Here is a 288,358-nt window from a genome sequence, read left to right as displayed (position 1 = left end):
GGAAGCGATTTTGCAGAGCATTACCATAACAAAAACGCTCCGTAATAGCTACGACACGAGTATCAAAACGTTTTATGCGGATGACGTCATTTGACACGTTTACATTTCATCCGAACGACCAAACTTTCTCCACCTCAGTGTGTGTCGTACGAAGTGACTTTTTTATTTTTTTTATAGAAGTTGGCCTTTTATTGCAATCTCATCTGGTGGTAATGCAGTCTAAGAAGGTAGCGGGGTCACCTGTTAGGGAGTACGGTAGTAATATAAAACCCATGCCCCTAATTGGTTCCTACGCGACATATATATCTATATATAAAAGAAAGTTGTGTTAGTTACACCATTTATAAGTCAAGAACGGCTGGACCAATTTTAATGATATTTGTTTTTTTGATTTCTCTTAGACCGGAATAGGATAGTAAGTATAAAAATATAAGATTCATCGGAAAAAAAATTATCTGCGGTACGAAGTTAACCGGGACAGCTAGTATATATATATATATATATATACACATGTCCTACTTCCTAATATATATAATACTAGCCGTTTCCAGCCCGCTTCGCTGGGCGAATTGAAAAAGGAAATAAATTACATTTTATGTTTCATTTTTATTTATTTTTTTCATATTTTTATTTTTCTCCTTTTTTTTTATTTTTGTATGAACATAAATAGGCCCCGCGGATAGAACTGTAAGCATCGATATTGTTTAGACTTACTCAAATTCCAAATTCCATCGATTTAGCCTGTATCTTTCATCCAGGTGATTTTTCTCACTAATATTCATTGTAACTTTCAATTTGCAATCATTATAACATTTCCGTGCCTTTCTTCCAAAAATTAATAATAATTGACATGAAGAAAAAAATTTGAAATGAGCATTGAAAGTTTAAGTTAAAGGCATTGCAAGTCTCATATGTGAAGTTGAAATCTGGCTAGGTTCAAGTGCGACGAATTTTCTGTTAACTAAAATTTTCTCCGTGACATCAATTTTTTATAGAAAATTAATTGTGCATGTTTTTTATGAATTCTATTGGAATAAGTAACTAAATTTCTTTTCCACATCTCATGTGCTTGGAAAATGCAATCATTTTAATCTGTTACATTTCCGCGATCCCGCAATAAAAGAATTCGTCGGTTATGTAGTCTGCAAAAGTAAAATGAATGTAAAATTCTTAGTCCGTTGATTGGATAGCTACATGTAAAGTTAAGTTTTTGAAACCACTCAATGACTTTTTCTCCGCTGCCAAAAAGACGATTGTTGTAAGGAAATACACGAATATCCCTACATACACGAAGATCCCCACCAAATTTGGAGTCTGTAGAAGTTACAGGTTAGAAATAAAAATTTTAGATTTTAACACCCACCCCCGCAATTCCTGTCGGAAGTAGACTTTATTGAAATCCATTTTGAGATGTTCTTTATGTGAATAATAAAAGATTCCTACTATATTTAGAATTTTTAGAAGCTATATTTCGAAATTGAAATTTTTATTGTTAACACCCAACCCCGCGAACCTTATTGGAGGTGATTCATTGTAAAATCCGCTCGAAGATCATTTTTATATTACATATAGAACACTCTCACTAAATTTGGAGTCTATAGGAGCTATCGCTTGGAAATTGAAAATTTTCATTGTTAACGCCCCCGCAATCTTCTTTGGGGTGGGATATCGTAAAATTTGTTCATAAATCATTTTTACATCACTTATAGAAAATTCCTACAAAATTTGGAGCTTGTAGGAGCTATAGCTGGAAAATTAAAAATATCAATTGTTAATACCCACCCCCGCAACCCCCTGTGGGGTGAGCTATCGTAAAATTCGTTCATAGCCTATTTCTACACCTCTTACAGAAGATTCCTACCAAGTTTGAAGTCTATAGGAGCTATAGTTTAAAAACGGGAATTGTTCATTGTTAACGCCCCCGCAATCCCCTTTGGGGAATGAATTTCTTAAAATCTATTCATAGCTGACCTCTACATAGCAAAAGTAATATTCCTACCAAGTTTCACGTTTCTAAGTCTTATGGTTCCCGAGGTTTCGTGGTGAGTGACTATATAGATGGGAATTCTTCGATTATCATCGAAATTTTTAACTTTTTATCGGGCTTTTTTAAAATTTTCTTACATACAAAACTTTCTCCTGACAATTCTGAAGATAAAAAAAAGCCCAATTGGTCCAGCCGTTCTCCACTACCGTGAGTAGATTCTTAGCTGAATGTAAAAAACCATAATCCGTTAAATACACTCTGTTGAAATCCATGAAAACAAAAGAATCAAGAGAAAATGCTTATCTTTTGTTTTTATTAGCGGGATAAATGTTCATAAAAGTAAAACAGCAATAAAAAAATGAAGGAATGTTGGAATTCAAAAAATAGATAGCCATAAACCATCTAGGTAAAATTTCGCATCGAATGGTGGTAGTTTCATGTCGATACGATCAGTGGTTTAGGCGTGATTGAGCCTCAAACGAAGACCATTTTCATTATATATATATAGAAGATTATAAATGTAAAAGTGTGGATGTTTGTTACTCAATTCCGCAAAAACGGCTGAACGAATTTGGATGAAATTTAGCATGCATGTAGCATTTGACATGGAAAAGTACATACTTTTTATCCTGATTCTTTAAGTAGTTCCCGAGGGAAACTAGTAACGAATAGTAACTAGAAGAGTAACGAGCTAAGCCGCGGGCAGAAAGCTTTGAAATTTGGTGTGAATGTCACCTATGTTATGGAAAAGAACATGAACTTTCTGTACAAATCGCTGAAATAGTTCTCGTGCTAACATTAACTCTGAAGTCCACGCAGACGAAGTTGAGGGGCGAAGCTCGTAAGGAAATAATAAAACGTTGAAAAAGCAAACAAGGCAATTTTATAAATATCAACAAAACTTAAATAAAAATTAAGAAACAACTACACCGCTTAGTTAATGAGTATAATTGAAACTAATTGAACTTTTATGTGGCGATACGTATCTTAATTACCGCTAGGTCTGAAAATTCGTCGAGCGTTTGTTTTGTAAACGTGTTTTTTTATTGTTTCCAATCAGATAATACAAAACAATGCAAACCCTCAAAACAAGAGTACCGTATTGATTTTGTCTCATCTGACATCCCATTTTGAGTACCATTGTAATTTTTTCCCGTATTTTATTCTTTATTTTGTTTGCTTATAGCTATTTATTTATTTATTTTATTTATTCTCTTTATTTGTACACGACTCAGAAAAACGAGACTAAAAAAAACAAACACTTGAAGAATGAAGCAGGATACAAAAGCCGGCCTTATCGCTAAGTAGCGATCTCTGCCAGGCAACCTTAGGATTAGGAAAACTAGAAAACTAAAAGAAAAACGAATAGGTCGGGAGAAACGTTTTTTAAAACACTATTTAAAAAAGGTATTACAAAAGGCTGGCATTGTTATACATACAAATATCTACATACTAATACATAAACCAGACTACACAAATGCAATAATACTATTGAAAAATATAAAAAATAAATATACTAATACATATATTAAATTAGTGACATCTGCATATCGTCTGCGAAAGGTGCAGGAGTCATATTTTGTGGGATTGAGTAAACGCTTTTATAATATGATTGCTAAGGTAATTTTGGACCTACCAATGCATAAGTTTAAAGAATGTGTTAAAACAAATTTATTACAGCGAGGTTATTATACAATTGATGAGTTTCTTAATGACAAGGTTGCTTGGAAGCATCCGGCTCCGCTTTTATCTCTCACAAGATAGAAAAACAAATGTTAAAATGTAAAAAGTAAATTTTTGATGTTGGAAAAGAGCAACTGCTGAGTTTCTTGCCAACTTCTTCTCGGTAGAATCTGCCTTCCGAACCGGTGGTAGAGTCACTACACACGGACAGACTTGACGTTTCAAAAGTGCTTGTTAGTGCCTACTTGAAATAAATGAATTTTGAATTTTTTTGAATTTTATTTTAACATACCATAAATACTTAAATATGAGTTTGAGTAGATAAATAAATAATAATAGTCGTCTTTACTGAGCGAGATAATGAGCCTAGCTATAAACAGCATCATCATATAAACCCAAAACCGACCCACTACAGGGCACGGGGCTCCTCCACAATGGGAAGGGTTTAAGACTTGATGATATTTTAATAGCGCATAACTTTGGAAAGCTAGAGGTCGGTGCTAGTATTCGAACTCGGTGCCAGGAAAGTGAAGCTGAAGTGATTTTGTGAACACTAAAATACAAACGTATTTTTATGTTTGGCTTAAAATTACAACTTCGACAATGGCCACCCTACGAAATCTATCAGTTGTTACCCTGTGGTAAACGCTGTCGCAGCGACGCTGCAACTAACTGTTAAAAAATGTCATAAAAATAATTAATTATACTCAGATATGAAAGTAAAAATAATGGAAATAATATAGTCTATTTACATTTATATTACTTAGATATGAAGATATAACTTTATTTAGATTAAATATAATTTCAATAACAATAATTGAAAACTAACATTAATATTTACAAAAAATATAAGCCGTTTAACTGTTCACTCGACACGTTTACATTTCATCCCAAAATGTTGGCGCCATTGCCCCTTTGGATTGCTAGACTTAGCCGTTGGGCTAAATAAGCGCCAGCTCTTGGGTCACCAATTTTTGGGACACGATGTTAATAAAAGTTTTCGTGTCCGAAGACCATGGACCCAGAGTCCCAAACGCAAGCGACGCAAAAACGTAGTCATTACAAATAACGTAGTATTTACGCCGCTTAAGCATTTGGGCAGATTCGGCAGCTGCTCCCGCTTTTTGTGCCGTACTCGGTAAGTGAGAAACTGCCAACGTATCAACGCAGGTCGCATTAACACCAGCGCACGCCCCATCGACCACCCTATTGTATATTTACTATAACAAATGAATAATCGCTCGTTCTGCATTGTGTAATATATACGAGTATTAATTTGTAAACGAAACTGTTTCAATCTTTCCTTCTCATAATAATAATAAGCTTGACCAACATTTCAAGAGCTTCGACCAACATCTTAAGAAGCTTTCGCTTGGTTGTTGGCTCAAAGGTCGGATACAGAAGGCAGTAGTCCTTGAAACGGCGCGTATTGTGAGGAGGTTCCTCACTCTGGAGCCCTGACCGCCGGTTGCTTGGGCATTCAAAAGCCCCGCAAGCGAAGGGTGGATGTTTTTTTATAAATTTTTAATAGTGTTTTTATTTGTTTTTAAGCATTGTTAAGAATTTAAAAAAAAATGATAGGATGATAATAATAATATTAGCTTTCTTGTTCCTTACAACGAACTACATACAATTTTAAAAGTATTCTTAATTTACATAATTAAATTATAAATACAATAGCTGTTTAGGTTAGTAATTTTACTTAAAACTATGTTAGATTTAATATTCGTAACTACGAGTATGTGTGCCCACTGGTTGTCTTTGACTCTTTTTATATGTCCTGCCTATTTAGGATCTGCAGCCTTTGTTTTCTTCCTAATAAAAACATTTCTCACTCTAACTTTCCTTCTCATATTTAGCTTGAATTTATTTCCCTTAATGCGAGCTATCTTATTCATAAGTTAAACAAATCCTTCATTCCCATTCGCAAAGTCAAGAAGTTCAAACTATCTTATTCAGGTATCCTATTCAAAGATTCATAAGTAAAAGTGTCTGGACCGTCTTTCGTCTTTGAACCTACACCTGCGGACTGACGATAATGAAACTAATTTAGTTGATCCCAATGTTCTCAAGCTACGAAAAAAAACGGACAAGGAAAGACATAAAAATAATAAGTAGGAAGCGTAAAAGAGAAACGTAAAAGGTATTACAAAAGGCTGTCATTGTTATACGGAATATTATACGCTTTTGTTGGTGGAAATCATTATTTTCAAAGAAGAATCGTTACGTTTTTAGGGGAGTTTTGGAACTGGATACCGAAAACGATTTGGAAAATAAATAGTATGCATATTTCATTTCGAGGGTTGAACCCTTTTCTACCGGAAGTCTAGGGCCCGTATTAATAAACGGGCATCGAGCTAAAAATAGGTTCTCAGGTAGTCAAAACTTGAGAACATGTTCTTTGTCTAAGACCTGTGGAGAGTACGTGCCAAGAGACAACGCGTCCCGCCCGGTTCGATAACACGGGAAGCTGTACTTCCCCAGTGTTGATCTTTAAGCTTTCTATTACTTATACTGCACTGGCGAGATGGCTAAGGTCTGTCAACTCGGCTTTCAGCTTATTGGTAAGTTATGTCTGAAAACCCCCGCGCTCTCAGCGAGGACTTTGCCATCATTCGCAAGTGGTTGGTCTCGAGTCAACTATCAGCATCAACTCGGTGTCGAGGCAACGTCTCTTTAGCTGAGTCATACAAGCAAAGCAGCTATGCTGCCCTGGTATTTTCTATTTTAACCCTTTATTCTATTACGGGCTCTCGTGTATAATAAAGCTTATTTCGTTCTTACTAGAATCATTAGATGGCGCTGTACGCTATTGCGTGACGGTTGAGTTTTGCTTACTACTAAATTTATTGATATGGAGGTTTAAACCTATTTATGAAATTCTTATCGTATTAGTCCAATGGATAAGGCTTCGGCCTCCAATTCGGGGTTTCAGAGTTCGATCCCGGCATGCGCTTCTAACTTTACGGAGTTATGTACGTTTCAAATAATTCAATATCATTGTAAACCTGCATTCCTGACAGTTCTCTATAATGTTCTTAAGGACGTGTGAAGTTTACCAGACCGCACGTTGCCAGCGTGGTGGGCCAAGGCCTTCACCCTTCTTATTCTGTGAGGAGACCCGTGCCCTGAACTGGGCCGATAATAGCTTGATAATTATGATTAGATAACGGGGCTGAAAAAAGGATTCGTAATGGACAAGTAACTATTGATAAACGACTGTCTCAGTCGTTTATCAATAGTATAACCGGGAGGTATCTTTGCATCGTTCGAGTCCTTGTAGGACTGGAGTGTATCGATAATGCAGCCGTATTTATATCAAAATACCCACCAACTCAATGTCATGAACATTGGTTTTTAATCAAATTTGTAAAAGTCCTAATCCATTTAATAAAATATCTGGCAAATATGAATTTATAGTTATCTAAAGTTTAATTATTTACCCACGTTGTAAATTTATCCACGTTCAAAATAGAAGTTATATTTATTTAAATTATATATGTATTTGTATCTTTACATTTTGGTATTTATGTATATCTATCAACACTCTTGGCACTATCCCGCTCTCTTGCTGTAAGTCCTATCTACAAAGGTTGCCTGTAAGAGATTGCTTGCAGCAATAAGGCCGCCTTTGCATGTCTACATTGTGTACTGTATACTCCTTACTGTTTCTTTTCCTGTATGTTATACGTCCAATAAAGTGTTTCTTCTTCTTCTTCTTCTTAAGTTTATGAAACTCTCCTAATTCTACAAGAAGAGCTAAGCTATGAAAATGCAAAATGCTATTGACAGGCTAGCATCATATCCCTCAGTACGTATCCTCTTACATCTACGCCTTAAGGACAGTCTTTACAACCTTATTAAATTCATCTGAAAATTTTCATTTGAACTTTAAATGGGAAAACTAAGAGTGAGTGATAACTTTGTTTGTTAGTTTGGAAACTTAAAACATAACTTGAATGGTGCTCCTATTAAATTTTAATTGAGTTTCGTAAAGTAAACGAAAATTTTGTCGGGTAAATATAGTCCAACTATTTAAATGGGTTACTTATTATACTTCACATATTAAATGTTGAAAAAACCCAGCCAAGTGCGAGTCGGAATCGCGCAGGGAGGGTTCCGTACCATTATCTATTTTTTTTGTATTTTTTGTATTAATTGTATTTTCATTTAATTATTCCGTTTACTATCCCGTTCTCTTGCAAGTCCTGTCTACAAACAATATTTAGACGACCTCCCTGGCGCAACGGTGATCATTGTGAAGTTAAGTAGGAGATCCCGGGTTCTATGGGAATTTGGGAATTTATAATTTTTAAATTTTCTCTGGTCTGTTCTGGTCGTGCCACCCTGCCAACAAAGACGTGCCATGTCACGTAGAACCGGGTATAACTATCATACTCAGGCTAGCCCGCTGCCATCTTAGACTGCATCATCACTTACCACCAGGTTAGATTGCAGTCAAGGGCTAACTTGTAGTGAATAAAAAAAAAGCACTCGGCACTTAACATAAAAACCCTAACAAGTTTTAACGACTAGGAACTCAAATGACTAAAACATCGGAAATGCAAATATAAAATTGCCTTAAAATAAAAAAAAAATATACTCCGACTGCCATATTCCCAATTAAAAAAAGCGACTTCTAATTACAATTCCAAATAAAAGTGACGTGAATTGGAATGTAACGCACGAATAACAATTTGGAGGCCGGGCCGCGGTCTGGCGCGTGAAAACATTTTTACACTTCCAGGTGCTGTGCTTCGCAGTTTTATTGCCTTGGGTTTTTAGATAATGATATAAAATGAAGAAAATCTCAAGCACAAGTTATAAAAACTTAAGGATAGGTTTTATAAGAGTTAAAAAAAGCCTACCGTCTAGTATATTTCCTTCCTTTTTTTATTATCTGGATACGCCGTAAATACCCTTTATGCACGCCACTACTCCCAATGTACAATTTTATTTATTTATTCGATCATCGACTCTTGATTGCACACAATTAAAAGACAAAAAAACAAATATGAGATACAATTACATACAATACAATATTAGTACAATACTGTCAGTATGACTTTCAAACTCACGTATTGCCAGATCTTTTATTGTAATTATAATTGTTTCCTACCAGTACAAATTATAAGAGTTGCTATTAATAGAATTTAAATGTATACTGGTTTCAACATGCATTTTGAATTCCCAAAACTGGCTATAAAAGTAAACGCCCTTGGATTCCCATTACACCCATCAAAACAGGGATTTCTAATTACAATTCAAAATAAAAGTGACGTGAATTGGAATGTAACTCACGAATAACAATTAGGTGACCAAAGCGCGGTCTGGCTCGTGAAATTTTAACTGACCGCTGCAATGGAGTGCGCAATTTTATTTGCACTGTCGTGTACACGCCGGCGCTCCGCTGTTTGCTTTCCGGGTCTCTGAATAAACATTTTTACACTTCCAGGTTACGTAGTACGCTAAGCTGTCGTAGTTTTATAGACTTAGGTTTTGAGGTAGTACTGTCAAAACTTTAAAATGGATTTTAACGTATTGTGTTAGTTATCGTAGTTAAGAATTATGTTAGTATTCGAGTATGTAGTTGTAAGCGGTAATAGCGCAATGGGTAAGAACTCGACTTCACTTTCGGGGGGTTGAGTTCGAATCCCAGCACACACCTCTAACTTTTCTAAGAGCGTTTTAAATAATTAAAATACCACTGGCTTTAACGGTGAAGGATGTCTGAGAGTTCTACATAATGTTCTCAATGGTATGTCGAGTCCACCAATCCGCACTGGGCAAGCGTGGTGGACTTAGGCCTTAACCCCTTCTCATTGTGGGAGGAGACCCGTGCTCTGTAGTGGGCCGGTAATGGGTTGATGTGATGAAGATGATTATGTCAGTTACCTACCTTTATAAATATGATCCTAAGCAGGAGAGAGGAATGAAAGTTTGGTTGTTCCAAACTCCTGCAATAAGCTTTATAATAAAAAAAAAATAAAAAATAATAATAATAAATATTACTTGTAGAGATAATTATATAATAGGTCATCATCATCGTCCTCATAATTTACTCAAAACCGACCCATTACCGAGCCCTGTGAATCGTTGCTCTGTTTACAGCACATGGTTTTCGACTTACCTCGATTACGTAAAATGTTACTATAAAAAAAAAGTGTGTGCGTTTTTTGTGAGACTAAATATTAATATATAAGCAAAAAGTGGATATAAACAGTCGACTCACAAGAAATTGTCATAAATTAGTATCTGCATATCGTGTGCGAAAGGTACAGAAGTCATTTGTGGGTGTAGTTGAGTCGATTTTATAATACGATTCGTTAGGTAAATTTAGACCAAGTTTTAAGAAAATAAAGTGTTAAAACACATTTATTACAAGGTTGCTTGAAAGCATCCGGCTCCACTTTCATCTCTTATAAGATAGAAAAACAAATGTCAAAATTTTCAATGTAAAAAGTTGATGTTGTACAAGAACAACTGCTGATTTTCTTGCCGGCTTCTTATCGGTCGGAATCTGCCTTCCGAACCGGTGGTAGAGGCACTACAAATAGGCAGACTCGACGTTTCAAAACTGCTTATAGTAGGCCTACTTGAAATAAAATTATGATTATTTTTTTAAATTTTGAACTTTACTATTTGACTTTCCAGTCGAACAACGTCAATTTTCGCATGTTCAAAAACAACAGTGCAAAATAAATAATCAAACGAGGTTATCGTTGCCGATGACTGTTTAATGCGAACACTGCAACGGGGCGATGAATAATAAACATGTAATGTGCTACGGAATGGAAAGCTGAATGTATCATTTGTTTTTATGGCAGGCTTTAATATATTTTGTATTCCAATAAACGTATAAGTCCTTGATTTGATCTCACAAAGCGATGATGGTAAGATAGCCTGTTAAGGCATCATAATTAAACATCGTTATCATTATTTAACGATAAAAATCCTTGGGTATGAATTGCTCTAACTTCATAGCTTAATATTAATTCTCTGTGAGATGGTGAAAACAAAATAAAAGCTTGAGTTATGCGTACAAAGATGGCTGATGAATATTTTACGAATAATATGCATAAATATTTATAGTATAGAGAACAACGCTGAAAAACAATGTCGAAGTTCATCATACAAATATTTTCCAGTTGTGGGAATCAAAACCGCAGCCTTAGAGTCCGAAAACTGGGTCGCTGCCCACTGCGCCAATCGGCCGCCCAAAAATATACATTTAGTCAGTAATTATTAGGAATAACATAACATTTTTTTTATGCTAAACACTTTATCGATGAAATATTAGTGCATTCCATTATTTGAACCTCATTTTCATGAACGGCGATGCGTAGACGCATAGATCACGGGCATAGTGATGACCCGTAATTAGCAAAAATGAGTTTTATAAAGTAATCCATAAGTACTTATCAAAATTACAAAGCGTATATTGCATACAAACAAAATACGAGGAAAATCGCTGTAACATGATCAAAAAAAGAAATGGGTTTAGGGTCTAGGGCACAAATGGGAAGTATTGGAGTCTTTACCTTTGTTGTCGGTAATGAATATTTTAGGAAGTCAGATGGGACGTGCTTTAATAAAATATATTCATTCAGAGAGTTGCGATATCTGACTTCCTAAAATATTCATTACCGACAACAAAGGTAAAGACTCCAGTACTCAGGAGTCAGGTGAAATGAGATATGGAGTACCCTCATTCCGTTGGCAGTAAATTATGACGTATAATTATATAACCATTGTTAGATTTCGGCGGTGCATTTAATTTCGTTTGTACTTGTGCTACGTTTGGTATATGGTCCATATGGAAGGCGAAAGCGTAATTCATGATGTGTAAATTCTAGGCGGGTAGTGTATATTGTTTGCATTTATTTTTATATCCCATCAACCATGAATACAAAACATGGCTCCATCAACACACTCGGAGCTATGGTTTAAAACAAAAGATTGCAAACACAAACAAACCCACGATTAACAACAAAATTACTGAAATTAAATCGGGCTAAACTACATTGTTATAACTGACAGTCCTCTCTACAGAGCATGCATGGAGACGGAAGAAACACCGATACACGTAATGCTCCAATGCAATGGAATAGCAGAACAACGCGCAGCACACATTGGCTCCTCAGCAACAATCCATGAAGCACTCGGCGACCTGGGCGGCCTGCTAAGCTTCTGGAGTGAGCTCGGCTGGCTGGAGTGATCCAGCGGGGAGCCGCATCAGTGGCCATACGTACAACGGACGGTTCCAGACCAAAAGATGATGGCAGATTAGAATGCAGTTGTCACGCTTACGTAAGCTATGGGCCTGACGAAATTGCTTGGGTTCTAAATGGACCTATAATATGGAATGTATATTTGTTTGTCAATATTTATAGTAGGTACTAACTGAGAGACAACGAAGATGGCCCTACTGATGGTATGCAGGAAACCAACGCCTATAGGCAGGGCAATCTACACGTCCTGTGTACATTAACCTGAGGCGTAGGTATTAAGCCGACGGCGACCTCTCGGGCGCAACGGTGAGCGCTGTGAATTTTAAATCTAAATAATCCATACATCTTTCTAATATCATAAAATGAGAAAGTGTGTTTATTTGTCTGTCCTTCATTCACGCTCTAACTAAGCAACCAATCAAAGTGAATTATGGCGTAAGTTGAAAATATGGAGTCTAGCTATAGCCCGCGTTATTCGTCCGTATATTGAATAGGAAAAATGGTGTCAAAAAAAAACAATAATAAGTATATTATTATTATAACTTGAACCATACGTTAAATGTCATTTAATTTACACAAGAGCATTGAAGTGTGCTGATAATTCATCCTCACCCACCTGATAATGCGCGCTTTTGTCCTGAAATTAATTTGGAATCTTTCGTGTAATTGTCATTTTAATTCTGAATTTCAGACCCTCATCCGCCATCAGGGAAACTCTGAATTTCAGCTTGATGATTGTAATAAACAAGGCCTTATAAGGAATCTAACTAAATATCTTATATTGTTTATTATAAACACGTTTAAATTAGTTAATTTTTAAACACATTTAAACGAAAAAAAACTGTGTGTGTAATTATGTATACGCGATAGAAGTTACAAGACAAAAATCTGTACATCAGAACATCTCTCGAAGCAGCAGGATAAACTTGAAATGAACAGCAGAAGAAAGATCTTACTAGTTCATGGCATTCCTGATGTTAACGGTGAGGATACCTTAAAATTAGTGGTTAAAACTCTGTCCGACCACCTTAATATGCCTGATCTATCTGTTGCTGTTGTCAGTCGTTGTCATCGCATGGGAAGCATTAAGTCTGGTAAACAGCGGGCCATACTTCTTAAGTTTAAACAACTGTCCCTCAGAAATCAGGTCTGGTATGATAAAACCAAGCTTAAAGGTACAGGAATAACCCTTTCCGAGTTCCTTACCAGGGACAGGCATGCCATTTTTATGGAAGCAAGACAACGCTTTGGTGTTTCTAAATGCTGGACCAAAGATGGTTCCATATTCGTCGTACAGTCAAATGGATCGCGCCGCAGAATTGTTGCGAAATCTGAACTCGACAGCATTCCCTGTGGTTCTGATGTCCAAAGACCAGCACCAAGTGCTGTGGTGGCAAGCTCTGCCGCTGCGCCACCGAAATCTCGACCAGCAGCTCTGCCAGCACAAGTCAACCGGTCCAGGCGTATCGTCAAAAAGTGATTTTTGTCCTAAGTTAGCATTAAGATCTATTCGTGTCTCTTGTCCTACCTATACTTGTATGTAACTTATTTACTATTAAGTATTGCTTCGTAATTTCTTGTTTATATTTGTTATCTTGTCAAAATCGGGGTATGTAAATAATTAATAGTTTGTTGTGACACTAAATTTGGTCCTGTTGACTCGACAGTTTGACACTGACATTACAGATGACAGTACCAAAGATAATGCAAACGTTACGTCACCTACATGGCCTATGGTCATGGTATGGGCTATTGACGCGTTCCGTTTAACATATATTTGAATAGTTTAATTCAATAATAACCAAGTAAGTCAATAGATAAAAATTTGCATTATTGCAAAGATTTCATTTTTCTGTTTTTATTTTATTTTTATTTTTTATTTTTTATGCTTGTGTTTGAACTACTTATTTATTTAAAGATAGGTTTAGTTTCGGCTGATGGTCGCCACATGGTGTGATAAATACCAATTTTTATGTTTTTGTTTTTTAAGTCGGTTACTGCTGATGGGTGGTTTTTTTGGCGCATATTAGTATTGTTTTTATTTGTTTCTGTTGTAAGATATAATTATCAAACTATATTTTGTATAAATATTTAAAATCTATATATTATACACATATTTATATATCTATAAATAAACATATTTAAGTTATGATTAGCGATGACGGTATGTGCAGTGATGGGTCGGATGGCGGTAGTGGCGTTTTCTCAGAATGCACCTCAACATCTGATGACAGTTTCCACAGCACTTCTTTTTCTATAAATTCGGCTCTAGACTCTGCCTTCTCTCCGCACTCTAAAAGTTTTAATGTTATTCATATTAATGCGCAGAGCATCCCTTCCCACTATCCAGACCTCTTAACTTCTTTCGACGTTAAAGACATACATGCTATCCTGGTATCGGAAACGTTTCTCAAGTCTTGTCTGCCTTCAACTTCATATTCCTTGCCAGGATTTCATTTAATCAGAAATGATCGAACTGGGAAAGGTGGGGGAGGGGTAGCCATATATCTCCGTAGCCACATCCCCTTCTCAATTTTAAATAAGTCGCCTTCCCAATACTGTGATTCTTCTGAGCATATTTTTGTTGAGGTTCTTTTTGGTTCTCTGAAGCTTTTGCTTGGGGTGTTTTATAGTCCGTCACTGCGTGTTGACTATTTTGATAGTTTTGAGATTTTATTAGATAGTTATGTCCCAAGTGTTGATCACACTATTATTATGGGTGATTTTAACACTTGCCTTATCAAGAATGACTCACGAGCTAGGCGCCTGGTAAGTATAATTAATAGCGCCAATTTAAATCTGCTCAGCACTAATGCAACTCATTTTTTTCCCAACTGCGTACCTTCACAACTGGATTTAATGATCGTCTCTTCACCTGAGCGTATTAATGTGCATGGCCAGCTTCCAGCCGAAGCTTTTTCATATCATGACTTAGTATTCTTATCCTATAAAATTCACCCGCCCAGGGTTAAACCTACAGTCGTGATGCGGCGAAGCTTCAAGAGCTTTGATAATGATAAGTTTATGCATGATCTTAGCCGGATTGACTGGGATATTATTTTGGATGCCCCGGATGTAAATGATAAAATTTCAATCTTTAATTCTCTTCTTATTGATCTATTTGATGTGCATGCGCCTCTTCGGCCAATTAAACTTAAACATCTTCCAGCTCCTTGGCTTACTGTAGAAATAAGGGGTTTGATGGCGAAGCGAAATGCTGCTAAGTCGAAATTTAAAATCAATCCATCACCTGAAAATTTACAAAAATATAAAAAGGCACGTAACCTTTGCAACAAGACTTGTCGCGATGCTCAGCGTAACTTTATACATACTTCTTTGGATAGCAAGGATTCAGCCAAGATATGGAAATTTCTTGACGCTATGGGCATTGGACGACAGCGTAAATTATCCGTATCTGGTTTCAATATTGATACTGATGCCCTTAACAAACATTTATCCACAGTAACAATATTAGATGACGTAACCAGAGCTCGGACCCTGAATAAAATTTCTTTGCAGCCTAAACCTAACCATGCAGTATTCAATTTTGACGCTGTCACTGCTGATGATGTCAAAAAGCATATTATGGCTATCCAATCTGATGCCATTGGTAGTGATGGTGTTAGTCGCAAAATGATTATGCTAGCTCTTGCTTATGTTTTACCTGTACTTTGCCATATCTTCAATAGTTCTCTCTTCTCTTACTCTTTTCCTAATGTGTGGCGGCTGGCACATGTCATACCTATTTCGAAAATTAACCAACCTTCATCTTTTTCTCATTATAGGCCTATCTCTATTTTACCTTTCCTGTCAAAAGTCCTGGAGCGCATTGTTCATGGGCAACTATCTCTATTTCTTAGGAAAAATAACATTTTAAGTCCCTATCAATCTGGATTTCGTCCTGGACACAGTACTACTACAGCCCTTGTTAAAATTTGCGATGATATTAGATGCGGTATGGATGAACAAAAAGTAACAGTCTTAGCATTACTCGATTTCTCTAATGCTTTCAATACAGTAGATTTTGAAATTCTTCTGGCTATTCTTGATTCCATAAATATATCCTGTAATGATTTAAATTGGTTTCGTTCATACCTCTATGACCGTAAACAGTGTGTACGTATTGATAGTAAGTGTTCTTCTTGGTGCAGTCTCAGTGCTGGTGTCCCACAAGGTGGTGTTCTTTCTCCTCTACTTTTTTCCATTTTTATAAACTCATTGACAGATTTGCTTTTGCTGTCTTTCCATCTCTATGCTGATGACTTGCAGATTTATACGTCAACCTCTGTTGATGACATATCGGGGGCTATCACTCGTTTGAATTCGGACCTGAACTTAATTAGTTCATGGAGTAAATCGAGTGGGTTGTCTATAAATGCTAGTAAATCCCAGGTCATCTTAATCGGCAGCCGGCAGCAAATCTCTAAAGTTAGCTTCTCGTCTCTTCCTTCTGTAGTCTTTGATGGCGCTATACTTGAGTTCAGCAGTTCTGTTAAAAACTTGGGTATTATCATATTAATACGCTCTCGTGGGGTCCTCAAATATCCGAGCTTAGTCGCAAGATCTACGCTGTAATTGGTAGGCTTAAAAGGTGGAAATACTTTTTACCTATTCGTACCAAAATTTGTCTGGCCCACTCTGTTTTACTTCCTATAGTGGACTACGCAGACACGTGTTATTCTGATATACCCCAGTACCTTCTTAATAAACTTGAGCGGCTCCAAAATCTAATCATAAGATTTATCTTTGGGCTTAAGAAATTTGACCAAATTACTCATTACCGTCAGCAACTCAAGTGGGTAACTGTTAATGATAGGCGAAATATCCATATTCTTACTTTACTTTATTCTCTTCTATATAGTCCTATCTCTCCGCTTTACCTTAAAGAGCGTTTTTCCTTCTCTCAGCATCTTGTCAGTCTCCGGTCGGCGAATGACAACAAGCTTGAGATTCCCTTATCTCGCTCTCAGCGCTATAACGAGTCATTCACTGTTAAAGCTGTAACACTGTGGAACTCGCTCCCCTGGGAAATACGTCATTCCGAAACCATTCACCTGTTTAAACATCGCTTAAAGAATTATTACTTATCTATGTAATTGAGTAGTATGTAAGTTTATAATAGCATAAATATATATCACATATATCTATCATAGTATATATAAATTTATGTTGGTATTTGTGTAGTTAATATGTAAATGTAGTATGTATGTTCATGTAAGTTTATATTACATTTCTTTTTTTTTTTTTCTTTTTTTTTGTAACTTACTTTATGCACCATCCATTTTCCACTCTTTTATCGGCTTCGTACGCTCAGGTTGCCTTTAAAAGATCACTTTTAGTGATAAGGCCGCCTTTGCACCCTAGCACTAAGTACTATTACTGTTTTCCTTGTATTTTCCTTTTTTTGTTGTGTTGCAATAAAGTTTTTCTATTCTATTTTCTATTCTGTTCTTCAAAGTTAATGGTTCAAAGAAAATGATAATTATCTAGTTTTAAGCTAAAATGTTATATTTAAACTTATCTTAGTTTTAAGCTAAACTGTAATATTTTTTGAAAGGCCTTAAAGGACTTGAATCGGCTTGGCCGTAAAATAAACTAAAAAAAAAAATCTGTTCAAAAATTTTATCTTTCGCGTTATTCTATGTTTGTAGAAGAAATGTCAATAGAAAAAAGGTAATTAATACATTCAAAGTTTTATTATAACGCATTATCTAGTTATTTCATCATCAGACAACCAAGTTTCACTCAACATTAAAGTTTAAGATTTTTGTACAATGAAATCACCAGAATGAGCCCGCAGTCTTTGACAGTTCAAAGTGAACACTGTCAAACCTTTTTTTGAAAAACTAAAATGTTGACTGTAGCTAACTTCAGAGTGTTGGTTTTTAGTGACGGTGTGCGCGCGCATCGTAAAAATTTACTCTCATAATTTTTCCCAAACGCCCCAAAAGAAGTATAACTTCAAAAAGTATTAGATTAAATTTACGTGTCGCTTCGTAAATGATATGTGATTTTTATAGAACCATTTTTTAATTGCGCGGGATGTAGATTGAAACTGAACCTCCAGCTGGTAAGCAAACACATCCTTAACTAAAACTGAAGGCTGAGAGGTGCACCAGTAGTAAAGAGCCTAGGGATTTATTCGGTTCAGCAATCACGTATGAAAACTGTGAAACTGTCGGATTTATTGAATTAGATTATGCCAACACAGATCCCCAGCGCTTTGAAAAACACACGTAGATAAACAATAGCCGCTGAATTCTAGTGAAAAATTCATAGATTCGCAATTTTAGCTGCCGCTGCACTATTTATTTTACTTTTTTAGGGTCCTGAGGTCAAACGAAGACCGTAAAAGGTCGGTTGTCTATGTCGCGATCACCTTTTATTGTCATTATGAATGAATGAATGAATATGCTCTTATTGCACACCACAAAATGTACATAAAAAAGAAAAGTATAACAAAACAACGTACACAATTTGGCGGCTTATTGCTTCATAGCGATGTCTTATTTTATAAATTTAATCAATTTTTTATCTACACTTGAAGGAAATATCATATTTTTGTAATTTTTGTTTTTTAAATGTATATGAAAATTTCGGAACCGACCGGATTTGTACCTGAGACTCTCTGGCAATCACGGCCTGAGTGCCTTTTATATCAGCAAGACAATGTACATCTAGTAAAAATAGTAGATCAAAACTGCAATGTTTCCACATTGCAGTTTTGATCTACTATTTTTTGTTTTTTTTTTTGCACTATCCCGCTCTCTTGAGAGTTAAGAAATAATAAATAAATATACTACGACAATACACACATCGTCATCCTGCCCCAAAGTAGGCGTAGCTTGTGCTATTTTATATAAATACATAAATACTTATATTATACAGATAAACACCCAGACACTGAAAAACATTCATGTTCATCACATAAACATTTTCCAGTTGTGGGAATCGAAACCACGGCGTTGGACTCAGAAAGCAGGGTTGCTGCCCACTGCGCCAATCGGCCGCCAAAATTAGAACTGTATTCTGTCTTCATGACCCAACAGGATCTTTTGTACTCGGTCTATCCTTAAAGTCACCCTAAATAGCCACTCTAAGAGTTTGATTAAAGCTTTTATGTTGGAGGCAATCATCTAGTCGTAGATATACTACTTCTAGAAGGTCCAATCGCTTTTAGCCAACCTGTCGCATTCCCAATTCAAATTCTCCATATACTCAACGTCCTCGTTGCAGGCCCATCAATAAAGCCCTTTTTTAATAACATGGACCCTGTGCCATAGTGTCCTGTTATGGCCGCTACGGCATGTCTTGCCTGGCTCCTACTCAGATGGTGAACCGTGTTTAGAAAACCTGCCTCAATTGCCCAAAATAATTTCTTGGGCTCACGTTAGATTACAAAAATCTTATATTTATTTACGGAATTAACGCTGTAAATGTGTGAAATTCAGCTATCATCAGCTAACGTTGTTAAAGACCTCCCTGGCGCAACGGAGTGAATTAGAGTAGGAGATCTTCCGGGTTCGATTCGCTGCAATTTTCTCTGGTCTGGCCTGGTGGGAATTGACCGTGGCTAGTAACCACTTTAACAAGGACGTGCCTCTAAGCGATTTAGTGTTCCGGTGCGATGTCCCGTAGAAGCCGATTAGGGGTATGACTAACCTGTAAGAGAGGTAAATACTCCCTAACAGGTTAGCTCGCTACCATATTTGACGGCCGATTGTCACAGTGGGCAGCGACCCTGCTTTCTGAGTCCAAGGCCGTGGGTTCGATTCCCACAACTGGAAAATGTTTGTGTGAAGAACATGAATGTTGTTCAGTGTCTGGGTGGAATATGTTATATTATAAGTATTTATGTATATTATTCATAAAAATATTCAACAGTTATCTTAGTTCCCATAACACAAGCTACGCTTACTTTGGGACTAGATGGCGGTGTGTGTATTGTCGTAGTATATTTATTTATTTATATTAGACTGTATTTTCTCTTACCACCAGGTGAGATTGCAGTCAAGGGCTAACTTGTACTGGAATAAAAAAAGAAAAAAAGTTTGAAGCCAGAATACGTTACAAAGGCATTTGAACCCCTCATCCTTATCTTCATCTCCAGCATGGCTAGGACAGGCAGGAGACAAAAATTATATCCCCCCCTTCACTGCGGAACTCTACACGTGCTTTCAAACGCGCTTGACTAGTTTTATATTTTATTATATTTTTAGTTCCTGTCATGGTTTTATTTTGGCTTGGAAACTGCGCAATTCATACAAATACTAAAAATTATTTCGGGATATTCCACGCCAGGCTCGAATACTAAAAAACTCGAGTTGGCTTTTTGTTTATGTTCATCCGATTTAATATTTTTATATAGGCTTCAAACGAATATTTTGACCGAGATAGAGAGTGCTTGATGTGAGCTTTCCAGGAATATTGTTGGTATTTTTGTGAAACTATTCTCGCCGATCCGTAATATACAATCGTCGGGTACGGAATCATAAAAGCACACAACATGTGTATTAAAAATAATCCCTATCCCTATCCCTACTTCCCTATTACTTTATTACTTTACTTAATATTATAAATGTCAATGTAAGTTTGTTTGTTACGCTTTCACGCAAAAACTACTAAACCGATCCTCATGAAACTTTGTACACATATTCTTGAAAGTGTTAGAAGTGATATAGGATATTTTTTATTCAGACATTAAGCTCGGTTCCTTTGGGAGAGGGGATGAAAGTGTTTGACGATTTAACACCACAACTCCGACAAATTATAACCGATTTAAATAATTATTTTTGTACCATAGAGGTTATAATATGTGTTTAATTTTGTCCAAACTTTGTGTAGATCTGAATGTGGTTGGAGATAGAGAACAGAACTCCTCAGCGGACAGCAGCAAACCCCTCATTTAAAGCTTAGCGATAGAGTATATGAAAACTAAATTTAATGCCACATCAATAAACAAAATCAAACGCAGACGAAGTCGCGGGCAACAGCTAGTAATAAATAAATAAATATACTACACATCGCCACCTAGCCCCAAAGTAAGCGTAGCTTGTGTTATGGATACTAAGATGACTGAGGAATAATTTTATGAATACTATACATAAATACTTAAATAATACAGATAAACACCCAGACACTCAAAAACATTCATGTTCCTCACAGAAATGTTTTCCAGCTGTGGGAATCGAACCCGCGGCCTTGGATTCAGAGAGGAGGTTCGTTGCCCACTGCGCCAATCGGCCGTCAAATAAATAAACGAATTCACTAACTAATGCTTATAAATAAACTTAAATCCTTATTGTGCTAATGTAAACCCCTATGTCTCAGCATACAATTAAGTATAAACGGCAAGAGATCCATCTATCCTAGCGTATTTCCTCACGTCTGCAGGGTTCTCTGCGTGACAGTGATGGGCAGCGTGAAAGATTGTCTAGGATTGTAACTGAGTATACCGAGACATATATTATTGCCATAGTTTATTCGCGTTTCGAAAAATAATAAATTAATAATAATAAATATTTTTTTATTTCCAGAATTAAATAGAACGAAAAATATTTTATTGTTTTACTAATTTATTATGTACATGCGTACACGGCTAGATTTTGCTTTATCTTATTTAAACAATAAACTTACATCATCAAATTTTTAATTAATGCCTCATTATATATTAAATCATTTATTTCTCTCCGTGTTCATTCTCCTTTATTCTCTTTTCAGTGAAGATCATTATCTACACCCATGTACACCCAACAATAGAATATCATCATAGTAAATAAGCTGTATTTGACAGTTTAACAGTTCAAAAATAGGAGTGCTCCGATCGTCACCAAACTTTACAGGATTACTCCTCAGATCAATCCGGAGATTCCCTGAAAGTTTCATTGGAATCGGTCCAGCTGTTTCGGAGCCTATACGGATCATACCCAAACACTTTCTCTTTTATATATATAGATAATGCTATGCTAACTGCCCACCAATCACTTATTCAAATTCAAATTAATTTATTTCAAGTAGGCCTACTTTATAAGCACTTTTGAAACGTCAAGCATGTATGTTTTTAGTGACTCTACCACCGGTTCGGAAAGCAGATTCTACCGAGAAGAGCCGGCAAGAAACTCAGTATTTGCTCTTTTCCAACAACAACATTTACAATAATTTTTCTTTCTTGCGTGAGATGAGAGCGAGGCTGGCTGCATCCAATCTACCTTGTCATTACGGAATTCATGAAATGTATTAGATTCCTCGCTGTATTAGATGTGTTATTACACTTTTTTTTAATGTATGTATTGGTAGGTCTTAGAATTACCTTAGGAATCATGTTGTAAAAGCGTATACTCAACCCCACAAAGGAGTTCTGCACCTTTCGCAGACGATATGCAGATATCACTAATTTATGTCTGTTTCTGGTGAGTCGATTATTAATATCAGCTTTTTGTTTATAAAGAGTAATATTTTGTCTTACAAAGACTATATTATTATAAATATATTGCGAAGCTACTGTAAGTAAACCTATTTGTGGACCCCACCGTCCATCGGTTCTTGGAGTTATATGCCTCGCCTATTGCCACTTCAGCTTTGCAACTCGTTGAGCTACGTCGGTAACTCTAGTTCTTATAAAGATGTACTCATTCCTCATTTAGAGATACTCGTAGCATAGCACTCTCTATCACCCGCTGAGTGACTCTGACCCATTCTATGTACGAGTATATTAATACTCGTAGTAAGCGACATTTTTTTTTTATGTCTACCCACATAGTCCAAAATCAAAATTTGTTCTTACTTAAAAACTATGTAACTATATGTAACGCATAAGTATTATGTGAGATTGTCGATAGTACGTAGTAGTAAGTTATAAGTATAGTATAATTTATTTGAATAAGTGCTTGCGTTCGGAAGCAGCACGTTTATATAAGGTAAAAAATATGTTACGTTTATATTTGCGTAGGTTAGCAATAAGAACTTATAATATCTATTGTTTAACATTTGTTACATTTTATTAACAAAATAAAGAAATTTTCAAACAAACAGTAAGCGACAACGTTTCAGATCCGTAACAAAAGTGGCTTACTCTTAAATATATAAGCTGGAATGAGGATACAAACGCAAATGTCTTCAAGCTTAAGCCTGTCACCCTGTTTAGAACGCAATGTAAGAAATTCATTTAATAAAACCGACGAGGTGCGATATATCTTCGCTGCGGTGATATCACCGTATATTAAGACGTCACGTCGTAGCGCGTCTGACGTGACAACGTCGGGGATAAGTAAAGGATTGTCGCAGCGCTGCAGAATATCCTGCCCTCCATTAAATTCCTCCCCTATTTACAATATACAGTGCAACCTTAACATAGCGTACCCCGTATGACGACTTCCTAGATTTAACAAATTCTTCGTAATACCCTTGAAATGTCAATACAAAGGGGATTACAAAGAATTTGTTAAATGAAGGTAGTCGCTATACGAGGTACGTTATATCAAGGTTGCCCTTTAGCCTATGTTACTCTTCGTTCTTCTTCTTTCCCTGGGCTTGTCACCGTAATTAGTCGGCCGAAACCTTCCGTTGTGCGTTAAACTCGTTACTCGTTACTCTTCGTTATTTCGACTAAATCTATCCCAAAAATCAAGTTGATCGGTTATTTTCAGCTTTTATGTAGCCCAGTTTTAGATTTTCTTTAATAATTTAATTTCACCTTTATCGGGTCTTCCAGCTGTATCTTGTCTCGTATTTGTATGTGGTTGTGCTCATGTATTACCTGCTGGCCGTCTTAAGCCCGTCCGTAAACTGAAATTAGGCGCAGCCTTTATTAAGTACACGGTCATGGAGAACGTAAATCTTTTTTTTATACATACTAGCTTTGGTTGCAATAAAACCTGTACACGTAGGTACAGCTGTACCTGTACACAAACCTATATCGATTAAGAGCGAATAAAAATTGGCATGTTGGTTTCGATTATGGAGAATTATTAACGTCAGAGTAAAAGAGAATTCATATCTACAGCAAACGCTCAAGTCGAAATAAATTAAATTAAATTAAAAAAAAGTTAAAAGTTGGCTGGGATTCAAACTCGGCCCCCCGAAATAAAGCCGAAGTCCTAACCACTAGGCTATCACAGCTTGGTCTACATTTTTCTTTTCGACAAACCCCGCTTAAGCTTTCATTGAAGTTGTCATTCTACAGCGTTTACGTACCAGCGACAACGACATTCTTAAGATATTTACTGCCAGATACGACTGCCCTATGGATGTTTGCCAATCTATGGATGTAAACGTCTGAAATAAATGACTATTATTATTATTATTGTGCTTGAAGCTTCTATTGACTGTCCTTCAGAGCCGTATGTTCTGAGAAAAGTTCGACTAAATTCAAGATGTAGCACTACCTACTTTCATGTTTCTTTCAACTATGCCATTCAATTAACCACCTTAACCGGTCTGCATAACGTACAAATTTAAACCTACCAGTATTTTGTCCTGCTTTTTCCTTACTTACATGTTCTAGTTAAGTTTTAATATGGCAACGTGCATGCCGTACTAATAGTTAACAATTACGCAGGTCATTGCAGGTAAGGTATGACCGAAATACTACCGAACTAGCACAAATAATTAAATAGCTTTTAAATTCCATTATCCCAACCAGGACTTCGAGGGATAAGGTTTGTATCCCACTGCTGGACACAAACCTTCTCCCTCGCAGGAGAAGGCGAATAAGTATTGTATTGTATGGCTCTACGTTTCTTCAATGCGTACAGCTTTTGATTAGTTTCCATACAAATTACATTAGTTATTCACAATTCAAATTGAAAATTCACTTATTTCACTATTGAAACTACAAGTCTGTCTCTTTGTCGTGATTCTTTCAGTTGCTCTTTTCCAACATCAACAATTTACATTCATTTTTCTATCTTGTTAGAGACGAAAGCGGAGCTTCCAAGCAACCTTGTCATTAAAAAGTTCATCAATTGTATGTACCTCGCTGTAATAAATGTGTTTTAACATATTCTTTGAATTTATGCATTGGTAGGTTCAAAATTACCTTAGGAAATCATATTGTAAAAGCGTATACTCAATCCCATAAATTACTTCTGTACCTTTCGCAAACGATTTTCAGATGTCACTAAATTAAATGTTCCGGCGCGATGCGCGTGAATACCGATTAGTGGTATGACTACAATACTCCATAACATGTTAGCTCAGTACCATTTTAGACTGCATCATCACTTACCACCAGGTGAGATTGCAGTCAAGGGCTAACTTGTAGTGAAATAAAAAAATAAAATATATATATATTGTAATTTTTCGTAATAAATCAGGGTGGTTGAAGGTCGTTTTAATCAACATTGTGTAAGTTTTTTTTAGAAGTTCGTTCTTACCACGTTATTTATCTAAAGGTATTTTTTTACCTCAAAGGCATATTTAAAATAGCTTGGGAGAACAAAATGTGACAAATATTCGTAATCCTCTCGGAATTTTCTTTATAAACAGGCTTCAGTACAAATTACAGGCGCAGAGCGTCCGCCCTTTCCGATTCTACCATTTGATCGCTTTTACACCATCCGATCAGATACAGATCCGATTTGTTCAGATTCGTAACAATCAGATATTAGTTCATTGTCACTGTCAATACGTCGGCTGCAAATACGTACTTTTGTTCTGTTTTAGATAATTTTTAAAAAATAATTTTTAGTTTATTTTATCTGCAATTTTTATTATTATACTCTATTATTTATTATTTTATTTTATTATTATTACTAATATTTTTATTTACTTTCCATTTCTTTGTTACGATAAATTACTTCTGCTTTTATTCTGGCGAAGCGGCAGTTCAGTTAGATGCTGGAGAAACACTGAAAACAGCGAATGCCAAATAACAGCATAACGCTGAGTTTGCGGCCATATGACATATTATTGTTATATAACCTAATAACCTGTCCACCACTGCGCACTGGGCCAGCGTGGTGGACTACGTCCTTACCTTCTCATTGTAGGACCCGTGCCCTGTAGTGGGCCAGTAATGGGTTGATATGATCAATGAACCTTTTTTTATAGTATTAATTGTCAGACGATTGCAACAATGGCGCTTAGCAGCAGAAAACTTAGCGGAATAGTACTTTCCCGGGCGAGCTCTGTCACAAAAAGCTTTACCACTACTAAAATCAAGCAGTCCTCATCGTTTAGATTACTAAATCGGGTAAATCTCCGATATCCGATCGTACAGAGTAAAAAATCTTTTAAGAGAACCCATTTACGTAAAATTGCTCCCAATTTATTAGGATTCCGAAAATAATTCCGTCGGTCAATAATATTTTGGGAGGAATTCCGGACGGAATGCCTTAAAACAGCCTCTCTGTAGACTCTGTACCTGCGCTTTGGAGGAATGTGACCCAGATAGCTAAGATAAACGAGTTTTAGAAGTTCCGTGCTTAAATAGGTCTAAAGTGCAACCTAGTGTAGCAGCCTGAAACCCGAAACCGGTTAAACATCTCTGATTTAAAAATTACTTATTTTAATATTCAATTGATACTTTCATTTGGAATTTTTCCCCCTTTTATAAATATTGATTATTTTACGTAATCTTTAACTTAAAATTAACTAACAATATTCAGAAAAAACCTGGTGTTAGAGGAAGCCAACAACAAACGAAGACTGAAATGGAAATTCATAATATATTATGAAAATTAGGCTTAATTTGCTATACTCCGCGAAAAGCAGGACAATCTGTATGGTGTAATTTATAATTTATTCAATCCTTATACTCCACACCAAAAAAATCTGCGGCAATGTTCGCAGCGCTACGCACGTTTCGCTCTGAAACCGGAGCATCCTCAGGAGATTATGACTTTACAATGAATAATGAACAATGAATAATGAATGTAACACATCACAATACAGATTCTCCAGCTTTTCGCGGAGTATAGCAAATTAAGCTTAATTTTCATAATACAGTTGAAAGTAATTATTTCATATTCTAAAAGTTTACCATAAGATGGGAAAATGGGAAATAGTTTGTGAGCTAGCAACATTCCGAGGGTGTACAGTGAGACCTGCGCGGGGCGTTTTCACTGTTTTTCGACACTGCATACAATAATAGCTGAATGAGGATTCTGTATATTCTTAAATCTGTGAGTGGTATATCTATAGCGGTGATAGCGCAGCGGGAGGACATATTCTTCTCTTTCGGGGGCTGAGTTCGAATCCTAGCACGCACCTTTCTAAGATATGTGCGTTTTAACCTATACCTACCTGAATTTATGCACTTTTGAAGTGTTTTTCTTATTTCTGTTTTCCAATAAAATAAATTTTATAATCGAAGCTTTAAAAGGAAGTTGGTAATTCTTTATTATTCGATTTCATATCCCGTTCACTTTTAATGGCCTTTTTATCTTACGGATCCAATTCATTACACTTTTATGGTATTTCGGCTTCGGCAAGGCATCTTTTGATAAGTGTTCTTTTGAAGCGATTCCACGGACATTAAAGGAGATTTATTTGATTGCTTATACGCTATACTTGGGGGGTATAAGAGAGATTAGGATAACTTGTACCTATGTTTCCAGTACTCGTTGAATGATTGCCAGTGCCCCAGTAATAGTATCAGGTACTAACAATCGACTGAAATGTGTACTTACGCGGTTCAACGATGCGATGCGATTTAAACGATAAAAAAGCTTGGGTGTGAATTGCTCTAACTTCATAGCTTAGTATTAATTTACTGTGAGATGGTGATAACAAAAAAAAATTAAAGTTAAGTTTGTTTTGTGCTCTTATTAGACCAGAGCGCGTTTGGAACCCCATTCAGAAAGAAAAGAAAGAAAGAAAGAAAAAACATTTATTCTTGTTAAGTGTTGCAAACAGTACATCTTATAATAATAAAGTAACAACTTAGTACAACATACAATGTCTGTGTGTAACACAAGACAGAAAGGGTGTACAGCTCAACATTTGCCTTGCATTGTACCTAAGTACACGCATGCCGCTGATTTTCAGCTGAGACCCGAGTGACGATACGGCAAACTGAATATATAAATAAAAATAATGAAATAAATAAATAAAGTGAAGTATTATGTAATCATATATGTATGAACGCTTAATAAGTGCCTGTGATAAGCCTAGATAAATAAAAAAAAAAAAAAAATTGAATTTGATGAAAAGACCTAAAGGGTTGTCGAGCATAATCTTAGTCAGTTGATGCCCACATATCTAAAATAGTGTTACGTACGATCTGAATTATTTAGGTTATTGGTTCCTTAGTTAAGACGTTACAATTACATTAGTTTATAATAACAGTAAGGATTACAAAGTAGAAAAATCAGTTTACATTATGCCATATCATACATTCAAAAAAAAACCACACGTTTGGTGTATTATTTATTGTGCCTACCTATACTTTTGAAACGTTATTATTACATTAATTTCTAATGTACCTACTTACTAGTGAAAGATTCGTTAATTTGTATGAACGCTTCATAAGTGGCTGTGATGAATATAGAATTGCTGAATTTGATTTTTTTTTAGGAATAATAATTAGACGGACCTACGAAATGGCCCACAAAGCAACTTCGCAGGGCATGCAAGGAAAACGTCCTGCAACATGCCAACCTATGTATAAGAAACTTGAGGTATAAGAGTTAATACTCATGTGCTTCCAATTACACCAGCACCCACACCTTTTAGATCGGACCACATAATTGCAATAATGTTGCTGAGCAGCAAATACTAAAAGCATGCATGGTGGTAGTACCTACTTCCCCGGATGAGCTCTGTCACGAAAAGTACTACTGTTACTAAGAAGTTTAAATAAATAACTATACTACGTCAATACACACATTGCCATCTAGCCCAAAAGCAAGCGTAGCTTGTGTTATGGGTACAAAGATGACTGATGAATATTTTTATGCATAATATACATAAATACTTATAATATACAGATAAATACCCTGACACTAAAAAACATTAATGTTCATCACATAAACATTTTCCTGTTGTGGGAATCGAACCCACGGCCTTTGACTCAGAGAGCAGGGTCGCTGCCGACTGCGCCAGTCGGCCGTCAATACCAAGTATAACAAAACGTGTTTATAAACACGTCTTGTTATACAGCAAAATAAGTTTATGTTTGATAATAACTTTAATGAGGGAATACCTACTTTTTAATCTACCGATAAACAGTCACGAAAAGTAGAAGAAGAAGAAGAAGAAGTCTGTATTGGACATACAAATAGAAAGCCAGGTTAACGAAAAAAACGATAATACACATATGCACAAAGGCGGCCTTATCGCTTGAAGCGATCTCCTCCAGTTAACCTTTGGTTGAAGAAACATATAAAACGGGATACTGCACTACCCAAATTGTGCTAATTACATACATTACATATTAATACTACATATAGTTAAAACATATAAATTAAAAGTACTACGTTACTAAAAAGTTTATAAAGACGTCTAGTTATACGGCAAAATATGTTTATGTTTGATAATAACTGCAATGAGGGAATACCTTTTTTGTAATATACCGATAAACAGGCAACATTGTGTTAGATATAGTAACCAGGACCGAGCGTAAGTCATCTTGTGGTCTTCGAGTGTCCCCAGTAACCGTCATGAGCTTGATTAACTAGCGCATTAAATTAACACAAACATAACTAGGCCATATCACATTAACACGTTTATGGCTTATATGTAAGAAAAAAAAATATATATTTTTCTTTATATATATATTTTTTTTTTATGGCTTATATCTTCTTTATAACATACTAGCGTACCCAGCCCGCTTCGCCGGGCTAGATTTTGCTTTATTTTATTTAAACAATAAACTTACATCATTAATTTTTTTATTTAATTCTCATAATATATTAAATCATTTATTTCCCTCCGTTTTCATTCTCTTCTATTCTCTTCTTGAGGGGGTGAAGATCATTATCTACACCAATGTACAACCAACATTAGAATATCATCAGAGTAAATAAAAGCAACAACAACAGTTTGACAGTTCAAAAATAGGAGTGCTCCGATCGTCACCAAACTTTACAGGATTACTTGCCAGGTCAATCCAGAGATTCCCTGAAAGTTTCATCGAAATCGGTCCAGCCGTTTCGGAGCCTATACGGAACATACCCATACACTTTCTGTTTTATATATATAGATTATCATTATCATGACAAACCATTACCAATCCACTATGTTACGGCTCACACGCTCGGTAAGTGCAGATTGGTGGACTTCACACGCCTTCGAGAATATTATGGAGAGATCTCAGGTGTGCAAGTTTCCTCATGATGTTTTCCTTCACCGTTAAAGCGAGTAGTCGAAGTGAAATCGAAGTTTTAACCACTTGGCCATCACCGCTTCCGGTATCCGTATTAAATCATATATTGTATAGTTTTTATATCATATCATTCTGTTTCCCAAAACTCCTAAGCATGTAAGTCCTGACATCAAACAAAAATATGCAATAAAGCCTTTTTATTTCACCCTTAATGAGTTCCTCAGTCCCTGGACCAACCGCGCTGACAGGGGATTAAGATGCCGCTACGCTTTGTTCTCGATCGACAACTTTAATTCGATGGATCGTTTTCGATTCGAGTTATAAGGATAATTATTTACGTTTGTCTTAAATTTCATGAGATTGATAAAAAGTCCAAAAGAAACAAGTCACGAGTAACATAATTTTTTTTAAATAAAAGGCAAAATAAAAATAGGAAGAAAACGTACATGCACAATTACCATGCGATTTATCGTTCATAGCAGAAGGGGGGAGAGGGTTGACATCTCACAACCGAGGGAGGGGGATCGAAAAAGAGCCAAAATCCCTTCACATCTTTAATGCATGTCCCAAGCATGAACTTTTATTCACATAGCACACTAAAAATAAATGTGCACAACTTCAATATCTACCAAGCTTCTAGATAATCTAGAATGTACACTGTATTAAAAACGGTCATATGGTTTAAGTTTTTTTATTACATGAACCATTTAAAGGAAAAACATTCAAGGTAACAATTTCAAGGTGAATTTGTTTCCATATTCGTTCGGAATACACAATTTACATACTGATATTATATTACTAAGTATGTGCAAAAGATGTGAAAGTAAAGATCGTTAGGAACACTAAATTGCGAAATAGTTCTATAGAATTTATTTTTACAGGATTTTTTTAAATTTCTTTTAAAGTCAGCTACAAGGCTTTGTTTTGAAAAATATTCTACCGAGAAGGAGACAGTCAGTAACTTGTAAATTGCTATTTTCAAAATCATGATTTCACATGATTACGATGATATAAGAGATACTATAGTAGGGGTTAATAAAAACTGCAACTCAGCTTGAGCGGATAAGTCTTTTTGCTCCTGTCCCGAAGGTGATTTTGCAGAGAAATTAATAACTGTCTTCGAGATTGATTAGAAGAGAAAGTTGTTTTAATGATGAAGGGGTGGGCTTACAGGATCTTGAGGAGGATCCTTCTGCATATCGTCTTCAATACGGTGCGCTTCGACTTGAAAGTAAAGAAATAGTTTGGGGAAAAATATTGCTAAATATATACCTTATCAGCAGCAGGATCTTTTTGTAATCCATAGTTCCATACCGATGTTATTAATGCGTAAGTATTAGGGTGGCTCACGTGAAAAAATATCGGTTTTCGATGTTTTATGAGCTGTCTCCGAAAGACAGCTCAAAAAAAATTTTTTAAAAGGTCGCTCAGAATTTTTAAAATTTCAAAAAACCTCTTAAATCGATTTTTTTTTTGATTATTTTTTCGTTATGGTATGGTATGGTAAATATGTTTGTTTGTTTGTCCTTACTTTACGCCCTAACTAAGCAACCGATCTACTGGATTGATTGATTATTTTTTCGTTATGGTATATTTTTATAGACCAAAAAAATATGTTTGTTTGTTTGTCCTTACTTTACGCCCTAACTAAGCAACCGATCTACTAGATTTTTAGCATATAACTACATAGTTGAAGTACGGAGAGTAACTTTTTATTTCAGGAAAACCAACGGTTCCAAACAAAACCTTAGTAAACGCGGAAGATGAACTTGGGCAACGGTTAGTTTTTAACAAAAAAAATATATATACTACGACAATACACACATCGCTATCTAGCCCCAAAGTAAGCGTAGCTTGTGTTATAGGTACTAAAATAACTGATGAATTTTTTTATGAATAATATACATTAATTATGTGAGCCAATTTCTCATAAAAGAAAGAAGAAATCACTATAAGTGATAAGGCCGCCTTTGTTACACAAATTTAAATGACTTATACCTTTGTTTTCTTTTATTTGTGTGCAATAAAGTATTTTTGATTGAGTGATTGATTAATAGGTTATAATATATAAATAAACACCCAGACACTGAAAAAGATTCACGTTCATCACACAAACATTTTCCAGCTTTGGGAATCGAACCAGGGACTCAGAAAGCAGGGTCGCTGCCCACTGCGCCTATGGGCCGTTAATTTTGTTTATGAATAAAATGTATCGTTCTTAAAAATAATAAAATAACGGAATACTGAATAATATTTAAAATTTGATGAAATTCTCAAAATACTACAGTAAGCCGGTAGAGTATAACAGAAATGGGATTTCACCGTTTACAGTTTCAAAGGGCGTCCAATAGAGAAAACAAAGTAAGCAATAAATTTTATATAATTCCAACGTTCGCTGCGGTATTACACCGCAAGCCTTTGTTGAAAGCGGGTCCCGCGGAGTTCGCGTTTTTGTTCAAATGTTGGTACATAACTTGTAAAGGAAGCTTTTATTCTGAATAACTTATAGTTTGAATTTGTTATATTGATACAATGGTGATATTCATTAACTAGGTTAAACGGAGAATTATTGAATTTATTTATTTAATTACTGTTACTAGAAATGGGTTGATATAATGATGATGAATGTTGATGATAATGATGATATGGAAACAAATTGTGGTTAATGAAAGTTTATATTTTTTACGCTTTCATCTCTCATAAGATAGAAAAATGAATTTTAAAATCTAAAATGTAAATTGTTGATGTTGGAAAAGAGCAACTGCTGAGTTTCTTGCCGGCTTCTTCTCGGTAGAATCTGCCTTCCGAACCGGTGGTAGAGTCACTACACACAGCCAGACTTGACGTTTCAAAAGTGCTTATATTAGGCCTACTTGAAATAAATAAATTTGAATATTTATTTTATATTGAACCTACTCGTACCTACCGTAATCGATTTCTACGCGGCATCGTAGTAGAAACCTTAATCACTTGGTGGCACGTCCTTCTCAGCAATGCGGTAACCAGTCACGGCCGAAGCCTTCCCCCAGACCAGAGGAAATTAATAAATGTAAACTACCCAATTGCCCCTGCCGCCGTTCGTGGGACCACAGCGCTGCATTGTATCACGGAGCTTATCAAATTGCAATTATACCGGTTTAAAAAAAACTCGCAAAAAACGTGAGTTTTCCCAGGGTAAAAAGTATCCTATGTAAGCCAATTACATAGGATACTTTTTACCCTGGGAAAACTTTTTATCTTTATATGATCAAGATCAGTGCAACGGTTAAACAAAACATATGTATCAAGCAAACAAATAAACAAAGCATATACTTATTATACATTTATAACAGTTAGTAGTATGGATACGATCCAAATATATGAAGTGTTTTCCTCAAATTTAGGGTAAGGTACGTGACCTGTGGAAGGGGAGGAGTTACGGGCAAAGTTTGCGACATTCAAAATGTGGCCCGGGCTGGGTTCTTGAAATCACAACGTAATGGGAGCGGAGCGACTTGGAACAAGTTTGTTGGTCGTGATTTGTTGCCACTGTATATGGTATTTTGATAAGATTTCTATAGTTGCTCTCAAGGATATCGGTGGATTTGTGCAATTGGACATCGCTTAAGTGTGCTGCTTTATAGTCAATTAAAGAAGGTTAAATCTTTAACACCATTCGGCGCATCGGTGCTCGTTGTGTTTTAATGTGGTAGTTCTTTACAAAAAAATCCATTCAAACAAATATTTTCTCTAGGATCTACAATTTACAAGTGCTTCATATTAAATGACAGTAGTTGTCTGTTATTAAAACGGCACAACCGACTATAATAAGACTTTCACAGAGCAAGTATACAATTATATGAGACAAAAGATAAAATTAAATTCAAATTTTCTTTATTCATGTAGACCTATCACAGGCACTTATGAAGCGTTTATACATTTTTGTTTGCCAACTTAAATCTGAAGCTACTAGGGTTCCAAACACGCCCTGGTCTAAGAAGACCCCACAACAAACATAGCCGGGTAAATTTTTCTTTTGTTATCACCATCTCACAGTAGTATTTAAAATTAAAGATTTTATTGAAAAACAACGTATAAAAGTGTATTAAATGAAAATATATGGAAAAATTACAAAAGAATTTCTTGTTTGAAAAATATTTATTAATATTAAAGGTCCATACAGTCTAAAGTTTGAAGTTATTCGCTCCTGAATATGTGTCCCGAGCGATTGCGATTTTCGATACGATTGAATGAACAATCGCATGTAAAATGCAGTCAATCAAACCCGGCTCGGAATAGGGTGTAAATAAATAATACCCATGTTAAACATGAGCCGTCCAAAGTTTCACCCAATGTACATCCATAACTATAAATCTTTGTTTATGTGCAATGTAGATTTTAGAAACGCTTAAACTCTGGTTTTTTGTACAAGGAATACTAGCTATTGGTTTTAAACAACTTAAGGTGCCATAAAAACTAATTTCCTGTAAGATTAAGAATTTTCCTGTTTTGGTATGTGCTAAAGCTAAATTTTTGCATGTTACGTTATGTAAGTCCCCTATAGTAAATTTTAATGCTGGAATACCTTTGTTACACATAGGGCGGCGATCGGCTTCCATTTTGGGGGCACGGAGTTCGATCCCCGATACGCACCTCTAACTTTTTGAAGTTATGTGCGTTTTTAATGTAAGCAATTGTGGAGAGTTGAGGTGTGCTTATTTAATATATCAATATCCTGGTAAGGTCGCAATGAGGGAAGTTTCCTCTTATTGAAACAAATGTTCTTGATGTTTTCATGTTTATTACTACTGAGTATACCACGTGTAACAGAATTACGAAATAATATTGAAGGATGCATACGTATATTTCATAAGAAATCACCTTATAAAAATATTAAATCAAAATGAGCATATTTATTTTTCAATACAAACCAATTCAAAACTTTCCAAGTGTTTACTTGTGACAACCCTATTGAAGATAAAATACCGACGCGCGTATAGTAATTACGCTACGCGACGGGTACCTAATAAAGTGACAGGAGTCACTTGATTTTACTTTCGCATGTGATGTTAGGGCTGTATCGATTTCTGTCTGTAGAAACTATGACAATGGTTTACTCAAATACTATTAGAGTTTCGTTTTCAAAGATAAGTCTCACAGATAGTAAATAATGTACCTCTAAAGCCTTTGAGGTGTTACTTTGGTTTTAATATACACGTTGCACAGGCGATACATTTTATATTAATTAAGGACATCTCACCTCACCACGCAATTAAATATTTCTTTGATGCTTTAATGGTGAAGGAAAACATCGTGAGGAAACCTGCATGCCTGAGAGTACTCCATAATATTCTCAAGGACATTTGCAGTCTAGTCCGTACTGGGCCAGCGTGGTGAGCTGTGGCGTTTAGAACACTTCTCAATCTGCAAGGAGACCCGTGCCCTGTAGTTGGCCCGTAATGGTGTTATGATGATGATGAATTATGCACAGCTAAACCGATCTTGGTAAAATATAAAATAATAATAAATATACTACGACAATACACACATCGCCATCTAGCCCCAAAGTAAGCGTAGCTTGTGTTATGGGTACTAAGATGGCTGATGAATATTTTTGTTATGAATAAAACACACATAAATACTTATAATATACAGATAAACACCCAGACGCTGAAAAATATTCATGTACATCACACAAACATTTTCCAGTTGTGCGAATCGAACACGACCTTCAACTCAGTAAGCAGGGTCGCTGCCCATAGCGCCACTCGGCCGTCTAATACGCCACTTACGCCAAATAATGAATTTGATAGTAAAACCAATGTTACCTTGGGTTACATTACCGCAATTTTCTTAAGGATTTGTAATTTTTTTAAGATACATTTTTAATTACATGCTATCAGCATTAAGCTTTGCATTTGTAAAAAAATCAAGTCGGTACAAGTGGTAGAGTCACTTCAAACGGACAGACTTCCCATTTTAAAGTAGACATAGTTGAAATAACTTAATGTTGGTATTTCATTTTGATCTTTAAGGAATAAATCTGATATGCACGAGACAAAGACTAATCCTGTGTAGAAACCACCTAAATTTTCAACTTCGGTGACGCGTTTGAACTGAGCTTGAACTGCATTGCGGTGCGTCACGTGTTAAGTGAACACACATAGACTTTGGCGTACATCCAATCTATAATAAGGTCACGATCCTACTAGGCGTTTGTTTTTAATAAAAAAAATTGCGCTGCTCGAGAATCATTCCTAATAGAAAACATTTAGGATCAGTGGTAGTAGAGCTTTTTGTGACAGTGCTGGTCCGGGGCAGTACTGCCGCCATGCTTTGTAAGTACTGCCGCTACGCAGCATTGTTGCTGTTTTTGGAAAACCGATCGATCAATGACAGTCACTGCCATCTTAGTTTTAATTAAACCTAAGTATTAATTAACCATACACCGAGTTAAGCCGCGCCCTAAGTGTTCCAAAGTCGAACTACAGCGTTTTTGCAATGCTGCGTAACGGCAGTGAAACAATGCAGGCATGAGTCTTAAAACCTAAGCGTCAAGTTGATGGCCATTTTGCAGCACGTTACAGGTCGTGCTTGCTTGCCCTGCGTTGTGTTGATCTGTTTATAGGCAATGGGCTTCAATTGACTGTCAGGTTGGTCTTTCGCTGGGTCCGTCAATCCCTACTTATATTACAAATGTGAAAGTAAGTTTGTTTGTTACGCTTTCACACGAAAACTACTGAATCGATCTTCATGAAACTATGTATACATATTCTTGGAAGTGTTAGAAGTAATATATCACGACATTAAGCTCGGTTCCTTTGGGAGAGGGGATGAAAGTAAACGATTTATACCATAACTATGACAAATTATAACCGATTTAAATAATTATTTTTGTACTATAGAGGTTATAATTAGAGTTTAATTTTGTTCAAACTGTGGTTAGAGATAGAGGACAGAACTCCTCAGCAGCAAACCCCTCAATCAAGGCTTAGCGATACTGAGTACTTAAATTTTTTTTAGAACTACAACCAAATTTGCCACATCTAAAAACAAAATCATACGCAGACGTAGTCGCGGGCAACAGCTAGTAATTTCTATAAAATAATACAAAGAAAAACAATGGCCGATTGGCGCAGTGTGCAGTGACCCTGCTTTCTGAGTACAAGGCTGTGGGTTCGATTCCCACAACTGGAATATGTCTGTGTGATGTACATGAATGTTTTTCAGTGTCTGGGTGTTTATCTGTATATTACAAGTATTTATGTATATTATTCATAGATTATTCATCAGTCAACTTAGTACCCATAACACAAGCTACGCTTACTTTGTCGTAGTATATTTATTTATTTATTTATTAAATGATGATATTATAGTATGCTGCAATACTACGTACTAAAGTATGCTTGAATATAATACTATGATCTCTCTACTGCAATCCATGCGACCCTACTGCTGTTAGGAGAGGCCCTTTGTCGTGAATTGGACTGTTATAGGCCATTGATTACAAATAACCAGATGAAATCCTTAAGACGTCTCTTAATAAGTTTAAAGTTTATAAAAAACGTAAGCTTATAGAAAAATCTTATTATAATATTAAGGATAACATGTATGTAGGAAATGTTCTAACTTCATAGCTAAACATTAACTCGACTGTTAGATGGTGATAACAAAAAAAACTAAGTTTGTTGTGGGCTCCTAGCTCCAGTTTTGAGTTAACGAATGCAGTTATCATATGTATTTAACATTAACGTTTCATAAGTGCCTATGAATTTGAACTATCCCTAAAAACCATACACAGTTTTATCGTTTGATGATTTTTGGACAACTTACCAATCGATGACAGATATTGCCATCAGTGGCGTGCACGGGGTTTTTGAACAGGGTATGCAAAGAAGGAAAATGGCATAAAATGGAAAAATCCTCCCCTTTATGAGTAATACAAAATTTTTAGGGTATGCAGTGCTTTTCTGCATGTACGAAGTGCACGCCACTGACTGCCATCTTAGTACAAATTGAACCTAAGCCATTAAATAGCAACCACAAACCATACACCGAGTGAAGCCGCGCCTTAAGTGTTCCAAAGTCGAAAATTACAAAATCCAAATAGTGCTTAAACTTCGAAATAAGGAAGCGGGGACATTTAGATAAACTCCTATGTTAATTTATTATTCACACGCCATTAATCCCGCCATAACTGAGTTGCACCGACGCAATAACTCATGAAAATGCATGGTAATGTCTTTCTAGATGGTATTTGTTTTAAGGAGGCAAAAGGAAGTTTAGGATTGTAACGTGAAGTAGGAATGCATTAACGTGATCTGTTTATGCACTGTAGAGTAAGTAAGTGCCTTTAAACATGACGTTTGTTGCAGTTATCATACATTGTACTTAATGGGCTTTGTTTCAGAAAACTTTTTCTTCTTCACTGGGCCATTTTTCGCACATAAGGTTTTCGTTTGTTATACGTCGAATTCTTTGCCGCTGAGCAAGCAACTCCAGCCATCCAAGCTCGTTTCAGAAGGCTAGCAGGCCGCCCAGGTTTCAGAAGACTTCCAGAAATATTGCTAGGGAACCCATGTAGAATTTGCGTCCGTGCACTCCAGCATCACTTGCGTTGTCGTTTCTCCCGCCTCACTGCATGCTCCGCAAAGAGAAGAAGAAGAAGAAATACTTTTTTGCACACAACATCAAAATAAACATAAAATAAAGAATAAACAAGGCCTTATTGCTGCAAGCAATCTCTGGCAGAACGAAAAGCAGCAAGAGAGCGGGATAGTGCAATTATATATACATATATATTCGAAAATAAAAAGACATACATAAACATAAATGAAAAAAATATATATAATTATATAATGAAAGAAGAAAAATACAAATTATTTAACAGCGTTACAGAATACATCTTCATCATATTTTTTTTTAAACCGTCGCATTTAAACATAGCAACACTTCGCAAGTCACGTAAGGAACGCGTCCTGCAACGCGATGCTGTGTCCACCAACCTGAGGCGTAGGTGTTAAGCCTGTAATATGTAATAATGTAATAATGTGCCCAACACCGGCAAACGCTCTTCAGGCCGGAATTTTAAACAATGTGTTCAAATACATTTAATAAATCGTAGTAACCACGATTGATGAATTTCTTAACGGCACGGCTGCTTGCTCTCCTCTTTCATAAGATACAAAATTTATTTTATATTATATTAATATTATTTCTTCGGTCACGTGTCAAGGACGTGTCCATTGAGCGACTTGTGGTTCAAGGTAAAGTAGAAGGTACCAGAGCACGCGGAAGATCACCGATGAGACGGACCAAGTGAAGGCCTCAATCGAGGCTCCTCTACATGAATGCGCAAGAAAGGCAAACGTTAGAGAAGAGTGGCGAAGTATTGTCAAGCGAGCCACAACACCCAGTTGACGACCACGACTAGTCTATCAAGACTGAAACGACTAAGAAGCATATTTTTTCATTCTAAACTGTTAAATTATGTTAAAAAAGAGCAATCCGCTGAATTTCTTGCCGGCTCTTTTCGGTGGAATCTGCCTTCCGAGCCGGTGGTAGAGTCACTACAAACAGACTGACTTGACGTTTCAAAAGTGCTTACTTGAAATAAATGAAATTTGAATTTGAATTTTGGAAAACAGTAATGCAACAATGCTGCTTTGTGGCAGAAATAAACATGGTGGTCCTTCCCCGGACTAGCTCTTTCACCAAAAGCTACTGATAAAAATTATTGCCACAACGAAAAGGCATCTTCTTAGCAAGCATGGCCCATAACAGGCCACTTTCGATAAGATAATATAATGAAGCGTGACTAGCGTGACTATTAAAAAAAAATTTTGCGAATAGCACCAGGGTTTAAGAAACACGAAGAGCTATTCTATTTACAAAAATAATGAGTTAAACTCAAGTATTACCTACGGCGCAATTTAATTTGGAACGATACAATTATTAGCCAATTAAAGTCCGAAGAGTTAAAGCAGTACTCCAGTACAAAAGATGAAACGTATTTAACCCGAATTAATATAACTTGGAACAGCTCTCGGGAAACTTCCAATTTAGGGTGGGATTACATTTTCCTATAATTCGAGCTATGTTTAAATCAATGATAGGACTGCTTATTTCATGATCTATGGCATAATTTTCCAATGCTAAAAACTACTACATTGCTTCAATGCGAGTTGGATTTTGTTTTGATCACGTTTGTTATGGTGTTTTAGATATCCCATCGGAACCATTTGTTTTACTGGAATGAAAAGAAGCCGTTGCCATCCTCGACCTTTAACTAACTATATGCCAAAAATCCAGCCAATTGGTCGCTTTGTTTAGTTTATTGGTTTATTAAGTTAGTTCCGCGTGAAGTAAGGACAAACAAACACACTTTTGCACTTATAATATTAGTATATATTCGCTATAATAACCGGGTTTGAAGTTTAACCGTGGACGCCAATTTCCTAACTACCATACAATTTTTATCAGAAAAAATTTATAAATACTTGTAATTTTTTTGCTCGTGATTTGTCGTCGATCGTCGTTTATATCGATAAACCAGCGAGGCAGTCAGAGTGAAGATTTAAATATATCTATTAAGATAGATTAAAACACTTTACACTTAACATTGAAAAAGGACTTTAACACAGAATATTTCAAACAGATTGTTGGAGAACGTGGGGATAGGATTTGGAATAATACTAGTTTTTACTTATTACATTTGACATAAGTACTCGTATAATTGAGCAGAGTTTCCCCCAACAATTACTTGATACAGAATGAATGCAATGCATGCAATGCATGTAATGCTTCTATTTTTATACGGCTCAGGTAAAGTTCACAATGTCGACAAAAAAAAAGGAACCAATAATAATATTTCACAAAATATATTGTTATTATTCTATTTCGAAAATATCAAATATTTAAATAAGTATTATTACGAATTATATAAAGCAAAATAGTACTATTAAAGCAATTCTATATTAATGTATCTTGTAGTGACCTCACAACATGTTTATGGCGTAGTATCAGCCAGCTGGGCAACCGCTAACAATTATCATTGCTGATGACCACACTGATTTTTATGGGTTAAAGTCTGGTTTATAAATATAGCCTCTTGAAAGGATTTCTACAATAAACGAATTGGTTTGCTTCCAGGTGTTCGTTTAATGTCGTCTATATACCTAATGTAACCCCATCCTAAATCGCGAAATGTTGGAACAATAAAACAAGTTTCGAGTGATGAAGTTACAATTTCTTCGAGTTTACATCGATTTATAAGTTCCAGGGGCTTGGAACTTCGGCAACAATGGTCCCACGATTGATGGGGCACTTTGTTACCAGCCCCGAAAGGTGAAGACATTTTGGTTCAGCGTAAATTAATTATGATGAGCCTTAATGGATTTACCGGTAGGCTACGGTCTTCAAGGAAGGCAATTTTGCAAATTAACTGATGAATTATTATTTTTAATTCATTTTGACGTGGCAACGTCTTATAATTCGATGGAGCCGGCTGCACACACGAAAAAACATGACGTATGCGGCGTTACCTCGCTCTGAGGCGTTCCATTCAAGGCTTGAAGTGCAAGCGAGAGCGCGGAACGAGCGTCAAAGAGGCACAGTCGGCCTCCGCGTTCGACATCTGTCTCTCTCCTACTTGAGTGAGCGATGCGTCCGCGTGGACAGCTTCTATACAATAATACATTTACATGTTTTCGGCAAGGATGAAGTGCAGTTAAAAGTGAATGTGGTGTCAATTGTTTATAGCAACGATAATATCTATCAAACAAATAAAATTAAAAAGCAACCATTCCATCGGTATTTTCTTACGACGTCGTCGTAACGACGTTCAACTATCGTCAGTAAGCCGACTTTACAGACAACCAATTTTTCAGTAACCGTGGCCAACGAATTAGTTTGGCCATCCAAAGGGGCAATGCTGCCAGCATCTTAGGAACTGTGCCTCGCTGCGGTGGTTTCGAGGACGTTTTAGATTTTATTTAGTTTTAAATAGTTTATTTTAGGTTATATTTATATTTTAAAGAAACAATATTACTATAATTAAGAATTTCAAACAAATAAAATTAAAATGTTTGTCAATATTTGTAGCAACATATTATTTTAACACTGAGTGTCTCTTAATATTAGTGTCTTCCTTTTGCTCCTTTTGTTTTTATGTAATTTTAAGCAAAATGTTTAAAGAAAAATTAAAAGCTTTAGGAAAAACGTTAGTTAAATGCCTAATGCTGAAAATGCTAAATAAAGAGGAGTAAATAAAATAATTTTAGAGTATGCTAGTAACAAAACTTTGAGATTGTGGGTTAAAATTTATGTGTAAAGAGATTTATAATTTAACTAAAAGTAATTTATCCAAAGTCTGGAATGTATTATTAGATACGCTAAGAGAAATTATATATAATATGTTAATAGAATATATAATGGTAAGTCAAACAAATCGATCGACTTGACGATTCAAAAATGCTTATATTAAGCCTACTATTTCAAATATTGTAATACGATTTACACCCACTTACATTAAATATTTGTGAAAAATCCAGATATTCTTTCTAATACATTATAGTTAAAAGACGTTTGAAGTTTCAGCTTAACATTATAGCATGATCTCAACGTATGGAAATTCTTATGCACACGAGATTTCACCTTTGAATTTTCCGAGGCCATAATCTTCAGCCATAAACGATGTGTATACCCATTATTCGGATAACATGGCGAATGTGAAACCATATCCGTATTAACAACATCCTCGTAACAACTCCCAGCATCCACGAATATTAACTAAAAGCAAAACAATGTCACGCTGTAGGACACAAGTAAAATGAACGCGAGCTTTAGCGTGCTTGCAGTGTCTTGATGTTTACCATCGACTTAACATTCACATTTGCAGTGTACCTTTAATATGTTCATTTGTATAAATGTTGTATTCTTTTTAATTGTATCATCATCAACTTCAAACGATTTACGATCTCAGCTGGGCTGGTCTTTTGTAGGAAGTTCCAAACCTCACAGTTCTGGGCCGATTGTTTCCAGCTGTTCCCAGTGGCTCGTTCGATGTCGTCTGCCCATCTCGTAGGGGGTTGACCAACCCTGCATTTACCGATGCGGGGTCGCGTTCGAGCATCTTGGGGCCCTAACATTCACCAGTTCTCCGAGCTATGTGCTCCTACTATTACTTTAGTCGAATTTTTAATTTACTACAAGCCAACTAACATATTATATTACTATTACCTCATAAGAAGGCTCAGAGTCACTCACAAGCGATGGGAAAAGCTATGCTGGAAGTATAGTAGTTTATTAAAGTGTCACTGCCCGGAACCCACCTTATTTCTATTAGGAGAGAGTATTATAGAGCATAGGCACACTAAGCTGCCGCATTACGGGTTGACTGACTTAAGAATCACTATATAATTTAAGTTATAATAACAATCATCATCATCATCATGTCAACCAATCGACGTCCACTGCTGGACATAGGTCTTTTGTAGGGAGTTCCACAATACACGTTCCCGGGCCGCTTGCCTCTAGCGGCTCCCAGCGACTCGCCTGATGTCATCTTTTCACCTAGTTGGGGGCCGACCTACGCTGCGCTTACCGGTGCGGGGTCGCCATTCCAGCACCTTAAGACCCCAACGCCCATCGGTTCTCCAAGCTATATGCCCTGCCCAATGCAACTGCTGTTGGACATAGTTCTTGTAGGGATTCAATTCCTCCGTTTTGTTTTCAGATAGTAATTCGGGGTCTTCCGTCTAAAACATGGGAACCACAACGTCCATCAGTTCTCCGAATGAACTTATGTACCCTTCCCAAGAAAACTTCAGCTTCGCGACTCGCTGAGCTATGTCGGTGACTCAAGTTCTTCAACGGATCTCCTCATTTCTGATTTGATCACGTAGAGACACTCCTAACATAGCTCTCTCCATCGCCCGCTGAGTGACTCTGAGCCTTCTTATGAGGACCATAGTTATCATCGTATAATAACATTGACTGACGGCTATAAGTGCTAACCCAACTTATAACTTACACTGGTCCTGAGAATTTTTATTTAAAAAATATAATACATATCCAACAATTTTTCACTCGACCTTGGAATCGATTCAAAGACCTCTTGATCCGTTGAGTTGGTCTGTTTTCGTTGATAGCAAGAACTAGAGTTATAGCTCAATAAGTCGCGAAGCCGAAGTTTTCTTGGGAGGGGTACATAAGTTCATTCGGAGAACTGATGGACGTTGGGGTTCCCATGTTTTAGACGGAAGACCCCGAATTACTATCTGAAAACAAAACGGAGGAATTGAATCCCTACAAGAACTATGTCCAACAGCAGTCTTGGAATAAGATGAGAAGCCACTTGCATAGGAATAAATATAAGACTGCCTCGTTGTTTCAAGGAAGATGAACTACGGATCAAGAGGTCTTGGAATCGATCCCAGGGTCGGGTCAAGAATTGTTAGATATTATGTTTTTCTAATAAAAATTCTCAGTACCAATGTAAGTTATAAAATTGGATGTGTCAATTCCCCTGCCTTGGGTGAGCACTTATAGCCGTCAGTCAATGTTATTATAACTTAAATTGCATAGTGATAGTTAAGTCCGCCAAACCGTATTAGGGCAGCTTAGTGAGTTTATGCTCTATAATACTATCTCCTATGAGAAAGAAGGTGTGTGCCTATTGGTGACACGTTAACTGATGACTCAAATGAAAGGTATTCAAACCGTAAATGCCAATGGTATAGATAAATAATAAATAAGAATCTTTTATTTGGGAAAAACACCACATAGGAATTAACATATAGAGTACACGCTACACAAAAACATATCAAAGAGAAATTAAACTATAATAAAAAAGAAAGGTATAGGAAGGAGAATCTCAAAATTAGGTAACTAAATATTTGGGTTTTTTGAGACACATGGACCTTAAATTTTGGTGTAGTTGTACTGAAATTTTTAAATTAACAAAAAAATTCTTTGCGCAAAAACAATATCTCAAAAAAACTGTCTGACCAGTCTCAGCTCCTCCCGTCACTTACAAAAAATAGTAATCGTTATAGGACGAATCGAAATCGCATTGTTAATTGATTAATATGCTAAAGATTAACGAAGAATATTTCTAACACTTTTTATATAGTCCTTGTCTAAAATCGTCAAACTTTTTCATCACCTCTCCCAAAGGAAATGAGCTTAATTTCGGAAATAAAAAGTATCCTATATTACTTCTATTACCTCCAAGAATATGTTTCCAAAGTTTCATGATGATCGGTTCAGTAGTTTTCGCGTGAAAGCGTAACAGACAAACTTACATTCACATTTATAATTTTAGTAGGGATGTTGGCAGTGACATATCTGTTGTGTTATTTCATCAAATCGCGCCATCTCCAAAATGGAGCTATCAATTTAAATTAAGAAATGCAAGTGCTTCGTAAATGTAGATTTATATAGGTTTGCTTGCTTGTTCACGGAGTTGAAAGCATCGTCATCGTCATGAACCCATTACTGGCCTACTAAAGAGCACGGGTTCAAAATGAGAAACCCTTCTCATTTTGAACCCGTGCTCTTTAGTAGGCCGTAGTTTACCACGCTGGCCAAGTGCGGGCGCCGTTGAGAACGTCGAGTATCAAAGGTTACTCAGGCATGCAGGTTTCCCCACGATGCTATTCATTTAAAGCAAGTGATATAAATTATATTGCTTAAATTGAAATCGCACATTACTCCGAAAAGTTCAAAGTCAAAGGCAAAGTCAAAGTCAAATCTTTCTTTATTCAAATAGGCACATAGATGGCACTTTTGATGCGTACATTACATGTAAAATATGACATAGGAGTGAGTTGATGGTGATAAATAAATTCGTCAACTTAAAACTAAAATTACGAGGGTTCCAAACGCGCCCTGGTCTAAGAAGTTTTTTTTTTTTGGTATCACCATCTCACATTGTCCTTTAAAAACTAATTTAAAAAAGCAACCTGCTTAGAGCAATAATTTACACCCAAGCATTTTTATCGTTGACGTAGTCCTTAATACTATAATAGGACTATTCTATAAGCTTACGTTTAATATCTCTCCAATATATCAACTGGTAATTTATTGTAAAATTGTATCCAATTTCCTTTAAATAAATTACTTATTTTATGTAGTCTATACTTAGTTACTAACTTGCAGTGCAATAGTATATTACACTGCAAGTTAGTAACTAAGTATAGACTACATACAATTTATGTTAAGTTTAAGTTAAGTTTATTTTTGCTTCTAATGTTCAAATTATTGCAGTCACATTTTCTCTTTAATTTAGATATATTTTTGTGAACATACGTTAAATTTTCAAATATGTATTGGCTAAAAACTGTCATTATCTTAACATCTTTAAATTTATCTCTGGTGTTAGTGCATCAAGAAGTTAGTGGTGCGTGTCGGGGCTTGAACTAAGTCTCCACGAAAGGAAAGCCGAAGCCTTTCCCACTATCACCACTATCCGCCTATCAACGCTTCAAAGTATCGCGAAAAAATAAATGTGAATGTCGTCGCTCTAACAAGTTAGCTAATTTGAACTGTACCCTCTAGTATTCAGCGGTCAGGTGTGCCAGCTGCCAAGAATACTCGATGAGCGAACTGCCAAACTGGGCCAGCGTTTAATTAATTTTTAATTGATCTGGAAACTTCCGGAGCATTTTCTTGGTCGGTATTAAGAAGTGGCTCTATTGTGTAGTCGTTCGATAAAATTGTAATTGAATATTTGCGCATTAATTATCCAGTAAATATAAAATATTTAAATTATTTTCATTAAATTTCCATATCGTAGATTGATGCTATATTTTCAGCCACGTTTTTACTAGTGTACAATTGTTTTGGATAAATTTTAAAGATGGTACTGTATCGATATGTTTTCTACATCAGAAAAGTCATATGAGTTATGCTTCTGGAACTGTGTATAGCTACATCGTAAAACACGAAAATGTATCACTGCATGCATGCTTAGGCTGTAGCATTCGTAATATAAAAAAATAAATAATAATAAAAAATAAATATATGTACTACGACAACACACACATAGCCATCTAGTCCCTAAGTAAACGTAGCTCGTGTTATGGGTACTAAGATGACTGATGAATCATATACAGACTGATGAATTATGAATAATATACATAAACACTTATAATATTCAGGTAAACCCAGAGACTGAAAAACATTCATGTTCATCATACAAACATTGTCCAGTGGTGGGAATCGAGCCCACGACCTTGGACTCAGAAAGCAGGGCGCTGCCCACTGAGCCAATCGGACGTCGAATATAATTATTTAAACATGCTTTAAACCAAAATTACATATGTTAAGCAAATGTGTACATTTACCTAACATATGTACGTTGTTTTCATGTAAGCTCTTTTTGATACTCAGATAATAAATACATCAGTTAAGTGTCAAACGGTTAACGCTAAAATTTAAATGACCATTCCTACAAGAAAAGTTTTAACATATAAATCTTAGAATTACTTCAAGGCCACTGCAGCGGCAAGGCATACTGCCCACGTATCCGGGATTTCAGTTGCGACAAAACGGTGCAGCGGCGATATTTTATATCTCGTTCACGTAATAGGGTCCTGCGAAGGATATTTTTGGCGATTCGCCAAATAGGGCATTGCGCATTACTATGCTAAGTGATTACTGGTGCAGTGTAACATTTGTTAGTAAAATATTAGTAAAAATTATACAAACAACCGTCATCGTTGTCTCAACCAGATAAGTTTTGCTTGAAAAACTCATATGTTGAGTAATTTTTGCAGAGGCTCGCTTGCTCGTAAATCGAAGGAACTCTTGAAATATTATACCTATGTTTTTATAGTAACACGTGTATTTTTTTTCTGTACTCGGTGTCTGTAAACAAAATTGTTTATGGTGTTTGGTGAAGACTAATGATATTATGAAAATTAAGCCTAATTTGCTATACTCCGCGAAAAGTTGGAGAATCTGTATAGTGTAGTTTAGGTCACGGGTCTCCGAACACAATGAGAAGGTATTAAGGCTGGAGTCCGCCAGACTGGCAAAGTGCGGATTGCTGGACTCATAACTGGTCATAATGCATAACAATAGTAAATTCTAACTGATTGTGTTAAACCACAGGAACTGCACATTAATTATTTATAAATATCTCTCCAAATTAATTATTATTGTGCGCTAAAAAAATTTGTAAATTGGGGTTACGTCCTTTTACGTTTATTGTGGAACAAAAGTTTAGATAATACTTTCTTACAATCCAATTTCGAATTAGTTGATACTAAGTTATCGTTAAACGGAAACGTTCTATCAGAGTTTTCATTCGCGCACAAATTCAATTTTATAAAGTTATAAATTTCATGTAATTTAGAATTTAACTTGTCTATTTGACTTTAATTGCCGTTGTTGGTTCAAATTTCGATGTTCTTTAGGCTACGTTTTGGAAGTTTAATGTTTAGAGTTTTATTCACACTTTTTCTACATTCGTAACGCTTTGATTGTTATGGTTAAAAATGTTTAGTCCACTACAAATTAACCCTTGACTGCAATCTCAGCTGGTGGTAATTCAATATGCAGTTTAAGATGCTAGTGGGCTAACCTTTTTGAGAGTGGTAGTATATCCGTAATCGGTTTCTACGCGACATCGCACCGGAACACTAAATCGCTGAGCGGAACGTCTTTGACAGTAGTGTAGCCACAGCCAAAGCCTCCCACCAGACCAGACCAGAGAACATTCAGATATTATATATTCCCAAATTGTTCCCCCTGTCGGACACCGAACCCAGGACATCCTACTTGAAGTCAACGTTACGCCAAGAAGGTCGTCAGATCTTTATTATTCCACCGTACCTCTGTGAGCACAGCCGTTGGGTCGCTTTGCATACCGAGCTCGACAAAATAAAGAATAGAATAGTGGAAAATGTTAATAGGCCATGTATGACATAACACTACATATATATTTTTTTAATTACGTGACAGTTTTAAAACTTGTATTTTGCTAGATATTGTATTCAGTACTAATGTTGGAAAGGAGCGATTATTGAGTTCTTTGCGGAATTCTTTCCGGTGAAATATGCCTTCTAAATTAGCGGTGGTGGACATAATAATGTGCTTAGGAAGTTAGACTTAAAACAGTTTCGAATTAAAATTTTGTTACGTAGTTTGAAGCGGTGATAGCGCAAGAGTTTCGAATCCACGTTATGTGCTTTATGTGCGTTTTAAGTTATTATTTTATTTAATCACTTGCTTCAACGGTGAAGGAAATCATCGTGAGGTAACCTGCATGCCTGAGAGTTCTACATAATGTTCTTAAAGGTGTGTGGAGTCCACCAATCCGCACTGGGCAAGCGTGGTGGACTTAGGCCTTAACCCCTTCTCATTGTGGGAGGAGACCCGTGCTCTGTAGTAAGTTGATGTGATGAATGTAGTTTGAAATGAATGAATTTTGATTTTGAATGGTTTGGGTTACAGTGTTTTATCTTTTATCACGAACATTTAGTTTTAGTTGGACTACTATTCAAATTATGCAGCAAACATCAAGGAGCTTGTTGGAATAGTTAAAATGATCCGACTTTGGACAGAGGTACCCATATACAGGTATGTGCCGCTACTCCGGCTGCTTAGGCGATTCCTTGCATAGTTTGGTTGTGGTACAAGTTATAAGCGGCTATTGGTGCTTATTCGACAATTAAAATCGTAATATTGTATTGTAAATAAGCTTACACTCCTAGATCTTATTATTTGGTTTACCAACGGCTATTTACGTTAATTACATTGAATGCTTATTTTGAGAAAAAAAATTACTTACTCAATCCTCCAATTTAGGTACCTACAGTACATTTGATCTAAAAAAAACTATTATATGAAAAAACAATTATTTAAAAAAAAACAAGGGTATTGGTTATATTAATTGTTCTGAAGGTGTAAATGAGTGTATATATAGCAACAAACAATATTTTATCGAGTTCATAATTTAAAATAAAATAATTTGAATTTTTGGCCTTATAGTGCAAAATTTAACTGTATACCTAACGGCACATGTGGCTAATGCTATTTTAATATTAACGTTAGACTGATTAGCATAAATGCCATACGGTGATCCAATGCGATTTGGTGGGCTTTATTGATTACAATGACATGATAAGAGTCGGATTTATTTTTATTCATGCAATTAAATATCACTTGCTTTAACAGTGAAGGAAAAAGTCCTGAGCAAACCTACCCACCTAAGAGTTCTCCATAATGTTCTCAAAGGCGTGTGATGTCCACCAATCCGCACTCGGCCAGCGTGGTGGACTGCGACCTTAACCCTTCTCACTCTGATATGAGACCCGGGCCCTGCAGTGGGCCGGTAATGGGTTGATTTGTTGAACCGGAACGTGCTCTTGATGTTGATGCATGGAGATGCACCACACCAATTTAATAACCCCTACTCCTTCAATGTATCTATTCGTAACTATTTTTGAAGATATTTCAAAATAATGATTGTATTAGAATCGATTATATCACAATAGTTCAGTGTTCGACATAAGTGCAGGGTCAATAAACCATAAAATAATTAATACTTGAGCTTAGCAGATAGAATCTCCTTGGAAAAATATTTACCACAGCATGATACAGTGTCGTAATTAGATGGCGCCTAACGTCGTTAGTTATTACTAAATCGCTAGCCGATTAAGAGGTTTCCTAGGTTTATTGAAACGGGCAAAAGTGTATTTTGATTTGGTTTGATTTAAAAGGGTCTCTGCACGTGTTTTCACAGCAGAGGAATATCCATTCTATCTGTTACACATGTGCGGAATACAGACAACGAGGTCTAATAATAAGTTATTATAAAAAAGCTACAGTGGCGTACATAGAGGGTATGCACAGTGTATGCAGATGATATAAAATAAAGAAAATCTCCACAACAAGTTATAAAAAACTTAAGGATAGTTAACTTAACTTAAGGAAGTTATAAAAATCCTACCCTCAAGTATTTATAACTCGTATTGGAGATCTCATTCAATTTTATATCATCTGCATTGTGATATAAAATTGAATATGTATCTGATTAGTTGCAGCCAGGAATTTTGATTAGTTCGACGGGCCAATAGGAAACTTTCGCTATCTCTATGGACCTGTAAGAACCCGGAAATGAGTGAGTAAATCTCACTTGCTCATGACTTAGCCCAGCAATTTTGAGAAGAACTTTTCCAATATATGTTACCTCGCTGCGGTCACGGCACCATTGTTGTGCCCCCATCGGATTTAAAGTCACTTTTAATCTTCCAACCATCCTTTAACTCGAACATTGAGCGGAATCGCCGAGGAAATGGCTACACGTGGAATTCCTTCCAGCGTTTTGGAAGTTTAATTTTGATTGTATAGAACTGGCGATTTAATTGTGTACTTGAGCCGGTGAATTATATATGAAATCTATGCAATTATCTACAGCTAATTAATGGATGAATGAATAAATAAATATACTTTTATTTAGTTGACGGCCGACTGGCGCAGTGGGCAGCGACCCTGTTTTCTGAGTCCAAGGCCGTGGGTTCGTTTCCCACAACTGGAAAATGTTTGTGTAATGAGCATTAAACTGTTTTTATGTACTCAGTGTCTGGGTGTTTATATGTACTTTCTAAGTATTTATGTATATATAATTCATAAAAATATTCATCAGTCATCTTAGTACCCATAACACAAGCTACGCTTACTTTAGGGCTAGGTGGCGATGTGTGTATTGTCGTAGTATATTTATTTATTTTATTTATTTTCCGAGACACAGTCTCAACTAGTTCGGAAAACAGGTACACTTTTTATCTGTGCAAAAGAAAACAAAATTGGTTTATATATTATGTGTTATGTCTAAGTACTTTTGATTCTGTTTGGTTTTTCATTATGACAATAAAGCATTTTTTTCATTTTTTCAACAACGTATACAATTTTCGCTAATATTATAGTATATAACGCATAGTATGAGTGTGTGTTTGAAAATTACTATAATGACTGTTCAAGTTTACCGCTGGACGCTTTTTTTAAGGGTACCCCTATAGGGGAGACCTCTCTTCCATAACAAGAAATAAACATTAAAAAGGAGCCTTGGTAAACGGAACATAATATGGTTGATATACAAAATAATAGACAGGTTAAATTACTTAACAAAATATTCAAAATTCTTAATTCATTTATTTCAAGTAGGCTTATATTAGTACATACAAAATATTGACCCGTAGCGGAAATCGAACGTAGGAACTTGTGTTCCGTACACAAGGCTAACGAGGCATTTTAGTTTGTCAGTATAGAACGCAGATTCAAAGATCAACAACAACTTGCAAGCCGAACAAAAGTCATTGCAGTCCAATTAGTGCGAAGATAATATAACAATATTATCAAGGTATTACATTTTACGTGCTAATTGGGAAGTCATACATATAATCGGAAGTGAAGTAATTAACGAAACTACCAGTTCGTCGACCGCAAATATCAAAACTATCAGCTGTCGCGAACGAAAAATGTCTCCTTCAGCGTTCTAAGGTTTCCGAAATCGATATTCGGGCTCGATTATTAGTATAGAGTTCCCGACATCGAGTTAACGAGGAAAATAATATTCGACACTGGCCGCAGGTGTCGCGTGTCGGGGAATTAGAAAAAAAATCGTAACTTATACCACGTTCACAGGGGAGTTAGATGACTGAGCATTATAGACTTTAAGTATATTGAGCTAGAGTACCAAATGGTTTACATTGTGTAGCGGTTATTAAGGTATTAGCTTTACGTAAATATTACTTATACTGTTTGTCACTGTTCCGGGTGTCATATTTCTTTAACAAAATGCTCTGCGGAGATAGGAAAACGAAAATGGAAGGTAACTAATCTTTTTTGTTATCTGAAAGAACAAAACATGGTGGAGTTTGGGCAGTATCCATTTCTTTTGGTATATTAATGTCTATAGCAGAGTATTGCTTGTGATCGATGTAGATTTTTGTATCAACTAACTAGCGAACCCAGCCCGCTTCGCCGGGCTAGATTTTGCTTTATTTTATTTAAACAATAAACTTACATCATTAAATTTTTAATTTAAGTTACATAATATATTAAATCATTTATTTCTCCCCGTATTCATTCTCTTCTATTCTCCTCTCGAGCGGGTGAAGATCATTATCCACATCCATGTACACCCAACAATAGAATATCATCATAGTAAATAAAAGCTGTATTTGGCAGTTTGACAGTTCAAAAATAGGAATGCTCCGATCGTCACCAAACTTTACCGGATTACTCACCAGGTGAATCCGGAGATGTCCTGAAAGTTTCATTGGAATCAGTCCAGCCGTTTCGGAGCCTATACGGAACATACCCACACACTTTCTCTTTTATATATATAGATAGATTATTTGACAACAAGTGAGCCCTTTATTACAGTCTCTTTTAATGGGCTAACCAGTTCTGTTGATGCAGTTATTATCATCATATCAACCCAGTACCGGCCTAAAGGGCACGGGTCTCCTCTCCTCGAAAAGGGTTTGGGCTGTAGTCCACCACGCTTACCAATTGTGAATTGGTGGACTCTTAGCTGATGGCAATTATATTAAACAACTAGCGGTCTCTCGCGATTTCGTCCGCGTATAAGTCAACCTTAAATTATAGGCATATGCTGTGGCTGACTTTTTTTTAGGACTTTAAAAGGTAACAACTTTTTCATATATGATTTATCGAAACTTTAACTGGTTACGCAGCGCACAGCGGGAGCTCTCAAAAGGAACAAAAAATCCGATTTTGAACTTTATCGGTTTTAGCGTGATGATAAAAAAAAGCCTTTCTCAATAGGCTTTCAAACACTAAAATAATTATTTAAATCGTACCAGTAGTTCTAAAATCATAGCATTAAAGTAAATAAAGAACTCTTCAGATTTAAAATTAGTAAATAATATTATCGGTTTATCATTGACATAGCGCCGGTACGCTAAATGGTCGGACTAATGCTCAACAATTATAAAGCCCATACCGGCCTACTGCAAGGCACGTGTCTCGTCTCAGCAAGAGAACGGTTTAGGTCGTAGTTCACCACGCTGACTAAGTGTGGATTGGTGGACTTCACACGCCTTTGAGAAAATTATGGAGAACTCTCAAGTACTCAGATGTCCTTGCGATGTTCTCCTTTACTGTTAGTGATATTGAATGGCATAAATTAAAACACACATAACTCTGTGGCGGTCTCCACATTACCAAACTAAATGGCACCATAAAGATCCTGCATCTAATAATGTCCATATATACAACTTCCAAAGACGAATGGGCGGACCTTGGTCTCCGAGCACTATTACCCGTTCGTAGGAAAATCTTTCTATTGTTATGGTCAAACGAATTACCATAGCTCCCGTACTCTGAAGATTTGGAGGGGCGTGCTGGGAATCAAACTCGGCCTCTCCGAAATGGAGGCCGAAGCCCAAACCACTACGCTATCACCGCTTATTACCAGCGCTTAAATCAGTATTGTTTTAATATGGATGTTTCTCAGTGTCTGAGTGTTTATCTGTATATTATAAGTATTTATATGTAATATTTTATTTATTATTATTTATTTAACTTTTTATTTGTACACCACTATGAAGTTAGGAAAAAAAAAACAATAGAAATACAAAGACAGAAGTAGAAGACAAAAGGCGGCCTTATCGCTTAGTAGCGATCTCTGCCAGGCAACCTTTCATAGGCCACCAGGCACCTTTATTATATTCATAAAAAATATATATATATGTTCATCAACTATCTTACAGTCCATAACACAAGCTACGCTTACTTTGGGGCTAGTATTGTTGTAGTATATTTTTTTATTTATTATTATAATGTAAAACTTTCATAACACATACCTTGACGTTTCCGAATAATTCTGAAACAAAACGACGAAAGCATTAAAAACATAATGCTTTAAGCGTTGTTTATAGGTCCCCTGTATATATAAGACGACCGACGCTTGTGAAAATATCGTCTTGTACTGTTAGAGGTATAGGAAACCCTTCAAAGCATTTTAAATGTAACCATACAACATTATACCACACAATGCTATTGGTTTGCGGTTCCCTTTGAGTCTATTGATCTATTCGCCGAACTAGCAAGGAAGTCATAACTGTAGGCAAGGAATATTGTAGTGGGTACTTTGAACTTGGAAATTTACATTTTTATTGTTCACCGTAGATTGACGTCTTTGTCAACTAAAATTATTGTGGTTGGTAAAATATATCAATAATGTAGTTTAATAGGAGATAATAAACGACAAAGTTGTTCGGAAGCACTCAGTAGCATTCTGATCAGACAGAAAACTCATTTTAAAATTTTAATGTTTGAATAACGCAACTGCTGAGTTTCTTGCCAGCTAGATGGTGAGATTTTACAGTTTTAAATAAAATTTAAAAAAAACATTATTTATAAGGCACCTCTCTGGATTGTTGAATCGAAGTTTGAAGTTTAAAACTTATTACGCAGACGTGTTCGAGGGCTACCGCGAGTCTCATATATTCAAAGAAAATACAATGAAAGAAGCTCGCAATTCCAACTTCAAATGTCTCTGCCTCAATAGAAACCTATGAAACGCTTAGTAGGTCGTAGCATCCGTTCCGGCAGAAGCGTATTCGGTCTTTAGCAAGTAGAATTTACGTCACCGCTGCACCGCGCACTGCCAGTCCGGAATTCGGATATTTCCGGAACGCGACCCGTTTCAATTTGGAACCGACCAGAAATACCTAGATTTCATTCAAGCAGGTTTTAGCATAAACCTAATGCAGCTACATATACCCATATTAGCTGATTGCCCGCAATTTTTTCAACGTTGAGTTTTTATTTTCCTACTAACTGTTGCCTTCTTTTTTCTTTCGCTGTTTATTACGGATTTCGCGGAGATCGTTTGAGATATGTTTTGAAAAGGAAGCCTGAGTTGTTTTTCGTGCTTTAAATTAACTCTGTGCCGAAAATCAATTTGATTCGTTGCTTAGATAGAGCGTGAAGGAAGGACAGTTCACGATTCCGAACCACCTGTGTAGTGGTCTCAATATTACCAAACTAGATGGCGCCACAAAAATCCCGAATCGCGAAAGCGGAGTGCTCACAAAAATTTACCATATATACAACTTCCAAAGATTTTAGACCTCGGTCCCCGAGCACGATCATCTGCTCGGAGGAAGATCTTCCTATTGTTACGGTCGAGCGTAACAATAGGAAGACCTTACCTGTTTTCGACTCATCACATCGACCCGATTGACGTTGTCTCGTTGCGGTCCCAAAGTTCTGAAATGGCAACCCCGCACCGGTAAACGTAGCGATCGACATCCAACGAGGTGGACAGACGATATTCATCACTTCGTTCATAGACACACTTGATTTCACTACGAAAGTAGGGGTCCCAATGTGCTGGAATGGCAAATACGAACAGGTGAACGCAGCTTTGATCAACCCCAACGAGGTGGACAGACGAAATTCATCATTTCGTTCATAGACTCGCTTGATGTCGTCTCGTAGGGGTCCCAATGTGCTGGAATGGCGACTACGAACAGGTGAACGCAGCGTTGATCAACCCCCAACGAGGTGGACAGACGAAATTCATCATTTCGTTCATAGACTCGCTTGATGTCGTCTCGTAGGGGTCCCAATGTGCTGGAATGGCGACTACGAACAGGTGAACGCAGCGTTGATCAACCCCCAACGAGGTGGACAGACGAAATTCATCATTTCGTTCATTGACTCGCTTGATGTCGTCTCGTAGGGGTCCCAATGTGCTGGAATGGCGACTACGAACAGGTGAACGCAGCGTTGATCAACCCCCAACGAGGTGGACAGACGAAATTCATCATTTCGTTCATAGACTCGCTTGATGTCGTCTCGTAGGGGTCCCAATGTGCTGGAATGGCGACTACGAACAGGTGAACGCAGCGTTGATCAACCCCCAACGAGGTGGACAGACGAAATTCATCATTTCGTTCATAGACTCGCTTGATGTCGTCTCGTAGGGGTCCCAATGTGCTGGAATGGCGACTACGAACAGGTGAACGCAGCGTTGATCAACCCCCAACGAGGTGGACAGACGAAATTCATCATTTCGTTCATAGACTCGCTTGATGTCGTCTCGTAGGGGTCCCAATGTGCTGGAATGGCGACTACGAACAGGTGAACGCAGCGTTGATCAACCCCCAACGAGGTGGACAGACGAAATTCATCATTTCGTTCATAGACTCGCTTGATGTCGTCTCGTAGGTGTCCCAATGTGCTGGAATGGCGACTACGAACAGGTGAACGCAGCGTTGATCAACCCCCAACGAGGTGGACAGACGAAATTCATCATTTCGTTCATTGACTCGCTTGATGTCGTCTCGTAGGGGTCCCAATGTGCTGGAATGGCGACTACGAACAGGTGAACGCAGCGTTGATCAACCCCCAACGAGGTGGACAGACGAAATTCATCATTTCGTTCATAGACTCGCTTGATGTCGTCTCGTAGGGGTCCCAATGTGCTGGAATGGCGACTACGAACAGGTGAACGCAGCGTTGATCAACCCCCAACGAGGTGGACAGACGACATTCATCTCTTCGCTCATAATCTAAAGCGCTTTATAATCCTTGCGGTGGTCAATGGCAGTCTATGGCAGTATATGGGAGGCAACAATAGCCAAAACCGCACCCGGCTCCCCGGAGACCTAATGTACTTTGCCTCATTAATATGTGGTCAGCATCCTAATGTTGGCTACGCTGCATGCAGATATATTCTAATTTTAAATTGGTGACAGATGGGACAAAGCGACAAGTGTCTGTGGACTGAAAACTCTCCTCTTCTTTTTATTCCACTATAAGTTATCCCTTGTCTTCAACATCACCTAGTTTTCAAACGGACTTTTCAGACGGATGGTTTATCCTATATTAGGACTATTCCAACCTATTTATTCCTCATGTTTGAGACACAGGCTTTACTGGTGTCCCGGTCTAAATACTGTACTCGAGAAACTCACCCTGAGTTAGAACTTAGCCAGCTACCTCATCAAATGTCAAAAATGAGATTTCAGATAATATTTTCCACTCTCAAGCCTTACTGATGAATGGAATAGTTTATTTAAGACAAGTTCGTTACGAAGAAGTTTTCAATAGCTTCTCTATGTTATGGGTAAATATCTTTGTCTGCATCGGTTAAAGTTTAATACCACTAGAATATTGAATGCAATTTTGCATCGCTAAGCATTTAAAACATTTATTTCATATAATTTGAAATGAGCTTGGAATTTATGCAAAACATTGAGGTAAATTACTTTTTTATTGATTTCGATTTAGTTCCGTTGCTTAATATAGCTGGCCATAAAATTAAATGGACAACTAATGCGCTAGAAATTGTATTCGTTTATAAGGTTTATTCTGAGCCTAGCCTATGTTTATCTACTTACTAGAAATATACATAGATTATATTTGCATATCTTCGGCGAAAGGTACAGGAGTAATTTGTGGGATGTGGGATTACGTCAGCATTCAAGAGATAAAAAGAGGGAGATAGTAGCATTGCTAAAATCTTCCAAACTTTGGTTGCTCATTAGACAAACTACAATATAATAGTGACATTGGTGTAACGAATAATATTTAAATAATAATAAACAATTAATTATTTAACAAACTAACCTTTGTATGAAGTTATGTCTTAGCTTTATTATTGCTTAAAACAATACCCAAAACATTTCTAGACTAACATTTCGATAGCGTAAATTCACGGTGGAATATCCCAAACAAATTTGCAATAACCACGCCGACATCGGATCGTTGGAATTCAGAACAATCTTACGTCCGCTGTATCGATGTCGGAATTCCGGAATTATTCTAAGAGTTATTAACGGGATTAATTTGTAGGTAGTTTAGATACTTAACTGCCACAGAAATTTTAACATCGACCTTAAATACAGTTAGTTTGATATTAACTTTTCTATATTCCTATCCATAAGATGTCATGACCAAGGTTACATCTTCAGAACTGCTGAGTTTCTTAAAAACCGGTGGTAGAGATTCTACTAGATAAACTTGTTGTTTCTAAAGTGCTTATATTAGACCTACTGAAGTTAAAGAATTTTGAATTGAATTTGGACGAGTAGCGGGTTTAGTAGGTACTTAATTTTGTGACTACCAATCACAACCTCGCTCAATATAAATTTGAGGACCTCCTTGGCGCAGAAAGCGCTGTGGTTTTAACTGGGAGGTCCCAGGATCGGCAAGGTAGAATTTTGTCTGAACTAGTTTAATGTGAGGTTTTAACATGGTGGATACCCTACCTTTAAACAGAAAAGAGTGGAAAAGAATGGCTTTGCCAATGTTGGGCAAACAGACTAAGTTGTCGGTGTCTTTAGACTCACCAGAGTCGTGTGAATTAAGAAGAAAAAAAACAAAAAAAACTGTGTCTGAATAATGGCTTTATTATTATTATTATTATTACCCTACCGACAAAGACGTGCCTTCAAGTGATTTAGCGTTCCGGTACGATTTCGCGTAGATAATGTTCAGGGGTCTGTTTCAAATATCTGCCATACCAGGTATCTGTGGTAACAGGTTAGCCCGTTACCATCTTAGACTGCATCGTGACTTACACAAGATAACTTGACTGCAATCCTACCATTGCAGTATTGCAGTAATTCCACGCAGTTACTGAAATTTTCATAGAATAGAAAAAGACAATACCTTACAATTTTTGGGCCGACTCAGGATTCGAACCCAGGATATTTCCTGAGTAACAGCGTGGAATTAGAAGATTTCAAACCCTGTGCGTCAAAGAGCATGTTAAGTCTATAGTCCCAGTTATTATCGGAATCTTGTGACGCTAGTCATTAAGCCCACAAACCCACATTGGAGCAGCCTTTTGGGTCTGTGCTCTACAATCGTCTTTCCTATGAGGGAGGAGGTCTGTGCCCAGCACTGGGACGTTAACAGACTGCGGATGATAATGGTGACTCTAATACCAACATATTATAATTAATTGATGTTATTGTAATTTTCGCTGTATATTTTTCGCTTTATTATATATTTATTCAACAATTTTAGTGAAGATACTTAATCTTTGCGGCAAATGCGAGTTTGTTATGATTTAACATACACTGTCAATGTTCAAAAATGTAATGTTACATAGCTTGTGTCAAAATAGCTAGTAAACCTAAATAAATTTATAAATAAAAATGAAAAAATGTCAAAGTAAATAACAGTAATTTATTTAGCTCACTAGTTTCCGGTTGACTCAGTTTTACTGAAAACGTAACTATATTAACTGAACGTTAGTCCAAAACCCTATTAGTTTTATCGCAGCATCGCTATCGAAGCTTCACGGGTGGCTGGCTACGTCATTCTCGCGTCACTACGTAAGACTAGTCTGAGAGAACACAGTAAAAGTTTCTTTACCCACCTCGCTGTTATATATCAGTTAGTGATGAAAACTAAGCTTAACTTGCTTTACTCCGCGAAAAACAGGAGAATCTGCATGGTGTAATTCATAATTTCTTCAATCCTTATACTCCACACCAAACAGATCTTCGTCAAGGTACCCTCCACGCACGTTTCGCTCCGAAACTGGAGCATCCTCAGGACATGTTGACTTTACATTGAATAATTGACCTTAAAAACAATGACCTAACTTGACTTTATTATTAATTACACCATACAGATTCTCCCGCTTATCACGGAGCTTAATTTTCATATTCAAATTGAGCTTAATTTTCATAATACTTTATACATCGCACATAGATTAAAACTCATTGGTTCGTGGAAGAATTCCCCTCCAATACGGGTTATATAAGATAATTTGGGTATGCAGTGCTTTTGTGCATGTATGAAGTGCACGCCATTGCCCAGATGGAGGCAAGCGGCCCAGGACCGTATATTGTGGAGCTCCCTACAAAATACCTATACCCAGCAGTGGACGTCGATGGGTTGACATGATGATGATGACTGTCTCTTTGACTACAACATCTATAAAAGAAATGTGATCATTGCAAAATAGGTCTTATCGACTCGTAATAGGGTTTCCTCGGGAAACGTAAAGGAATAACTTTCTGAGGCCGATAAAGTTGTTACGTGCGGTATCGACGCTGAGTTAGAAGCGGGTTAGATCGATTGATACTAGTTTATTACCGTTTTACAGCTTTTAACAGCTCAGTATGTTACAAACTTTTGCTATACCGACTCAATGGAGCTCGAAGCTCTAATGTGTGTAGACTTGCGTTTCCTGTAACTTGAGACAAGTCTTTTAATCCGTCGGATTCCGCAATAATAATTCCGAATGTTCTAAACATTAAACTCTATACAACGTGTAACGGAATTATGAAATACTGTTGAAGAGTGCATACGTAAATTACATAAGAAATCACCCTGTAACAATATTAAATCAAAAGAAGCATATTTATTTTTTCATTGAAACGAATTCAAAGATAAAAGACCAACACGTGCATAGTAGCTGCGCTACGCGACGCGTATCTATTAAAGTGACAGGAGTCACTTGATTTTACTTTTCCATGTTATGTTAGGGCTGTATATCAGATACAGCCCTAGAATCACATGCTAAAGTAACATTCTTTCAGTAAAAACTATGGCAATGGTTTACTCAAAAACTATTAGCGTTTTGATTTTACAGATAGTCTCAGAGACAATTCAAATTCAAAATTTCTTTATTCATGTAGGCCTATCACAGGCACTTGTGAAGCGTTCATACATATTTGTTTACATAATTGTAACGTGATGGTGATAACTTCGTTCGCCAATTTAAATCAAAAGCTACGAGGGTTCCAAACGCGCCCTGGTCTAAGAAGAGCCCACAACAAACTTAGCCGGGTAAATTTATTTTTTTGTTATCACCATCTTCCAGTAAATTTAAATTAAGCTATGATGCTAGAGCAATTCACACCCAAGCTTTTTTATCGTTTAAATAATCCTTAATGTTATAATAGGATTTTTCTGTAAGCTTACGTTTTATATAAACTTTGAACTTATTGAGAAACAACCCAAAGATTTCATTTGGTAATTTGTTATAAAATAATATACACAATAATAGACATTAAACAATGTTCTTTTCCGTTAAGATAATGACAGTTTTTGAAAATTCAGTGTATTTTCACAAAAATATATCTAAATTTAAGAGGAAATGTGACTGCAATAACTTGAATATTTGAAGGAAAAATAAACTTGCAGTGCAATATATAAGACTACATAAAATAAGTATTTAATTTACAGGAAATACAATAAACTACTGTACCATAAGTTCAAAGTTTGTATTAAACGTAAGCTTATAGAAAAGTCCTATTATAGTCTTAAGAACTACGTCAACGATAAAAATGCTTGGGTGTAAATTATTGCTCTAACCAGGTTGCTTCTTTAATATTTTTAAATGAAAATGGCGATAACAAAAAAAAAACAACAACTGGCTAAGCTAAGTTTGTTTGGGCTTCTTCTTTGACCAGGGCGCGTTTGGAACCCTCGTAGCTTTAGTTTTGAGGTGACGAATTTAGTTAACGCCATAAACTCACTTCTATGTCATATTTTACATATAATGTACAATTTATGTATAATTTATATCAAAGTGCCATCTATGTGCTTATTTGATTAAAGAAATATTTGACTTTGACTTTGACTACCGCCTCTGAATTATTATTTCGAATTTTATTTACAATTTGTATAAGTATATTAGCCCACACCGGCTTTAATCGCTCGTAAGGTTTAGCCGCATTTGCAATGTTAACGTACAAAAGTATGTTTGTTACGACATCGCAGTACAAATCGACAATTTTATATATATAATTTCTTGAGTGCTCTCTACTACAATATACATGCCTACTTCCTTAAATACCCATACAACTTTCTCTTAAATCATCATTTATTGAAAATTTCAGTAAAATCCGTTACGTGGTTAAAAAGATCAAAGCGTACAAACGGCCGGCGGGACTTTGTTTTATACTATGTAAAGAGCAGAGAGGCAAAGATTATTGGGACTCGAGAGGATCTGTTTTACTGTTTGTTAAACTTGCCCTCACAAATAAAAGGGGTAAATTCAGCCAGTAGAGAGAGAGATGAGTGTGTGTCGGAGTGGCCTTACGTAAAATAATCATAAATGAGGATATATGTATACGAAGAAATTGTATGACAGCGTACAGTCGAGAAAGATGGAAATGCAGTCAACCATGCAAGAACTTCCATCAAACAGTGAATCTCTAACAAATCAGGAATGAGGAGATCCGTGAAAGAGAAAATTGTAGAGCAGCATACAGTTAAGAAAAATGGAAGTGCAGTCAACTTTGAAACGGTTTCTATCAAACAGCGATCGCTAAAGTGCATTTGAAAGAAAGCAATTTGTCTTGCCGCAGTTCCAATTTGTATCAATACTACAACGAAACCGAGTGAACGAAACGCGTGACTTTTATCACGTTGGAGGCATTGAGTTTTTCTTAGCGAGTTTATAATATATTTGACGGCCAACTGGCGCAGTAGGCAGCGACCCTGCTTTCTGAGTCCAAGGCCGTGGGTTCGATTCCCACAACTGTAAAATGTTTGTGTGATGAACATGAATGTTTTTCAGTGTCTGGGTGTTTATCTGTATATTATAAGTATTTATGTATATTATTCATAAAAATATTCAACCGTCATCTTAGTATTCATAACAGAAGCTGCGCATACCTTGGGGCTAGATGGCGCTGTGTATTGTCGTAGTATATTTATTTATAAAAAATAAAAAAAAAATAAAAAAATATAAATGACATTAAAATAAAATACAACTTTACTTGAAGTAGGTAAGTGAAGTAAACCGCGTTGATAACCTAGTGGTTAGGACTTCAGCATCCTTGTCGAGGTTACCGAGTTTGATCCCCGGCGTGCACTTCTAAATTTTTAAATCAAAATCCTGTCGTCAAAGGGTGTCTGGAAGAGATCGCTTTAGTGGTAAGACCGCCTTTGCACGCTCTATTTTCTTTTCTAAGTTACTTCTGTATATGTGTTTACTTTGTATATGTGTGTGCAATAAAGCTTTCAAACAAACAAACAATAAATCACTTGCTGTAACACAACGGTGAAGGAAAACATCGTGCGGGACCCTGAACTGCTGAGAGTTTTCCATAATGGCATGTAAAGTCTGCCAATCCGCAATTGGCAAGCTTGGTGTATTACTGCCTAAACCCTTCTCATTGAGATCCTGATGAGATAAATTAAGATAATATTGGAAACATTGAACTGATTTTTTTCTCTGTGTCATTTTATACTTTATTATAAAGGATTACGTAACCGATACAAAAGTGGGTGTGAAGGTAGCTTTTCCAATAATATTAAATGACAGTGTGAGATGGTGAAAAAAGAACACCCGGCAAGTTCGCTGTGGGCTTCTTTTCAGACCAGGGCGTTTTCGGACCCTCGTAGCTTTAGTTTTTTGTATACGAATATCGTTATCGCAATCATCTCACTACCATGTACACATTTTTCATGTAATTTTCGCATTATAAGTCCCCATGGCCTACTTGGATAAAGATATTTTTGACTTTGGCTTATGCCCATGTTAATCAATAACTGCAATTACTGCTCAAAAATCTTAATGTTTTTCATTATTGATGGCATGGTCAAGAAAAGTTACAGTAATCAATCAATGAAAATGTAACAGAATTACTCACGAACTTCAATGACCATACCATCGAAATTCCCTTTGTTTGTTTGTAACTAATAGACTCTGAAACTACTGGACCGATTTTAAAAATTTTTGTTAATCAATAGAAAGCTAAATTATACAAAAGTAACACAGACCATAATTTTTCCCAAAAAATTTGAGATTTTTAAGAAGATTGCAATAATATAGACAAAATGTTACCTTTATTTTTTGGCGTGCGCTGAGACAACTTTTAATACTTAATACATAAAATTAATGTACGGAATGATTAAAGTATTTCTTTTATTTATTAATATACTTTATTTGTACACCACAAAAAGAAAATAAAAATGGACACAACACGAGGTAACTTAAAAATATACATAAAGTACCTTAAATAAATTCCCGGTAAAACTGACAGGATTTGAATGAAAAAAAAAAGCGTAATTAATATGTACAAAGTCGCGGGCTAGAAAAAGCTAGTCATAAATATAGCACCGTATTATAATTTTTCGGTATGTATCGCTCCTTGTCACATTATTTGTTAAAGCTGCACTCGGTAGTCATACGGTAGGCGAATAAAATACAAAATAAACTTTAAAATGATAAGGAATTGAAAGGCTACAGCGATGTCTTATCTTGCGATGAAAATGAACGCATAACACATACAGCTTTTGACAAAATCATTGGCTTACCGGTAAGTGAGAAATCTAGTTCGTAACCCAGCAGGCGATCTACATCATCATATCACGTTTCCTGTCTTACAGAAGAGAAAGATCCACAGCACGCATATGTCACCCATAGCCTGTAATATATACCGCAAAAGTACATACATCATGGCGATACGAGTGTTTAACAAGCTGCCAGATAATATAAAATATCTCCGTATCTTCAAATTTAAAACAGTTTTAAAAAATTGGTTGCTTGCTAAAGCCTATTTACCCTTCAAATGAATTTTTCGATGACTGTTGACGTGGAGACTGTTCTCTGGATCTGTTTAGTTTTAATTTATTGCCTCTAATGATTTTTTCTTTTTTCTTTTTTTTTATTGTTTCAATCTTATACCTATATATATTTTGTCACTGATTTTATATTGTGGTTATACTTAGATTTACTTATACTTTTTTTTATTTTATACTTATTTAATAATATAATTGTACGCCCGGCTGTGGGTATACTGTTTTGAATACTTTTCTAGGCCTTGTCAACTGCCTTTCTATGTGTAAACAGTAAGCAATAAAATTATATTCTATTCTACTCTATTCTATTCTACTCACGGGCCCACCAAGATGCTCCAATGCGGTTGGGCGAGATAAATAATTAACTATGGTCTGCTGTACTGGGATGCTCGGGCAGCCCTCATATCATATTTACCCTTATATCGACAACAGTCATTTAAAAATCTTCTACGTTTGTACAAGATTTCTTCAGCCACTGATACTCAAATGAACAAAAGCTTTATGTTGTGTATACACCATCATCATCATATTAACCCTGGTAATGAGAAAGGTTTAGGCCGTAGCCCAACACGCTTGATTATCCGCCTACTGCGGATTGGTGGAATTCACACGTCTTTGAGAACATAATGGAGAAATCTCAGGCATGCAGGTTTCTTCACGACGTTTTCCTTCACCGTTGTAACAAGTGATATTTTAATTGCTCGGAGTACAAGAACTTAGAGGGGCGTGCTGGGATAGCTCCCAGCGGTGATAAGCGGTGAATAATAAGCGGTGAATAATAACCATAAGCGGTGATAGCATCACCGCTTATCCGCGTGGGTTAGATATTTATAATATATACTCCATCAGCTTTGTAATCCTTTCTTACTAGCCTTTCACATTTATCAAATTAAACTGTTTAAGTTAGAGAAGCGTTGCGAGAAGATCGTAGAAAAATATCAATACTCATATTTCAAAGAAGCATATTCGCATCATAACTCCAGCGTCCGCGACGCATATTTCAACAGGCGTCTGTGATATTCCTCATATTATTATATCCTTTGCAGGACTAAAAATATTTCGCACTGCGCTTTCGTTATCGACAGACGGTCGGACGTATGTCAAATTTTTGGAGCCAGTACAAGTTTTGAATAGTACATCGTTTTATTCGTCGCGGTATGAATTCTGGACTGCGCATTTGAGGGAAAAAAGGAATTAGATAAACCTATATTGAATACATAGAATATGCGCAAGTCGATAGTCTATTTATTATCGCATACATCATAGCGACTGATGCAGTATTTTTTTAAATAGCTGAACAATATATGGACTTGTTACTTTTCAAATCGGATTTCCGTTTCAAGAATTAACAGCGAGCTAATATAGTGACTTCCTCTATACTTCTTCTTGCTTCTTCTGCTTGCCATCGACGGTAAATAAGCCTAATGGACGAATCTACCCTAGAATAAAGATATTTACTTTTGCCTTAAACTTATTCAAATTATTACATAAACGTCACACTTAACCCATTACTGGCTATGAGGCTACTATAAGACACGGGTGTGTCATTGGTAGACTTTAATAGCCTTTGAGAACATTATAGAGAACTCTCAAGCATGCAGAATTCCTCTCAATGAAGGTCCTCATGCAGGTTTCCTCTAGAAACGTACATAAATTAATGATATCTGCGTATTGTCTGAGAAAAGTACAGAAACTCTTTGTCGGGATGAATATATGATTTTATAACATTATATCGAAGGTTATATAAGATCTACTTTTACCTAAGTTTAAACAATGTATTAAAACATATTTAATCAATCGTGATTACAACCAGAAAAGGCTGCTTGGAAACAGGCCATGTCGCTCTCATCTCTCACAAAAATTTTGAAGATTGAATTTTGAAGAGTGAAAAAGAGCAATCTGCTGAGTTTCTTGCCGGCTCTTCTCCATAGAATCTGACTTCCGAACCGGTGGTAGAACCACTAAACACAGACAGACTTGACGTTCCAAAAGCGCTTGTATTCTGGGCTTATACTGGGCATAAATTAATTATGATTTTGGTTTTGATTTGATTTGGATTTTATTGTTGACCTTTACGGTTAAATCAGGTGAAGCTCGGGGAGCGAACACCTAGGTTTTGCACATTAATTCTTTCACTGCCTTTGTTCAGCCACTTTCTACGACTCGTTTTATCTCGTCTGCCCATAAATCTGCGCTTTCCGGTACAAGGTCACAACTCGGGCATTTTGGAACCCAAACGAACGATCAACCAACCAACCACCAAACCAACTACATCACCACCAGCATTGCCATTGTTGATCTTCTTTTACTGATATCGTCATATCTGAGAGCGTAGAGAGTTAAATTATTATACAGTCATCTGAATTTCGTAGCCATTGTAGCCAATAGTGGCAAAGAAACAGCAAATCAGAAAGCATTGCTATCACAATTTCGCTGGCATTCTACTATAACCGACACAAACTTAATTATTTTAAACACAAATAACGACCATTCAATAATTGATTGTGATATTTCGTTGCTTCGAAATTAAAAGGCTGTCGAATACTTCATTAAGAAATTCATCAATTTAAATCTTCATACATTTTAGCGTTATATTAAAAGCGAGGCAGAGACTGCAATATGTATGTAACACGCATGACAAGCATTGTCCGTGCGGAAGTCGTTCACGGTGACATGCATTGTTACATGTTCCGGCGCTCCGGAACTATACCATGCAGCTATCTAGTGAGGGGACTGTGGAATAATTACTGTGCCTAGAAGTTCATAATATTATTAATCGAGCGGAGCTAATAAGGGTTTTGGTGTTTGGTTGGATTTACAGTTTGCCCGATTTTTGTCGTTTCTTTCAGAAACTACCAAAGCTATAATAACTAATCTATAATGAACATTAGCTAAGCTTGCTTTTAACCGCGACTTGCAGAAAATATAAAAGGTGCAATTCTTAATTTCTACAATATAATTCCATTTGATGTGAAGTATCAAACCGATCTTCTTAAATTGATATACTTAATTTACAATGCATAATTGCAAACATGTAAACAACCATTTTAGCATCTATTAATGTATGTAGGGGTTATAATTTTCAGTTTATTAATAAATTTACGCAGCCGAAGTCACGTGTAGTAACTAACTAATGTTATATTAAAAGCGAGGCAGAGACTGCAATGTACATGTAACACGCATGACAAGCATTGTCCGTGCGGAAGTCGTTCACGGTGACATGCATTGTTACATGTTCCGGCGCTCCGGAACTATACCATGCTGCTATCTAGTGTGTGGACTGCAGAATAATTATTATTGTACCTAGAGGTTCATAATATTATCTATTGTTATGACAGCCGACTGGCATAGTGGGCGGTGATCCTGCTTTCTGAGTCCATGGCCGTGGGTTCGATTCCCACAACTGGAACATGTTTGTTTGATGAACATAACCGTTTTTCAGTGTCTGGGTATTTATTTGTATATTTTAAGTATTTATGTATATTATTCATAATAATAATATTCATCAGCCATCTTAGTACCTATAACACAAGCTACGCTTACTTTGGGGCTAGATGGCGATCTGTGTATTGTATTAGTATATTTATTTATTTTATTTATTTATTGTGATTCGTGCCAGATATCTTTGCAGTTTGGCCTTCCACTTATCGCTATATTCAGAAACGGCTATGCCCGTTTTCACTTACGAAGAACAAGGCAATGCCTAAATAAGTAACGCTTTATCTAAGGAGATTCCTAGGCATACATCAACCATTCACCTATAGTTATCACGAAAAAGTTGGTGTCACTTTTTATTCCTATAGAAAATGCCTAAATCATTACGCATTCGATCTAGACAATACCTAGCATAATGGTTTAGTGAAAACGTGTATTAAAGTTATATTTAAGCTGTTCTAAGGAGATTGTGAGCATAACTTAGGCATTTAGCGTGTTTTGATATAAGCAGGCGTTACTTTGAAATCCATGAGATATTATGAAAAAAAAGAATAATTAGCGATACTTCAGTTACACTCCACTGGCACTTAACAATTATTCATTGTAAAGTCAACATCTCCTGAGGATGGTCCGGTTTCAGAGCGAAGCGTGCGTAGAGGGTACATTGCCGAAGATCTGTTTGGTGTGGAGTATCAGGAATGAAGAAATTATAAATTACACCATACAGATTCTCCTGCTTTTAAGCCAATTAAGCTTAATTTTCATAATCCAGCATTTCTAACTTATCATCGATGTTCTCATTATCAACTGATTACCAGACCACTATAGTCTTAGGCAATACAAGATTTGCTCGCTCACAATCAAGGAGTTCAAGAGCCTCAGATAGAAATAGAAATGAATAATCCAAACCACAGCGTGGAAAGGACCGAATGAGAAAAAGGATGTTGGCAGACCAAGCAAACGCTGGGCTGATTTGAATTAAAACTGGAACGATTGGATGAACCAAAGCAAGGAAACAGAAGAATTTAAAAGGTTAGAAGATACCTTTACCCGATTTAATAATAATAACAAAAAGTAGTGATTAACTAAAGTAAGAACGTATATTTTAAGGATACAATTGTGTACTAACTAACAAATTTTGTGACTAATGTAAGGTAGGAGAGCCGTAGTTTAGTTGGTTAAAGCGCTCAGACCGCGATTGCCACAGAGTAACAGAGCCAAATCCTGTCAGTTCCGAAATTTTTTGATACATTTTATTAAAACAATTTAAAAAAATTGATTATACCTCCAAGTATAGGTAAAAACACTTATAAAATTAGTGTAAGCGATGTGAGAATAAAAAAGGCTTTTTATTTATTTAATGCGATTATTAATATTAAGATAATCATCGGGAAAATCAGATAACGATGAAGAATAAGAAATCATTATAGTCAGGTGGGTAAACTTTATTTGAATTTTACGGCTCCCAAAGAAAGTTCATTAATAAAACTTAATTAAGTTCACATTAAGAACGTCAGAGCGGATTTACTGAACGTCACTTAAACGAATTAATGAGGATCTGGAAAGATTAAAGGGAACACCTTTGAGGGTACACACGGAAAATTATTGCACTATTGACCGCTTATTTAGAATCGCAGCTGCAGGAAAACATCAGCTTATTATGTTATTGAAATAGTGTGTTTTTAGTGGTAACAGCCTAGTGGTTAAGCCTAGTGGTTGGTTCCGGGGCCCGAACCCCATATGTTTCTTTATTTGAATATGAGTTAGTTACGCAGAATCGATATTAGAATATAAGGATAAGGAAAGATTTGTTTGACAACCAAAATTAATGATTGTTTAATTCACAGTTCGTGCTACGAGTTCTGGTATTATCAATATCCCATAACAGTCCACTGCTGGACTAAAGGCCCAAAGGAAGGGTTTTCCCATGATCCCATGATCACCACCAGGGCAGACGGGTTGGTGATCACAGTAGAGGGGCATTGGTAACTGAATTCTGATCTGTAGCAACCACACCACACGGATTACGACCTCTCTATTAGACCTCTAGATTCACTTTTTTTTTTTTTGATCATCGATGGAAATACTCACAAGGGAGTAAAAAACGCGCGTTAATGTATTATTTATAGCATTGTGTGTTTCAAACATTAAGTAGCGTTTTCTCTTAAGTTCGGAGGTGCTCTGACCGCCTGTTTTCGTCAGATTAAATCTGTAACGTTAATGGGGTTTCCTCTAACGTAAAACGTTGATTATAATTTAATTAACTCTAATTACCTGTTAGAGGGAAAAAGTGTTGTGAGGTTATTAGGCTGAAAAAAGAAATATACCTTAAATCCTTATCAAAACAGTCTAAGCATGTTGTGGATATAAACTCCACCCCTCGAGGTTGTCCGGTTATGGATCGGTAGTTATTTTAACTTCCGATAAATCTGGCGTGACCTTTAAGGCGTGGTCACATTAGGCGAAAAACTTTTAGCAGCTGTTTTAATCGGATTTCATGTGTATTTTTAAAGTATTAACTAATATCGGCACTCTTTGGCTAGCAAGGTATTCATTCATGTTCATCATATTAAGTTCACTGGGCAAATCTCCTTTAACATAAAAAATAATGACTTAGACACACCAAGTTGCTGCAATGCAGGTTGGTCTTTAATGATTATTGTTTATTTGTTTTTTTTTTGTTAAAACTTTATTGCACACATTTTATACAAAGTAAACACATACACAGAAGAAACTTAGAACAGAAATTGGGGCGTGCAAAGGCTTTTGCACATCATGGTTTGTTATTATCACTTGTTACGCTTATCAAAGTTGCTAGAACAGCTACACGCAGCGTTTATCGACCCCAACTTGGTGGTCAGACAACATTAAACCAGTCGCTTAGAGCCGCTGATAACAAGGAGCGCAAGAATGCACTTGAATTCAGAATTTCCTACAAAGATGTATGTTCTAACAGTGGAAGCCAGTTGGTTGATATGATGATGACGATAAAAATCGTCATCATCATCATCACATCAACCCATTACGGGCCCACTACAGACCATGGGTCTCCTACTACAACGGATAGATGTTAAGGCCGTAGTCCACCGTAGGCTGGCCTAGTGCGGATTGGTGGACTCCGGTAACCTTTGAGAACTTTATGTAGAACTCTCAGGCATGCCGGTTTCCTCACAATGTTTCCCTTCACCGTTATTATTAATATTATTTATCAAAAGAGGTGCGTGCTGGGATTCGAACTCGTTCCCCCGAAAGTGAAGTCGAGCTCCTACGCAATGCCGCTATTACCGCTTCTAATTGGTAATGATAACATTAACTAATGTCTTAACCTGCTATTTGGCTCAAACAGGGCGGGTGCTGAGAATTCCTATCGGAAAACCGAATATCTAACAAAGATTCGTCCGCCTTAAGAATCTTACCGAGGACTTTAAGACCTTCAGATGAATAACTTAAACACTAAGACTTTAAATACATGACCCATTGAAAAACGTTTTAGGTGGTAACATAGACCATAATAAACATTCACGCGCGCGGTCCATATACGCCTAATGAAACCGAGCCCTTATTTCCATTGCAGTTATTTTTAACCATGCCAGTTTGTTTTGAACTGTCAGACAAAATAAATATACATTCAAGCGTCACATCAAACGGGCTCAGATAAAAATAAAAAGGACAAAAAACAAACAGACGAAAGTACGGAGTAACAATACGTTTTCAAAAATGTATACGAAACAAGAAGGACGTAAGAGCCATACAAATATACTACTATACTACTACGACAATACTATTACGCACATCGCCATCTAGCCCCAAATTAAACATAGCTTGTGTTATGGGTATTAAGATGATTGTAAATATTTAATTTATAATAGATATACATAAATAGGTACTTATAATATACGTATAAACACCCAGACACTGCAAAACATTCATGTTCATCACATAGACATTTTCCAGCTGTGGGAATCGAACCTAACATGAATGGTTTTCAGTGTCTGCTCTTAATCTGTATATTAAAAGTATTTATGCATCATACAAATATTCATCAGTCGTCTTAGTACCCATAACACAAACTACGCTTACTTTGGGACAAGATAGCGATATATGTATTGTCGTAGTATATTTATTTATTGATGTAGATAGATATCGAGATTTTGTAATGACATGACATTTTTATAAAACCACAGCAATTTTCGTACGAAACGTGTCAATTTGCTAGATCTTGTACACTACCTAGCTTTGAATAAAACATTCCCGTATAACTTTACTTGGGTTTCGTAAATGGAATAGCAAACACGGGCATGTGGGGTCCGCCATGCATTCATATCGCCCGATTGAGATTCACGTATCCAATGACAACTTTACTGTTTCGAATGGCTCTAAAGTGTGATTTAACGCGTTTGATTTGCCAGGGGAAAAATACTTTTGCTCAAGATAGAAGAAACATTTTTTAACCAACTGACTTCCATTAAATAAATTAAAAGAGTACAAAAACTCGGACTTTCAATAATGTACATTATACATTATTGAAAGTAGGTAACAAACGAAATTGTTTGAATAATTTACATGACATTATTCAAACAATTTCGTTTGTTACCCATATTGGATGGTTGAGAAAAAAATATATAATTCGCCAATTTGTGGTGGCGGCCTTTTTGGATTTTAAAGTAACTAGTCAAGCTCTTTCATTAAATATTGATGGAGTTCCGAAAATTTTGTTGCGGCGGCCATCTTGGACTGATTTTCATCAAACAAAGCTAAGAACATTCCCGACTAATATAACCAAAATAGCTTATTTAAAATTCTTTTAATTTAAGTAATAATTACTGATATGTCGATAGCGATAAGTAACTAACGTTGACCTAAGTCATTAAATAGATGGGTGCTCGTCTTTAAATGTTTGAAAGGTAATTTTGCATCCGCATATACAACATTAGACGGAGTTATGGTGTCAAATCGTCAAACACTTTTATAGCCTCTCCTTAAGGTACTGAGCTGAATTTTGGGAATAAAAAGTATTCTATATTCTACCTCGTAGTTTGAACTCAAATCGTGCAAAGTTTCATTTTAATTCCTTCAGTAGTTTCAGCGTAATGCGTGGCCATGATACAGACAGACAGACAAAAATGAAAAAATACAATTTTGGCTTCAGTATCGATTGAAGATTGCGTTCCAACGAAAATTTTGAAACCGTTTAAGTTTAGACCATTTTTAATATGGGACACCTAATACAAACTCTTTTTTAAAAAACAAACTATTTTTAGCCCCATAAAAATGCTAAAAATAGTAGTCTTTTCCTTAATTTAACAAATATTCTTACCTTTTCAATTATGATAAATGAACGTTTAATTTTACCAAATTAATCACAATTCGTAACTACATAGTTATGTTTTAAATACGAAAATATTCCCTTTATTATATTTTAATAAAGTAAAGTATGCAGCCAACGATGCTGGCTGTATATCGCTTTACCTTGGCGCGCGAAAAAAAAACCTTCGCGCCATTTTCCGTAATTATTATGTTGTTAATATTGCCGCTTTTGGGTCTATTATTATTAATTTATAATGTCCAGTTTAAATAAGAGAGGTATAATAACTAAATCAGTAAAACCACAATGACTCGTTCAAAAAAATATCGCACGAAAAATTCACTCAACTATATCCTATAAGTAGTGTTGTAATCAAAATTGTACACCGCCATTTTCGCTGCAAGTTGCAACTCAATCAATTCACACAATACGTTCTTATCTTGCAACTGACCGATCTTGCCAAAGCCTTTCAAAGGAATACCATTAAAAAGAAATCCGCTTACGGATATACCTACAATACCGTAATCAATTTTGAAGTACCCTTCTAATATTTGGGGTCGATTACAACATCTGTTACTGCAAAACTTTGCAACATTATAAATTTATCCAGCTACACAAAAAACAACTTAATGCACTTAGTTATAAAGGTCACAATGTGTGCAAATAAAAAAGCAGCAACCAGCAGAATCCACGGACTCCGCATACCTCAGCATCGATACAATATAAATCAGTGCAGAGGATATACGCACTTATTTCGATGGGGTAAGAGTGGAAAGTAATGGGAAATTTAAACTTTTATAAGCCAGCGTTTACCACATGCTAGCCCGTAGTGGTTATTAATATACAATTGGGTCTTTTTACCCCCAGCTCTTGAAGCTTGCAGAAATAATAATGGGATCTCTTTTTATTTTTGTTAATAAACGCCAGATTTTTCTTATAATAACTAATTCATCGGACGAGAGAGCATGTGAGATTTAATTTTTTTTTTTATTTAACTCGCAAAATATATCAGAACATAACATAAACATAAGAACAACAACCAATAAAATAAAACTAGCCATTCTCCACTCCGTGTACAAATGCAGCCAATAGATGTGGCAGACTTTCGTTTTAGGATACACAGTAACTTACGTTTTTATGGTAAAGGTGGCAATACTGTAATTACTTTAATTTATTAAATAACTAGCTGTTACCCGCGACTTCGTCCGCGTTTATATGATAAATTATGAACTTCCTTTGTTACTGCTAATACTCGGACCTACAAGAATGTTTACAATCTAGGGTTATTCATGGGGCGGATAAACCAATTCCTTAAAAGCCGGCAACGCATCGGTGGCTCCTCTGGTGCTGCAGATGTTTATGGGCGGCGGTGATCACTTAACATCAGGTGATCCAGTGGCTCGTTTGCCCGCTATTAATATAAAAAAAATGTTTTCAAAGTATCTTGACGATCGGATGAGTAGTTTTTGCGTAGCGGAATTTTTTTGCCATAAGAGTGGTAACTAGCCACGAATAAATCAGAACAGATTTATAAATTCCCAAATTGTCCCTGCCGGGAATCGAACCCTGGGCCTCCTACTTATATTCACAGCGCTTAACGTTTCGCCAGGGAGGTCTTCATATGATGCTTACAAAAGAGTCAATAACCTTCGGCTCAGCAGATAAAAAGCAAACAGAGCTTAGGAGCACTCGATAAATAAACTAAGTTAGTACAAAGAAATCTTTTTTCAAAAATTTATCATAACGGTGTCTGTATGGCGGTGTGATAATTTGTTGAACTTAATAAAGACATTTCACTTATACTGTGCACGTTTTATTTTTATCTCTGTAAGCTGTTTTAACAGACCATAGCTGCCTCCGAGGCACAAGGGGAAAAATGCAATTAATTTTATCACAAAAGCCGTCCCGATTTGGGGAGACCAATAACATAATAGTTAGGAATGTCTCACTCGGAACTAACGAGGGAATTTTTTCTATAAATCACTTTGGGAAACTGTTTTTCTTCCATTGTGCAGCTATTGGAAAGCTTTTATGAAGAATGTATTTAATTAAACATAATTTATCTCAGGTTCTCCAAAAACGATATAGAATGGAATGTTCGTTATTTTGAAGTGAAACTTCTTTAGAATCATTGTGATTTGAAACTCGATGAAATGAAAAAGTAAGTCCATTGAGAAACAAACACTTAAATGAGACGGACAGAGTGATATAGAAAACATTATAATTTTTTTTACCTATTCTAGTTACCATGTCAACTAAACAATAAACCTTACATTTATCCTAATAGTTCTGATACTCTACAGCCACCTCAATCTCTCGTAGACTACTTTCAGAAGTTACACTTCGTGTGTGAATAAATTGCACAGGATTTTTTTTACTGCATCTGTTTCGTTTTCTTTTGAAAAAAATATAGTAGTCGTTAAATAAAAGTTAAAAAAGTCTTTTGAATCATGCCTTAGATTACTTTCATAAATATCCTTTGAGATTACCATCCACCACGGAGTGCTCCGAATATTTGATTTTTAAGTTAACAATACTAAATTAACTTTATTTAACCTAATTTAGTAAGTCTTTTGGATCGGATTATTTATTCTATTTTTTATCCCGGTTCTACATCCACATTACACTAAACCTAATGTTTTATGCTTAAATATACAACCAAGGTATTCAAGGAAAAGGGTAGGACACAGAGCGAAATCGCTTGCAGCCAGTATTAACATAAAATATCTCCCTTTATCCCTTCTAAGCTAGGGTCTACGACCCGGAGGTTTTCACAATTAAAATAGGTCATTATCGGCTTTCCCTAATTCTGGGGATTAGGGGTCTACCTGACCTGGACTTGGTGAGTTAGAGTTGCCAAAATTTTTAATAAGTCAGGATTTTTGATATTGTCATTCATATTTTTATGATAATAATTGAAAAGTGACAAAACATTGCCTATAAACAGAGTGTACGGGAGCTATAATTATATGCTCGACCGTAACAATAGGAAATACTTCCTCCGAGCGGGTGACCGAGGTCCGAACATTATTCTTTGGAAGTTGTATATATAGGCATTCTTTGTGGACACTTCGAAAGCGCGATGCAGGATTTTTGTTAGACCTTTCGGTCGGCTTTTCTTGTACCTATTCTCCATTCAGCGTGGGTTTGTATGTCTGTTATTAATGGCATGGTCGTAGTATTTGTTATTAATAAGTGTACTATTAATGAATGAATCAACTTTTATTACACACCAAGAAAAAAAAACAAGCGTATACAATTTGGCGTCCTTATCGCTACATATCGATCTCTTCCATGCAACCAATAGCGTAGAAAGTCCTAGGACGGGAAAGAGGTACATATATTATACAAAAGTGTAAATAAATTAATAAATATACACTCATATACACAAAATACACAGTAATAAACTCAATTTAATTAATATAATAAAATAGGAATACCTATTATGACACTCAAATAATATTGACTTTATCATAATTTATATGATAAAGTCAATATTATTTGAGTGTCACGATATTAAATAATGTATGTTGAATCCTCATCAAACACGACTCCACAGATGACTGGAGTCACTTGTTGTCTACAAGTGATTTTTAAAACAACTCTTCTAAAAATGCTATATATCTATTTTGGAGCTAATGTCCACCAGGTGACGGATTTCAAAAGGATTTGATCCATCAACCATATTGATATTCTACTCGGGCTGGGCTATGTCACGCTACTCCAAAGCGTAACAACATCGGGGTTTAGTATAAATTACTATGACTTAGAACTTACTCGTAGAGTGCTCGTAGAAGCAACAAAAAATATTTTAGTTATTTAGTATTTTTTTACCTCGGAGAACCTACCCAGTCTGTTGAGTTACCAACTCGCTCAAAATAGATAAAAAATTATTATGGTGATGATGATGAAGTAATAATTTCCTATTCTCTCCTAATATATTTATGGTAACCCTAATATGCTTGACTTTAATGCGAATCAATGAAAAGGGGAGAGAGACGACGTTGAAATAATATATTTCTGAAAATTTCGCTTCTGTTAAATGAGATGAAAACGCTTATGCGTAACGTTGTTAAATTTTATTATCTAGTTGTTTATACATATCCCCCTTGCTTATAATTTAATGTTATGTATGAGTGAGAATTCGATAAGATAAGCTACAATATTGTTAAAAATAACAAAGATGTTACGCGGTGCATCCTAAATAAGTACTGTTTAAAGCTAATGCCAAAGGTACCCTTATGGTAAAAGTTAAAACTCAGGAAATGAGACAGACGACATATTATAGTAACATATTACATAGTTTTTATTTAATTAAATTAAAATATTCTAATATTCAAATTTAAAAATGCAATCTATTTTATACGTATCACTTCTAAGTGTCCTGAGGCAACTGAATGCTGTGATAAAATCGACATCGTGTCTTGCCATTGTCCTCAGAAGAAAGTACACCGTAGACGTGGAGTTAAGAATCTAATTAACATTTTAAATGTGAATGAATTATAGCCCCTACCGTTTGCCAGTTACTCGAAAAACTAAATTTAAAACCCTTTATAAATTTTCTTATTTTTAAGCGCAGTTGAAAGTGTTCGTAGCACTGTTTACAAGTATGGCATGCGTTGCATTAATATTGGCATTATTGATCCTTTGAACTTTCAAGCACAGCAGTTCACCCAGTGCTTAAGAAGTAAGATATCGGAATTTCTGCAGCTGGTTTAGCTGGGTCAGTTTAGGACACTGACTTTTATGGGGTTAGTTGTTTAGCTGTACTGTCAGGTAATTTAGTGCTATTCGATTAGAACGCGTTCAGAACCTTTATAGTTTTTAGTTTTTATAATAACTAATCGTTATCCTCTGCAGCCTTATTGTCATACAGAGAGTTTTCGTTTCGACTTTCTTATGTTATGGACTAGTTATATACCATCAAATCTCTTTCATATTAGTGACTCTATATTAATACCCAAACTTCACTGATATCTGGAAGGAAATTGCATACAATTCTACAATAAACTACCAATTGACATCTTGGAGATGTCTCTTAAAAAGTTCAAAGTTTGTATTAAACGTAAGCTATAAAAGTCCTATTATAGTATAAAGGACTACGTAATCGATAAAAAAGCTTGGGTGTGTATTATTGCTCTAACCAGGTTGCTCTTCTAATAATTTAAAATGACATTGTGAGATGATGATAACAAAAAAAAAAAACACCCGGCTAAGTTTGTTGTGGGCTTCTTCTTAGACCAGGACGCGTTTGGAACCCTCGTAGCTTCAGTTTTAAGTTTACGAATGTGGTTATCGCCATTATCTCACTACCGTGTAATCTTATGTACGCATCAAAAGTGCCACCTATGGGCCTACTTGAATAAAGATATTTTTGACTTTGACTTCTGGAGATTTCTTTTTACAGGCACTTGAGGCTTATCACCTACGCCTCAAATTGATGGACACAGGGTGGCATGTTGTAGGACGTACTCTTTGCATGCCTTGTGAAGTGTTGCTCTGTTATATGCAACGGTTCGTCATTAATAACTAAATAAAAAAAAAAATACACACACGCGTCCACACCTACCAACTTCTAACCTTCTTTCATTAATTGAATGCTTCGTTGTTACAGGTCAGACATGAACATCCTCCTCTGACTCGATGGCAATTTTACTCAGCAACGATGGGCCGCAAAGAAAAAAATTGTAGTAGTTAAATGAAAACCAATGGTACTGTAGCAATATTTATTCAGTCAATTATGCGTGCGAAGCTTTTAATTTATCGAATAATACCGCTTTGTCTGCATCGGATAATCGATTTAAGTTATTTCCACATCGCTGCTCTAAATGTTTTTCAGTAGAATTTGATTAATATAATTTTCATCGGTTTATTAGATGCACTAGTTGCAGTGTAGGTAATAAAGCGATAAATTGTCTGGTTTTTCTGCACGTGTTTTTATTATTTACCTCTTTATTACGGTACTTACTACTACTGCTTAAAGCAGTATTAATTAAAAACTTCTTAGCTACCCGTGAATAAGCCTGTACACGTGGTTTTTTTTTAAATTACGACAAGTAACACCGCCATATACCTAATATAATATACCTAATATAATACTCGTAACACTTTATTTGGTTATTTTCACACATAGGAGAGTTATTTAAAAAAAAACTTACTATAGTGCTGACAAATATCTAAATGAGAGTGATATATTTTTTTTTCATTCTAATAAGTAAAAATAAATTTATATAGTGAAACAATGTAGATAATTTATTTTGATCTAATTAATATACTTATAATGGAACTTACTATTAGTTAAATTAAAAAAAATAATATTATACTCAGAAAAGATTTGCACACTGTCGTTTGTGTAGGAACTTTGTCGAATTGTAACGAAACTTTTTATGACCCACAATTGTATTAAATAAAAAAAATTAAATTAATACTAATTTAAAAAAGTTTGCTATTGCAAACTTTAGCAATATAAAGAGCTCATTGATAGAATAATAATAATAATAATCTTAATTAAGAAAAAGAAATAACGATACTTTTCAATAAACGCCCAAGTTTCTTGTTCACAATTCCAATTTCGCATTCTACCACATTTTTTTATTAATATTTGAATTGTTTTTACTTCGGCCACATCAAAACGAGTCATATCCATGTGAATACCTCTCAATCGCGCGTTTGATCGAGCCATGCATTATTAATGAGTGCAGGCGAGTAATTATGGGGTACATAGATTTATAGCTTTGGGCGTTTGGCGTTTGAGGCGTTTCTCAGAAAGTGCGTGGGGTAGATTGAAACGTTCGATTTTTAAATTGTGTGCTTTATCTTTTTTAAGGGTGGAGTTTCAATATGTATCAAGTAGTCCTTAAAAAGTCTCAGCGGAAAAATGTCGCTCCTGTTTTATGAAATGGACAATGCAGGAGTTTCTGCTTAGATTATCTTATACACTCTTATTAATCGACTTCCAGCTTTTTAGTATGTTAAGTACATTGTTCGTAACATACTAAAAAGCTGGAAGTTCGTTTTGACCTTGCTACCATATCTTAAAGTAGGTAGCATATTTACAATATTGTTACGTTTGACGTTTTGTTATAGAATTATAATGCTTATTTTTAGGACAAGGTATGTGTAAAAAAACTGTTATCTTATAAAAATACTGTTTATAGCGATGGAAGTAAAGCTCTTACTTTTTCATTCGGTGCATATTAAATTTCTAAAGTAAGATTTAACTATGAGAATGATTTGTTATAATTGTGATAACTTCGATCGTCGCCCCATATGACTTGCGACTTGCTGTTATCTGTGAAGAATTATGTCCTTGATCTCCGACAATATTCATCAGATCTTTATTAAATACATGCTTGGTAGTACACAATGTCAAATAAAAAAAGAATTATTAAAATCGGTGCAAATTTAACGGAGATATGAAGTAAAATTGATAAAAGTTTTCATCCCATTTCCCGGAGGAAACTTATTGTTTATCGGGATAAAAAGTATCTTATCTGTTGACCCGGGATATCAGCTACAACTAAACCAAATTTTATTTAAATTCGATCAGTAGTTTTCACGTGATGCCCGGACAGACATACAGAGAGACAGACAAAAATTAAATAAAAATCTTTTTTGGACTCAGTATCGGTTATAAAGTATCCCCCAGTAAAAATTTTCAAAATATATTAAATATACAGAAATTTTCCAGTTACAGTTTTATTATAAGTATAGATTGTTATAAGTTCATCCTTTATGTGAGCTTTTATTCTTTATGTGAGCGTGAAGCGGTGATAGGGTATTACTTTGACTTTAATTTCGGGGGGCCCAGTTAATATCCCAGCACGCCGCTCTAACTTTTATAAGTTACGAGCGGACTCGGCAGACATTGTCCGCCTGATAAAGCAGAACAACCTACCGGATCTGATTGCTTTCAAATCAATCAGAAAACTATTTAATACACAAAAAATAATATTATACACATAAAATTTCATCAAGATCGGTCTAGCTGTTTTGGAGGAGTTAGGTTACAAACACGTACAGAGGTATTTTAGCTATTTTCTTACCTTTAAACCTCACCTATACTTCCATAATTATTTCAAGAACTAAATTTGCCAAATCGGTCTAGCCGTTCTCGACTTTTAGTGAGACTAACGAACAGCAATTCTTTTTTTATATAGATGTGCGCTTCAATGGTGAAGGAAAACATCATGTGTAAACCTACCTGAGAGTTTTGCATACTTACTTAATTTTGCGATTTCTTAACGGTGTTTGGAGTCCACCAATCCGCATTGGGCCAGCGTGTTGGAATACAGCCTTAACCCATTCTCATTGAGCCTGATAATGATGAAGATGATGTGAGCTTACGTTTCATGGTATTTTTGTTGTCGTAGGTCAACGATGTTTGAAACTAATTTTGGAATACTCATCATCTTTTTAGTTAACGTCGCTTATTCAGTATAATCGACTTATTTGCGCTGTCACAACTAGGCCTTACCGACCCTAAATTAGAATTACAATCCGGTATTTAAAATTCGCTCCCAGTACCCAGATACGACAAAATTAGTCCACTTTGCATTTAAATGGTTTGATTTCTGATTAAAGCGATTAAGAGGATTTGGTACAGGCTATTTGGTCTCATTAAACCTAATTGAAGCGGTGATAGCGCAGTGGTTAGGACTTCGACTTCACTTTCGGGGTTATGTGCGTTTTAAGTAATTAAAATATCACTTGAAGGAAAACGTCGTGGGAAAACCTGCATGCCTGAGAGTTCTACATAATGTTCTCAAAGGTGTTTAGATTCCACCAATCCGCCAATGTTTGTTAGGTGTACATTAAAGTGTTTTTTCATTTAATTTCATTTCCGCCCTGGGCCAGCGTGCTGGACTACGGCCTTAACCTCTTCTCATTGTGGGAGGAGACCCGTGCCCTGTAGTGGGCAAAATCCTGTATTAACCGGATATTATGATGATTTATATTCCTAAATTCTGTCAACGTTACTCGATACATCCATCAACGTAATCTCAATATTTATGTTTTCTCTAATATGTTTCTTCAACCAACGGTTGTCTGGAGGAGATCGCTTCAAGCGATAAGGCCGCCTTTGTGCATATGTATATTATCGTTTTTTTTTTGTTAACCTGGTTTTATATTTGTATGTGCAATAAAGACTTTTTCTTCTTCTTCTTCTTCTCAAAGTCAAAGTCGAAATCAAATATTTCTTAATTCAAATAGGCACATAGATGGCACTTTTTGCGTAGATTAGAAGTTTGTCTCTTAGTTTAATGCAAGTTAAACACTGTGCAAGCTGCCTCAATACTTTAACAGTGCAGCCATCCTGATTTATCAATATTGCAAGAATACATTTTCAACGCGAATTTAAGACGATATCTTCATGAACTTTTGTTCACCTGTTTTATCGATTTTAATATCTGCAAAGACCGTATTCGAGTAAATTATTTTATTCCTACTTCAAAAAGTCCTAACTAATATTATAAATGCGAAAGCGTGTTTGACACCGATAAAATTGATTTTTTGGATAGATAAATATCGAAGGCTGGAGATTAACAGGCTACTTTTTTCCAAGGGAGTTGTGAAAAACCGTAATAAACGCGGATGAAGAATTCCCAATATCAAAGAAGTGAATACAAAAAGTTAATCACGTAAAATAATAATCGATCCCAGGATCGTGTTTCAAAAATTACCGTACAAAATTTATTGTCTGCCGTCACGCGAATTATTTTATCATATTACTTTAGTGGCTTCGCTCGAAAAATTTCGGTTAAATTTACTGACATGCACAGGTTCTTTTTATTACGGCGGCAGAGATTTATTTATCCATCACAAACATGATGAAATGTGATGTATACCCTATGTTATAGCGCGGAATCCATACTAATATCTTTAAATGCAAAAGTAGTTAAATAACTAAATATACTAAGACAATACACACTTCGTAATCTAGCCCCAAAGTTAGCCAAGCTTGTGTTATGGGTACTAAGATGACTGATGAATATTCTTATGAATAATATGCATAAATACTATAAGTATTTATAAACAATAAGTCACTGAAAAACATTCATGTTCATCACACAAACATTACCTACCTGATGATATAGGTCAGGTAAATTCCTTGCCTCTTTTTAAAAGTCGTTTGAAATACTATTTATTTTTATTTATTTAATATATAGTTTTTCATAAAAATATTCATCAGTCATCTTAGTACCCATAACACAAGCTTGGCTTACTTTAGGGCTAGATTGCGAAGTGTGTATTGTCTTAGTATATTTATTTATTTATTATTTAACTACTTTTGCATTTAAAGATTCCGCGCTATTAGTTTTACTTACAAACACTTACACTAATACAACCGTTTTTAAAATTTTAACTATTCTATTTAACTGTAATGTTTCCTTAAAAGTAAACACAGCATATGAAAATATAAAAAAGAAAAGAAAAGGAAGAAATTTCGTATGTATAGTATGTAGTTTATTATTATTATATTTATGAACAATATGTATTATATATTATAATTATATGTGTAGTATTAGAATTTATAACATATAGTTTTGTTATATTATATTTTTATGGAGGTATAAATTTTTATCGCCGCACCAACCCGTATGAACTACTTTCGCCAAAGTTTGTCTGGGAGAGATCGCTTTAGCGATAAGACTGCCTTTGCACACCTAAACTAGTTTTTTTAGTATCAGGAAGCATTTAACATTAGTAAATGAATATTACTTACAATTTAGGAAAATATAATCTTCGTATTTTTGGCAACCGATTGGCGCGGCGGGCAGGGGGCAGCGACCCTCTTTTCTGAATGCTAGGCTGTGGATTCGATACTCATAAATTAAAAAGGTTTGTGTGATAAACATAAATGTTTTTCAGTGTCTGACGGTGTTTATCTGTAGTATTCATCAGTCATCTTAGTACCCATAACACAAGCTATCTTACTTTGGGGCTAGATTGCGATGTGTGTATTGTCGTAGTATATTTTTTTATTTGTAATTTTGTTTAATATTAATATTTAAAAATTTCAAGATTGTTTAATTTTAATAATTATCCAAACGGTCGAAGTTATCGTTCCAAGGTTAACCAAAAGAACGATGCAACCTAAGTCACGTAAATTACTGACTAGGAGACGCTAAATCTCTTCAGTGTATTCTAAAAGCACTAAAGTATGGAAGTAATTATACTTTGAACGTAATATTGTCTAAGCGTATTTATTGTGAGGATCGGCCGTATATTTTTAGTCGCGTCATCGTCTACCGCGATCGACAAATAACGAGCTCATTAACTGTTTAAACCGATTTGTTTGCAGTTAAAGCCTTGTTCACCCTGATTGGGTCTAGTTTAAGACAAACAGACAGCGGGAGTTCCATAAGCGATCAATAATTCAGTGTTGCAGTTGCGGCGTCGATTGCGTTTGTGACAACGTTGAGAGACACAATCACGTCATAATATCAACCCTTTACCGGCCCACTACAGGCAACGGGTCTCATTCTACAATGAGAAAGGTTTAGGCCGTAGACTACCACGCTGGCCCAGTAAGGATTAGACTGCACACGCCTTATAGAACACTATGGAAAACTCTCAGGCATGCATGCATTTCGTTACGAGATTTTCCTTCAGCGTCTTATTGCATAAATTTTGAAACGCTCATAACTATAGAACGCATATAATATACAAGATAGAGGTCGGGGGCTACTAACTGCTTGGACGGTAGAAAATCAACAACTCGTAAGGCGACGAGGGAGGGTGCTGAAAATATTCTCAAAAAATAAAGACACCGACCCCAAGGGCAAGGCACTTTACTCAGTGTTTGTATTTCCCGCTTAGTTTAGTGTTATTAGAGTAGTCAGTAAGTTTTCAGACACGTCGGAATTCAATCGTCTTTATAATACAAAATGCATAATTTGGCAGCACCATTGAACATTTTGTGAGGTGTAAATAGAATTTCATCAAATAGCAACAGATAAATATACTAAATAGTAAGTTTAGCCACCACTTCCACTAACTAATGGTGAACCATCTGTCATCAATTATCACCATTAAAAAAAGTTGTATATCTAAAGAGCTCCTAATCGATATTTTCTCGCGGTTTGTTTGGGGACACCCTTAAGCCGTGAGCCCGATAAATACGCTTTGTTAAGGTGAAGATGGCAGTGTTGCCCGCCTACGTGCAATTAAGTATTTAGATAAAGGCCACTTTATAATGCCATACGGGAACGGTAACACGGCGCAAATTGGCCGGTAATAAAGCACGTAAAGATGGAAACATGCTTTTGACACGCGACGCTTAGTATGAATGAATTAATGCACACACTTTTTATAAATTTAAAATGCATTTAAAAAATTTCGGAACCGACAGGATTTGAACCTATGTCTCTCTCTCTCTTTAATTTTAAATTTATAAAAATTGATAATTCCTCCAAGTTTAGGTAAAAACACTAATAAAAATGAGGAAACTGCACACACTTTTATTGCACACCAAAGAAAAAAGTTGTTATAGGGATATAAAAACAAAAAACAAGGCGAAACAATTTGGTGGCCTTATCGCTACATAGCGATCTCTTTCTATCAAAGGCATAAAAGAAACCAACGCAGATGTGAGGTAAGTGGTACAATAAATATGAGATATGAGAAGCGGTGAAGGCGTAGAGGGTACGGTTTCGGCTTCAACAAAGTTGTTCTCCTATGTCTATTTTTTAAGTTTGAGTTATACGCGGACGAAGTCGCGAAGGACCGCTAGTGTTTTATATAGAACAACAAGCGTGTAGTGTATATTTTTAGGCTTGCGTCGCCTCCCTAAAGTATGATTGCAGCATAAGATTGGATGCTGGTAAACTTGACGAGTATGTTTTTAGCGTGTAGAAATGAAACACAGTTGACAGATAACCTACCGCCCAAACGCCCGCGAGTATATAAATCAAATTTTCGGAGAACATTCTTGGCGAACCGTTGAGGTGTACCTACGACTCCACTGTTTGTATGACAGTCTAATTCCTGTCCCACTGCTGGGCGAAGGCCCACTCTAATAGGAGAGGTGCATAAAGATGCTGCCACATTTGTGGGCTAAATGAATACAGTGCAAGTCATCATTATTATCACCATCAACAGCCCACATGTATTCAATGTTGAACAGAGGCCTTTTTAAGAGGTTCCCAACACCTTTTACATATATAAGAACAGACCTTTGTTGAGCTCTGGACATAAAAATATTATTATTTAGTCAATACTCAATACCAATGGATTTTTATACTGTTCTTTCACGACCCATCGCTCCAGAATACACTTAACATGTTAATTAACGAACAAAACTCGCATGTTAATCGGTTGTTAAAGCCGGTTTAATTATTATATTAATGGCCGGTCTCGATGAAGATGTCCTTTAACAGATATTCCAAAGATCGACGTTTATGATTCATTATTGTGTCGTAAAATTTGAAATTCTAAAGACCTGTTCCATATTTTTATATATCTGTGGTATTTTTTACGATGAAATGTTCAAGCTTTTAATTCTTTGATTTAATATTTTTACCAAGAACATTAATACTAGGCGCGAAAAGTTCACAAACGCGCGGGAATGTAATGTGATTATCGAATAAGTACCTACGAAAGCATAAGCAGAAATGAGCGTACCCATCGGTAGTACTTCTCTGGATAAGTTGGAAGTGTTTTTAGTAGAGTTAGTAGTAAAAAACTCTACTATTACTAAAAAAATTCTGACAAGAATATTAAATAATAATTGTTAAAGCAGAAACCTGGATTGGAGTTGCATGGTGAGTCTAAGCTCTATTTTCCTGTCAAATAGGTTAGGAACCTGTGTTCGGTAACACAGGTAAAAATATTAAATAATATTAAATATATTTTATGATCTCGCACCCAGGTAAACTCGTTATCAAACACAATCTGACTTGGTTTAAAACAATAATTTTCCTTTTAATTTTTGTCATAAAAAAATACAAGAAAAAGCTTCTAACTAATTCTTAAACGCCTCCTAATTATTTTTTGTACTAAACCGTCTAATTAAAATTGACTTCCAAAATGAAATCCTTTTTACAAGAAGAAAATTAATCAGTCCCAAATCGTGAAGCCGAATCCGCTTCAAATTTACCCTCGTCTTAATAAAAGTCCAAATTTTTATCAGTATCGATCTCCTTAGGGCCCGTGTACATTGTACATGATGTATATTTAACGCGCAGATTTGTATATATAATTATTTTCGTGCATTTTATGAACGCGCGTTCACAGCGCAGTTCTCAATTGGCTTACAAATCCAATAAGTTCCTATTTCAAGCCATTATATAATGAATATGAGTAAATTATAAATAAATAAAATAAATATACTACGACAATACACACATCGCCATCTAGCCCCAAAGTAAGCGTAGCTTGTGTTATGGGTACTGAGATAGCTGATGAATATTTTTTTATGAATATAATACACATAAATACTTATAATATACAGATAAACACCCAGACACTGAAAAACATTCATGTTCATCACATAAACACTCTCCAGTTGTGGGAATCGGACCCACGGCCTTGGACTCGGAAAGCAGGGTCGCTGCCCACTGCGCCACTTCGCGGACTTCTTTATCGATAATTTTGAGGTATACAATTTCTTCGTATATTCATTTGATCTATCGGTATGTATAACTAACGTTGAAGGGAAACAACGTGAGGAAACCTGCATGCCTGAGAGTTCTCGCAAATGTTCTCGAAGGTGTGTGGAGTCCACCAATCCGCACTGGGCCAGCGTCGTGAACTACGGCCTTAACCCCTTCTCATTGTGGGAGAAGGTGTTAAGGCCGGTGATGGGTTGATGATGATGTTGATGATGATTAATTTTATATAGCTATCATGATGACTTTTATATATTTTTTATAGTTATTTAGAATTCGCCTAATTCTTTTTTAGTGGAAAGACGAATTGGGCAACTGTAAGGTCTCTCCGGGGTGTGTTTTATTATAAAAAATAAACTAAAAAAACGTGTGGAATGTCAATATTCATATAAATGTATTGATTTAATAAGTTACTGTATAAACGAATGCACTGTGTGAACGCAACCTAGCTTTCCATAAGTTCCCACCTTATCTGATTCACTTGTCGTCGTAGTGTAACAAATTTGTGGAGCAGGTGGTTTTATGATTTTGTTCCGTGTTTATGTTTGTGCTTGTAACTTGTAAGAGCACCGCTCGGAGGGTAATAATTAATGATACGTTTGATATTAATTGCAGTTTAGTCAAGAACATCACAATCTTGTTCCACCGTCCCCGTTCTACCATAGAACAGTGAGACGCAATTAGCGGTGGAATCCTTATGTGGTTAATATTCCATCAACACGCACGAAACGTTTTCTATCCACGTTTCTAAAACGTACCGCTAGGATGTGGAACGCTCTCCCGGGAACTGTGACTGCGATCTCACCTAATGGTAAGTGACAATAACGTCTAAGATGGTAGTGGGCTAACTGCTGTTAGGGAGTATGGTAGTCACACCCCTAATCGGTTTCTACGCGACATCGCACCGGAACACTAAATCGCTTAGCGACACGTCTTTGTCGGCAGGGTGGTAACTAGCTACGAACAAAGCCTCCTACAAGACCAGACCTTATAAATTTCCAAATTTTCCCTGCCGGGAATCGAACCCCAGCCCTCCTACTCAAATTCACAGCGTTCACCGCTGCACCAGGGAGGTCGTCAAAAGGTTTCCCCACATATATCTTGATTACCTTCAAGGCAATATTCAATAGGCTTTTTCTAGGCAAGCCTGCTGCTACTTAGATCTCATCTCGCTTTTTAACAGGCACGGTCGTCGTAGAGCGCCTGGGCTTTCGTTAATAAAAAACAAAGTTTAAACTCTCGATACTGTAGAAGAACTAAAGTCACCGATATTATCCAAAAAATAATCAAGCTGAAGTGGTACAGATTTTTCTGGTTCCCGCAGATTATAGCAAATAAAGCTTACTGTTCAATGTGTCTAGGAGTTTCTTTTAAGTATAGAATTATGCGTGCGAATAAGTCTTAAAACTATTTTGTAAACATTATATGGTCCTTATTAACCAATCCCAACCGCTGGGAGAGGCTGACAGTGCAGAAGGGAACTCAAATAGGCGCTTGATAATTAATTATAATGACACTAGTAGATACGTAGATTTAATAATAATTGGCCACATAAGAAGGCTCACTCAGCAGGCGATGGAGAGAGCTATGCTCGGAGTATCTCTACGTGATCAAATCAGAAATGTGGAGATCCTCAGAAGAACCAGAGTTACCGACATAGCTCAACTAGTCGCGAAGCTGTAGTGGCAATGGGCGGGGCACACAGTTTGAAGAAGGGACAGACGTTGGGGTCTAAAGGTGCTGGAATGGCAGCCCCGCATTGGTAAGCGCAGGGTTGGTCGATCCCCAACGAGGTGGACAGACGACATTAAGGGCGTCGCAGATAGCCGCTGGATCCAAGCGGCACCAAACCGTGGAGATATGAACTCCCTACAAAAGACTTATGTCCAGCAGTGGACGTCGATTGGTTGATGATGAATAATAATTGAGAACAGATTTGACCAAAATAAAACAACTATAGCAAAGAACGCGTAAGGCCAACTATTTAATTAATGCAAGAGTGCGTTTGAAATCCTTTTTTTTGCGAAAACACCTGACTTTACGAGTCAAGCAGTAAGTACTTTCAAAGTACAACAGAATAAAAATAGTTAAAACAATGCGGGCATAGAACATGACGGAACTGACCAACGTCCCAATTTAAAGTTATTGAACTTATAAAGAACAATATTATGATTTTTTTTACAAAAAACCTTACTGCCTACGCTGTAAGGACTTTGAAAAACTGTTGTTTTTAATAATACATTTCGTCTGCACATCTGTCTCAGTTACTATAAGCCATTCATTTGAAGTGCACTGAAGTCAAAGGAGTCGCAACGTCGCATTTATTTGTTCTAGTCTTTTGATCGGCGCAGGAAGCCGGCGTGAACTTTACTGCCCTATTTTCCACCTATTGTAAAGGCGTTTTGAATTAGAACGCTTTTAAAGAAATAATTAAACCCCTTTTAGACAGAAAAATGTACAATTTATGTTAAAAGATCTGGGGGTTTATCCCCAATACTTAATTATAATATTTATTATAGCTCGTTTATATAATACGATTCTATACTAATAAATTATAAATACCAAAGAATTAATGTTTTTTTTTGCGTAGTGGTAGGTTAGAGGTCAGAGACTAACATAGGCATACACATAAAACTTCCAAGCGAATGAAGTCACGGGTAACTACTAGTAAATAATATATTAATGTATCAAATATATCTCTAAGGCCTTGTTAACATTTTACGTGAGCATTTTCTAAAGAAAATTACTACACTACAAATGTAGTAGAAAAGCAGCGCAAAGCCTTATCGGTGGCTCACGTTCCAGCATTGTTTGCGTGACTCATGCTAAAGGAAGCAGACAATCGTGTGCCAACGGATTCGGTCAGGGAAATGCTAACCGCAATTCGCTTTTACTCCGCGAAGACAAACATTGAAATAAAACCCATCAAAGACATACAGACGTAGATGTACAAATTTAGAGACAAGTTCCATAGTAAGCTTATAGAAAAGTCCTATTATAGTTTTAAGGACTACGACAACGATAAAAATCCTTGGGTGTATTTACACCCATTTATTGCATTAACCAGGTTGCTTATATAGTTTTAAATGACAATGTGAAATGGTGAAAACAAAAAAAAAAACAGCTTCTTCTTAGACCAGAGCGCGTTTGGAACCCTACGACGCTTTAGTTTTAAGATGACAAATTTAGTTATCACCATCAACTCACTTCTATGTCATATTTTACATGTAATGTACGCATCAAAAGGTTTATCTATGTGCCTATTTGAATAAAGAAATATTAGACCTTGTTATATAAAGAACTAGCCGTTTCCCGCCCGCTCCGCTGGGCGAATTGAAAAAGGAAATAAATTACATTTTATGTTTCATTTTTATTTTATTTTTTCATATTTTTATTATTCTTCTTTATTTTTATTTTTGTATGAACATAAATAGGCCCCGCGGATAGAACTGTAAGCATCGATATTGTTTAGACTTACTCAAATTCCAAATTCCATCGATTTAGCCTGTATCTTTCATCCAGGTGATTTTTCTCACTAATATTCATTGTAACTTTCAATGTGCAATCATTATAACATTTCCGTGCCTTTCTTCCAAAAATTAATAATAATTGACATGAAGAAAAAAATTTGAAATGAGCATTGAAAGTTTAAGTTAAAGTCATTGCAAGTCTCATATGTGAAGTTGAAATCTGTCTAGGTTCAAGTGCGCCGAATTTTCTGTTAACTAAAATTTTCTCCGTGACATCAATTTTTTAAAGAAAATTAATTGTGCATGTTTTTTATGAATTCTATTGGAATAAGTAACTAAATTGTTGTAAGGAAATACACGAATATCCCTACATACACGAAGATCCCCACCAAATTTGGAGTCTGTAGAAGTTACAGGTTAGAAATAAAAATTTTAGATTTTAACACCCACCCCCGCAATTCCTGTCGGAAGTAGACTTTATTGAAATCCATTTTGAGATGTTCTTTATGTGAATAATAAAAGATTCCTACCATATTTAGAATTTTTAGAAGCTATATTTCGAAATTGAAATTTTTTATTGTTAACACCCACCCCCGCGAACCTTATTGGAGGTGATTCATTGTAAAAATCCGCTCGAAGATCATTTTTATATTACATATAGAACACTCTCACTAAATTTGGAGTCTATAGGAGCTATCGCTTGGAAATTGAAAATTTTCATTGTTCCCCCGCAATCTTCTTTGGGGTGGGATATCGTAAAATTTGTTCATAAATCATTTTTACATCACTTATAGAAAATTCCTACAAAATTTGGAGCTTGTAGGAGCTTTAGCCGGAAAATTAAAAATATTAATTGTTAATACCCACCCCCGCGACCCCCTGTGGGGTGAGCTATCGTAAAATTAGTTCATAGCCTATTTCTACACCTCTTACAGAAGATTCCTACCAAATTTGAAGTCTATAGAAGCTATAGTTTAAAAACGGGAATTGTTCATTGTTAACGCCCCCGCAATCCCCTTTGGGGAATGAATTTCTTAAAATCTATTCATAGCTGACCTCTACATAGCAAAAGTAATATTCCGTCCAAGTTTCACGTTTCTAAGTCTTATGGTTCCCGAGATTTCATGGTGAGTGACTATATAGATGGGAATTCTTCGATTATCATCGAAATTTTTAACTTTTTATCGGGCTTTTTTAAAATTTTCTTACATACAAAACTTTCTCCTGACAATTCTGAAGATAAAAAAAGCCCAATTGGTCCAGCCGTTCTCCACTACCGTGAGTAGATTCTTAGCTGAATGTAAAAAACCATAATCCGTTTAATACACTGTTGAAATCCATGAAAACAAAAGAATCAAGAGAAAATGCTTATCTTTTGTTTTTATTAGCGGGATAAATGTTCATAAAAGTAAAACAGCAATAAAAAAATGAAGGAATGTTGGAATTCAAAAAATAGATAGCCATAAACCATCTAGGAAAAATTTCGCATCGAATGGTGGTAGTTTCATGTCGATACGATCAGTGGTTTAGGCGTGATTGAGCCTCAAACGAAGACCATTTTCATTATATATATATAGATATAAGAAGGTTATTGTCTGTTACACCGTAAAAAAATTGAGATCTGAACGGGTGCCAAGTTCTGTGTTACTGTAATTTATTTATAACAACATAACGCATTCTTCAAATATAAACTCAAAATGCATTTTTTTCTCTCCTTTTTCAACGCAAGAATTGAATTAGGTACAACAAACAGATCATTTACGACAACTTGAAGCTCCATATTTGACTTTATAATTTGTTACAAATGTTTGCAATCATTATGGACCACTAAGCCAGCGCAGTTTGTGTTATTGTTGATTGCCTAAGTTTTATAAAAAGGTAATCTTTTATACACAACCAAAAATCATTGCGAAAAAAGCTATTGTGTGAATGTAAATCACAAATATTTCACCCAAAACTTTACCGATTTTAGATATTTTCCTTTGTGTACACAAAACTACCAAGCTGGACGCCAAATTTCAACTTTGTAGCTCTGTATACAATATACATTTAATATATATTTTTTACTACCGTACAAAACTAGAAAATATGGGATACAAGCAGGCGTTACTTTGCGGAATAATTGTTAAGTTTTAACAATTAATCATTGAAAATTCAACATCTGAGAATGTTCAGGTGTCGCAGCGAATCGTGCGTAGAGACTACATTGCCGATGATCTGTTTGATATAGGCTATGTATACATATATATATATATATGTTAAAGAAATTATAAATTACACCGTACAAATTCTCCTGCTTTTCGCAGAAAATAGCGAATTATGCTTGCATTTTATTGTACAAATGTAGAAAACAAGAGCAAGAGTGAATACTTAGGCATTTTCTAGGCACGACCGCATCATTGCTTTGCATAGGGCGTAATAGTTGACAAGTCTATCTACTATAAAAAAAACACTAATGCGGGCCCCCAAAGTGCAATCGAAATTATGTGGGATTCATTTATACCATGTTTTTCTATAAGCTTCAAAGCCTTACCCATGTTAGCCCTTTACTTATTTTTTTTTTTGAGATTAAATTTGTCGAGACAATACCGCTTTAATACCACGCCACGCTGTAGGCTCTGTTGGTGGGCAGGTTATCAACAAAGATCTCTGTTCCCAATCATTAGAGCGTGTTTGATTATGCAGTGTGTGGTAAAAATCACTGGCGCTATCTCTATTGCATCGGAAAGGGTAGGACGATCGTAAACATACCAGCGCGTCCCCGGATTGCTTTGTTTTGTAGAATAGATAATAACGCCAAGTCAAGATTGGTATTTGATAGTATAAAGGCAAAGTGTACACCAGCAACTTCGTCTGCGTAGAACTTTTAATATTCTGGTAGCTCCGCTCCATCTAACGTCGCATCTTCACTTACCATGAGTGGTTATTGTAGTCAAGCGCTAGTCTATAAATTTAGAATTGAACCCTATTGAACTCTTTGAGGGTAGAATTTCTAACTGTGTCACAAATTTAATAAAAATAATTGAAAAAAGAAGTGGATTCAAATCTATATTTCAACATATTTACCTTCTTGGAGGTAGCATTTTCAGAAACTACGAAACTCGCTATTTTGTTGTGATTTTTAACAAAAAGTCACCCATAAAATAAATCCGGGATGTCACTGAAACATTGTTTAGCATAACCAATACCTAAACTGACCCAACCTGGATGTTGAAACCAGCACATTGACTATTTTTATTGTTATTAGGTACACAAAACAGGTAATAACTAAAAGTAGATCTAAATGTAAGTAATAACAAGTTTTGTTGTAAGCTAAAACCCAAAGTATGAAACAGAAAGTAAAGATAAAATTAAAGTTGAAACAAAAAAGAAACACTTAAATAATAATATATATATTATTTCCCTAAAGATTATGTGCTTAATAATTTGATTTTTAAAAATATTTATCCTTTTGTTAAACTATGTGATCTGTTTGCACCGACTGACAATTGTAGTTTCAATAAATCATATTAGGGTCGACAATTACTTTTTACCATCCGTTTATTATGAACACCTGTGGAACCGAAATGCTAAGCCTTTGAGCAAACCTTTCCCATAGTTTGTCGGAAAAAAATCAGATACAGTCATAGCATCACATGCAAAATTAAAATCGAATTACTTATTCAATCTATCTTAATATATATAAATCTCCTGTCACGATGTTTGTCCGCGATGGACTCCTAAACTACTTAACCGATTTCAAATTAAATTGGTACACCGTGAGCAGTCTGGTCGAACTTAAGAGATAGGATAGCTTATCTTTAACTATAGTCGCAATTTTTTTTTATTGCAAATTATTTGTCTATAATTAATTGACAGTCACATGTTATATATATATATATACTACTATACTCATTTAAGGCTTAGCGATACAGAATACTTTAAAACCGAAATCAAAAGCAGACGAAGTCGCGGGCAACAGCTAGTTACCTATAAAGGTATTAAGATACGATAGAGATGCGTAGATATGCGCGTGTCGGTCTTTTTATCTTCAACAGGGTTATCATGAAAAAATACTTAAAATGTTTTTAATGAATATGCTACTTTTGATTTAATATTTTTACACGGTGATTCCTTATGAAATATACTTATCCTCCAAATGTATTTCGTAATTCGGTTACACGTTGTATAATTTAAAATAGATTTAAATCCATAAACATCATTAAAGTCATGTTTATTTACATACATTTGTTAACAAACTGATAAGATGGTAAATTGCCAACTGGCGAACAGCTATCCTGCAACCACAATAGAAATAGAGACAGCTCATTTCATTACCCTAACAATGTCCAACGACTCTAACAACGACATAATATGCAATATCGTACCATTACAGCTTGTTCTGAGCTAGAATTTTCAATCAAGATGCATATCTCCGCGCTCATTAAACCCAAAACAAACAGTATCCATTCTTAAATTAACAATTGTAAAGCCGTTCGCATCATTCTTCGCCCACTCCTTTGTCCAAGCTATTTGGGATAGAAGTCCAAGTTAAAAGAGGAACCGACAAGTTAAGCCAACAACAAATGAAGTTTGGGTTTCGAGGTTAGATACACCAAGCCTCTTAAATACCTTCATCTCAAAGAGTTAGTAACTGAGACAAGAGATCTAACTTTTTACCTGAGGTATGGGAATGGAAAACACTAACTCCCTTGCAATGGATAACGCTGACTCTGGGTTACTGAAAATGTATCGACAGAAAAACTCAATATTTCACTAAATTTGGTCCAACATGAGGAAACAGCTTAAGATTATGAGATCCCTCAGGATCCGTATAGTATTAGTAGTAATAATAACAATATATCAACGCATCTGATAATACCAAAGAAAAATTTTTTTATGGTGTTTCTTTTAATTTTTAATAGTGCGTTTTTGATATAAATACAGAGAAATGATAGAGAATAAAAATAAAAATAAATAGATTGAAATCACTAGCTGCCTCAGTGCTTTAACAGTGCAGCCATCCTGATTTAACTGGTTTGTTGTAAAATGCGAGTTGAAAATGTATGCTATTTTCAACTCGCATTTTAGACAATATCTTCATGAATTTTTATTTATCTGCTTTCTCGATTTTAATACCTGTAAAAACCGTGTTTGAGACAATTATTTAATTCCTTCTTCAAAAAGTCCTAACTAATATTATAAATGCAAAAGTGTGTTTGTTTGTCTCTAACTAACATCTTAACTAAGAGTTAGCTAAAAGGACTCCGTAACGGACTACTTTTTGTTGCAGGAAAAGAAACGTTTCCCACGGGATTTGTGAAAAACCGTAATAAATGCGGATGAAGAACGCTACCTCGAAATTTTTTAAGGACCCTGATAAAGTAATAGCGTTGTTTTTATAAAAATCACCACCGTTCCGTGGTTGGGTATAAACGCTTGTCGCTTGTGACTCAAGCGCTATATCAAACGTGTAAGGTAAGTCACGACCGGCCACCGAGCCAAAAGCGACATTTGATAATATCGTTCCCGTTTTCCATTTGACCCGTTGAACCTTTAAACGCTATTCGGCTCTGTCCCTGCACCGCGTTTGTGGTTTAATTGTGTTAAAGTCTCTAATCATATTCTTTTATGTTTTAATAGCCGTTGCATGAGATAAATACGCAGCCTGTTTCGGTTTTTATAAAAATCCGTGTGAATATGAACTGGGTGTCTGCGGTGACTACGGAAATATAACGGAGAACGGGCAGTATCGTCCCCTGGATCACCAACCCGCCTGCCCAGCTTGATTGACAGATGACTGCACACGCAAAAACAAAAAAAAAAGAATCAATACATACACTTAAAACTAGTTTAGATGTGCAAAGGCAGTCTTATCGGTAAAGTGCTCTCTAAGGAACGGGTTGGTACGGTTATAAAAATGTAGGCCTATAAATTTCGAAATATTACAAAATATACTATTTTTTTAAACGGACTCCGCCAGACGTATTTCAGCAGTTAGGGAATTCTACAGATGCAATAAACCGTAAAAGATTCATATCATATCACCGTACCATATTTCGTGATACTGTACGGAACTGCGCGACTGTGCCCGGTAATTAAAGGCAAACCCCTTCCATTGGGAGAGGCCTTTAATGAAGTAGTGGACTGTTATAGGCTATTGATGATTATTAATTCCAGAATACACCGCTTACAGCGGAGGTACTACCATAGAAGCCGGGCTTGATAGCAATGAGTTAACGAACACAATGTTTTAACTTATGCTCAATAATGTATGGCTAAAGAATATGGTATAGCACCACAATACTATAGCAGGTAGTCTCTGTGGCATTGATTAATTATGATACTAACATATATATGGTAGCAGCCATCAATTTAAAAAAAATATCACAGCTTCATCAATTCTCAGAGCACAAGTGGAAATAATATAATTTTTAGTTTTATTTATTTATTTTATAGTTTTTCTTATTGTAATATTACTTTTGTTTAACTTTTTGTATTTTCACTATTGTTTGTAGTGTATAATTTCCACATTTGTCTCGTAAATATAACCTAAAATAAACTATGTAAAACTTAATCGAATCTAAAACGTCTAAACGTCTAAAAAGTCACTACTCCAAGGCACAAAATTGAAACTGCTATCTAGGTTTTCATATTTACGCCTCTCGGCCTTGGTTTGTAGTGTTAATATCCGTAATTTTGTAGCAAATGCTGTGCACATCTGTGGCTAGTCACACTGATTAGAAACAAAATCTAACCTTTACTATGCGAACGAGCTGTTTGTATTTCCTTTAATAAATAAAAAATACCCGAATAATATATGTGTAAATAATAAACGGGGGTAAACTTCTCCTATTCCCTGTTCCCGTGCTTTAGCAGGTTGACACGTTAATTATATGACATGACAAGGGTCAGGGGATATAATCGGGGGATATAATTTTTGTCTCCTGCCTGTGCTAGCCCTGCTGCTGAGGGTTATTCCATTAGTCGCCTCGTACGACATAGGGGGGTTGTGACAACTGTATTCTGATCTGCCGTCACCATAGCGGACAAATGTGCCTACCCCTGAAAAAAATTAAATCGCCACAATGTTGGTAACCATGCATTAATTTTGCACAGCCGCGGCAAAATGAATTCAACCACAATATTGGCCAACTAATTTTCGCATTGTTTGCTAAAACTGTTGTGCTAAATTTTACAAATTCATTAGGGGCTCGCAAACAATTTTAGCACAAATATTGACCGACGCTTCCATGGAATTCAAATATCATTCGATTCCCGGTTGGGTCAATTTATACAATTGTTTTTATTTAATGTAGCCAAAGCCAAATTTAGAATTCAAATAAAAACAGGTGTACAAATTGATGTAACAATTTTTTTTTTCTTCGGAGCAGTTCAATTTTAAGAAAGAATAATATTGAAGTGGTGATAGCGCATCGGGTAGGAGCTTGACTTCACTTTTGGAGGGCAGAGTTCGAATCCCAGCACGCACTTCTAAATTTTATCAAGTTATGTGCGTTCTAAGTCATTAAAATATCACGTGCTTCAACGGTGAAGGAAAACATCGTGAGGAAACCTGCATGTCTGGGAGTTATACATAATGTTCTGAAAGGTGTGTGGAGTCCATATTTTTATTGAATAATATACATAAATACTTATAATATACATATAAACACCCAGACACTGAAAAACATTCATGTTCATCACACTAACATTTTCCAGCTGTCGGAATCGAACCCACGGTCTTGGACTCAGAAAGCAGGGCGCTGCCCACTGCGCCAATCGACCGTCAACGTATTATGACAGTGAAGCGGTGATAGCCTAGTGGGTAATGAACAACCATGAACCAAATTTGCACACACACTACTGGGCCAGCGTGGTGGACTACGGCCGTAAGCCCATCTCAATGTTGGAGGAGACCCGTGCTCTGTAATGGGTTGATGTGATGATGAATATTGTTTCAGAGTTTTTATTAAAATTGATTCTTAATAATCTTATTATTTATCAAAGTATAACGGATAAAAACGCTTGAATTTGTGCTTTAAATATTTTTTAATTTTCTTAAATGACAATGGGGGAGTGTGGTAACTAAAAGAATACTTGGCTAAGTTTGTTGTGAATTCTTGTAAGACTAAGCTAGGAGTAAGCTTTGCGAATGTGGTTATTACTACTATTTCCTGATTGCACATGTCCCAAATTTCATTAAGATTAAAGGTTGTCTGGGAAAGATCACTTTAGCGATAAGACCGCCTTTGCACGTCAAAACTAAATAAACTAAATAACTAAATTTTAAATTTCTTTGTTTCCTTTTTTTCTTTTGTGTGCTATAAAGAATTAAAACGAAAAAGATACTGTGAGCCAAATATCGGTAACAAACGATCAACGCACAGTTTTGCATTTTCAATATCAGTGTGGATAACAAATTAATCCTTTTCGCCTTTCCATAACAAACAAGAAAATGACACGACGCTATATAGGCCGACTTCGACACCGTAATTAATTCGCCACCTACAAAAAGGGCTCACAGGAAGTCCCTCCTGACCTTCCGTTGATGAATTACCCTCCTTAGCCCTTTGTCGCCGTCGATAAGGGCTCGTGCCCTTTTCGATTGATTAGCCGACATTTTGGGGCCTTTCATTTGTATGGCGTCTTCGAGGAAGCCGGAATAATGTTCGTTCCTGTGAAGTTGCGGTGTGCATTGAAGGGAGGATTATTGTAAAGGGACATTTCACGAAGTTCATTTGATAAATGACCCGTGGCAATGGGGTTTTAGATTTTTTATACGCACATCACATCACCCCTTTATCGGCCAACGACAGAGCACGGGTCTCCTCCCGCAATGAGAAGGGGTTAAGGCAGTCCACCACACTGGCCCATGCGGATGGTCTCCACAGATTCATGAGAACTCTCAGGCATGCAGGTTTCCTCACGATGTTTTCCTTCACCTAGTAAAAGCTGTTCAGCCGTTTGAAGACCCCAGCTCTTTTCAAGTTGATTAGGGGATCTGCCTAACTTACTCATGTCCGATCGATTAGAATTATTATTTGTCAGATTAAAGAGGCTATTTTTTGTGTCGAGGGGTTTTAAAATTTTAATTTTAGTTATTTTATTCTGTTAGGAAGCTTCGGTCGTGGCTAGTTACCTTCTCCTGTTAAAACATTCTGTTCAGCGATTAAGCATTCCGGTACGATGTCGCGGAGAAAACGTTTGGGCGTATGTGTATATTATAACTGCCATACCCCTAAAAAGTTTGCCAGTTACCATCATAGACTCCATCATCACGTAACGGCATGTGAGATTACAGATAATGTTTAACTTGTAGTGGAGCAAAGAATATATACATGAATACTTTAGAGTTTATATAATAGAGTAACATACTTTTATGAACGTTTAAATAACAAAGTGCCAGAGTGCTTAAGCAGCGTTAAGTGCACATATACGGATGAAACGATTAAGATGGTACTCATGCAAAAGGAGCAATTGTGTTTATTGCGTTAAGCTATTATCGATGTCCTGTTTCACGCTTCAGGTGAAAGTTAATTTAATTTTCGAGTCAAAAAAGCAGCACGTTGGTTTAGGGTTGCGATTTCACAAAAAAAAAACCCATAATTTAAATTGCAGTACAAAAAATACTGGAATGTAATTTATTTAAATCGTGGTTTGATGACCTTACTCTTCTAACTTCTGAGAGTGCTCAATCAAAATTATCGTGCTAGCGTAGTTTGAGCGTGCTGAAGAAAGTCACAAATCTTTTTAAAGCGACCAATTCTGTTGTACACATTTTTTTTTAATCCACACTATCGGAGCATTATAGTCCAAATAATACTTAAGTTCTTGTGATCACCTGCAGGTCGCTTACCTTACAAACCTTACCGATGCCAAAACCTGATTACCATATTCAATTACCAATCATCTGTTTTAATTACCTTACCTCAAGAAGTCACAAGTCGCTAAAACTGGTGACCCGAAGTGATTCCCCGCTGTAATTCCGCGTGTTGTTGCTACCGCTGTCGTTTCGTTTATTTTCACTATTGTCCATATATTTTAATAAAGTTATCCTTGGTGTTTTTATTTATCCTAGTCCTTTGATAACGGTAATGGTAATCAGGTTTTTGGCATCGGTAAAATTAGTAAGGTAAATTTAAATGTTACCTTTGAACCTGTACCTGTAATATGTTACGTACCTTTGTTCATTTTTATTTATTTCTCTTTTGATCTTGTGTGCAAAAAAGTATTTTTTATTGATTGATTGATTAAGGTTAGGTGCAGGCGATCATAGGAGACTAAGTTTGTAAGTATTATTTGGGCTAAGATGCTCCCATAGTGTCACATTTTCACCATTTTAAATTTTTAGTATGGATATGTTTTATCTATATATATAAATGAGTTGCTGTTCGTTAGGCTCACTAAAACTCGAGAACGGCTGGACTGATATGGCTAATTTAGGTCTTGATATATTTATCGATGTCTTGGGCGGGGTTATACGGTGTACGGTAAACCTACCAATATATATAATTCATCAGTACGTATCTTTGTCACCTAGCTCCTCCTAAACACCAGAACGGTTTCAATGATTTTTTTTTTAATTTTTTTACAATTCAATGGGTTCCTGGTTGGGTTGAAAATACAATTAGACCCAGTGGCGCTGCTTTACGGGCAGGACGATGTCTGTCGGGTCCGCTAGTCAGTGTTATAGAACTTTGTACGGACAGCTTAGTGCGCATGTAAACAACATAGCATGTGTATACGTGATTAATTTAATAAGCCGTCGTTACGCGTAGTTTAATATTAAAGGCTATTTATTTCTTTATTTCTACAAGTTTTTCAAATAAAATTATTTAATTATTTTTAAAGATAAATGAATGAATGAATACACTTTTATTGTACACCAAAGAAAAAAAGTAGTTACAGAGATATAAATACATATCAAGAGAGTACAATTTGGTGGCCTTATGGCTACATAGCGATTTCTTCCAGGCATGGCGTAAAAGGAAAAAACATAGAAAAGAGGTTGGTGGTGCAATAAATAAGATTTAAAATTATACAAATATATAAATAAAATATATATATAAATATAACTATAATATATATATATATATATATATATATATAAATATATTACATATTAATACAAATAAAATATATAACATAAATACCTATATAATTAATAATTTAAGTAGTTTTCTTTAATATCAGCCTGTTCTCATAATATTTATAAGCCTCTTCCATGTCTTTCCATTTACCTGTTTTGTGCCTCTCATGACCATAGTATACTCCTTTTGATCGTCTACTCTTATATATGTCAACTCATTTGACACAACTAAATGAAAAGATTATTTGTTACTATAAAATATAGTAACAAATTATGTAGCTTTACCAGTAGTTAAGTAAGCAAAATTTTACACGCGCTTGCTCTTAAAAATATACCCATTTAATTATAACAATTAATTATATTATATAAATTATATCTCTACAAAAACCTGAGCCAATTTTAATAAAACATGCACTGTTCACTGAGTTGGAGTAAATGTAAGCTAATAAAAAAGAAATGGTCGTAATTTGACAGCCAAATATAGAGTTTAAAAACCATAGACGTGCAAATGCCATGCTTTTTTCTTCCGCAAAGCAATATTGTTGCAAAGCTGTGTTCCGGTCTGAACAAAAATTATATTAGAATATCATACTAATATTATAAATGCGAAAATTTGTAAGGATGGATGTTTGTTACTCTTTCACGCAAAAACTACTGACGACGACGCCGCGGGGAACAGCTTGTATTACATATTATTCAGTTTACATGGTATCTAAAAAAAAGTGTGTGTATGTGTGTGCAAGTCACACACCGTAGAAGTAAAACTTCTGATTAGATGAAAAGTCCCTGATTAAAAAACCACACTGAATCCTACACATTTTTGTATTTGTGTCTATTACCTGTCGTTTTTTTGGTTTCAAATCACAATGATTCTCAAGAAGTTTTACTTCAAAAAAATGTGTTATTTAATCTATCTCATTCTAACCATTTATTAGTTTGTTTCTTTATCCATAGAATAAATTCAGATATACATTCTAAAGAAGTTTAACTTTAATTATAAAAAAAAAGATGGATGGCAGCCCTGACTACAAAAAATGCTAACAGCTTTTAAAAGCGCCGGTGTTATGTAGTGGGCAGGCAGGGACAGGTGCGTCACTGTTACTTCACACGTCACAGCGGTGACTAATTGGCCGTCACATGGCGTTACTCGCACTCGCTAGTTACTAGTGTAATGGGGAATTGTTTACGCGTGAAATGTTTTGTGCTCGAAGGGTAAAAGGTCTTTTGTTGGTATACCCTTTCAATCTTAATAATTATTATTATGTATTTACTTTCGGTCGTTATGTATTTACTTACTCACTATTTGTTTGTTTAAAAAGAATTCAAACTTGAGAGGTTTTTTTTTAATAACAAAAACTCTGAAGTTGGTTGACTATGTTATTTATATGGATTATAATTTCAAGAAACAAGTTATCCAAAAAATTAAAAGTCAAACTTGCGTTTGACTTTTTAGCACTTAGGTTTTAGAGTCATATTACTGGCTTTATCCTTTAGGTATCAAGTGGTAGCTAAGGCTTAATAATATCTGATAAGTAGAATGGAAATCCTTAACTGGTTAAAGCAGATAGCTCAAAATTATTGCAGCTATAGTAGTGACTCTACAGGCGATGTTGAAGCCAGATTCTACATTCAGATCCTATTCGCCAAACAAAAACATATTTACATTTATGTTATAAATGAGCTTCAACACGATATTATCTCATGCATTAGTAGGGCCAAATTACATTAGATATCATGTAACATAATAATATACTCAACCTGACCCCATGGATCCAAGTTATTATCACAAAGATGTGATATGTATGAGGATCTTCTTCTTCTTCGATAGCTATGGAGGGCTCGAAGTTCCAATGTCACGTCGTACGTTACCAATCTATTGTGATTGGTGATCGCCACAATCTATAGTTTCCTACCAACATCGGTTGCCGGAACAATTACAGCACTGTTGGCTGGGAGTTGCTTAGACCTCTCAGGATATACAATTGGTTTTCCTATGTAATTTTTGTTTTATTTTTCCTGCATAAGATATTACATGGCTGCAATCGCACTTTATTTGTTAATGCAGTATATGATAGTGACGGTAAACCACTGTTAATTTAACAGTACAGACAGTAATATTGAATCTATACTTTATCGGTCATTTTATATATGACCGATAAGGTATACATTCAATATAACTGTATAATATGATTACCAATTACGATTACCTGCGAATTCAGATCTTTAATTTTTTTTGTTTTAATCGAACCATATTTATAAGGAGAGCACTTTCGTCTATAACACAGGTTTATACCAAGCTTAGGGACAGTTGATTTCTGTATGTCCGTGTAAGTTATACCTATTGTGCAGATGTAATGTAACTTGTACCTATGTTTTATTGAACAATAAACAATTATTATTTTTAAAGAAAAAATCAGGAATTAAAAACTTTAAAGTTGCCTCTGCCAAGGATCTTACCCCGGATGACCCATTTATTAGACAGCGCTCATCACTGTGCCAGGTAGGGATGAGGGTGCTTCACTTATGCATTAGTACAAGGCATTCTAAGATAATATGCAGTGGTAGTGTAATGGAGAATCTGAATCCATCATTTCTATGAAACAGAAACTTTCGCATTTATAATCTATACAACGTGTAAATGAAAACTGAAATAATACTTCTCAAGCTTTAGAGGTACATTATGTACTGTATCTGAGACTTATCTGTGAAACCGAAAACATAATAGTTCATAAACTACTGCCTTATGTTTACTGAAAGAAATCAGATACAGTCCTAACATCTCATGCAAAATTAATATCATGTGACTCTATCAAGTATGCGTTGCGTAGCGTAGGTACTATGCGCGTGTCGGTCGGTCAATAGGGTTGTCATAAGTAAACACTAAGAATGTTTTGAATTAGTTTGTATGGAAAAGTAAATATGCTGAAAAGTAAATATGCTTGATTTAATATTTTTACAGGGTGAATCCTTATGTGAATCCTTCAATATTATTTCGTAATTCTGTTACACATATTTATTTATTTATAAGTGAAGCAAAAACTTTATACCCCTTGCAGAGGAGTGTGAAATTTTTCATACTTATAGTGTATATAGAGGTGTGCAAATTGCTATTTTTTTTATAACCACGCATGAAATCATAAAAAAGAAACATTACACACAATACCGTATTGTATTTGATACACACGCATATATACTCTTTTTCAGTAGATATAAGGCAAATTATCAGTGTAGCTTTGGCGAAATCTGTGATTATAGAAGTATAATCTTTGACAACAGAGACAAAATAATCTTGAAACTTGTAATTTAAAATAATTATGGTTGAATTTCGACCATTATGCAACCACTACTATTAGTAAAGATGTACATCGTTAGAATAGTTGGTCAAATATTTGAACCAAGGTCTATTTTCTATTATAAGGAAATGAACCTTCGTTTACAAATGCTACAAATTGTCATGGTACATTTAAAATGTTCACGCTTGTCGAGTCTATGAGTTTAAAATGGTTTAAAATTGAAGCTTAGGTATGTGGACAAGGTTTGAGGCGTGAAATGTGAATACCGATGTGGCTCAAATAGTTTAGTGTGGTATTTTGTTTGTATTTTAAACGCCAAGAAATAACAATGGTCAATGTATTAAAACAGGTTAAGGTCAAATATGTATGTAAGTATTTTAGTTCTTAATCTTATTTTTTAAGGATCTTGATAACTTAACCCCGCTCTTAAACAGACATCTTTCCATTATAGGTGTCACCGACAGCCCTCTTTGCAGAGCATGCATGGAGGAGAATGAAACACTTACGCACGTGATGTTGGAGTGCACGGGCGTGACAGAGCACGTACAACAAGCGAAGCGCTTACGTGCGGAAACTGCCCAGAGAGAAGAAGAAGAAGAAGAACTTAATCCCGCTGCCAGCTCAATTATTTCCGGATACAAGCAAGTTGATTACAATTTCCATGTTAATATAGCTTATACCTCGGCGACTAAAAAAATAAAAAAATTTAAATCCTTCATCAATAATTTTCAACTTTACTCTTTTGTCAAATTTGGTCAGACTGTAGTAAAAACAAAAACAGTTATAATCTAGGGGGTAAGACTTCGGTGTCCTTATTATAATATTAAATTTACCGGCCCAATGCAGGGCACGGTTCCCATAATGAGAAGGCGTTAAGGCCGTAGTACACCACGCTGGCCCAGCACGGATTGGTGGCTTCCACACACCTTTGAGAACATTCAGTCAAGAAGGTTCGAATCACCTCACGAATTTTTCCTTAAGCGTTGAAGCAAGTGATATTTTAATTACTTAAAAACGCATATAACATTTTTATTTATGTTAGAGGTGCGTGCTGGGATTCGTACTCAGCCCCCCGAAAGTGAAGTCGAGCTCCACGTCGTATAGTCATACCCACTGCACTATCACCGATTCATGCCAGATATTTTATAAAATTGATTAGAGTTTTTACTCGGCTAAGTTTGTTGTGGGCGCTTCATGGGAAACCTCGCAGCTTTAGGACCTCCTCAGATTAGGCGTTACTTATTTTGCCATCGCCTTATTGAAAACTCTATTATCGTTGTTGAAAACTGGCATTAGTTGTTATCACTTGTTTAACTGGTGAAGGAAAACATTGGGAGGTTGCCTGCTTAAAGGTAGGTTTTAAATAAAATCCAAAGTGCACAGTTAAACATAATTTATTTCATATTATTTTAATTATCACAGATCCATTTATTTTAATAGTCATCACGTTAACAAAAATATATATAGTCTACAGTGGTGACATCTGTCCATATACAAAATCATTGTTGCCTCAACCCTGTAGGGCAAAGTTCAGGCCATCAATAAATATCGCTATAAAACAGCTAAAGCAATCTCAGTATAAAAACTAAATATGAGTGAGATTTAACACAGATTTGAATCGTACACATGGCCTAGCTTTAATTTGATGAAAATTTACAAAATGAATCAACCTGTAGCCTTAGTACAAAATTTGCTCGTTTTTGCATATCAAACTCTGTATTGTTAAAGTATAATGGCCATAATGTGACTCGTTTCAGAATGGCAAATCCTGTACATTTGTTTTTTATTTTAAAAACGTTCAATAGACCGATTTATAGAGTTTTAGTCATATTTAAGTTTTAATACAATGGCGATAAGATCTATTTTACTCCGATGTTCAAGTATTTCCATACTCGAAAAAGACTCCTCGATTGTAAGAATGCAAATCTTGTACTAAAGTTCCAAGGTTAGCAGTTGTTATAAATGCGTATTCTATATAGTACATACATAGTACATATACATAGTAGGTACATATAGTACGTTAACATAGTAGTTATACAAGTGGCTGAACTAATAATATACTCTGATAGGATTTTGAAAGTGAAAACTTTGCCAGTTTTTGGTGCCATATCTACGATTGAAATCATTGCTAAATACAAAATTATGCAAACAAAAAAATGACAGCTGTAAAAGTATATTGGTTTCACAAAGTTCCCTGCGAAAGAATAATATTAATGCAATCGTATATATAGTTTTACAGCTGTCAATTAAGTTTAGAGAAAAGCGGAAACTGAGATGTCTGAAAATAGTGCTTTTTTATTGGAAACATTGTAAAAAGACCAGCACTATGTTTAAACCTGTCAATTCAGTTCAATTTAGAGATTTGTGTACAACGTAATCGACGCCATTGTCTTTTCAATAAGACTTTGATCACTACAACGTTAATAAGTGTAATTGCACTAAAACATTAATATTATTGATGCAATCTTGGATATTCGATGTCTATTGACCGTCTGATCCTTTTAAAGGTTAATATGACTTTTCAAACGTTTACTTCCTAATTTCTCAAAAAAAAAACACGATAATCACTACTTGCGTTCAGTAGCCTAGAAACTAAGAGTTTGATTCCAGATGAAAAGAATTTTTTAAATGTTTTTTTTTTAAATAAGCTCTGGTTCTCAACCTTCTTTGTGGTACCATAATTCATCAATAATAATTTACCATACAAATATATCACGACGATGCTAGGAAGAAAACGTTTGGAAAAGCTCATGGGTACCCTACTTTCATTGCTCGAGTTAAATGCGATACAAGTATTTACAATCTATTTTTCCTTATATACAGACGTTAAGTAGAAAATTGTTAGTAGTAATTCATAGTATAGGTAAATTAAGTGTCCCAGCTAAAAAATATTTTTGTTTGACCATCATGTATAAATTATAGTCTGCGCTTTATAAATGCACAGAAAAAAAATAAAGGAGATAGTATACTAAGTAGCTTTAAAGGAATAGAAAGTAGAAAGAAAGTTTTGTTTTTACAAAGTTGCTGTATAGCTGTTCTTTACATAGAATTTCGCTGATATCCGCCAGGGTTGAAATAGTGACGTCGGCAAATGGGGGTTAGCAAAAAAAAAACCGTCAAGAGTTCACGACTTTGGAGAGAAATTGGGGACTTCGACTTAAGGTTGCCTCTGTGAATATTCGGACCTGGACTTAGGTTGTGTGTGTGGGTTTTTGGACTATGGTTTAGTCCAAACGCCCCCGTAAACGAGGATAAGATCAACGTCTGGATGAAGTCAGAAATCAGGAGGTTTTATACAGACAATGAAAAAGTACATACTAGGAGATGAACGTTTGATTACCTTGTTGTTATAATGGCGAACACGTTGAACAGATTATAAATTCCCCAGTTCGACCCCCCGCTATGAACGGTATTATTTTGGATTTCTCTGTCAAGAAATTCTGAACTCTTAAATAGAGTTATGCCCGTTTACCCTAAACTAATTAATACCCTCAAAAATTTAGGCGATGTCTTTAGAAAAAAATGTTTCACCAACTTTTATACGTTAACTATTGGTTAACGATGGATGTATGTCTAGAAATCTGCTAAGATTAGGTGTTTCTTATGTGGGCACTGCCTTGTTGTATCGCTTTGCTATTTCTGCCGCCCAGCAGCATTATGTTGATCAGGTATCAATCTTTCTCTATTTATCAGCTATTATTAAAAAAATATCTTGAAAAAAAAAGTATTTGGCCATAAAAAATACTTTTGACTCGGACACGTTAATGGCAGTGAAGGGTTAAAAGTTGATTCACTTTGTAGTGCCGATCATAATCGAATGCCTGTTAATTTACTAACGAATGTCGTCTCTAATATAATAATAACATTTTTTTATTCAATTTATGAATACGTCGGTTCACCTATGTTATTTAGGTAGGTTGGATTACGATTAAGGTCGGCACTAATAATTAAATAACGATTGATTAGTTAAATACATAAATGCATTGGACACAAGTCTTCTCCGTTTTATAGATAGAACAGAAACGCTAGACTACCTAGAGTTTGATCAATGTAAGCTCAGCGTAGTGCATTTTTAGTTATTGCCAAAAGTAATGCCGTGGCATCATTCGTTTGGCACGTAATACAAGTGAGCCCCTCTATGCAATAACCATCTAAGTGAAAACATTATTTATTTGCTTCTTCCATAACTTAAATAGACATGCCGCCAATTACCAAAAAAGATTCCGTGAAAAATAACTGCTGGTCTATGGTAGCTGATTTTCATTAATTTACTAGTAGGAAAACTATGCATGGGTAAAAGCAGTAAAAGTGTCATATTTACTAATTTTAAGTAAAAACATACATAGTTTAAACCAACATTATTATTAAACTCTTAAACGATAAATATAACTTGTTACTTTTTCTGTTAGATCGTTTATTCGACAGCATATCTGACATCCACATTCTAGACCGTTTTTATAAAGTACTATTAAAGAATTCATGGATTCCTAAACTTGATTTTGAAAATACAAAACAATTATTCTATAGTTAACTGTTCTATTATAATAATACACGTAACATTTTATAAATATGGAATTACATGTTCATACCACAATTGCCACTATTTAAATCCGACTGAAAGAAGGATCGTGTTATATAATCTCTTAAAATTTAATTTACGTAAATTTTAGAAATATACATATAAATTTACGAAATTTCCGGAAATCCAAAATGCTAAGAGAAATCACTCTTGCTATAATCTTGCGAGTACCTCTGACCTTTCTCAATATCAGCTTATTAACCCATCGTCGCCGAAATTCGTGGATAAGTTTCATTCCAAAGTGACTGCGTTGGGTTCTAGAATGAAACGTCAAAGTTTTGATCCTCTTGGTCTCTGTCAAAGGTTCATATTTTAATTTAACTAATCATAAAAATACTAATCAAATAAAAAACTTCAGATTTAGGTAACCTAGAAGGTTATTGCATAACAGTGCTACAATATTAATAAACAAATCAAAAGTATACATAAGCTAAAAAAAAACAAGAACCAAGCTATATAATAATTATAGTTTCTAGTTACACAGTGAACACTCAAACACTTATAAAAAATAACAAATTAACCAACCGTGTATACCAACCATAAATCGTTGGTGTCGATCTTTATAAGACGTTAGGCACTATTATTGCTACTACAATATAATTTATTCCCCCGCGTATCTACAGCATAGATATATTATATAGGCTCTATACAAAATAAACTACATACCCACGATTTTACAAATTAGGCCGACGGCCTACGAAACTAATTATTTGTTTTGCTCTAAACAACATTTAAACTACACATATTATCAACAAACGTTTAGTATCGTCGTATTACCATAAGAATAACTAAGTACAATGGAATCTTCTTTGTGCGTGCAACTAACGCCGCGTCACGAACACTTACTTCCCCTCCCAGCCCACCACTGTAGCCCTACGGATGTCTCCAGGGCTGTCACTTATTTAACATCGCATCGTGTTAAGTGCGTGGGCGTGAGTACGAAACAATGCCAGCCCTGAATAACTTTTTGTTAAACAAACGCTTTACCGTAGGTGATGATGAACGTCCTTGAACACGAGAGTTTAAGTTTTAAAGTTATTCTTATGAAAACACACCGCTTTGAAAAGCAGATCAAAATAAACGTATTAAACACTAAGTTTTAATGCAAAAATTTTTTTTTTGTTGCACAAAAATTTACGTTAAATGTTAAGTTTATACCGTGGCACTAAAACTAGGTTTTAAATGCGAACTTGGTCTGCCCTCCATGCCGGTCTATGTAAACGGACACTTAGAAATGCACTGTATTATTTTCAGCGTTTCAACACTCACGTATTATGTAGATTGCCCGACTCGTCCTGATTAGGAATTCATAACCAGGAGGGTCTTCCCTGCAGTAATTCAGCCGCATCGTGCCTGTCCATTTGGCGTAGTGCTGCGGCTAGAGCCGCTATAGCGCCGGGGCCGCGCTCCCTGCATTCCCACAACTCCAAGATAGCTTCGGTCGGCGAGCTCTTTGTGGCGAACCACGTTGTATAACGATCCACTCCTAACCTCGCAGCCAGAGCGCGCCAGTCGTTACCGCGAGCATTCGGCGGATCCAATATGGCGCATAGCTGCCTCTTCACCCTAACACTTAATTTAAATGGGCTCTCGGCGCACTCGTTCACTCCGGTTTCGTTAACGGTCACGTTCCTTTTAGCACTTCCATCGCTCCCGTCCTCGCTCCTACACATCCGCGCTTCCAATAAATTCTCTGTTATGTTAAAACTACGCTGCGATTCGCGGGGTGATCGACCTCGAGGCGATCGGCTCCGCAAATCGTCCAGCGATATTCGGAATGTCTGCTTGTACGATGGATTTGTTCTCTGACACGCTGAGATACTGAAGTCGATGCTATCACAGTCGTATGTCCTTTCGAGAACAAAGCTGCAGTGTAAAGCGTTGTAATTCGACCCCCAAACGTGGTTGAAGGGGATTTCTTGGTAACCGATCCCAGGTTTAGCTTTCCAGCCGGGACTTAAATGCTCTAAGTTCAAACATAAATTCGATCCCCCATCTTGGAATAGCAAAGTTTTGGGGCGCTCAAGTAAAACACCGCCTAACTTCTTCTCCTGTTCTTGACAATAGTACGGTGCGCACGGAGTATCCTCGAAAACGTATAACCGCATGCTGTATTCCGTGCAGGATTCGTTTAATGAGGCGGGTGCGTACACTGCTAATTGTAGAGTCTTTACCGCCTTTCCATTAAAACTTTCACCGGCTAGTACAAAAGTGGAGAGCATGTCTGTTACAAGGAATATTTTGTCGGTATCCAACTGTGTGAAAACTGGTGTGTTGATGGTCTCTTGGCCAAGATTTACTATTTTCTTCCATTGGGGCTGTAAGTCAGTTTTTGCGTTATTGTGGTCTATGGCGTAAAGGGCGAGATTCCAGAAACCGTGTTTGAGACTGGCGCAGTGAGGTATTTGAAGGACAACCGACTTATTGAGCTGGAGACGAGGAGGCCCACACTTAACTACCGGACTGAGTTGCGTGATACCTGCGGGCAAAAAACTGTTTCAACAAAATGTTCAACGATGTTACCGAAGTCCGCCGTAGGCTCGCTTGATATTACTTTGCATAAATTACCCGTTACGATTTCACGGTATAATTACATAGGAGTTTTAATAGTTTGTATTTATAGTTTGAATCTAGGTTTCTTTACAATACTGTTTTAAAGATTTTATCTGAATCTACTGTAATAAGCACATAGCTTGTAGCAACATTTTAGAGTAACGTTTATTGAGACGTTAATTTAGCTTCAATGGTAATAAAAACTAAGCTACAAAATATTGCAAACTATTTATGAAAGATTATTTATGATCGATAAAACTAATAGATTTTTTTATTACATGACATTAAAAATAATTTTATTAATTACTTTTGCGATCTATTAAAAATATAAAGAAAATAAACTTTATCGAGCACATTGAAATGAGCTTTATGACAGAATTAGAGAGTTCACTGAAAGTGTTATTTAAAAATATCGGTGAACAATAATCTACATAGATTGCGACCAAATAATTAAATGCAATGCATCAAAAAATATAAGAACATTAATATTTTAACGTGTAATACACACGTTAAAATATCAAGTTTTGAATGACGAACGAACAAACGAACAATCACCCGAAATTAATAAAATCAATCTAGTCTAAAAACTTCAAATATCAGATTGGATTTAGTGTTTCTACCCTTTCTGTTCTTCATTATTCACATTTTAGATTAGATTGATAATTACCTACGGGCGTTAATCTATCTATTATCAATAACTATTTAAAAAAAATAACAAATTTTACCTTTTCCAAATCTCGATCTATATCTATCGTCTTTCACAACAGCAACATAGATCTGTTCTCTGCGTCCCCTACTAAGAGCTCCTTCTGGTATCGACAAGGCAACATTGGCAGCTGGTAAAGCGAGTCTTGCTCCAGAACCGGATACTGATAAGGATTGAGAAATGGGTGAGTTCGAGACGAGTTCCGCTAGTTGAAGTGTTACTGATTCATTCGCTGCGTCATACATTGATCCCGCTGGAACAAGGGTCTTAGTTAGATATTCGTTTGACGGAAATGACGTGAATGTAAGAGAATGAGTTATTAAGACAGTAGAAATATTATAGTATTGACCGATCGACTTTAAGACTCAAAGGGGTCCATATAAAGGCAACGTAAACAATAATTGGGAATCCATACGATGTCAATGGGAGTTAACGATAGTGATCTCTTAAAGGTTTTAAGTGTTAGTGTTTTAATTTTGACTGTACGTGAATGTTAAGGAATTTAAAATTTTCAAAGCTATAAGCACTATACCAGTAGTCAAAACCTCATTTGAGGTATCATATCACAGAGATATCTTTGAATGTAGGGCAAAAAAAGTTTGGGGTAATATCTTAGAGTTTTCTAGGGTGAAGTTGCATATTGTCTGTCTTTCTGGCTGCTCGGAAGGGCAAACTTTTGTATTAGAAGCCTACAACCAACCTAGCTAGATAATTATTTCTTATGTCCATAATCTAAGAGTAGTTAATTTAATGATAACTTACAAGATGTGAAACAGCTAGACGCGGAGTGTTCTGACTCCGTGTACGGTTTGCTGTCATATTCGTCGCTTTGTCCCTTGCTCGAGGCGCAAGGAGTCACTTGATGGTCCACCGGTGATGCGTAACTACGGGGCAAATTATTGTATTAAAAATTTGCTCCATGATCGCCTGCAACTACAATTTCGCGTTTACAGTTGTTGTATTTTTTTAACGTTTAACAACCTTTATTATTTTTGAACAGGTTAAATATAATTATTGTATTTTATAATGTGCATTGTTAAATACAATTATTTATGCCAATACTTTAGTTTTCATCTTGCGGCAATAGTGTTTTAGTGGTTTAGAGACTAATATCAACAATGAAAAATTTTAAGACGGTCATTATTCGGTGTTTAGATGAATTCTAGTCATCAACAATTTTAAGTAATTTAAAACATTCGATGAAAGGGGTCCCAAGTTCTGGAATGGCGCACCGGTAAACGCAGTATTGGTCAGCCCCCAACGTGAAGACGACGGATGACGTCAAATGAGTCGCTGGGATCCGCAAGAAAAAAGCGGCCCAGGACCGTGGATTTTGGAACAAGGTCGAGGTCAATCGATGAAAGTGAAGATGATGAAACGAAGGTTGATATTATTAGCAAAATGAATGTTACCTATTAGTCAGATGGGGGACATCATAGTGATGCTCAGTTCTTGGATCGGGTTGCGGATGCTCGTATCGTGGAGGCCGGTGCTGCATCAGGTCAGGCGCGAGTGACAGAGATTGCTTCTCCACCGTCGGGTACATCTCCGGTTGAAAATCTTCACAAAAACCAAATCATACTAATTACTAAAAGTTGCTCGCTTTTCTTACAGAATTTTATTTCGATTAAAAGACTAATTGGGGGACCCAATGGACGTTGGGGTTTCAAGTGGTTGGAGTGGCGACCTCACACCGGTAAGCGCAGCGTTGGTCGACCCCTAACCAGTTGGACAGACGACATCAAATGAGTCGCTGGGAGCCGTTGGATGCAAGCGACCCAGAATCGTGGAGTTTTGAACGCCCTACAAAAGATTTTGTACAGCAGTAAACGTCAATCGGTTGATTTGATTTTTTTTTTGTCGTTATTCAATGTTTTATCACGCTCTGATATTCGAAAGGTGTTTCACTATCACACTTGTGATAGTTATGATTCGATGATAACGTAAAAATTATAAGAATTTCTATCCTATTTACGTCGTAGGGAAGTCGTAAGTTAAGCCTTATAACTATTTTTTCGTTTTTAAGATAAGTTATCCCTTGACTGTAATCTCACCTTCAGAACTAACATGCGCGACATGAAAGACAATAGCACGAGAAAATGGTAACCCTACTGGTGATAAGTGGCAAGGCAGTCTACGATGTTGAGGTAAACTTAGGGTATTTATCTACAGCATATAACAGTCCACTGTATGATTAAAAGCAAAAAGGAAGGCTGCCATTAGTAATTAGTATGTTTATGGCTCCCAAAGGGAGGGTTATGGCAGCTTAAATCCATATCCCTAATCGGTTACTACGCAGCGTCATAATGGAAATTAACCACCAACCCGTTCCTTATTACAGCTACTTTCGCCAAAGGTTGTCTGAGAGATCGCTTTCGCGATAAGACCGTCTTTGCACACCTAAACTAGTTCAGTTTTTTTTTTATCTGTTGTCTTTCTTTTTGTATTTTATTTGTGTGTGTGCAATAAAGAATAATAATTATAACATGGCCAGAGTCAGCGGTTCAGTCCTTTTGGTACAGTGTCCCTTGTATAAGGATATCGCGGTTTTAGATCTGCAATTAAGTTTATTTATTTATTAAGAGCACTAACAACATGCATATTACATGTTTTTAAATATAGCACACACACAAAAACATGGACTGAAATGCACACACACTGATAGATTTATGAACCGATTCGCACTCATATACTTTTTTAGTAGTGTTTCAAAACGAATGGTATTTAATATTTTGTTCTCACCTGTCCTGGTCATAGTGTAAAGCGAGTGGTCCCGGGTCTTCCTCTGCAGCAACTTGTATACCACGGCAGCACCCGCCAGAAAAACGATCACCGCCACTGCTATCCCGATGTACAAAGGTATATCGCTGTGTGCGGCAACTGTTGACAAACAACATTATGTTAGAAATACGATTCATCATCATATCGACACATTACCGGCCCACTACAGGGCACGGGCTCCCAAAATAAGAAGGGGTTAAGGCCGTAGTCCACCACGCTGGCCCAGTGGGGGTTGGTAGACTCCACATACCTCAGGCATGCAGGTTTCCTCGCGATATTATCCTTCACCGTCGAAGCAAGGACATAACTTTAAAAAGTTAGAGGTGCGTTCTAGGATTCGAAATCGGCCCCCCTAAAGTAAAGTCGAGCCTACCTGCTGCGCTATCACAGCTAAAAATGATTCAAATCGTATTAAACACTGACTTTATAAGAAAAGTTTTATATATAACAGGTAAGCGTAGGTGGCCACATATTCCACTAAATCGAAACGACGTTGGTGTTGTAACGTGGTAACAATTGGCACTGATTTATGAAAGGTATATTTGCTTTATTTAGCAAATAGGCGTAGTCGGTGGCCACATATTCCACTAAACTGAAACGATATTCATGTTTAGTGGAATTAACAATAATTCACAGTTTTCGAAAGCCTTGGTATGATCAATACCACTACGGTTGCCATTGCTCTTTTTATTTTAATCAGGGCATAAAACTTGTCACATCTGTGTAATTTTTTTCGGCTTTTATGTTATAAATTTATATATAATTAAATTCCTTTGTAGTCTGGTTAAATTTCATAACTTTAGGTTGCTACGAATTTTTATCAAAAAAGTCTTGGCCCAACACGGGAATTGAACCCAGTTCCTCGTGATACGTCGCTGAATATGCTAACCACTGGACCGACGATCAGGCATTTAGCGATTTAGTGTCTTATTGACATATTATATAATTGTCTTATTTGACGATATTTAGTTAAACTACAGAGTAAGTTTGTACTACTTGGCACAACGCACGAGCCTACAAAATGTAAAAAAAACGTTTTTTAACACGAACGAAAGTTTTGTTTCCCTAAGTGCAAAGTTTAGAGTAAGTAAATGTTATGATATAATTTTAACATTGCTTTAACTAAGCGTTCCAACGTTTACGCTTTTCCTCTGTTAATTTGTTTTGCGCGTGCTTTAGTTTGTTATAAGAAAATATCCTCAGAACAAAGAAGAAAGCTAGCGCCATGCGAGAACAAGATTTCTTGTATTGTATTTATAGTGCATACGCTCAATTAGTTTGCAGTCCAATCAAAGACTATTTTGGTAACTCATCATTTCAACTTATTACCAGAACACAACAGGGCGCGGATCTCCCCTACAGTGAGAAGAGGTGAAGGCCGTAGTCAACCCGGTTTAATTACTTAAAACGCACATAACTTAGAAAAGTAAGAAGTGAAGTTGAGCTCCTACCCACTGCGCTATCACCGCTTATCTTGGAAACTATGTGAAACTATTATATGCGGTTTATTATTTAATCATTTTGTATTTCATCTTTAGAACAATTAAACTACGGAACATCAACATATTAGTACTAATTGTTGCCCGCGTTCTTTTTCCAAGTTTATTACGGTTTTTTAACAAATAACGTTAGAACCGATTGTTTTCCTGAAATAAAAAGTATGCTATAATACTATCCGTCCTTTCAACTAACTCTATGTTATAAAAACTAGTTGTTTGGTTGCTTAGTTAAGGTGTAAAGAAAGGACAAACAAAAAATCTAAAACACACTGAAGCATTTATAGATTAGTCATCTCCGCATATGAAGAACTTGCCGAGACTTTGATATAGCCGATAAATTGCATGAGGTATGAGACAGCGGCCGCTTTTAGATCGCGCCAACTATTTGAGCGAACAAACTAAACCTAGTTCCCACAAAATGTTCCGAATGTTTCCCGAACGTCAACAAAAGCAGTATAAATTACAAACTTCCTTCACTCGCGAAACTCGCAAACTTTTATTACAACGAAATGTTACCGCGTCACTCAAGCAAAGGAAAACTTGTTTTACCTACAAGGGATTAAAATGAAACGAATCTATAAAGCGAATAGTACAAGAGCCGGTGAACAATTTAGGCGGCTTTTGCTATTAAAGCTCTGTAGAACCCAAAGTCTTACTGAATTGATCTACTACCATCTACTCGTATGTTCTAGAAATAGGGAATGAATGTTTATATGAAAGTCATTCAGTTTAAAAGGCTTTTTTTATTTTCTAATTTATTTATAAGTAAAGTAACTACGTACGTATTTTGGCATTTGGTTAAAAAAAATGTGTTACACAGTTTTTTAAAAATTCCATCGATGGTGAAAAGGGGAAAAGTTTTTTGGAAAGGAATTTAACTTTATATAACCATTAATTTGGTATTATAACATTCATTAGCTTAAGCTGTTATTATTTTTTTGCTTTGTGTGTAGGCAATGTGTAATCAAAAATTCTGGACAGAAAAATTGCCTGCCATCCGTAAAGGTAGTAAACCTTATAAAATATCTTTTGGTGAAAGAGGTTTCAAAATCCGTACAGTAGTATCCCAGATAAACATATAGACAAACTTAGCGGAAGGACTCTTCTTTATGATAGTGATATAATTCGTTTTTTTTATAAATTAGTTACAGTTTGTTTTGAGATAAATTTTATTAACCTCTGTAACTTACTGAGTAGGTACATGAGCAAAATCCGGCTGTCTCAGAGTATTACTGGCGAAAGCCGCCTCACAGTTAGATTTTATAAGATATTGTATTTGATATGTGGAATATTATTATAAATGCGAAAGTGTGTATATAAACCACATAAAAGATCTTGAGTAAAATTTAGTCTAAAATTTGTCTAATATTGGGACACAAATTTTATTGTGAAAGGGTTACCGATTAATTTAGCTGTAATAAAAATAATAGTTACAGAAAAACTAAATACACGCTTTTGTAAATAAACTAAACTAATTTCTTTCCAAGCTTGTTTTTTAGTTTTTTTGAACTATTAATTTGTTTAGTGTTAAATCTACAGTTATTTTGTATTGGTGCATCTATTATATATAATCAGGGTCGACAAGTTGAAATAATTCGAACTAGGAATAAGTTGAGTACTTGAGGAACCAATAAGAATAACTTTTGGTTCTTAAATTATATTTGATACCTTTTTTGCTGTTTCATCAACAGTTATTTTGTGTTGCTTGATCAGACAGCTATAAAACTCTTAATAAGTCGTTCACCAGCTCTCGAACGAAGCGAATCTATAAAACCAACGTACACCTGTATGATAAGCTTTTAACGCTTTACGAGTTGGGCCATAAAACGTGAAATATGCTTGACCAAAATAACGAAAGGGTCCGCCGCAACGAAACCATTCGTTGCGCCTACAATTTAAGGTACATTATCGTTATAGATGTAACTTTTCTAAATGAAAGCATAACCCGTGTTTTTATTGCTTACAAATGAAATAGGCATCGAGTTTCTGGCAACGGGCCTTAATATTATTTATGTCAGCGCGTCCCATACTTTACGAGTGGCCTCGCGGCGCATTTTAACGAGTCTTCTTTTTGTGTAATTTGGTGATGTGAAAGGGACGGTTTTGGTTAACCATTTTGTTTGAGGAAGTCCTTTAATGGTCTGGTCTACTGGCTTTGGAAGGTCGTAGGAAACCTTGTTATCGTTTTCAAAGCGAATCGATTTATTTCTTACGTTCATCATTATTAAGTTTTTATAGCCTCCTATAGGGGCGGAGTCTCTGATCAGAATGAGAAGGGTTAGGTCCAGTGGATAGGGTTTTCGACCAGAGTTTTTTTTTCGCAGAGTATGCAAAAAGCAGGTAGATGGCATAAATTGGGAAAAATCCCCTCCAATACGAGTTATATTCAAAAAATTTGGGTATGCAGTGCTTTTGTGCATGTATGAAGTGCACGCCACTGGTTAGGCCGTAGGTAGCCCACGACACGGGCCAAGGATGCATTGATGTGGATTGGTGGAGTTCACACGCATGATGACAATATAAAGAACTCTAAGGCACGCAGGTTTCCTCTCGATGTTTTCCTTCACCGTTAAGGCATGTGATATTTAATTATAACGCAGGTAACTGATAAGTTAGAGCTAGCTAGCTAGATGCCAGCTGGGAGTCGAACTCGTTAACCTTAAAGTCCTAACAACTAGTCTGTCCCCGCTTGTTTAAATTCTTTAAATGCAGTATTCATCTTGTTTGGTTTTTAAACATTATTAACTTAAATCTGCGATAGTTAACCATCGCAATTTGTTATTTTACCTGTTATCTGCAAAAACATAAAAGGGTCATATATACAACCATCACATAACACCAGTAGGTACATTAAAAGTATTTTTTTTATATATATTATAATACCTACTACCAGAGTTAATTTGTCTATTAAATAACATTTTTATTCAACGTTTCTCTCGCCTGCCTCTCTTGCCTCTATTATTTCTAAAATTCTGAACTCTTAAATTCTAAACAGATTATATTTTTATTTTTATCCTCAAGAATTTTTCGTTTCCTTCATCATTTGTATATCTCACAAAACAATTTAAAAGAGTATTTGCAGAGCAATTGTGATGGAGTGGATAGTTTGGAAATAATGTTTCTCTAATGTCCTTATAACACAGTATATAAATGACCAACCAAGAATAGGTAGGAACCTACTGATCGATAAGAATATGCCTTCATAAGTCACCACTTTTATTATTTTCTTTAACTCTGACTCGAATTTAAAGTGGCTCGAGGCGATATATGATACCATTACGATCAATTACAGGGACAGAATTTATAGATTGAACGTCCGTGGTCGTTACACCGAAAAATTATCTTTTAAACCAATCGCGACTTACGATGAAGTCATCCCGTTCGATCGAGATAAAGATCGGTGTGATAAGTGACTGGTTATTAAAAGGAAGAAGCTTGTTTGAATTCATACTTTTACCACAGTATGAAGAAGAGACAGTTCTTCAACGCCTTTTATCTCATAGTGAATGCCGACATTGTCTAGACGGCGTCGCAATAGTGTACATAAATAAATAAATAATAAATAAATAAACTTAACTTAACCTAATCACTAGGCTATTACCGCTTCTACTATAGTTATCTTTATTATTTTAAATAATTTTACTCCTTTCTGGATGTTACAGTGATTATCGTTAAGTTTCATAAATTATGACTTTGAGATACTTACTTAACAATTTATGTAGTAGTTGGTAGTAGTAGTTTTATGTTGTAATAGTTTTATTCCCTAATGCCAAGTTTATACGTTTATTTTTATACAAGAAATACTCAAAACACATTCATTCATTTCAATAATTCATAATTACAATTAATTTGAAAACTATAATATATTTTACCAAAGGCCAATGGAAATCTCGCTGCAAAGCTTGCTCGAACTTAGGCGTTATATTTACTATTGTTACTTTCGATAACTTCTGGTAACATTATAGTTTTCCAGATTTATAGTGAGCCAACAAACATCACGTTTGAACTGCGCGCATTTATTTATTAAGGCGCTACAAGTCTAAGCACTTACATTAATCTGAACCCGGTACAGATAGCCTGCATTGTCGCACAGGACACGTTTGACCTGCATCCAGTCAGAGATTGCAGTTTTAATACATTATGTGAGCGGATTTTAATTTTCTCCTCAACTGGGGAATTGAAAATCTCGGACATTCCATTGAAAAAGCCACATTTTTTTCAATTAAAAGTAGGTAAAATTCAAAAATCTCACAATGTAGGTATTTATTTTCATTGCTAACGCTATCTACCACATTTTTTCAATTAAGAGTAGGCAATAATTTAAAAAAAAACTAAATTTATTCAAGTTGGCTTTTGAAACCGTATGTCGGTTTGTAGTGATTCTATCGAGAAGAAACTGGCAAGAAACTCAGCAGTTGGTGTCTATCTAGTGTGAGATTAAAGTGGAGCGGCTTGCTTCTAGGCAACCTTGTCACTAAGAAATTCAACAATAGTATAGTAACATCGCGTAATCAATGTGTTTTTATATTTGGAATAAGACTATAAATATTCTTTAAACTTATGTAACGGTAAATATTTCCTTCAATATCATATTATAAAAGTATATACTCAGGTACATCCCCACAATGGTTTTATACACGTTTCTAGGACGATATGCTGATGTCAACAGTTTATGTACGTTTCTAGTAAGTCTATTATTTATATCCACATTATTTTATTAAATAAAATGTTTTGTTAAAAAAATATTAAATGACTATAAATATATTGCGCAGCTACTTTAAGTACTTTTATTTCTTTAAAAGACTAATTTTTAGTGTAGCTGGTGAAAATTGGCTTTAAGAAACACAAAACAGAGCTGAGTTACCCACGAGAGGTCCTTAATCACAAAATTCAATAAGAAAAAAAAATATATCGAATAAAATATGATCGTGTTTATTACGTTATATTTGTTTGTTTTTCAGTACTCTTCAACCATGGAGTAATAAAAGGCTGTTTTTATTTTTATTTAAACATAAGTCTTTGTGATTGTGTTTTATAAGATTTTGTGAGACTAATATTTTTAAGAAATAAAAGGTTTGAGGGTAGATGTTTGACTTTCCTGTCACAAGGAGAAGAGTTTAGGTTTAGTCCCCCACACTGGCCAAATGCTGGTTGGCAGACTTCACACGCCTTTGAAAACGTTATAGAGATTGTTCAGGCATGCTGGTTTTCTCAACTGTGTGCCGGCGATCGAATACGATCACTCCTAAAGGGATGTCGAAGTCCTAAGGCTACTACACTACCACTAGGCTATCACAGTTTCACTGCAATAAAATGACATGAAATATTATAGCCACTTCGATCACTCCATCATTTCTGATTCGAGTCTGTTTTTAATCGATACCATAAATCTCCCATCAAGTTCTGCCTACAAGTTTTATACGATCTTTATCCCAATAAATCACACATCCGCTACTTGAGCGGGTCGTTAACTTAAATATCGTAAAACCGTGACGTAGCCGGAATTAATTTGCGTGATACGTGTTTACGCTTATCCGATTAACCCTCCAGTGACTTGGTACTGGAAATACACGTGCGGCCCTTTACGACCTATAATTTTAAATTATATTATGACCGTTTTCTATGAGTCTGTCTATGTGTATATGTCTTCTTATAGCTAATATAAATATTAAAGCTACTGTATAAACCAGTAATGGATAGCTAGAAATAGACATGAATTAGTGGTATCTGTATAGAGACTGCGAAATTATTACATGTTTTTTTCATATATGATTTTGACAAACAACAAATATACCAAATAATTCTATTATAGTTTACATATAACATTCTTATATTTTTTATTATTTTTAATATATTTGCAATTACGATTTATAATAAATTAATATACAATGTAAAATATGTTGTCATATTTTAAGCAAATAAATTAAATTGAATTTGAAGATATAATTGACGTTTTAAAACTGCTTAAATAGCAAGCCAACTTGTTGTAATAGGTACTTGTGTGGGACGTATACAATAACTACGTACAATAACTGAAACGGTTTAGTCCCTTGAATTAATTTGCGTGATACCTGTTTAAGCGTATCTGATTAACCCTCCAGTATGTAAGTACTAAGTTTTATTGCGCATATTAGACAATAACTTGGAAATATTGACGTATAAATTTTATAGTTTGACTGATTAAACCGTATGTTTTTCTGGGATATAAATAACTGCAGCTAAAACCTATTTAGCTAAATAAAAAGTGACTGTAGTATAGTTTCAGTTATTTAAATTATTTTTGACACAATAATATTTAAATAATTTTTAATGGATGTGACTTCGCAAACATTTTTTAGACGAATTTTTAGTAAATTGTTGTATTTTGCCATGAAGAATTATCTAGTATCGCGCACGCGGTTACACAACACGTTAGTGCGTTTTTTGCTCGCCTGGTTTACCGTTGGTATTATAACTGTAATTGCATATGTGGCTTCTAGTAAAGATAGATAGAGAGAAAATTCTTTATTGCAAATTCAGAAAAAAAAAAAAATCAAGTTAAACAAAACAAAAGGCTACGAGAGTTCCAAACGCGTCTTAGTCTAAGCCGGGTGTTCTTTTTTTTTAAGTATATATATATATATATATTACAAAAGAACAAAGCAAACAACATTTTCCTTCTTACAATATCAATTTAAGATTGGAAACCCACTCGTTTGCAACAAATTAACAATGAAATGTTAAACGAGTGCAACATTATTCTGATTTAATGCGAAAATTACTGACAATAAAAGTCAAGTGCGATACAAAACGACCATTGGATTGTACCCCGCTGAGCATTTGAGGGTTATGTTGAAATTCGTACACTGTGTAAACATTTGTCAGTGCCAGCCGTATATCCGAGTCCAGTACAGAGATTTGAGATACAGAATCCAATCGAAATCTACGAACCCTTGTCGCTTAGCCATAACGTGGTAGGAGGCCATTCTGAATTAAATTCTCCAATTTCCGTTCACGGCAATCTAGTCCTACAGCTATTAAGGATTAAGGTTATAATCCTATGTGTATATGGGTGCAGTTTGCGATCTCCCGCTGCGCTCACTCGGCGAAATCACAACAAATCATTTATGGAGCCCACCTCCTGTAATGAGAATTGCATTGCACATCCCTTTTGGTACTACGTGTTTGTATTGGAAAAAGTTGGTGATTGAATTTACAAGCGAATCTGAACATCTCGCTCGAAGAATAAAAAGGAAATGTGGGGGAGTCCGTGGATTTATTATGTCTGCGGCTCAATTTAATGTTTTTTTTTTCCAGAACACGTCAGCTTTTTACTGAAATTTCACCTGATGTTAAATTATGATGCAGTCTTAAATGGTAGCGGGCTGACTTGGGGTATGGAAGTTTTATCAACCTCGTACCCTTACTAGGGTACTCCTACACGTTACTTGACCTTTTAATCTCTAACCGGCATGTTAATGTCGGTAGAGCCGCGACCGATGCCACAAACCAGATCATAGAAAATTAAAAAAAGTTACTTTTTCAGTTGGAAATATTTATACTAGTGTAAGATATCATCGAAAGTGGTAGTAGCGTAGTGGTCAGGACTTCGGCTTCACTTAAAAGGCCCGTGTTTGAATCCCAGCAAGCACCTCGAAGTTATGTGCATTTTGAGTAATTAACAAATCACCCTCTTTGACGGTGAGGAAACCTGTATGCGTGAGAGTTCCTCGTAATGTTCTCAAAGGCGTTTGGAGTACACCAATCCGCAATGGGGCAGCGTGGCTCCGGCTTAAACCCTTCTTATTGTGGTACTCCTACCTTTCCCCTTTCCCCTTAGTTGGCCAGTAATGTGTTAATCTTGAATATAACACATTACTGGCATATTAATCAAGATTGTCTGAGCTATCAAGCGATGCTTATGTAACAAACAAATAATATTTATAAATATTTATAAATCCCCAGGATGTCATCCTGGTGCTTTTTTCATTCAAAAAGACAAATAAACAAACAGATATTATATATTAAAAGTATAGGTTATTTATTATTCTGAATGCTTTTCATGATGCGTAAGAAATTTATTACAGGGAAAACCTTGTAGCAAAGCTTAGACTCAGTAATTTTATTTGAATTCTTAATTGATAAAAGAAAGCTTGTAATCAATTTTGAAAGTTGTTTAAACAGTCGGATCAAAAGATTAACACGTAGTATTTGCATTTGAAAAACTCTCAGAGCCATCGATTTATACAACGAACATTTTAACGATGTCTTATATAAATGATAAAAAGCTTAATGTGGATCGTTAATCACTTGTCACAGATTAAAAAACACTTAACATAAATTCGGAATTACTATTTTTGTATTAGCTAAAATCAGTTTGGAAGAATGCATAGAACCGGCCTTTGTAGTTTATGAGTTTAAATTATGTTTATTTAATTATTTTTTTTACTTTTATAAAGCGGTTAAAATGTACTTTAAAAGCTGTTTGTTTAGGTAAAAAAGTTGGATGTACTCGTAAATGTAAATTGGTGCATAAATGTAATATGCTGTCACTTTCGTGGCGGAAATATATTCAAGTTCCACAAGAATACTTTGTTCGCTAAAAAACGCGACAAAATTCTTTCTTTTTCCTTGGCCTATTAATGTCGCACTTCTGTGCATGGGCCTCCTCCCTTAAAGAGATAAAGATATACAGCTGATATTCTTAATGCTGCAGATTGGCGGGTTTAAGGCTGATTTTTACAAATCTTAGTTTAATATGTGAAAATAAACCTTATAACCCTAAACCTTAAGAATGAAAGGTTACAATGTTATAATAGCCAGAACCAATGACAATTTAATAACGTCTTGGTATAAAAATTATATTTACAGTGAAACCTAAATACCTACTTAATAAGACTAACGCCTCGTTAACCAATACAATTAGCTGGTAACTCAATAAATGAAGCACGCAGCTATCTAAACAAATAATAAAAAAACTAATAGATCTGGATCAAATTTTGCACAAATATAAACTATGTCTTAAAAAGTGATCTGCACTGCAGCGCAGTCAAGGGTCATAGAATAATATAGGCAGACCCATCAAATTTTAGCTATAACTAGTAAAAATATTTAAAAATAATAAAGAAAACAAATATTACATTTATTTCTCTGTTATAATAAACGAAAAAATTATGTGTATCAGAGGTAAAATATATGTTATATTTTTCTCCGCCTGCTTTTCGAGGACTATAGCAAATCAAGCTTAATTTTCATAATATATAATGGATTTCCGCAAAGTAACGCCTGCTTCTATCCAATAGTGAAAAAAGATGTAATCAGCCATTTTGTCGCGATTGCCATCTTGGACCGATTTTTATCAAACACAGCTAAGATAACTCCCAACTTATTTAACTTTCAAACAAAAAAAAAATAAAACACAGACACGTCAAACATATAACACCCCGTCGTTTTTGCGTCGGGGATTAAAAATAAACGCTCGCAAACATGTTTGCAAAACGAGTGTGTTTCCGTGAGGCTTCCTTGTTTCAATTTTCGAGTGGGAAACGTTTGGGCGGAACAAACGGACCACTATTCCGATGTTTAGGCAACAAAAGATGGAAAGGCTATAAAATTCAGCCATTTCCCCCTTTGTGCGCTCGCAATTAGGCTAATGAAGAGGCCGGTGCAAATTAATGACTCCTCCACGGTCTTCGCGTTCAATGGTTCACCTTTCATGTGGGTAATTTACCGATGATGTTAGGGTCGGCACTTTTTTTTTTACACGTTTAATTAGGTAATACCTTTTTTTGTCTCTCTGCATTCGAAACTAACTTACAGTTGAGATGACTTTACCTTTAAAATATAGGTCAGATGTAATGCGTTATTTATACTGTTTCTTATATCTCACTGCTGGATTGTCTTTATAAAAGAGTCAGAGTATATATAACAGGGAGAAGTGGCGAATGATTGTGAGGCGAGGAACAACTGCCACAAACAATGTCCCACCGTGATGACCACGACCACTCTGGCAAGAGTGTTACGAGAAAAAAATAATATAATAAAGAATAATATTTTAAATTAAAAAAAAATAATAAAGTTGCACGAAACGAAAATAATAAAGTTACAGGATTCCAAACGAACCAAAACGTATTAATAATTTTTAATAGCTCCATGTAGATCATACAAATTTATAATCAGTGTTTAAAAACAGGCTGACGAACCGACGGATTGACCGATCGAAACGAATCGAATTGATTTTTAAGGGATCCGTTTTCAAATCAAGAACTGTTTGCCAATTGAATATTTAAATAAGCGTAATTTTTGCAACATACTAGTATATAGTTTTGTAACAACTCTTTTATTTTCAATCCCAAAATATGAAAAATATATAACACCTATTTAAAAGAATTATAATGGAGGACAAGCAGTAGACAGTAAAACGATTACAACTATTTACACAAAGTTGCAACATCATCATCATCATTTCAACCAATTGACGTCCACTGCTGGACATGTTGTAGGGAGTTCCACAATGCGACTCGCCTGATGTCATATGTCCACCTCGTTGGGGGCCCAAGGCCGTGGGTTCGATTCCCTCTACTGGAAAATGTTTGTGTGATTAGCATGAATGTTTTTCAGTGTCTGGTTCAGTGTTTATATGTATATTCTAAGTATTTATGTATATTATTTGTAAAAAATATTCATCAGTCATCTTAGTACACATAACACAAGCTACGCTTAAATTAGGGCTAGATGGCGATGTGTGTATTGTCGTAGTATATTTATTTATTTAATTATAATAATAAGAATATAATTGAATATTAAGATATTTGCAGGCAAGAGTACCGGAGAGTTTCTTTAATCTTTTTACTTCCATCAATCCCAAGGAGTTAGCGAGTGAAAAACACGGTAAATATAAAATTTTTCGCAAACCGACAACCCTAGAATGTCAAGTACTGTTTTACTAGAATTAGCTAGTTTCCACTGACCTTTTTACTGCTTTTCAGAGAGCTTGTTTAATGACTATTGCTTTAACCTAAAACCTCTGAATGATGTGTTCATATTTCTGGAATGATTTATGAAAGTGGTTCAGAAATTGACGCTACGAAACTGATTAAGTTCTTGCTATTTATAAGCAACAAGCGACAGCTACATGTGTTTAGAAAGTCATATCTATCTCCCCCATTTTATAATTCCATCCGTTCCTACGCACTATTCTAAAAACCTCTTTGTCGATGTCTTCAAACCAAATGTTACCAATACAAAAGCAATGTAAAGGCAAATATGTCAGATTGTAAATTTATTTAGCGTGAAAGAAAGGCGGTCGTGGAAACAGTTTAACCAAACATTGGTTGCTGCCGGCTATTTATCAAAACACACGATAAACAGAATGGGAAATTGAAACCGAGTCAACGGGGAGGCCGATGTGATTTATTGCCATTATAAACAAAAATACGTACTGATCATTTTCCCATTTGTTATATAAGATTGCGTATAATAGCGTGAAAGCCTTCAAATCTTTCCCCAATTTATCATCATCAGGTTAAATACAAAGAAAAGGGGTGAAAGCTCTGTGGTCTCCCTTTCGGGTCAGAGTTCAATCCCCAGCATGAAATTTAAGATTTTCGGAGTTACGTGCGTTCTTTATTAATGCTATTAAATATAATTTGCTTTAAAGGTAAAGGAAAATATCGTGAGGAAACTTGAACCAAAGAGTTTTCCATAACGTTGTTGCGTGTGATGTCTACCGATCCGCATTTGGCCAGTGTAGGGCCCTAAACCCTTCTTATTCTGAGGGGAAACTCGCGCCCTTTTATGGGTCGGTTATGGGCTGATAATGATAAAACGGTGATAGCACATTGGGTACGAGTTCGGCTTTCGGGGGCCCAAGTTCGAATCCCAGCACCTCTAACTTTTCGAAGTTATGTGTGTTTTGAGTATTAAAATATCACTTGCTTTTACGGTGAAGGAAAACATCGCGAGGAAACCTGCGTGACTGAGAGATCTACATAATGTTTTCAAAGGTGTGTGGAGTCCACCAATCTGCAATGGGCCAGCTTGGTGGACCTTAACCCCTTCCTTTTGTGGGAGGGGACCCATATTCTGTAGTGATGTGATGAATGATGATGACGATGCTTAATGATGTAGCATTGACGATGGCCATTTCTTTTTTTGCCGACGCCATCGGCACAGTTGTGAGCTATGTATGTGATATTATAAGTGGGGGTTTGAAAAAAATCAAATTTCAAAGAGTAGTTACAGGAACAGGTTTTGCTTTTTTTATTTTTTTTTCTCTACAATGTAGCCCTTAATTGCATAACACCTTTATCCCCTAATCGGTTTCTATGCGACATCGTACCGGAACGATAAATCTAGTGGTAGCGTTTCCATACTCCTTTTCTTCTTTCATTAAGGGTTTCATTAAGGATAAGACCGCCTTTGCGCATTTTTATTCTTCTTATATTTATGTTTTCAATTTATATTATCTTTATCCCTTAATTGTGTGCAATAAAGAATTTATCTATCTATCTATCTAGTGGTAATTAGCCACGGCCGAAGTGTCCCACCAAAACAAAATCTACATCAGGTATATATATATATATATATATATATAAAATTTCAACACAGGTTAATATTTTTTATATATTTTTTTACATACGAGTATGTGGAGGTCTAAGACCTCAATTTCAATTTCAAGTCCTACCTCCTAGTAGTGGTGATAAAAAAAATCCTCTTAGTAAAGCTTACCTACTAGCATATAAATAAACAGCCTTAAATTCAAACAACACAAGTTATTTCAATCCATAAAATAAAGCACTACAAATGGCAGTCTGAATCATCATAAAGCTGCTTGTTCTAAACGCAAATTGTTTGGATTTAAATGGAAAACGCTGGCGAAAATTACGCAAATAAGGCCTGGTGGCACTCCGTAACGACGCAAATAAAAGATACTTTGCGTTCATTATGAAAAGAAGACCATACTAGTACATTATGATACTAGTGTGGTATGTTGATCGTAACACTCGAAGCAGGGTGTGCTTGCTTGCTGTGCTTGTATAAGCGAGCGCGATAAGGGACTAGAGAAAGATCTGGTTTAAGATATTTATTGTTCCATAAAAGAATTTCCACTTAAATGGAACTTACATGCTAATTTACAAAAAGAGGGTAATTATATAAAATTGCATCTTCGAGCGTACAATAAATAAATTGTAAGTGGGTAGTTTTGAAGTACCATCGCATCAAAATCATATCGACGGTCAACTGCTGACGCGAGCCGCGGCTGTGTCACTGCACTACATGGATTCATCCACAACTAGATGTGACAACTGAAACTTCTACTTGGTTATTTAGTTTGGTAATTAATTTCTTTATTTCTTAGATAGGAAATAAGTTTTATTTTTAAAAAGTAAAGTTTAAGTTTTATTCTGAAAAGTAATTATTTGAGATATCTGAGATTATATGAGAAAGTAATTATTTTATAATTTATTTGATTCACGTAGCCGGGCATGTAATAATCGCGAGTATGTCCGTATGAGACGGTGATAACCGAAATAATACCCGGTTGAGTTGATTGTGGGATTTTGATTTAACCAAGGTTTTTGACTTTTCTTTTAGACTATCTACATATTGATGTATCGGATTTGTCGAGTTGATTTGTTTTTTTCTAATAAATAGATTATTATTTTTTTCGAATTGTGGTTAAAACTTGGTAAACCATAGACACAAAATTTTTGTATGGCTAACGGATAGTCTGGCATTGTAATTATCGGAAATCGGCTCTTTTGCTAACGGATCCTTAAATCCAGAAATATTACGCCTGCAATATTTTTAAAGGGGAGGGTATTATACTACTTTAACTACTTAGAGATGCGTTCGGGGATTCGAACTCGGTTCCCCGAGAGTGTAGCCCAAGTCGTGAGGACTTCTTGTTACTCGGCCATTACCCATTCCGATTACTTTGTATATTCATGTCAGATTACAGCTTTCTAATAGATAACAAGAGCCTTGGGGCTAAGCCGCAAACGGACGCACGAATGGACATATGGACGTAAGGAAACTATAAAAGTTATCTGCAGACTACAGTATTAGTACAAATTTGCTCGCTCGCAATAGAGGAATCTTTTTCAAGTATGGAAATACTTTAAACATCGTAGTAAAATAAATCTTATTCGTATTAAGTTAAAGCTCAGATTTGACTACAATTCTTTAGCTCCGGCTTTCGAAAGAACGTTTGTAAAACAAAAATAATACGTACAGGATTTGGAATTGTAAAACGAGCTTAATTACGTTCATTATACTTTGACCATACAGAGTAGGATTTGCGAAAATGACTCCTCGATTGTGAGTGCGCAAATCTTGTACTAAGGTTACAGAACGCTAAAAAAGAAAAAATACTACACCATCCAATTTAGACACGGAGCATAAAGTTATGAATATTTAAGTCAATGTTACGTAAGTGTATCATAAAATGCTAGGTCCTCTTCTATATTTAGACGGTATGATACGACCCAGATGGTCACGGCACCCGATTTTAGTATCTCCAATCTTTTAACGTGACCACCCAAAGCGGAGCTTTTATGCTCCTTATCTTCGTGCCCGGCCCATCAAATTCTCCTTACGTTTATAACTTGTAGAAAGTAAAACGGGTCTAGTTACCCTGGTAGGTTAGGGTTACAACCGATAGCCTGTTATGAAGAGCCCAGTTTGTGTTACATTTCATAGCTACAAGCGAGCGCGGAAAAGGAAGTGTATTTTTAGTCTTATGGCATCTGGCTTACGATGCCGTACGCTTTTCATGGAATCGTCTTAATTAGTTTGTCGCGCGAGAAACTGTTTCATAACTTGGAGGAGTTTGTGACAGTACGATATTTTGAAAATCTGTTAGTAATGCAGAAGTGTGGTCTTCTAGTAATCGCGCCGGAATCTGATCAGTTCGGGCTGTGTGACAATACACGGATCACCAGCTTCAAAGTAAGCGTTGCTTTTGTTATGGGCACTAGGATGACTGATAAATATTTTTATGGATAAATGGTTATAGTATGCACATAAACACCGAAAAACACTCATGTTCATCACACAAACATTTGTGGGTATCGAACACAGCTTTGGACTCAGAAAGCAGGATTGCACCCCACTGCGCTTGTCGGACGTCAAATGGATTTTATTGGGTTAAGTTTAGTTTTTTTAAAAGAGAGATAGTGATAATTACATTCCTAAACATAAAACTAAAGTAACGAAGTTTACTTATACACAACCGTGTTTTTAAGTTTTCAGATACCTAATATGTTAAGTGGTATTTGAAATGTAGAAAGAATGCTTTATTTGCCATAAAAGAAAAACAAAACAGAATCGAAAGTATATAACACATAAATTTTACTAATTTTGTTTTTTTTTGCACAGATAAAAAGTGTACCTGTTTTCCGAACTAATTGTGACTGTGTCTCGGATAACAGGGCTAACCCTTATCTTAAACAATGAGGGGTTAACGTTTGATAAACTGCTCTTACTTCTTGAAGCCGTTGAAGTGTAGCGCTTCTATCAAAGACTGCATCATCACCATCAGTTCAGATAGCGAAAACTTGCGCTTATTTGTCATCCAATAAACACCAAACATAAAAATAAACATATTCCCCATTACAACTGTATAAACAAGGTGTTGCGTAAATTTGTCCGTGTTGCAGGAAATGTAATAAAGTTGTTGAGTTTATGAAATGGCCACCTTGGAATTTGGATGGGCCTTGATAACTTCCTCTTAGAGAAAACTGATAAATGGCTCTCTTGCGAGTTTCTTTGAGTTATCGACGATAGTTTATGTAAGTTTAAAAGTTATATCTTAAGGTTTCACTTAAGATAATGAATGGCTGCTCTTTTAAAGTACGGTTTTTTGAGTCAAGAATTATAAAGATTACTTTAGATCCTTCTTATAAATAAAATAGTTAGTCCAGTAATTGACTGTATAGATGGTGGACAATGGGATAGTGCAACATTCAAAATAGGAATAAATAATCTCCAGATTTATATGTTCTGATGAAATTATCTCTTGATAGCGTTTTTTTGCTGTTTGTATGACGTATGTAGTTTATAATTTCTTCAATCTTTATATGCCACATTAGATATATCTTCAGCAATGTACTGTCTACGCACGTTTCGCTCCGACACCAGAGAAAAAAAAAAAAAAAAAATCTGCTTTTCATGGAGTATAGCATTACGCTTAAGTTTCATAGTAAGTATATCATGGAATTCGACATAGTAACGCCAGCTTCTATCCAGTAATTAAGTAAGCTATTAATTCAAATGTGCCACTGTTGTGTGCCACATGTGGTTACTTTTTTAGTAGTAATAATAATTGACGGATCAAGGCAGAAGTCCTACCTGATAGGAAGTAAAAAACCCTCGACTACAGTAGCTTTTAGATCATGCGCTTAATACCGCCTCGTCTGTAAAATGCAATGTTATAAAACTTGTTTCATAATCTACTATTATCAAATTACCAATGTTTTTTTGCCAATTTTTTTAGGCTATTTTCATATGAAAAGTTTAATATGTCGTTATTTGGAATTATAATTATTTCTCCAAGAATAGTACTATTAGTGATTTCCTATTTATCATCATATCAAACTATTACCCGCCCAAACCAGGGCACGGGTCTCCTCCCACAATGAGCCTTCTTATTATGGGAGGAGAACCGTGAGATATCGCTTAGGCTCTATTCTACATCGCTGGCCCAGTGCGGTGGACTCCACACGCCTTTGAGAACATTATGGAGAGCTCTCAGGCATGCAGGTTTTGTCACGACGATTTTCTTCGCCATTTAAACAAAGTGATATTTGAATTACTTAAAACGCACATAACTTAGAAAAGCTATATGTACTTGCTGGGATTCGAACTCGGCCCGCAGAAAATGAAGCCGACTTCCTAACCACCAGGCTATCTCCACTCCCATTTTCTAGCTTTAAAATATAATGTATACAGTAGAATTCTATAAACTAAAGGCACGAACCTCCATGGACTCCGCAGTAGTCACCAACACAGTCAGCATGTTGGACCTGAGCTCCGGAACACGCGTCTCCCATACATGATCTTCGCCGGGTCTGTCTGCAGTCGGAGCCGCAAACAGACCACTCCGTCCAAACTGCCCAGCGACCGGGCGAGGCTGGAAGAAATATTACTTTTAGTATCATCATCGTTATTGACGGACGATTGGCGCAATGGGCAGCGACCCTGCTTTCTGAGTCCAAGTCTCCCAGGGTTTGATTCCCACAGGTGGAAATGTTCGTGTAATGCACCTAAATGATTTTCAGTGTCTGGGTGTTTATCTGTCGGTTTGTTATAAGTACCTATTAATGAATGTATATGATTTATGAAAATATCTATCAGTCATCTTAGTACCCATAATACAAACTTCAATTGACGGCCGATTGGCGCAGTGGGCAGCGACCCTGCTTTCTGAGTCCGACTTTGGGTTAAATTCCCACGACTGCAGAATTTCTGTGTTATCAACATGTTTTTCAATGTCTGGGTGTTTAATTGTATATTATAAGTATTAATGTATATTGTTTATAATAATATTCATCAGTCATCTTAGTACCCATAACACAAGCTATATTTACTTTGGGGCTAGATGGCGATGAGTTTATTGTCGTAGTATATTTATTTATTTATTATTATAAACTCAGGTCTGCTGCAAGGCATGTTTTTCATTTTATAGAGAGAATGAGAAGGGTTTAGGGCGAAGTCCACCAGTCGCCTGGCCATGTGCCGGTCGGTGGACTTCGCCGTTACGTAACTGCTATTTTTTTAAACTTCTGTAAAACTTGAATGTCTAACTCTCCCCAAAAGTAAGACCGAAATATTAATAAATACGCCGCTCACTTTAAGTACCATGAAACCCATAAACTATACAATTTATAATTTCTCATCCATGGTTGCTTGGCCACTCTACTTTCATCTCACTCAATATATTAAAATAATTATTATATAGGTAAAATTAAAATCGTTGAAAAAGAGCAACTGACGGATTTCTTTCCGGCTGTTCTCGGTATAATCTGAATTCAGAGGTGGTAGGATCAATGTCAACTGATAGGCTAAGACGTTTTATTAGACCTTCTAGAAATAAATTATTTATTTTGAACTTCAGATTTTCTTGATAATTACAGTTGCTGAGGTGCGAATCTGGAGAGGATCTTCAGTGCACAAACGAGTAAGCTGTTTTCTTTCTGTTTTTTCTTCTGTGTTTAGATGGAATAAAGATTTTCAATTCTATTTGACTTTCTGGGCAAATGCACAGTTGCCTCAACTATAAACGCCTCCTCACTAATAAAACGCCGCCATAAAGTATGCATACGCCACGCTTCTCTAATGAAAGTTAGTGGGCTTCAACAATATCAATGTTAAATTGAAGTTTAAAGAGATAATAATAAAGTTTTAATTATGAATTCGAAACGATCCCAACAATCAACTTCAAATTCCCAGATAGGACATCCTCGCTGTGGTACAAAGCCGTGTTTACTCATGTTACAGAATCCACATGAAACAATGGCTATTACAAAATTAATTCGAAACGTCGGCCATGCTATGTTATTAAGGCTTACATGCGATCTGACAATTTGCAAATTCGAAACCTGCGCCTGCTGGGGCAGTAACAAGGCACTTCCGGCAAACTGTATTATAATAGCAAACGATTTTTCAGTATGGTGAATAAGATAGTTATTTATTGGGGGTTTTGTAAAAAGATTCATTACTGGACACATATATAGAAAATTTTGAAGTGGGGCTGAATATGATCGTTTGTGCCAAATGCTTATCAAGTAAAGGGTTAAAAAAGAGGAGTCCACTTAAATTATCGAAGTTTTAGAATAGAATAGAATATAATAGAATAGAATTTGATTGTTCACTGTTTACACATAGAAAGGCAGATGACAAGGCCTAGAAAAGTATTCAAAACAGTATACCCACAGCCGGACGTACGATTATATTATTAAATTAGTATAAAATAAAAACTAAATAAAATAAAAAAGTAGAATCACAATATAAAATCAATGTCAAAGTATCTATAACTATAACTATAAGATTATTAATAATTAAACAAAAGTGATTTTTTTTTATTTTTCTTCGTTTAGTTGTATATGATTTCATTCCACTACAAGCTAGCCCTTGATTGCAATATCGCCTGCTGGTAAGAGTTATTGCTACAATATGTTATAAAATAAAAACAAACCAAGGGTTTAAAATATTCACAGAACCTCAAATAGTCCCACGAAAATATCTTGTAATAATCAGACGATAAAATACATTATTTTATTGCATTCAAAAATATTGACCCAAAAAGGACGCAGTTGTCACGTGCATATCATTGTATAGTTATAATATGAGCGAGTCAACTCATAAAGCATACGACTATAAATTGAAATTAAAGTACGAGACGCTCTGGCCTTGTTATGATAAATCACAAGGGTTTTTTTTTACAAAAGAAATAATAGAGTTGAAGTCATCCTCATGGTGTGTGGTCTAAGTTAAATTAACAAAGTGTTCTAAAAAAAACTCTTGCTTCATGTGCATACTACAAATCAAAAAAAAGAATACGCAAATAAAATTGAACTAATTTGTTTAATTTTATTTGAGTTTACGTACATATTGCGTAAAAAATACAAGTAAAAAAAAAATTAATATTCTTACATCCGGAACATAATCAAAATAGTATAAAGTGTTGTATTACCAATTGTATACAACTGTTTTTTGTGGTAAGTTATATTTGTATCGATTACAATTATATGGTCAGTGTACTATAATATTTTTACTTACGCAATTTGTAGGTTATTTTGTGTTGATTTCTCAAAATATGCACACTACCATATTAAATTAGTACTTTTTATCTAAAATTATGACTTTTGTTGAATGTAGAAATTTATCGTTTCACTTCTCAATTTACATACAACAACACTTTGAAAAACAGACACGCCCTTCTTACCAAGAAATATTACAACATTTACAACAATAGCGAGTAAATCACGCAATTTGCTCATATCCTGTACCAATCAATAACCCCCGCCCGCGTGGGTGCATACGCATTAAACTATGTGTGCGACGTTCCTTATTAATTAATGCGCACACATAAATCAGTCGAGGTTCGTTAGAGGAGGAACATGGGCGTACCCAGCTCCTGGTCTAGAGGGGGCAAGTGAGATTTTTTTAGATCAGATCATGATGAAGTTTTTTAGAGGGCCCTTTCTTGGCCGTATTTTGTCTGTCTGTCTGTGTGTAGAGTTCATACATTTTCTGCGAATTTCCAGGCGGGCAGCTCCTCCGCTGCCATTGATACTGAGGCCAAAACTGTATTCATTTTTGTCTGTCTGTCTGCCCGTGTGTATCTTGGCCGCCATCCATTTTTTAAGAGAGTTCATATTTTTTTCTGCGAATTTCCAGGGAGGGGGGAGCCTCCTGCCACCCCCTGGGAATGCCCATGAAAATGCCCATGAAAATGCCCATGAAGAGGAATAATGTGGATTCACATAATATGTCATGCGTAAGGTGTGTAATTAGAAGTGCGTGAGCAGTAAACTTTTTGTGACAGCTCGCCCGAGTAAGTACTACCATAATGCAGCAAAAATTGCAATGCTTTGTTCCAGTCCGAAGTGCGTGGTTGATTGTAATTATGAGGTTCAACACCTACGCCTCAGGTTGTTGGACACAGGGCGGCACATTGCAAAACGCGTTCCTCGCATGCCCTAGCCCTTGTGATGTGTGATGTGTTGATCTGTTTCTAGGAGATAATTTCCCTCTTACTAACAGCTGGGGCTTGGTCCTTCAGTTATAATATTAATGGACATCATATCCCGGACAAGGTTAGTGTAAAAGAAAATTTCATAGAACAAACAGATTATATTTTTAAATCTTATAATATAAAAATTACGTGAGTGAGACGATAAACCTAGTTGGCACCCTTTTTTGTATTTTTTTTGATATCTTAACAATACTGTCTTAAGTCTGAGTCACTCAAAGAAAGCCGACATAATTTTACGAAAACACTCAAAATACTCAAGCACACGGAAGTCATCGCTGAGATGTCCCGAGACACTGAAGTAACAAGATAAATTGGGTATTACCATAATCGTTAAAACACAGAGCCGCCGCTTACGAGACGTTTATTGGGATTTATAGGAGAAAATTAATGTCTCATTATATTTAGGGTTCGGTGATATTTGACAAAGGCATCGTCATCTTCCGCATCAATCGTCTCACCATGCTGCCACGAGTACAAGCTGGTTTGGTGGACTTTAAACATTATTTTCAGAAGTACATGATAACAAACGGGACGGCGCCTTAACGTGATTTCGGAGGCACGGGGGTTGACACCGCTAATTTTCCAAATCCGGGCTGGTACTACGTACAGGGTGCATGTTTATCCGATCCCTGTAGCCAGTAGGTATTACGTGATGTACGGAACCAACTCAGGATGCGAGTGCCACTCCCACTCGACTATCTTATTTAAAGTTTTTAAGTATAAGTGGTATAAGGAGTTTACAATAACATGAACATCGTCGATACTGATCTCTAGAATAATTGCAAATCTGACTTAAATAAATCTTTTAAGCCTTAATTATTAAACTTTATGATTGAGTAGGTACATCACTGGGGAGATCTAATTAAAATTAATAGGTGCTTATCTGAAAACACATTAGGTATTTTTTTTAAGATATTAGTCAGATGTTGAGGATCATTTATTATGACGCGGAGAAAGGAAGAGAAAAAGAAATGAAGAAAAAACAACAGAACATTTTTATGTTGGGTCAGCACCAAAAACCGACTTTGTTAAACAACTTTTGAAAGGAGATGCACAAGTTCCTTAAAAATATACTCAAATTAGGTCTGCCAATAATAATCGAAAATTTCTCCCAGTTTCCACACATATTCCACCAATAAATCTTCACCAAATTAAAATAGTACCTCCTCTGAGGTGTAACGTATTAATAAAAGAGAATCATCAAAATCGGTTTATAATAAGCGGAGTAATCGAGTAACAAACATACAAAAAATAAAAAACATACACTCGAATTTAGAACCTTCTCCTTTTTACACGCTTTATAGTGGCTTCACCTGGATGTATGTTTGTATCCGACCCCTTTGGAATTGATTTTGACCTTCTTCAAACAGTCTAATTTAGTTCAAACTTTGTAGATATATTGAGAACCGATGGCAATTCACTAATTTGATAAGATTATTCAATTCGCAAAATAAGTCAAAGCCAAAAGTCAAAATCAAAAATATCTTTATTCAAGTAGACCGATAGATGACACTTGATGCGTACATTACATGAGAAGTACATGGTAGCGAGATGATGGCGATAACCATATCCGTGAACTTAAAACTAAAGCTACGCGAGCCAAGCGCAAATTCTATGCAATACAAACGTGTCGTCTATCGCACGGGAAAAGTTACGCATATTTTTGTTATAATCGATGCATGCACCCCATGCTTTTACATGCACATTGTAAATGCGGCATGCACATGTGACACGTAGGTACATACGACATGTGTTAGCAATTAGTGAGAACAATGATCCGGCGTTTCACTGAAATAAACGTTCTTGATTAGATTTTATTGTCTACCCGGTTGGTCTAGTTTGTGTTACACACTGGTGGTGCCTTTAGCGAGTTGTTAATTAATTTCTCTGTAAATAGAGTGATAGTGCGGGAGTTTAAATCCCATTACATCTTTCTTTTCTCATTAACACCCGAATTAAAGTTTTCGTTTCTATCACATTTTGCAATCAATTTTAATAATGCTTAGGCAGACAGCGTTTTTAAATTGTATTTTATAATTAAAACAACGTAACGTAGTCACAAAATTAACTAAAATAGATATGAACTGGAAGGGTCTGTATTGGAGAAATGTCACTTGAGAGAATAAGTGTTAAGTTTTATAAGTGTTTATTCTATTATGTTAACAGATAAAACATCTTAAACGTTTTTAAAATGGTCCATCGGTTCAGTGCAAAAATAAAGTTATAAGTCCTATTTCCAAGAATATTTGTCCACAAACTAACGATGAACTAATAAAACAAATAAAATTTGTGTTTTCATTAAATATAACCAGTCTTTTAAAAAAAAAAATATTTAGGTGACCTGTTCTGATAAACTAGCTTTACTTAGTTTAGAAACCTTTAAAATGTGTTAAATGTGGCCGTAATATCAATAAATGAAAATACCAACTGATAAGTATTTGCGTTATAAATCAATATCCTATGGCCGTGGGTACGATGCAAGGTATCTATGACAAATTTTGCCCATATTGGTTCAGCTGTTGCGCCGTATATTAGTTATAAAGCAAATTTTTGGTTAAAGCAGAAGAAAGTAACAATCGAAAATATCGGAAATGTATTCCGAAATATATCGAAATAACGAACAAATTGTTTGACATAGTTCAAAGTGGTGTGTCACAAGCAGAAATCTTGAGCTTCCCGCACCGCTTGCTGTAATTTTACTATCGCTATGAAACACTTAAGCCTTTGATGTGACCAGCCGCATACTGGTTTACGTCTTAGCGTATTAAACTGCGGATTTTTACAGTTTTAGAACAGCGTTTCCCAAACTGTTTCCTTACAACCGCTTATTTTTATGTTATTTTTCTTACTAAAGTGTAAACATCCGAAATGGCTTATGCTATGCCGATAGAGTCAGTATTTTTTGTAATAACTATTTATTTGAATACACCAAGTCGCAAGTATAAAGTTGTAGGATTGTGATATAGTGGAAATATCCTACTACATTCAAGGTAAGTGCATTTTCATATTACACTGTCACTGGTTGTCAGGTAAGATGGAAATTCACCTACGTCGCGTGCTGTCAGGTGCTGTCAACTTAATGAGTTGAAGTGGATGCAGGAAGACGCCTGGCAGATAATATAAAAATATCTTACTGTTCAAAGTCATTGGTGTAAGTTTATAGCCTGGTTTTAAGATCCGCTAGAATCAAACTTAAGCAAGGTATCTATTGAGTTCACAGATACCTTTAGCATTGTGGAACTGCACAATTTCATACGTTTTGTACGAATACGATTATTTTACACTCGTATCACGTTTGCTTATTAATTGACATAGTGTCAGTCATCTTTTCTTAATTAAGTTCGTGCATGAAATCATAAAAAGTATGCCGAAGTTCACCAACGAACACTTCTCGTACCTCCAATGAAGATGCCTCCAACCTTCTCAATAACGAACATTTAGTGCGAAAGGCTTAAAAGGGAAAAAAACCCTTTGAGCTAGTATAGTGCAGTGACGATTAGTGTAGTTGTCGATCAGTGCAGTGTATAAAACTATTGTCTGTTCTAAGTTATAAGAACAAAATGAACGCTAAATCTTAGTCAGAGACTGAACTAAGTCATTGGACTATTTCTAAGTTTAAACTTTAGAAGTAGAAGTTTAAGTTGAAAATACTCATTAGTAAAGTAAATAGAACAGACTGTAATAGGCAATAAAGGAAAGAAAAAATGTTTTAGAGGAGAAAAATAAAAATTTTTTTGATAGCTAACAAGTTCGCAGGCATGATTAATACGCTCAAAGCGAGAGCTACACTGCCACGTTCTTACCAGCGTTTAACTTTGTGTCCTGCGTGCTTCATATCAATTTTCTGGTAGTGGCAGACCTTTTTGAAAGCAATTACATCATGCTTATTTCTGCTGCCAAACAGTGATGCTTTGTTACGGTCTGCAGAGCGTGGTTGCTGGTAAAATAACAGGCACCTGCGCCTCATGTTGATGAACCAAGGGCGCCACTTTTTAGGACGTGTTCCTTGCATACCCTACCACCATCAGGACCACGACAATACGCCCACACACATATCTACACCCAAAGTAAGCGTAGCTAGTGTTATGGGTACTAAGATGACAAATGGGTACATATTTTTATGAATAGTATACATACGATTAATATACAGATCAACACCCAGACACTGAAAAAAAAACATATTCATCATACAAACATTTTCCAGCTGTGGGAATCCACAGGCTTGGACTCAGAAAGCACGGTCCATCAATTATAACTATAAAAACACGTAACTCTTGATCGAACACGCGCTTATTGTGATTGGGCATCTCCAGTGGCGTGCATAAATGGTATGCACAGGGTATGCAGATGATATAAAATAGAGAAAATCTCCAGTAAGAGTTATAAACAACTTAAGGATAGGCATTGCAAGAGTTACAGAAAGCCTACCCTTGAGTATTTATAGCTCGTACGGGCGTTTTTCTTCATTTTATATCATCTGTACTCACCACCAAATTGTACTCTATTGATATGTGTTTATATCTCTGTAACTACTTTTTTTCTTTGGTGTGCAATAAAAGTGTATTCATACAATCATTCATTTATTCATTCATTCATTTGCATACCCTGTGCATACCTCTATGCATGCCACTGGTCATCACTGGGGAAAATCTTGAAGGCTGCTCAGGACGCAAAAAGGATAGAACGATTTGACCTTGCCTTTAAGAACGTTCAAGAGTCGAGAGAACTTCTATCACTAACCCAATGGGTCCAACTCTTTGGGAAACGCTGGTTTAGATCAGAGATATCATTAGCTTTGAATAGCGACGCACGTGCTCAGATGTTTACGTCTAATACACAGCGTAAGTGGGTGGTTCCGGTTTTGTATTGTTTTAATTGGGAGCTTTTATTAGGTAGGGAGTTATGATATCATGGACTTACTCGAAACAAAAGAATAAATTGGTGCAAGTATAAACAAAAACGTGAACAAGAAATCCAAATACATGAGGGAATTTTCACATTTGTCAGCATCGTGCTTTGTGTTTTTGTTCACATTTTTAGCAAAAAGGGTAGTACTACAGTATGCTTTGATAATCGCAGTCGCTTTTTTGTTAAGTACCACACCACAGTTGATTTTTTAAATCTGTGTAAAAATAAAAAGTTTAAGAGATATATATATGCGAAAATATAACTATTTGCAACAGATAATATTGATGCTGGCAGATGCCGTTTTGAACACACACAATTAATCTTTTAAATCTAGGTTTATATTAAATAACCCAAAAATATAGGTGATAATGATATTTTAAGGGATACAAGTAAACGGTGTGTGTTCTCACTTTTCACAAAATTGCCGCTACTGCCCGCCACTGCCATCGTCAATTTGACATACCTTTAGAGATCTTTATCTTCACTTAACGCAAAATGCATTACTAAATTTCAAAAATTTCTAGTAGTAATAAGCATTGTAAAAAGTGGTGATGGCTTAGTATGCAAGGCTTCGGCTATCGTGGAGACCAAATTCGAGCCCCGACACGCACCAAAAACTTTTCGGAGTTATGTCCGTTTTTAATTTAAGCAATTTAAATATAGCTTGCTTTAAACGGTGAAGGAAAACGTCGAGAGGAAACCTGCACGAGAGTTGGCATAACGATCTCAAGGGCATGTGTGTGGTGTGAGTCTACCAATCCGCACTTGGCCAGCGTGGTAGATTACGGCCTAAAACCTAGAGGAGACTCGTTTTCTGTAATGGGGTTGATGATGATGAATGAGCACTGTTAATACTATAAAATATAGGCAAAACAAAGTCTACATTAAATACTATTTATTTTTTTACTATATTGCAAGTCGAAGATGAAATTACACTAAGAAATGAGACAGTGCAGACAAATATGCCTAATCAGTAACGGTAATGTGAAAAAGAGATTAAAGTCCATAAACCCAGACTGATGTTCAAGAGACTTACCGATCAATAGTTGTTGAGTATTGTCGTAAACTTGAAGATCCATGTTGTATCCATCTTCAGTGAAAGCATTAAAAAAACGCGTTTTTATTATTGATATAAAAAATAGCTATTAAAAAAATATACTATTCACTGATCAGACAACAATCTGCTTACTGATATCGCTTAAAGCGTTATTATTTCATAATGTCAATATTAATACGACATACCTTTACGTCCTTTTAATTAAAATAACAATAAGAGCGTCAACAATGTTAAAAGAATACTGTTTAAGCGATGGTAGTAAGACCATCGAACGATATATATCTAAGTAATAAGAACTAAAATAAATATGTTTATTATGGAAAAAAAGCAATGAAACTAGCAGCATAATATAATAATCCTCTGAGTTAATCAGTGGGTAGCATGCAGGCTAAATATCACCACAGTGGCATATTAATGATTACATACGGAGTCCACTTCTTAGGTACTGTTTTTTTCATTGAGACTAGCGAAACGAAAGTTAAGCCAAGCCGGATTGCCTATGGCGTTGCGTGTCATGGGTTTCCCGCACTCTTCCGCACTGTACCTTTGCTCTGCCAGGTGGTCGAGTTGATTCCCTATACTATGCTCACTGCACATACTTCATAGTGGGAATGCAAATGTATGTGTTTTTGTAGTGAGTCTACCAGCGTTTCGGAAAGCATTTTCGACCAAGAAAAAGCCAACTAGAAACTCAGCAGTGGCTCTTTTTCGACATCAACATTTAAAATTATTTTTCTATCTCAGAAGGTAAGAGCGGAGTTACCTCAAAAAAAATCTAAATTAATTTGTTTCAAGTAGGCCTAGTTTATCAGCAATTTTGCAACGTCAAGTCAGTCTGTTTGTATTGACTCCACCGGTTCGGAAGGCAGATTCCACTGAGAAGAGCCAGCAAGAAACTCAGCAGATTGCTTTTTTCCAACATCATTTAATAGTTTAACAATCTTTAGAATTTTCTAGTTTTTTGAGAGATTAGAGTGGAGTGGCCTGCTTCCAAGCAGCCTTGTCGTAGTAAATAATTCATCAATCGTGTAGTAATCGCGATTGGTTAAATGTGTTTAATGTATTTATTGTGTAACTGACTCTTTTCGAGCTACCTTGTTTTTAATAGTGGTTTATAAGCCGTAAATTTTTATCTAATAACACCATTGCAGTGCGAACAAAGTTCCAAAAACTGCACTAAAATTGCCATTCTTAAAACAGAACTTTTTTTTTATGTATGCACCATAAATAGCGTGTTACAAACCCTGTGTTTCTGGCCATAGTTTCATATCCACTCAATCAATAGATTGATAGTTAATAAAAGCTGAATTCCCTGAATATGAATACAAATTACCACGAAGCTGCAGCTATAATTTATTTCTTTGATGTTTCGCCGCATATCTGAACGAGAAATTCCCCATAGAATCATAAATCATACACGGCCATTACTACACATAGGGCCGACATCTTATACTAATTATACCGACTCTTTGTGCCACCATCAAAGGACTTAATAACTCAGTCTTGGCTCCCATTTCAACCAACTCTGTAATTATCGTCAGGACTCCGTCACGTAACGAGAACTTCTTAGGTGGGTCGTTTTATAAACTAGAGACGACATCGCAAGGCAATGCGACGTTAGTTGGTTCACTGGACTAGAAGTGATACGGAAGAGTATTAGGAAGTCTCTGATATTTTCTGTGTCAAGACTACACACGTCACTTCTTTACACTAATAATATATAGTATGTATCCCTTTATTTTTTTCTTCTGTATCATTTCTATGTGGACTAAACATTTGACACAAACATACAAAGAACCTCATAATCACTGACGTGCACAGGATTTTTGACCTGGGTATACTTAATAAGGAAGATAGCATAAAGCTTTCCCTTTATGAGTTATGCTAAAATTTTTTAGTGCACGTTACTGCTCATAACGCCATTCTATGTACTGGACCTGTCACTAAATAAAAACTAATAAGGGCTTTATTTTTTTTATAATCACCCTTCGCACCATGGGCGTGCGTTTTAATTTCGTTGGACATGACTATTCGTTTAATCATGTGTATGTTTAGTGTAAACGGAAGATCGTCATCCGCTATACTGTACCGTCAATACTGTACTTTAATTGCCATTTTTTGACAATAGTTGGAGAATTATGAAACTGTGAGATCAATTTTAATTCAATAATTAAAAGTACTAGTACTAAAGTCATTATTATTATATCAACTCTTTACCGGCCCATTACACGGGTCTCCTCCCACAACGAAAAGGGTCTAGGCCGTAGTCTACCACGCGCGCCCAGTACGGATTGGTAAAGTACATCAAGAATAATTAATTAGTCGACGTAGATGTTAGCAAAGAAATCGACGTGTTTTACTCTTGGCTGCTAGAGACGACGTCTTACGGTATTCACTAGGATTGGTTTTAAATATAAGTAATGCGCCAACATTATTGAACTTTAAAACTATAAAATTTCGCTATCATTCGGGCTTCTCATGGCCGCCCAAAATATTGTCTCATTTACTTTGCCGTCCATGGAAAAAGTGCCCAAAATAACATAAAACACCTAGTATTCTATTTCTTGGTTTACTGTGCATCGCTTTATTTCTGACAATACACATTTGACCTCTCTTTAATACCTAACCATTCAGCTCGTTCAAGATTCAGCGCCGTAAGAAAGGATGTTGTGCATAAAGAAATTACGGAATTTCGCATCTAGTTTCCAAAAGAAATATCCATATCTCGATACAAATGGAACTTTTTTATAGTTGTGTATATCAAAGTTGAGGCAGTTGTTTGCTTTTTACACGCTTTATATTAGCTTCACCTATATGTTTGTAACCGACTCCTTTGGACTTAATTTTGATCCTCTTCAATCAATCTGATTTCGTCCAACCTTTGTTAAGATATATAAAGAAACGATGACAATATATTTATTTGATAAGATTATTCTACTTTTTTATTTGCAAAATAAGATTTTTGTTAATTAATATTACTTATCTAATCTATATTCTATAAGGCAGGAGAGAGGTTAATTTTAATTTCCAACCATTATTTCTAGCCAATGTCATTTATATTAACAAATTTTATGGTGAATGGTTATCCGATTAATTTTGCTATAATAAAAATGGTACGATAAACTAAACTAAAAGATAGAAATTAATTTGGTTTTTTGAACTATTTATTTTTATTATGTAAAAGTTTTCTTTGATAAATAAAGTATAGTACGTAAATTAACAAGTATCAAGACAGTTTAATGAGCTTAAAACTCTATTATGCTATCCCGTCTTAGATTCAGTGAGCAAGAAAGCAATTACAGATTACCATCTGACTGTAAACTAACAGTTACGCTCCAAAAATTTCTCATCACTTTTTTGTCTCAGGTCTTTGTCCTATAGCGCTTAATTTAAATAGCGCTTTTATTTGATTTTTTTCATTCTGATAAACACGTTCGTAATTTTTTCCATCAATAAACAGCTTATTAACAAGAAAGTTGCGGAAAGTTACCAAATTCTTTATTTTGGGCGTACATCCTTATGTCCTGAATAAGTTGTAAATGTATCTCTTTGCTGAAACCTGTACACAATAATGCATAAATTTGTTAATTTTTGATAAATAGTTGAATTAAATGAATAATTGTTGTTGTTTTTTATTTTAAACCACTCTTTTTCCAGTTGAATATAAACATTTTAATATACGCACTGGTTCTTTAAATAGCACTGGATTTCTAATTTCAATTGTTTTATTTAAAATAAAAACAAAAATGGACCTGAGTCAAAATCTATTTACAAATTCTATATACTGCCAGTTGATGACTTTTAGTGTGCTTACAAATACAATATTGGTAATGTATTCCAAACAAATGTTAAATGAATGATGCTTCGCCAGTTTATGCGGATTTTGTTTTGATTCTATAACGAGCACAAAGTACTCGAGACATTACATCATATTAAATGTATCCACGTCAATCTATCGAAGCATTCTCAATCATATTTTTTTATATTTTATGCAAACGAACATGATACTGCAGTGAATTCCACCTGTAAAAAAGTATTCAATAATTGAAAACGCTCGTCCTACTTTCCAGTTCTTGATGATCCTATAGCAACGAGGTCAAATATCGAGTGATCTGGAAGCAAACGATGTATGGCCGTTCCTATTTGTGACCTACCTAACTTGTTCAAGCTGAAAAACGAGATCGAATTCTACTTTGTTCATCTTTTTTCAAGAAACTTCTGTAAAGGGTTTAAGAGAGTTTATGACAAACATAATATAAGGTACACAAATAGCTGTCTATATCACTACTGTCTATGCACCTATAGCTAAGTTTTTAAGATAAGACAACCGATACCGTTATAAAACTACGTTAACCTTGGAAGGTTAAATATACATCTTTTTCAAATCGAAAATGTATAAGTACAGGTTTTACTCCTGAAGTCACAATGCACGTGTTGCCAGAAAAATGTTTCACTGTATACAAAATGGATTTGTGAAAGGGGCAATAAGGGCAAATTTAATAATGGCTTCAAAGAGACCTTCACTTAAAGAGAAGTTTTGATCTGTGAAACTGTCGACGAAATCTGTTAAAAAAATGTGCACATTTTGTTGTAAATCGAGCCTAAGGGCCAACCCCAAAGACCCCACTGATCAACTGGGGTTAGACTAAGCTACTAGATATCTCTGCGTATCCAACATACCTACCTAGTTACAACGAACCAGCTAGTTATCGCATAACATACCACTTTGACATAGAACGCAATCAGCGGTCTTCTGAACGCTCTGCCCCTGGCAAGGTGCTCCTCCATTGAGGGGATGAGGTTCCGTGCAGGTCCTGGATCGACGCTGCCCGGCCACTCTGCCATTACATCTGCATTGCGTCCACGGGCCCCACTGGCTCCATCCACCATTAACTGTGGGATAAAATGATTATTTATATGTGAATAACTTATCTTATCTGCTTTTTACTGAATAGTAATTAAACTATAAATAATTACTTTATTTATTTTGTGGTCATCAACACTATCTAATGTTTATTTAAGACTATCAATTTTTACCCAAGCCACACTGCAGTTGTAATTTCTTTAGTCACGCATTTCTACCAGGATCTCATAAGTAGTTGAATATTCTAACTAAACATATTATGTGAATAATAATTGGAAGAAGATCATATCTTTTCATCATGTACATTCCACGCACGACTCGCTCCAACACCGGAGCATCCTCAGGAGATAATGAATTTACAATTAGCCTAGAATTGACAATAGCAATCTTTGCACTTGTTATCAAAACTTAGCGATTGTTTATTATAAAATAAACATCTCCTGAGGATTTCCTGAAGAGATCTGATCTTTTTCTAATTATCATTCTCATAACGGGTTACTTTAGTTAGAATGTTCGACTACTCATCATATCCTAGTAGAAGTGAGGTAGCTCCAGTGTCGGAGCGGAACACGCGAAGAGAGTAATTTTGGAAGACCTTTTTGGTATGAAGTGTAAAGATGAAGACATTATAAAATATAGCACCATATATTTTTTTCTCTTTTACAATCAATAGGTGGATATGATATGGTATGATATGATATGGTAGTCATACATTAGGTTACTTGATGTCCTGAAACTCCAATGAGCTTAAAGTACATTGTATAGAATCATCATCATCATAATCATATCATTCATTATCAGCCCACTACAAGGCACGGGTCTCCTACCATAATAAAATGGATTAAAGCATGAATCCACCACGCTGGCCCAGTGTGGATTGGTGGACTTCACACGCCATTGTGGAGAACTCTCAGGCTTGCAGGATTCCTCATGATGTTTTCCTTTACCGTTGAAGCTAGTGAAATTTTAATTACTTCAAACGCACATAACTCAGAAAAGTTACAGGTGCGTGCTGGGTTACGAAATCGGCCCCCCGAAAGTGTAACAGAATTCCTTACCACTGGGCTAGCAGCGCTTCAATATTATATATAATAATATATATTATATTATTATTATTATTATTATATATACTATAATATATATATATAATATTGTATAAAATGAAGGTCTTTACATGAAACTAGCAAGAGTAGGCAAAGAAACATTTCAGCGATATTTTACGTTTGCTTGTCCTTAATTTTATGCAGCATAACAAATTGGACGCACGAGCCCGCTCAAATAGAAAATATCCCACAAAAAGGAGTACTCCAGCTAGGTCACCTGAACACGCGACCTAGCATGTCCGTCTTCCAACATGCACGATCTCGGAAAAAGATATAAAACTACACACTGGCCTACGCTACGTTGCGTGCTACCAGCATTACATTTTATTTCGTTTCATGAGAGGTCTCTTGTACGCCTTATAGGTCCATTAAAATCTTTTAGGGTTTTAAGTTTTAATTAAATGCCTGTTTTTATTTGATAGATTATTCGGAAGACAATTGTTATAATTGCGACTTAACATAAATAACCTCCTTTTTTAATCATATTTCAAATTAGCCCTTGATTACAATCTTGACTGATAATAAGTGAGGATGAACCCTAAGATAGTAGCGAGCTAACCTTTTAGAGGTATGGTTGTTATTTTAAAGTCATACTTCTAATCGGTTTTTACGCCACATCGTACTGAAACGCTAGAATTAGTCAGGTGTGTTCTGAGACGTTTGATGAAAATCGGTACAAGATGGCGGCCGCCGCAACGTCGCGGACTAAATATTTTTTCACGACACCCACAATATGAGTATCAAATAAAAGGGATTGACCAAAAGAATACACTATGACAAATTTCAAACACAAGATGGCCACTACCGCAAATTGGCAAATTATACTTTTTTTCACAGGTCTATCAATATGGGTTTCAAATGAAATGGCTTGACTAATAGAATAATGTAAAAGTCAAGAGTTTTCAATTTATATATTATGATTTATTTTTAGCTATATATTTAGAATACGAACGTTGTGCTAAATAAATAACGCACGATTTTAGGTCGTCTGACATGTTAATAAATATCGGCGTCACGACTTAAATAAAATGTTTAGTTTTCAATGATATGTATTTTAGCATAATACATTGACACTTCAATTTCATATTGAAATTGGTTTTCCTTTATGCACAAAAAATATCGCCGAAAAATATGAAAATTGCTTTGGTATTCGTACCTCGCTTTTACGAATCTCTTTTTCAATCTACTTCAAAAGTAAATTGGAATACGCACCTATATAAATAGATACATTTGTTTATACGCGTATTTCGAAGCTGAGTTGAGATCGTTAGTTTGCTCTTTTTTTATACGTGTAAAGGTAAATTTTTTTTTAACTTTGTGGTGCTATGTCGATTTAATGTTGTTTTATTCACGTCGCATTTTCCCCATATCTGTAAAGCAAAATCAGCAAATTTGGCCGAATATTCAATGTATTTATAAATGAATTTCAATGTATTTAATATATTTTTAGCCAGACTTAGCCGTTGGGCTAAATAAGCGCCAGCTCTTGGGTCACCAGACGTAAGGACCAATTTTTGTGACACTATGTTATAATAATTTTTCAAGAAAATCTCCAGTAAGAGTTATAAACAACTTAAGGATAGGCATTGCAAGAGTTATAGAAAGCCTACCCTTGAGTATTTATAGCTCGTACGGGCGTTTTTCTTCATTTGATATCATCTGCCTACCCTGTGCATACCCTCTATGCACGCAACTGATATTCACCTATACTACCAACTTACGTAACCGGTAGTATCCGTACTATAATCTATATAGATAAAAGAAAGTTGTTTTAGTTACACCATTTATAACTCAAGAACGGCTGGACCAATTTTTATGATATTTGATTTTTTGGATTCCTCTTAGACCCGAATAGGATAATAAGCATTAAAATATAACATTCATCAAAAAAAAAAAAAAATAATAATCCGCGGTACGAAGTTCGCCGGGGACAGCTAGTTTTGTATGAAAGTCACAAGACATACTGATTTCGATACCATGCCTCTCGAATTTAGTCGATTAAGACTAAACAAAATAGGCCTAGAATAAAACCGACATCGCGTTACGTAAAAGGGCAATCAGATGCGACATTACCTTGATACAAGACAAGATAAAAAAAGAATATAAGCAACCAAACAGAGAAGGTTATTAGGTAAAATGGTTCCCCAAGAAACATTACCATAATTTCCGTTCACTTTCAAGTGGAAGTTTACCTAAAACGTCGTATAATAGCTGATACTTCCCCAAATTACTCGTAATGGGGGTAACATTATCTTAACGGTTATAAATTGTCAGATTTCACACCACATGTTCTTTGGGAATCAGGATTAATGGACATGTTTTTTGTTTCAAGACACCGCAGGGGACGGTTTAAATAACGTTGCGTAGTGAACTTTTAATTTACTTTTGTATAAATCATCATCATCAACCGATTAAACGATAAAAAAGCTTGGGTGTGAATTGCTCTTGCTTCATAGCTTAATATAAATTAACTGTGAGATGGTGATTACAAAAAAAAAATTACCCGGCTAAGTTTGTTGTGGCCTCTTCTTAGACCCCCTGGTCTAAGAAGCCCCCGCGTTTGGAACCCTCGTAGCTTTAGGTTTAAGTTGGCGAACGAAGTTATCACCATCCCCTTACAATTATGTAAACATATAAGTATGAACGCTTCATAAGTGCTAGTGATAGGCCTACATGAAATAAAAATTTTGATTTTTTTTTTTATAATTACTTTATTATATATTTTAATTGCTTTAATTAAAAACGCACATAAAATTTCGTGCCGGAAATCAAACTTGATGCTCCAGAAAGGAAAGCCGATGCCACTAGGCTATCACCGTTATACTTATACACCCACTATAGGGCACGGGTCTCCTCCCACTTAAGGCCGTAATCCACGACGCTGGCCCTGTGTGGATTGGTGGAACTTACACACTTTTGAGAACATTATGGAGAGCTCGACGTGGCCTTACGCAGTTGACATTACGCAGGTTTCGTCACGACGTGTTCCTTCATCGTTTAAGCAAGTGATATTTTAATAAAGAAACGCACATAACTTAGAAAACTCAGAGGTGCGTGCTGGGATTCGAACTCGTCCCCCCGAAAGTGAAGTCTAAGTCCTACCCATCGGGCTATCACCCCTTCTAATTCGTATATTGATAATTAAAATAAATATCTGATAAACCTTTTTCTTTAGATTCAAAACAAACAGACGGACTTGAGTTTTCAAAAGAGCACGTACTTGTGTTGAGTCGCTAAGAAGCAACGCGACGAAATGCTAATTATAGGAAGGAATAGGTAATCAGGTTTATAAGGAGTAGTTGGGATCTACCGACGTTTATCAGTGCAGGGTATTTTAACGGCCGATTGGCGCAGCTTGCAGCGACCCTGCTTTCTGAGCCTAAGGTCGTGGGTTCCATTCCAACTACTGGAAAATGTTTGTGTGATGAGCATAAATGTTTTTCAGTGTCTGGATATATGTATACTTATTCAAAGTATTTATGTATATAATTCATATATATATTCATCAGGCATCTTAGTACCCATAACACAGTAATGCTCACTTTAGGGCTAGATTGCGATGTGTGTATTGTCGTAGTATATTTATTTATATATTTAAAAAAAAACAAAAAGAGTCGTACTAGCATCTTGGTTCCCCAAAGTTAATTGGTTCTCCGAGCTATGAGCGCCACCCATTGCCACAAAAGCTTCGCGACTTGTTGAGCTATGTCGGTGACTACGCTTATATTAAGGATCACCTCGTTGGATCTCGTAGACATACGCCTAGCATAGCTCTCTCCATCACCTTTTGATTGACTCAGAACCTTTCTATGAGGCCCACAGTAAGCCTCGTAATCTTCGCCTAACTACGATATAAAAAAAATGGTTTGTTTTATTATACGAGTATATATTGATATAAATTTTATTTAAAATCTATATATATAAAAGAGAAAGTGTGTGGGTATGTTCCGTATAGGCTCCGAAACGGCTAAGCCGATTTCAATGAAACTTTCAGGGAATCTCCGGATTGACCTGGCGAGTAATCCTGTAAAGTTTGGTGACGATCGGAGCACTCCTATTTTCAGTCAAAATGTCAAATACAGCTTTTATTTACTATGATGATATTCTATTGTTGGGTGTACATGGTTGTAGATAATGATCTTCACCCGCTCGAGAAGAGAATAGAAGAGAATGAATACGGAGATAAATAAATGATTTAATATATAATGAGACTTAAATTAAAAATTTAATGATATAAGTTTATTGTTTAAATAAAATAAATCAAAATCTAGCCCGGCGAAGCGGGCTGGGTACGCTAGTACAATATAACTTTATTTTTGTTTACTATGACAATACATGTATAAAGCGACAAACTAAGGCGAAACATGCGCAATATCTTAAGGTCCACAATATAATATGAGGGCATTATAATGTAAGCATCTAACTTTGAGTTTACCCAAAACTTAATGCATAAATTTTAGGAAATTACACCAAGCTATTATAGTTCTTATATCACTAATTTTAGAGTATCATATAGTTATATAGTATATTACATTATTAAACTGTCGTATAAAGTTATTATTGTAAGTTCATTTACAATAGTGGTTCAAGCTATAATGCCAAGTCAAATTCAAGTGTGCACCTCATAAATCTAAACTGTTTCTTTTCGAGGATTGGAGTATTTTGATTTTTCCAATTATCATCATCTGACCAAGATCTTCTCAGAGAAGGGATGTAGCGCACCATGATAGCCAATTAAGGGTGGACTTTACACGCCATTGAGAACATTATTTAAATCCCTCAAGCATTGATCCAATAAACTACGAGTCTAACTAAACTACGAACTACATCTTGGAGATGTCTCTTATAAACTTTTTTTTAAACGTAAGCTTATAGAAAAGTCCTATTTCACTATTAAGGACTACGTCAACGATAAAAATGCGTGGGTGTAAATTATTGCTCTAACCAGGTTGTTTTTTGATTAGTTTTAAATGACAATGTGAGATGGTGATAACAAAAAAATCGGCTTAGTTTGATGTGAGCTTTTTCTTAGACTTGGGCGCGTTTGGAACCCTCGTAGCTTTAGTTTTAAGTTGACGAATTTAGTTATCGCCATAAACTCACTTCTATGTCATATTTTACATGTAATGTACGCATTAAAAGTGCCATCTATGTACTTATTTTAATTAAGAAATATTTTACTTTGTGTTACTATTACTAATAGTGGAAATGCGAAAACGTGTTTATTTGTTTGTCCTTTCTTAACGCCCTAACTAACCAACGAATCACCTTGGCTTTTTGGCATAAAGTTAGTTGAAAGGAGGAAGAGTAACATAGGTTATTTTTTATCCCAGAGAAACAAACGTTTCCCACGGGATTTACAAAAATCCGCAATAAGCACTCATGAAGAACGTGGGCAACAGCTGGTCATCAATGGCAATAGATGTGCCAAAAACTACTCACATAAGCCCACTACTGAGCAAAAGCCTTCGCTAACCACGTCATTTCAATGCGGGTTGACCAGCTAAATTATCTTTAAGGCAAGATTCGTCTTAGAAGAAGCTGTCACTGTCGCTGTCTGCTTCCGTTGATAGCTTGTATATAAACCTTTTTGGGTAGGAATTATAATTAGAAAAAAAATGGAATTTTTAATAAGACGACTAATCCATGCAATATCTTTTGTTAGCTGGCCGGATAAGGCCCCTTAAAAAGACCCCCTTATGTCTGAGGCTTCAGGGAAGCCCTTTTAATTTTCTAATTTCCGCACGTCCGTCCGTCTGTCTGTCACAGAAAGGTCCCCTTATGTTACCAAAAATTTCACTCTGCTTAAGTATTACGGAAAGCATGTCTTTCCTTTCTCGTCTGCTATATTATTAAATACCCTCTGGAGAATGGCTAAGTGCGAGCTTATTTTAAGAAATAACCGAAACTAGGGACTTTTTAAGTTTATTTTTTTGTCTGGTGGGCTTCGGTCGTGACTAGTTTTTTTTTTGTAGTAAAAATTGTCGCACCAAGGAGATGGCCCACCTGATGAGAAATAAATAAATAAATAAATATACTACGACAATACACACATCGCCATCTAGTCCCAAAGTAACTGTAGCTTGTGTTATGGGTACTAAGAAAATTGATGAATAATTTTTATGAATAATATACATAAATACTTATAATATATTATAAACACCCAGACACTGAAAAAAATTATGTTCATCACACAAATATTGTCCAGTTGTGGAAATCGAACCCACGGCCTTGGACTCAGAAAGCAGGGTCGCTGCAAACTGCGCCAATCGGCCGTCAAAATATTGCTGCTTAGCGGCAGAAATAGGAAAGCGATAGAACTTTCTCGGACTAGCTCTGTCACAAAAAGCACTAATGCCAGTTACCACCCTACCGATAAAAGCGATTAAGCGATTTAGCGTTCCGGTTCGATGTGGCATAAAAGCCGATTAGGAATATGGGTAAATATAACTGCCACACTCCCTCACAGGTAAGCCCGCTACCATCTTCATCATCACCGTAAGTCAGGTGAGATTGCAGTGAAGGGCTAACTTGTAGTAAAATAAAAAAAAATATACGAGATACTCTGCCGCTTATACTATAACAGTAGTTATAAAATATATCATAGGACAAACAGACACATTTTAACATTTATGGATATTAAAGATATGGATTGGTCATCTCATCATAGCTTTGTAAAGTAAGTTAGAAAAATGTGCTAAAGAGCTGGTTTATTCGCGCTGACTTAAAGGTCACTCATACTTTAACACCATGTACTTTAAAAATAGTGATCTTTAGTAGATCTTAAACCAAGTTAAGGGAGCCATATACCTACCACTTAAAAATAAGCCATGAAAACTGATTTTACGTCGAATATTACATCGTTTTCAGGCATAGAATTTTAATACCAATCTAATAATCTTTACAAAAGCAATTTTTAATGAACACAACTTTTGGTAGATAAACGTTTAGTATGTTATTTGGATATATCGTTTAGAAGATAACGTTAAATTAAAGAATGCGCTATTGCGCTGCGGGATGGGGGTTTACGTCTATGAGTAAGGTAATCGCGTAGCTCAAGCTTTAAATGGTGTATCATGACGACTCAAAAAACGCAGATAAAACCGTGGGAAACATAAATCATTACTAATAATTTAATTTCCAAAGTATTTTGATAAATTTATTTGTTTGTTTGTCCTTGCTTTACGAACTAAATAAAATAAACTTGATATTTGCCATAGACGGAGAGCAACATAGGATACTTTTCACGCCAGGAAAACAAACGGTTCCCACGGGATTTGTAAAAACCAGTAATAAACGCGAACGAAGAACGCGGGCATCAGCTAGTTATAGCATACAAATTTCGTCTTAGGTCATGTTCAACAAAGATTAGCCGAGAATCAAGTCAAATAATATTTCAAGTCAATAGCGTAGTGGCCACCCGTGGATTGAACACGAGCGTTCTCTGAGCGATAAAAATTGATTGCCCATTACTCGTCTTTATTAAAGTTAATATAAATAAAGATCTCCGATCTAATGGGGATTTTTTGGAAATCTATTAAAGCTATTAACTCCGGCATTCGGCTTAATGATAATGGTTAAGAGAAGGATGGTTTTGAATTTTAAGTAGTTGGTTGTCATCGTATGCTTTTTGATCTGCTTCTAAATTGACCTTAACTTGTGTTACATTATTTTTATAAAGCTGGTGAATCATTAAACAGTTAAATTTATATTTGATTTAACAACAGTTGGTGGGTATTTCGATATGCATAATCGATGCACTTCAGTCCTGTATGAAATCGAACGATGCAAATATACCTCCCGGTGTCTCAATCGTTATCACTTGCTTTTTATCTTTTAAGACCGCTCTGATACAGTGGTATAGGCATCAGTACTTTGATTAGTCTGTCCTTCAGCACATGCCACTATCGCTTAATTCACTAGGTTGAGACAGGGTTTCCTGACAATATTGAAGCATTACTCACTACCTGTCGCCCACCTACTTCATCCGAGTTTAATACGGCTTACTACACATTCGGTTAATTTCTCTGGTATGAAAGGTAGCCTTTGTCACACTCCACCTTTTCAACTAACTCTTTGTCAAAAACTAACTTGATTAGCTGCTTATTGAGAGAGGGAAGTACCAACAAACATACAACAAACTAAAAATAAATTATTATTATATTAATGGAAATATTGTTCATGGATATGCCAGAGGTAAACAGCACATACATAGCTCTTGTCTTGCTACTAATCGTGTAGTACGTTAGTTTAGATATCACCAATGATATTTAAATATAAAAAGAGGTAGTTACTAAAAAGAGCGTCGAAAGCGAGTTTAATTAACCATTTCGGCCATCAGACGCGGTTAAGGTATCTATTTACACTAAAATATCGTAAAGCAGAAAAAGAAAAAAAAAGAAAATTTTCTTTATGAATAAATTATGCTACACGATACAATTTGCAACACATTAGGTGCCAATTATTGTACTAGATACTTGCCTAACAATTTTCAAAATCCAGGTCTAGGAAAATCCAAAATGTTCACCATACCACCATACCGACGTACCTCATCAAAGTTGTCCGAACGTGTCACTTATTGATAAAAGTGGCAATCAAAATAGTTCCGCAGTGTTTTGTCACACTTCAACTGGCAGCACCTCTCAAATGTCAGAACGTGACACAACACGAGTCCAACCCTACACCACGTTTATAAATAAGGGGTACAGTGTTTTCCCAACGAAAATCCTAAAGTAAGCCATCCATCAATTAGCCCTTACCCCGTGCGTGACAAAATAACAAACAAGTTCACAACATTGTATTAATTTTTTGAACAAGCGCCATAAAAGGCTTACCGCTATAAACACGGCGACTTTCAGTTAAGAGTTTTAATATTTCAACGCGTGTACAAAGCGTATTTAATTATAACAGGTGATTGATTGTCATGCGATGCGAGTAAGGCTTTATGTTGTTTTGATAAAGTTAAGTTGGCAAAGTTAAGGGCTGGGCCATTAATTTTTTATGAATGTTATAATCATGTTTAATTTTTTTTTGTGAGGCCTACTTGTGACAATACATCCATCCATTCATTCGATCTAGGTTGTTGTAACGTTTGCTGAAGTCGATAACTATAAATAAATAATAATAAATATACTACAGCAATACACACATCGCCATCTAGTCCCAAAGTAAGCGTAACTTTGTTACGGGTACTAAGATCACTGATGAATAATTTTATGAATAATATACATACATAAATACTTATAATATACATATAAACACCCAGACACTGAAACACATTCATGTTCATCACACAAACATTTTCCAGTTGTGGGAATCGAACCCACGGCCTTGGACACTGCGCCAATCGGCCGTCATAGCTGGGTAGTGGTAGTGAGAGGTTTTATTATAGAATATCCTGTTTCCCGGTATTGTACCTAGATGGCGCTTTTTTGATGCTATACAAGTAATAGTAAACTTTCACGCGCACTCACTCTCATAGAGTAAATAGAATTGAACTCCTGCAATAGAACTGAGCAGAGAGATTTCCCTTTCTATCCCTTTTTATTTTAAGGGAAAAAATATTAATTATATTTTAATTTTTGTTTATTCATTTTTATTTATTTTATACTAATTTAATTTTTATTTTTAAGTATAATTTTTTTTTTTTTTTTTTTTTTTTTTTTTTTATTATTATTTTTTTCAATCTTTATCATTATCTCCTGCTCCTGCCGCCAAATTATAAGAAAAACGCATCAAGAGTATCTTAACCATTTATTGGAAGTTAAAATTAAAAGAAAATTAGCCTATGTATCGGTCAAAAGAAACGAAGAAACACAAAAGACTCAACATCAAAGGAAAACCCGATATTTATGAGTGGTCAATCTCAAAACAAAACAGTAGCATAAAATAAAAGAACCGAAGAAACAATAATAGGAAACAATAAAACTACAAGCGTAACCGAATTTGATAGCAATATCGACCAATTCTTACGTATATCCACTAGTTCGTGTACCAAACAAAGGGCTTTTGCCCTCTAATAAACTTAATTGGTCAGCCTACACCCAACACCATAGCTCATTTAGACCTTTGCTACAAAGAACAAAGAAACCAAAATCCTTTAGCACATAACCTGCAATACCTAGTACGGCTTACTAATCGTACAGTTGACTAAAGGTAATACGCGTAAATCTAAGACGTGTATTTTATGCTTACCAGTGATGTTGCCAGTGACTTTTCAGAGTAGTCTCGAGATATCAGTGTTCTTACAACTATCTGAAAAATATTTGTGTCTAGTTCTCTGAGAGATTATAGCACTATCGGAAGTGGTAATAGCCCAGTGGCCTTCGACTTCACTTTCGGAGACCGAGTTCGAATACAGCAGGCACCTATAACTTTTTTAAATTATGTGTGTTTTAAGAGATTAAAATATCACTTGCTTCAACGGTGAAGGAAAACATCAGGAGAAAACCAGCATTATGAAAATTAAGCTTAATTTGCTATTCTCCGCGAAAAGCAGGAGAATTTGTGTAGTGTAATTTATACTTTCTTGAATCCATATATATCCACACCAAGCAGATCTTCAGCATTGTTGTCTACTCACGTTTTAGCTCACGCTTCACGTGGTCTCCTGCTTTTAGCGGAGTATAGCATATTAAGCTTAATTTTCATAATATGTCATATATTTCAGCAAAGAAACGCCTGCTTATATCCTATATTTGAGAACCAGCATGCGTAACAATTTTCCATAAAGTTCTAAAAGGCGTGTGGAGTCCATCAATCCCCACTAGGCCAGCGTGGTGGACTACGGTTCTAGCCCCTTCTCATCGTGGGAGGAGACCCGTACCCCGTAGTGGGTTGATATGTGGGTTCAGAACTGTTTGATTGCTAAACTGCATCAATACTCAACTATAATCAAGAACAACTATTCTAATTAGAACCTACGTTTCTAAAGCGGAATTAACAGTGTAAACAAGTCATTTCCCGCGGATTCGGTCACTTCCCGCTAGGTTACCGTCAAACCACTAACTGCACTGTTTGACTTTGGTGTCTGAAGGGAAATTAATGAAAATTCCGTAGACAAACTTATCAACGTAATGCTTTTAGACGGTATAACCAGTTGTGTCTGTGTGTAGGCTGAACTTGTCCCCGAAATTGGAATTCGGAAGTTTAGTGTCTAACAAGTTTCGTTTAGTTTACTGTGTTTTGTTAGTTTTAACGACCTCTTTAGAGGAGTGGTGAGTGCTCTTTTACTATAAGTGGGAGGCGCGGTGTTCGATTTTCTGCGGGGATAATTAAGGAATTTATACTTCCTGAATTTTTTCAGTTCCAGTCTTCCAGTCTTTGTAACCATACAGTAAAAATACATAAGGAAAAAATCGTGAGGAAACCTGTACGCCTGAGAGTTCTACATAATGTTCTTAAAGGTGTGTCCACCAATCTGCACTGGGCCAGCGTGGTGGACTACGGCCTTTACCCTTTCTCACTGTGGGAGGAGTCCCGTGCTCTGTAGTGAGCAGGTAATGGGTAGATGTGATGATGATTGTGAGGGTAGGTAAATAATAAATATTGTATGAGGTGCATAGTTATAAGAACAAAGTCAGTACATGCCTAACGCTGGTGTATCATAAACACGTCTTTACAATGATGATAAAGAGATTTTGGCCATGGCTAGTTACAGCCCTAACAAAAAATCATGCCACCAAGCATTTTAAGCGTTCCGGTACGATGGTTCGTAGAAACTATTAGGAGTATGGGTTTAACATACCTGTCATATCCCTAGCAGGTTATTCGATCCCTAAAGATGTTTACATATACATGGCACAGCATTGCGGGAATAGAAGCCGTACTAGTTTAAAGCCTTACGATGTTCTCTTAACTTTTTTGACAGACGATAGGTGCAGTGAGCAGCGACCCTTTCTGAGTCCATGGCCGTGGGTTCGATTGCCACAACTGGAGAATGTTTGTGATGAACATGAATGTTTTTCAGTGTCTGGGTGTTTATCTGTATATTATAAGTCTTAATCTTAGTACCCATAACACAAGCTACGCTGACTTTGGGACTGGATGGAAATGTGAAACAAAAATATATTTATCCCACCTATATATTGTATATATATATATGTATATATATATATATAGGTTGTTGTATATATATATATTTTAATCGCTAAAAACGCACATAATTTAGAAAAGTTAGGTGGGTGCTGGTATTCGAATATTGGATAGATATTGGCTAGAAGCAGGCATTACTTTGCGGAAATCCATATATATATATCTATAAATAACATACACACATATATATATATATATATATATATATATATATATATATATGTGTGTACACCTAACTATATAACTATATAACAACTATATAATATATGTATGTTTACAACATACATATATATATATATATGTAAGTTTTACCACATTGCATAAAAAAAATGCATTGGAAATATATACTCCCACCTTATCAAAACCTGCTCTCAAAAGATATGTATAATTCATTTCTCACAAAGATCCATAACACACAGAAAATATTATTAAAATAAAGACATTAATTCAACCTCAGTTTTTGGAACGTGCAAGCCAAACGTGCTGATTACAATCAGTTAGCCAGGCGCCATATTTCCAAGATGGCGTGGGCGAAGCATCTCTAATGACTCTCCCATGCGCTTGCGCCTGCAATAATTGCAAGCCATCGGTGCGTGCCCTTTGATCTCACTAAAGTATAGTTATTATAGAGGAGGGAGGGTGAAATGAGCGTTAAAGAGGATCGGGAATTGTCGGTTGTCAGATAAATTGTACGTGAAATAATAAAACGTGTTAGACGCCTCGTTAAGGTATCTAAGCCGACAATAGTGTAGGAGGCGATCGTGAGATTTCTTGTGGATCCGAGTGTACAGTAATATCCCATGTGTTTTAGAACCCGTAATATCCCATAGTGTTTAGTCCACCCCACGATGAGAAGGGTTAAGACCGTTGTCCGCCACATCCCGGCCCAGTAAGGATTGGTGGTCTTTACACGCCTTTGAAAAATTATGGCGAAGTCTCAGGCTTGCAGGTTTCCTCGCGATGTTTTTTTTCACCTTTAAGCCAGTGATATTTTATTAAATTAAAACGCACATAAATTAGAAAAGTTAAAGGTGCGTGCTGGGATTCGTACTCTTTTAATTTTCGAACTTTATTGTTTAGGCATGAATATTTGTATTTAGTGTTATTTCTAAAATATGTTATTCTAATATCAGTATTACAAAATAAACACCATACCGCGAAGTGTTTCAAATATTTACATTTTTTATCAAATCACCTTAATGATAAACTTTGATGCAAAATAACGTTTGAAGTAGTGGAGTGGAGTGAAAGTATGTTACACAAAGGAATGAATGATTGAATACACTTTAATTTTACACTTCCAAAATAATTTAAAACATAAAAGCAATCAGACCACAGGCTATATATAATATGTGTCGATATTATCGCCGTAATAATGACATAAAACACAAATACAATTATTTAAATGTAGCTCGATAAGCGATTTATTGAAACATTAGTAAAACCGATAAAGGGTGTGGCTTACAACTGCCATATCCCTAACATGTTAGCCCGCTACTATCTTAGACTGCACTGCATCACGTGAGATTACCGTCAAGAGTTACTAGTAGTGAAATTAAAAAAAATATATTTCATACCCAAGGTGACATTTAGCAGTCGTCTCTCACACTATGCAGTTACACGGTGATCATTTAGAATGATATGCTACGGTACACGTAACCACGCGTATGTATTAGACACTTCAGCTACAAGTGGAAAAGGATTTATTAAATCTTAAACTGGTTTTCGATTGAGACAACCTCCCATGTGGAACGGTGAACATTTGGTCTTATAAGTTCGAGAATCGAGTTCCACTTCCTAACTAACATCTGTACTAATTTTATAAATTTATAATGCATATAATAATTTTCGGAACCGACAGAATTTGAACCTGCGACTTTCTGGCAATCGCGGCCTGAGCGCTTTGACCACTAAGCTGCGGCTCTTTCACCGTCGATGCCAAAATTAGTATATGCCTCTAACATCAGTCTTATTGCGACAGTAACGTCATCTAGTAGGAAACGTTGCAGTTTCGATCTACTTTTTTCAAAGGTCCATATTACAATGAGACACGTTTGAAACAAGAGATGACACATTGCTTTTTTATAAATTTTATTAGTGTTTTTGCAGGAATTTAAAATGCATGTAAAAAAAATAGTATATGCATTTTAATTTTTAATATTATATATATACTATTATTTTATAATATTATATAATTTTTAATAATTAATAATTTTTTTACCTTCGTTTTGTCCAAGTTTTGTGGCAGTGTCGCCCTCATTATTGTTGAAGTTCAAAGGTTTGCGTACAACGTTTTTAGCACCATTATATCGCTAAGCTTTAGTGGGCAATTAATTTTAAGACTTCATGTTCAAATGCAATTATGTGCAGAGTGTTTAAATTATGGTTTGGAAAGCGGGTCATGTTAGTGCTACGTTTCTAAAGTTAGCACAGCTAGTGTTTTACAAATAGCTAGTCAGATGCCGCGGTTATACATAAGTTAATATCGTATACAGACTTTTAACTCACCTACAATGTGTTAAAATTAAGATAAAATCAGTGTAACCAGCTGGGGAATTATCTTAGCTATTTTTGATGAATATTGATCCAAAATGGCCGACGCAACCAAATGGCGCAAACAATAATGCAAAAGGCTTGACTAGTAGAATAATGTGCACTTTATTGGAAGTCTTTATGAATGCCCCACTACTAGGCACAAATATTTCGTTTGTCCAGTGGTTAGCATGTTTGTCGACAGCTCACGAGGTCCTGGAAACGCTGGTTAAGCTAAGAAATATGAGGTATTGGGTATTTCTGTTAAAAATTCTAAGGTGACTCAAGCAACCGTGCCCAGTCGCTCACACTAATATGTGATGATAATCTCGATAGCCCACCAACCCAAATTAGCACATCGCTGTGGTTGGATGACGATGATCATGCTGAGCACAGGTTAACCTTCATAGGACAGGGATTGCGGGTTGGTTGGCGTCAACAAGAATAATTTCACCAATTTAGTGATTATTACCGACAGTCGCAGCCTCTCGTGTTATCCGAGTCACGGGGGTAAAATATAGGTAACTGACAAAGACGTGCCGCTAAACGATTTAGTGTTCCGGTGCGATGTCGCGTAGAAACTGATTAGGGGTATGACTACCATACTCCCTAACAGGTTAGCCCGCTACGATCTTAGACTGCATCATCATTTACCACCAGGTAACATTCCAGTCAAGGGCCAGCTTGAAGAGGAATAAAAAAAAAGGAAAGTAAAACACCTAATTCCGGACTTGCGTTGAAAACCTTTTCGGAATAATTCCTAGGTGAATATAATAAATGCCCACCAATAAAGCAGTTAAATAGATCAATGTAAACTGACATTTTTAAAAGTATTGAGTAATTCACCTTATATTTTGAATAAAATCGATCATAACAATTCCCAAAGGAACATAATGTATGTGTCCGAGTCACCAGTGTAAAATCTAAGTAAAACGCCTAATTCCGGGCTTGTATTGAAACATTCTTTGCATAATTCTTATGTATGATAAACGCCAACCAAAAAGGCAGTTAAATAGAACAGTGTAAACGTACATTAAAAAAATTATTAATTAAATTATGTTATTCTTGGAATAAAATCGATCATATCAATTGCCAAAAGACATAACGTATGACTCCAGGACACTCAGAGCACGCGCTACGTAATTTATTGTTGTCTTTTGTTACGGAACCCTAAAATATGCTTAAATTTAAAATACCTGTCAGTTTCCTATAAGGTCTGTTAAAAAATTTAATAAAAAAGAAGGCTTACCATATACGGTCAATGTTGCCGATTCTGAAATTTTCTTGCCTGCTATATTTTCGGCCACGCAACTGTAATTCGCCATGTCCTGTTGACAAAAAAAAACAATTTATTTTATTTACATTAACTGATTCATTTGTGTTAGGCATTATTTTATTTACATTAAAATCATACAAAATCCATACAAATATTATTAATGCAAAAGTGTGGGGTTTTTCATGACAAAATTCATAAATATCTGAATTTCCCCTGCCGTGAGTCGAAACCGGGACCTCCCATTTATGTCCTATAAATGGGAGGTTCCGGGTGACCGCTCAAGAGGATGAGGAAAAAACCGATTTCAAACGATTTTCCACTTACTTGGTTTACTTTGTTTACTTTTACAATCGTTTCAAGCCCAAATTACATTAATTAATTATAAAATATATTACTTTTGGATAAACTAGCTTTTGTAAGGTTAATGAATTACTAAAAACGGTTTTGTAGATTCAAAGTTACCGACTTACAGGGCACGGGTCTTTCCTCATAATGAGAAGGACTCAGGCCGTAGTTTACCTCGCTGGCCCAGTGCGGATTGGTAGACTTCACACGCCATTGAGAACATTATGGAGAACTCTCAGGCATGCAGGGTTTCCTCAGGATGAAACTTGCTTAACTTAAAAACCTACATAACTCCGAAAAGTCAGAGTTGCGTGCCGGGGCTCGAACCTCGGTCTTTACGAAAGGTAAGCCGAAGCCTTAACCACAACGCTATCAATGCTTCAAAGTTTATTGGCTTGTAAAGAAATAAACTTTTAATTGACCTTTATAAATATAACGAAAAAGGTCAATTCAATCATTCTAATGTCAACTAAATAGTATCTGTAAACGAGCTTATTGGATTTAAACAGTTTGAGCTTAATAATAGCATGATAACAAACATGTAATCGGAGTTTTCCAATAACATAATTAACTTGTAATCGGAATCAAAGGATGTTTATTCGACGTTAAAAACAAGTGTATTTAATGTAGGATACACGAGAGTTCGCAAGAAGCGAAAACATTTCCCAACCTGTTTACATTCAAAGAGACTCCAGAGCAACATTAGATGAAGATAGCTTTGAACGATGTAAACGCATGACTATAAACATTACATTTAATTAAGAAAATGGCTCCAACACCTACAGAGATAGCGTTACGGGAGGGGTAGCACCGGTTGCAATTAATCCATGCCTCGCCGCAAAGGCTAATTAGTGAGTGCTCTGTGTAGGAAACCGGAGATGGTGTGAGTTATTTGCAATTTTGTCGTCACGGTCCCGGGTAGAGTTGATTACGGTGGACACTGGACCGTGATTGTAATTATGAACATGGCGCACTACTGCTGCAACTGTAATGGAAATACTACTGCTTGTAGTTCAACGTTTGCAGGTTGTGTACTATCAAATAGTACACTGGTTATCCTAGTTTATAATAAAACTTTCTGATTTAAGATGGGGATTTTTTAACCTGCAATACTTATGGGGGGATTTTAACCGCCTCATCTGTAATTCGAGTGTCTTCGTATTTGCATTATTGTAGATAGTAAATTGATTGATTATACACACTGTTTTTTGCATAAAGTACCTTCTGGGATATTCTTAGACATGTTTTAGGCCACAAAGAAGCGCTGGAGTCATGTTTTTATCATGCTATTTACTAATAACCTAAAAATTTCTAAGTCGATTTTATGCTAGTTTTTATTCGTCTTCGAGTGGTTTCTCAAAATAAATTGTGTTAAAAGGTAACATGCGACCGTTTTTTATTAAACTGCAATAACTACGAGTGCGTACAGTAGATACAGTAGTTCCGATCGAAATTACAATTCAATATTTCAAACTCATGAAACACACGGGCATCGCACTATATTAGAACCGACAAGGGTTATAAAATTAAATTAATTATAAAGACAAATGTCCATTTCCAGTGAAATGTAGAATTAAATTAACCCAGCTCTCAGTGTTTTATCAAGTGCCGTCCATGCGCTTTGAAGGAGCGTACCGGAACGTGACAAAAAGGCGATCGCAACTGGCGACACCGACTCGTGTCGCAATTAATAAACGTCTGTCCCGGTCGACTAATTAGTCGCAGTCCTGATAAATAAACATTCGCGACAAGATGCTGCGATTGTCTGCACTCCAACACCAACTTAGATGTACGGTTATTAGCATCTACAGATATGCCAACTTACAGCTTCGCCTTAAATTTGTGTTACATTTATAAAGAAATATATACCTACATACTCGGCCGTAGTTCTACGCCATTTATGAACATGAATGAACCAATTCAGATGTATGATTTGAAATTGGGGGTTAATAGTATATACAGAAATGCCAATATACAGCTCCGACATATGTCGCTAGAACATTATTATGATAAAACGCTTATTTGGTATTTGAACAGTTACAGATGATGATCCATGGCTTTGTTTTATTTATGAGAAATCATAGAACCACAAGGTGTCAAGAAAAGTTGAACCATTTTTAATACTGTATGTTATGTAATATTATTTGAATAAACACTTTATTTAGTTTCTTTTACTATTTGTTTTAATTTAAATGACAATGAAATCTTTACTTATTAAATTTACAAGGGTTACTGCTTGCCATAACAAATAAGGTATCTGATTGGAACGTGTCGGCCGACATATTGGCATATCTGTAGACGCCTAATACCGACTCCAACGAACGCCGGGAATCTTGTCTTATCAGATTTCTATCAAGTGAAGAAAGGGCCCGATGTTTAATGGTGACCATTTAGTTACATTCACTGCATATTTAAACAGACAAGATCAGTGCAGTTAAATTAAAGCAAAAGAGGCTTTTTCGCTGGTTTATAGAGACAAGAATTAATTGCTGCTTGCTCTTCAAAATCATTTTGTTTAACTAATATGTATGTTGTTTCCAAATCACATATTAAATTCCAGCACACTACAATTTGGAATGTAAAACATTACTGTGCTTCTATAAAGATGTCGTGTTGTGTAAAAAGGGTGTTATAAGCTGAATAAAATATAACAGAATTAAAAATAAAAAAGGAAGTTTATCTTTATTTTATGCGGATTAAAGGACTTACGCCATTTAATACACGAGAAGTCAAAAATAAAATAAGTTTACATTTTGTTTCGTAAAAGAGAAAACCAAAATAAGAAACACTCAAGGTTGACCTATGATACAAAATAATACGCAAAATTAAGATATAGAAACGAAAAACTTTTGTCAAGTTAGTAATTTAAAATTCAAATTCAAATTCAAAAATGTTTTATTCATGTAGACATTACAGGCACTTATGAAGCGTTCATACATTTAACATGTTACACTAATGTTAGTGATGGTGATAACTGCATTCGTTAACGTAAAACTAAAGCTAGGAGGGTTCCAAACGCGCCCTGGTCTAAGAAGGGCCCACAACAAACTTAGCCAGGTTTTTTTTTACTATCACCATCTCACAGTCTAGTTAATGTTGAGCTATGAAGTTAAAGCAATGAAAAGAACCATTAGTCATACGAATCGTAATTAATAAATGGAACATAACTCTTCACAAAAAAAAAAGAATCACAATTCACCCAGGATATGATTGACGTAATAAATAATATGCAATAAAGGATACAAGCCAAGTGGGCATGAACAAAAAGGAGGGAGACACGTGTGTCAGTACGAATGACTCATCATTTCGTGAGTAACCAAATGTACAAGAGGGATTAAATTTGGATTTTCTGCTCTTTCTTCTTTATCCTAATGATATATTTGTATCAAATTATGAACCATTAAGATAGTTAGCCGTAGGAGTTGTGCTTTTGACATTATTGTTGATAATATACTTGACACTGGCAAAGTGTATTGTGCTGTTTTGGCACTACGAAAAGCCATAAATCAAAAGAAGAGGAAGAAGAACATTATTGTTTAAAAACTACTGGAAGTATCTGCAATGAAATTTTTTTGAAGATAAACCTAAAGATCTATAATCTTACTTGAAGCCTTATTAGGCTTTTTTGTAGAGTCATCATCATCATATCAACTCATAACCGGCCCCGGCTCTGATCTCCTTCCACAATGAGAAGGGTTCAGGCCGTAGTCCACCACGCTGGCCCAGTGCGGATTGGTGGACTTCACACGCGTTCCTCACGATGTTTTGTTTTCACTGTTGAAGCAAGTGATATTTTAATTACTTAAAATACACATAACTTATAAAAGTTAGATGTGCGTGCTGGGATTCGAACTAGGGCCCCCGAAAGTGAAGTAGATGTCCTAGTCGCTGGGCTATCGCCACTTTATGTAGAATGCAGATAATATAAAAACAATAAAACTTTACATGTTTTACACTATGATATACATCTATAGAGACCGTATTTTAAAACTATAAGGTATACTGAACTACCTTAAGATACTTTTCTTTAGAAATAATGTCTTTGTAGTCGGGGACATTGCAAAAATAAAAAAGTACTATCTTAGTCTCAGTAGAGTTACCATTGTTAGTTTTACTATTAAGCTTATTTAATTTATTTAATAAATCTGTTATATAAAATCCTGTCATTCTTTCGTAATGATGGTTGATTTAAGGATTTTGATGCTTCAATATTAGTCGTGTACCCGATTTCTTTTTGTTCTTAACTCTTTGATCCAAAAACTCTGTAAATATCTTTTTTTGTGTAGATTCTTGATTTATAAACTTATTGTCTTTATGTTTAAGAACAGTATAAATTTTCTGTGATATTAATGTAGTGTATCTTAATACCGAAGAAGTTTAATTTAAAGTATATCTGCATGAAACAGTGTTTTAAACATGTATGTACATAATTTTGAATTACAATGAACTCTTTGATAGTTACGAAGTTAACTCAGCTACAGTTTTAGCTCATTTTAATTAAAGATATAATAAAACAGCGGGTGTAACAAAAAATATTAACACACTATTAAGGCGAAGTCATTCATCATAAATAACTCGAAGTTATTAACGAATCAAATGCAAATGAGGATTTATCAAGATACTGCGTCGTATTAAGTCATAAAGCTATCAAAAGTCATATCTATAGCTGACTATTAATTAAAAACCCATTGAGAAATGGTTATTAAAGACGATTATGAATAAATTATTAAAATTTTACGTTAATTGATAATGGAAAGTTGTATTCATATAAAATATGTTTAGTGGCAAAAAACAAAAACTTACTTTTAAATTCAAAATTCATTTATTTCAAGTAGGCCTAATATAAACACTTTTGAAATGTCAAGTCTGTCTGTGTGTAGTGACTCTACCACCGGTTCGGAAGGCAGATTCTACCGAGAAGAAGCCGGCACAAAACTCAGCAGATGCTCTTTTGCATTATCTACAATGTACATTTTACATTTTAAAATTCATTTTTCTATCCATATGAGAGATGGTGATAACAAAACTAGGACGCGTTTGGGACCCTCGTAGCTTTAGTTTTAAGTTTACGAATATGGTTATCGCCATCATCTCACTACCGCGTAATACTCATGTAATGTACGAATATCAAAAGTGCCATATATTGGCCTACTTAGTAAAGTTATTTTTGACTTTGACTTTATCTTGTGAGAGATGAAAGCGGAGCCGGATGCTTCCAAGCAACCTTGTCATTAAGAAATTCGTCAAATGTAAAAATAATCCTTAAAAATAATCACTAAGTGTTATCTGCAAGTATACCTGGATGAAATAACACATAGTCTTTCGGTTTGTCTGTCTACCCCTGTGCGTTTTATATAATAATTTAATAATAATTTCTGATAAGAGCTTAATAATAATTTCTGAATTAAAAAACATAACAATTTCATGTAAATAATACGTTAGTTAGCGTTGATAGTTGCGTGTGCAGCGCGCACCTCTAAAATTTCTAAGCAAGCAATTAAAATATCACTTTATTCAAGGAGTGTCGTTGAAGGAAAATATCGTGAGAAAACATTCATGTCGGAGAGTTCTCTATAATGATCACAAAGGTGTGTGGTGTCCACCAATCCTCACTGCGCCAGCGTGGTGGACCTTCCCATTGTGGCAGGAGACCCCTGTCCTGTAGTGTGCCACTAATGGTTCCCATTTCTTAAATAAAGTTCAAAGGGTATTTCTGGGATTTCGACGTAGTTGAATCGTGGTATAAAAATCCAAAATTTTATTGTGGTATGTACCCGTTGAAGTTTATTTAAGAAATGTTGATTTACCACGAAAATCTTTGTTACAAATCTTTAATCACTAATGGTTCGATATGAAGATGAAGATGATAATGATGAATATGTTAGTAAACATAGTTAATAATAACTGATTTGAGATTTAAAATTGTCGAGTTGTCTAATTGTGTGTGTAGTGGACTTCTGTGCCAATTAAAAACTTTTAACTGAAACTAAGATGACAAATTCTAAAAAATATCAGAAAAATATCAAGAATAAATAAATCTTTAAAGTTCCAACACAGCTAGGTAACCCGCTCTTTATAAGAAATCAGTATAGAGTCTTCGTCTATTTAGAAAATAACAGGAAACATTCTCTTACAACAGTAAACGTGAAAATACTCTATCTTTTGAATGGGTGTGATTTGAATGCAATTTATGCAAATGCTATTCGTATTTAGCGGAAAAGCAGTTTCAATATGCGCGGTCGTAAGTTGTTTTGCAATTCAATAAAATGTAAATATATTAATTTCCAGAAAGTCGTGTAAAATAAATGCACAACGCCGTCGTGTATTTTACTAACGCTGATGCGGTATCGGTGAGATGTAGCGTGGAAAGGTTATGTGAATATTCAATGTAGGTAAATGTATTGGTTATTGAAAACACTATTAGAATAGAGTAGAATTGACTGATTTATTTTTAAACACAACTTACAAAAAATAAGCCTTTTTAAAAGAAGAGCTCTAGCTGAGAGAAGAAAATGGAATATATTCCACAGAGTATGCAATGTCAATCATAAACTAAAGAAGCACTATGTATTTTATTAGCCGTTGGCCGCATTATTCGTCGACATATATTACAGTTTTTTACAAATACTGTGGAAACCGTTTATTTTCCTGGAATCTATTTTTAGCAATAATCTATTTTTCTCTCAGTCTTTTTAAGAAAGGACTTTCAAAGACACCATCGCATTTATAATATTAGTAGAGTTTACCCAGAATACTGTTTTCATACTCATTGGTTTTGTTCCATGCGTTTAATCGGATACAGTATGTACTTAACATTAACTCTTAAGGTATACATAAGTTTCGTGCATATCAAGGCCCTGGGATTATTTTCGTTAATTTAATTTAACTACGATACATAATACTTAGTTTTTTAACTTGGAACTATTCATAATACTTTTACGATATTTTTATTAAAGTTTGACTACACATTTCAATATCTTTACCAATATCAAGAGTAATAAATAGCTTTTTGGAATGTTTTAATGTCTAGAATTACGAGTCACTTCTCTGAAAAATCTGTACTTTAATTTATTTAATTTTTAAGGGTTTTGTTAATAAATGATGAAAGTTACTTAAAAAGATCGTTACAAATATTGCTATTTAGCAGTTGGAAAATCTCTCTGGAGATTGACAACAGTGGCCGAGATCGGTCAGCAAACTGGATGTTTGTACAAATTTTACTTGCCTGTAACGTTGCTCTGGATATAAGCAGGTTTCCTTCAGCAGATATAAGCACATTGTGGTCTTGTTGCAATGGTATACCGTGCTTCAGCCAGGATACCCTCGGTGGTGGAGCAGCCGCTGGGGGTGAGCAGCGGAGAGACGCAGCCGAGCCAGCCTCCACTGAAGTTGGTGATGGTGATACCACGAACTGCTTCTTGAGGTCTGGATTGGAAGAAATATAAGGATTTCAAAAACGGTTTATGAAATCAAATACTGGTCGTGTCATGTCAAGTAATAAAATGGTTGTCGTTAGATAGAATAGAAGTTAAAAAAAAATAGAAAATGATTTGCCACAAAAAAAACCGACTTCGGAAATAAATGTTGTATCTATTCATACTATGTGTAAACTACAACTTGCTTTCAGTCTAACGTCATAACTTCTACCAACTTTGACAGAAAATGAAGATGTACGCAGAAATACAGAATATATCTGCGTAACCTTTTCACTATAGGTCTATCGAGGAACACACAGAGTTTTTAGTGGGTGCAAGTCCCACATAACTACTCCGTTTCCCCCAACGGAGTACTATGCGTCAGGCATTTTCTCTGTATAAAAAAAAGGTTGAAGGTAATAAGATGGATGTTTGGAAGCATCCGGCTCAACTTACATCTCTCACTAGATAGAAAAATAAATGTTAAAATTTAAAATGTAAACAGTTGATGTTGATTGTGGTGGTGCTTCAATTCCGTTGTCTGTCTCCGAAACACATAACTAGATAAAATTTAAATGGTACCATTTCGGAAAGCCCTGTCGAACAAAAAAATAACTGTGCAATAATTTTGAGTTATGTCTGAGCATACATAAGAAAAGACAAACATCCGAATTGAGAACCTTCTCCTTTTTGCATTGGCTAAAAAAAAAGATATTTAAATACCAGATTGACAGCGATTGTTCATTAGTTAGGGTAACGATCAATATAATTATTATTATAATGAAGCCCGCATGTGTCGAAATTAATAACGAAATAATCCACGGTATGGAGATCAAACGTCAATTACAATTTATAGGGACACGTGATATCTTCACAGTGCTGGATGCGCGGTAATTCAATAATTGATGTTATTTGTACAATGGATTGCGTATTACGTAATGCTGCCGCTGAATACACGGTGTAAGTTATAAGCGAATTCCAGATATTACTAAAATTATTTTGAAGACCGCCCTGGCGCAGTGGCGAGAGCTGTGGTCATAAGTGGGAAGTCTAAAATTTCGATCCTAGGCAGGGGAAATTCAGTCATTGATAATTTCGGAATTTTCTCTCGTCAACTGGCATTGACAATGGTGCCGCCAAACGATTTGGCGTTTCGGTATGATGTCGCATGGCAACCAATTAGGGATATGAGTTTAATATAAATGCCATACGTCTAATAAGAGTAATTTTTAGTCTATCAAGAAAACAAAATGCTAGAATGTTTTTGATGATATCTGTCATTTTATACGGTGGACCAAACTTCAATATTGTACAACTGCATATAACTTTGAGAAATATTCTTACTCAGAAGTAAATAATAACGTATATTACGTATAAGTTAATAACACTGATATGAAATACACTCGAAATTATTCTTTATTTACTCAAAAACTACTCTTCTATTACAAACTTATACCTGCTTATTACTAAGGGAAAGTAAATGAAGTGAGTCAGAAAGCCGAAAGTAGATTTTCTGTCACTTGTTACTTTTAAAAGCAACATGAAATAAAACACCCAAAATTACCCTCATTATAATATTCTGACAGATTTAATAAAAACCAAGCCTGCGTACATAAAAATTGAACAACCGAATTTTTTTAAATACGCAGGCTTTGTTAGTCAGGATATTATTGAAATTAAATTATCGCTTGCGCTTATTAATTGTGAAAGGAAGTAATTCTTCCCACGTCAATCTTTATAAAAATAGTCTAACAAGACCACCGTTTATATAATGTAGATCGCGTTTTGTCCCATGAACCATAATTGCTCTTCATTAAACAATTAACCGCTGATTTGGCGTGTCCTAGATGATCGGCAGTTAATAAATTAAGGAAATTTGGTTTATCACAAAAGACGATAGACTTATAAAATAGGTAATTACATAAAAAAAAACGTACCATGTAGTACGAAATATCTTATACTTCTGCGACCCTGGTGGATTATATCTTACTTAAGTTAAGTATCACATTTATTTTTTTTAATATACCGCTACAATACACACATCGCCGTCTAGACCCAAAGTAAGCGTAGCTTGTGTTATGGGTACTAAAATGACTGATGAATATTTTTATGCATAATATATATAAATACTTATAATATACAGATAAACACCCAGACACTGAAAAACATTCATGCTAATCACACAAACATTTTCCAGTAGTGGGAATCGAACCCACTGCCTTGGGCCCCCAATTAGGTGGACATCAGGCGAGTCGCATTGTGGAACTCCCTACAACATGTCCAGCAGTGGACGTCAATTGGTTGAAATGATGATGATGATGTTGCAGACAGTTTAAAAAAAAACTTTCATGCTCATCACACAAACATATGCCAGTTGTGGGAATCGAACCCACGGCCATGGACTCAGAAAGCAGGGTCGCTGCATACTGCGCAAATCGGACGTCAAAAAAAATTAGAATATTACGTAAATGTTATACTGAAATCAGCAATACAGTCAGTGGCTTGCATACATGGTATGCACTAAGCGGGAAAATGATATAAAATGAAAAAATCTCCAGTACGAGTCATAAAATAATTTAAGTTTTTATAGCTCGTACAAAAGATTTTCTTCATTTTATATTATCTGCATACCCTGTGCATACTAATACGCAATCACTGTAATTAATAATACCCGTTAGAAAAGGTAAAACAATTGTTAATATTCATTTTAACCATGATTTTATTAACAGATTGAAATCGTTAAGTTACATCATGCCGCGGTACGCTAGTCGGTTTATATCTTTATACCAAAATAAAAGAACTTTGGATTTTGATTTAACTAATGGTATTAAAGAGTATAAAAGGAGACAGAACAATGCTAAAAAGCTCTACTGCTTTAATAGGCAAGATTTCATTGTTTTACTAATTTCCTTATGAAGTTGCTCGTCATCAAAGCCCGGATGTACTCATAAAAATTGGCCAGATGTTCCCGGACGCCTTCAAATTGGAGCAATTTCGAGGAAATCCGTCATAGAATTCATACCAACCGTTTTACGATTTAATTAAATTTTTTGTACATTTTATCAATTAAATAATCTGTTACATTTAGATATAAATTCTATCTAAATACAAATAATAACACGTAAATTTAATTATATCAAATCCTTAGGTACCTATTGAAAAATAAATGCGAAAGAGTGTTTGTTTGTCCTTCCTTTGCGCCCTAACTAACGATCAATATTATTTTTTATATAGTACAGAGAGACGGAGTAGGTATAGGATGGAGATAAGGGTGGAGAGTAGGACGGAGAGTAACATAGGCCATTTTATATTGCAGGAAAACAAACGGATCCCACGGGATTTGCAGGGAGTAATAAACGCAGAAGAAAAACGCGGGCAATACCTAGTCAAAAAAGTTTGAAATTAAATATATATATATTAATTTGAAGCGGTGATATGGCGCAGTGGGTAGGAGCTCGACTTTACTTTCGAGGGGCCGTTTATAAGTTATTTAAGTTTTAAGTAGTAATTACATCACGTGCAAGCTCGCATATGCTAGCTAGTAGATCTGCACGCAATTCTTCATGCACCATTACTCGAACAAAGTGACAAGTGAAAAACATTTTGGAGCGCATCAACCAAGAATAGTTTGATAAGTCCCGCGAAGTGCCACATAAATTACAAATGTTTTGAAATGAAACTAATATTCCCTAGTTCACGTACACTTGGTGCAAAATGAACGTTTCAACTCTTGAGTGCTTTAAGCGGAGCGGAGCTATAAATCTGGCGAGTGTACGCTCCATTACTCGGCCGCGTCCCGATGTATTGCCACTGCTTAGCAATCGTACAGTTCAATAACGCATGATAAAAAGTTCACGCTATCTTTGCGGCAGAATTGAATGCCTTAGAAAAATTTAATTTTATAAAGAAAATAATCTGTCTATATCAATATCCGCTAACTTCATATCAATAAACAAAAGAAAACTTCACAATCAAATTACATAACTAAAAAATAACACAGTAACGCAGTGTTTCCCAATTTGGATCGACTTGTTACATAGATAAACTGGAGTTAATAACTGGAAAGTTAAGGAAGAGATTATACTCGAGCTTACGAATTCGATATTACAATCGCTTAACTTCAAATATAAAACCATTCTAAACGTTAAGTTAATATATAGTTATGTTTGTATTATTATAATCACATTCCAAACGATATCACTATAAATTTACATTTGCTTGCACAAAAATAAAATAAATTTATATTTGGCTGTTTGTTACGCAAGTGACTGCTAAATAGTTTATGGGCTCTGCACAACTAAATTTCTGAAGGAATCCTCCCATATCTATTGCAGCGTATGCCCATCTGTATAATATCTAAACTATGGTACGTCTATGTGATATGTTTGCTTAGCTGTCGGCCTCTGTACTGCGGTTGTTTTAAAAGAGATTTGCTAAGTCTATTGTTTGTTCTCCATGCATTTTCAACTAGCCGGGAATAATTGTATGCAGTGCTTTGTGGCTTAGATGACCGTTTTGTAAACTGCGGTAGCCCAGAAACAGCAATATATACAAGGCCTAGGCCAAGTTGGAAGGAAGGTTCTATCCTTTTTTTTTTCATAATGATAAAATGCCTGACCATGAAAACTTTGTGTACCCCTCGAACAACGTATAGGTGACAGTCAGTTGCGTGCATAAAGCAAGAAGATGGTGTAAAGTAGAAAAAACCTCTCTAAGTAGGTAGAAAAATCGTCTTCCTTTACAATTTATATGAGAAATATAGGGTAGGTAGTGCTTTTGTGCATGTATGAAGTGCACGCCACTGGTAAGAGGTGCACTTGCATATTCACCGTACTCGGTGAAAAAAAACTCTACTACTGCTACTAATGACGTGCTCATATTATACTATACCCTACTATATTCTACTATTACTAATATTAATAGTATACCCAGTATAATAAATATACCGGAAAACATCCGGTATATATTTTGCTTGATAAATCCTCATTAATCTGTGGTCGAAGTAATAGATAATGGCTACACTATGGATTTCCATCCTCCATTTTTTATATTTCCGCATCCTTATCTGCCCGCATCACGCCGCCAATTAGTTGCACACCTATATCCGCGGCAAACGCACGTCAATCTTCCGCTCATCCATTCAATAAAACCGCATGGTCGGCCGGCCAAAGAACCTTATACTGGACGATTAATAGTATTTAAACCTACATCAGTGCTTTAGTGTTTAGTGATAACCTGTGAAACCTTGTGAAGTGACGAGAAATCAAGAGAACTGCATTACGACGAACTGTAAGTCCACGTGCAAATACTTTTCTGTCCAACCCTAGTTATCCTTTGTTCTATATCCTTTAAAGCCATAGTTTAAACATTAAAAAGGGGAAAAGAATCCAGCAAAACCTAAAATATACAGTCCACTAAATTTACAAAGAAAATAAATACCATTTTATGGTGATGATTCCCCGAAAGTAAAAATGGCGTCACCATAAAATTTGGTCACTTCGAGCCGATTTCATAAAAAATATTTGATCACTTCCATCGAATTTCATAAATTTTAGTCATTCGATCCGAAGATCGGCCGATTCGATTTAAATTCATAATTTTAGGATTTAAATTATCGTTAATCATTACATTCTATGACTTTAAAGTTCGGAATTATTATTAGTCTATGCAACTTAAAGTACGCCATATTGTAGGTATTCACTAGTTCAGTTTGTAAGTTTAATACCGCTAAGATATTGTCTACATAATAGATTTAACGTTTTGTTTACTAAGTAAAGAAATACTAAGTATTTTATAATTATATATCTCTTTTCCGCACCGCTTGCTTAGTATTTCTATATAGTTTTACCCCGCTACTTAGTATTAAAAACGGATGAATCGTAGGTAAAGATATCTATTTCAAACGCATCATACCTACCAAACAATGCGCTCGGCCGCAGTCGTTTTTGTCGCTCGCTGCATTCAAGGTCACGCATGACCGCTAACTTGTTAATTGTTATACCTAGTTCTTTGCCCGGTTTAGTTTTTAAAATAGCATTATAACGCTTTTATTTAACCGCTCGCGTCTATAAAGGGGTTGTGTGTTTATTATTATAAGACTGCAACTACTTTATATATTTTACGCATTTCTTGACGCATTTGCAAACACATATACACCTTTTTTATTATATTTTTATTTTTATAATTCGGTTTACTCCTTCAAAATGAATAAACCAGAGTCGGTTTCTTCACCAAGTCCATATAGCAAGGAAGAATGTAAGTTACGGTTGTTGGAAGGCAAACGGGACGTTATATTTGCTCGTATGCAAAGAATGTTTGACACCGCTATTCAAGTCGAATCGGACAGCAGTAAGCTGCCTTCTTTATTGTCTCAGGCTTCAAACATAGACACTTTACGCAAAGAGTTTGAGTTAAATTTAGATTTATTCAATGAGGCGCAGTTAATGTTGAATCCAAAGGCTATGATTAATTACCAATCGTGGACTTCATTTGAAGAAATGTTTTGCTATGTCAAACAAATAATGGAGCGTCACTCTAATGTTGATAATACGAGTTCAGAGAATGACAGCGCACGTCCTATCTCTAGTTTTCCTAAATTAAAATCCCATCTTCCGCCTATAGACTTAATGGAGTTTGACGGTCAGTTAACTAAATTTCCTTTGTTCTACCAGCAGTTTAAAAACATGATACATGATAATCCTAACTTAACCAATAATGAAAAGGTATTTTATTTAGTTGGTAGGTTAAAAGGGAAAGCTGCATCTGTATGTGCAGGATTGCCAGCCACCGCAGAAAATTATCCTATTATTTGGGAGGCGTTAATACAAAAATACGACGATCCGCGTTCGTTAGCCTGCGCTTATTTAAACCAATTATTGCAATTTAAACCGCTTGCTAGTACTAATGCTAATTCATTAGATAGCTTTATAAATACATTTAATTCTTCAGTAGAAGCTCTCAAACAATTAAAAATCGATCTTACTGATTTTATATTCTTTCACTTAGCCACGCTTAAATTAGATGCTGATACAGTTAAAATGTTTGAGATAATAAATCGCAAAAAACAAATTCCTACCTATAGGAGTCTTATAGAATTTGTGAAGGAACAGAATAAAGTAATGTCGCGCTCTCTTAATAAAGGATTAGAATTACCTCAAAATAGATATAAGGGGAATTCGATTCCGAAGCCTTCTACCAAAAGTTTTGTAAGTACAGAAACTGTAAATACTTTAAATAGTGCAGCTTGCAGTTTGTGTAAAATTGGTCAACACACACATCTTTATTCTTGCCCTGCATTTATGAAGTTGTCTCCGCATGAGCGGCATTTACATGTAAAAAATAATAACTTTTGTAACCGATGTTTATCGACTCATCATAAAACTTTAAACTGCTCTTCTCAGCGAAACTGTAAAAGGTGCTCATCGGCATCACATCATACTGAATTGCATTTTGAACGCAACAATTACAACGCTAAAGATTTATTACCTAAAACGTCCAAATCTAACATAGGTAAACCGCCCTCATCTCCTAACGCAATTAATTCGCCTCGCGTGTCATCAGTTATTACTGAGGCACCTTCGACAAGCTCCTCTAGTGAAAATACACTAAATAAAAATAATTTTATATCTCAGACCACAAATACCACTTTGGTATGTAACGTATCATATGATTGTTTAGAACGCGTCACAACAACCACTTTGTTAGGTACTGCGAAAATAAGAGTGTATGACAAAAATAATTGTGCACATCTTATAAGATGCCTAGTGGATCCCGCATCGCAAAGAGATTACGTTTCAATTAGTTGCTGTGAAAAATATTCGCTACCTATTAGCTTTCAGAGTCGTTTTTCTGAAGTTCAAGGCATCGGCGGAGTATCGCAAAAAATAATTGGTGTTTCAGAATTTACGTTTAAATCTCGTTTTAATGATGCGAATGAATACTCAATACGCCCTCTTGTAGTTGAGCGAATCACTTCTCAACTGCCTGACTCTCATGTAGACATCACAGCCATTGATGGTCTTATTAAAAATTTACCTCTGGCTGATGATGATTTTGCAGAACCTGGTCCAATTGATATATTACTAGGGGTAAATGTGTATCGCAAAATAGCAATGGCTGATAAAATAAATGGTTATGAAAATATGCCTTCCGCATTTGAAACCTCTTTGGGTTATATAATTATGGGCGATGCACCTATTTTATCTAAACCTAATAATTCCCGCGCTTTGTGTTTTTTCACGAGTGAACCTTTAGATAAAATGTTAGAGAGATTTTGGACAATAGAAGAGCCTCCTTCCCGCAAATTCTTAAGTCCTGATGAACAAAGGTGTGAGGACATATATACGGCTTCCACTGTACGCCAACAGGACGGAGCATATTCGGTAGATCTTCCCTTTAAAGAAGATCCTAATTTATTAGGTGATTCGTATTTTACCGCAAAGAAGCGTTTTCTCAATCTGGAAAAACGATTCATTAGAGATCCCGAACTTCATATTAGATATAATGAAGTTATTAAGGATTACCTTGATAAGGGTATCCTCAAACGCTTACCACCTGATGAACCTGCTTCACCAGGTTATATCTTAGCGCATCATCCAGTGATACGCGAAGACAAGAGTACCAAGGTACGAATCGTACTAGATGGTTCTTGTCCCACTGATTATTCTCTTCTTAAAATAGAAGAACCCTCCGCAAATAGGAAATTATCTTTAAATGATATTTTGTATACTGGTTGCAATTTGCAAGCAGACATATTTAACATTCTTTTGAATGTCCGCATTTTCCGCATCGCATTTTTTGCTGACGTCCGACAAATGTATTTGTCTATATATGTCAATTCTCCGCACCGCAAATATCAACGCATTATTTATCGATCTTCACCAAAGGACCCACTTGAAATGTATGAATTTACTCGAGTGACCTTTGGTCTCCGCTCATCGCCCTTTTTGGCATTACGCACACTGCGCCAGCTGGCTAGTGACGAACGCCAGCAATGGCCTCTCGCTGCATCAGTGGTTGAGAGAGACGTCTACATGGACGACCTAGCTTCTTCCGCCTCATCTCTAGATGAAGCGGTAAAGATAGCTCAAGAGTTGATACAACTGTTTAAGGCTGGTGGATTTGACTTAGTGAAATGGACCAGCAATTCGACTGAATTGCTCGGACACATTCCTTCATTTCACCGCCAATCTGAGTCGATCTGTCTTGACACTGATGACTCTTTTAAGATTCTTGGTCTTCATTGGCTTCCCGCATCTGATGAATTTATTTTTAGAGTTTCGCAACCGCAAGGTGTTTGTACCAAAAGAGCTATACTTTCAGCTACCGCGCGTCTTTATGACGTTCTAGGTCTTGTTGGTCCAGTCATTTTATTCGCTAAATTACTCATAAAGGAGTTATGGCTTCTAAAAATAGGATGGGACGAGTGTCCCCCTCAACACATATGTGAAAGATGGCAAAATTATATAATTGAACTGCCTATTATTCAGAATCTTAAGTATCCTCGTCATGTTGGAATAGAAGACACTTCTGAAATTTATCTTCTCGCATTCTCTGACGCTAGTGAGCAAGCATTTGGCTCTGTTTTATACTTATACGTTAAAAACAGAAATCAAAGGCCTATAATTACACTTATTTGCTCTAAATCCCGCGTAGCACCGGTAAAACCAACGGTCACGCTAGCTAGGTTAGAGTTAAATGGAATAGTATTGCTTGCTCGACTTGTAAATTCAGTATATAATATATTGTCAACCCGCATAAAAGTAAAGGAAGTACTCGCGTTTTCTGATTCAGAAGTCGCCCTTTGTTGGGCACTCTCTTCGCCACACAGGTTTAATACATATGTGGCTAACCGCATCTCTCAAATTCATACGCTATTGACATCAATTAAGGTGAACTTTTATCACATACCTGGTGTTCAAAACCCCGCGGACTGTGTGTCTCGTGGCCTTATGCCCACACAGTTTTCAAAACACGACCTTTGGTTTAAGGGTCCCCCATGGTTGTCTTTATCTTCAGAAGAGTGGCCCATAATAAAGTTTTCCTCTCATCAGGTTTCTTCATTACCTGAGGAGAAAACTACAACGCACTTAATAATATCGCACGATGAATATACAATTATAAAGCTTGGATCTAAATGTTCTTCTTGGACTAAATTTCTTCACGCCACGATTTATGTACTCAGATTCATGAAAAAACTTCCGCGCAGAGATATTATTACAGCTGAAGATATCAATGCAGCTGAATTACTGATAATTCGCACAATACAACGCTCAGTCTTTCAGACTGATATTGACAACATTAAAAATAATAAACCATGTTCGTCAAAATTACGAAAATTATTTCCTTTTGTTTCTGAGGACATTCTTCGGGTGGGTGGACGTCTTGCTTACTCGTCGTTAGATTACTCGCATAAACACCCAATTTTATTACCCAAGAAGGGACACATAATAGATCTGTTAATTGATCACTATCATCGTAATCATTCACACGCTGGCCCTCAATTGCTTCTGTCTATATTGAGACAAAAATATTGGATATTATCCGCTCGTTGTGTGGTACGTCAACGCATACATGAGTGCAATGCATGTTTTAGGCATAATCCTAAGCCTACATTTCCACTTATGTCTGACCTTCCTAAGTGTAGGATAGAGAAAAGTAAGGCATTCCTACACACAGGTGTAGATTACGCTGGACCTCTCTATATCACATTGACTAGGAAACGCGGCATACGTAGTCAGAAGGCATATATATGCCTATTTGTTTGTTTGGTTACAAAGGCGGTTCATATAGAGCTAGCCTCTGATCTGAGTTCCTCCGCCTTCTTAAATTGTTTTAAAAGATTCCAGGCCAGGAGAGGAAATTGCGAAGTCCTGTATTCAGACCAAGGGACCAATTTCGTTTCATCCAAGGCTTATTTGAATGAGTTACATACCTTTTTAAAGTCAGAAGATTATTATAAGGACTTTAGTTCCGAATTAGCTAAATATCGTATAGATTGGAAACTTAATGCACCAACTGCAAGCCATTTTGGAGGAGTCTGGGAGAGTAATATTAAAAGTGTTAAAACTCTACTTTTTCGCGTAATCGGCAAACAAATTCTGACATACGAGGAAATGCTTACTGTACTTAATGAAATTGAGGCTGTACTTAACAGTCGACCTCTGTATGTTTTAAGTTCAGATCCCTCTGAACCCTCCGCGCTAACGCCTTCGCATTTTCTTTCAACCGTACCTTTGGAATTCATTCCAGCTCCAGACGTAACTGGAGAACGCGCCGGTCTTTTGTCTAGATTTTCTTTATTGGATTCTCTGGTTCAGTCATTCTGGAAGAGATTCAGAACGGAATATCTGCACAATTTGCAAGTGCGTCAAAAGTGGAACACTCCCACGAATCCGCTTACAATAGGGACTGTTGTGATAGTTATTGTACAAAACGCGCCGCCCTTACAGTGGCCACTTGGGGTCATTACTAAGGTGCTACCTGGCAAAGATGGAGTTGTCCGCGTAGTTCAAATAAAAACTAAGAACGGGACTTATATCCGGCCTATCGTTAAGTTATGTCCGCTGCCAACTCAATAATTTTTATCACTAGTTCTCATTTAATCTTATTATGTTTTAGTTAATTTATTTTATTTTTCTTTATGCATTACTCTTGTATAGTATACTTACAATATTAGGTCGTATTATAAGTTGCAATTATGTTTATATCCGTTTTATGAAGGGTTCCTTCATGTCCGGGGGGATGCTTGATAAATCCTCATTAATCTGTGGTCGAAGTAATAGATAATGGCTACACTATGGATTTCCATCCTCCATTTTTTATATTTCCGCATCCTTATCTGCCCGCATCACGCCGCCAATTAGTTGCACACCTATATCCGCGGCAAACGCACGTCAATCTTCCGCTCATCCATTCAATAAAACCGCATGGTCGGCCGGCCAAAGAACCTTATACTGGACGATTAATAGTATTTAAACCTACATCAGTGCTTTAGTGTTTAGTGATAACCTGTGAAACCTTGTGAAGTGACGAGAAATCAAGAGAACTGCATTACGACGAACTGTAAGTCCACGTGCAAATACTTTTCTGTCCAACCCTAGTTATCCTTTGTTCTATATCCTTTAAAGCCATAGTTTAAACATTAAAAAGGGGAAAAGAATCCAGCAAAACCTAAAATATACAGTCCACTAAATTTACAAAGAAAATAAATACCATTTTATGGTGATGATTCCCCGAAAGTAAAAATGGCGTCACCATATTTAATATACTGAGTTAATGGGAGCCCACTCCGTAGTCACTGCGGGGTGTAATAAGGGAGCTAAAATGTTTTTTTTTTTTCGTATGAGCTGATAATCGATAGTCTTAAAGATTTATAAACCGTTAAAGGTTTTTCAACTTTAACCTTAAATTATAATTTAAAATTGCGCCGAAGTTTAAAAGCCTCAAAGGTTAATTAGTGGGCATGTTCGACTAAGGCTGACAAGGTCCTGGGGGCGATTCCCAAGTCAGGCCGACACTCTATGTGTAAGTTTTTTCTGCCATCCCTCTTCATCAGAAAGTTTGTATAACCTGCAGTCCATGTCCACGTTGAAAAGCCCTAGCTAATCATTTTCCTGCTTTTCTTGGCACGAAAATCCCGCTTTCCGATAAAAGGGCAGGACTATGTCTAGCATGGGCAGCATGGAAAGGAGACAATTATTTCCCCGGGGAAAGAATATAAAATTTTCTTCTCCCACAGCTTTATTAACTCTCAGAGCACTGGCGCACAAGTGGAAATAACATCCAAATAATATATGTGTATTAATAAACGGGGGTAAACTTCTCCTATTCCATGTTCCCGTGCTTTAGCAGGTGGTTACTTGTATTATATCCCTTGTCGGGGGATATAATCAGGGGATATAATCGGGGGATATAATTTTTGTCTCCTTTAGGTGCTAGCGTTGCAGTAGTGGGACATCAAATACCAACCAATCGGTAATTTTATATTTTATATATATAAAAGAGAAAGCGTGTGGGTATGTTCCGTATAGGCTCCGAAACGGCTGGACCGATTTCAGTGAAACTTTCAGCGGATCATATCTCCGGATTGACCGGAGTAATCCTGTAAAGTTTGGTGACGATCGGAGCACTCCTATTTTTGAACTGTCAAACACAGCTTTGATTTACTATGAAGATATTCTATTTTTGGGTGTACATGGGTCTAGATAATGATCTCACTCGAGAAGAGAATAGAAGAGAATGAATACGGAGAGAAATATATGATTTAATATATTATGAGACAAAAATTAAAATTTTAATGATGTAAGATTATTGTTTAAATAAAATAAAGCAAAATCTAGACCGGCGAAGCAGGCTGGGTACGCTAGTAATAAATAATAATGAATATACTACGACAATACACACATCGCCATCTAGACCCAAAGTAAGCTTGTGTTATGGCTGATGAATATTTTTATGAATAATATAAATAAATAATTATATTATACAGATAAGCACAAAGACACTGAAAAATACTTATGTTCATCACACAAAAAATTTCCAGTTGTGGGAATCCAACCCACGGCCTTGGACTCAGAAAGCATGGTCGCTGCCCACTGCACCAGTCGGCCGTCAATTAAACACACAGCGATTAATCTAACTGTAATATGATTTATCGGTTCAATAATGCAGTACTTATAATTAATGAGAAATAATAATTTTGCCCGCAGTTGTAAAAGACACGGCGCAAGACAGATGCAATAAATTGTTAGCCGACATTATTAAAAGCACACAACGCAAGTCAAAACAAATAAATCCCCGACACTATAAATTATTAACCACAAAGTGTACTTTGTTTTTTGGAAGCACTTAAAGATTCGCAAAACAAAACATCTGCTTCCACGCATTTGCGGCGCAAATTCTTTTATCTTAACCGCTTCTTTTGAGACTAAATTCCCGATACAATTTTCTCACGTTCTACTTCAATGTATCCAAAGTTAACATATTCATTCATAGAAAAAGCTTATTCAAAAGACACAGATTTCAAAAATTCTAATCCTGGTATAGAAGTAGATTTTATAAAAGCGATAAAGAGGGTTCGACACTAAAAAATCATTTATATTCGATTTATATCAATATTTAGAAGGCAGTTTTCCTTTAAAATTACACTAACAAATATTGACAACAATAACTTATCATAATTAAAGAGATTTAGTTAATTAAAACAGTGGAATAGGAAATCGACAAGAGCAACGCTAAATTTAAAATGTAACATTAATTGATCTAATCTTCGACAGAAACTACAAACCAACACTTTTGTTTTTTATGTAAAAAACAAAAAAATGAGTGTCTTTGCAAATGCACTGGTTTAAAATTAATTAAATGCAAAGGAATTGAAACCCGAAGCCCTTCACAAAGAAACTAGAAAATCTATTTAAAAAATATATTCGGTACCTACAAAGTTGCAAATATTCTTACAATAGGAATCGAAACCATACAGATAAACGTGTTAAACTACAAATACAAAAGAACTTCAAACGTATTCAAAAATCTATTTTCCTAATTTTAAATAGTGAAATGCCTCATTTGAATTCTTTTGAAGCTCTGAAAGGCAATCTCCTAAAGCAACAAACACTTCCAAAGGCAAAAGAACGAGATGCTAACGCTTGGCAGACTACCAAACACTCCAGATTAAGTACACATTGAAATCAAGTTTCAACGCAACACAACTTCAAAGTTCAAACACGTTGAAGTAAAAACTTAGAAAATTTGGCGACAGCGACATCAAAATAGGCATTCACAGTTGAAACTCATAAGCGTCTAAATATACATGAGACAGAAGAGAATTAGAAATTCCCACTTGCTTCTAATTGCGCGAAGCAACCGTGTGTAATAGAAACGTCTCTAAATTTCCATTCTGACAGTTTTAATTGTTCTCCGAGAGCTTTAAATACGCTCTCAAGTGGTATCCATGTAGCTATTAATGATGATACCTACAGGATCGCGCGTGTAAAATTGTCTCAGCTAAGACTTCTTGTTAAAGATTTACAAGCTGACGTACTTTACTCAATCTCCAAAGTACGTTGGAAGTTTAATGGCGTAACACATGTTACAGCTAAAAGGCCTATATATTTTGTACTGGCAAGAGAGCGACATTAAATTTTATTTTGCTGGATTAATATGTTATTTATCGTAACAAATGTTAAGAGTACCTACTAATAACTATCATTCTTTATGATGGATTGTGTGAATAAATTATGTTGATGAGAGAAAAAAGAATACATAAGTAATGAAGGTTATTATTGCAAAGGCTTTCATTGTTGTACGAGTGGTATTTTTGATATCATCATCATATCAACCCATTATCACGGCTCACTACAGGGCACGGGTCCCCAACAATGAGAAGGGAGGACCTCTCTGGCCAAGTGAGGACCGGTAGACTTCACGGCAATCATGCCCGTTAGAAAGCAATGATAAGGTCTAGGTTGGTCTAGGTTCTACCTTGAAGGTACACATGTTATACGAGGCGGGAAACACAGTTGCCGTTTGCTAAAAAAAATTACTTTAGGTACTATATTTACCAGTAAAAATAAATATTTTTTACAATGCAATACTATTACGTTCACATGGTTATATTTGAAAGTTGCAAGCGTATTATTTCAGAACTGCCAGGTCTGATGGGCGTAAATGATAAGTGGCAAGTAACACCGGTGGCGGAGAGTTCGCGCGATGCTATAAATCCAGCCAGCAACGTTTCATTTCCTGAATAAGATTCGTACCAAGTGAACCGGGTAGATATAGTGAAACACGGCCTCCTAGGCTGCTTTATATGGAAATCTATCGTGGGTACATAAATCAAAAGGATTAAACGGATACTCTAATTAGAATTATACGATTTGTGGACGCAAGAACTGTATATAAACAGAAACACAGTAATATATCTATTTTCTTAGTTTTTCCGCTTTACAATTGTAAGAATAGCATGAAATAATTAATAAATAAACAAACTTCAACAATACACACATCGCCATCTAGTCCAAAAGTAAGCGTAGCTTGTGTTATGGGTACTAAGATAGCTGATGTATAGTTTTATGAATATAATACACATAAATACTTATAATATACAGATTAACACACAGACACTGAAAAATATTCATGTTAATCACACAACATTTTTTTTCTGATGTGGGAATCGAACCCACGGCCTTGGACGTAGAAAGCAGGGTCGCTATTGCGCCAACCGGCTGTTTGCGCAGTGTGAAAGGGTCTTATAATTCGTCGTTAATAAGTTACTTTCATTATAAATATAAAGATATTTATAATTAAACTATGTTATACCCACGAAGTAAAACTAAAATAAATTCTTTTTTCTTTTAGTTTTAGCTCTACAAGTTAGCCCTTGACTGCAATCTCACTATTTACTGAGTATGTACAGTTATATAAAACCCATACCAATAATCTGTTTGTACACGACATCGTACCGGAACGCTAAATAGCTTAGCGGCACGTCTTTGTCGTTTGGGTGATAAATACCAACATACAGAAATAATAAATTCCCATATTGCTCCTGCCAGGAGTCGATCACGGGACCTCTACCTAAAAACCCCAGCACTCACCTTTGTGCCAGGGGTACGTCAAACTTAATAACGCCTAAAAGTTTTTTATATCGGTTACCATTTGTAAAATATATGTATTAGTACCAAGAATAAGAAATCTATATGAACTTTTGTTTATATCTCGTATGATTCTAAGGTAGACTTTACATTTCTGTTTTTAGCGATTTATGCTGTACTCAGCTGGTTTATGAAACAATTCTTTTACTAAGCTTCGACGCTTCAAAAGCAAAGGAATATATTATAACTAGCTGTTGCCCGCGACTGCGTCTGCGTTTGTTTTTGTTTTTCGAAAGACATGTGGCATTCAATTTATGTGTAATTAAAAATACAATTTTTAAGTTGTGTATTCTTATATAAAAAAGTAAGTAAGTAATTCTTTAAATCAGTTATCATTTTACGGCGTTATGGTGTAAAATCGTAAAACACTTTCGTCCACTCTACCAAAAAAAACTGAGCTACATTTCGGGATAAAAAGCATCCTATATTACTTCTAATACCTTCAGGAATATGTGTACAAAGTTGATGATGATCGGTTTAGTAGTTTTTGCGTGAAAGCGTAACAAACAAACTTACATTCACATTTATAATATTAATAATAATAAGTAGGGATATTAGTAAATAAAGTAATAAAACATATTTATTGAAACAATATGAGGAACTTTATAACAAACAAGAATAATATTTAAATAGACTTGCACTGGACTATCGCTACAAGTTATAAAATAGCACGAGATAAATTATTTATACTCGTAAAATGCTTGTAATTGACGTAGAAATTATGTCTGCTTGTAGATAAATAACCAACATAACTAAAGTTCTTCGTTATCAGTACACTAGCGTTCCCTCGCGAGTAGTCCGCGTACGAGTGGCGCAGTGGGCAGCGACGTCAGCGAGTCCAAAGCCGTGGGTTCGATTGTTTCGAGCCGTGATTCGAGATGGCGATGTGTGTATTGTCGTAGTATATTTATTATTATTTATTATTATAAGTAAACCTTATTTTTTTAATGATTTTATCCAAACTTAAACAGTTTACGGAGCGCGCGCAACGGAAGGTCTAGAAAGTACAAAAATACCCGATTTTGAAAGATTCCATATTGATGCTATGCTCCTATTAATCTTAGCGTGATTATATATAGATCGCTAAATGAGCTATCAAACACTGAAATATGTTTTTGGATCGGATAAATATTAGTATAATTATATATATATATATATATTAGTTTAAGATGGTAACAGACATGTAAACAAACAAAAAACAACCTCTACTCAAATCTAAACAACCGTTTTTGATTCGTCATCGTTGGTGAAAATTCCTAAAGGTTGTACGGTACTGACTAGATTGTTGAAATGCACAGGTCAATACGACTTTAGTGAGTGAGTACACTATAAAGGTTATAGGAAATTTAATGATCACATTTACTTGTGGTACACACAATTAGATGAAGTTTAAAAACTAAATTACCAAGTACTGAATTTCGAAATTAAATACGAGGAGCTATCTACTTAATACTTTTATGAGTAATCAATATATGAAGAGAAAAACGATGGTTTAACTATCATCCATGTTCATTAAATCATGCTCGACATAAATCTATGAAATGGCTTCTTCGACATTCATGTAATATGCACGGAAGATTTACTACCATTTAAAATTGAATTTAATCGAAACTTGCTTTAATGGGTTTCATATTAAAAAAAGTATGACAAGAATTCTGTGTTGAACATTTATATTGTATGCCTATAAGAAAGTTAGTTTGTTCAAAGCCTTTAGTCAAACGTTTTACACGGGATACCTGTGGAATTCAGTATAATCATGGTTTCAGAATGCGGTTGGGCTACGATGTTGTAGTGCATCTACAATGTTCGCGAGGGCTCATACTGATGACTTTTTTGCTATCAGAAGAAAACAAATAGCCACCCTGATGAAAAGGACACGGGTAAGCAATAACAGTTTTCTGAAGGTATTAACAAATAGATCCGACTCTCCAATTTACAAGCTTTATATTAAACTCCATGTAGGGCTGCCAGGAGGCAGAAATTCTTATTTGTAATTATTTTGTATATTTAATATTAATATGTTATGTAAGTTTTTTTTATTTTTTAATTATTTTGCTATATAATAGTGTAAATGGGTCATAGTTACCAAATAAAGAATTATTATATTTTAACATTTAAAATATTGAATGGATTCTAATCTCGACTGTCTGAATGACTTATGATCTTTGTTTAAAGTGAATTAGCTTAATATCATGCATTTCTAACAGACGTTTACATGGCATCGGTACGCTAAGCACATCAGAATATTTAATTGTAATCTAATCTGAATCACAGAAATGGTTGACACGATCTTAAAAACTCAGACATCACACGTCGTGTAGCGTTATATAAAATGACAGGATTCAAATACAAAGAAACTAGTTTCAGTTAAAAAAGCCTGAAATGTGTCAATTATTAAATAAAAGCTACCAAAAACGCAAATAATAGGTAAATGAAATGTACGGTTAAGTAAAAAGAAAACGATTGTATTCTTTATTTTATGTTTACCATTTTTACTTTTTTATTTATTAAGACTAATTCATTTTAAGTTTGCTATGTTCAGTTCTTTTGTTCTCAGTTAAATACGAAAGTAGTACGAAAGATTTTGTTATAATGAATTCATCTACAGAAATTATTTTAGGATAAGGTATTCATTGTAAGTATAATAAAATATGTCATAGCAGATAAGTTCGCGATCTTAATTGAAAATGTTTTATTGGAGTTGTGAACTAGTTATTTTCTCTTCAATATTGAAATGAATATTAATGAAGCAAATTGTGACTGAGAATTTGATTTCTATTTTATTACAGCTTCTGATGAAAAACTGAATAAACAAGGACATTTATAAACAAAGTAAAATTTTATAATTGAATTAAATTATAATATCTAGAATAGTTTGCGATGAGACATTTTGGCAATACAAACTAGAATGCTTTTTGGTTTTCCAGTTAAACATCATAAAACTAGATAAAAAAAGTAATATAGGTAATAAATTAATAGTTCTTCAATGAAAATTAGCGTACATTACAATTATCAGATTTAAAAGAGATGTTTGAAACTTCGACAAGATTATTTTGATTGAATATTATTGTTTTTGAAATAACTTATTAAAGAGGAGCATTTAAATAAGCTGCAATGTATAATAAGAAAGATCAGTGAACCTGAAGCCACACTTCTTTTTAAATTGTGAAAAATTAGGATTCTGGTATGACGATACGATCGCAAAGAAATTAATTTAATAAAACAAGATAATAAAGAAAAATAATGATGCATAGACCTTCACAAACTATAAATTTTACAACTAAAGAGTAGAGTAAATTGTAAGTTTTTCTAAAGGATTGCATAAAGAATAATCCGGTATAAATACTGAAGCTTTGTGAACTTTATGAAAATATTATACGAGGATTTCATGCGCCAGGTTCCTTTATGGCTCAGAGACGACAGCAGTGAAACGAGCGATAAAAGTAGGTTAGCCCAAAATAACGAACGGAAACTCTCAAATTATTAGTTTTGATGAAATGTTGCTCCACGCCCCGTTTGCACCGGAAATATGAATTTTAAAGCTACACCGATATCTAATTACAGTTTATTGACGTTTTTATTGGTGTTGATGTTTAAAGAAACATGATTATATTTGATATGCTCGGTTATATTACGACCAGTGAGGATGAGGGCTGTGGTATTTTGACCTCAGAGCATAACATGAGCAATGATTTAAGGAAGCTACGGCCTATCCTGGGCACTCAATTTATCTGGTTGCAGTGCTAAACATTGTACCATAAAATATAGTCAAATTTTTAATAGCATAATAAAATTGGATTGTACTCACATGATAATTCAACTATGGCTGGCTGACTTCTTATATCTCCACGGCTACTCCAGGCATGACAGGTGCATGAAAACCCATCTTCGCCGAAATATTCCTCTAAATGATCCCTCGTAACATTGCATTCAGCTTCAACAATCCTCACACCGCTTTGAGGGTCAACAAATTCAAATTGCGTACTCCCTACTGAGCGGATATCGTTGCATTTAAAATAAACTTGTAGAGCATTTGCTGCACGACATCTAAGCATTGCCGGCTTATTACGAACTACATAAGCATTTTGCGGTTCTAGTAAGAACATGGGTAAATCATCTGTTGAACTTTGCAAGAGATGATCACCAGATAAAGATGGCAGTTCGTCTGCGTCATCTCTGTTCTCATGTTCATCTTCTTTATGTGACTCATGATCATAATCTTCCTCTAAATAATCTCTGTGGTGGAGTGGAGGATTGTTTTTTTCTGAATTGTATGGGTCTAAAGCTTCGACACCAGCTGGATGTGCGTATTCTGGCCTTAATGGTATGGGTGGTGTTGGAGCGACTGTGCTATGCTCCGGTTCTGTTGAGCTTAGCTCGTCTGCAAAAAAAGAAAAACGGTAAATTAATACAATATTATGTTTTTCGTTTTAATATGATTAATACGAGTAGTATTATATAAAACCTGTGTGAGAATTTGTTTGATACCTATTTTTAGATTAACCTTTATACTGACCTGATGAAGAAACATAGCTTTTTATCCCAGAAAAACAAGCCGAAGCGGTTAAAATAACTACCTTTCAAGACTTGTCATGCTTAACCAATCATGATATTTTTTTCATAGGGATAGCTTTAAGCATAATAGAGTCAACCGAATAGAATATGTTTAAACTCAGTATAACCAAATAGTTTCCACAGGAGTTTTTTAATACAAAACAAATGCAGAAGAAGTCGCGTTAATTTAGTAACTCTTAGCTGCTGCGACCTAATTATGTTATGGTTGCCGTTGCAAAACCGATTTAATTTATTTCTATCTTGCCGCATATAATATGTTGTAATCTATATGTTATTTATATATTATTTTTGAAAATGATCATCAAAATATTTCCAATTATAGGATATATGCAAACAGACTCAGTAATACTCGAAATAAATGGCAACTGTCAAAATAGTTCGTCCCCTAAGTAGCACCATCGATTTCCCCCAAAAGCCCGCACCTGGTTTGACGCCTCACTCACGCCTGTTTACACGCAGAGCTGATATTTGGATACCGTACACAATACTCCTCCAATCTTCCCAATTACCTTTCGAAAATGAACTCAAAACCTAAGCGTTAAAGATGAGATTTCAATGAGCTGTTAATTCAACTCCCTCGTCAAAATTTCGCTCCGAAACTGTTATCAGTACATAAGTGTATGTTACTTCTGCAACAGTGCTGACAGTAATACCTCAAGGATTGTATTATTATTTGAAATGGGGAATGGCACAAAAATAAACCGCAACTCGACTGAAGCGTGGATAACTTAATTAGCTTCACTTCCGTTCAGTGTATTTCTATTTCCGATTTCGTAGGGACGTACGCTATTTCCTTCTCGATTCTATTTTTCCTTAATGGGATTTATTTCGATGGCTCCTTACCTTATTCTGCGGGTAGGACGGTTGTATCAACGTAATTAAAAATTTAATTCTCTCCAGCTTCGCTAGTGATGTAATCTGGCAAACATTGCCATTTGAAATTTTCTCTTTTAAAATAATATAAAATATAATTCTTGAATAAAAAAGACGAAACAACTCAACGATTATGGGTCAGTCTGAAATTCACGTTCGTTTAAACTCCTGGCATAAGCTTTGAGCTTAGTTCGAGGATTAGGCTGCTTTTCCACCGGAGATGTTTTAAGCTGTGTAGCTAAGGAATGATATCCAGCTTCAAGCGCCTTCTATTTTCATTGCTTAGCTTAACCCAACACGGTTATTGTATACTTATTTTTACTTAATGAAATAATATGTTCGCTGAATGAAAAGTATAATAAAAACTTGACCTAATAAACATTGACCTCATAGTAAAGAAATTGAAAAACTTCGATTAAAATATTATATTTGCTTAACGTTCAATATCAATATCAAAGATATTATACAGAAACAAATAAGCCTAAATGAAACCATGAATAAAATAACATCGCAGTGGAAAGACTTCCAGCTTATTGTCTTCCAACCTCCAAGAATAGAATGGCTATCAATATTTACGAAGGCTTTAAGCGGAACGACTTTATTTATAATCATGAGTTGCGATCGATATTCCTGTAATTTCGGTCCATGTCACATACTTATTTATTCTGACGTGGGTAAACCAATTACGTATGCCATTAAACGTTGGCTCGCCTAAGCATTTGATCGAACCTCGCTTATTCCGGAGGGAGTTTCTATTATCACACTTATATCCGTGACCACTTCATGAGAATTATCAGTGTTTATTGGATTTGTAAATAAATTAGTATCAATTTCGATTTCTTAACAAGATTCTATATTTTTATATTTTATATTTATTTTAGTAATACCGTGTGAGGTCAATTTCTTCGCAATTTAAAAGCAGGTTAAACATGACTCCCCAGCAAGAATTTTTAATTATTTAGTAATAAAATAAATTGTTAGACCTCTTCATCTATTATAATTAAAAGTAGTAGTATTGAAAAATATTTTAGTACTTTTGAAAAATTTAAGGCTTACAAATAATATATTTATTAATTTACCTAATTTAAGCAAGTTTTTTAAGTGTTTTTTTTGATTCTTCTATTTTATTCTTTTATTTATATTTCTTTTTCTATTATTTAATACTTGTACTTTATAGCATATCCACGTGGAAAAGTCTTTAGTTTTTAGTAGGCGGTTCTCTGTCGGTGCCTACCGTCCAAACGACACGTTTGGCTTCGCGGGAGATCAGCTCTGGGTCTTGAACGTGCTGAGTAAAGACCATTTTAAGATCGCCCTGTACTTTGAATTGTTATGTAGATTGTTAGTTTTAATTATTGCTAATAACACGCATTACGTCGTTTGAGATAAAAAAAAGTAAAAAGTGCACTTCCATCTACTTGTATATCTCTTCACAACTATAGTTACAAACATATATTATATAGAACTCGTCAGCATAGATTTTTCTGTTCTCATTGAGCCATCAGGAATAAGCCGACATGATGATAAGAGACCTGTTGATGCTGGTTCCCCGGGAACAGGCTCGGGCGCTTTTGTGGGACGCAACATGCTTTGACATATTGGCCTCATCTCATATCAGGGTGACAGCATCAAGCCCGGGAGCTGCAGCTGAGATGGCTGAAAATGGCAAAAGGCATATTTATGCCCTTCTTATATAAAGTTACGTAGATATTTGTTCCGTTTGCCGTAGGTAACCTGGGACAATGGAGTCTATTATTATTTATTATTTTATATATAATTTAAGTAAATAAAAACTCTTCCGAAACATTTCACTGCGGTTGATTACCTTATTTGGTGGGAGAAGGGCTGGGTTATTTTTTTCTTATTTATTGTTATTTGGTAAACAAAACAGGTTATTACTATAGTTAGATCTAATAGAAATTATAACAAATTTTGTTCAAAGCTTAAACCCAAAGTAAGAGATGTGTACTTGGAATTCAATTAAATAAAAAGTAAAAATTAAATTAAAATTAAACAAAACAAAATAATTAGTTTTAGCCAAAAGAATCAGCCTGGCTGTTCAGGCAGCATTCTTGGCTCCAATCCACGCGGGCAACTGAACCATATGATTATTTTTTATTTTGTTTTAGTTTAGCTAGTTTTTTTCTATAGTATATATTGTCAACATTTTTAATATTATTTTATATATAATTTAAGTATTTGTTTTTTTAATTTATTCTAAATGTATGTTTTTGTTCGCGGTGCTAGATTCGTCAAGCTTATGTCACAGCCTGATGGATCTTATAGCTTATAAAAACTCTCATGTCTCTCTTAATCGTTTTTTCATTTGTTTTGTATTTGCAAGTTGTGGCAGTCTTTAAGTGGGTCTACAATATTACATTGATATGTTTTTTCATTTTTTGTTTAGTTTTTAAGAGTCTTTGTTGTAACCTGTTGATTGTCCCTTAAATAAATAAATAAATAGATAAATGATGTATATTTAAATTACGGAATCGCTCATTTCGGTTTCATTATTTGGTTCCTCTTTTTTACTGAACGAATTTCTCATTATTCTTATTACTGAGGCAGGCGTAGCTATGAATTGAATATAATAAATAGATATGGCCACTTGGTCTCTGTCAGAGACGAGCGCAGAGAATTTTATTAATATTCGTGTCGTGCCTTTACATTGAATTCAACGTGACCATAATTGAATACTAAAGTACGATATTCTAGTACACAATTAAAATACATTGATATAATATGGACAACGTTCAACCTCCGTGGCCCAGTGTTGCGCGCTATGTCTTTGAGCTTAAGGTTTCAGGTTCGATTCCCGGCGCGGGCCGTTTCTGAATAAAGACTTTTCTCTGGTATGGTCTGGTTAGAGCCTTTGGCCGTGGCTACCCTACCGACTAAGACGTGCTGCTAAGTGATTAAGCATTTCAAGAAACTGATTAGGGGTGTATTCTCCCTAACAGATTAGCCCGTTACCATCAGGTGAGGTTTGAGTCAAGGGCTAACTTGTATTGGAATAAAAAAATGATCAGTTTAAGGAATAAAATACTGAGGAATAAAATATCAATACTCCTTAGTTTAGTAAGCGGTGATAGTGCATTGGTTAGATGCTTGACTTCACTTTCAGGGGGCCGAATTCGAATCCCAGCACGCACCTCTAAGTTTTCTAGGTTATGTGCGTTTAAAGTAATTAAAAATATCACTTGCTTCGACGGTCAAGGAAACATCGTGATTAAACCTGCATAATGTTCTCAAAGGTATGTGGAGTCCAACCCGCACAGGGCCAGCGTGATGGACTACGGCCGTAACCTCGTCACCCTTCTCATTGTGGGAGGGAACCGTGACCTGTAGTGGCCCGGTAATGGGTCGATATGATGATGATGACTCCCTAGTTTAACATAAGTGTGAAAGTTCCTTCTTTCCGAACAGGCGAAACTTTTTTCATAATTTATAAAGCTGTCCAAAAGATGCCATTTCATAACCAACAAGTGCCGGCGTCGAAAATTAATTTTTATTTTATACATAGGCAATAAACTACGCCACGTAAAAGCTTCCAGCTGTGATCTTGAAATCAATTTTACGTTTCGTAATAAGATTAATGTTTGAAAAATGCTTCTGTGTGGTCTTTATTCTATGTAATAGTTAAGTTGTATCGAGCCGTTAATTTATTGTATTGTATTGTGTGATGATTTGTAATATTATGTTTAACATGTCACTATTCCTTCTGTGATTAATATTTCTAATATTTACTCTTGCATAGCTTAGTTCTTGAATAAATCCAGGGGAATAAAAGAAGAAAATAAGAAAATTGAATACCTATATATATAAAGGTAGGTTTAAATTTTCAAGACAACATTACTTTCGAAAATTTCCCCGCCGCTGTGGTGAGCGTAGCGGTTTAAAAGTGGGCAGTTTTTGCTACTGAATAGGGTTTTAGTTTGGTTGTTTAATATAACTGCTATACCCATGACATCATCTTATCAACCCATTACCGGTCCACTACAGGGCACGGGTCTTCTCCTACAATGAGAAGGGTTTAGGCCTCAACCCAACACGCTCGCCCAGTGTGGATTGGTGGACTCCATACGCCTCTGAGAACAAATTGGAGAACTCTCAGGCATACAGGTTTCCTCAGGGTTTTTTCTCTTCAACGTTTAAGCTATTGATATTCAGTTGCTTAAAACTCATTATCCCCTTATTTTCCCCCTAATTCAAATATTCAATTTCACGATTTTTTTTCTCATATCATCATCATCATCGGCCGACTGGCGCAGTTGGCAGCTACCCTGCTTTCTGGGTCCGAGGCCGTGGGTCCGATTCCCACAACTGGGAAATGTTTGTGTGATGAACATGAATGTTTTTCAGTGTCTGGGTGTTTATCTGTTTATTATAAGTATTTATGTATTATCAAAATTAAGTTTAATTTGCTATACTCCGCGAAAAGCAGGAGAATATGTGTGGTGTAATTTATAATTTCTTCAATCCTTATACTCCACACCAAACAGATCTTCGGCAATATACTCTCTACGCACGTTTCGCTCCGAAACCGGAGCATCCTCAGGAGATGTTGACTTTACAATGAATAATTGTTAAGTCCTCCTAAGTCATTGTAAAGTCAACATCTCCTGAGGATCTCCTGAGGTTTTCCTAAACCATTAAACGGCGTGCCGGGGATCGAACTCGGTCCGCAAGGAAAGCCGAAGCTTTACTCTTTAGGCTATCACCGCTCTCGAGAGAAGAGATAAACATTATTATTTTTACAAATATTGTTTAACTAATATTAAAGACCAATTAATCAAAATTCGCAGCTAATCGTAATATTTATTTGAGAATACTTAAAACAATACAGTGCTAGCCTTTTTAAACGTTTGTTGTTAAATCAATTATTAATAACTTCCGATGTTTTGTCTATATAATATACATTAGGTATTCCATCAGTATTGTCATAAATAGTTACGTACTGTAATAGAATGTTCATATTGAATATGATAAAACGGTTCTCGTTAAAATAAACGTGCCTGTTAACATTTTGAAAGCAAAGAGTGATTGATCTTATGACCCTTTTACGAGGTACTGAAGTGTTTAAATGATTTTTTTTTTTCTTTTACTTTCGATACCGTATTTGAAAGCATTTCTATAGAGTTAAACACAACACCAAAACAATGAAACAGAATCGTTGAATTGGATATTTCGAATAACTAAAATGTTTTAATAGTTTAATTATTGCAAACAACAAAACAAAATGTGAAGCGGAAAATAATGCAAATGGAGAAATTCCGTATCGCGCAGCACAAACTAAAATATGTTTGGCTGATGAATGGTCGGATTCCGCGGGATCCAAACGAGATCTAAAAACAACTGACTTTCATCTGATCGGTACAAGTAGCAACGAACAACTCTTCCCAACGCGGGGAGAAGCTATATATAATAATCTGCTAAATTTATAAGACCATTCGGTCTATAAGTGTAAAACTTTTAGGTAGTTGGCATGTAGTTGACGTAAGATCAAATCGGGTTGAATTCGATCAATACGCTAAAGGTAATTTTGAAACAAAAAATGCATTTCAAGAGCATAAAAAATTAGGGTTTCAAAATTTCAAATTTAGTCTAGATTTACTTACACTGAAACAATGTTTGAAATTCAAAAAAAAGGATGTTAATAATACCTACTGTAGTCATAAAAAGATTTCTCTTAATAAAATTGTTTATTTTGAAAAACAAACACTTCTTTCTGACGACCCCTTGCGCAGTGGTCGGCGCTGTGGTTTTAAGTAGGAAGTCCCGTGTTCGATTCCTGGCAGGGGCAATTTCGGAGTTTATAGTTTCTGAATTTTCTCTGGTCTGGTCTGGTTGGAGGCTTCAGTCATAGCTAGTTACTACCCAACCGACAAAGACGTGCCCCTAAGTGATTAAGCGTTCCAGTACTATGTCGCGTAGAAAGTAGAAACCGATTAGGGGGAATGGGTCTAACATAACTGCCATTCATCTAACATGATAACCCGTTACCATCTTAGACTGCATCATCGCTTACCAACGAGTGAGGTTGCAGATTAATGCTCATATAGTTCTTCTAGCTTGAAAAATACTAACTATTTATATCGAGCCAGAGAGTAATGTCTGCGCTTAGAAGTGTTGCTTGATAGATCAGAGTCATCTTGAGTTGAAAGGGACCGCCTTCTGTCATTTTGTCCGGTATTCGGATAATTAGGAATGAGAACGACGCTATTTGAGTTTCTGGAGGCTAATAAAATCCAGTTTGGTTTGGTCGGACTCGGAACGATAATGTATTTTTTAATTTCTTTCTATTTCATACATCCGCGCCGATACTAATCTTATTTGGTTTTGTAGTGGTGCTAATTGGACTTTGACTGATAAGCATCTACATTCTTCGGCTTATCAAAGAGAAAGTAAATAATCGTTATAAAGGGTATCATAATATGCCACTTTATAACATAACGCTATTCTTCTTCTTGCTTTTCTTCTGCTTTATTCAAAAAGTCGTCAAAATTTATTTGCTTACTAAGCCGCACGTCATTAACATATTATATTAGGATTTTTTTTGGAATGGATGGATCGCAGAACGGTTTTCCGGTATGTAACCATCCTCTAGCTATCCCTGTGATGAAATTAATTATGATTCTTTCAAATCATTGAGATGCAAATATATAACAAAAAAATAAGCATACGGAAACACCTTTGTATTTTTAGTATTAGCGTAGTTTTAAAGCAGTATTAACATTATAAATTATCACCACCATTATAAAATATTTTTAGTCTCATTAGACCGCAAACGCAGTCGCTATGTGTCTCATAAGAAACCTCAGTCAGTCAGCAAGCAAAGTAACAGAAACATCGTCCATGAAAAATCATTGCTCATGAAAATTAAGTGATTATTGGTGAATCACATCATTAGAAGAAGTAAAGAGAGCTAGAGAGTCAGGATGCTGCGATAAAGACTTCTCACCAAAAACAAAATAATTGCATATTCAAACGAAACTATAAATTCACTGAAGAAGTCTAAGCAACGAATAAAACTTATTAAAAGGCAAATAAAAAGATGATATTATCTATATGATAGAAATATAGTACATAATGCCACGAGGAATGAAAATAACTATTGATCAAAGGTTGTTTTGTTACTCCATCTTGCACTTGACCGATGTTGCTCCAGATAGAGAAGAGCTTATTGATGAGAAATACTTAATCAACGTCCGGGACGTATTCTCGAAGCTCGAATGCACTTGATACGATGCTTACTCACAAAAGCGCCGCGCGATAAATACGTTCGGAGTATCACTTTTTTTCAATTTTCTAATTCCTTCACTTGATACAATGTCGAATTTGTAAAAGCTGTATAACGATTTGTATACAATTCAAAATAACTTCCTTTACCTTAACAAAACGTTAAAACATACAACTATTTCAAATAAAATATTAAACGAAAGTGAAGACTAACTTAATATCTGACATTTTTAAACGTGTGATTAAATATTTAACAGATCGTTATCAATTAATATTAAAATTAATTGAGTTCTCATAAAATGCCTAATTTTCATAATACCGATATAGGAGCAAAAGATAATATAAGAACTTAAGATACACAATTAATAATTTTAGTTTTTATCTATGTCAATACAGGTTGTTGCTGGTAATTTAATATATTTTAATTACTATAGTTCAATCTTAAAAACGATATATCTGCATTATTTTATCTCTGACAAGTCAAAGTCAAAGTCAAAGTCAAATATTTATTTTATCAAATGTGCCCATAGATGCGTTGATTGTTAAGTGTTACTTCTATTGTCACTCTAAACAACCACTTTAATCAAAAGTCCTTTTATAAACTTAAAAGCCTTAGGACGCCATGGTTTTAAACTCCAATTGAAACTTTCATCATTAATTGTCACTAAGTGGGATATAGCTTATCCAAAAACTCTTGAAGATAAATTTGTTTATGACTTATACTAAAATTTATAAAGCACTTTCGTCTTATCGAGTAAGGAGATGGTACTTTTTTTAAATTACCATTTACTTATTGGTTAATAGTTCCCTTCAAAAATCTTTAATGGTTTCACCCACACATTTTTATCACAGAACATAACACATGCAAGCAATAACAGTAATGAGTGGTGCTTAAAACGAATATGGCCGAATAAAACATCCACAGTAATGTCGGAGATACTCCTATAGGCCGTTACACTTGCCTGCTTTTTGAGTGCATCGATAAAGTATCGGAGCTTAAAATAGTTCTGATGCAGCCTGTATCTAGTTACTTTTATTAAGATTGTATAACTTAAACTTTTCTAATGAGGAAACTCGTCGACCGTCGACCGCACACACACGCACTAACACTACACAGACGCTGACACTGCAGGTGTGGGTACACATAGTGTTTTTGATTTTCCATGAATTTTGATACAGAAAGATTTCTATGTAAAACTCTAACACTGCACATGTAGGAAGAGACTACTTCATCACTCACAAGACAATACAATTCTGTATTAAAAATGATGTATTAAAGCTGCTGAGTTTCTTATTGCTAATAAGCATTCCGAACCGGTAGTAGAGTCACAACCCAGACAGATTTTACGTTTCAAAAGTTTTTTCACTAGATATACTTGCATTAAATGAATTTCGATGTTATTTTGAGTGGTATGAGATAACCTACTTTGGCTAAGATATAGAGCTAGTGTCACACAATTTCCTAACTTTGTGCTGATCATGAGAAATTTTTGACAGATAAGCCCTATTTATGATTCTTTTGGCCCGCCCTGGGAAACATGCTTACCAATACATTAATAAGGCAATTATTAGGTAACCATCTTGAACAAGTACTTTTCAAGGAGAACTTGGGTTCTTTGTTCATTAACTAGTGCACTTTCGTTTTGCACTATTATCTGTCTTTGATGTTCAAGCACACTTTGCATGCACATTTACATTTCAAAAGCTTCTAATAGCGTTAATGAGTGTGTGTCTCCAAACTCTCCCAGCTGTGAAGCATTAATAGTAATAGGCAGCGTGGTACATTCTGGCTTCATGGGACATATAAAGTTTAGTTTCCAGTATAGTGTGAGAAATTATGATATTTGTTTCGACTGTTGCTAGTTTACTGTAGTCAAATCTACCTCTCTACACCTCCGAGATAGTGATATGATCAGTGCGCGTTCGGAAATCTTGTAGTTCTAATTACAAGTCAATCAGGAACTAAACGTTTTCTATGGCAGAAGAAGCCTATGCCCTCTGAAGCCTCAACTAAGAGTATTCTGATAATTGCACAGAATTTTCAATCCAATATTGCGAAATACCTTTCCAGTTATTCGTCTCTAGCTTCTGCCCGCGACTTCGTCTGTGTGGACTTCATAATTATTTCTAAAGCTTTGTTCTTTACCAGTTTTTAACCATACCAAGAGAAAGTACATGACTTTTCTATAGCATAGGTGGCATGCACATAAAATTTCAAAGCTGTTTTAGCTCGTAAAAAATTTTCATTTTTCCCTCAGGAACTTTTTACGAAATCGGGATAGAAAGTAGCCCATGTTCTTTTCCATGCCAAATTTCATCCAAATCCGTTCAGCCTTTCTTGCATGCTTGAGTAAAAAACATCCACACTTTCAAATATATATTATATGTAAAATGTTAGTAGGATTAGCAGTATAAGACTATCTTAAGAGTAGATAAAAAAATAAATTCAAACCAATTTTAACAACAATAGTATAGCGCCCGTATCTCTAACTTTCATGATGTATCTCTCCTTAAAATGGAACGTCATAAAACATTCAAGGATTCATTCGCATCCGTTGGGAAGATGCCTCAGCCCTCACTCAGCACCGTGCAGTTACTCGTAAATGCACTTAACTCTGAGACGTAAAAAGATTCGCTAGTTAATGGAACTCTCGGCTATTCGCTCATAACGTTCGTAAATCAAATGTTAGGGGACATTCTGTTGCAGCTTATTACGTATTCATGTATCGCAATTTTAATGTTTTTTTTTTTGGCTTATTTATTTTACCGTCTTTATTAACCACTTTACTCAAATCTAACTGGTTTTCATACAAATTTTTAACCCTTCATGACACTTCATGCAATGAATTTATTAAAATTCTCTCTTATTCGAATCGTACGTTTAATAGAAATTCTGCTTAATCCCTCTAATAGTTTGAGCTGTGAGCTTATAGATAAATCAGTCAGTCATATATAGAAGACACAAGCCAGTTTATATATGGTCACTAGTATAAATAATATACATACGTTACTCTCTTATATGCACTTTTTGTGATATGATGGCCTTCAAGCACATAAATTCGAGACAAATCTCTACTAGGATCGTTCTAGAATGCAAAAGGTGCCTTAATCATGTAAAAATAAAGCAAATCAAGCTTATGAGGATATCCAGGCTCAAAATACAGGGCAATAAAGCGAATGAGCGAAGTATTGGGTCAAGGTGTCTCCTAGAAGAAGCTCCTTATGGTGTAGAGTTTGAAAAGCGAATCAGTTTCGAGTCAATTAAAAAAAAACATGTATTGGGAGGTCTAAATATCAACTTTATCTAGGTCTAAATATGAACTTCTCTGTGTTTTCAAGAAGTTATTCTATCGGTCCCAGTTAGTACCTATTATTCCTCTGATTTTCTGATCTGATCGAATCCCAATGGTGCAACATAGCGTCTAAGTATAAGTATATCCTTATTTCTTAGTATAAAGGCCTCTAAACTGGGGCTAAGTATAATAAGACTGTTAGTGGTGGCATGTTTTAATTTTAAACTTCTAAAGTAGAAAAACTTGTAACCAATTATTTTAAGTGACTTTTTCATTATTTAATAAGAATCTAGAAAGTTGTTTGTAAGAGTCGAAAAGTTGCGAAGTTATATAAACTTTTAATATATTAAACATTTTAACTAGCTCCTCAATACCTAACAGTTTTATTTAGAGAAAACACTCAACGCGGAGATGGTCTCGTAAGTTTTCTTTAATATAAAATGTAGGGATTAACTCCCTTGGAATCACATTGTCCTATAGAAATACATTGATGTCAACAAGGTGCAAACCCAGATCCAAAATTACCCTCGAAAACCTTTTGAGCATCGGAACCGACGAATTCTCACCGAGTTGCAGAAAAAAAAAAGACATAAAAACCGACCACACCTACAAAAACTGCTCCAATAGTCACCTTTACTCCGTAAATGTAACGCGATATTCACAAAGAGTAGTCGAGTGCCAGTCAAGAGGTTCCCAAACAAGATAATCCCTTTGTTAGTCGAGTTATAATGGCGTCTCCGGGGAGTCTTCTATTATTTTGCGTTTCGTCCGCAGCAGCTGTGGCGTATGTTAGAGTTTCGTATTACAATGTGAATCGAGTTTCAATTTCTGTTCCTGCATCATTGAGGGCCGACAGGTTAACGTGTAACAAATTGTCAGCATATGCGATATGTTGTGCTGGCGTTGTTATGTTGTTTTGGCTGTGAAAGTCATTAATAACATTTCCTTGGATCACTCTTCTGAATTATGTGCGTTTTGATCAATTAGAATATCACTTGTTTCAACGATGAAGGAAACCTGCATGCCTTAGAGTTCTGCAAAATGTTCTCAAAGGTGTGTGGAGTCCACCAATATGCACTGGGCCAGCGTAGTAATGGTTGCGTTGGACTACGCTGGCTACGTTAAAATATTTACCCATCTGCCAAATTTTATTAGAAACATTGAAAGTGAAAATAAATTTATAGAATGTTTAAAAATGACCTCGTAGAACAATTCTTTTGTTCAGTTAATGTTTTGATATTGAGCACCTTCTGTTATATCGGTTTCCCTACAACACAATGTCTTACTAGCATTTTAGAAATTCATGGAACTATTTAATATTAAAAATGGCTGCGCCCAAAAAGGATGTACATATAATTTTACATTATATAATTAAATTTATTTTAAAGTAGCCAGTGATATGTATACTAAAATTACTAATAAATATAATACACATAAATAATTATTCGACACAGAAAACAGCCCAGACACTGAAAAACATGCATGTTCATAACACAAACATTTTCCAGTTGTGGGAATCGAACCCACGGCCTAGGACTCAGAAAGCAGGGTCGCTGCCCTCTGCGACAGTCGGCCGTCTAAACTTTACTTGTACATTTCATTAATAGTGTAATTAGTTTCAATATTAACAAAACTAAATTAAAGATTAGCAAAGTTATTTAATCTCGTGTGAGATAGAATACCTAAAGCGCTTATGTGAGATAGATGTGAAGACAATGCTAAATGTAAAGTTTGTTCACACAATAAAATGTAATTCGTTAGGTGATTGTGCTTCTATAGACGGTTAATGCGAGAGTCGTGTTTGGAAGTCCCCTACAGGTCGGCACGATTTGCGACTTTTTTGCGTACACTCCCATTCCTTTCTCAAAACTGTCTTCTTCCCTTTTAGGGGTCCCTGGGAAACTCCATAATTGAGAATAATACTTTAAGAATAGAATAGAATAGAAAAACTTTATTGCATCACAACACAATAGGAAAAATACAAGGAAAACCGTAATAGTACTTAGTGCTAGGGTGCAAAGGCGGCCTTATCACTAAAAGTGATCTTTTAAAGGCGACCTGAGCGTACGAAGCCGATAAAAAAGTGGAAAGTGGATGGTGCATAAAGTATGTTACAAAAAATAAAATAAACTTACATGAACATACATACTACATTTAAATATTAATTACACACCCTACCGATATAAATGTATATATACTATAATAGATATATTTGATATATATTTATGCTATTATAAACTTACATAATACTCAATTACATAGATAAGTAATAATTTTTTAAGAAGAACTTTTCTTGCTACTTGTACGAGTAGTAGTAAAGCTTTTTGTAACAGAGCTTGTTCTACTGTAGAATGCTACCGCCATGCTGATTTCTTTTGCAAAGTAACATTTGGCTGGAGTTCGCGGGTTCAAACTTCAGCAGAGACAATTTAGGGGATTAAAATTTTTTTTTAGGTTGAATATTCAATTCGATTTAAAAAAAAACCCCAATTGGTGGGAGCAGAGAATTATGAAGATATAAAAACCGTGTACACGAATAATATTGAAGGATCAAAAAACCACTTCACTTTAGTAGTATTAACTCAGTTCATACTATTTAGAAGTTGACAGTAATTATTTTACTTTTAATGTTCTAAACGTTCTGGGAAAGTGGGAAAAAGTTTGTTAGCTAGCAACATTGTGCGGGTGTAAAGTGAGCTATGCTCGGGGCGCTGCCACTGTTTTGGCATTGTGTCCAAACTGCAAACAATGTCTGTATGTCTTTAAGTCTATGGGTGGGGTCTTTGTCCTTGGCTTGTTAACATACTTACCTTGCATTGGAATCCTACTGAAAAACCTTCTTAGACTAAACCTAACATCTAAAAATATTGCAGAAAAAAACAAACAAGGTGCCAGATTAGAACATGTATGATAAAAAAGCTTAGGTATTAATTGCTCTTACTTCATAGCTCAACATTAACTAGACTGTGAGATGGTGATAACAAAAAAAAGCCTGGCTAAGTTTGTTGTGGGCTCTTCTAAGACCAGGGCGTGTTTAGAGCCCTCCTAGCTTTAGTTTTAAGTTATCGAATGCAGTTATCACCATCACTAACATTAGTGTAACATGTTAAATGTATGAACGCTTCATAAGTGCTTGTAATAAGGTCTTCATGAATAAAACATTTTTGAATTTGAATTTGAACCTTTGTCATGTGTAATCGCACATACAGCTCATGCCAAGCCATAATTACATTAGTAAATCAAACAAACTCATTAAATTTTTGAAGAGTCGAGTAGAGATAAACAGAACCCACGAAGAATTGTTCTCGCAGTTTTTGCTTCAAAAGCAATCTTTGAATTATCTCTGGGTACTTTTTGCCGCCCGACCGGCGACCTCCTTATCGTATTTCAGATTAGGTGCTAAGACTTTAAGTGAAATTTCGGCATCTCTAAATTACTTCCACCCTCAGATATTGAGTGAGGTAGGTGTTGAAAAAACTCGTTATAAAAAAGTCGCCGTAACGACGCTGAAGTTTTTTGCATTTCTTAATTTAGGATTTACTATGAAGCCCTGAAGAAAATTCAAGTAAACTCTGCATGGAAAGGACTAGGGCACCAGATCACGCGGAAGGTCGCCAAATGAGAATGAGAAGAAAAGTCCTATTATATTATTAAGGACTACGTCAACGATAAAAATGCTTGGGTGTAAATTACTGCTCTAACCAGGTTGCTTCTTTAATAGTTTTAAATGACAATGTGAGATGGTGATAACAAAAAAAAACAACCGGCTAAGTTTGTCGTGGGCTTCTAATTAGACCAGGGCGCGTTAAGAACCGTCGTAGCTTTAGTTTTAAGTTATACGAATTTAGTTATCGCCAACAACTAACTTCTATGTCATATTTTACATGTAATGTACACATCTAAAGTGCCATCTATTGCCTATTTGAATAAAGAAATATTTGGACTTTGACTTTTTGACTTTGAGATGATCCGACCAAAGAAATGCTGCAGTGGCTGTCCCCATACATGAGTGCTTAAGAACAATCCTGTCTCGTTGCCCAACTGGCTAACGATCATGATGAGGATGAAATATGATAAATATATAAATATTATATGATAATTTGCTTCTAATATTGTATTCAATATTATATTAGCGCATTGGGTAAGAGCTCAACGTTATATAGTTTTGGGCGTTTTAAGTTATTAAAATATCACATGCTTCATCGATGAAGGAAAACATCGTGCGGAAACCTGCATGCCTGAGAGTTCTATATAATATTCTCAAAGGTTTGTGAAGTCCACCTGTTCGCACTGGGCCAGCGTGGTTGACTAAAGCCTTAACCCCTTCTCATTGTAGGAGGTTGAGACCCGTGCTCTGTTGTTGGCCGGTAACGGGTTTATGTGATGATAATGTTTGTATTCAAACTACGTGATGTACGCGACGTTGTCTGCGATTATTTTGGTGTTAACAAAATCTGCAGAAAATCGAGATGAAATGTGTTCTATGCCATCACCAGAATGCAAATTTAACCAAGATGAGTGACGCCTTGCTATAGATAGGTAACAAATGTTTTTTACCAGCAGCTTTTCCAGGATAAATAAGCTGTGTAATTTCTCCTTCACGTGCCGAATTGTATCAAGATCAGTTTAACGGTGGCTGAATATATATAACAAGTAAACAGACACACTTACTGATAAATAACGCTCTATTGTGAATTTTATCTGTGGTGTACAATAAAAGTGTATTCATTTATACATTATACTAGCTGTTGCCCACGTTTTTTGTCCGCTTTTTTAAAAATCCCGTGGGAATGGTTCGTTTTCAAGGATAAAAAGTAGCCTATGTTACTCTCCGTCCTTTCATCTAACTTTTCTAATGCCAAGAGCTGATTGGTTGCTTAGTAAGATCACGAGGTTGTAAGGATAAAAAGTAAGGATTTACTACGATTATTATCAGATACAGATAGTCAAAGAGCTCACCATGTTTATCCGCGGCGACGGCGACCACCCATAGCACGAGCAGCACGCTCCCGCGCGCCATCGCTTCACATGCGCGCGCGCATCACCTAAAACAATAACCTCTATTTGAATACGTGAAAGGTGACCAATATTTGAACGTTTACGATTGTTTGCTCGGACAAAAAGGCACTTAGGCCACCGCAGACTACATATTTTTTATCAACGATAGTTTTTCCGGTTGTTTAAAGATGCATGTTCGGGTTACAATGCTATTGGTCCATAACTTAAAAAATACAAAGACAATTACTTGTACGTTAAATAGTTCGGTTCACATGCACCTTTTAAGAGTTTATGTTATGTGTATGTACGTTTTTATAGGTACGTGTGTATGTGCGTGTGCTTGTGTGCGCGTAATAATATCACATTCGTACTATTAACATAAATGAGAAGGATTTTGAAGATGTTTGAATGATTTAATAAAAATAAAATTATTGAAATTATATTAATAGTGTTAAAAATATTTAAAATATAAGTTTGCTATTTCATTGTGAGATATACTCGAAAATGGTTGAAGTCCACTGCGCGTTCGTAACCTAAAACAATAACCCTTTTTGAGTACGTAAGTGGAGACAAATATTTTAACATTTCAGTAAATTTACCCATTTGACAAAAATGTGTAGTGTCTTTACGCATTCTTGTCTGATGGATAATCTTTATATTCAAATTCAAACTAAAACCAAGTCAGTCAAATGGTGGGGGTGACGATATCATACTCGTATGTATTCGTTTAATATACCAATTCTTAAAGCAGTCTACAAAATATATCACCCAGTCCACTTACTCAATACTCATTCAACCACTCACACTAAATGATGGATACCAAGTATTCTATTAGCACATGAGTCCACCTAAACCACATCACACTCGCCGAGGGTAGTGGGCATTGAGGTTCGTCAAAGAGTCACCATCCAAAGCCTTTAACAGTCCACTGATGGACTAAAGCCCTAACCCATCGGGAGGGTTTTCCCATAATCACCACGTTTGGTAGATGAGTTGGTGATCGGAGTAGGCGGTAGTATTAGCACAGAGGCCGCTATTGCCCGTTCTCCATTTCGTTCCCTCGGTTGTATCGTACGACACCCTTGGAAAGAGGAGGGAGGGTAACAACTGTATTAAAGTCAAAGTCAAAAATATCTTTATTCAAGTAGGCCCATAGGTGGTACTTTTGATGCGTACATTACCTAAAAACTACACGGTAGTGGGATGATGGTGATAACCATATTCGTAAACTTAAAAATAAATCTACGAGGGCCAAACGCGTCCTGGTCTAAGAAGAAGCCCACAACAAACTTAGCCGGGTGCTTTTTTCACATCATCATCTCACATTGTCATTTAAAATTATTAGAAGAGCAAGAGACATCTCCAAGATGTCAATTGGTAGTTTATTGTAGAATTGTATGCAATTTCCTTTAAACGAATTATGAATTTTATGTAACCTAGTATATTGCACTGCAAGTTTATTTTTACTTCTAATGTTCAAATAATACTGATTTCTTGCTCAAGCTCAATTTAAATGAAGTAAAATTGTAAGATTCAGTAAAGATTTTACGGCCATAGCATTATCCTCATATAATTTTAAGTTATTTTGTTTATTAAATGTGTACCCACGTAAACTGTTAAATTAAAGGTATCCTTATAGTATCATTTATAGTAATTTATAAAATTTTGAATTTGATTTTGAATACAGTCTTTTCAGAGTCAGTGGATAAATAAATATAAGTAACAAACAGTCTTATGTTTTATTCATGGCGATTGTATCTAAAAAATGTTGACTCAACAAAATAGAAAGACACTTAGTTAGAGTTTACTTTGATCATATTTCAACGATTGCATTCAACAGTCGTTTATTCTGTGTTGAATGCGGTAAGGACACTATTTCCTTTTTACTTTAGAACCGGCCCATGCTTGCCTACAATGCCAGTCTAAGAGTCAGTGGCATATTAATTATCATTGTTCATACACCGTTTTTATAGCATATTTATAATGTAGATAGAAATATCAAATCATTTAATAAAAATAAAACACTGTCTAAAATAAAAGTCAAATGTTTCACATAAATTGCACTTGCAATGGATAGACTGCATAAAAATGAGTACGACTACACAGTAGTAAAATGATGGCGATAACTACATTCGTAAACTTAAAACTAAATCTACAAGGGTTCCAAATGCTCCCTGGCCTCGAAGCCAAACTTAGCTAGGTGTAATGGAACTGAGAGATATATATCCAAAATATCATACGTTACAGGATCCGGAAAAAGAGATATAATTTTATTAAATAACAGGCTCAGAATAAAAACATCAACTTACAAAAAACTGAAGTATAAATTTATTGGTTAATGTATTTTATGTGCCTTTCTACACAGTTTATACCGGTTTGGTTAATTAATATACCTACCGTAATAATATAAGGGAGTATATACCTCATAATGTAAGGGAGTAAAAATAGTACTTAAAAAATATAGTTCTATTCTAGTGTGTAGGAGAAAAAAAACCCTATTTAGATTATCTTTTTTGTGTAAATGATACAGTTCTACAATTTGTATCTCCTATCCAATTATAATTACAAGGTTTACTTTTGTAGTATGTTATCATGATAATGAATAAAGTGGTTCAATCTAATCAGTTTCAACGAAACTGGCACTAGCTCTTATATTATGTCCCTTGCAGGCATAATGTGTTTTATTAGCCGTATTGTCAAACGTTCTTTTGACACGGAACGTTGTGAAAACTTCCCAAGTCACAGTAAATCATGACACGTCTGTACATGGAAAATAGTTTATGACATTACAAGTAAATAAATGTACTCGTTGTTAGCCCGCAAACCAGCGTCGGAGCTTCGTGGTTCTGTCAAATAATATCTAAGGCCCGTATAAATAAACAGATATAGTTATTTTTCTATTTCATCTACCTTTCTGGCACAGTTAAATAATAATAAATAAATATACTACGACACTACACACACCGCCATCTAGCCCCAAAGTAAGCGTAGCTTGTGTTATGGGTACTAAGTGACTGATGAATAATTTTCTAAATAGTATACATAAATACTTATATAATACAGATAAACACCCAGACACTGAAAAACATTCATTTAATCACACAAACATTTGCCAGTAGTGGGAATCGAACGGGCTTCGACTCAGAAAGCAGGGTCGCTGCCCACTGCGCCAGTCGGCCGTCAAAGTTGTTAGCACTATGGGCCTATAAATTCAACCCGTTTGGCAACTAACAAAGCCTTACGTTAAGCGATTTAGCGTCCCGGTACGCTGACTTAAGAAACCGATCAGGGGTATGAGTTTAATATAACTGTTATACCCCTAAGAGGCTAGCCCGCTACCATCTTAGACTGCATCATCACATACCAACGGATGAGATTTCAATCAAAGGCTAAATTGTCAAGGAATAGAGCTTTGGGCTAAGAAAAGCGTCTCAAGTTAATCTAATTATAAGATCGAACTGTTGTTTTTTGATTCCGATCTGTTTTTCGACCTGTTTATATCGGTGTTGATATATTTTTGGCATAGATTTTTGCTTATCTTAATATATATAAATCTCCTGTCACGATGTTTGTCCGCGATGGACTCCTAAACTACTTAACCGATTTTAAATTAAATTGGCACACCGTGAGCAGTCTGCTCCAACTTAAGAGATAGGATAGCTTAGATCTTTAATTATAGTCGCAATTTTATTTTATTGCAAATTATTTGTCTTTAATTAATTGACAGTCACATGTTATATAGTATAGTAGTATATATATATATATATATATATATGTATATATACTACTATACTCATTTAAGGCTTAGCGATACTGAATACTTTAAAAACAAAATCAAACGCAGACGAAGTCGCGGGCAACAGCTAGTACAACAATAAATTTAAATCTGATCACAATCGTCAATAGGATAAGTTATTTATTTTATTTTTATTTAAGACACTTAAAATGTACATAATAAAAAGTTTAACAAAAATACAATTACAAAATATTAGTTACTTACATATGCTGTGTTCTTTATGTTACTATCAGATGGAAAAACAGACAAATAGACAGAACGTACCATTATATCATTTTGTGGAGAACCTTAAAAGGACAACATAAAGTTTACACTACCATCATTAATATTAATATATAGAACATAATTTACTAAAAACCAAGAATAAATCTCACAATCAATATCAACCTAAATACACCGTGGGGCACAGGCTATACTAAGTAAACACTAAGTTAATCTCCGTCAGAATTACTTCCACGTTTACGCCACGTCTGCCATCAATAACAATTGCCACGATTACCACGTATAAAGTTTAATTGGGTAAATACACATTCGCATTAACAATTATAGTAACGTGGAGTCGAATCTAAACAAAATATATTTCTTACAACATAAATTCAAACTTAATATTCTCACATAATAGCTTCCTAAATCTTAAGACAGGCCACGTATTATCTGTCAAGCTTTTACCACGAAAGCATTTCTGTATGGCACCACTCCGTGACTAATTGGTCCCTATAGGAACTTTTGGGGGAAAAAAATAAGCGAGTGCTGTGGGCTTGAGCAAGAAATGTTGTAAAACAGCTTTGAAATCGTTCGAATTGTTAAATAACAGAGTTCGACACAGAACGGTCAGGAATGGACTGGTTTGTAGTTTGCCGGTAAATAATTTTGACGCTACTGGTCTATAATTCTCGCAGGAATTTATTGAAGTGTACAATCAACGGGAGTAAAAAACATTCACAAACACAATCATATAGTTTTTTTCCGAGCTTTATCCATTTATTGCATGCATTGACTTTCTAAAAAATAAATCAGATTTATTTTTATACAAATACTTGTTAAGCTCTTAATAACTCTATTAAAACTATGAGGTCTCTTCACATATGAGAAGAAACCTTCAACCAATTTAGTAGGATGTTCGTTTTACCATCACCATCATAATATATCTTTTATTTAGCGTTCCGGTACCATGTCGCATAGAAACCGATTAGAATTATGGGTTTAATGCCAAACCCCTTGACTGCATTCTCACTATGGTAAATGATAATGCAGTCTAATATGGAAGCGGGGTAATCTGTTAGGAGTTTGGCAGTTACGAACATTTCAACCCTTTAGTGAAACCGTTTCTTAGCGCATCATTTAAATTCAAAATTCATTTATTTCAAGTAGGCCTAATATAAGCACTTTGGAAACGTCAAGTCTGTCTGTTTGTATTGACTCTACCACCAGTTCGGAAGGCAGATTCTACCGAGAAGAAGCTGGCAAGAAACTCAGCAGTCTACCCTAGCTTGCCTACTGCTGAGTTAACATTCTTAGCCCGCCCGACCCGGGAATCATCCCAGTATCATGTGATTCATTGTAACATGCTAACCGCTCCTCTGTTCAACTTGGGAGTTAATAATAATAAATGCTGGAATGCAATACATGAACTCTGCGGTGTAAATTTATTAATTTATTGCGTATGTTTGTTTTTGAGTGTTATTTAAAATATTGCTTGGGAGGATTTGAACAACAAAAAGTGTTGATGTTTTAGATAGGAACACAAAATATTATCCACAGAAGGTATATACCTACAACTTGTGTCCCTGACAAAGCAAGTTCCTATTTCCATTACCATTAAAATATTTTTTTTTTATAGAACTCTCTTTTCATATGTTTTTGAACAAATTTTTATTTAAAATTTTGTCATAATATTTGGATAGCATGGGTGCATAAAATAAATAATTGATCCACGATAATAAAGAGTATTTCTTTATTTATTCAGAATAATGACACTTATCTACCCTGTTTTGTAACCCAAATGAAACTTGTTAGCAAAATTTCAGCTCAATAGATGGAAGATAATAGGTTTAAAGTGCAGTTGAATGGTTTGAGCTACACCAAAAAACATCGCAAGTAAAAACAAGCTTGTAAAATAAAATTATATACTAATTGCAATTACCTATACACATAAACGCAATATTAACCCAGAAAAACATGGTTAAAATGATGTAAAGGCAAACAAACGTGGGCGGTCCTGTAATCTCAAATCTGATGAACATAGCACAGTAGCAGCTAGCGAAGCCTTTCATAATTACCCGAGCGATAACGACACAGATAACACTGTTGAAAAGATTACACTGATTAATGCTCGTGTAAACGCCATTAATATGTTACCAGCATTAAAGGTGATTCATGGAGCTTTATGTTATGAAGTTGCTCTAATTTATTAGGTACCTTCACAGAATTAAGATTATACAGAACCCTCATTCAGCCATCATTGCCTTCATTGTGTTAACAGTGAAAACGTACCGCGCACTTCTCACTGCACACCCGCAGAATGTTGCTGGCTCACAAACTTTTTCCTATTTTCCCATTTTATAGTAAACGTATAGAACATTACAGGTAAAATAATTATTGTCAACTGCTATATCGTATAAAGTGACTAACCGCATGTTCAAGAAACATTACTAAAGTGGAGTGGTCTTTGATGCTTCAATATTAGCCGTGTACAAGGTTTCTGTATGTCCTGAATTCTGTGTGTACCTACATCCGCGAGGAATATCTGCTTTTCCCGCGATAAAGAGGAACCTTAATTTTATTAGTGTGTTTTTACCTACACTTAGAGGGATGATAAATTTAATAAATTTATAAAAAAAAAGTAACGTATATTACATTTAATATATTTACCGCTAAGCGTTGGATATTTTAATTCCTTAAAACGCACATAACTTAGAAAAGTTAGAGGCGCGTGCTGGTACCCCCCTCTCCCCCCGAAGTGTAGCTGAAGCCTGCCCACTGGGCTATCACCGCTTCAGGCCATTAAATTCTAAAAATCTCGTTAAATTACGTAGCGAATTATAATATTACGGATTAGATAAGGATTACTCTCGTAACTAAAGCTTAGCCTTTACTTAAGACTTTAACAACAGAAACCAAACCACTTAAGCTGTTAAAATATTGATGAAGCAGTCATTGTAAATGGAATTAGCCGTAAAATCTACAATTTGCTTAACTTTCTAGTCATTAGTCCAACTAGTTATGGACATGGACTGAACGTTCGCAAATTGCAAAGTAAATATTAAAGTTTAGTTTTAGAAGTTGTTACCTTGTATGGATAAAACGGGTAAGGTTGTATTGCGGTATGGCAACGGTGAAATTTTATCGCTCTATAGTTAAATTTATCTTATACAAACTCTTTATGGACTCCATTGTGGTAAACCCTACCGTAGTAGCTGTTTTGATATTGTTTATTCATTGCTTCTTTATTACAATGAAATTAAAATCTTAATACTACGTACACGTATGCAAATGCCTACATTACACCAAAACGGGCGGCCGATTGGCGCAGTGGGCAGCGACTTTGCTTTCCGGGTCCAAGGCCGTTGGTTCGATTCCCACAACTGAAAAATGTTTGGGTGATGAACATGAATGCTTTCAGTGTCTGGGTGTTTATATGTATTATTATAAGTAATTATGTATATTATTCATAAATATATCCATCATCTTAGTACCCATAAAACAAGCTATGCTTACTTTGGGGTTAGATGTCGATGTGTGTATTGTTGTACGTAGTATATTTATAAAAATCAACCGCCTTTTTTATCTACCTGATGTATCGTTACTTTGAAAACAATTTAAATATACACTTACAATTAGCTACCTATGCGAATATTTTTTTTTTCTGCTACACAAAACGACTGTATTATCAATGTTCCGAAAACTCGACATAAGAGTTTCTTATGTCACCAAATTAATAATTTAACTATCTTAATTTTTTTTTTTTTATTATTTTTACCTCCCTGGCGCAGCGGTGAGTGCTGTAGTTTTAAGTTGGAGATCCCGGGTTCGATTCCCATACTAGGTAATCCAAAACTAAGAATGATAAAAAGAGCACAAAAGATCTTGAAGGGTCGAAGTGCATCCGCTGAAGCGGGCCTCATTACAAGATAAAAGAACGATAAAAACGATAATATAGCTTCTTCTTACCAATATTTAAATTCAAAGTGAATCAAATATAATGGTAATCATTTCTATAGTTTAAATATTCGTTAAATTAAATACTTCTTTAAAATGTCTATATCAATTATAAAGGGGTGTAAGTGGGAGGTTAGTACCAGTCAGCCTTCCAAAATACCAACCTCACCTGCACGTGGTGCACCCTGCCGTCTAACCAACGAGGCTCTGGCGACCGACAAGTGGCGGTATAACCACTTCAAATTGGCCAGACTGAATAAATGGCACAGACCGGTGTCGGGCAGCAGCGACGTCGGTGCGATCAGTCTAGCCCTGCGATGACCAACGCATGCCCAGCGTGGTCATACCCGGGCAAATCTTTGTATGGATGGAGGTGGAACTCCCTACAAAATACCAGCAGTCCAGCAGTCGACGTCAATTGGTTGAGGTGATGATGATAAAGATAAGTCCCATGAAAATTTTGTTAGTCAGTTAAGTTGAACTACAATTACGTAAGAGTTGTTTGCTGGCCCAGCTCTCCTGAGTATAAGTCTATGACTATATATAATATAATACCTAACGATAGCGATATAACGCTATATGAAATTACGTTCTTAATTGCTGTTTGAATTCCTATTTTTATTAGTATCAATGATTTGTAATTTAATGTTGTATGGATTAAAATAAAGTTTATAATGTATTTACTTATTGTTATTACGTACAAAATACAGGTAATAACTAAAAGTAGATCTTAATATAAGTAATAAGAAGTTTGTTGTAATCTACAACCCAAATTATGTGTACACAACTTGAAATTAAATTAAAAAAAAAGTTAAGATAAAATTAAAGTTGAAACAAAAAAGAAACACTTAAAAAATAATATACAGATAATTTACCTAAACATAATGTGGAATAGTGCTTCATAATTTGATTTAAAAAAATATTTATCCTTTTGTTAAAAATGTCAATATTACGATAACTTGATACCAAATCATTATAAAGGCGTATTAAAGAAGGAAAATACTAAGAAACTTAAAAAAAAAACGACCTACGTAAACTGCCTATTCACTACGTCATATTTCTATCTAAAATAGTTTTGTAGATTACATACTTTGCTAACTGTTACAAAATCACAATCCTCAAGTTTTACTTAATTTATTTCCTTACTAATACTTGTACGGAAAAAGAACGAAGTGCTTTGGTATTAAATTTAAAAAATTTCCTCAATATTTAAATTCCTCAGGCTAAAAACTTGCAAGTTTGGAAAACTCGGTTTGCTTAATAGAAATAAAATTGGAAAGTTTTAAAAAAAGCCACTTGAACCAGCCAAGCGACAATATTAAACTTAACAAGAGCACTGGTTTGCTTTGGAATAATTCGTACTGGGGACGAGATATACTTGGAAAACTCTACGGCTTCCGAGCGTGAGTATGTAAAAATATGAAGCAATAACAAGGTTTTAAATATGCGCAGCAGTATTTGGGTTTTCTTTTTGTTTAATAAAACCTTTCCTGCTCTCGTACTTTTTTTATTAAAGCTTTTAGTATTTCTCTTCCTATGACGGCCGATTGGCGCAGCGGGCAGCGACCCTGCAGTCTGAGTTCAAGGCCGTGGGTTCGATTCCCACAACTGGAATTTTTTGTGTCATGAACATGAATGTTTTTCAGTGTCTGGCCGTTTATATGTAAATATTATCAGTATTTATGTATTTTATTCATTAAAATATTTATCAGTCATCTTAGTACCCATAACACAAGCTACGCTTATTTTAGGGCTAGCTTGCGATGTGTGTATTGTTGTACGTAGTATATTTATATAATATATTTATGTGTTTTTTTTGTCCTCTACGCACGTTTCGCTCCCCGGAGCATCTAAGTGCAGCAGGTTAAGTGACTTAACAATTATTCATTGTAAAGTCAATAAATATCTCCTGAGGATGCTCCGATTTCGGAGCGAAACGTGCGTAGAGGGTAAATTGCCAAAGATCTGTTTTGTGTGAAGTATAAGCGTTGAAGAAATTATAAATTACACCAAACAGATTCTCTTGTTTTTAGAGAAGTATAGCAAATTAAGCTTAATTTTCATAACTAAAGAGATTTCACAAAAGACATCACAGATTTCACAGAACATCTCCTGAGGATGCTCCGGTTTCGGAGGAAAACGTGCGTAGAGGGTACATTGCCGAAGATCTGTTTGGTGTGGAGTATAAGAATTTAAGAAATTATAAATTACACCATACAGATTCTCCTGCTTTTCGCGGACTATAGCAAATTAAGCTTAATTTTCATAACTAAAGAGATTTCACAAAAGACTAATAGAAGCATTACATTCCAATTTTGCTTCATTCTGGTTAAAAAAGATCGCTACGTATTCATAAGAGCCTAATATGATAGACGTACTGAGATCTTTATCTGCAAGTAGTTAGGCGATGTAGGCAAAAAATGCTCGACTTTATTGCCTATTTGCCTTAAAATATAATAAGCAGAGGGAGCAGAACATGTCCCAAAGGCAGCTTGTTTTATTTGAGATAAGGCGAACTTCCGTCGCCCTTATCGGCCTCCGAGAACAACCTCCGTGCTTTTGCATGTTTAATAACGTCTCATATTACCGCTCAAGCTGATGAGGTACAAAATGAGTTAGGCAAAAAGTAATTTATAACATCACAGAAAAATAGTTCACATATCCATATTATACAGATGTTTCTGAATGAATGTGTGACTGGGTATGTGCGTTTTTTTATATTATAGTAGTAATTGACGATTTTCCACCAAACCGCACTGGGCCAGCGTGATGGGAGGCCCGTGCCCTGTCATGGGCCGGTAATGGAATTGAAATGATGATAATGAATAATTGACGGACCGAGCAGATGGCCTATCTAATGGTAAGTGGACACCATCGCTAATAAACAGTGACTCTTTACAGGGCATGCAAGAAGCACGTCTTGCAACTTGCCAACCTGTGTCCCTCAATTTGAGGCGTAGGCATTAAGCCTCATGGTCCAGCAATTAGGCTGCCAGTCCACCGGAGCGGAGCGAGGCAGCGGAGACGAGAAACGGAGAAATCTTAACCAATAGGATTGCACAAAATCTCCGCTGCTCTTAAGTGAACCAGACACAGTACGCAACTGCGCTCCAAATTAGTCCGTTTCTCGGCTCCGCAGCCTCACTCCGCTCCGGTGGTAGCCTTTCACCGGCAACCACGCACTTCAGCTGTAAAGCGGTAGAAATAAGCATGGCGGTACTTCCCCGGTCGAGCTGTCACTAAAAGATCTACAGCGAATCAGTCTTCTGTATTAATGTTTGTGTGTCTGTATTACTGCGTGTCTGCGTTATAGAAGCACTATAGATGGACTGATTTTAATGTAACTTCGTCAGTCAAGTAACAGCAGATGTCGTGTTTGGGCTAAAGGGAACATAGAACAGGAGAAGTTTACCCCCGTTTATTTGACTCTGAGGTTTGATAAAGCTGTGGGAGAGGATACATTTGTATCCTTTCCCCGGGGAGAAAATTGTCTCCTGCTTGACGGGCTTGTGAGATTAAAAAAATTAATTAAAAAAAAACACTAATATCACGTGTACTTGTAATTATCATCATCCTATGAACGCCCGCCTGCTGGACACAAGCCTCGTCTTTCATTGGTGAGACGGTTTAAGAGCATTAACCCACCACACTGCTCCAAAACGGGTTCGTGGTCTTTAACGACTATTACCAAAAGTAAGTAATAATACACAGCAGCTTAACGCTTCAATACAAGGGTGGGAGGAGGGTAGACGGAGACGACAACGACACTGTCAATTTTTTGTAATATACAATGATATAATTTTAGCCCTAAATCTTTTGGCAGCTTAGGCCAAAGATTACAAAAGTTGTTGTAACTTGTATAATTTTTGCCCCAATCTGGGATTCGGACACTGGACCTCGTGATCTTTAGTGGAACATGCTAACCACTAGACCAACGTCCTTCGAGGCCTAATTAAGTTGTTCTATAACAACAAAAAAGGCAATAAAGTTTGCTGGCGCCATTAAATGAACATTTACAACTAGTAATTAACACGCATAGCTCACTCTAGTATTAAAATGAAACCTAGTCTTTAAGTGCCTGACACCTATCAAGACCAATCAACGCCTGGACTCAGTAGCCGGTAGAATTGATCAGATATATTGGTAACCGATAATTTAGATGCTGATTTCAATATTTCGCCACTTAATATTTTTAAATGAATTTACAGAGAATGTTCACACGTCCTTCATCAAAGGTTCACTGATCCACGTGACATAGCAAAAGATAATCAAGCGTGAATTCCCAATTAGCTGTATGTTACAAACATTCAACAATGAGAATAAAATGCATGTGAATAGTTTGGTGCTTTTATATAACACGGCCCGATTACGATTCGATTCAATAGTTTCTACGAGACATCGTACAAGCGGTTCCGGCCGAATCGCTTGGCGGCTCGTCTGTGTGTGGTGTGTAATGATGTGTGATGATGTGTGATAACTAGCCGAAGCCTCCCCATGAGCCTTATTACCTTTACAATTTCCTTTACCCATTTTAACTGCTGACGCAGACTCTATAAGATTTCTGCTTTACCGTGCTGTCCCAAGAACGGGAGACGAAGTCACCTCCTAACTCTGGGATGCTGTTGATAATTTCTGAACTAGCAAGTTTTGACCCGAATCGGGAATGGAGTCCAGAATCTTGTGATCTGCTCCAACATACTACACCATAAATTGGAGGCCAAAGCTCTTAATACAAGTCTATCACAACTCAATAAATATAACTAGTATTCACCCACTGGCCACTGGTCGGAATTCATAATTAATTCAAATTATATAAAGATCTGAACTTCATTAAGTTAACGCGGCACACTAACACTGTTAATTTGCCCATTTTTTTCCAACTCGTAATCGTAAACTATGCAAGAAAAATAAAATCAAAGTGAAGTGTGATTCTCTGTTGCATAAAAATGTTGTATATGTAAAGTTCATATTTTAGGTACAGCGAAGGGTGTTTCATTATTTATATTCAATATTTATTGTGTTGAAGCTCTTTTGTTAGCACTTTTTTAAATAAAATATTGTATCTTTATATTATTTTTTTTAAATATATGTTCAATCTAAGGAAGGATCTAAATTAATTTAGCATCTGCAACTGCTGATGATTAATATATATATATATATATATATATATATATAATATATATATATATATATTTATATATATATACTACTGGCCATCTCTCACGATAGTTGTTGTAGGAGTTTGTATGTATATTCTAAGTATTTATGTATATTATTCATAAAAATATTCAGCAGTCATCTTAGTACCCATAATTGACGCTTGAATTATAACATATATATATGATTATTCCAGACTCTAATTACATAATTTTAGAAACATTGACGCTTGAATTATGGGAACTAAGATGACTGCTGAATATTTTGATGAATGATGTTCTAAAATACTTAAAATATACATCTAATTTACCCACACATTGAAAAACATTTATGTTCATAACGCAAACCTTTTCCAGTTGTGGAAATCGATTCCACGGACTTGGACTCAGAAAGCAGGGTCGCGGCCCACTGCGCCAATCGGCCGTTAAGTTTATGGTATGACTTTATGATACGATAAATCGTAGGGCAAAAAACTACATACAATACAATCATGAGAGATATTAATCTTTGTTCATGACAAATAAGGCCTTACATACGATCAAACAGCCTTCGGCGTGCTATCCACTCTACTCGTACATGTAACTTGCATGAAATAATAAAAGAGCTTAAAGCTGTTATAGGGCTGTTGTAATCCCAAGGTTTTATTGGTGATTTGTTAAAGCATATACAATTTTGTAATCGTCTAATCATGTCTACTAGTTTTTGTAAGTACATTTTTTGTTAGTTTCTTAATTGCTAATTGGGAAACATGTGTTTGGAAAAGGTTAAGTTGATGTTGCATCAGCTAATGGTCAAAATAATATCTTAAGATAACCAATCACGTGTTCTCTATATCATCTTTGTAAAGATGATATAGAGAACACGTGATTGCTTGATATAGAAAACTGATATATTTAAAATTTTCTCGCTAAAAGGGTGCTAAGTGCTCTAGTCTAAGACACAAAAAATACAAAACTAAGAAAGGTATTATGATTTTATAGTTTACAACAAAGTCGCTTTCAAATTCTGTCGGTTTTTTTTCTTTTTTTATACAGAGAAAATGTCTGACGCATAGCACAATCTGTTGGGGGAAACGGAGTAGTTATGTGGGACTTGCGACCACTAAAAACTCTGTGTGTCCCTCGATAGACCTATAAGTGAGAGGGTTCACAGGGTTCACTTGCGTATTCACCGCACTTATCCTCTAACCTCTTAAACCAAGTAACAGATTTTGATTTAGTTTTCACCATTGTTTAGATATTTTGCTGGTATGGCTTATCTTATACTAATATATAAGGCTGAAGTTTTTTTGTTTACTTGAACGCGATAATCTCAGGAACTATTTATTGATCCGATTTGAAAAAAAATTCTAGTGTTTAATTTATCGAGGAAGGCTATAATATCATCACGCTGGGTCAAATAGGATGGACAATCGCTGCGTTGACGGTTAAAGTTTCGATAAAGTTATATAACACTAAGTGGCTCTCCTTTAAAAGTTGTAAAAAACAAATCCGCGACAGCGTATGTCTATCTTTTAAGTTTGAGTTATACGCGGGCGGAGGAATGTAATGAAAACTAATTAAGTTTTATTGTAAGTAGGAGAAATAAAGTTTTACAACAGAGTCGCCGAAAAATAATGGTAATAATTTACATGGCAGTAACTTCTCCCTACATTCTTATTTATAACCTTGCGTAACTGAGGCGGGTTCTTAAGTTTTTGATATTATCTACCATACAACAGAATCTAGCCTTTTTTATCACGTTTGTATTATTTGAGCTATCTGTTTCATCATCATCATCATCATCAGATCAACCCACTACCGGCCCACCACAGGGCACAATTCTCCACTCACAATGAAGGGGGGTTAAGGCTTTAGGTCACCAAGCTGGCACAGTGCGGATTGGTAGACTCCACAAACCTTTGAAAGCTTTATGGAGAACTCTCGCATGCAGTTTTCCTCACGATGTTTGCCTTGACGTTGAAGCAAGTGATATTTTAATTGCTATAAAACGCACATAACTAAGAAAAGTAAGAGGTGCTGAGATTCGAACTCTGCCCCCCCCAACGGGATGCCAAAGACCTGGGCTATCACCGCTTCAGCTTATTGGATGGTAAATTTTACGGTTAATTGTTGACGCCCTTTCTGGCGCAATTGTGAGCGCTATGAATTAAAACAGGAGGTCCCTGGTTCGATTCTCTGCAGGGGCAATTTGGGAATTTTCTCTGGTCTGGTGGGAGGCTTTGGCCGTGGCTAGTCATCACTCTACTGACAAAGACGTGCCGCTAAGCGATTTAGTGTTCCGATGCGCGTGGAAACTGATTAGGGGTATGACTGCCCTACTCCCTAACAGGTTAGCCTCTACCTTCTTAGACTGCGTCTGACTTACCACCAGGTGAGATTGCAGCCGAGGACTAACTTGTAGTTGAATAAAAACATGAAAAAAATAAAAACCAATTATCTTTGGATTTCTAAGAAATGCATAGAAATGAATGAAACTGTGTAAAATACAATGTGACTTAATAAAATGTTTGTTCACGTTGTATTAGGATTTTGCTATAAGCTTACATATTATGTAAATCGCTACCAAAAAAAACCTTTTGTTGGCAATAATGAGCATTGAATGACAATTTGAATCTCTCACGTATCTCTACTCGTACAGGCGCCTTATTAGAGATTTTTTTCTCTCCTATCAGCTCCCATCACCACGTGACTAAGCATCATAATGCGGGTACCGCATTAACCTATTTTTTGAAACGCATAATGGGTGCGTTTTATCTGATATGAGGAGCTCCCATCAAACGGCGGTCTCGTAAGTCGTAAAAAGAAAAGGTGGAGTTAAGATTAGGTAAGCTTTTTGGAGATTTCTTTTTCTGTTTAGTCATCATACATATCTGGAAGTTTTAAGTTTTTTTTAAGTTTACGAATGTAGTTATCATCATCATCTCACTCCTATGTACATATTTTGCATTTTATGTACGCATAAAAATTTCTATCTATGTGCCTATTTGAATAAAGACATATTTGACTTTGACTGTAGTAAATTTGTAGGTCTAATTTTATCATGTTTCCTGATTCTTCACCCGCGTTTGTTTTGATTAATTAAGAATCCAAAACTCCATTCCAAAAAAACAGACAAAACTTGCGCACTTCTTAATACCACAAATTTTACGCTAAAAACAGCTGTGGATTAGTTTTCTGATTTCCAATTGCATAGCGATTTCCGTTTCAGCTAAAATTCCCCTAAATAACCAACACGCGTAAAGTTCGTTCTTTCGAATAACTCGCTTTAAAAGCGGCCGCTAGCTAATGCTAAAAGTCGGGCGTCGCGTCGGCCTCTTCAAAGTCACGCCTCTTCACACGGCACGCATCGCGATTTGGAGTATTCAGATGACCAATACCTATTATTTGGATTTTCCTAATTATTGAGAGTAGGTAATGTAAATGGTGCTAAACTGTTAAATAATTTATTAATTTTCCAAAGAGGCTTGTGTACTACGTATGGTTTTAACGGATAAATAATATTTTAGTTATCGATGTAACCAGTACGAAGCAGGTACTTACACAATAAACTCTCAGGATTCAAAAGGACTTGTAAACGAAAAACACCTAAGTTCAGATAATTTATATAACTAAAATTAAAATACTTATTTCTCATTTCTATAGGCTTTTACACTGAAAATAAACAACATAATTATTATTTAGTATCGATCGATAACTTTGTGACCGAATTTCTTATCGCTGACATAAGTCTATAAATCTTTATTTATCAAGAAATGCTTCTGCGTCAGTTCTTATTATTAAACCATTAAACTTATATTAAATATCAAGAAGCAGTTTGTAGAAATTTATATAACTAATATGGACCGTATTTTCGTAAGTAGTATGGAACTACTGCGAAAGGCAAAGTACGAAAACTGGGATGGTGGAATAAAGTAACTTAGGGTTAGATAATGCAATAAAGTATTTTTACTCCACATAAATTACAAATTGAAGACATACAGAAATATTGCTATCCAAGCTATTTTTATCAACATAGCGTAGGTATTTTTACTTGAACTATGTCAGACTTTACTAAGAATTAAAACAAGACAGATTTATGTCGGACTACATACAATGATAACAAAGCTGCAGAGATTTAAAAAAAAATAAGATTGTTGTTTAAATGTCTCTCAATAAGTTTATTTGCAACAAACTAGTCTTATGTTTTTTTTCAACTTAGAGTTATAATTTCACTGCAATCTTATATATCAATCAATTAATGCTCATTAACTAATGTATAAATATTATTAACTTATAAGAAAATAATATGTTCGTGGGTTTTCTATACTTAATAAAGAGGAAAGAATTTTTTATTTTTTTCTTTGTTAGCCTATTGAGTAATAGGCTCCGAAAGTGCTGGATTGCTTTAAATCATTTCTTCTAAAAGAAAGCTAAACTATCTCAACAAAACCATAGCCTGTACTTTAAATTCAAAAAAGTCGGAGATCCATAATAAAATTGCAATAACAATTTTTAACATAGCAATTTTTTCCCTATAAAATTTATAACTCGGTGTGCACTGAGAAAACTATTGATGTCACATAAAAAATATGTGATACATAATTAAAGTACCTACTTATCATAGTGAAACCGCACTAGAAGATCAAGTGTTCGAAAATTTTTATTCAATCGCATCTAAAAACAAAAGTGCGTTACATTATTATCGCAGTATTGATTCTTATTCAAATAAATAGTTTTATCATCAACGGTACTTATATAGCAGTAAAATACATTTTTTATTTTTATTCCAATTGGATTTTTATTTTAATTCAAATTATCGCGAGTTTTGAAAATGTAAGGACTACTACAAAACAAAACATTTCGTTTTAGAATCACGCGTAATAGAAAAAGTTATTTTTAAAAACTACACCCGATATTTTTTTTTAGAATACACAATCTTAAATACGCTTTAAAACAAAAGTAAACGCGGACGAGGTCCTGGGCAACAGCTATCTAGTAGCAAATATAGCTTAATGTTCATAGTAAAGATATCATGGAATTCCGCAAAGTAACGCTTGCTAATATCCAATATTTGCAATACATTTAGTTATTTTAATACCCCGGGTCAACGTAAAATCTTTAAATCATAACGATAAATCTAACAAAAACTATTACTTTCGTGAGCAAAAACTCTACCTCAGGTGGCTATTATTATTCATATGCAAAAAAATTTGCTATTGTTATTGTTATTCAAATTAACGATCCCTCATAAATATTAATAGCTTATAATTGGAGTGTAAATTAAAACTTCTTGGTTGGTAGATGCGTACTGTCTGTATGTTACTTTATAACTCTTTATGATTGATGGGTTACTTTTTAAACCCTAAATGAGACTTATTCTCAGAAAGGTTCTATTTCTGGTAGCCATTTCGTTTTTTTTTGCGATGTTACTTTATAAAACTCAGTAAAATGTAAATCAGACCAAAATCTTATTTTTAAAAGGTTCTACCAACCTTTTGATATCAATTACATTCTGTGAAGATTTTAAAAAACCATCTTCCAACTAACATAACTTCTGAAGGAATACGTAATTCATTTTAAATTGAATGATAAAACTAGCTTACACGGAATTTTAGGAAAATTTCCCTTTACTTATTCAAGCTCTATGCTGGAATGGCGGTTGGAAGTTTGAATCTGAGATCTATAGTAACAATACTTAAGTTCGAGCCTAGAATATTTAATTGAACGGCATAGGTCGACAGACAATGGGATCATATACTTAACTATATTTTACCTCGGGACGATTAAACACCTTATTAGTCCCGCGGGAAAACAGTTATTGTAAACAATAAAAGTTGCAGACAACTGCTATTAAATTAAAAGTCAAATTGAATTTGTAACAGAAAATAGGCCTTTTATTAACACTTTTAATGAGTTGATTCCGAAATATAATTCTCCATTTTAGTAACGTGATAAAAATTACGTACCTATCATCTAACTTAAAAGTAAATCCCGCAATTATGTTGGCAATCACATTCCAGTTTGAAGAGAAACGCACAACAAACTGTGCCAAGTAGGTATTCTTTCATCTGGATAGTCAAATAATAGCTGAACAAAAGTTTTCAGAAAGTTACTGAAAAACAATTAAGCCAAATTAACGTACGCGCGTTGAATAAAAGAAAATAAACAAACGATTTAATGGGACAATAAAGTAAGTTACTACATAAGAAAGGTGCTACTAATCGTTAATAACCGTTGCAACTCACTAAAGGCTCAATCAAAGAACCCTTTATTATACTTATTAAAGAAACAACGAAATTAGAAAATAATAAAATTCTTTTAAAACGATAAATAGATGGTAATTTTTCGAAACCATTAATATTAAACAACTTTTTTTGAAAAAATATCAAACGTTTATTTTAAATGGTATGCCATCTTTTAAGGCACTTTTAAAACACCAAAGTATGCTTGTAGAGAGCCCTATGGTTCTTATTGTATACAGCTTGTATAAACGTAGACGTATTAAATATGGATTACTATAAATAAAAAAAAACTTAAAAAAACCATAATACATCTAATGAAGTCAAATAATGTATATAAATAGATTGAAATAATATAATATAACTTACACCATAAATTCCAAAATCCAAATGGTAACAAACACTGATAAATTAGGTAGACACTAATTATTCACCGAATCCAATTTATTTAGTCAGGTAAATAGTACAAATTCACATCACACCGTAACTTAATCAGATTTCACTTCACGTATGCAAATGACACCAATGAAAACAGTTTCCACAAATACGCGAGTTCGAGAACGAGAGTTCCCGTAAAACCGACACGTCCGTCTCCCGCCGTGGACGCGATTCGACTGCCTTAACTGTTCCAAACAGAGGGGAATTGGGAATGGAGGGGGACGGGACAAGGGAGTCTCTTCAACTGAGGAGATAACTTTTGATCTTTTTGGTGCCAGCCCATAGAAGATTTTAATGACACACACACATCTGGAGAGACAGCAAAAAGTGCACGTCAGTTAAGTGTTAATGCATGTCAAGGGCTTACGAGAAACGACGTGTTAGAAGTAAGTGGAGCGAAGGTTGCGGGTGACATTTCTAAAAATAGCCCAAATGGAGACAAACTTAATAGTCTTGCGTTGAAGATCCACAATCCAAAAATTAGATTAGCTGTTAAACTGTAACAACTATAACAAAAACGCTAAGTTCGGATTGTAATTACTGAAGAGAGCTTTCATACAAGCTATGATCTAATTCTAAATTATCTAATCAGTCTATTAAACCACAATATTGTCTCTTTGCGTTCCAGTGCAACATCTACCACAAAATTAATTAAAACTCAAAAAATCATCCTGATTAGAGCATTTATATATTATACTGTGTTAATATTGTATTACCGTACTATATTTTAGTCAAGGTTTATCGACATTATGATCTTGATCAACTTTTAGAAGTTAAATATTAACTTCTCCTCTTTTCATTGAATTTTTTTTTTATATGGGATCCAACTCTAAGGTAAAGATTAAAATGAACTTGAATGTGCATTTTTACTTAAAACGTAGAAAATATACCTAACCCTCGGAGAAAGGAGCAAAGGGCCACTAAGAAAAAATATATATAGTTTTCTGAAATAGCCCAATCTCCATTGATTAGTCGTAAATCTGAGGATACTACAAAAACGTTTTAGCCGAGATTAAAATCTTTCCGGCTGGTATATTGGAGGGAAATAGGAGACGTAATATTGCGTCGTACATTCTCCCGTATTATTTTCACATCATCGCAGACGTCGGGGCAGATATTACGCAAGGCAGTTTTTGTCGCAACCCCGCACATGTCAGGGGTAGCACAAAGGGCTGAGGAGCGGAGCAGGTACAAAAGATCCCAAGACCCCGCTTCAAGTTACAACGGATTCATAGATTGATGACGAGAACATTGTGGAGTTTAGAATCCAAAAATTTACAACTGCATTGTGCGTTACGAGTAACAAAAGGGCACAAAAGAACGGATCGGCTTCTGTTATTAACGTATCGTTTATCGGTTCGATAATTCTCTCACTTTCAAGTAATACGAAATGCATTATACTTGAGGTTTCTTTGCAAATAATTCTGTAGTACAGATGTTTTGTGGGCGTACCGTTAAGTAGCTTACTAATAATAATTTTATTAGCACTTATATTACATGGAGGAAACTTTAATAACTTTGATAGATCACTTAAAGTGTAATGAAACAGTGACTCGTTTTTGTTACACAATCATGAATCAGAATTGAGACAGGAACAATTTTTCGTAAAATTATAAGCATGTAAGTTGCAATACTGAATATAATCCAGGCAGCAAGAAGCGAGAAGACAGAAGACGACAAAACAACATCAGTAGTGAATCTTGGCAAACGAAGTCGAAGGCATTTATAATTACTTTCTGAAATGAAACAAAAGTACTCAGATTAACCATATCTTTAATAGATAGATAGATTGCTTTTTATCAAAGAGTAATATTTTGGTTGTGCAAAGATCAATTTTACTTGGATGGTATCGTCGGTTGACGATTGTGTTATACTTGTTTAGACTTTAAAAGCTATTTACAAAAACGATAATAATCTTGTTTTGTATTCTTTTACGCAATTTTCCAAATATCGCATGAATCATACTGACATAATATAATCCGGTGAAATTATTGAATAGTTGCATAAAGTGGGGAAAATGAAACTTTTTAGCCTGCATGATAAATACAGGATACGAATTAAAACTGTGTCAGCTGATGCCTATCCCTTTTGGATACATTTAAAATGTATATTTGTACATCATAATTTTCACCGATGGACTTTCGCTTCTGGATATAGGTACTACAAGTTAACCCTTGACTGCAATCTCACCTGGTGGTATGTGATGATGCAGTCTGAGATGGTAGCGGGCTAACCTGTTAGGGAATATGGTAGTTATACCCCTAATAGGTTTCTACGCGTTAAACACTAAATCGCTTAGCGGCACGTCTTTATGGGTAGGGTGCTAACTATCCACGGCCCAAGTCTCAGGCCAGAAAAAGGAAATTCAGAACCCCTGCTGAGCGTGGAACCCGGGATCTCCTTTTTAAATTCACAGTATATAATACTAATAATACAAAATATAATATAAATAACAACATAAGTTATATGGTATTATCAACGACGACATTCAATACTAACCTTGGACTATTGATCTACATATTCATCCAAGAATTAATCAGTGGTTAGCCACAAACCTCGCGTAGGAAGAAAAAAAGTTTTATCTCTTGATTTTAATCATAGTGTTTTAATCTATTATGAATTACAAAAGTACAAAGTACAAATAATTTGCTTTGGTCCAAGTCGGAAACTGATGTACGAATTTATCGGGTAAATTTACCCTCCCTTCTTGCATCGGAAAGGACGTTAAACCAAAGATTCCGGTCATTATAGATGATGTACTGGCGTAAGGAATATGCAAAGTCACTGAAGTAACCTCAGAAATATGAATATTGTATGAACTAATCCAGTATTAGGTACTAAATAAATCATCTAAGTCATGGTTGACTTTCGGACGAGGCAGTAAAAGCCAGGACTTTAACCTTCCTCGACACAAGAAACTTTCTTAGGAGACTGTATTACTTTTAAACACATTTAACTGGCAACTGACATATTTAACTGGCAGGTGTTTGAAAAAGCCACTCTTTCCAATAAAAACCATTATTATATGCCACCTTTTGTATTTTAAAAGAATTAAATAACTTAAGTTATGCTACTGAGCGTATAGTACTAGAATAATGTAAAAACTCGCTTAACCTTTAATAGCAAATGCCATTACATATTATAATTGATAGACAAGCCAGTACAAAGGAGATTTTACAAATTAATATATAGGTACAAATTGAGGCTTATTTTTTGTTATCACTGTCTCCGTTAGTTAATACTTAGCTTGAAGTAAAAGCAATACATACCAACTTAACCACACATTAACTAACAATGACGAAACTGAAAACAAAAAAAAGAAACATGATGAGATGTCTATTCAAATATTTGTAAAAAACACAAAACCAACGAAGCTTCTGTAAATCAACACAATATAACAATACTTGTATCTAGATGTGCGCGACCGCAAAAATCTGTATTCAGCGCTCGTGTTGATAAGTCATCAAACAGTACAGTAGTGTGTGCTTTGAAATAAAAGCTCCACAGCAAGTCACGGAAGGTAATGAGTAATGATATAAACCCAAAGATACAGAGCTCCTAGAAATGCGAGTTACATCTCTAAAAGTTTGTTATTTTTTGTACTCCAATAATGAAATTAATTAAAAATAATATAATAGTGTGATAATAGATAACAATAAACATAAAACCCGATTGAGTTCTTTTTTTTTGGGATTCCTCTTAAACTAAGACGAGTTTGTTTTAATCTAATTCTACATTATAATTTTGTGCAATAAATAATGATCGATCTAAAAAAGCCAATAACAGCGGCTGTTATTGCCTTGTTAATCCAAAGTTTGTTTTGAAAAAAATAATGTTCGAATATAACTTCCAAGGCTAATAATTTTAAATACACTGTGAATTTTTGACACTTTAAGATAAAAAATGTTGGAAGCTTGTTAATGAATAGTATTGTACCCTTTTCCCAAATCTTTTTTTCTTGCGGTTTTTACTGTTTTCACATGTCTTATTCAGATTGTTCTTCACAGGTTTTGTATATCAGTGGTAATGAGTAATGGACTCTAGTTCATTACTCAACGCCCCGGAGTTTAGCCGTCATCTGTCATCGGCGTCTCTCACCGCGTCGTCTATAATGGCTCTATGTTCCTCCAATGTTCCTTCACTTATCTCGTTCAGACGCTCGAGTGTGAAACGCGAGGATATTAATTAAACTCTGTATCTGTGGCAGATAGGACACAGCAATAGATCACAGAGTTGGGATAGCCTGGTGGTTGGGTTTTCGGTCTACCTTTTAGGGGGACCGAGTACGATGGTATACGATTCTCAAACGTGGTCGCTTACGGTGTGGCCTCATAAGAAGGCTTAGAGTCACACAGCGGGCTATAGAGAGAGCTATGGGAGTATCTCCACAAGAATTTACCGACATAGCTCTACGGATTTTGAAACTATCTACAAAAGAACTATGTCCAGCAGTGGACGTCGGTAGAAAGGAGGATGATGGTGATGAGTTTGATTAAGGCAATTAAATATTACTTTCTTAAATTCAAATTAAAATTCAAAATTCAAAATTCATTTATTTCAAGGTGGCCTAATATAAGCACTTTTGAAACGTCAAGTCTGTCTGTTTGTAGTGACTCTACCACCGGTTCGGAAGGCAGATTCTACCGAGAAGAAGCCGGCAAGAAACTCAGCAGTTGCTATTTTCCAACATCAAAAATTTACATTTTACATTTTACATTTTAAACGATAGAGAACATCTGAGTCCTATCCATCATTTTCTTAAAGGCTTGTAATGTTTAATAATTCACACTTGGCCAGCATGGACTCCGGCCTGAGAGAAGACCCTATAGTGATCCGGTAACTGGGATGACTATGATGATATGTCATTAGCTACTAAGCTAAAAGTGGCCATTGGTTACTATTTTTTTTTTTTTAAGATATCTGCTAGAAAGTGATCACATCTAGGAGTTGAGTATGACTTATCTGGTGTCAAGAATTGTAGCTTTTACTTTAAAAGAGTCTATATCATTGACTACCAAATCTTACTGCTATACTGGTCTAAGGCAGTTATTTTTGACCTTGACATACGCAATGTATTGTGTTTATGCTAACCACATGTCAATACATTATATATTGACTGCTTGGCAGTTTGAATTACTACATTATTAGGTTACACTGGAGAAAAAGTCGACTAAAATTATAAATCAGTCAATAAAATGACAAAGATATTAGTAACAAAAAAAATATGCAAAAATACTATAAGGACAAATAGGTTAATGACTTCAATAAATTTTTTTCTATAATTACGTTCTTCAATATATGGAAATAATTATTAAAACAAAATCAAATATCCATTAGGTATTAAACATTTATGATATCTCACTCTTTCGTCATAGATAATGTAATAACATAATAATATAGTTTAGATGAAAATCGATAATAAAATGAAATTAAAGTTATACAATAATTTATTAAAAATATTATACAAACCCGCTCTACCTTTGCACTAAATATCTTTGTTGAAACATTAAAATTTAGATAACGGTGAAGTCGGTCCGTCTTGTGACTTGTTTGTTTGGAGCGTCTGTTTAAACCGCAATAGTATGAATATTCACGTCTATGTAAGAATTTGTACTTTGTTAAGTTCTAGCCTTGCATCAGGAGTTTAGTACTTGGTGTTTGGACATCCTAACGCTAAGTACATTTACATAGTTACGTTCGAGTAAATATCTGTATTTAGCCTACCTTCTTTATTTTGTTTGCTTAGAACTTGGAATATTGTTTCTGTTAGTGGTATGTACGAGTAGATAGAATATTTCATCGTCATCATTGTCAGCCAATTGCCGGCAAACTACAGGGAACGAGTCACCTCTAAGAATAAGACGGGTGTAGATCGTATTCCACCAGATTGGCCAAGTAAGGATTGGTTGAATTTAGAACACTTAGGAAAACTTTGAGGCATACAGGTTTCCTCACAATGTTTACCATTACCGTTAAAGCTTGCGATATGACAGACATAATGAACATGAATGTTTTCCAGTGTCTTGGTGTTTATCTAAATATTATAAGAATTTATGATATGTTGACAAATTTTCGTTTCGCCAGATTTGCATTGTATTATATTCATAGAAAAAAATTCATCAGCTATCTTGGTACACTGTAACTTAGTCTAGATCTTCAGATCTCAAGAGTCAAGGTGTTTTGGATACTAAGATGACTAATGAATATGTTTACGAGTAATATACATAAATACATATTATATAAAGATAAACACACAGGCACTGAAAAACATTCATGTTCACGAACATTTTCCAGTTGTGGGAATCGAACCCACAATCTTGGCCTCAAAATGCAGGGTCGCTGCCCACTTCGTCGACAGACAAATGACGGAGTTCCAAGATAACAAATAAAAGAAAATAAATTAATAGAACCTAATTGAGAACCTTTTTTGAAGTCCATTAAAAATTAAAATTTTTAATTAAAATATTTATGTTTTATCTTTATTGTAAACAGAGAATTATTGTTGAAAAGTTTATATATAGTAACCTAACTCCTATGTCATGGAAAATGGTAAAAACATTTCTCCAAACATCTCGCTTCATATTATTAAGTTTGGATATCATGTCATTTTTTGCTACGCTTTCCTACTTTGGGATAACGCGTGATATAATATGAGCTTTAAATAAACGCTCGTCTCAAACGAGTTCCAAAAACTCAACTTTATTGGAAACAACTGAACCCTTTGACTCGTGTTTTTTGTAATCGCTGGGTGGTGTTTTTGGGTTCCTTTACCTAAAATGCCACTCCTTTATGTTTTTAAAGAATGTTCAAGCCAAAATATATATAAATATAATGTATTTTGCCATAGTGTTCATATTATGTAGTAGATAAAAAGTTTTTTTAGGAAAAGATTGATTTCTTTATTTTGACACGATACCCAATTATCAAATGAGTGTCGCTAGCATATCTTGATACACTTTTTTTGCTAAAAAATTATTTAAGGAAAAAAAGAAATTTTAAAACTATAACAGCTCAGGCACTCCCATAATTTACAATCGCTTGGTTACATCTAATTGAAGTCTTATATATTTTAGAAACGCATCAAACCTAGATCTAGATTTGCATGTCTAGTTAAAATAATATATACCTGCCCCAACAAAAACATCAACTTATCCAATGACATTCGTATTCTTATCTGAAATCCGAGTAATAAAAATAATAATATCTACATACTTAATAATTTTATGAACTGAATGCCAAACAAAAATATATAAATACACACACACACACACACACACACACACACACACACACTCAAGCACTTGCATCGTGGGTTAAATATAGCGGTTTAGTAATCTAAAACAGTGATAAAGCAGGTAAAACACATTTGCCCCTATATATCGATCGCCGATCAATAGTTTGTATTCAGTGAGGGCTGTTTTTATACGGAATTCTCCTTCTCTAGGGCTGACTCATCTTTGCCATGTTTTTCGTTTAACTGCATTACATTTGAATTTTACAGCCGGTTATGTCAACTGCTTGCCATATGCGTACACCCGTTGAGTCGCGAGAGATCGCAATCATTTTTGGCCTGGAGGAATTTATCACCTTTTCAATACTTCATTTCAGCGCCGACACTGATAGGGGGATTTCGTGTATTAAGTTTTTGGTAATCCTCAACGCAATTTTGTTCTTGAGGGTGATTACATTAAGGATCGGACAAAGCGTTTAACGTCAATTGCCTGATCAATTATATATAATAGGTATAAATTGGTACTATTAATGTAGTACATATTTTATACGTATCATTAACAGTTTTATACACATAATGTATTTTGTAGGCAACATTTTATAGGCAATTTTTTAAAGATGAAAATAAATTAAAGCCTTAGTTTCTTCGTGGTAGTTTAGCTTTCTTTTGGCGAAGAAATGGTTAAAATCGTTTCTGTACTTTCGGAGCCTATTGGGTACAAATAAACAAAAAAAAATCCATACTCCTAACAACTTGACCCTTACTACCCATTAAGGACAGCATTTGGACCCACCTAACTTGCAGTCGAATAAAAAAAAAAACATCAAAATTCTCAAAAGCTCATAGTAATTTCAAGCTTGACTTCACTTTCTTTAACCACAAAACACTTAAAAAAGCTCGTCCGTCTGTCACCGAACCCCGATCAGATAAAACGATATCTTTAATTTTAATCGATATGTCATAATTAATTTAATCAATTAAAATTCTTGTTTCTTGTAATGGAATCTTGAATGGGCAGATACTAATATTTTTATTGCAATGTCAAGGCGATTTGTTATACAAATATGGTTGTATAATAACTTTGTTTTATCTTAAATCTTGATATTATCGATAAAAATATTATTATGATTTTATGTTATGAATATTATCCCCAATTAATACAAATATATAGAAAGACCCGTAGGTACCTACTATTAAAGGATAATTTTTGAAATTCCAGTTTTTAAATATACCAAGCTAAATTTCATAAGAATGTATTAAAAAAATTGAATTGCATGCTTCACTTATCAAGCGGTTAAATTTTAATTTTAATTTTTTTCAGCTCCCTGAAACTTGACTGATTTATTGTTACAAATTGACGGTTAAATGAGCAGGCGTGTACTGAATTAAGCGGTCTCTCTCAATACTCTTTCAGTCAACGGTCAATCATAGTATGAATGACCATTTTAACGCAAATTTATAAAGATCGCCATTTGATACATTTGCGGAACTTGTCATACTTTTCGTGCCTCAAAATGTTCTACCTCATCATCACAAGAAAATATCGGATATGTAATCGTTTGTCTCGCAATTAGTTTTTAAACTTTGCAGTTGAGTATTCCATCTTTCCAACATCTCAAAATAGACAATTTTATCAGCTGAATAAATTGTCAGTAAGAATTAGAAATTTAGGGACGCCATTGCTCCTTCCATCCCAAATTCCCGTCCGTTTTTAACCGCAAAATATTCGGAGATAATTAAAAAGCTCTGCTGATTGCTTTCCCCCAGTTTCTACTTTCTTCCGGGCATGCTAATTAATCCATACAAATGGTAGGCTCTAACCACCCTTGATTGCTTCTGACCACTACACTTTATTGTAGACATAAACAGGGCGTTTTAAGTAGGAGTAAACAAATATTGGAGTCTTATTTTAAATAAACATAAAAATCTTATTTTAAGCAAAGTTGTGTTTACTTAAATGTTCTATATAAAAAAAGTAATTTTCTATATTTCACTTGGCACTGACTTAAAAAATGTTGTAGGAAATATTTTTTTGTCAAAAGCTTTTTTCGAGTTTTTAGTGGGTCAGTTTTGCCATCGATAGAAAATTCACAAGACACACTAACTTTAATAACAAGGTATATCATATAAAACTGTAATTCTTTACATAATATAAAACAAAGTCGCTCACGCTATTTGTATGCGTAGATCTTTTAAACTACGCAATGGATTTTTTGCAGTTTTCAGCAATAAAATGTGTGGAACAAGAAAATCGTTTATATTCAATAAACATGAATTAAAGTTTTTAGGCAAAAGCAAAAAAAAATAAAGTCAAAGTCAAAGTCAAAAATATCTTTATTCTACTAGAATAAAGATATTTTGTGCGGCCCATAGTTGGCACTTTTGATGCGTAAATAAGAATTACACGGTAGTGAGATGATGGCGATAATCACATTCGTAAACTTAAAACTAAAGCTACGAGGGTTCCAAACGCGTCCTTGTCTAAGAAGAAGCCGACAATAAACTTAGCCGGGTGTTTTTTTTTCATATCACCATCTCACAATGTCATTTAAAATTATTAGAAGAGCAACCTGGTTAGAGCAATAATACACACCCAAGCTTTTTCATCGATTACGTAGTCCCTTATACTATAATAGGACCTTTCTATAAGCATTTAATACAAACTTTGAACTTTTTAAGAGACATCTCCAAGATGTCAACGGGTAGTTTATTGTAGAATTGTATGCAATTTCCTTTAAACGAATTATGAATTGTATGTAACCTAGTATATTGCACTGTAAGTTTATTCTTTTTTCTTATGTTTTAATTTGAAGATTTGAAGTCGTTGACTGCTGATTGGCGCAGTAGGCAGCGACCCTGCTTCAAGAGTCACAGGCTGTGTGTTCGATTTTCACAACTGGAAAATGTTTGCTCCGAAACTGGAGCATCTACAGGAGAAGTGAAGGTCCTTTACAGTAAAGGACCTCCAATTTAACCATCCTATGACCTTGAGTCATCATTACCCTAACGAAATAGATTAAAATAATTTACTATACGGAATAGTGTTCATGTTAAACTAATACTGCTTTAAACCATGTTAGTTAGCCGCCTGGGCTGGATTGGGAAAAATCCTGCGATGCGAATACAATGGCGCTACGGCCAAAGAGATCGTCATTCAAGTACATGATCAGATGCTCAACGTTCAGGACGCCACCTATTCATTGTTATGCAAGTAACGTCGCAACATCACCCATCCGCTCGGCGCGTCGATGCACCGACTCCGTAGCTATCGGGAATTTCTTCACGCCCAATGCATCGGTGCCGACTTTACGACCAATTTGCGGGGTCGGTGGAATTTTGATGCTCCTGTGAAGTTTTATAACACTATTGAGGATACTGTTTCGCGCTTGAGGCATTGTGCTGTCCATTTTAATATGCCGTTTCATTTTATTTTTGACTTTTCAAATAAGCGAAGAAGGATTTACTTTGTTGGTACGTGAAGCGTTGTTTCGCCAACAATTATTTCAAAAGATACCCTCGCTTATTTAATACATAGCGACCCACTTTGTTATTTATTTAATCTTATAACTAACTTGAAATTTACTTAGTTTTACTTGAAATTACTAGCTCTTTCAATCAGATTTGATTCACAAACCATTATAAGTATTTACGTATATTCTTCATAAAGAAAAAAAAAGTTATCTTAGCAGATACCCATAACACAAGCTACGCTAACGCGATTATAATTTTTTTTTTTATATCCCTTGCCGGGAATTGAACCATGCACCTCCTGTGCCAGGGAGGTCGTACCGAAAGCGTTGCGCACTCTTTTGAAGTAAGATGTTAAGTCTTCACTTGACAAAATAAATGTAAAATTACAAGATAAAACAAACATATAACAAATAAGATTATCATACGATTATGTTCTGCAAAACAAGCGTGACCTATATGGTTAACACGATAAAGAGGGTTAAGTCATTTACGCTAAGGAAATACGACAGATATACGTACAGTGTAAGGTAAAATGACGACGCATGAGGGAGTAAAGTAATCCGAACCCTTACTGGGTTAATGAGCTTACCCCTACAGTAATGTGAGAGCAACTTAATTCCATTCTACATTTTAAGTTATACATGCTCTTGCACTCAGCTTTGCCTTCCACGAATGGGGGTCAAGCTGTATTTGAGCATTCTTGACCAAACATGTAGAAGAACAGTGTAGAAGAAATGATGAACTTTTGGTTTCTCTCGGCTTTCCTAAGGTTGACTGGGAGACATCGCTACTAAGCGATAAGGCCGCCTTTTGTGTCCCACTTTTTAAGTTTATGTTTAGTTGCAGCCATTGATGGCTCTGCTTTAATTTAAGCAATTTGAATGTTTTATTTTTTTTATTATGTTTATAGACGAGCGCTTGACTGCAATCACACCTGATGGTAAGCGTGCAGCCTAAGGTGGAGCGCGCTTGCCTAGAAGATGCCTATTCATTCTTGATTTGAAGGTACTCATGTTGTAAGAACTGGGGAAAATGGAAGCTGGAAGAGCGTTCCAGATCCTAGCGGAGCGGATCAGAAACGAAGATGTGAAGCGCGTACGCGTCCACGGTATATCGACCACTATTCAAATATCACTTACCTAAACCTTACGAAAAACCTAATGTCTTTTTCAAACAGTGAAGGAAAATATCATGAGTAAACTTGCAATGCCTTATGCCTGTGAGTTATCCATAAGGTTCTCCACGGCGTGCGAAGTATTCCAATCCACACTTGCATGGTAGACTACGGCTTAAAACCTTGTTCTGAGATCAGACCCGTGCCCTGTAGTGGGCCCGTAATGGGTTAGTGATGCTGATGATGATGGGATGGCTTTAGTAAGTACCAGCTTGATGCTTTGAATTTGGTGGATCACTAAGCTGGGAGACTCAACGGTGACAAGGCTCAGTAGATCCCAAGGTCCGTCGCAAAGTTGCCTGTGTTAGGAAATAGGGATTTACAGCACTTTATCTATGATAAACCCGATGATTATATAAAATATATAAACAAACCATAGTTTGTATACTCATTGATAGTGCATTAAAAATAGACTAATGGTAGTAGACTGTCAAAGAAAAAGTATAGGATCTATGGCGGGTGACGCGAGTTTGACAAGATTGTGGGTATTGAAGTGAATATCTGAATACCTTGGCCTTCCATTCTTTATATTTTTTTAGCACCTGCCTATCGGTATTCTACAAGATTTATTTCGGAGAGTGCGCTCAGGAACTAATTAATTTGGTTCCATATTCACCTTTCTACCATCAAACTGCAAGGCATCGTAAGGATCTGCACCGTACAAAGTTGATATCCCATGGACTCGTACAAAACGTTTTGCTTCCTCGTTCCCAATTCGCAACGCGATGATCTGGAATGCCCTTCCGGCTTCCGTGTTCCCCGATACTTATAATATGGGCTTCCTTTCTTACTTCAAATCAAGAGTGAATCTTAGGCAAGCGCGCTTCATCCTAGGCCGCATCATGACTTACCATCGGGTGTGATTGCGCTCAAGCATTAGTCTATAGATTAAAAAAAAGGTTCCTCTTTTCCTGTGCTGTCCTTTTAAATTCGAAATTTACTGATTTTAAGTGGGCATACTTTATAAACACTTTTGAAACGTCAAGTTTGTCTTTTCGTAGAGACTTAACTACCGTTTGGAAGGAAGATTCTATCGAAAATGAGCAGACAAGATACTCAGCATTTCAATTTTGTCACAAAAAAAATGATAGGGGTGGACAACCCTTAGAATTATTATTATAAAACTCTTTATTTGTATACCATAACATTAACATATACAAATTATAATAAAAAGAGAAACATAAAGAAAGAAGTGGAAAACAAAAGGCGGCCTTATCGCTTAATAGCGATCTCTGTCAGGCAACCTTTGAATTAGGAAAAAAAAGACCCTTATCACAAAAAAGTATGAAAAATAGATAGTAGCCGATTATCAGACCTATTGAATACGCATATAAAATTTCATAAAAATCGTTCAAGACTACACATTTTATATCTAACTTAAACTATTATTTATGTACTAGTCTGTTTCACTCGTAAACCTATAAAATTCATCTGACAAGCTAGACGTTATTCAATGGTGAAATATCAAACCTATTAAAACGGACGTGAGTTAACCATTAAATAAACAATATCAATTGGTTAAAGCCCTACTTACGGTCCAAACTACGTACGCTTTCACGGGCTCCTAATATTTTAATTTACTAGACCTTTCTATAGTGTTGCATCACCAAGAGTCACGATTTGATGCTTCTTGATCAAAAAGCAGCAGTGCCTCCTATCTAAGGGGAAGAGACTTAACATAGAGATATTCATTTAATCAAAGTACTGGACCACTGGGTCTATTATAAATAAATAAATAAATATACTACGAAAATACACACGCCATCTAGTCTCAAAGTAAGCGTAGCTTGTGTTATGGGTACCAAGATATCTGATGAATATTTTTATGAATAATAAACATAAATACTTATAATATACAGATAAACACCCAGACACTGAAAAACATTCATGTTCATCACACAAACATTTTCCAGTTGTGGGAATCGAACCCACGACCTTGTACTCAGAAAGCAGGGTCGCTCCACTTGCCCACTGCACCACTCGGCCGTCAAACTATCTTATTCGTAACTAGCGTCGCCCGCAACTTTTTCCACATTTGCTAAAAGATAGAAAATTTCCTATATCCCTCTCCAGAATTCAAACTGTATATTAGACAATATGAGCGGTAAAGTAGTCGAGCCAAATATAGGTGACAAAAAAAAAACAATTAATCAATCAAACAGACACATATATATATTTATAACTTAAATATTGATTTGCATTAATGTATCAATACAGTGCCGTTCTGTTTTTTATTAACAAATATTATTATAGAGCTCCAAGGGTACAGCGTAGAATTACAGTTTCCAATGTAAAGTTCCACTGTGCTGATAATGCTTTTCTTAGTTTTAAATATACTTAGTTACAATTTTACCTCATACATACACAGTGCGGTTTAAGGCTAACATGGCAGGGTTTCAATAGTCTATTAAACCAATAATACCAATAATAATCTGTTTCTTTGTTTTCCAGTAAGTATCGCCAGTGTATAATCGGCAAACGCAAATCTATTATTTAATGAACAAAAGACGTCCTAATGTGAAAGTTTCATCCCAACTCTTAACTCGTAATAATAATTTACTTCAATTTTTTATTGTAATAATTGACTTGGTACTACTCCGGACGAGCTCAAAGACAGAGACACAAAAATCTCCTAAGACTAGCAATGCAAATGAAATAATCTAGGCAGAAATTGAACCTTGAATTTCTGCGTATACGACTTAATTGAATCGATCTTATAAACAAGATAGCTATGTTACCTCCTAGGCGAGATGTTTATTGTAAGTGACCGTTACCCGATTTGTGATTCCGCCGGATAGCTTTCAATTGAAATCACCAACTACACGCGTTGTAAGAAAAACCTAATGCCTTTTTTCAACCAGTCTCCGGTAGATTAGATACCTACGATAAAAACATCTTTAGATTATCAACATCTTTTGAAGTGTCGGATGATTTGAATGGTTAAAGTTTTCAATGAAGAACTTCGGAGGCGGTGATAGACCTGTGGTTAAAGGTTCGGCCCATCTTTAAACATCACCAAGCCACTTTACACGATTCAATATTATTTTCTAGATAGGAAATGATATCATAATTATCTATCAAAATTATGAGGACGTTTTTTTAATAATTTTGTAAAAATTTTGGAATAAATAAATTATGAGTATGTTGTCATTACCGAGTATTTTGGTTGTTATAATTTTTTATATATTAAAAATTTACTTAATAACTATTTTGTAAGTTAAAATAGTTTGTTTTGTAACTAATAAAATAGTTAGAACAAAAGAACTCGTTCAGGAACGCCGTGCTGCATTTTTTAACCGTATTCATAAGTTCCATCACTGGTGTAGAGAGTAAAAGTATTTCATAGTCAATAACTGACTCTTTGTTGGAAATGCAAATATTCTATCGATCAATCTTACTTTCCAGACAGCCTTCAAATATAATATTAGAATTGTAATAATTCAAACTCAAAACATAACTTTGGGGGAGCAGGAGCAATCGGAAATCGCTGAGACTTTCGAACTAGAAGTTTGTTGGTCAACAACCGCTCCTGTTTTAATTACTTACAACTAATTTCCTGCTATTACTTCTAAATTTAGTAAAAGTTTTTGTTCAAAGTAATGTTCCATGTACTTATGGATGATGTAATTATGAATGTAGCTTCCGAATAAATTGAACCTAAAAGCCACAAGGCTAATTTTCAAAGGTTGAAGTTTTTTAAACCCAACCGGTCTAAAAAACTATTAAAAATTGGAATTAAGAAAACACGTTCAAGTATAGATCAGAGATAGGTTGAGAGGTTTGTTTTCATAACAACGTTATGTAGTGTAATGTTATTCAAAATCCTGTAGTGTTAAAGTCTTAAAAAAGACCCCTTAACTGATCGAAAACGAATAAATTTGGCAGACACGGGTTCTGTACAATCTCTTTGTGGATTGTAGATAAAATATTTGGTCAAAACACACTGAAAAGGCTTTAGATTCAGACACCCCTCATGCCAGGGTGCAATTTTTTTTTCTACCTCTCCTTTTCTATGTAGGTATAGGTCAAAATAACTAAATGTTATACCAATATATTAAGCTAAAGAGTTTGTTTACTTGAACGCAATAATTTCAGTAACTGGTAGTCCGATTTAAAAAAATATTTCCATGTTGGATAGCCCATAGAGAAAGACATTCCACCAAAGACAGAAAGACACTGACACCATAAAAGCATAGGAACAATAAAAATAATTGCAAATCGGGAGGATTTATTTAAGGATCCTTTTCAGAGTTAAAATCATTGTTAAAATCATCTCGATAAAATCATGTCTGAAAAAGTTGTTCCCCTTTAAAAGCTCTTAAAAAAGACCGCAACAGCATATGTCTATCTTTTCAGATTGACTTATACGCTAGTATTCAAATAAACTTACCTAAATGTCTGTAACTCTAAGTCATTTAGATGGAACAACGGACAGTCTGACAGAAGAGTGGTAAGCATTTATAGGGAACTGTTCTACCCGTTGACAACGAGACACTAAAAATATGTCGACTCGACATCGAGTCTATAATGGAGAAAGTCACGCCGTAGAAATAAATTCCACCCTCATCATCTGGATGCCTGGTATTCTTCTACTGTTCGAAATACCAGATCATTTCTACTGCGCATTTCCAAATTATGGAACAATCTCCCAACTGACGTGTTTCCTCAAAAATACAATCTAGGGTTATTCAAGGGGCGGATAAACAAATTCCTTAAAAGCCGGCAACGCATCGGTGGCTCCCTCTGGTACTGCAGATGTTTATGGGCGGCGGTGATCACTTATCATCAGGTGACCTACTTGCACGGTTGCCCGCTATTAATATTTAAAAAAAAGTGTATGTCCTTTTTGGTTTTGTATAGAAGGAAAAGTTATTTTCTTTTTGTGACTTTTACTTGTTACAGTTTTTCAAGATCGTGTGGTTGATTATAGAGGTTCTTCAGAGGGTATTTCATCATTGGTTCCATTAATTTACATCTGCGTTATTGGATAAAAGCAGGCGTTACTTTGCGGAATTCCATGCTATATTATGAAAATTAACCTTAATTTGCTTTACTCCGCGAAAAGCAGGAGAATCGGTATGGTGTAATTTATAATTTCTTCAATCTTTAAACTCCACAGATTCAGCAGACCAAACAAATCGAATAATTTTTAAGAATGTTAAATTCTCAAAGGTCTCTTTGGTGTGGAGTATAAAGATTGAAGAAATTATAAATTACGACTTACAAATTGTCGTGCTGTTCGCGGAGTATAGAAAATTAAGCATAATTTTCATAATTTTCATATTCACCTCCACCAGTAAACACAAAAATCGTTGTTTCAAAGAGTCAAAATATCTGCTTTGTCCAAATGTGTTTTTCTTGCTACTATTATCGTTGTTTAACGAATTTTAATGCATTTAGTGGTACTATAAATTAACAAATATTCAAAACTTACAAATAAAAGACCTTGCTTGTAGTTGCCTAGATGCACGCCAGGGCATACACCCTACACAGGGTATACAGGGTATACCCTGGCGTGCATCTACAAGCACTATTTTTTTTTGCTACTTAAAAATCGTTGGCTGAATTGAGAGCCTCTTCTTTTCTGGGTCAAACCTTTTATACGTAAAAAGCCCAACCGTGTAAGAACGTAGGTACATAGTTGCCCAACACTTTTCAACTTTTATAATAATATTGCGCTTTCACTCGCAAACTCTTTGAAATTTTCCTTATTTAGGAATACCTATCTAATATTTTACGTGACTGCTCTGATAATATCTCGCCTAAAGATTCCATTAGGCCCTTCGGAGGTTTTTTTCAGCGCCGCGTCCTTTTGTTGAAGAGTAATCTTTTGTAACGGTTATGCTTTCCGTTTACACTTACATTTTAGAGTTCTTCAAGAAATTTTCGATTCGATATCATCAATACAAGTTTTTTGAGGTCATCGTACGTTACTACATTAGCTATTCATGCTGAAATTATATTTATATTTGTACCTCAGGTATTAATGTTAGGCAGTAGGTATACTTACAGTAGCTTCGCAATATATTTATAATAATTTATTATTTGTGAGATAAAATAATCCTCTTTATAAACTAAAAGCTGATATTAACAATCGACTTACTAGTAACGAACATAAATGAGTAATATCTATATATAGTCTGCGAAAGGTGCAGAACTCCTTTCTGGGGTTGTGTATACGCTTGTGCAAAATTATTCCTACATACATTTAAACAATGTGTAAAAACACATTCAGTACAGCGAGGTTACTATACATTTGATGAATTTCTAAATGACAAGGTACATTGAAAGCAGCCAGCTTCACTCTCATCTCCCGCAAGATAGAAAGATGATTGTAAATGTTGATGTTGGAAAAGAGCAACTATTGAGTTTCTTGTCGTCTCTTCTCGGTAGAATCTGCTTTCCGACACAACACAACAAACATACGAGTACATATTTGTCGTTTCAAAAGTGCTTATAAAGTAGGCCTACTTGAAATAAATGAATTTTGAATTCTGTTTTTTTTTTTCAAGAAGGCAGTTTCTGGTAGTAGTACCTAGACCTTTTTGAGTTCCTGCGAAGAAGTTTTACTGGCATGCATATTTTAGATGCCTAGGAGCATTCTGTGGTTTGATCTTAAGAATGTGGTTGGCGGTGTAAAAGCACGCACAGCAAGCAATGGTGTTCCATTGACCATCAGTAGCGTCATCTGCTTGGTTTTCGCGTCATCACCTCGCGTGCGGCTCGTACATAAGACAAAGTTATTTTTTTATTTTATTTTTTTTACAATCATAAGTAGATAGACATAGGTGACTTGATGTCCTGAAACTCCATTGAGTTTGTATGGACATTGCACAATCCTCTAATGTTAAACAATTTAAGCGGGTAGGTGAACAAATACGCCGCCAGCAGGTCGAGGTAACGCATCATATAATGCAATCCCACCGCCAGCTGACAAGCGGCGCACAACGCACGTTTTATGCACGACGAATGTCATCCAGTACATTTTTACGCACTTGGGTTTGAGGTTTTGGAGTTTAAACACCCAATATTTCTGGTAAGATTTTATTCATCTTAAGTCCAGGTTCCAGAACATACTTCCGATCACTCGGAAGTTGCTTCGCTTCGCTAGCAGACTTGACTCAACTGGGACGCGCGAAGGCGTTTATATCCCTTTTGAAGGTCTACAACCATTTCTAAAAATCAATGGTAAAGCATACCAATTATTAAGTCTTTAGTTTTATAACTGTCCATTTATCTATATCCTTCTACGAATATAAATAAATAAATATACTTAATACAAAAGTAAACGTAGATTGTGTTATGGGTACTAAGATAACTGATGAATATTTTAAGAACGTAATCACGTATACACAAATACTTATAATATATTAAATAAACACCCAGACACGGAAAAACATTCATGTTCACACAAAAAAATTGCAGGAAAGGTCGCTGCCCATTGCGCCAATCGGCCGTCACTCTGCTCTAATGAGGTTTAATATTTGCATGTTAATGATGATACAATGGCTTAACGTGCGCTATGGAGCACGGAGGTGGGAATAGCCGTTACTTTTACCAAGAGCAATATATTTTATTGGTTTAAATTTCTGATTTGAAAAAAAATCCTTTTTTTGAAACGATATATCAAGGTGGTCCTTGGTAGCAACGCCAGATATATTGGCGTTGCTATCAGGCTATGTATTGGTGTTAAAACTTAGAAGCGGTGCTAGCACAGCGATTAGGACTACGGCTTCACTTTCGGTAGGCCGAGTTTGAATCCCAGCACGCAACCTTTACTAAGTTATGTGCGTTATAAGTAATCAAAATATCAATTGCTTCAACGGTTTAGGAAAAAAATTCAGTTCAGAGTTCTCCATAATGTTCTCGGAGGCGAGTGTAGTCCACCAATCCGCATTGAGCCAGCGTAGTGGGCTACGGACTGAAACCCTTCTCATTGTGGGAGGAGATCCGTGCCCTGTTGTGGGCCGGTAATGGGTTGCTATGACGATGATGAAATATTTTCTACTATATTTTCAATGTTGTAGAATAATATATTTATTTCTTCCTTGTAAACTGGTTTTACGATTGCAAAAGTTGGTAATTTTTTTGTTACCATTAGAACCTCTGCTTTTTTATTGCCAGCTTCTTATCTAAAGTTTGAGAGTGCTAGTTTTATCTATACCATTGACGCTTTTTTTCTGCTTTCAAGTAGACATTGTGGCAAAAACCAAGCACCTTTACAGACTACATTTTTTGTGGTACGTGAAGTTTTTACTATGATATCGGCAGTGCGTAGCAATTGGAAAAAAATTTTGCTCAATTTTTTGTTATTGACAATGTTTGAATTGCACTATGCTTCTGACTAAGTATTACCACATGTTTAGTTTACCCCAGATTGAACGTTTTGATATAGGAAACTACCAGCTTCTAGCCAGTCTAATTAAAATATTTTTTTTTTTGCATTCTTCTTTTGCCCAATTGTCGCGCAATACCTTAGATTTTTTAATTTTCACATTTAAAATTTTCAGAGGGGTGACCGTTTGTACGCAAGTCCAATAAATTTTAAAAAGAACAATCAAAATAGCAAAATATTTAATAAAAAATCCAGATTCAAACAGGCGAACATTGAATTATACTATTTATATGTATTTGCAGTGTAATTTCAAAAATTGTTTTAGAGTAGTTCCGTGCTGTGTACCATTTAATTTAAATCACATTAGAACCAATCAGTATAATGGATTTCAGTATAACAGTGCAAATCCGCTAAGCCTTATATAAATATAAAGTCGTACTTAACCTTGAGATAACTGGTCTTATAATATCTTTCAAACAAGAAGTGTGAAAAGCAAATAACACGACTTTCACAATTTCCAATGATTTCAATTTAAATACTCAGCCGTCAAGAACTTTGATATCAAAACGTCGCTCTCGGAAAAATCCCATGTTAAGGAGCGTTGAATAACAACAGTACCAGGGCACCAGAAGCTAGTAGGCGTGGTAAATGCAAAATTGCAGGCCTCAGGCGATAGACAAATGGTGTTCGTGCACCGACCGCACCGGTAGCACACGACGCGAGCCTCGGGCCCGTGTTTATTATTCAAAGCCCCAGCAAATATGTCGCCCTGGTACTTTGAAAGTTTTAAGCTGCGACGCGAGCTTGTCTTCCTAGTTCTTACATTGTATTCAAAAGTTTAGTGAACCCTTATTATCATTAGTTTAGTTGATGGTTCAAGTTTCGAGCAAATTAATTACAAGAGTACAATATAAAGTGTAAGGGTTTTCATACGTATGTTATTGTTATAAGTTTAACGTTTATTTTTAAGCTCGGCGAATATTCTTGCACTGTGAAAGTATGGAACTGCGACGATATATTTAAAAAAAACTTAGTTATCTTTAGTTCACACAGAACAGCGTATTGATTTCGTAATTGATATTTCTCTCTCCAACGAGAGAAATTGTCCAGAACTATTATTTAAAGTTCTGGGTAAAATATGTGGCCCTGCTATTTTGATAACTGTAATTAGAAAAGTCGGTTATTTCAGTGACCTTCATGATCAACCTCATCAAAATCTTCACCAATCGTCAAAATCTATTAGATCATTATTTTTATGAACTTTGTCATTCTTCACACAGGTGCTTCAATTTTACATTTTATAACGATTGAACAATTACATAAACTATTAATCTTCGGTTGGTATAAGATCATATTTTATCGGTATAGCAATCAAGTGTTTAATCTAGTTTTGACAGGCTATCAGTTTTTGTTAAAGATTGCTATCTAACCTCCAACGCTTAGGATCGATATTAGTTTAATCAATGTGTACCTTCAATCTAAGCACGATTTCTATCTGATCGAGAATACCGAGACTTGGCGCTTATTCATGTGAATACAGCGAGTACGTAAACACATTGAGTTTATTAATATTGTCTCTTAGATATCGGTGGATATCTGGAATGTTTTAAAAATGTCTACACGGATGTCCAGGACGGGACTTATTATGGTAGATATTTTGATACCATTCGCTACGGGGAGCAGAAAAGGAGACGTCTGCAGATTATGTTGGACTACAACTGACTTAAGCAACTTGTTCCAACTTTCCACCGGAAGGACTAGCATGCGCATCACGAAATATTTATCTCTACCCGTTACTAGTATTTTTTCAATACAGTTTGACGAGATAGTCGGAAACATAACTCTCTCATTGCACGTATTCTAGCTGTAATGATAACTGGGACAACGCTTTCATGCACGGTTAGGTTTCCCAGGGCGCTTTTAACGGAATCCTACTAACCCAAAACCCCACGGTGTCCCAAAGCTTTATCTGGTGGCTGATGCATGTGAATGCTTTTAAAAACAACAAACAAGTAAACCAACAACATGTTATGCAAACAATTTATTTTTTATGTATTTAATAAGCCACTATTGGATTACTTAGGATACATTTATTTTAATTTTTGTACAATGTTTCATTTATTTTTAATCTGTGTGCTCTTTGACAAAGGCCTAATCTAATCTCTCTCATCAACCTTCCAGTCTTTTCTATTTTTTCTGGTCTGTTTTTTAGTCTGGTTTCCCTGCTTTAGCCGAAATTCCGTCCTTCCATATTTGAATTGCCTTCCCTGCCTTCTCTTTCCCTCTTTGGGAAAACACATAGACTGCTTTGCTCATTCTTCATGGTGTGTCCAGGCTGAACCAAACAACCAGGACTTATCTCCACCAGGTGCCGAATTCCCCACATCTCATCAAAACATGAAGTACAGTCCTAACGTATAGATCATTGCAGTTTACTATTCTTAGCGTTATAATCCATAGTGAACCCAGTGGTAACAGCCAACTGATCTCACTTCTCGATAACCCTGCTTTGTAGATAACAATAGTAACATATTCATTTCGCGTTCGGTCTGACCTATTTTACGATCAGATTGCAGTTCGGAGTCACGCAAGGCTGCCTTTGGGCGCCAATTTCGCGGAAACGTTCGTAAAATAACTATGTAGCTACCTACTTACTTCGGTGATATATCACTTTCAACATTTCTTTGTTATACCTACCTATCTACTTCGAATAAATTATTGCTAGAAACAAGAAATATCGTGTTGCAATAAGGCTGGAGTACTTACTTTACTGCCCCAGTTTGTCTCGTCGGAGGCCTCGGCCGTGGCTAGTTACCACCCTACCGACAAACACGTACTGCTAAGCGATTTAGCGTTCGTTATGAGTTTAATATAACTTCCACACAATCCCTATCCCTATCCCAACTAATATTATAAATGTGAATGTAAGTTTGTTTGTTACGTTTTCACGCAAAAACTACTAAAGCTATCGTTATGAAACTTTGTACACATATTTCTGAAGGTGTTAGAATTAATATATGTTTTTTATCCCAAAATTAAGGTCAGTTCTTTTAGGAGAGGGTAGAAAGTGTTTGACGATTTTATACTATAACGCCGTCAAATGATAACCAATTTAAATTATTACTTTTGTACTTTAGAGGTTATAATGTCTGTTTAATTTTGCCCAAATTTCATGCAGATCTGATGAATGCGATTGGAGATAGAGGACACAACTCCTCAGCGGACGACAGCCAACCCGTCATTTTAGGCTTAGCCACCCAAAATACATAAAGTGCGTAGAATTACATCTAAATCGAACTCCACATCCACTCCACTCCAATCGAAAAACAAAAACAAACGCAGGCGAAGTCGCGGGCAACAGCTAGTACAAATATAAACTTGTAAGGTTTACAGCTTAGTACGTTACCATCATAGAACTTTTAGTGGAATAAAAAAATGTACCCATGTATTGATTTGTATATAAGTTTGTACAGATAAAGAGTATAAGTAAATACATACACAATCATTAAATGTTGGTAAACATCTTGTAAAGAGCTTTACGGTCAATATATAAACTTAAGTCACGAGAGTCCCTGCGTGAAAAATTTAAAAAATAGGTATACTTACGGTAGCTTCACAATATATTTATAACAATACTAGCTATTGCCCGCGACTTCGTCTGCATTTGATTTTGTTTTTTGATGTGGTATTCAATTTAGTTGTAGTTCTAAAAAAGTTTAAAGTACCGGTGGTAGTCACAGAGACAGAAATAAATAAATTTTGAATTTTGTGCAGATTGCTCCGTGCAGTGCAAAACGTAAAATCAATAAAACATGTGCTTGTAAACCCCGTGATAATCAGCGCCTTTGCTGGAACGGCGCCTTGCGTCATTACCATGAAACACGCTTGAATCAAAGTACAAAGTAATGGACTGGTAATTATAAGGTGCATGCGAGAATCAGGTCGTATATAATCCGACTCGTACGTCGAATCTTCTTGTTAGAAGTGCAGACCTATTTACAAATTTATATATATTTTTTGATTCTCTTACAATTTAGCATTTAATTTAAATCTCAACTCGTGGTAAATGGTGATGCAGTCTAAGATGGTAGCGGGCTAACCTGTGTAAAGCATTTAATCAAACTCATACCCCTAATTGGTCTCCACGCGACATTTAGTAAGAAGGAAGATGTCATAAAATGGAAAAATCATTCGCATTTATACTCATAAATGCGAATACAAACTAAAAAAATTATGTATAACTCTATACAAAAATTTTAGGATAGGCAGAGCTTTTGTGTATGTATGAAGTGCACGCCAGTGGCGACATTGTACCGGAAAGCTTTATCTCTTGGCGGCCGGGTGTTAACTAGACACAATCGAAACCGAAGTAGGAAGATGAAAAAGTGTAAAATTTATAAATCATTTATTAAACATTTATAAAAAGATCACTAATAATGAAAATGACAACATTTTAAAGCACGCTTACTCCAAAGTAAGTTGATAAGTGTAGTATTTATTATTTGTTTTATTTCAATCGGTTGATCAGCAAATATGCCAGGTATGTTCTGCCAATTATAAAGTTTTTATGCTGGTACGAAATTAGCACGTCTAATAAAAAAACAGTCAAGTTTGGATGTTTTATTTAAGTCTAAACCTCATTATCAATATCAACTGTCAAAAGAATCTTATTAAAGTAGTAGAAACGCTGTCGTTCTCACGTCTAAAATGTTAACTTTACAGACATTCACAAAGTAGTAAAGACAAAGCGGTGTGAAATAAAAAATATTACGAATCTGTTTATAAACAATGTTATATTTAGCGGGATCGTGAGCAAAATAAAAGGACGCACAGACGTCAAATAAAACATCAGTGATAATCCCTCAGGACAGCACCGCGGCTGGAAATATTATGATTTATTTAAGTAAGGAAACAAAATGCTTACAAGTTGTGAAATATAAGGAGGAAACCGACGTGAAAAATCGGCCCGGAATTTTTTCTCTGCCCCGTATGTTACGATTTATGTTTGGATCATCCTTGTATAATGATACATACACCAAAAATATGCGTTTAATATCATATAATCTTAATTGATATCACGTTACCAAAACATTATGTTACTATTATTCACCCCTAAATTGAGATTCTGAATTAAGATTTAAAAGTCTAATAAAACCGTCAATTTAAACCACTTTAAAAATCGTTTATTTATTCCTATCAAAATCTTAATTCTATCAAACTCAAAAACCTGTTCATATTAATATTGCTAAGCTGTGCGAAGAATTATTTAAGGCTTACTTGTTAAAATAAAGAAATAGATGTCAGTCAATGTTTAGATAAAATCAACGCTTTAAAGTGAAACAGGGGCCAAATTGTTCGCTTCTGTCTCTGTTCCTCGACACTTCAACTTTTTTAATGGTTTTAAAATAATAGTAATTATTTTTATGAAATGTTCATACATGATCACAAAGAATCGTTTTTTAAAGGTTGTTTGTTGATTATGTAAAAAAAAGTAAAAAGATAATCAATCTATTACCGGCCCATTATAGAGAACGGCCGTAGTTAACCTCGCTAGCCCAGTGTGGATTGGTGGAAGACTTTACGGAGGACTCTCAAGCATGCAGGTTTCCTCACGATGTATTTCTTCATCGTTGGAGCATGTGATATTTTAATTGATTAAAACGCACATAACTTAGAAAAATTAAAACGTTGCTGATTCAAGAAGCAGTCGTCGTGTACACTCAGGTAGCTAGATTACTAAAAGGTACAATAACAAAGCGAGGTAAGTAGATAGTATTACGGAAAAGGTTGGAACAGCCATAGCTCGGACCTCGGGTTACCGTCACGTAGGAACCCGTTATGTTCCAATTTTTCACAGCGGTAGATTTATATCGCCGCCCTTACAGCTAATGGCGCTGTGAAATTGTCTTCCTTTTACGTCACGAGGATGCCCTTTTGTGAAGCTAGTTGCTCTGAGATGAAGAGAAAATGTAACGTGATAAAGTAATTGTCTGACTTGACCTAAATATATACCTTAGTATACATACACAGTCAATGCCTTTAATTGTCCGCGTAGAATTTCTGGTGTTAAAGATATTTTCAGTAAAATTTAGTGAAATTTCCTCTTCCCTTTAGTAAAATTTCTACGGCATACTTTGTCTAAATTACAAGTCTCTAGGTTAACAGGTCAAGGTTGTGCGTTATCTGTCATTCAGTTAAATTCAAAACCGCCATTACTACACAGGTATTTTAAAACACTCTCTACAAGCACTTCTTGGATCGTATCGGAGATACTAACTCCACGATTCATAATTTCAAAAACCTGACTTTTGCTGCATGTTGCGTATAACCAAACGTATCAGTTAAACATACATAGCCCATACAGCCTAGGCCAAAGAAAGCCCAAATAAGCCGATGTATTAGACAAATAATTGTGGGCCTAATCCGCGGCCAACCGTCACGCGACATGCAACACACAGACGAAAAAGTATGAGACGATGTAATAAGAGTCAACTGTAATAAAAATCAACTAAGTATTCAATTATTACTTTAGTTGATATACTTCGAAAACAGTTCGATTAAATGTAACCTTTTCATGTTAAAGATCTTTTCGGAACATTATATTATCTGTTGATACGATAAAATGATTTTTATATTACACCGTAGGTAATATTTACGAAAATATATTCTTGTACAGGAATACCGAGTCGTATTTTCTTTAACCGCAAAATTCCGTGTCCAAATATGATGTTTTCGCATTTTATTACCCAAATATAAATTGTGGCGAGGCTTCTTTATGTAAATTCAGAGCCCCCACGGCGGTCTCAGTTTTGTTTGCGATATCTTAATTCGATCAACACATGTTATTCGTGAAACCGTTATATTTTGGGGAACCAATATTTTTCTAGTCACTCCCAGCAAACATCACGTAGGGGTTTGGATATTGATGTTACCTACAATTATAATAAATATCACTTGTAATTCTTACTTTGTAATTTTCTCTTAAAAGTCGCCAACCTGCACTGGGTTAGCTTGGCGGGTTGGCTATGTTCTTAAGCTCTCATTTTATATATGAAAAAATAGATAGCTTTAGATGTTAGTATAAGATGAGCGGTGACAGCCCAGTGGGTAGGACTCACCTTCACTTTCGGAGGAGCGAGTTCGAACCTCTAACTTTTCTAAGTTATGTAAGTCTTAAGCAATTAAAATATTGCTTGCTTCAGCGGCGAAGGAAAATATCGTGAGCAAATCTGCATACCTGAGAGTTCTCCATAATGATCTCAAAGGTGTGTTAAGTCTAACAAACCGCACTGGTCCAGCGTGGTGACTTTGGCCTTAACCCCTTCTTGAGGGACGAAACCCTTGCTCTGTAGTGGGCCGGTAATGGGTCGACATGATGATGATGATAAGATTATATTTGGAACTCTCTACAAAAGATCTATGCCCATCAGTGGACGTCCACTGATGGGCATAGGGTTGATGGTGATGATTTAAATCTTCTTCGTCTGCGTATCTCATCGGCTAAGTCCTAATTCAGCTCAAACAATTTGAATGAAATTCTTTATTCAAAGAATACGTAACTTTTAAAATAGATAGTTCAAATAACCTAGTGTAGTTTAATTATGTAATACCATTGCTGTATTATTGTGGATTCAACTATACAATAAAAACATCAACAGGAAAAAGAAGAGTTCAAAATTCAAAATTAGTTTATTTCTAGTTTCAAGGCCAAGCACTTTAGAAACGTCAAGTCAGTCTGTTTCCAGTGAAACTACCAACGGTTCGGAGGGCGGTAAAAAAAGTGTCGATTTATCCTGTCTCTCATTACAAAGACGAAACAATGTCAAATATGTTTCTAATGTATCTAAGTATTTGAAACATGCATCTAATTTGACTAAAATAGAATTTAGAAACCGTCCAATCATTAATAGTTTGGAACGAATCACAAAAAATAACTAAACTTTTTTTTAAGTTTAGTTTTTTTAGTTGACGTGGGTCGTGTTAGTACCCACCTTTTTATTTTTAGGGACATTGATTGATTGAACCTTATGGCACGTCTATGGGAATCTTAGCAGGGTATTGTTTTTTGTGTTTTTTTTTTTATTTTTAGTGAGTCTCGATCTATATGGTTTAAGTTCTTAAATTTATTGTATCTTCATTTAGATAACGTTGTAGATTTTCATCATCGCCGCGGGATTTCGTTTTTGATTTAAATTACATTTGTGTTTTTTTTTTAAATTCTTTTTTTTTTACTTATATCATATTATTTATTTATACCGAAGAAACGTGGCCTTAATTGAAAACCCGAAAGCTTTGTAAAGTCATAGACCTGTTTTTATTAGGATCGGTATATCAATTTTACACAGAGAGGCACGTAAGCAGAAATTAGAGTATTGATTTAACGTCTTTTATCATACATTTACATGAAAGTTATAAAACCCAGGACCAACCTCCCAACCTTCTTTAAACCTCCCAACTCCAGGATGATAATGAAAAAAACTCAGCAAAGATTGGCCTGTACCAGGAATCGAATCTAAGACATCGTAATCCGTTGTCGAGCTAACTTGGGTCTATAAAACATTTTTATATTAAATACGCTTACGGTATGCAATTGGTTTATTAAAGAATATGTATAGTTTTTTTCTTATACACAAAAAGGCTTTCAGGCTCAAATAATCGCGTAGTCAGGAGCAAATTACTCGGAGAAACGATTAATGCTGGAGTTTCGATACATCGAAATAATGATCTTAGAACTACTTGGCAAATGCAGCGTTGTCTAACTTCCACTATGTAGACTCAGTGTTTCCGGAACCGTAAAACCTGGAGATACCTACAAAACACTTATTTTGAAATTCAACAATTTTTTTTTAAGTAGGCCTATCACAGCTCGTTATGAAGCGTGCATACATAGTTTACATAGTTTCATAACAATTGTAAAGTGACGGTTATAACTATATTCGTTAACTTATAACTGAAGCCAGTAGAATTTATAAGGCGCCCTGGTGTAAGAGCCCATATCAAACTTAGCAGGGTTTTTTATTGCTATCGCCATCTCACATTCATATAATAGTTAGCCATATAGTTACATCAATTCACATCCAAGATTTTTTATCGTTTATGTTATTCTTTTTTTTAATATAAGATTATAAACATAAATATAACTGTATATTCTACGACAATACACACATCGTTATCTAGCCCAAAAATAAGCTTAGCATGTGTTATTGGTACTAAGATGACTGAAGTATATTTTTATGAATAATAAACATAAATACTTATAATATACATATAAACACCCAGACCCTGAAAATCATTCATGCTCATCACACAAACATTTTTCAGTTGTGGGAATCGAACACACTGCCTTGGACTCAGAAAACAGAGTCGTTGCCCACTGTGTCAATAGGCCGTCAAAATATATATATTCTCCAACAGTGACTGATTTTAATGATGGTGATTCAATATTTCCTATACATATCTGATTCTCAGTTACCATGTTATAGAGTTACATAAATATACTTACAATTAGATACTTGTTCATTTAAGTGTCTCTTGTATCAACATTACTAAACCGTATAAAACATGGCGCGGCTATTACGTTAACCCTAATCATGGAAATCACAAATGAATTCGAGCATTAATGCATAGCGAGATTACGTTACAAAATCTTGTCTTAGGGCAGAAACTGAGTAACTAAGTTGAAGTAAAAATATTTGTCAATATAAGAACGTCTATTTAACATATCTTATATTATTCGCTATTATTACAGTTGACTTCCAAATTTTTTACAAACAAATTTATAAATATTTTAAATTACTATTTTGTCACCTAGGATGTTCTAAACTAGTGCGTGTCCACTGCAAACTAAGGCGATTAAGATGTAAGATTCAAAGAAGTAAAGAACAATTCTGGAATTCTGGGACACTGGGACACAGGTTTTATTTTAAAACTTACTTCAGGATTCCCAACACTATTGTAAACTGACGAATATTTTTTTTTTTCAGAAATATTCAAGAAAAGGTGGACGTTTTCTCTAAGGTTTTTCGGAACTGGATAGTAAGAGTAAGTACATTGGTATTAGGGAAGTTCATTATTATTAATCAGAGCGACTCTAACTCAAATTTTGACAAACAATTCGAGAACGTTTCAAATTTGTGTCTTAAAAACATTTACTACTTTGTTAAGATTGTAAAGCTATAACGCATCGCAGGATAAGTTAACATACAATCAATTGGCCATTTCATAACAGAGTCCACTAACTACCTTACTAACTTAAAACCATCAGTAATAAAAAGTTAAAATAAGGCCCTGAACACATCCAGACAACAAGACAAAAAGCTCCCAGTGTAGTCTCACGCTAAAATATGAGATGTCATTTATTCCCCCACATTCGTCAGACGCATGTTAATGTGCTTGATACCTGAGACGTTTTATAAATAGACGGGTTTTAAGCAAAAAGTGCTTAGTGTAATATTTTGCACGAGGTCCTGAGTTTGATTTCCAAGTCAGGTTAAAAGTTGTACGTTTTTTGGTTTGGAATCTCTTGTTTCTCTCTTGTTGCTACATTTTAGAGCTGGTTTTGTTCATCCCGGTGATATATTTAGGAAAGCACCTTCAACCGATGGTCTCTACTATTGTAACTAACAAGCAATTCTGCCTCTAAAGCCGATCAACCTGCGTGGAATTTTTTCATGTCAAGGTTGCTTGGATGCACCCGACTTTGGTTTCACACTTTCACACTTTAACACTTTCTTTTGAAAACCTGTAAAGCAACATACATTCAAGTTATTACTGATTTTATGAGCACATATATAATAAAACGCACACAAAATTGACAGTCACGGGGAGAGCATGGGGGGTACGCTATATTAATGCCTGCTGTTAAAGTGGTACTTAATTACAGAAGCCTGTTTAATTTTCGCTAGTTCGGTCCCAGACACGCTGTATAAAACTAAACTATAGAATGACAGGCGTTAAGCTGACACAGGGAGTGGGAACTTAATTGTATGGATTATAAATAACACACAGTTTTCAAGGATAAGCTTAAAACATATAATAAGGCGGTGCCCGATAAAAGGATTGCTAGGCAATTACCTTGTTTTAGCATCGTTGAAAATAAGTGCAGGTAACGCATCTACGCTTTTAAAACCTCTAAGTATGATACCCTCACATTTGATATACGCGCAATATTCCATAAAAAAATTATGATTACCTCTTTGACAAACGCCATATATCTTGCACTTAGCGTTGACTTAGAGACGTAGCCAACGTTAAAGCTGCTTGTAGATAGGGTCTTGGAAACCCCACGTTTTCGCACTCGAACTAATTACACGCTATGATGATTTCACGCAGCAACGGATTCATGACCCTGACTCAACTCCCTACAGAAGACCAGCAGTGGACGTCCATAGGTTGGCATGAGATGATGAGGAATGACGATAGATCTGGCTTCCGTTTCCCAGCTTCCTATAATGTGAGTACCTTAAAATTAGGCATCTTTTACATGATGCTGCGTCAGCTCTTACCATCAGGTGTGATGGTCAAAAGCAGTTTGCTTTTACTTAAAAATAACTTTATGAAATTTCTCTAAAAGTTTTCACTGAACTATATATTTTGACATCCGATTGGCGCAGTGGGCAGCGACCCTGTTTTCTGAGTCCAAGGTCGTGGGTTCGACATATGATGATGTGATGTGATGTGATGGACAAATGTTTTTCAGGGTGTTTATCTATATATTATAAGTATTTATGTATATTATTCATAAAAAATAATCATCAGTTATCTTAGTACCCATAACACAAGCTACGCTTACATTGGGACTAGATGGCGATGTGTGTATTGTCGTAGTATATTTATTTATTTATAAATACCATAATCTCACCTGGTATTAAGTGGAGATGAAGTCTAAGAGATACGCGGGCTAACATGTTAGCGGTAGTTATATTTAACCTCTACCCCTAATCTGCTTATACGCAACATCGAACGCAGCGCTAGGCGGCACGTCCTTGTCAGCAGGGTGATTACCAGCCTCGGACGATCTCTGTCATAATTTCTAAAATGGATGAAAATAAATTAAGCCTCCAAAATTGTATACATACTCAAGCTACGACCCTGGTTCCCATCCCCTTTGATACTTTCCGCTACTATCCCCGGAATAAATGAATATTTATAAGTGTCGAGCGCATTTTTGTCGCTTACGTTTATACGGGTTGGCAGCAACAACTTGAAATCCGGCAAACGACTCCTAAACTTGGACTCAAAAATCTTCGCAAGAAGTTTTCATTAGATATTTAGGGTGTTCGTGCATCAGAGTCAGTCACGGACTACTTTTGTATTCGAGGAAACTAAAGTCATCAGTTGTGCTCGTGACTAAGTTAAAAACTCTTTTTTTCTGAAAGGCTCGGGAATAAGTTGTGTTGAGGAGGTTAGGTCTTAAGTAGGATTATCACGTCTCACTCACTCACGTCTGGGAGTTATACCTACAACGGGTTCCCTGGTCGTTGCCATGGTCGTTTTTAGTCTGGGTATAACCCCTTTAGAGGGGACTCCCACATAACCTCCATCCTGTCGGAGGTAGCAATAAAGTTTTTCCTCCACGCCAAAAAAAAGGTCTTAATTAGGATTAATATTAAAATGACTATTCGACAGATTATGATTTGTAGCTATCCAACTAATATGTCAAATAGCAATCCTGTATTGTTTTGACTTTCTTGGTTGCCATATTATATTAAAAGTACTTTCGTAAAAAAATAATAGACAGACAGAGATGATGCTAAAGAAAACATTTTGAAATCATTCATATTGCACACAGCTACTGAATTGTGGGATGCACTCCCATTGAACATAAGACAGTCGAAGTCATTGGGCATATTTAAAAATGCTGTTAAGGCTCATTATCTCGCTCAGTAAAGATGACTATTATTATTTATTTATCTACTCAAACTCATATTTAAGTATTTATGGTATATTAAGATATGTATTAGTATATTTATTTTTTATATTTATCAATAGTATTTTTTTTTTTTTTATTTGTGTAGTCTGGTTTATGTATTAGTATGTAGATATTCGTATGTATGTACTAAATAGTGTACCACCTATTTGTTTTCTTTTTAGTTTTCCTAATCCTAAGGTTGCCTGGCAGAGATCGCTACTTAGCGATAAGGCCGCCTTTTGTATATTGCTTCATTCTTCATGTGTTTGTTCTTTTTTTGTCTCGTTTTTCTGAGTGGTGTACAAATAAAGAGTATAAATAAATATTGACGGTTTAACAATTGACATTTAGTCAATATTTATAAAACCAAAAGCAGTCTATCACATGAGATAATTTTGTAGATTTCTCTACTACTTTATCTTTAATAATTACTTTAATATACAACTGCTCTCCTTTTCAACGGGAAACATTGTGAAAACGACAGCACTTCATTAAGACCCGTCAGTTTAGTTAAGTTTAGATATCGGTATACAACGAAATCGGTACCACCGTGATATAATGTGTGCTGTTTGAGAATAAGTTTCTAGTGCGCGATCAGCCTAAGGCTTCGTGTATGGGAGCAGTCGCACCAAACTTGGTCATGTCCGTCGAATGTCAAATGCATTTTGTTTATTATACTTTCAAATCACTAAATTCCTTAGCCATAGTTTTTAGAGCGGGATCGTTAAGTTCCCCATACTTATTCTGTTTTTAAGCAACTCCAGACATACCAACTTCTAGCTCCATATTAGGAACTTAATGTTTGTTTGTCTGTGTGGTAGATAGTGGACCTTCTCACGATTTTTTATTAAAGTACTTATGTACGTATGTTTAAGTGTCGTCTTAAAGACTACTATCTGTCTTTAGAAGTTTAGAAATTTGAACAATTATCGTTAATAATGTGTATTTTTTGTATTTGCTTTTTTTCATTATATATATATATACATAAACATACACACACACACATTTATATTTATGTTTATGTATTTATGTTTATTTTCGAATATATATGTATATTTAATTGCACTATCCCGCTCTCTTGCAGCTTTTCCTTCTGCCAGAGGTTGCCTGTAAGAAATTGCTTGCAGCAATAAGGCCACCTTTGCATGCCTACCATTTTTGTTATCTGGTTTATTCTTTATTTTATATGTATTTTGATGTTTGTGTGCAATAAAGTACACAACTAAAAAAAAGTGATGTAGAAATTATTTATTTCTTGCTTTTTACTTTTTTAACAAAGTCGGTTTTTTTGGGCAACATTTTTTTTACATTTTACATTTTATCAACATCGTGAGGAAACCTGAATGCTTGGGAGCTCTCGCTAATTTTCAAACGCATGCCAAAGTGGGCTAGCAAATCTCTACGACTTGTCCGCTTTTCCGTTTTGTAACATGTAATTAAAAAATCTATTAAAAAATAAAAGCTGTTCTTCGTAGAAGAAACGTTATATTTTTTTTTTGCTCTAAAATTTTTTCCAGTTAATATATAATAGTTTAGGTAATGATATATGATAAAATTTATAAATTACATTTAATAAAAACAATGATCTTTTAAAATGAGTTACTAATTAAATGCAGTCCAGTAATTTGCAGGCATTATAATTTAAGTCAACCCAAGTTCATAATGAACAGCTAGGTCGGAAACCGTGTTGGTGAATCTGAAGATACATTTGGCAAAGTCGTGAGCTTTTAAATCAAAATGTTATTCATCGTGCCTGAGTATCTGCGCTCGAAGCTTTATAGGTTTTATTTTTTAATTAAAAATCTGCATTTGGTTGTTTGCAACACGACTAGATAGAAGCAGAAATACGGTATAATATGCAGCAATAATAAAAGTCGAATGAGCAGCGTTCGGGAAACTTCGTGACATCTTTTCGTTCAAAATCGGACCACGCACTTGATGTACTTCGGTGAATGTGCTCAGGAACTTCACTATCTTGTTCCTCCTTCCCCTTCTACCACAGAACAGCGAAACCTTCGCCCGATCGTTCGATTCCCGGCAGGTCAATTTGGGTATTGATAATTTATCTGGTCTGGTCTGGTGGGAGGTTTTGGCTGTGGCTAGTTACCACCCTACCGACAAAGACATGCTTCGCTTAAAACGTCTTTGTCGGAAAGGTTATTATAAAATCCCCAATCGACCCTACCGAGGATCGGGCCTGGGACCTCCCATTCAAAACCACACCACTCAACGCTGCACCAGGGAGGTCTTCAAAGACTTACAAAGACATAACGACCATGTTTCGGGACTGTAATTCAGATCGAAATCATTGTAACAATATTATGATTCTTAGCTTAGTCAACCATTAACAAGTTTTGTTATTACAAGTTTCCTATTAACGCAGAAACTTTGATAACTAGCCAACAACAAAAAGCCATTTCATCAAACTTAGGCAGTTTATCTTCAACCAAGGCTAGTCGAGACGAGACTTATAATTTTGTTATCATGAAATCTATTTTTGTGTTCGTTACATTTTAGGGTGGAATCACATCAATCATATCGTGTCGCACGACTTATAGTCTTAATCGTTATACGAGTAAGTTTGACGGCCGAGGGTTTCCTACAACTGAAAAAAATACTTGTGTGATAAACATGAATGCTTTTCAGTGGCTGGTTATATATCTGTACATAATAAGTATTTATGTATGTTATTCATGAAAATATTGATCAGCTATCCTAGAACCCATAAAACAAGCTACGCTTACTTTGGGGCTAGATGGCGATTTGTGTAGTGTTGTAATTTATTTATTTATTTATTTACAAGTAGTTTATTCGCCCTAAATGTTATTGGTATTTCACTATACTATCAATATATATATAAGACTCCAATGGATAGTTTCTATGTAATCTTTCCTATACCCTATTATTTTTAGTATTTCCTTAACTTTGATTATTTTGACCACACAAACTAGTCGATTAGTCAAAACAACCTGTTGATATTGACCAACTGTAAGAGTTTTAATTTATTTACTGTTTTCATGGGTTGTTTAGTGCTTGCTATCCTTTGTCTTCAAACTTTAGTTTAAAGGAGACAATAGTATAAAGAGATCGATTTGAGTTCCCTTTAGGTAATTAAAATATTATTGCAAGTCCATTAATATGATTTTTTTATCATACCTAATCCTGGAAATAAAAAAATATTAAAATTACAGTCATCAATTATTGCTACAAAAAAAAGTAAATCATTTTAAAAATTGTGCTAAGAGATTCGACTTGGACAGCTTACACGTGTTGCAAATTAAAAGTCGCGAGTGCAATTTTACCCTTATGAATTTGTTATCATCACATCTGTGTGTGCTCGTAACTTTTTATTCAGCTCGGCCCTCAAAAGCGTCGTTATTGTTTTGTTTTAACGTGTAACCTCCATCTTGGATTTTGATTTCGTTTTGTATGCGGCTGATTTTAATTGCAACCTTGCTGATTTATTATTTATTAAAGCAATTTTATACTTATACAGTACCTATAGGCTAAAACCTACCTATACGAGATGGCTTTGGTCTTGACAGATTCATTAACATTTAATGGTAAGGAAAAATAACTTTGATACACGTAATTTAACTAATAATAGGTATGCCATTTTATAGCGCCAGATCACTTTTGTTTTAAATTTTCATAAAAATCTTTTAATATCTTTAAATATAAAGTAGCTGACCATTTACTAAAAATGCTTCCTAAAGTTTATTTTTAATGGCATTTATGGCGTAAATTTATTTATTTGTAATATGAACTAAAGCTTATTTATCAATGGAAAGCGGAGAATTTCCGCTTTCCGCTTTCCGAAAATTTAGTTGCTTTTGGTTCATTGTATATCATGGAATTCCGCAAAGTATTGAATGATTCCAACTCCTAGTCTTAACCACAGGGCTATCAACCCCGAGAAAAAAATAATAATTATTATTATTCGTTTAGGTAAAATGATAAATTTAGTCAGTTAATTAAAAAATCTACTCTTAAGTTTACAAGAGAGAACGAGTTCCAAATAATAATATTCATATGTCTGATGTCTTGCCGCCATAACGTTGGCTCACGTATCAAGATGACGTATTGATACATCAGTCAGTGTCTTAATAAGACCCTCGGGTTAGAGAGCTATACCTACTTATGTGTGGAGAACGAGCGTTGAACGTTCGATGATAACAGTCGACTTAAAAAAAGGAGGAGGTTCTCAACTCTTTTGTGTTTTTTTGTTTTTGTTTGTTACCTCAACTTCGAAATGTATACACTGATATGGATTATTTTCTTTTAAAGTAGCTTGACTCTCGATCTTGGCTTTATTATTGTCCTAAAGTCAAGATCGAGAGTCAAATTTTAAGGTTATTTTTTAACACATTTCGTTACATGAGTATTAGGTTACAGAGCAATTGAGAGAGATATACAATATATATAATGCCTGCATGGCTAGCATGGACAGGAGCCAATTATCTCCCCGGGGAAAGGATAAAAATGTATCTTCTCCCACAGCTTTATCAACTCTCAGAGCATTAGTGCAGAAGTGGAAATAATATCCTAATAATATATGTGTAATAATAAACGGGTGTAAACTTCTCCTTTTCCCTGTTCCCGTGCTTTACCAGGTGGACACGTTAATTGTATAGCTTGCCAGGGGATATAATCGGAGGATATAATTTTTGCCCGTGCTAGCCCTGCTGATGTAGTAATAAATGATAATCTGATATGGTATTATTAATACGTGTTAATATATTATCATAATCGACTGCAGGTAACATTTGTCTTAACTATTCTAAGCAAGACTATAATATGAAACGTCTACATACTTAATTATCACTATAATATATATTTAAGCGTAAAATGCTTGATCTTTTGACTTCTCATGACTTGAAGTTTGTGATGCTTGTCTCAGTAATTAGCGTATGTATTGGGATAATATAAAATACAATAAGTCTGTGTGTGAACAGCTGTTTTTATACCTTTACAACGAAATAATATAAATGCCTGTTAGACTTATTTATTTAAAATGTAGAAACTATGTTTATATTACAGAAAAGAGCTGTTTTCACCAATTGGGTAAGGGTCAAGTTCCCACATCCAAATTATATAAGTGAAAAGCGAACAAAATTCAAAGATTTATTATTATTATTAAATTCTTTATTGCACACACAAAAACAAAATACAAAGAGAAACACATTTACAAATAAAAAAATTATAAAAAACTAGTTAAGGTGTGAAAAGGCGGTCTTATCGCTAAAGCGATCTCTCCCTTTGGCGAAAGTAGTACTTATAAGGAACGGGTTGGTGCGGCAATAAAAATTTCTATTTCCATAAAAATATTACAAACTAAACTACATGGTATAAATTCTAATACTGCACATATAATTATTATATATAATATATATTGTTTATACATATAATGATGATCTCTTAATGAGTTATTATCTCATAAGGATGAAATTAATGTACCACGGAATTGTATTATTAATTCCTACAAATTTACTCACATAATAACGAGTATCATTGCACCCGTGGGCAGTAGGGACAAGGGCTTGTATATAATAAGGTAGTTTTAGGTCATCGCAAAATTTCTCACCTTAAAGATCAAATTTAAAGTTCTAATGTGTTTTTATTTGAAAGTAAATTATACTCTTTAGTAAAACTCAAGAATAAATTCCTGTCCTCTCACTGCATGACTCTCGAATTATCAAATAAACATTACATCGCGTATTCGTTAACACGGTAGCAATCTTGAAAACATATTCACATCAGAATTTCGAGCAACGTCGGCACTGATTTTATAATTTTATTCAAGTATTTTATTTGTATAGTCCGTTTATATTGCTAGCATTCGATTTTTATCGAGTCAGTATGTTTTAATCTTTTTTGATTATTGACGACGAAACTGAGTAGAAGAGAAAGAGAGAAGTAGAATGGGAATAATACATGTAATATGAATTCTTTCAAATCAAGAGTGAAAAGGCTTCTTTTAGGCATGCGCGCTCCATCTTCATTTACCATCACTTTTTTTAAAATTTATAATTTAAAGTTCCCACTTCTCTCCATTCCTTAATTATGAACAATCATGTTCTTTCTTCTTTCAATTCGATGAAAGTTTATTTAGGTACTTATATATTTTATTGTCTGGCGTCACTCAGGTATAAAAATTTATCTTAGCATCGTCAATTGATTGAAACTTATTTAAAAACGTGACACAACGTTGTAATTATTATGCCGTGTTTTGACATTTGAACAAAGTGTTACTATTCCAACGTTATATCTTGTTGATTAATAAGGTCCATCCAAGGACGCCTATTTAAAGCTGTAACTCGAGTGAATAGAATCGAGCTCAAGGACTCGGGATTCAAAGTGAAATATGCTAGATTTGAGCAACAAACCATTGAGAATAGTTATCTTTTTTTTATTTCTCTACAATCTCACTGCAATGTCACCTGATAGTTAATAATAAAACGTCTAAGACTATTAATATTATTATAATATTCTACGTGACATCGTACCGAAACGCTAAATCACTCAGCGGCAGCACTTTGTCGGTATGATGGAAACTAGCCACGGCCTCCTATTAGACAAATCCTAAAATGGGTTCGACAAAATGTAAACGTACTGTAAGCGTACGCATTCGCGATGATGTTTGTGAGATAGCGTCAATTTTGAAGTTTCCTGCGATAAGGCACGTTCGCTGGAAGGGTGTTAAAAGTTGACTTCCTCTCGCGATTCAATTAAATTCCCTATTTAATGTTAAAATAATAAAACCGAATTTGCAATTAACATTACTTTTGAAGCGTTCCTTATAGCCTAAGTCCTTCAAATGTATCGAAGAATCTGACTTGTACTTAAATATATAATTTATTTAAGGATAACATGTAAATAATGTATTTAATTAAATAATGTACTTAAGTAAATATTGTAAGTAAATATATAATGTATTTAAGTAAATAATGAACTTAAGTTAATAATGTACTTAAGTAAATAATATCCTTCCTTATATAAGTACATCATTTACTTAAGTAAGTAATGTATTTAAGGATATAATATTAATAATGTATTTCATTAAATAATGTACTTCAGTAAATACTTTATGGACTTTTTTTTTATATTTATGAAATGAACCGCAAAAAATTGCATCAAAATAGGCTTAGTATGTTTAATGATTAATAGTGTAAAATAAAAGTAACCTTTGTACCCAGAATACAAATTTTATTAAGATCGGCGCAGGTTTTGATCCGAATATAGGTAACAAACAAACAACAAAGACAGAGATTTATTTATTAAAATATTCACTGTCTTCCGCGTTCATTATGGTATTTTACAAAAACCGTGGGAACCGTTTAGTTTCCTGGAATAAAGAGTAGCCAATGACACTCTCCGTCTTTTCAATTAACTCTATTCCAAAAACCAAGGCGATTTGTTGCTTACTTAGGACGTAAAGTAAGCACAAACAAACAAACAAACACACTTTCGCATTTAATTACAATATTATAGCATGGGTAAACGAGAAAATCATTTAGTCCTAAAGCGCTATAATATATTTGCATATTCGTGATAGCTTGCGATTTTTTATTCGCAGTCGTCTCTTTTAGACCACATACATGGCTAAAATTACTTTAATCGGCTAAGGATCAGGCGAGAGAGCCAACATGACATGCATTTAAGGCTTATAGCTCGCTTATCTTTTTAGGAACAAGTTTTTATTAAATCCCCAACCCGGGTGGTCCCAGTTTTACAAAATCGGATGATGAAATTGCGAGTAAAACCTCATAATTCCTTTTGAGGGAGTTGTTCTTGATGGATCGAAGTTGCTCTTATTTCTTATTTTGTTAGACTTTTTGTAAAATAAAACATGTACCGTTAGGGTTTATGGGAATAAGGTGGTGTGCATAAAACCATAACTAATTTAGTTAAAAATAGTACGACAATACACACATCGCCTCTAGCCCCAAAGTAAGCGTATTTTGTGTTACATTTAAGCACCCAGGCACTGAAAAACATTAATGTTCGTCACACAAACATTTTCCAGCGGTGGGAATCGAACCTACAGCCTCGGACTCTGCCCACTGCGCCAATCGGCTATCATTCGTAGTTGGTTCGCAAGTTCGAGTCAGTACATTGAATCACTGTGTTATTTTTAATAAAAATAAAAATAATCAATATTTTTTTTTTTTTTTTACACAACTTTAAAACTCTCCAATATCGAGCACTATAAACCAAACGATGATATACATGATGCATTGAAGCGGCATTATTTAACTATCGTTATAATTTGTTCCCCACAGAATAACATACCTAATAATTATATTCGGAGCAAATAGAATACAAAGTGTATTCCAAATTGATTATCCAAATTTAGGAAAATTAATTGAATACCAATAATAGTATCAATATTGTTACTATCGTAATTCAATTGGATGGCTCGCGAAATTGTTTATGGGATCAGTTTGTTACAAAACACACAGTTCATTCTCGAGGGATTACTGTAGAAATACGAGCTTCTTTGTGAAATAGAGATATTTCCTTTATAAATATCCATCAATTAATTACACAAACCTATATTAGAAGCACCTAGTCCTAGCGGTAACTGGTATTAACTGGAAGCGAATTTATGATCAATATTTAAAAAAATACCACATATGTAAATACTACAAATGTGGTATTTACGCCGCATATGTAGGTCAGACCGGGTGTGAATTTGAAACGCGTTATAAAAAGCATATGGCGGCCTTAAATCATAACCATCCTGAATAATCTCATTTTGCAAAACATCTTTTAGACAGCTAACATAACGTATAAAATATATTACAACTTCTTTTTGTTCATTTTCATTTCTCATTAAGTAAAACGGTTTCTTTTGAGAATAAATGTCTTTAAACCTAAATACTACGACAATACACACATAATATGGGTATTAAGAAAGACATAACGTAGCCAGTAATCATTCACACGAAATATTACATGGTACAAATTCAAATCTTTATTTGCGTGATTGCAGGTTAACAAATTTGATCTTATAATAAAACATAACAAGTTAAGTGCTACAATCTACCATTCTATGGCATGCAAATTATAATAACACCTTAATTATGAAATTATTTTTCCAATTTATACAAAATGTCAGAAAATTAAGGTATAAAAAATTGTGAAATTTAATTACAATGTCAACTTAAAATTAAATAATGTAAAGTAAACCAAAATATAAACCTAGAAATACAATAATTTAAGTTGATGATTAAGTTCAAAGTTTGTATTAAACGTAAGCTTATAGAAAATTCCTATTACAATTTATGTGATATGGTGATAACAAAAAATAATAACAACAGGCTAAGTTAGTTTAAGAGTTAGTATAGTATAGATATCTTCAGCGACTAGGTATGTTACCTAGTGTTAAGCTTAAGTTAAGAAAAAGGTTATTGCTTAAGTTATTTTATTTCCACAATATTTTTTTTTTTTTTTTGTTCTTCTTATCTTGGTAATATATATATATTAGGTTGGCGCAAAAAAAACGACTATTTTTTTTTTTTGAGTCTCGGATGAAATAATGTTAGTTTTTGATGTTTTAAGAGCCCTCTCCAAAGGACCTCCTCTCTCATTAAAATACTGTTAAAATGTTGTTGAACTTTGTTATTAATTCTGAAACTAAATTTCAAATTATAACCGATTTTAACTTTATTTAGATCGATATCATATATTATTTATTATTTATATATATATATATTATATATATATATTATATATATATTAAATAATTACAAACAAAGTTCATTAAAATACTGTAAAAATGTTGTAGTTGATTAAATAAAATGATAAAATTAGAAAAAAATTGTGTTTTTTTTGTTATCCTTGATTTTTTAGTTCATCTCGTGGTGTATTTTATAGATTATTGTACTAAATAAAGGAAAAAAAATGGCCGGAATTTTAATTTTAATATTAAAAGGTCACTCGAAAAAATCTAAAGTCATTTACTAATAAATTAAAAAAAAATTATGAGCGACCTTTCAAAATTAAAATTTTTAACTGAAACTTTCAGAAACTTATTTTTTTTTGGTCTATAAAATTATACCGTAACGAGAAAAAAAATTAAAAAAAAAAAAAAAACGATTTTCGACGATTTTCGAAATTTAAAAAAATTTGGAGTAACCTCTTAAAAATTTTTTTTTGAGCTGTCCTTTGGAGAGGGCTCTTAAAACACCAAAAACTAACATTTTTTCATCCGAGACTCAAAAAAAAAAAATAGTCGTTTTTTTTGCGCCACCCTAAATTATATATATTTTTTATATTATTTTAAATATGTTTTTTTAGCTGTTTGCAGCAGCCATATGTACCCAACGGATTTGCATGCTATGTTCGCATCGAGAATTCACAATTGTATACACATGCCAAATAGTCCATTAGTTTATATTAGAGTAAGCAGTTGATTGTCAGTTTTGCGAACAAAATAAAAAAACAAAAAAAAGTTTTTTGCGGGCTTCTTCTTAGACCAGGGAGATTTAGTTTTAAGTTGACGAACTAAGTTATCGTCATCAACTAACTTGTTTGTCATTTTGTAAATATAAACTTTTTTATAGACCTTTTAAGAAACAACAATTCCGACAATTCCGATATACTTACTACATACTTCCATCGTTCGGTATGCGTACCGTTCACGCATCGCATGCATCAGAAGTTCTCAAAGAGCATATTTTTTGCAGTTTTTGCCCGAGATTTCAATATAAATGAATCCAAGCTAGATCGATTTATCGCCACCGAAACCCACTGTATACTAATTGTCATGAAAATCGTTGGAGCCGATTCCGAGATTCCAATTATATATATACAAGAATTGCTCGTTTAAAGATATAAGATTAGGGATTCATAGCGACTAAAACACTGAGAGGTATATTTGCATCGTTCAAAAATGCAATAATGAATAAAATCAAAAATGCATGCGTATTTATATCAAAATACCAACCGCGGGTATTTTGATATAAATACGCATGCATTTTTGACATGTTTTTGCATCCAACATTGGATGTGAATCAAATATAATTTTAATTATTTCTTGACGACTATTTTATATTTTATAATTAAATAACAATTTACAGCACATTTGTTAAGATGCCAATCAATTTTATAAAATATCTGGAATAAACCAAATTGTGGTTATCAAAAGTTAAATTGTTTACCCATTTCGTAAAATTACTGTAACAGAATACAAAAATTCGCACGCGGATACTAATAAGATAATAATATTATGAGTGTGAATTCAATTTAACCAGAAACACAACTCACGCCTCGTGCATTATGTTATCCGTAACGTATTCCAAATACTCAACTACACCCGTAATTACCGCCAACGGTCCGCGCTTCGTTATACCAAAGTCAAAATCATCAGGGGAGCATAATAAAAGCAACACTTCATATTTGTTATTGTGAGGACCGCGCGGGAGGGTTCCATTCATATTCAAATTACTTTCAAATCTACAACTATTATTATCCCCAAGCATTGTGTAGGTCCTCGGGGACCTATATCATTATTCCTCGGCGTCCTTCAAATCATTCCCGCTTTCGAGCTCCGTTAGATTAGCGATTTTTTGTCTCACAACTTTTTTACGCTCGCTTATTGACGTGACAACGTCTTATAATTCGATGGAACCGGCTGCACGCACAAAAAAACATGACGTATGCGGCGTTTCCTCGCTCTGAGGCGTTCCATTCAAGGTTTAAAGTGCAAGCGAGAGCGCGGAATGAGCGACAAAAAGGCACAGTCGGCCTCCGCGTTCGACATCAGTCTCTCTCCTAATTGAGTGAGCGATGCGTCCGCGTGGACAGCTTCTATACAATAATACATTTACATGTTTTCTGCAAGGATGAAGTGCAGTGAAAAGTGAATGTGGTGTCAATTGTTTAAAGCAACGATAATATCTATCAAACAAATAAAATTAAAATTTTATTTTGAAAAATGCAACCATTCCATCAGTATTTTTTTACGACGTTGTCACGTTCAACTATCGTCAATAAGCCGACTTTTTTTGGCAAGCATCACATCATCATCATCATCATATCAACCCCACTACAGGGCACGAGAGACCATCACGCTAGCCCAAATTATCTATTGACCCATTTCATGGTCTCAAGACCATATGCCATTGATAAAATGACCGAAACCCATAGCATGCGCTATTGATTTTTGGTATAGAGTTAGATGAAAGGAGGGAGAGCGACATTTCCATTTTTATATGATTTTGCACACACGTATAATGATTGTTCATGTTGTGCACTTTAAATTTCGCATGCTTTATAGTAGAATCTGAAGGAATGTTATATTATAATACTAGCTGACCCGCGCAACTTTGTCTGCACCGAATCGGTTATTAGAGTTTTTAATATCTTAAAAAAACCTAGTAACCTAGAATTGAATTGAGCTATGAAGTAAAATTGATAAATTTTTCATTTCGTTTCCCGGAGGAAACTCCTTGTTTATCGGGATAAAAAGTAGCCTATATATTGACCTGGAATACCAGCTACCACTATTGCAAATTTTATTTAAATCCTTTCAGTAGTTTTCACATGATGCCCGGACAGACAGACAGACAGACAAAAATTATATAAAAATCTGTTTTGGACTCAGGATCTATTATAAAGCATCCCCCGATCAAAATTTTCAAATAATATTAAATGTACAGAAATCTTCCAGTTACAGTTTTACTATAAGTATAGATATAGATGACCCTATGAAAGCGAATAAATTTCATTTCGTTTCATTTCAATTTCATATCATTTCATTTCAATTACATTTCATTTAATTACGAACAACGCGGATAAACCTCTAGTAACTAAGTAAGTGTACGAAGAACCCGGGCTTATAATATTTGATATTTTATAAAATCATCGTCTGCCAAATTGGCTTGAAAATTTACGTACTGTGTGTGCATCTCCATTTTTCCCTAAAAAAAGAAGTAAACTGTGATATGTAGGTACGTATTATGTTGCGCGACATGTCCCTGATGTGGCACTACGCTAAGAGCATTCTAACATTCGACGCGGTCCGAACGCGTGGGCCAAATTATTGTCAAGAGGGCGATCCGAAAACGTTTTATTTCAATTTACTACCTATTTACCTTCCCGTTCCATTCACGGCACAATTGATATAACGCTTTGTGGTGAATGAAAATTATAGTTCGGACAGTAAAAAATTCATGCGTTGATTTAGTGCCACTAAAATGTTAATTCTCTAATTCCTAGAGGAGGCGACGCTAATAAATTCTCAAATTTCGAAAACGAAATTATAGAGTCTGCCAACATCCATTAGTAATAAAACATTGGTCGTTGGATTCGAGAACTCATCGGCTTCTTTAGAGGATAATTTATGTGCAGGTAAACATTTTTATGTTCCATTAATGTACAATTTGACTCTGGTATCGAAGTTTCTAATGTTAGTGGCGCCTGAATTCCGGACGACGGATGTAAAATGGAGTCCCAAACAAACATTCACTTTTAGCACCAACCCCTAGGCGTGTTGTTTTTTAAATAAGCAATCTCTATTGTGGTAGGATTACTATTGGGTATCCCAAAATATTGACTCGATACTTCACTACTGGTTGAAATGTCTTAACACAATAGTATCCCTTAATAGTATTATAATTGACGGCCGACTGGCACAGTTGGCAGCGACCCCGCTTTCTGAGTCCAAGGTCGTGGGTTCGATTCCAACAACTGGAAAATGTTTGTGTGATGAACATGAATGTTTTTCAGTGTCTCGGTGTTTATCTGTATATTATAAGTATTTCTGTATATCATTCATAAAAATATTCATCAGTCATCTTAGTACTCATAACACAAGCTATGCTTACTTTGGGGCTAGATGGCGATGTGTGTAATGTCGTAGTATATTTATTTATTTACTATTATTATTATTAAAATGGTATTATTAAAATGGTAGTGATATTTCTTTCTTAAATTTACTCGGGCGTCGCGGTTGTTTGCTCAGTCGGATACTGGTGCAGACTGAAAATCAGCGCTGAGCATTGTTGCTAATGCACAGCATAAGGCTGAGTTTGCGGCCATTTGCCATATTGTTAATATTAATGGATGATTCTTTTAGTTATTAATCTTGTATTAGCAATAGTGTATGGCAATAAAGGATTTTTATTATTATTATTATTATTATTATTATTATTATTATTATTATTATCTGTGTACACTTTAGTGTCTCAGCTAACAGCTGGTATTTCAGGTGTGCACGGACCTAAGTCAAGTGCACACCCAGAGTCAAGTAGAAGGTTGTGGTTGGACATTATTGTGATTGTGTGTGGGTTCACCAGTTCGATGTGTAGGCTCTTCACTACCCTGTAAGAATTTACGGACTATCCTGCAAGTGTTCAGGATTACAGCTTTTTGGAGAGATATGTAGGTGAATTCCGGTAAATTGAGTAAGCTGAGTGACTGGTGAAGTTGTTTGGGAATGACACCTGTAGTGGATAATACTATGGGAACTATGCTAACTTCATTAAGCCGCCACATGCGCTTTATCTCGTCTTTAAGGTCTGTATATTTAGAAAGTTTTTCGGATATTGTGTTTTGTAAATTATGTGTGTTGGGTATAGCTATGTCTATGATGATTGCAGTTCGGTTCTTTTTATCTTGAAGTGTAATGTCAGGTCTATTGTAATGGATTGTTCTATCTGTAAGAATTGCACGGTCGAAATACAGTCTGTATTCGTTGTTTTCGAGAACTGATTCTGGTACATATTTATAATAAGGTATGGGTTTCAGATTTGATATGAGATTATATTTGTAAGCTAACTTCTGATGGATAATATTTGCGGCTTGATCGTGGCGGTGTTTATATTCTGTCTGCGCTATTAATTTACAAGCGCCTGTTATGTGCTGTATAGTTTCAGAATTACTATTGCATTTTCGGCACAAGTCCGTAGGCAAGTTTAAGATCCTCATTATATGTCTTTGGTAGTTGCGAGTTTCAATTATTTGGTCTTGTATAGCAATCATGAACCCTTCAGTCTCAGGGAAGAGTTCGCCACGACTTAACCACGCGTTCGACGCTACTTTGTCGACATTAGGTTGGCAGAGGTCATGTCGATGTCTCCCATGTAGAGACTTTCGGGCCCACTTATTTATTTTTGTCTGTTCTGTGGTTTGTGTCTCATTTTTTTGGAATGTTTTGTCTTTGAGGTTCAGCGGTGTTAATTTAGCGTCAGATTGGACAGTCGCCTGATGAAGACCGGATGTGGTTGATTTTTTGTAAAAGTAAGATCGGAGTGTCGTTATTTGTTTATTGTGTAGGTTTTGGATATCTATTATTCCTCTGCCACCTTCATGGCGTGGTAAAGTCTGTCGTTGAAAGCATGCTCGTGGATGATGTTTACGGTGCTTAGTTAGTGTTGTGTTTATAATTCTTGGAATGTTCTTTAATTCTGTTTTTGACCAGTTAATAATGCCAAATGAATATGTTAAAATCGGTATAGAAAATGAGTTAATAGCTTTGATAATATTTCGTGAGTTTAATTGTGATTTTACGAGGGAGTTGAGTCTATGTTTAAATTGTTGTATTAGTTTGGTTTTTGTGTTTTTGTACTCTATTAACTTCCCCTGGTTATATCCTAAATACTTATAAACTTCAGTCTCTTCTAGTGAATTGATTTGCTGTCCAGCTTCCATGTGGTAAGTGTGTTGTAGACTTTGTCCATCTTTGATTGCATTAATTTTGCATTTATCAATGCCAAATTCCATACAAATATCTTGAGAATATTGCTCAGTAAGATTAGCTAATTGATACAAATCTTTTTGTGTCGTGGCATATAATTTTATGTCATCCATATACATGAGATGATTTATCTGGGTAGTTATCTGTTCGTTCATGTTATTATCCTTTGTGTATTTTAAGGGATAGCCTACGTTTGCAGCAATCATTACATTGGAGAGTGGATTCAAAGCTAGGCAAAACCATAGTGGGCTCAAAGAGTCACCTTGGAAGATACCGCGTTTGATATGTATAGGTTCGCTTTCAGTGTGTGATATTTTAAGTCGTGTGGTCCACTTGTGCATTACAGTTTGCAGCAAGTTTGTTAGTGTAGGATGTATTTTATAGATATCTAAGACTTTTAACAGCCACGAATGGGGTACGGAATCATATGCTTTCTTGTAATCAACGTACATAGAGTGAAGCTCTTTTTTCTGTTTTTGTACTAGCCGTAATATCACAGAGTCGATTATAAGTTGTTCTTTGCAGCCCTGACTATATTTCCTGCACCCTTTTTGTGGTTCAGCTAGAATTCTATTGTTTTCAATGTGGTCGTATATTAAACTAGTAATACAGGAACTAATTATTTTATAGATAGTTTGGAGGCATGTTATTGGTCTGTATTTGGCTGGGTTGGTTGGATCTGAAGGATCCTTTGAAATCATGTAGGTTGTTCCTGCCATTACATAGTAAGGTATAGAGGCAGGATCTTGAATTAAATTATTTATGTGGTTGTGTAAAAAGGGATGGGTGTATGCAAACTTCTTGTACCAGAAGTTGTGTATCTTATCAGTTCCAGGGGCTTTCCAATTATGCAGTTTTTTTATGACATTTTGAAATGTCTCTATTGATATGAATTCAAAGGGCATTGGCTGTACGTGTCTATTTCTGTCGTATTCATCTCTGATCCAATCTGCTTTATCATTATGATCTTTAGGTTTCTCCCATATGTCAGCCCAAAATTTTCGAACCAGATCTGGTTCCGGAGTGTTAGGAGTAGAGGGATGATTACTTGATGTATTATTAGATGTAGATAATTTTAAATTCCGATAGAAGTTTTTTTCGTTGTTTTGAAATTGGTTGTTTTGTGTTTTGCGTAGTGTACATGCTCGATATCTATTAATTCTACTGGCTATAACTGTAAGTTTTTGTTTGAGAGTATCTATAAATTGTGTAATGCATGAGTTTGGTCCCTCATGTATAGAATGTACCTTGTATTGGTCCATGATTTTCCTTACTTGCGCTGTCAGCATTGGACTTGTATTTCCGTTACGATATTGAATCAATCTGCCTATTTTTACTCTAAGATCTTCTCTCTTCTTCTCTAATCTTCTTTCCCAATTCGGTTTTTTAGGTCCCATTCTGTTCGACTGTTCTGCAGTTATATCCATTTTTGCACCATTACATTTAGCCGCTGTCCATGCTGCGCAGTATATTATAGTTTGTAGTGTTTTAAAGTCTGTGTCTGAATTTAAATACTTTGGTAGAATGTTATTATCAATGTAATGTATAATTATCGAGAACTTTTTCGAAGATTTCTGCTTCCAGATGAATGGTCTAGTAGTAGGATCGGTATCAGTGTACTTACTAAAGGTTTCTTTAAATGTATTATCTATATCATGGTTAATATGGACGAGTGAGTTATTATTACTTTTTATAACATCAGTCTCACTCGTTTCTTCATCAGTTGTATTTCGAGGATAAGGATAAGTAGCCAGTAAATTATAATGTGGAAGTAAATTAATATCACTAGTGTCGTTTGTAGTTAGTGTAACATTGTTGGGCGTTTCTTGGTAATTTAAATGAGCTAATTGTGCATTTTGTGTGGGTGTATTTATGTGAGTGATGTTCATATTTAAAACATCGGTCTTTATTTTCTCTAGTTTTTTGATATCTAATAATCGATTATTTACTATAGAGCGCCTTTGATCAGATAGTCTTTGTGGAGAAATGTTTGAAAGGTCTGGATGGATATCAATAAACTTTTTATGTAGTTTCGTACGGTATGAAGTCATATTAGTTTCTGATTCTGTAACTATGTAATAACATCTCATTAAACTTTCATTAAGATCATCGGTCCATCTCATTCGGCTGCTCGTGTCTTGTCCTGTGTGAATACTTTTTTGCTGAGTATGAGTGCTCGTAAGTTGAAGTTCATCAGCTACGGTTTTCTTAATTTGTTCGAGTCGCTTTTGACAAATTAATTTATTACATATTATACGCCGTTTCTGGTCAGCTACTCGTTGTTCAGAAACATGTGAGAGTTCAGGAAAAATCATTAAAATTTGTTGGTGAAGTGGTTTTCTATACATAACTTTAATGGATTCTAACTTAGTTATACGGTAGTAGGAAGCCACTTAATTAGTCACAGCCCACCAACCCATATTGGAGCAGCGTTAAGGGTCGTTGCTCTAAAACCCTCACTACTCTGAGCCCAGGAATAGGACGCTATTAGGCTGAGAAGATGGTAGTAGATTGTTAATTCTGTTAAGTTTTAGCGTTGTGGTTCGGACTTCGGCTTCACTTTCAGGGGCCAAGTTCGAATCCCAGCGCGCATCTCTAACTTTTCTAAGTTATGTGCGTTTTACGAAATTAAAATATAACTTGCTTCAATGGTGAAGGAAAACATCGTGAGGAAACCTTCATGCCAGAGAGTTGTCCATAATATTCTCAAAGGCGTGTGGAGTCTACCAATCCGCACTGGGCCAGCGTAGGAACTACGGCCTAAATCCTTCTCATTGAGGGAGGAAACCCGTGCCCTGTAGTTGGCCTGTAATTGGTAGATGTCGATCGATGTATGATGTCGATGATGCATGTCCATTATATGCGAAATTTATTATAAAATCCAAAAGGATTTCCGAATCGAAATCTTATCGAATCTTATATTAAGTAACTAAGATTTTACTTGTTGTTTTGCTTGTTCCACTGATTCAATTACTCAATAGGTTTAAAAAGGAAATAATAGTCAGCTAAATGTGTGGTGCACTTCTCGGACCCAGGGCAGTTTCACACATAGTTTCCTTTAAGTTGTTGCATAAAATGATCATCGTAAAACTATGTATGTATGAGTGTGTATGTGCGAGCGTGTGTGTGTGTGTGTGTGTGTGTGTATGTATGTGTTTTTGGAACTTTAATAATTTATCGGTATCGTCGTAATTTATCTTGTTTAGCTAAATAGTTAATGAAGTCTTATATTAAAATAGCTGCTATGGAGATAAGCAGAAAGTGAAACTTCGACCACACCTCGGTACGACGACAACTCATTCATCATTCACAGCGTGTACGAATATAATGCTTATGTCATTCGGATGATCCATACAAACAGTTAAAGGAGTAAAAACGACCATGATAACACATTATAAACTCATATCACTGCCCGTTTCCGCTGATGGTGTTAGAATGATAAATCCAGGATATGACAACACTATAGCTATTGTTTTAAAGACAACAATGCACGCAGACAAACAAAAAACACGAGGACGAGCCGAGAGAATAAATCTAAATCGCATTTGAGGTTCGAGAACTGGTCTAGTGAGTTTTTTGTGCCCATTGGTTCGTGGTGCATCGAATAGACACTTATCAATAGTGTTAGATGGGGTCTGTTTTTTATTTTACTGCGGTCGCTTTTCAACTCAACTATACTGGATATGGACAGAACTATGTCCAGAATAGATGATCAAATTTAAGTTACCAAAATGGCTCATTGATCTGCAAAGAAAAATCGTTGGGTCGCCAAGTTTTTGGATAGCAGCTCGCCGTTTCATTAAGAAGAGTTGTGAAAAAAAAAATTGTCAATTTGTAGTAGCGGCTATCTTGTGTTTAAAATTTGTCGTATTTTATAGTATTTTACTTTCGTTGGAAAACCAAATTGAGGGAGTTATTAAAAATATATAATCAACCATTTTATAGAGGCGGCCATCTGTCCAATTTTCATTTTACCAATTTTCAACAAACATTAAGAACTCGACGAATTCATCTTTCAAAAAACCTTACACCTAAGCACGTAAAACTTATTACACCCCGACATTTTTGCATCGGGAGTTAAAGGAAGTTGCCAACAAAAATCCGAGAGGAATTTCCGAGAGTCTCGTGGCCAGCATGTTCTGCTATGGATCAAAAAGTTGTGAAAATAGTTACTTACTGGGGTTTCCGGTTTTAAGATACTGAGTAACATGCCTTCGTAAGGAAATCGGTGCAGTCCACTCCCGTTCCTCGAAAAGAACGCTAAGCCGTCTCCTTTATAATATTCGTCGTGGGTCTGTATTCTACAACTCTTTTCTAAGAGAGAGGAGAACTGTATCTTAGACATTTTAAGGCTGAGAAAGATGATGAATTGGCTTCGGTCGGTAATCTGTACCGATGCCTCTTACTTAAAGGCCGCAGTGAAGATTGCTGCGCCAGACGTACTTATCTGCACTTCTGCCTCATTATCACAAAACTACACCTACAACCGATACGACGCTGTCTTCTTCTTATCAATTATTAATTATATGCAGTAGAGTTTATCCTTTTATCTGTATGAATGTTACATTAATTATTTTTTCGGTCGTTCTGGTCACTGGCTCAAGTCGAAATACTTACATGAAAGATACGAGTGTTTGTTATAAATAACGTGTCTTTATTTTTTACCAACCTTTCTTTAGCTATAGTCTTACTTATTACCTAGTAGTCCTGTTGGCAATATCATTAATTTTAAAACGAGTTCGTCGTATACTGTACAGTTTTCACATTTAAAAATGGCTTACACCGTCAATTTTTTTTACTCGTGATTATGTAATGTTTCTAACCATACCTCAAACATACAATTTTTTAAAGAAGCTCACGTTGATCTCAGTAGGTACAAAAATTTGTTTGGATAGATTTAAGTTATTTAATCGAGGTTTAACGAATAAAATACAGATAAAGATTAGAGTCTCGAAAAACACATAGCAAAGTTAATTTAACTTTAGAAAGCTTTATAATTGCTATAATTTGTGCTGCATTCTATATCAGAGCGCTGAAACCGCTATTTTCGTCTATAAAATATGAATTCTAATGGACTTTATTCAAAGACAAATTTATTCCTTGCGCGCAAATGCTTTCACTCCAAACAGCGGTCACCCGTATTGATCGCGCAAATTTTTGTCCTCACGCTCTCTGTGATACATGTGTGACGCTTTTACATATGCAAATTAGTTTGTGTCCCCTATAAAAGTGCAGTATTTGTTTTGGACGTCTGACCGCTCTGTATGGCTCTAGATTTATTGTGCGATACCGGCACGGATTCAAATTTGCACCGGGCTCTGATTCTGTATTATATTAAAGTGGATAGTAGGTACCCGTGAAATGCAGTTTATAAATACTTTGAATTCAAACAAGAAATTTTTATTACAATTCAAAATTCATTTGAGCTAGTGAGCATGCTTTATAAGCACTTTTGAAACGTCTTGTCTGTCCGTTTATAGTGACCATCAGAAGGCATATCATATCATTGCTCTTTTTTTTCAATTCTTTCTAAGTTATTGACGATGATGATTATGTCAAAAGTTGGTAAATGGAATGTTGGTAAATGATTTGTGAGTTACAGTCGACTTCAGCGCAACTAGCACGTAGAAGTAATAACCAATACTCCAATATAGCCGTTATACATAATGGTTATAAAGCAGTTTAAAATCTTAAAAAGAACGCCATACTTAACTCAGCTATATAGTGACATACTGATACTAAAAATGCAAAAAGGTGCCTATTTTTATGTAACCTATTTATTTCCCAACAGCCGCCGTTCAGAGACAGCTTATTTCTATAAGATGAACTTAGGATACTTTGTATCCAAAAAAAGTATAAGCGAACAGGATAAGACTATCCTTTATTACGGGATCTTTAAAAAGTCGAAATAAACGGGGAAGTAGTCGCGGGCAACGACTAATTTGTATATTATAGTTTCGTTTTTTTTTTGGATGTCTGTTATCTTTAGATTAATTACTGTGTTGTATTTTTTATTACAGGTTTTAAAAGTAAAGAGTTTTGATCTATAAAGTGCTGTTGTACTATGATATGGTTGGATACTATATTTTAAAATTAGTACGAATGATATTTAAGTGGTTTAGCGGCGGTTTTATTCCAGAAGTTGACTATCATGTGGTAATTACGATTTTATAAACTTAAATATAATAATATTTTTTATTTCTTAAAACTTGCTAACATATCTGAATTTATTGGGTTTGACAATATCAATGAAAAAAATTATCATTCATATTTGACTCATATAGCATGAAATTAAGTAAGTTGAAGCTTCAAGAATGTTTTCAGGAGTGCAATCGAATTCATTGAATCGCTTTATTACAGCCGATTATGGAACGATTTGGTGAGCTCATCGATTTTAAGAGCAAAGTGCGTCGTTTTCAGAAGTGGGATCGTCAATTCAATCAAATGGGTTTCAAGAGTAAGCGTACTGTACCGACTGCAAATTTCGTTTATGTTTCGAATACGTTGCGAGTGATGCGATGTTTTAACTCGATTTGTCGGGTTTGACAATATCGCTGGAATTTAATTTCGCATTCATATTTTAACTCAATTAATACCTGAAAACAATACCTGACTCATTTTGCTGTTACTACATTGTTAAGCTCATATGTAAATCCAAATGTTAAGTGTTTATATTGATAATTTTATTTTATTAATATAGTGAATGTAGCTCTTAAATTATAGTAGTATTAAAGCTTAATTTTTTTTTAATGTTGGAGAACAGACTAGAGAATGAGAATAGACGGATAGATATAGGATGTACAGGA

General features: G+C 35.3%; 1 protein-coding gene across 1 annotated transcript; it reads right to left on the bottom strand.

The window, feature by feature from the left end:
* Window positions 1-111,947: 111,947 nt before the first annotated feature.
* LOC120625935 (netrin receptor UNC5B-like) lies at window positions 111,948-232,876 on the bottom strand. Its single transcript, XM_039893207.1, has 12 exons — window positions 232,660-232,876; window positions 212,921-213,006; window positions 195,790-196,362; window positions 175,140-175,339; window positions 167,543-167,621; window positions 150,424-150,594; window positions 135,957-136,109; window positions 117,459-117,596; window positions 116,129-116,276; window positions 115,479-115,600; window positions 114,736-114,969; window positions 111,948-113,936 (listed from the first exon to the last, which is right to left on the bottom strand). Exons 2-12 carry the CDS (start codon window positions 212,979-212,981, stop codon window positions 112,765-112,767), a joined length of 3,051 nt encoding a protein of 1,016 aa, XP_039749141.1. The 5' UTR covers window positions 212,982-213,006; window positions 232,660-232,876; the 3' UTR covers window positions 111,948-112,764.
* Between the last annotated feature and the right edge of the window lie 55,482 nt (window positions 232,877-288,358).

This window comes from Pararge aegeria, chromosome 8 (assembly GCF_905163445.1).
Source record: "Pararge aegeria chromosome 8, ilParAegt1.1, whole genome shotgun sequence".
NCBI classification, from domain to species: Eukaryota; Metazoa; Arthropoda; class Insecta; order Lepidoptera; family Nymphalidae; genus Pararge; species Pararge aegeria.
The sequence above is the reverse complement of the archived record's forward strand: the minus strand, read 5'-3'. Positions and strand labels throughout refer to the sequence as shown.

What these genes read in the sequence shown, in the direction of transcription:
- LOC120625935 (XM_039893207.1), bottom strand. Translation starts at nt 212,981, where the DNA reads ATGGCGCGCGGGAGCGTGCTGCTCGTGCTATGGGTGGTCGCCGTCGCC. An exon ending in CTACTGCGGAGTCCATGGAG is followed by an intron (nt 117,597 to 135,956) that starts GTTCGTGCCTTT and finishes GTTTGTCAACAG; the next exon opens with TTGCCGCACACAGCGATATA. An exon ending in GTCCCCCATCTGACTAATAG is followed by an intron (nt 115,601 to 116,128) that starts GTAACATTCATT and finishes TTTGCCCCGTAG; the next exon opens with TTACGCATCACCGGTGGACC.